At 37.7% G+C, this 288,358-nt stretch overlaps 2 protein-coding genes and 1 pseudogene across 5 annotated transcripts; 2 read left to right on the top strand and 1 right to left on the bottom strand.

Annotated features, from left to right (window-relative positions):
- The first annotated feature begins 51,457 nt into the window (after positions 1-51,457).
- B3GAT2 (beta-1,3-glucuronyltransferase 2) lies at positions 51,458-116,631 on the top strand. 2 transcript variants are annotated; one of them, XM_045543820.1, is made up of 4 exons: positions 51,458-52,054; positions 81,477-81,621; positions 115,592-115,740; positions 115,821-116,631. In XM_045543820.1, the coding sequence occupies exons 1-4, from the start codon at positions 51,458-51,460 to the stop codon at positions 115,905-115,907; spliced, it is 978 nt and encodes a 325-aa protein (XP_045399776.1). In that variant the 3' UTR covers positions 115,908-116,631. The 2 variants fall into 2 exon arrangements, with proteins under 2 accessions (XP_045399776.1, XP_045399777.1); XM_045543821.1 differs by having other exon boundaries at positions 51,458-51,838; positions 115,821-116,056.
- On the bottom strand, positions 116,374-277,121 carry SMAP1 (small ArfGAP 1). Of its 3 annotated transcripts, XM_045543819.1 has the most exons (12): positions 276,251-276,335; positions 273,896-273,898; positions 234,055-234,188; positions 216,631-216,716; positions 199,955-200,030; positions 191,214-191,294; positions 184,552-184,632; positions 150,547-150,637; positions 124,781-124,905; positions 120,353-120,524; positions 119,168-119,472; positions 116,374-117,343 (listed from the first exon to the last, which is right to left on the bottom strand). In XM_045543819.1, exons 1-12 carry the CDS (start codon positions 276,333-276,335, stop codon positions 117,209-117,211), a joined length of 1,374 nt encoding a protein of 457 aa, XP_045399775.1. In that variant the 3' UTR covers positions 116,374-117,208. The 3 variants fall into 3 exon arrangements, with proteins under 3 accessions (XP_045399775.1, XP_045399774.1, XP_045399773.1); XM_045543818.1 differs by lacking the exons at positions 273,896-273,898; positions 276,251-276,335 and adding an exon at positions 276,767-277,037; XM_045543817.1 differs by lacking the exons at positions 191,214-191,294; positions 273,896-273,898; positions 276,251-276,335 and adding an exon at positions 276,767-277,121.
- Positions 260,886-261,371, top strand: LOC123633486 (annotated as a pseudogene).
- Positions 277,122-288,358: the final 11,237 nt, after the last annotated feature.

The following is a 288,358-nucleotide window of genomic DNA, read 5'->3' as shown; positions in this document are numbered from 1 at the left end:
GGTGACCAGGATCACGTGGGGTCAATTGAAACTAGAGACACAAGCCTCAGCTATGGGAACACAAATAGGGGCTCGGCATACCCCAGGGAACATTTTTCTAGCGTACTTGGCTATGGTTGCCCATAATAGCAGGTACTCCGAGGGCTGCCCACCTAACATGGTGGGACTTGGAGATCCCTCGGTCTACCAATGACTCGACATGGACTGGAGGAGTGTGGTTGCCTCCATGTTCCTGACAGAGAAGTGGAACAGACTGGGTTAATATCACAGTCAGTTTATAATTCCTCTAATCTTCCTGGGTTACTGACTTACATAATACAATGTGGTATATTCCCATGACCACTCAAAAATATCTATTATCAACCAGTCATGCTTGGTCGCATCACTTCCTGTCTTTTTTTACTTTATGGGATGATGGATCCGCCAATTGATGACCTCCCAATGCTATTATGGAAAGACACTGGCTGAAGCTTACATCTTTCTCCTACTCACACTCCGTCCCTAATTTTAAATAAAGGGGGGCGTGGGGCCTGGGCCTAGAAGAAAGATGGCTGGAAAGAACCTGAGCAGGTGAATGAAGGGTCAGGCAAAAACACCTGGCCGAAGCTGCTTGTTTGCTGTGTGCAAAGGTCAGCTGAAAACAGCTGACCTGTATGGAAATTGTTAAATTAGCAGACAGCCTTGACCCTTTGCATGTGTCCTTGGAAATACGGGGAGGAACTTAGCTGAGGAGGCCATTTTCTCCTTCAGACTTTGGCATCTCCCCTTTTCTAAACACTATGTGTTTTGAGTAACTATTCATTCCTTAGCTACGAAGCTGAGGAGCAAAAAGCAGCCACTACAGAAAATCACTGATGTGCATATACATAAGAAAATTACTAGAGAACCCATTATGAGGTTTGCAACTAGGATGTGATACTGAGAGCAGGAAGTTACTGAGACTGAGGGTGAGTCTCTAGATGAAGTGAGCTAGGAATTGAAAACTAGTTGTGCATTTCTCCAGGAAAAAGCTGCAAGTTTTTTAATATAAAAATACAGAGCTTTCAGATCCCATAGGAATATAATAGTATCTAATTAGTTTTCTCAAAGATGACTAAAACTACACATTTTCTTTTCTTTTTAAAGGGCAAGGTTTGTATCCATCATCACTGATGAATACACAAAGGCATTTTTTCATAGCCCCAGCCAGCAGTCAGTGTGAGCAACCCAGGTGGGAAGAGGCTGGGAATGCAGCCATTCCTGACCCAGAACAACAGAGACAAGCCGAGAAGGTGGAGTGGAGCAGCAGATAGGCCCAGGACTACATCATCCCAATGGCAAAGCCAGAAAGCCACAGAGAAGTTTTTAATTGGCCAAGTAGAAATGGCAGTTTCCCTTCTCTGAAATATCTAAAAGCAATAAGGAAAAGGAGAGACAGAAATGCAAACTCTGTCTTCATTGCAGCTAAGAGGTTTATATAACCCCAAGCTACAGTATTAAAGAGCAGTCAGATGCAGTGAAGGTCAAAATGGATGCTGAGAGAGAATGTGGCTACAGAGCTCAAACCTAGGGACATAATTTGTGAGGCCCCTTATTCAAAAAAGCAGGAAAATGTACCATTAAAGGTACTATAAAACATAAAACTTTTTCCTTCTGCAATCTCTCTTGACTTGTCATGGGGTTTTATATTTGCTATGTAACGTCATTCTAGGTAAAGAAAACCTAAATTTTAAATCGTTAGAATAAACTTTACTATTCATCTTTATATTGTGTGATGCCAGTTTTCAATGCAAATATAAAAGCATTTAACTCATATGCAGAATCACTAGAGTTACACAATTCATATTTTGTAGCTCGTATATGCATATATATTTTGTTCTTACCAGAACAGCAGAAATGCCTCACAAACTCAAATGTTTTATTTCACTTCTTAATATGTGCACATTCTCCTGACACCCTCTGCCTTCAGCTTATTGATGAGCAAAGAAGGACCGAAAGGAAAATGAACTGTGGGCTGCTCTGTCGTTCCCTTTCTTTATGTTCTAGATTTTTCTGTAAGGGGTAATACAGGGAATGAAAAAGTGAAAAGGACAAGGGAAAAAGGATATGATTGAGTTCTTTTGTCACTCATGTATCTCAGAATGCCATTGCCTGCCTTTTGCACTTGAAGCAAGTTCTGGTTCAAATGGAAAACGTGGACTGTCACACTTTCTCACAGACTCAGTCATATGCTTAACACACTTAACCTTGTATTCCTTTGAGAATACGAGAATTCTCATGTATTGTGGGTCCATCAGAGTCCTGTGCTCATGGGGTATCATAAACACTACATGCAGTTGGGTGCTAAGGAATGGTGGGCATGCCTATTGTACATATCTCTGCTCACCCACGTGCTTCATTGTTCCATCGTACTTAGTTTACAAAAAATGAATTCAGAGATGAAATTATTCACAATTTCATGGGGATGACTGCTGGGCATTAAAGCAAGTGCAGGGTCCTTCTGAGCCCAGATGCTGTGCAAATGCACGGGTCACACGTCCATTAAGCTGACCCTACATCCAGGAGTTTCATATTAAAAGGGAAAATCTGGATAAGCATAGCTGATTCTCTTTCCCCAATATTTTTCTCTTCTATGCATTATAATAAATGCTCAGGAGGTACGTTATTAGAGCCATCATATTGAAAACATGTCTGAATGACAAGTATTATGTTGTAAATTTTGATTCCTCAAGGTTCTATTTATCAGTTCATTATCAAACTGTCTCTATGTGAGAGAACAGAACAATTTTCTGAGTGCTCTTGGTGACATTGCTGCTGAATTCTTATGATTATTAATGCAGAATATGGAAATTTCCCCTCAAGAATTAAGAGTGAATTCTGAAGTCTGGAGTTATTCTTTGGGGAATAAATTCAAACTGATAAACTCTGGGATTAGTATGCAGTGGAGAAACAAATGGGATTTGGAAGTGCTGCCTGCTCCCATTGTCAGTGTGAAGCTTGTCAAAAATGTCTTGGGTTTCTCTGCATCATTTGTTTTGCTGTGTAATAGAGACCACACAATTGGAAGAAAATGTTTCATTCGTTGTGGTGCCTGTTCCATTGAGAGCTTTTCCAAATACATTTGACTTCCAATTGCCCCGTAAACAAGGTTGGCTCTGTTACAGAAAGTGACCAAATGCCCAGGACAAAGAGGAAAGTCTCCCCATTATTCTGATAAGCTGTATTGGGTGTAAACACTTCTGAAGAAAATGTCCTTGTAAGTGACCTGAGGCAACTCACTTAGTTTCTCAAATGCAAAGAGGCTGATAACAGTAGTATTTAGCTTAGGGACTTTGTGTGATTTACATAAGATAGGCTATGAAAGATTTAGCATAGTGCCTGATTCATAGAAAGTGCTTAATAAATGTTAGCTAATATTATTAGCTGTTATTCCAGTTGCTTGGCAAACTGCTATATCTTAGTCGTGTTTGAGGTAGAAAGGATGGCAACAACCCACATATTCCTATTCAGCCACCATCTGCTTTTACTCTGAGAGAGATTTATAGGAGAATCCTCCAGACCTGCACCACCATATAGACTCCACACTTGGATAATTGTTTCCTGGACTTATTGAAAGGTCCAGATGACAGGCAAGTTCAGATGATAACAGCTTATTCTATGGCCCCTTTCCCTGTGCACACAACCTGGCACTACCTCTGTAAGCACAGGGAAACCAGTCCCAGCGGGTCCTTGGGGACTCCATTTTGTCTTAGACCCATATCAGAATTTCTTCCCATTGAGGAAAGGAAGTTAAAGCCTAAGACTCTCAAAATAGTTGAATATATCTCACCATAACTTAGAGAAAAAGTTGGAAATAAGTAACGTCAACAATTTAAACCATAGAAATCCTTTCCTAGAGCATGATGTAGGTGCCTTAAGCCCTAGAGTTTTGGAAACATTTTACACTAAAGATACCAGGAACATTCCTTCTCCCTATAGCTGTGAGGCTAGTCCCAGAAGCTATTGATAAAATAGATCAGCATTGAGCACACAGCAACTTCTCAATAATACTCCACCTAAATTAAATAATCAGCCTAATCATTTTCCTCAAAGCACCAGCCTGGTTGTTCTTCTCTTCTTAAATAAATGCAAAAGAAACTGCAGTGCAATAAGCAGAGGGGTATAGGAAGATTACCTGAAGAGGAAAAGTTAAGAGCCCACAGAAAGAAAACTAATCAGAAATTAAATTATTAAACTATGAACTAACCCATAAGGAAAACACAAGATAAATTAGAAAGTATTTATTTTGAGCTGAATAAAAATGAAAAAAGCGTATAAAAATATGTGGAATACAGCTAAAACAGTGCTTAGAGGGAAATTTATAGCTTTATTTGCTTATATTTGAAACACAATGTCTAAAAGTCAATGATCTAAGCTTCCACCTTAAGAACCTAAGTATATTAAGAACCTTTTACATTAAGCAGATTAAACTCAAAGTAAATGAAGGAAATAATAAAAATAAAACAGATATCAACTCATCAATTAAAATAGACAAGTAATAGAGAAAATTAACAAAGCAGTTTGGTTCTTTTGAATGATTTACAAAAGTTATAAATCTTTAGCAAGGCCAATCAAGAAAAAAAGAAAGAAAACACAAATTACTAATGCCTGGAATGAAAGACCAGGCCTATCTACAGAAACGATATATATTTTTTAAATTGACACATTGTAATTATACATATTTAGGGGTATAATTTGATGTTTTGATACATATATGTTATATAATGATCCAATCAAGGTAGTTAGTGTATACATCACCTCATGCGTTGTTCATTTCTTTGTGGTGAGAACATTCAAAAGCTATTCTAGCTCTTCTAGCTATTTTTTTAGTATTCAATACTTAGCCGTTAACCATAGTCACCCTGCTGTGTACTAGAATACCAGAATTTATTCCTCCTAATTGTAATTTTCTACCAGTTGATACAAAACCAAGATCTCCCCATCCTCCCTACACTCCTTCCTTCCTCAGTCTCTGTTAACCACTCCACTTCTCTCTGCTTCTAGGATATCAACTCTTTTTTTTAGATTCCATGTATGAATGAGATCATGTGGTATTTGTCTTTCTGTGTCTGGCTTATTTCATTTAACATGATGTCATCCAGGTGCATCAGTGTTGTCACAAGTGACAGGATTTCATTATTTTTTATGGCTGAATAGTATTCCACTGTGTGTATATACCACATTTTCTTTATCCTTTCAACTGTTGATGGACACTTTGGTTGGTTCCATATTTGGGCTATTATAAATAGTGCTGCAATAAATATGGAAGTGAAGATACCATTTCAGTGCACTAATTTCATTTCCCTTGGGTACATAACCAGTAGTGGGATTGCTGGATAGTATGATAGTTCTATTTTTAATTTTTTGAGAAACCTACGGACTGTTTTTCATAATAACTGTACTAGTTTACAATCCTACCAATAGTAGGACTGATCCCTTTTCTTCACATCTCTGCCAATACTTTCGTTTCGTTTTTCTGAAAATGGCCATTTTAACTGGAGTGAAGTGGCATGTCATGGTGGTTTTGATTTGTATTTCCCTGATGATCAGCGATGTTGAGCATTTTTTCATATACCTGTTGGCCATTTGTATGTCATCTTCTGAGAAATGTCTATTCATGCCTTTTGACCATTTTAAATTGGATTATATGTTTTATTGCATTGACTTCCTTATGTATTCTGGACATTAAACCCTTGCAGATATATAGTTTGCAAATATTTTCTCCTGTTCGGTAAGTCATTTCTTCACTCTGTTGATTGTTTCCTTTGCTGTGCAGAAACTTTTTGGTGTGATATAATCTCATTTGCCTATTTTGCTTTTATTGCCTGTGCTTTTGATGTCTTATTTTAAAAATTCTTGCCCAGCCTAATGTCATGAAGCATTTTCCCTATGCTTTCTTCTAGTAGTTTCATAATTTTGGGTTCCACATTTAGGTCTTTAATCCATTTTGAATTGACTTTTGTATGTGTTGAAAGGTAGGAGTCTAGTCTCATTCTTCTGCATTTGGATATCCACTTTTCCCCAATGTTTATTCTGGCCTCTTCATCAAAAAGTGGTTGGCTGTAGGTGCATAAATTTATTTTTGAGCTTTCCATTCCGTTCTGTTGGTCTATGTGTCTGTTTTTATGGCAATACCACAGTCTTTTGGTTACTATAGCTTTGTAGTATGTTTTGAAGTCTGGTAGTGTGATGCCTCCAGCTTTGTGATTTTTACTTAGGATTGCTCTGGGCCTTTTGTGGTTCCATATGAATTTTAGGATGTTTTTTCTATTTCTGTGAAGAATATCATTGGTGTTTTGATAAAGATTGCATTAAATCTGTGGCTCACTTAGGGCAATATGGCCATTTTAAGACTATTAATTTTTCTAATGCATGAATATGGGATGTGTTTCCATGTATTTGTGTCCTCTCCAATTTCTCTAACCAATGTTTTTTATACTTTTCAGTATAGAGATCTTTCACCTCCTTGATTAAGTTTATTCCCGTGTATCTTATTTTTTCATAGCTAATGTAAGTGGAATTATTTTCTTGATTTCTTTTGTAGATAATTCACTATTAACATATAGAAACACCACTGATTTTCATATATTGATTTTGTATCTTGCAAGTTTACTTAATTCATTTATTAGTTTTAACAGATTTTTGTTTGAATCTTTAGGGTTTTCTATATATGAGACTATGTCATCTGCAAACAGGAAAATTTGACTTTCTTCTTTCTAATTTGGATGGCTTCATTTCTGTCTCTTGCCTAATTGCTCTGGCTAGGACTTCCAGGACTATGTTGAACAGAAGTGATGAAATTGGGCATACTTGCCTTATTCCAGATTTTAGAAGAAAAGCTATCTACTTTTCTCCATTTAGTATGATGTTAGCTATGGGTTTGTCATATATGGCCTTTAGTATGTTGAAGTACCTAGTTTGTTGGGAGTTTTTATCATGAAGGGATGTTGAATTTTGTCAAATGTTTTTTCAGCATTTATTGAAATGATCATATGTTTTTTGTCTTTCTATTAATATTAATGTGGTATATCACATTTGATTTGTGTATGTTAAATCATCCTTGTATTCCCTAAGAAGAATCCCACTTGATCATAGTAAATGATATTTTTAATGTGCTGTTGAATTCAGTTTGCTAATATCTTGTTGAGAATTTTTATATCTATGTTTATCAGGGATAGTGGCCTGTAGTTTTCTTTTTTGTTGTGTCTTTTTCTGGTTTTGGAATCAGGGTAATGCTGTCCTCATAAAATAAGTTTGAAAGTATTCCCTTCTCCTCAATTTCCTGGAATAGTTTGAGTAGACAGAAACAACATAATTTTTAAAGGACAAGGAACTATTATAAACAATTTTATACCAATAAATTTGTCAACTTATATGAAATGGAAAAATTCCTTGAAAGACTCAAATTATCAAAATTGACACAATAAGAAATTTTAAAAATAAATAGCCCTGTATCTGTTAAAGAAATTGAGTTCACAATTAAAAACCTTCCCAGAAAGTTTCAGGCCCAGATACTTATACTAGTGAAGGATAGCCAAGCAACCTTGAAAAGGAACAATGGAGAACATGTGCTACCTGATTTCAAGACTTTATATGAAGCTGCTAATCCAGACAGAATAGTATTGGTCTAAAAATAGATGAATAGATTAATAAAATGGAATAGAGAATTTGGATAAAGACCTGTGCTTATATGGTCAATCAATTTCTAACATATACTAAGCAGTTTAGTATAATAACTTATTTAGTTATTTTATAAGGTAGCTACCTGCTATTAGTGTCCCCATTTGATAGATGAGGAAACTGAGACACAGAGAGGTTATATAATAGCCTAGGTTTACACAGCTAACAAGTGACAGGGCCAGTCTTCAAAACAGGCAGTTTGCCCCAAGAATTTATACTCTTAATCCATGACATAGTTTAGCTTCTATGCTAAAGTGTTCCATTATTGAGTCAATATTGTAAAGCCTTGGGAAAATTAATCGAATGCATAAGTGGTCATATAAATCAACCCTATAGTATTAATATTTTAAGCTAGGTTTAGGGAAAAATTAGTGAATATTTGATATTTTAATTACTTATAATATTCAATGACATACTATAGTAGTTGGCAGAGAAGCTGAGGGACAAGTTAGATTTATTTTTAATTGAAAAGTAAAACAGAATTTGGCTAACATTTTAAGCCATGTTGAAACATTAAAGAGAATTTAATGGGTGTACGAAGGGGTACAGACTATAAGAGTGGTCCATTCTAGCTTAGAGGAGTATTTTGTCACTGTTATTGTTACCATGTCAATGTATGATGATAATAAAAAGCATCATTTAATTGGTTTTTTTATTGTTTTTAAATTCTCTACATGTCTTGTACCTCTTCATTGTCTGTACCCAGAGTGGACCACATGTATCACTCCCATTGCTGTTACTACTTAAAACTCCCCATATTTATAAGTATAAAGTTTTAGATTTATGAGAATTATTTAGGTACTTTATATGGTTTGTTTTTTAGACAACTGAATTTCTTGAAGAAAAGAATGCTGGATTGGTACACTTTAAAGTGTATAAGGTAAATTAATTAGGTTGTAAATGTTACTTTATAAATCATTGTTACAATTCACTCAATTTATAAATAAAAAACTAAGATTTGTGAGTTGAACCCAACAAAGGCTTAAGGAATAATGATAAAAGCTTTTTATGCACCAGGCCTTTTCTAAGTGTTTTTTACACATTAACTCATTTATCCCTGACAACTACCCTGTAAGTATTCCCAGATTACAGGAGTGGAAAGTGAGACCTCAGCTGGCAGTAATAATGGCACCTATACAGGGTTGTAGTGACAGTTACGTGAGTTGATGTGTATGAGGATAAGTCACTGGCCCATAGCAGCACAATTCATAATTGCAAAGATGTGTAAACAACCCAAGTGCCCATCAATACATGAGTGGATTAATAAAATGTGATATACGTATACCATGGAGTTCTACTCAGCCACAAAAAACAATGGTGATCTAGTACCTCTTCTATTATCCTGGATGGAGCTGGAGCCCACTCTACTAAATGAAGTATCCCAAGAATAGAAAAACAAGCACCACATGTATTCACCATCAAATTGGTATTAAATGATCAATACTTAAGTGCACATATAGCAATAACATTCATTGGATGTTTGGAAGATGGGAGAGGGGAAGAGGGGATGGGTATATTCGCACCTAATGGGTGTGTTGTGCACTGTCTGAGAGGGATGGACATGCTTGAGACTCTGATTCAGGTGGGGCAAAGGCAATATATGTAACCTAAACATTTGTACCCCTGTAATATGCTGAAATAAAAAAAATAATAAGTCATAGAGCTAAGACTCAAACATGGGCATCTACTCAAGTCTAAGCTCTTAAATTTTTGAATTCATAACTTTATTTAAAAGGAATATTAACTTTTAAAACCAAAATAGCCCCTGAAAATCTGAGCATAAAAGCCATCTTCAAGGATACCAAAGATGTCAGAAAGCACAATGACACTATCGGCCCCATAAGTGAGGTGGTATTGTTACAGAAGAGAAAACTTAGATTGAGGTTTAATAACCTGCCCAAGGTCAGCCACCTAATAATTGACAGAGGCAATATTCCGTCTCAAGTCTGTCTAACTCCACAGCCAATAGCTTGGACCATGCTGACAGGAAGTGCCCTAGCACCTGGCTTCTCAGGGAGGTCCATGGACCAGCAGCATTAAGGCATCACTTGTGAGTGCCTTAGAAATGCAGAACGCCAGATTCCACTTGGAGAATCAGAGTCTGCATTTTAACAAGATTTCCAAGTGACTCAAGAGCACATTCAAATTGAGAAGCACTGTTCTCACTGACTGTCTGACCTCTAACTCTCTGCCATTGAGAATTTCTGGGCCTCTATAACACATTCTGGGCCTCTAAACATAACACATTTTAGCTATGTTTCAATGATATTTTTCTGCCCAACCCTTCTGCTAGCTAAAGGATATGAACAAGGGGAGAAAGACACCTCATTGATAAGTGTCAGAAAAAAGAAGAAGGGAAAGAAGACTTTGAAGCTTTCTCTGAATGTTTTAACTGGAAATAATCTCATTTTTATCTACATCACTCATTTGGTGTGTATTTAAAGTCTAATGTTGTTGTCATTTCAAGTGTCCTTGTTTCATCTCCCTAATCATATTTTAAGCACATTATAGGTAGTGTGTGTGATTAGTAGAATGAATAATTTTTTTAAAGTAGCCCTGATTACATGAACTCCCAATCTCGACTGGCTGCATGGAAATAATAAGAGAAAGGACATGGGAGTTCATCTTTTCCTGGCTTAACATTTAAAGGGTGAATGTAAACTCCAATCCCATCACCAATCGATTAGTTCCATTCAGTTTAACACAGGTACTGCCGAACTCTTTTCATTCATTTATCCTTTCTTTTTTTTTTTTTAACAACACTTCCAACTTACTCTTTCTGAAATCAAATTAACCATTTTCCTCCAGAAATTGGTTTTTATCTTATAGTATCTTAACACCTATACCAAGACCTTGTACTCAGCATTACATCATGGACCCATTTTCAGTATCTCTTTCTCTGTTCCTAATTACAATTGATTCTGCCACCTAAATCTCTTTCTCATTTGCTCCTGCCTTTTCACCCCAACTTCCATGGGCTTAGTTAAGGCCCTTAAATGTTTTATCACCTGGATCATTGAAGCAGCTTCCTAATTGCTTTTCTTGCCTCGAGTTCTCCTGTCTTCAAATGGTAGACAATTTCCTTTCTAGGAAACAAATCTGATCATGTCACTCTCCAGAAAAACCTCTTATGGGTCCACATTGTTTATGGGTCAATGTCCAGACTCTTAGCCCAGCACTCAAAGCCCCAGCCTGCAGTTTGGGCCTCCTCTCCCTGCCCTTCCCCATGTGCCTGGCACTCTAGTGTCCCTGTAGGGCTTACCAATACCCAGATGTGCCTTCTCACACCGTTCTCTGCCTGGAATGCTCATCCCCTCTCCATCTGCCAAATTCTTAATATTTCTTACAAGTCCCCGCAGAACTGTCACTCCTCCATGAAACCTTCCCAACTTCCCCCTCTAAAATAGTGGTCCAGCATCAGCATCACCTGGAACTTGCTAAAAATGCAAATTCTCAGAACCCACTGAAGACCTCCTGAGCCAAACATCTGGGCATGGGCACAGCAATCTGTAGTTTAACAAATCCTCCAGGTGAATCTAATACACACTCAAGTTTGAGAACTGCTCTAGAAGGTGTTCATAGGCTGGTTCTCATCACACTGGATAGTAATTACCTATGTTTCTTTTTCCCCAGTATTTGACAAAGAGTGCCTCACATGCAGGGAAGTTGTCTTATTCATCTTAGTTTCTTCAGTGTCTGAAACATAGAAAAGTCTCTCCATCACTTTTACAAATCAAATAAGAAATAAACAAGTTGGGAGGGGTGGCAGTGACAAGGAGATATTGGTTAAAAAAAACACAAAATTTCATTTAGGATGAATATGTTCTGGAGATTTATCATACAGCTTGGCAACTATAGATATTAATAACATACTGCATACTTGAAAATTGCTAGATAGTAGACATTAAATGTTCTCACCACATAAAAAATATGTGAGACAATGGATATGTCAATTAGCTTGATTGTGGTAATCACTTCACAGCAAATACATATATCAAAACATCATCTACACCACAAATATATACAATTTTTATTTGTCAATTATACCTTTATAAAGCTGGAAAAAATAATTTTTTAAAAAATGAGAAGGCCAGGTGTGGTGGCTCACACCTATAATCCTAGCATTCTGGGAGGCCGAGACGGGAGGTTTGCTTGAGGTCAGGAGCTTAAGACCAGCCTGAGCCAAGAGTGAGACCCCACTTCTACTAAAAATAGAAAACAATTAGCCAGGCGTGGTGGTGCACATCAGTAGTCCCCGATATTTGGGAGGCTGAGGCAGGAAGATCACTTGGTCCTAGGAGTTTGAGGTTGCAGTGAACTATGATAATGCCACTGCACTTTAGCCAGGCTGACAGAGTGAGACTCTGTCTCAAAAAAATAAAAAATAAATTAGAAAGAAACAAGTTCTCATACTCCAGACTTTTTACAATCCTATTCATAACACACACACACACACACACAAAAAAAAAAAAAAAACCTATAGTTTTTCCCTTCCTCCTGTCACTTTTCATTCTCCTCTAAATTGCCAGATTCTCTGAAAATGTCAACTCTTCCTAAAGTTAGTTGGTTGTACAACTGCTCTTGAATAGGGTGTAAAATCTCAATTATCCAACCAGCCAGGCAACCTCCAACTGCAATTCCTTCCCTTTGACAATGGACCCTGTGGAGCAAGCTTTTAGGAACCTGACCTTAATCCAAGTGCCTGAAGGACTTCACAGTCATTCATCTGCAATTGCTTCCAGCCTGCTTATAAAGGACAATTTCCACAAGAAAACCTTGTTGAATGCCCAAATATTTAATGTTATCAATAAGGATGATCTCATTAAAATAGGAGAAAAAAGTTAACAGCTAAACTGAATATATGTGGTTATTGCTTCTCTTTAAGAAAAATAGCTCATACAAGAATGGTATTTTAATGTAACTCTAAAGTGTGTTGTTACAAAATTAGAGAAAATTTAGTTCCAATCTGTGGCAGCACCATGGTACCTACGTCACATAGCAGAGAGTATTAAATGCTAATACAAGGGCAGAGACTTAATGTCTGTTCCCCCTGGAGAAGTACCTGGTACTAGCTAGGCACTCGATAAATATTTGTTGATTATTGATTTTTTATTAGTCCTAATAACTCCATTTTTAGTTAAGCCAAAGAACCCACATGGTATAAATATGTAGTTTTCACAATGTTTTTACGTAAAGAGAACTAATGACTAGCACCATTTTGAACCACAAAATGTAAATTATTTTCATGTTTTGTTTAAAAATCCTCAGTCTCCTCTAACCCTCCCTCTGGAGAGGTCAGGACCTTCCCATCTTTTAATGATTTGCTTACTGAAGCCAGCGGCATAGTTGCTGGTGGTTAACGTCCCAACTCTGGTTGTTGATGGTATCAGCTGATACACTGCTTTCTGGCTGAGAGTCCTTTGTTGATTAATAACTGATTTCTCCACTGATCAAAATGCACAGATCGATACGCTGCTCCATTTGGTCGCAGCCTCCGCGCTCTTTCTTCCCCACTAACGGATGCCTCGGCCAAACTGCGGCAGCAATGCCTGCCTTCCAGCTCACTTTCGTTCTGCTCAGAATATGGCTGGGATACCACATCATGAAGAAGAGGGTTGGGCCAAACCCAAAACTTGGCTTTCAAGTGTCATCGCCAGTTGTCTGCGCACTACCCCACTCTCCTGTCCACTAGATGGTGCTGCAGACCTGTGTTTGCAACAGTTCACTGGGCTCGGAGAAAGATGAGTGAAAACTGTAGACAGGTGAAATACTATGGAATGCTTAAACCCTATGAACGTTAATCCTTTAAACATTCTGGTCTGCTCATGTGTCTTGGCAGGCACTTGAATGAAAGGTCCATCCAAGTGACTGGAAATGTACAACTTGCCCATTTATTTATCACACCTGGCAGCCTGAGGCATACACAAACTCAGGGCAAGCACTTCCCAGCACCTCTGTGTATAAAATAAAGCAGCTGTTTACTCAATGCATAACAATTAATGCTCTCCCTAAAGGATAGAATTTATGACACTGAATAGATAAGAGAATGCTTTGTGACCTCCCAAGACACTGTTCGGGAAAATCAACGGGCTGTCATATCTCGGGTTTATTAATTGCTCTGTGTATCCTAACACCCAGTAGGAGAATCAGAGTAGGAATTTAGCCAGTGAGCCTTTGTGTTTCCAGTAATCACCTTTTCCTCAGGACTGAAGGTCAAATTCATGGAAGAATCCCAGTTATTCAAGAAAACCTTGGCATTTCTTTTGACTATGAAAGAACTTCCCCTTTGGTTATTCCTACACAAATTCTGCTACGGGATGGGGAGTGTGGGTTAGCTAGTAAATGTGGCTCATTTGGAGAATGATCTGAATCCTCTTTTGTAAAAAGGGTAATTTTGTTGTTCTGTTGTGTTCTTTCCCTTTGTGGCACTGAGGACCTCTCTCAGCAATAACATAAATCAAGCAGATTTGGCTTGGAGGCAGCCATCAGCTTCCTGTCCTTGTAACATAATGGACTTAACCTCATTTGCAATTGACCACCCTCTTTTCACTGATTTTGAATTGTTTGGTTAACTTGCTCTGGGAAGCAGTATCAATAATTCAGCATTAGCCAGTTGGCGTGTCACCCTGACAGATGGAAACAGCGACAGTGCTATCGATTCAGTTACTCCCTTTCAGGGGGAAGTGGTGAAATTCACCCCACCCCTACTCCCATCTCCTATCTATGGGATTAGTGAGAGAAAAGAAAATGGTTCCAACACAGGCACTGAAGACTGTCCAAGACCTCTGGACTATAACCAAATATGCAAATTTCTTAGGATGTTTTCATGTCAGGGAGAAAAGAGGACTTGAAGGAACAAGAGCAAAGGGGGCTTAACCCTGCACCTGAGAAGAGAATGGAGAAGAGAACAGAGCACTTGAGGGAGGGGCAAGCAAGAGGTGGCCCAGAAAACAAGCCAAGCCAGGGACCAGCCTCCTGGCTTCTGCTGCAGCCCTCCTGGCTGGCACCCCAGCAAGGAACAGGAGGGAGGGCGTGTGTGTGTGTGTGTGTGAAAGAGAGGGACAGAGAGAGAGAGGTGGAGGGGTAGAGACAGACGGAAAGAGATGGTAAAATTGTGGAGAGTTAAATTGCATGCATATTATTTGTTGGGGGCTGTGTACTTTTTGGTTTCCCTAGTTCATAGGTTTTTTAGCTGCTGTCACTAAACACAGTTCAGGAAGGTGCAGTACTGTCAATGGCAATCTAGTCTGGTGTCCCTAGCTTGTGGTTAAAGGTCTTAGTTGTGGATGCACAATGCAAATCTTTGGTTCATGTCTGCAGTTGAAACGAATAGGTTCTGTTTTATGTTTCAGCCATCTTTGGATTCATAAAATTTAACAATTCCATCAAGACTTTGATCATACCAGTTAGGACTTTAGCAAGATGGTCAACTAGAACATCCTACCACTCTTCCTCCACCCCACACACATGCACAAAAAACCCAAAACAATGAATATACAACTATATGTTGACCAAATAGCTAAAGAAGAACACTAGGGAACAGCAAAAAACCAGCAGAAATCCTACAGAGCAGCAGTCCCCAACATTTTTGGCCCCAGGGACCAGTTTCATGGAAGACAATTTTTCCCCAGACCTAGAGGGGAGGAGGGATGGTTTCTGGATGATTCAAGTGCATTACATTTATTGTGCAGTCAAACCTCTCTGCTCATGATAATCTGTATTTGCAGCCCCTGCCCAGCATTAGCATCACTGCCTCAGCTCTGCCTCAGATCATCAGGGATTAGATTCTCATAAGGAACGCACAACCTAGATCTCTGCTATACGCAGTTTACAGTAGAGTTCGTGCTCCTATGAAAATCTAACGCTGCCGCTGATCTGACGGGAGGCGGAGCTTATGTGGTGATGCAAGCGATGGGGAGTGGCTGTAAATACAGATGAAGCTTTGCTCACTCACCTGCCACTCGCCGGCTGCTGTGCAGTCTGGTTCCTAACAGGCCACAGACTGGTCCGGGGTTGGGGATCGCAGGTATAGACCACAGAAGCCTGAGATGGCTACATAGAGAAGGGAAGGACACACATTGTCTCCACTATCCAATCCCCCAGTTGGGATCAGCTTGGAAGCAGGAGGGACTTCTCCCTGTGGGGAAGAGGCAAGCAAGAGGACCTACGCAGTCCCCAGCACCACCACGAACACCTGACGTCTTCACTACGGGAGATTCCTGTAGTGCTCACAGGCTCTGAGCCCAGCCAAGAGAGCTCCCAGAGCCAGAAAAGGAGCCAATACTGTGCCTGGCCATCCTGTGGCCTGTGTAGCTGCCATCTATGCCATCTTGGAACTGGAGCCACTGCTAGGGTGAGTCCTACTCCAGGGTGAGTAGCCATGAGATGGAGCAGGGACCTGCTTAAGGGCCTGCCAGGCCCCTCAAGCATGAAAATAAAGAAAAATCTTGGGTCCTTTCAAGGGAAATTCCAGACATCTAGCTATCCTTGAAAAGTAGATGAGCAACCTGATAAGTAAGAAGATAGTAACAATAGTCTCCCAAGCAGCCAGAGTTACAAGGTGCTTTGGTTCCCTATAGAACCTAAAAGATGACATCTTAAATAGACGTTCTTAAGTTGTTTTTCGGAAACCACCAACAGGTGGAAAATGCAGATAAGGGGAAACTAAGAACGGAACTCTAACCATTATTCTTTGTTCTAAATTTCTTCCTGAAGAGCCTGGAGAAGGACCTATCTTAACATTCCTTACTGTTGACCCCAAGTTTTAGCCAAGGCCTTGCTTCCTTAAACAATTGATAATCAAAGACGGTCTGAGTCCACCTATGACCTGTAAGCCCCAACTTCAAGATATCCTACCTTTTTGGCCAAACCAATGTATAACCTCCATGTATTAATTTACACTTTTGCCTACAACTTCTGCCTTCCTGAAATGTACCCCTGCCTTTAGAAACCCTGTCTTGTAAGTCATCAGGGAGTTTGGATCATAAACATTAGCTGCCCGTTATCCTTGCCTGGTACCATGCAATGAAATGCCTTTTGCTCTCACTGCGAATCTCGATATCAATGTTTGGCTTTGCTGTGTTGGGTGAGCAGACACAAGTTCGGTTTGGTGATATTTGTTGTATCCCTCCAGACTTGAGGCTTAGCTGCCATTGCACCACACACACCCAGTTATGCGCCATCCCTGAACAGAGCTGCTGTGATGCCCAAACCCCCAGGACCAAGCTACTGCAGAGCTGCTCCATCCCACCCATCCTAGTTGCTGGTGCACCTCCCTGTAGGGACAAACTGAAGTGGTGCCCTGCCTCCAGGGATCCAGAACCTTGAACTACCAAAGCAGTTGTGCCCCTGAGCCACAGCTGAAGCAGCACCCTTCCCCCTGGGGACCTCTGACCTCCCGAACACTGGAACAGTTGAGCCCCTAGTCCCAGAGCAGATGTTGTACCCTGGCCCCCAAGGACCTCAGGTCTCCTGCACACCAGAGCATTTGCACATCCCAGGACCTCAGCTGGCATGGCACCCCACTCCCCAGGGGTCCAGATGCTCCACTGACTCTTGTAGCTATAATTTCTGGGGCTGAACAGACATAGTGCCTTACATCCTAGGGAATCAGAGCCTTGGCTGAGCTGTGCCACCCTACTCTCCAGGCTGAACAGCCACAGTGTCTCACCTACCTGTAACTGGACTAGTCCCTGAGAATCCAAGCTGCTGAGACACACCATCTCTTTGATGAGTCATTGCTGCACTGCTATCTATTCACTGGGACCAAGCCATAGCAGCATTTTGCCATTCCTGGGTCCTTGCTGCTCCTGTACCTGGCCTCACAGAGCCTAAACTGCTGCCATGTCCCATCATCCCGGGGTCCAGAGTCATTGTTATGTAGTACCTCAGAGCTCGAGTTGCTACAGTATCCTGATGGTTCTGGATCCCGTATTGCAGCTGTGCCCTGCTCCCCAAGGCCCAAGATTCTGAAGCACTTCTACTTCCCTGGAGCCATGCCAGTGCTGTTCCCTGTCCCCACCCTGCCAGACCAGAAACACAGCTACATCCCAGTTCCCTGGGCCCAAGCTGCTGAGATGTGCCCCGGAGCAACAGGTCCTGGTTCCACTGGAAAACTGCACCCACATATGCCTTGGAAAGTGAACCTGTGCCTCAAGTCCCAGGTGCTACAGCAATTTCACAAGACTCTGAGCCCAGGAACATGGCTCCACAGCTGCTCTGAGCCCTTGGATCCCAGTATTGCTGTGGCTGCCTGTAAGCCATGTCAGACTCAACACAAAGAGAGATCTCCTCAGCTAAGACTCCCCACTGTGAGGAAAACAAGAAAAGGAGGAGTCCTAAAGCCCTTGCCCTAATAACCCATACACTGTCACTGCCACAACCTTCTGAAGCCTAGACCACTGAGGGACTCAGTCATCACTAACATTGATCACAACTGAAGAGGCTGCATGAGACTATACCACTGTGCCTACAAAAATCAAGGGCACCACACCCTGCCCAACCAGCACCCTCAGGCCCATCTGCAGGTGAAAGACTTTTACAACAGCCACTCTGTACACCACCAAATGTGCAGACATCAACAGAAGGACACAAGAGACATGAAAAAGCAAGGAAAAATGATACCACCAAAGGAATACAATTATTATCCTGTAACTGACCCCAAAGAAAAAATTTATAAATTTCCTAAAAAGGAATTGAAAATAATGATCTTAAGAAAAGTAAGTGATATGCAAGACAATAAAAATAGACAATGAAATCAGAAAAATAATTCATGATATGACTTAGAAACTCAACAAAGAGATATATATCATAAAAGAGAACCAAACAGAAATCTTGGAGCTGAAGAATTCAATGAATGAAATTTAAATATACAATTAATTGAAAGCTTCAATAGCAGACTAGATGGAGCAGAATAAAGAATGTGTTAATTTGAAAATAGGTCTTATTAAATTATTAAATCAGAGAAAAAAATAAAGAATAAAGAATGAAGACAGCCTATAGAACTTATGAGATACAATTAAGCAAACAAATATTTGCATATAGGAGTCCCAGAAGAAGAAACAGATAAAGGGACATAAAACTTATATAATGAAGTAATTGCTGAAAACATGGGAGAGATATGGACATTCAGATCCACACAGAGATATGGAGAGCTATGAACATCCAGATCCATGAAGCTCAAAGTCTCCAAATAGATTCAACCCAAAGAGGTCTTCTTCAAGTTACTTTATAATAAAACTTCAAAAGTCAAAGAAAAAGAGGGAATTTTAAAAGCAGCAAGAGAAAAGTGTCAAGTCACATAAAAGGGAGATCCATTAGAATATCAGCAAATTTCTCAGCAGAAACTTTTGCAGGCCAGGAGAAAATGGAATGATATATCCAAAGTGCTGAAAGAAAAAAAACTGTCAACCAGGAATACTATAACCAGCAAAGCTGTCCTTCAGAAATGAAGGAGAAATAAATCTGTTTTGCAAACAAGCAAAAGCTGAGGGAATTCATTACCACTAGATCTGCCTTATAAGAAATGCTTTAGGGAGTTGTTCAAGCAGAAACTAAAGGACAGTTATTACAATCATGAATACATATTAAAGCATACAACTCACTGGTACAGGTAAATACATGGTAAAATCTATAATACTCCAATACTGTGATGGTGATATGTAAATCATACATATTTCTAGTATGAAGATTAAAAAATTCAAAAATAGCTAAACATACAGTAAGTTGTTAAGGAATACACAATATAAACAGATATAAATTATGACATCAAAAACATAAATTACTGGGGAGAGGGGAAAATTCCAGAGCTTTTATATGTAACAGAAGTTAAGTTGTCATCACCTTAAAATAGAAGATTATAACTATAAGATATTTTACATAAGCCTCAAGGTAACCACAAAACAAAGAACTACAGCAAATATACAAATAATAAAAAGAAAGGAATCAAAGCTTAACATTACAAAAAATTATCAAATCACAAAGGTAGACAGCAAGAGAGGAACAAAGAAACAACAAAACAATCAGAAAATGTATTCATTGCACAATGGTAGTTGTAAGTCCTTACCTATCAATAATAACCTTGAATGTAAATGGATTAAATTCTCCACTCAAAAGATACAAAATAGCTGAATAGATTACAAAAATAAAAACAAGACCCAACTATATGCTTCCTGCAAGGGACCCATTTAAGATTTAAGGAAACACGTAGGCTAAAAGTGGAAGAAGAAAGTTCATGCAACTGGCAACCAAAAGAGAGCAGAGATATACTTATCTCTAATAAAATAGAATTCATGTCAAAAACTGTCGCAAGAGACAAATAAGGTCATTCTTAAATGACAAAGGAGTCAATCAGGAAGACATAACCATGGAAAATATATATACACCTAACATTGGAACATTTAAATACATAAATAATAGTGAACATAAAGGGAGATATAGATAGCAATACAATAATATTAGGGGACTTCAGTACCCCATTTTCAACAATAGGTAGATCAACCAGACAGAAAATTAACAAAGACTGGACTTAAATTGCACTTTTGATCAAATGGATCTAACAGACATATATAGAACTTGCCATCCAACAGCAACAGAATGCATATTTTTCCCACTACACATAGAACATTCTCTAGGACAGACCATGTGTTAGGCCACAAAATAAGTATTAACAAATTTAAAAAGATTGAAATCATATCTAGTATCATTTCAGACCACAGTGGTATAAAACTAGGAATCAATAATAGAAAAACATCTTGGAAAATTTACAAATATATAGAAGTTGAACAACATGGTCCTGAACAACCAATGAGTAAAAGAAGAAATCCAAAGGAAATTAAATTTCTTGATTGAAGAAAAGCAATGGAAGCACAACATACCCAAGCCTATGGGGTGCAGCAAAAGCAGTTCTAAGAGGGAAGTTTATAGCAATAAATGCCTACATTAAAAAAGATCTCAAATAAATAGTGTAACATTATACCACAATGAATTAAGAAAAGGAACAAACTAAACCCAAAATTAGCAGAAGGGAGGAAATAATAAAAATCTAGAACAGAAATAAATCAAATATAGAAAACAAAAACCATAAGAAAGAATAAATAAAATGAAGAATTGTTTCTTTGAAAAACTAAACAAAACTAACAAACCCTTAGCTAGTCTATGGGTTTAACTATGAAAAAAAGAATATTCAAATAAATAAAATGAAAAATGAAGGTGAAGAAATTACAAGAGATGTCTCTGGTGGGGGAAGATCATAAGGGATTATTATGAACAATTATATGCCAACAATTTGGATAATCCAGAGGAAATGGATAAATTCCTAGAAAAACACAACCTACCAAGATTGAGTCAAGAAGAAATAGAAAACCTGAATAGATCAATAACAAATAAAAGAGATTGAAGAAGTAATAGAAAAACTCCCAATAAAAAAAAGCCTAAGACCAGATGGCTTCACAGCTAGAATCTACCAAACATTCAAAGAATTACTATTAATACTTCTTAAATTCTTCCCAAAAATAGAGCTAGAAGGAATACTTCCAAACACATTTTATGAGAGCAGCATCACTTTGATACTTAAGTGAGACAAAGATATCATAAGGAAAAAACCATAGGCCAATTAATGTGATGAATATTAATGCAAAAATCATCAATAAAATATTATCAAACTGAATCCAACAACACATTAAGAAGATTATACGTGATGACCAAGTGGAATTTATTCCTTTCATGTTAGGCTGGCTTAACATACACAAATCAATCAGTGTGATAGATCACATTAACTGAATGGAAGATAAAACCCACATGACCATCTCAATTGACATGGAAAAAAGCATTCGACAACATCCAGTATCCTTTCTTGATAAAAACTCTCAACAGTTTAGGTTTAGAAAGTTTCTCAATGTAATAAAGGTCATTTATGAAAAACCCACAGCTAACATCATTTAGGAAAATCTGAAAGCCTTTTCACTAACAGCTGCTAAGAGGCAAGGAGACCCACTCTCACCCCTTCTATTCAACCAGTATTGGAAGTACTAGCAAGAGCAATCAGACCAAAAAAAGCATCCAAACTGGAAAGGAAGCAGTAAAATTATTTGTATTTGCATATGACGTCATTCTATATGTTGAAAACCCCAAAGATTCCACACCAAAAAAAAAAAAAAAAAACTCTGAATGCAATAATAAATGAATTCAGTAAAGTTGCAAGATACAAAATCAACATACAAAAATCATTAGCATTTTACACACAAATAATGACCTAACTGAAAAAGAAATCAAGAAAAAAAATCCTATTTATGATAGTATCAAAAAAATAAAATGCTTATGCAGAAAATTAATGACAGAGGGGGAAGATCCATACACTGAAAACTATAAAACATTGATAAAAGAAATTGAAGATACAAATAAATGGAAAGGTATCCATACTTATGAATTAGAAGAATTAATATTGTTAAAATGTTTATACTACCCAAAGCAATATACAGATTCAATGCAATTCCTATCAAAATCTCAAAGACACTCTTCACTGAAATAGGAAAAAATCCTAAAATTCATATGTGCTGTGATTTGAATGTGTCCACATGCAAAAGAATGAAATTGGGCCCTTCCATGGGTGGAAAATCTGTGGCCTTGGGGCCACATGTGGCCTTAGACTGAATTCAAATTTTACAGAACAAATCCTTTTCATAATTCACAATGATTTGGGGGATATCACACCAAAAGCTCAGGCCACAAAAGCAAAAATAAATAAATGGGATTACATCAAACTAAAAACCTTCTGCACATCAAAGGAAATAATCAACAAAATAAAATGGCAGCTTATGGGTTGGGAAAAAATATTTTGCAAACCATGTATCTGATAAAGGGTTAGTAACAAAAATTTCTAAAGAATCCAAACAACCCAATAGTGGAAAAACAAATAACCCAATTAAAAAATGGGCAAAAGACTTGAATAGACATTTCTTTTAAAAGACAAAAAAAGGGCCAACCAGTATATGAAAAGGTGTTCAGCATCATTAATCATCATGGAAATGTAAATCAAAACCACTATGAGATACCACCTCTCACTTGTTAAGATGGTTTTTATCAAAAAGTCAAAGGATAGCAAATGTTTTTTGTGGGATGTGGAGAAAAAGGTGGGAATGTATATTGGTACAGCAATTAAGAAAACAGTATAGAGGTTTCTTAAAAAATTAAATACAGAACTACCATATGACTCAGCAATCTCTCTTCTGGAATATACGTAAAGGAAATGAAATCACCACCTCATAAAGATATCTACTCTCTCATGTTCATTGCAGCGTTATTCACAATAGCCAAGATATGGAAACACCCTAAGTTTCTGTTGATGGATGAATGGATGAAGAAATTCTGGCATGTATATACAATGGAATATTATTCAGTCCCAAAAAGGAATGAGATCTTGTCATTTACCACAACATGGGTAAGCCTGGAGGACATACTACTATTAATAAGTGAAGTAAGCCAGACACAGAAAGAAAAATATAGCATGATCTCACTTATATGTGGAATCTTTTTTAAAAGATTCAAATATACAGAGATAGAGAACAAAATAGTGGTGTCTAGGCCTGGAGGAGGGAAGAAATGGAGAGATGTAGATCAAAGGATACGAAGTAGCAGATGTGAAGGATGAAGAGAGATCCAATGTACAACATGAGAACTATACGTGATAAAAATTATATGGGATTCATGCTAAATGAGTAGATTTTAGCTTCTTTTGCCACAAACACAAAAAAATGGTTTGCTTCACTATAGTAACCTTTTTACCATCTATATGTATCCCATAACATCATGTTGTATATTTTAAATATGCACAACAAAATTTATTATTTTAAAAAAGGACTTTGATCATACCACCTATTTTTTTTTATTCTTCATCCCCTCAAATAGACTTTGAAAATAATAAAACAGGTGAGGGTATGACTATATTGCTGTAAAAAAGCTATGGTTTGAGTAAGGTATTATCCATCATGGGCACCTATAACCCGTACCTTTGGCTGGTTATTTAGGTACTTTTGTGGTGTCCCCTCTGAACTTACATTCCTGCAGGTGCCTTGACTCCAGAAACACAACTTCATTTTTGTTACCTGCTGAGCTGTCCCCCAGCATCTGTCAATTAGGAACATTGCCAAGTTGGTCAAGTCTTAATTCCATGTGTCTCTCCAGAGCCCCTCTCCTGCCACCTATGTAGCCCTAGTCTACTCCTCTTCACAGCAGCTGTTCTCATGATGTCTCAGCATGTGCCCAGCCTCTCTCTGTTGATATGGGCAGCAACAAGCATAACGTCATTGTGTGATTCCCTTTCCCTCAGTGAATAGTTACTGGACTCTACAGGTACACTGATGAAATTGCTAAAGGTGTAGGTACACTGATGAAATTGCTAAAGGTGTTTAAAAAAAATAGTGTGTCCCTTTCTAGGGAGTGAGAACAAAAGAGTACATTCTGACTGTGAGTATTGGTCTCAGCTGGAAACATCTCTGAGTCTCCCACATGACATAATCAATCTTATTGATGATTTGCTTTGACAGACTCACTGAATAGTCTTCCAATTAATACTAATAACCCATATTTGCAAAGAGTTTTTAAATCTGCAAAAACTCCTTGGTTAGTAGTACCTTATTTAATCATCACACAACTCTTTGATAACACATTATTTTTAAAGATTATAAAAACTGAGGTTCAATGGAATTAAGTGATTTGGCTAAAGTTTCATGGCTGATAGTGGCAGGGCCAAGTCATTTGAGTCTAAATCCCACATTCTTTTTACTGCCTCTGCCTTAATAATGAAAATTCGCTGACTTTGCATTGCTGTGTTAATTATCTGACTGTGTTGAGATAATATTGGAAATAAAAGTCAAAAAAAGTTGCATGCTGGCATATACTCACAAATCAATGAAGGATATAAAGAATAAAGAGGAGTTATAGAAGAGTGGAAATAGCATGGGATTCAGGGTCTGACCAGCCCAAGCTCCAGACCTCACTACTTATGTAACTTTAGGCAAAGTACTCAACAAACAAGAACCTCAGTTTTCTCATTATAAAATGGAAATATTTTCACCGAATACACATGTGAGAATTAGAAATTACAACAAAATAAAAATAGTGTCATATTTATGGCATCTAATAAATCACAGCTTTGATTAGCTATTATATTTATTAACTTCAACATCATTATTTAAATAAATAAAAGGTAGGTATTTCATACAATCCCAGAATAATACGTGGGTTTGGGACGCTGACTTTAGAAGACATATGTGTGCAGAGTAACAGACAACTGACCTTGCATCTTTGCAAGTGGCAAAGAGGTGACGTTTTGACTGACTCTTACAAACAACTTAATGTTTTCCCACTCTCTAGATACTGAAAACTGTTTTACTCTCTGTCTTTGAAAATAAGTTTGATTGCAGAAATAAGTTCTAGAAATATGAAAACTCTAGAAGACGCTGAGCAATTTGTTTTGGTAACCATCTGACAGCGATATACTTGATTTTGCGTCTGATTTTCCCCCTTTCCTGTCGTTGTCAATTACCTCGTGCTATATCAGGATTTGGAAAACAGTTAATCAGGTTGGATTGCCAGGCAGCCTTGAATCTGCCTTTGATTTAATCACAAAACATGCTGCTGCATTCATCAATTTTCCTTTCATGTAAGCTTCTTCATTGTTGTGGTGCTTTACCTTTGGCCATAGCATGTGCATTCGCTGATTTCCATGTCAGAGAAAAATGTGATATAACCAGAAGTACTCAAGGGAATGAGAACACAAACAAAGGAGTAGAATCGATTTAAAGACATTGCTTAGCAGAAAAATTCAATCATTCCCAATCCACGAAGTCTGTATAAGAAAATGCCATATGTCAAGGCATGGTAATGACAATGCCTACACTCCACTAGAGTAGAAGAATAGTTAAAGCAGCACAATGTAAACATTTTTTAAAAATTTCAGGGATGGACTTAAAAATGGATCAAAGAACAGCACAAGGATTGTACAAAGACTGAAGGTCTTTTCTAAAGGTAAGAAAACCACGCCAATACTCTTTTATGATGACTTAGTCTTTAAAAATTAAGGGCTATTCTAATTTTTATAAGTGAATTTAATGACAATGACTTTGTAGAACATCTGTGTGTGGGCTAGGAAGATTCTTGATGTTCCACAGCTACTTCCAGCTGGAAAAGTGAAAATGCAAAAGTCGCATTGGCATTCAACAAAACGGCCAGTTCAGGAAATTCCTGCCACTTGCGTGTGGTCTTCTTGACACTTTTCTAGGTCCCACTTTCTATATTTAAAATGGAGAGTTTGGAATTCTAAAGTCCTTTCCAACCCACCATTTGCAAATTTTGTAGCACTTTATATTTAACTCATTTCTTACCTGTAATGAACCCTATATTAAACCTTTGAGGTAGGTCGGGAAGGTCTTGTTATTCCCATTTAACCCACAATGGAATTGCTCTCCAGAAGCCACTGCCAAGTAAGTCATCCTAATTTCACCACTTAAAACCTAGACCACTAGACTTAAGCTACTACTGTGAAGAAGGCATTTTAAAAAGTGCTATTTCTATTCAATGTGACAGTCTGTATTATTGAAATACAGATTTATTTTCAGTCAGACTCTAAGATAAAGTAGCTTCTCTGTAACCAAAGATTTAACTTGATTAACTGGCAATTATGAGTGTTTAAGGCTAGAAATTAGCAGCTAGATTTTGGAGGGCAATGGAATAATATAAAAAAGATGCATTCAGAAATGACGCAGGAAGATGTGTCCCTAGGAATGAGAGTACCCTGCCACCTCACTGGACAGCACAGCGCTAGGTAAGTTTCCTCTTTTTCATTCAAACTCTCCCTTAGGCATCCTTCACAAAAATAAAAATCTGTCTAAAACATTGTACCTCTCTGACTTCTTAAAAGTACCGTGATCATTTAACGTTTGCTTGACGTTTCATGTTATCATTATAAACATCGGTTTAGTTATATTGTGTTTTGATTCTTAGGAATGACCTTCTGTGCTAATGAAATATGTAAACAAATTTCTGTAGGTACCTATATTTATATAATTGGGGATGCTATGCTTTCCTCTGTTCCTATGGCTGTCATTTCCCAACATGTTGGCTTCCCAGTGAAACCTCCCAATGCCACACCGCCCACACGTGCCCCTTCTCAGATGGTCTCACACTCAACACAGCACACACATTCATCTCTATCAGTCTCTGTCTCTAACTCTGTCTCTGTCTCTAACTTCCCATTATATCTAATTCCTTGCCTTCTAAAACCTAGACTGTACTGAAGATCACCAAAGAATCCAAATGACTAAACTTATTAAATCGAGTTTTACATAATGCAAAGTATACCCTAAGGCAAGCTCTAATTCCATTCTGTAGGATTTCCTAACTACCCAAAGAGATCTGTTCTTATTTTGAGTATGTAGCTACCTAGGGAGTCATTAAGAATGTCAGATGTCCAACCACCAGAGCATGAGTTTTCTATCTCCATCCAGTAATTCAGTTGAAATTTCCTTCTTTATTAGAGGCTAAATGTTCTCACTAGGTTCTAATTACCCTGTACTTTGGCAAACAAATTCCACCCCCCCTTTTTCTTTGATCCTCTTTCACACAATTTTAATGCATTGTTTCCAATAAAAGTACTTGATTTGCTTAATTTAAAAATTCCCAAACAGTATTTTACCACATTTTCAAAGACAAATTGAATATGAGTCATTCCAAGTTTTCTTTCCACTTTAGGAAGTAGTGACCTCATTCTTTATTATAGTGCCACAGCCCCAAAGCTGTAAATAATAAGATCTCAATCAAACTAATTAATTAATCAGGCAAAGTGACCTCAAGAAGAAGTCTTTAATAAAATATTTGTATTTCTTTGTGTGGAAGTGATTAGGGAGCTTTTGTTTGCTGTAAGCCTCTATTAGGAAAATGGATGACTAAAAACCATACTGAGGGAAGAGATTCAATTTTTTTAAGTCAACTTAAAATCTGCCCTGGGCCAATACAAATTTAACCTCATCTCTTAAACCTTCTGTATCCCCATTTATGGCCCAATCCACATAGATGTTCACAGTGATATTCCTCAGCCATTGTGAGAGTCTTAGTCACCTAAGAAAAAATCAATTCTGTTCAACACATTACACTCACTAGAGTATAACAGCAGCAATATAACTTCAGGAAAATTCTTAACAATAGTTAAACTGTAACTGTCTCCTAATTAACTTTGACTTAACCATACAGTTCACTTAACTAGAATTGTCTCTTTACCAAATTAGGATTAATCAAGCTTACATCATATGTTTATTCCTTCTTTAAAATGTTTTGTATAGTTCTCAAATGCCAGCATCTATTATATTGTTGCTTTCTGAAACCTGTTTATGCATAACCCACCTTGCGCCAGAAAAGATCTGATTGCTTATAAAATTCAAGCAATATAACCAGATGAAATTAATTTAAAATAGATTGGAAAACTGAGACATAGATTAATGAAAGTAGGAAAGTGGAGCTGAGATTAGAAGTGAGGTAAGCACAAAATTCAGGCTGTAAAACTCTTTATGTTTGGTAGTATAAACTATGATTTTTGTCTTTAATGCTTTTAGCAGCCAAGCATTTGCTCTGTAATTCTTCATTTCCCAGAAAACCAAATAGAGCTATTGCGCTCAAGGAAGTAAGAGCCTATTAACGTTACCTAAAACCAGCCTTTGAAATTCCAACAGGAAAGCTAAACAGGCCAATAACTTTCCAACAACCTTTATAGATCATGAACTGCCAGAAGCATTGTGGAGGAGGTGTGCAGAAGGGGACTCGTGTCTCCAGAAGCCAGTCTGTGCAGATCCACAAAACCACTGGTCTTAGCAAATTAGAGTGCAAAGGGAAGAGGCACAAAACATATCACTTTGCCACCGGGCACCACTGTCTCTCAGTCTGTCACTGTAAAATATCCACATTGCAGAAGATTGTATTTTATCTGTTTTCCATCAGTCTAAAAAGGACCCCAAAAGTAAAAACTTAACCACCAGAAATCTAACTGTAAAAATAATAATAATGACAATAACAATATCCATGTATGTAAATAGGCATCCTTAATTTTTAGTTTTACTTAGAATACAATAAATATTGAGATTCCCTTCCCTGATAAGAAATGGGCTCTAGAGGCCAGGACCCTAGTGTGGCCCCTAGAAGGGGCTTCCTAAGAACGCGACAGGTTAGATCTTGGCAGGCAGTCTGAAATCCACTTGTGAATCTACATGGTACAAGGCAAAGGGAGGGAGGCAAAGTATGTAGTCAAACAAGCCAGAAACCGAGGGGAGTAGAACTGGAGTCATTGAACACACAAGTGAGGTCTCTAAACAACACTCTATTCTGCAGAGCCACTGCTGTGGGCCAGATGAAAGCATTTAAAGGGAGCAAACAAATATGACTCTTATGGAGGCTTAAAGTGCAACCTAAATACTGTCTGTCATATGATGGTTTTAAAATACACACCAAGTATCTTGTAAGTCATAACTGTAGACATTCAGAACTGAACAGACCACCTCCTTCAGTCAAACTTGCTACAACAGGCTTTGTGACTGTCTACATCCAAGAAAAGGGTATTGATGGCTGAATAATGGATATTGACTTTTTCACAAGATCCAGGTGTTGTGATACTAGCTTAGACTTAGAGGCAAAAGATCCTAGGCTCAGTTTGTGTTTGGATACCCAATGGATAAGTTTTAGCTGAAAATATTATCCAATTTAGCAATATAAAGGATGGGGAGTAAAGCAAGTGAGGCAGACAAAAGTTTATCCCTTTTTAGGACAGCTGCAATGCTCTTAGGTGCTTAATTCAAGGGCAGATGTATAAGTACTTGGAATAGAGCTTAGTTGTATTGTCAATAAATTGTAGTCAACTCCAGAAATACAGTAGCAGGAAGGAAGCCACTACTGTAATTAAGCAAGGTGATAGCGCATGTGTAAATAAAACTCAAAAAGACTTTCATTACTTATGTTTTGTCATGTCTGAAATATGGAGATTTTGGAAATCTTTCACATCTAAAAAAATGAAAATACATGGCATGCTATCTTTGAATCAGGCTTTTAAGAGCAATGGAATAAATGGAGAAGACACTGAAGAAGCCACATGAATGAACATACAACAGAAACCTTCATGAACAGCCAGTGATTGAATTTGTGCTGGGCTCAGACTTACAGTTTAGACTGTGATGCTTTAGGAGAAGTAGGAGGCAGATTCTAGAGTCTGTGGAATGGGAATTACTCTAGAAGACATAGGAGTTGAGTTCTACTGCAAGCTCTGCCACTAATGAGCAGGTCACGTTGAACAAGTCCTCTAAATCTCCCTAGGCCTCAGTTTCCTTTTCTGAAAAATGAGGGAGTTAAGCAATAGTATTTAAGTTTTTCTAGCCCACAAATTGTATGAGCCTAGTTCAGGTTTCATAACTTTTGTGGCTGGCATGACTGTAAAAATGGCTTCCATTATAAGTTTTCTTTTCAGTTGAAATAAAATCCATGGTAATTTGTTTAGAAAATTGAAGAACATGTCAACTATGTTAGATGGGAGAATATTGTGAAGGATTTATTCTCTCTAGGTTGAATTGTGCCTGTCAAAGATATCTGGTTATTCTGAGTCAATTTATGCTTTTATACATATTTTGAGAGAAAGGAGAGGAATTGTTATTGAGATATAGGATATTGCATTGTAATGGAGAAAATTCAGGTCAATATGATAGGAGAAAGAAAAATATTTACAAATTATTTAAAAATAACATCACACATACATATCCAACAAAACAGAGTGGGCTCACAGAATATAATAGCTATCATTTCATAATGGTTGGGATTACATATTTTAATGTCAGCTTCATGGGTATGCAAGCCTCGGTTAGTAATTCAACTCAATCAACATTTTTGAGCACCTTCTAGGTGCATAGCCCTGGCCCAGGTGTTGTGGGCAAGGCAAAAATGCACAAGATATGATATTTCTGACAAAGACTCCTTTTGTTTGACCAAACTTTAGTCAGGCTCCTGAAACATCTCCTAGGTCTGTCTATGAACTTCCTTGTAAAATCCAGTTTTAGCAAAAACCCTGCTAAGAATATCCCCACCCTTGATATCTGATCTCTTCAATATCCAATTGGGTTCCTCATCCTCTACCATCCCTTAGTTGGTGTCTGATCTCCTTGGCCTGTCTTCAGCAAGAATCCTATTAGGTCAGTTTAGCCAGAAATTCCCTTACCTGTGATATGTGATATTTTTCTCTTAGTAATTTTCTCTTTTTTTGTTTTTTGTTTTATATATAGAGAGATGGGGCCTTATTCTGTCACCCAGGCTAGAGTGCAGTGGCATGATCATAGCTCACTGGAACCTCAAACTACTGGACTCCCGCTATCTTCCCACCTCAGCCTCCAGATAGCTAGGATGACAGGTGCATGCCACAACACCCAGCGATTTATTATTTTTTTTTATAGAGACAGAGTCTGTCTATGTTGCCCAGGCTGGTCTTGAACTATTGGCCTCAAGCAGTCCTCCCGCCTCAGCTTCCCAAAGTGCTGAGATTATTGATATGAGCCTCCTTGCCTGGCCTCCTTTTAGTAATTTTTCATCTATTGACCCCCACCTTGCTCCTTGACTATAAATTCCTCCTTGCCCATGCTATCTGCAGAGTTCGGTCCAGTCTCTCTCCCCCACTGAAAGATCCCATTGCAATGATCCCCATACCAATTGCCATGGTCCCTCTTGAATAAGGACTCTCTCATCATCTTTAATAAGTGGTACAAATAATTTTTCCTCTAAATCTTCCCAACAGGAACTCATAGGATATGAGAAAGTTGGAAGAAGGCTGTAGGAAAATGAGAAATACACATAAACTCTTAAGGCAAGGATATGCTAATGAACACTGTCAGCAAAGTACAAAGTGAAGGGAGAGATCCACACTGGAGAAAGTAGACAGTTGCCGCAATTGTTGATATAGGATCTGGGTGTTGAAATTTGGATAGGACTTCAACAGGAAGGTCCAGGGTGGAGGTGAAGGAGGGCATTTCAAGGCAGCAGAAGCAAATTCAACAATGGAGGAAAATGAAAGATGTCTGTCTTAGTCCATTTGTACTGTTATACAAAAATACCTGACACAGGGTAATTTATAAAGAACAGAAATTTATTTTCTCACAATTCTGGAGGCTGGGAAATCCAAGATCAGTGTGCTAGTAGATTTGGTGTCTGGTGAGGGCTACTCTCTGCTCCCAAAATGGCACTTTCTTGCTACCTCCTCACAAAGAGAAAGAGGGCAAAAAAGGACAAATTCTGTGTCCTCAGATGGCAGGAGAGATGGCAGGGCCAGGCAGCTCTCTGAAGCCTCTTTTAAAAGGGTATTAATCTTATTCAAAAGATTGGAGCCCCCATGACTTAATCACTTCCCAAAAGGCCTACCTCTTGATAATTAAGTTTCAATATGAATTTTGGAGGAACACAAACATTCAAACCACAGCAGTCTGTCAAGAGAACAGGGACCTGATATGTCATGGTGACTATTTGATAGTCATGCGATTGCCATTCTAATTTTGTTTGTAAAAGACTTAGTCAATTGTCTTAAAACTTACTCAAAAAAATCAGTAAGACCTTAAGTAATTAATTCTAATTCTTATAGTAAAGCTATGAAAGACTCAGTGTCTCACATTTATATTTTCATGGTTTTTAAGAACATTAATTCCTCTATTGCAGCATTTGGTTGTTCTGAATTTCTAGCTATATTGTTGAATGTCTATTATGAGAAACAATCACAAAACTGTTAAATTAATCCCTTTTACAGAACAATCACATTTAAACTTCCTGATTTAAGAGTGGCTAAATGGGCAATTGCAATCTGTATTATGGTAGATTTTGTGTTTAGTTGTTATAGTGGCTACCTTTTCATGAAATAATCAATTTAAATACAGGAGAGTAAATTGGGTTTGCAGCCCTGAAGTAGTGCAGTAAACAAATAAAGCAAAATGAAATTTCATTGTAATAAATCTGTTATGGTAGATAGCATATTTAATAAAACTCATTGCTTTTCATAGATAAGAAATCCCTAATATAGATGTGTCAGATAAAATGTTAATTATGCCATCTGAGAATTACGTGATATCTCATCTTTAGTGCAAAAGATAGGAAGACTAACATTGCTTTATTGAAAAATTAAATAGTATTATGTTCCTTGTAAAAAGTAATGCCAAGCATCTTAATAAATTCTTAGCCTATCTTTTCATAAAAAGTATATTATTTTTTAAGTGGTGTTATGCAAACATTTTAAGTAGATAAAATAAGTACAGCAGAACTATTTAAGATTCATATTAATATTTCCAAACTGCACAATTATAAGGTGGATTCACTTATTTAACATACTTTCCAGTATGGTAAATCAAAACTATGCCAATGTAGGAATCAAAAAACTAACTTGAAAAGATGAATTACTCTTCTGGGTTTCCATTCCAAGTCATTGTAAATTAAGGTTAAGATTTGGATATCAGAGAGTGTTTGTTGAGTTTTGATTCCTGAATGTCATGTTCTTGTTCTTCCTGTTGAAATTAATTTGGTGCTTAGACACAATTTTTTTCTGTAGTTCCATTTGTTAATTTATACCTTAGTTTTCCCCAAAAAATTATTTATAGTGATTTAGAAAGCTACATAAAATATTGCAAGATCAAGTAGAAATTGACGAGGAAAATGATGCAAGGATAAAAAAAGGAGAGGAAAGCAAGCGGAAGCCAGAGAAGAGTTTGTATGCACAATGCATGGCATGAAGGTCCCTACTCTCACATATGTGGGCCAAAGGTTTGCCTTTAGGAATTCTAAGTAGTTAGTATATAGAGTCGACCTCATGTCAGAGGGTCCTGTGGCCAAGCATATTTTCCAAAAATGGACGCAGCAATATTTCCAGTCCCTCACGCTCCTCCAACTGCTCCCACTCAAGAGGAAGAATCTGTTTCCCTTCCCCTGCGCCTGGGAAATGACTTGGGGGCTGCTTCAACAAGTGGAAAGCAATAGAAGTGATGCTATGTGATGTCCGTAGCTAGGTCATAAAAGACAACACAGCTTCTACTAAGCTGTCTCTCTTTTTCTCTCTCTCTGGGGGTAAGTATGCTTGGAACCCAACCACCATCTCAGATCACATGGAGAAGACACGTATAAGTGTTCCAGCCAACAGCCCCAGCTAAGGCTTCAGCCAAAGCCAGCATCAGACGTGATGGAATGAGCTTACAGAAGATTCCAGCCCCCAATCTTTGAGTCTTCCAGTGCAGACCCCAGACATTGTGGAGCAGAGACAAGCCACCCCATAGTTTCCTATTGGAATTCCAGGCCCACAGAATTCATGAACAAAATAAATGGTCATTTTACGTACTAAGTTTTAGGGTAATTTATTATGTAGCCATAGCAACTGCAACAGTCCCTTAGACGAAAACAAATCTGGAGAAGCTTGACCATTCCCAGTTTTGGGAGACTAGGGACAAATTTCTCTTGCAGTTCTTCACTGAGAGAACAACGTGAACTAATGAACAAGGCTCTTAACAATGTTTGTACAGTGACATGGTCATAGTATCCCGGGTCTCGCCTTATAATGACTCTCTGGGTAGGCTGCGTGCATCAGGGCAAAGGGCAGTGTGGCAAGAGCAAATATAGGAAGGGAGCATAAATGCAGCTCACGTTTATAGCTCTTTCATGGTCTGACCTGCTGCACAGATAGGTCGTGGAGGGCAGAGGGTGCCCTCTCAGACAGAACTCAAAGACACTATTGATAGTGGTTAGTACAGAGGGCTGGTGCTGGAGCTTGGGAGAGGGAGAATAAAAGTGAAACAGCAGGGAACTGTACTTCCTACTCTTTATTGCTATTTAAAACATTTACCTTAATCATGTCCTTATTTTTTAAAAAAATAAGAATTAATGTAAGAGTTAGTGAAACTTTGAGTCTTACATGAAGAGTTTGTAGTCTTCCAAATTTAGGGGTTTTTGGGGGGGAGAGGGATTTTTTTTTTTTTTTTTTTTTTTTTTGCCATTTTGCAAAACCTTACTAATATATTTTGCCCCTGTCATGTTATTTCCTAGATATAGATTTGGGTGATGGATACAACCATTTTTTTTCTTATCTGTCATAACCACAGGCAATTCCTCTTTTTAGTGGACCCACATTGCTTATGTAGTGCTAAATTAATTACCACTATCCTTTAGTCACTGGATTCTGAGCGCTGGCGTATGTTTGATGACCAGGGAGTGAAAGGGGCATGTGGAGTTCCAATTGGTTGAATTCCCTGGTGCTCCAATTAGTCAGAAACTCAGTCTGTGATGCATCTTCCCAAGTGAGCAGGTTGCGGTAACAGCACTTCCGGTGACATGCTGTTGAGTTCATTTTCTATTTTACATAGCACACAAGAGTATTTATTTGTTCTAAGTAGCTGACAATGTCTAGTTGCACAGATTCTGAAGATTAATAAAAAAATAGCCAGGACTATCTATCTGGGTGTCCTTCATATACTTCCTTTCAGCAGAACTTGTGATTCATAGAAAGTTTGAAGTTATACTCCTTGGGAAGTTACATGAAGTACAGTTACTTTATGTTGCTGGTTAAGTTTAAAGCCTAGATTGGGGTAGGTTTGGCATCATCTTAGGGAAATTGGGATGGGATGGGATGGGATGGGGTGGGATAGGATGGGTTGAGATGCCAACTCTGTGACTTGCCACCCCAAACACTGTTGCTCTTCGTGGCATACCATGACCCAGATTTGGTCTTGATAACTGTGTAGTAGAAAAATTTGCCTTGTCCAGGGAGAAGTCTAGCCTTTTCCCTGGGCTTCAGGAGATAATGTCTAAACCCTTGGAATGTCCTACCTAATAAAAAATGTCTTTGTTTACATGGGGGCTTGGAGCCACTTCAACAATGTGATGCAAGGGCATTGGGTGATAGCAGCTTGACCAATCAAGGTGTTGGAGACTGAGTTCAGCTGTGTGGGTGTCCAGCCAGGCTTGGGTGAGCTTCCCTGGTTGGCAGTACTCCTATGTATTATCACACATTAATGCCGGGAATGTAACACTGTCTATGATTCCACAGGGAAAGGACAACTGGGAGTTCCATGTTTGGAACTTTCCTGAACTCTGTCCTGTGCATTCTTGCCTTGGCTGATTTTAATCTATATTCTTTAGCTCTAGTAAACTGGAAAAGTGAATACAACAGCTCTCAATAAGTTCTCTGAGTCCTTCTACCAAATTATTGAATCCAAGGCTGATCTTAGACCCTCAAGTTTGCAAATGATGTCAGAGTGAGGACAGTTTTGTGGACTGTGCTCCTTTTAATGTCGCAATAACAGGGAAGTCTATGAGCTTCTTGAATCATATTGCTGACACTGGTGTGAATTAAGCAAATAGTAAGAATTATCAAGAATTGAAAATAAAGTAGGAGTAGGACCATGGGCACAGTTGAGCAGTTGCTAAGTCAGAATTGATGGACTTCCCAAGGCTGGGTGGGAGGTTTAAACAACCAGGTTAAGCAGAAGGCAACCAGACAGAGCCCATCAGAGGGAGGGAGGGACCCACATATGTAGTGGAAGAAATTGGAGACTTGGTCACAGGTCTCTAAGACACTTTAGGTGCTCCAGTCTTTTCCAGCAGGCTGCCAAAGGGTTGAAGAAGCCCAGTTTTAGATGCCTCCCAGAATGCTAGTTTCTTTCCTGGAAAGGGCCCAGGCCCAAGTGTTAGACCTGCCTTTCCTTTCCTTTATATCTGAGTGTTCTAGAAAGGTCTGGGGAGATCCATCTAGATCCTAATTAGTTAAGAAAACCACCAGCATAAGTAGAACTGAGCTAGTTGTTTAGATTTAACATTCATTCAAGCCAATTTCTCCTTGACTTTCATGAGGAGAAGAAACAGAGAGCCACATGCCAAGACCATCTATTATGGCCCTGTCATTGAACAAAGTGGCCAATGTGGAATCAAGCCATTGTGAAAATGATGCCAGGAGTCGGGAACACCTCCACAGTACCTGAACTGAACTAGCCCTCCTCCATATCTGTTCAGACTCAAAAATATCTGTTCAGACTCAAAATCACCACGTGATCGGTTACCAAGTAATGACTGGAGGCTGTGGGTGGAAGAATGACCTCTCACTTAGCCACGTGACCTTGCATTCTGGCTCATGACATCATTGACACAATTTGTCCAAATGTCAATGAATTTATGTACCAGAGACCAGGGATTTTAAAATACACAATTGACATGACTTTCGGGAACTATTATAGTTCCTTGAGAACAAAAACCCATCCTCATAGAGATTTACACGTGTGGGTCTCCCAAAAGTCAACGAACGCATTTTGGAGAACCTACTCTGAACGTGGTGGGAGCTCCATAGAGCAATGCTTTTTGACGTGTGGTCCCTGGACTAACAGCATCAGCATCAGTTGAAACTAGTTAGAAATGCAAACTCCCAGGCCAGACCCAAACCTGCTAACTCAGAAACTCAGGGGGTGGGGACCCAGCCCTCTGCATTTGAGCAAGCCCTCCAGCCAGGTGATCCTGGTGCACCCTCGAGTCTGAGAACCATCACCATTAAGAGAACGAGAGGGCCACTGCCAGAACTGGGGTGGGGGGAGGGTGGTGTGGCTTTACCACTGTCACCACATCTGTATTTACACCATTGACCATTAAAGGCTACTTTAAAAAATGAAGTGTAAAAGAGTAGAAAGGAAAAATTTTAAATAAGATAATAAAGGGGGGAGGTAAATTTAACAGAATAAAACAAGGGAATAAGGACAAAGAAAACAGAAAAGGAGTAAACTTTTTAAAAACTAAAAGATTGGAAGCAGGAAGCTTAAGCTGGAGAGATACAGGCCAGTTAAGTGAGGCCAGACAGCTAGAGCCTAAAAGCTGTGTGCTGGGTTGCGGCAGGCCTGTGCTTTCATCGGAGCTCTACCACTCCCAAGTTAAATGATCTCTTTAGCCTCAATTTCCTAATCTGTAAAACAGAATACTACCTGGTAGCATTGTTGTAAGGATTCAAAGATAGAACACGTGTAAAGTGCTTAGCACATTAAAAGACTGGCACATGGTAACTACTGAATAAATAGCTCTTTTTTATTAGAAATAGAAAAAAATTTTAAATAACCAGCTCCATCACTGAACAATGGCAAATTGAGTATATTTGCAATAAAACAAGTAAAAAGGAGTGGGGATCAGGGAAGAAGAAAAGGAAGAATGTGAGAAAAAAATTAAAGCCCAGTTGAGACAAGTGATCAGGTAACAAGGGACCCTAATAAAGTCTTTGGTGGAGTTGGCTTTGGAAGTCCTGGCTCCTAACGCTCAGGCCTTGATGCAGACCCTTTTCCTGAGTGCCTCAGGGGAGATTTACAACATCCCTTTCAGCTGCGTTTTGCCTTTGGGCCTATTCCGAGGCAAAGGAACTTTTCAGGCAACTTGTCCACACCTGTGCCACTCTGGGCCTTGCCTTCTTAGCCTCTGCTCACGCGGGAGGAGCAGGTGCTGGTCTGATTGGTCACAGACCAATACATCGTTGGGACACCATTGCTAGTCTCACGGAGGCTCTGCCTTCCCCTCCCTTCTAATCCTGCTTCGGGCCTTCGGAGGGGCACCTGACCCCCAGCAAGAACCAGCTTTTGGTTGGGTAAGCTGTCTTCTCACTCTCCTTCCCAGCACATGCAGCCACCTGGGTGGGCCCGTGGGTGTGGGTCCTTCTTGGTCCCCCTTACTTCCTGCCTCTCCCCTCAGCTAAACTGCTCTTCAAAGTCCCTGCTTTACATGTGTGGGGTGAGGTCCCTTTTCGAAAATTTCAACCTAGCTGTATATTAGAGCTCAGCTCTGGAATAGCAGTGGTTGCCTAGGTGTTAATACATATGTGTTTTATTCTGCTCTTGTTTTCTTCCCTTGGGAATCTCAGTGGCAGGCAGGAGCGAGGGTCCCTGGCCTTGATACTGACGAAGCTTCACACTTAAGCCTGATGACAAAGACTGGCCTCCCATGTGTGTTTGGGCCTGGCAAGGAAGGTCTTACCCACTTCAGTAGACAGACTTCCACTTGTGTGAAGCCCAGGAAGGAACGAAGGAAGCAGCCCCTGGTCAGCATGTGCCTGTGACCGTGGGTCATCCCTGAGTGCTCAGCCTTTAGACTTTAATGTTTAATAATTATAGGATATATCTATGTCACGGTTGAGTTAATTATTTGAACGTTTCCAAATATTCACTCACTCAACAGACATTTCTGTAGTGCCTACTAAGGGCACCCAGAGGGCACACTAATGTGCCATCGCTGTGCTAGGTTGTGGGGGACAGGAAAACAGAATCATAGAGGGTCTTTATGCAAAAGTGTCTATTTTGAGTGGGTATGACCCAGTTTACAGTGTCTTCAAAGTGGGAGGGGGAGAAGGTTAACAAGTAGAAAGCAATTAATTCCTTTTTATGAATTAGGAATTATTAGGAAGTTGTGATCTGTGGGCCAGATGTGACCATAAGATTTTATTTCATCTGGCTCCCAGCAGGCTGGGCAAATACCATAATAGCATTCCTATCTGTGCCTGTACTGGAGATACAAAAAGCAGCACTATTAGGAAATCCTCAATGCAAAGTTCTGCGTGACTGTCCCGTGGATCTGTTTAGATCCGTGATTGTGACTACGTTCTCTCTCCCTAAACTCCCTTCGTGTTCCCTTTCTACTTCCCCTTTTCCTCTAGCCCAGCGCTGTCCAATAGCAATACAATGCAAGCCACATAGGAATTTTACATTTTCTACTAGTCAGATTAAGAGGTAATAAGACTTAGTTAAAATTAATTTTAATTATAAATTTTATTTACCCCAATATACCCAAAATATCAATGAGGTATTTTACATTCTTCTTTTTTGTTTTGTACTAAAACTTTGAAATCCTGTATACATTTTACACTTACAGCACACCACAATTCAAAGTAGCCACATTTCAGTTACTCAATAGCCACCCATGGCTGTCTGGTGGCTACCCTGTTGGGCAACACAGCTTTAGCCCCTTGTATCAGTCAGGGTTCTCCAGAGAAAAAGAACCAATGGGATATATTAATATAGAGATGTACAGAAGGAGACGTATTGTGGGAATTGGCTCACAGGATTATGGAGGCTGAGAAGTTCCCCGATATGCTGTTTGCAAGCTGGACAACCAGGGAAGCTGGAGGTGTAATTCTCTCTGGGGCTGCAGGCCTGAGAACAGGGGAGTTGATGGTGTAACTCCCAGGCTGGGGTCGAAGGCCTGGGTTCAGGGCTGTGGACTGGGGGAGGTACTGGCATAAGCCCTAGAGTCCAAAGGTCCCGGAACCAGGATGACCAAGGGCAGGAGGAGATGGATATCCCAGCTCAAGAAGAGAGAAAAAGAATTTTCCCCTGCTCCACCTTTTTGTTCTATTCGGGCCCTCAATGGATTGGATGATGTTTGCCCACATTGGTGAGGGCAGATCTTCTTTACTCCCCATACTGATTCAAATGCTAATCTTTTCCAGAAACATCCTCACACACATACCCGAAAATAATGTTTTTGAGACAGGGTCCCATTCTGTCACCCAAGCTGGAGTGCAGTAGTATGATCACAGCTCACTGCAGCCTTGAACTCCAGGGCTCAAACAATCCTCCCGCCTCAGCCTCCTGAGTACCTAGAACTACAGGTGCCACCACCCCACCCAGCTAAATTAAAAAAAAAAAAAGGTTAGAAATTGGGTCATACTATGTTGCTCAGGCTGGTCTTGAATTCCTGACCTCAGGCAATCCCTTGGGCTTGGCCCCCAAAGTGCTGGGATTACAAGTGTGAGCTACCACATCTGGCCAGAAATAATATTTACCAGCTATCTGGGCATCCCTTAACCCAATCAAGTTGAGACATAAAATTAACATCATACCCCTTCTCTCTGAAGTTTTCTCCTTACATCCCCTCACAACTCTCTCTCCGCCATTCCTCCCCCCTTATAATTTATATATCTCTGACCATAACTATTCAAAACTAAAAAGGTATAGTTTTTATTATATCAGAAATGTAAAATTGTTTACTGTCAAAAAGAACCAGAGCCAGATAATAAAGTAGTAAAAACAGATTTTATTTAGAAACTACTGAAATAGGGGAAAAGAGACCTCAGTATAGAACTGGGCCCAATTCCAAATACAGCATGGACAAGTGGAGATTTATAGCCAAGGAGCAGGGTGGGAGGTCAGTGGATAAGGGGGGTTTCTTGCTGAAGGCAGGCCGTATCAATCAAATATCCAGGGTGGGGAATGAGGAATTTGAGGCGATACTGAGGGTGGTGAGGTGTGATGGTGGTGGGAATTCTCTCCAAACTGATTTAGCAGGATTCTTGCTACAACTGGGCTGGGCAGGCTTGAGGACAAGGCCCAAGAATGAGGCCCAGTTGAAGAGAGGGCTCAGAGGAGAAAGTCTTTGCCAATACACTAACAAGTATTGGCAGAGCACAGTGGCTCCCACCTGTAATCCTAGCACCCTGGGAGGCCAAGGCTGGAGGATCGCTTGAGGTCAGAAGTTAGAGACCAGCCTGAGCAAGAGCGAGACCCCCATCTCTACTAAAAATAGAAAAAATTAGCCAGGTGTGGTGGAGCGTGCCTGTAGTCCCAGCTACTCAGGAGGCTAAGGCAAGAGGATCACTTGAGCCCAGGAGTTTGAGGTTGCTGTGAGTTAGGCTGATGCCACAGCACTCTAGCCCGGGAAACAGAGCAAGACTCTGTCTCAAAAAAAAAAAAAAAAGTATGATTCTCATAACACCCCTCTGAAGTAAGCAGAGATGGTGGTACAGGTTGCCCCTCCTAGTCAATTTCTCTAAAATCTGCATAATAATACCAGCTAACACAGGTAGCGCTTACCAAGTGCAAGCACTGCTTGAAGAACTCCACATATATTAACAAATAATATACTAAATAAATTTTTAAAATGTCTATTATTGGGGTTTGTTTTCTCCTGATAGTCAAATGTCTTGTTTAAAAAAAAAAAGGAACCATTCCTCTGAGCCCACAGTTTATATGCCACATTACATCAGTTACAGGCGGTTCGGTGAATACTGCCTTCTCTCTCCAGTTAACCACAAGTCTGATGCTGGCAGCAACAAAGAGGAAACATGGAGTATCAATAAATCCTTAGGTTCAAAAGAGATTACCTTCTCTAAATATTGACTAGTATTTTTATAGCGCTGTGCCTATTACAAATAGAATTTCTCTCACACACTGTAGAAGTTAATCCTATGAACCACCAATCCCCCTTCTATTCTTACTGCTATGAGTGACAAAATGGGAGGGGCCAGAAATGGGCCCCTGATCTTTTGACCCCAATTCCAGGCCTCTTTTCTACTAATTTATGCTTTTGCATTACAATGACCACTTGATTACTCATTTTTTAAAATGCAAGCAATCAATCCTATTCTGATTGTCACTGATTCACTGCATATTCAGAGGCCAAAAGTGTAGCCTACACAATAATAATAATAAAGCATCAGCCAGTTCCTATTGACTACTACTATATTATTGTTCTAAGGGTTTTACACCTATCAACTCATTTAATCACAAGGACTTTAAATGCTGAAACAACTTACATTTACAGATCTATTATCCATTCAAGTCTCACATTTGTGGAAGACAGCTATAGTGCAAAGTATATTGGCTTTGTAATTAAAAAAAAATAGAATTGGATTCAAATTTTCTCTCTTATACTTACTGGCTGTGTGACTCCACCTACTCTATGGGGTTGTTACATTAAAGTATGTTTAGTGCAACGAATAGAACCTGGTTCATGATAGTTTTTGTACAGCATCTCTTACTTATGGGGGCAACAGCAGATAGCAAATATTATCATAATATTTTTTGACAAGTGAGGAAACAAGTTCAGATAGGTAACCAGTGAATGGATATCTTGGATATGGACTCAGGTCTCCTGATTCCAAGGCAGCATTCCTGGATGCCATGTTGCTACTGTTGTGACAAGGTTGGCTTGGATCTCAGGTAATGTCTAAATACTGTAATAACTATGCCAGGCAGACAGTGATTACACACTTAGGGATTTGTGTTTTGTCACTACCACTTTCTAAGTAATCAGGTGCTTCCAGACCCTACAGAGTGACAGCCTGAGACCTAGCCACTGGAGATTAAATTAGAACATGAATTTCATTTGGAATTTGAGGGCTTTTGTTTTTGGTTAGTTGTAGTGTGACTCTTAGCAATTATGCTATAGTTTGGAAGTGATGATTTTGCTGCCTTAATTGCATTCTATTTGAATAGAAATCCAAGTACTTTTCTTGAAAAATAATGGACTCAATTTTGCAGCCCTTATGCTATTTCTGCTTCAGAAACAAGCTCTCTTAATGGGCTGCTTTTCTGACTAAATCTGTGTGGCTAAATTCTTAGGCTGGGGCTATAAACTGGTGGGCAGAGGAATGAGGGAACAAACCCCTCTTCACTTCAAGAGATTCATATTTCACTCAGAACACCAAATATGTATGACCCAAGTCATATATAATTTGACACTCAAGAAACAGAAACTAATAAATGTAGGCATTTCAATTGTCCAGCTGCAGGCTCATAAATGAATCTGTTATGAAAATAATAAACAAATTCAAGTCACTGGACTAGCCATATTTAGAAGAAATTGAACTTAAAACATTGACAATGTTCTATTTTAATTATTTTATTTTGATGGTGGGTTGCTCATAAAACATGTGCTTACCAAAAGGAACTAGATTTACTTTTGAGACAATAGACAGGAGATAATTTCTTGTTTAAGAAGATACTATAAACCTTTAACCCTGTCTGCAACTACCAGATATATGCAATTGGGCATAATAAGATTTGATGAGCAAATACTGTTACCCAAAGTCCGGTACTTATCCCTGAGGCCAAATCAGTGAGAACAAAGAACAAGGACAAGTGGCTTGAGGAAAAAGAAGTAGAAGTTTATTAACTTTTGGGCAAATGAGGAGGGTGGCAGACTAGTGTCTCAAAAGACCGCCTTCGGCCTTTATCAAGATACACAGGGCTCTGGGAGGCTGAGGCGGGAGCATTGCTTGAGGTCAGGAGTTTGAGACCAGCTTGAGCAAGAGCAAGACCTCATCTCTACCAAAAATAGAAAAACTAGCCAGGCATTGTGGCATGTGCCTATAGTTCCAGCTATGGGGAGGCTGAAGCAGGAGGATCACTTGAGCCCAAGAGTTTGAGGTTGCTGTGAGCTAAAATGACACCACTACCTGGAGTGACAGAGCAAGACTCTGTCTCACAAAAACAAAACAAAACAAAAAAAAATAGCTGAATGCAAGTCCATCAATAAAACTGCAAAAAATTCAAAGTTCATTTCCTACTGTCAGCTGAAGAATGACAAGGTTCATATATTTAGAAAGGAGAGCTTTCTTTCTTTTTCTTTTTTGGTTTCAGAATATTACAGGGGAACAAACATTTTGGTTACATGAATTGCTTTTATACAGTTTGAGTCAAAGTTGTAAGTGTGCCCATTACCCAGATAGTGTGCATCATACCCCTTAGGTGTAAATTTACCCATCCCCTCCTCCCTTCTCCCACCTACCTGGTTTCCACTGAGTTTTACTTCCTTATAAGAGCTTTATTTCTTAACAGATTGCAGCCTGCAGGGTGGCCATTCTGACAGGCTGGGTAGCAATAGCCTTGAGCAGAAGCCAAAAGCATGTACAGCCATGAGTAACAGGAACAGGAATTTATGCTGAGTGGGGTAGCTGAATATACATATTTAACAAGCTATAGGAGGGGTTATGAATATTTATGAAAGAAAAACCACACGCATGAGCAATTGAGCTTCAAGCCCCTTTATAGGTTGCATGTACAAAAAATGGCGGCATTAGCATGATCTGTAGGTGGAATTTTCAGCCCTTTAACTTCAAAAGGTGGAGCAGAGGGTATGAAAACTCTCACTGCACATCCTCTGTAGACTGGTCAGAACCAGGATAAGAGGTTGGTAGCCTCTTATGAGGAAGGAATGCTGGTCAGTTGTAGTGCCTAAACCAAAAAAAGGGAGGAGCAGCATTTGGCAGTGGACTGAAATCAGTAGTGGAGAAAGTCTTTTCAAAAGGAGGGTTCTGTTTAACCATTAGGGAAGAAAGCCTGATGGTGGTTAATGAGGGAGTGAGTATAACAAGACATGTCTGACCTCCCATCCTGTTGTGGCCATGATTTCTGTTATAAGGTTTCTCTGGGGTTCATTCAGTTGGTTGGGAGGCTTAGGATTTTATTTTTATTTCTCACTATGAACTTTAGAGAGAGATCATCTAAACTCTTTCATTTTACATATGAGAAACCTGGGGCTCAGAGACAGACTTGCCTGAGAGCTACTCAGTGGCTGAATCTTTCTCTGGCCTTTATTTGACACCCATTCCCTAAATGTATAGTGTTTACTCCCAATTTTTGCCCTCAACATTGAAGGGCATCCCACCAAACCAACAGCCATTTGGAAAGAACATTTTTATTTAAATAAATATAGACAGTTTAGAGGTAGTCCCTGCCCATTTTTGCTAAAGTTTACTTTTAGAATTTGCCTCCATCCCAAAATCTTCATATAGAAACATTGTTATTAATAATTTAGGGGTTGCATTCTTGATCAACATAAGTGAATTACAAATAGATGTGATGAAAAGCTACACTGATTTGAAATTTCATTTAAAATGGAAAAATTACTATGATCAAGTGCCTATAAATGCACTCTAATATCATCTTATCGGGGAAAGGCATGGTGACCGCAGCTTTTGATCTGGCTGCAGAGAGGCCTGAGCCCATGGCCACCAATATGGCCCACTGTGGTCTGCAAAGATCTTCCTCTTGGGGTTGGTACATGTTGACAAAACCCCAGCCGGAACCACATTGGCTTTGAGCCATATGGTGGAGTTAGATGATTCAAGTAACATTTAACTGAGGCAGAAGGTTGCCTTGTGTATGGAGGACAATGTTCACTTACTAAGCCTTCTCTTCAGGCCTCTCCATCCAGCCTCTTTCCTCCCTAGACCTCTGAAGTACTACTTACCATCAGTCATACCAGTCTTGATTTTAAAACCCACCGATCAACATTTCACTTTGGAGCCTTAAGGAAGCTGATGAGGTCTATACTCAGTGCTCTTCACCTATTTATTTATTCCTACACACACACCTGTTGGTTTCCTCCAATCATTATGCACAAGTCCCTATCAGATTGTAATTGTATATTACTTTTCTAGGGTTGCTGTAAAAAAGTACCACAAACTGGGTGGCTTAAACAACAGAAATTTATTGTCTCACAGTTTGGGAGGCTAGAAGTCCGTGATCAAGGTGTTAGGGGGGCCATGCTCACACCAAATACACTAGGGAAACATTTGTTCCATGCCTCTCTCCTAGCTCCTGGTGGTCTGCTAGAAACCTTTGGCATTCCTTGACTTGTGGCAGTACAGCTCCAGTCTTCCCATGGCGTTCTCTCTGGGTTTGTGCCCCTGTGCCCCAAAATGTTCTTTTTTAATAAGGACACCAGTAATATTGGATTAGGGATCTACCCTACTCCAGGATGACCTTAACTAATTATACCTACAATGACCCTATATCCAAATAAGGTCACATTCTGAGGTACTGGGACAGGTTAGGACTTCAGTGTATGAATTTTGGGGGGATATGATTCAACCCATAACACAACCCACAATATTTTGTGCAAGTCAGGCACTTGTAGTTTTTAAAACAAGGGCAGTAGGACAGCAGTATTATCTGGGTAAACAAATTTTGGTACATAACAACCTATTTTATGTATCTTAACTTTTTATTATGGAAATCTTGAAACATGTAAAAAATAGGCCCAGAAAGATAAGGAACCCCCATGTTTTCATTTCCCAGTTAACCTTGTTTCATCTCCCTCCTCTGTTTTACATGTATAAACTACAGTGTTTAAAATACTTTCATCTACATTATCTACTTTGATTTTCATAACAACTGTGAAAGGTAGGTTATATAGTTTTACAGTAAAATTTATTTATAACAAATTACTCTTTTAACATAAATGCCAATTTTTTAGACAATGAGGGAAAAAAAGAAAGGCTGCCAGTATACCTTTATGCATGTTTTATTGAGTTTTTGTGTACCTTAACCCTTCACTGGCATGTTACTTGTTAGGGTAAATTGCCAATTTATACTTTTCTAGGAAAACACTTTTACTGAATAACCTTTTTCCCAATCCATCCTGTAAAAATGGGATTTTACTAAACAAACTACCTAATGTCATGTATTATACATAATGACTACAAATGCCTAAAATTTTAAAGAAATCTTATAATTTGAACAGTTCTTAGCCCAAAGTGATATCTGCAGAGGATACAGATGCATGAAAATAAACCAAACCAAATGAGCCATTTAATTTGTGGTTTGGATGTCATTTTTCTGACAGTTATCAATGAAACTGTCATGTATTACTGGAATTGGGGACTATTAGAATTATTTATTTTGACATTATTCTTTCATATAATTGTGTCTGATATTTTAATAGAAAGTATGCTCAAATGCATGTGGGTATTGATTATCAATACTTGCACACTATGTGCACATGAATTAGTTCTGATTCTTTTCAAAACCTGATTTGCATAATCACATTATTATCTAGATATGTACAAACACTTAATTTTATGTAGAGCTTTCTCTTGATCTCTTTCCTACTTGACTAAGAATATCAAAGATGTCCCCAATGCTCTCTTAAAGGATGATTTAGTCACACTAGCAGAACCTCAGGCTCAAATGTCAAATGGGATCAGTTCTGTACAGTGCACTAATCATGCTGCAATCTTTTTGCTGTTAAAGTTACAGTCACATATTGCTCATCAAGGCAAAATGTAAATGTTTAGTGATTGTATGGTATGTTTTTTGTTAACTCCCCAGATGGGATTTTTTTTTAACCTTTGTTTGTTTATTTGAGAACAACAACTGAATGCTGAAATGCAATGGCTGATGCCAGCAATCTAAGGCTTCATTAGTACAGACGAAGCAATATTCACTTTGCTACACAAATAATTAGAGAGATTAAATGAAAACAAACACTGAGAGGATGTGCAGAAGCTCTGAATTTAGGTAATTATTTAAATTACTCTAGTGACTTCTACTACCAACCTTCATTATCAGCCACAGATCAAGCTTGAATTGTTTTATGTAAGAATATCATAAGCTATATGGAAAAGTATTATAGCTACTCAGTGATTACACTTCATAAAAATGACATTTTCTTCAAGTTTCCATTTAAAGGAGTTGTTTCCATTCTAATAAAAGCATAAGATTTTGCACTTACAAGTATTTTACCCTGGTTTTGTGCTTCAAATGAACATCCTTAATAATTTTTGTGTCTTTAAATATTACTTAGATTTGATCATAAAGGATTTAGGGCCACATTTTTAAGCCATTGAATGTATTAATAAAACAATATGGCATATTCAGCCATTTCACATAAATGTCACTTGGAATCATGTCATCCTTATTGCATGACAAGCTGTACTTCATATTTGGGGCAAATGGATTTCTTCTTTCTTCCCCTCCCTACACGGACTTGGGAAAACTCTAATACACTAACAGGTATCCCCTTCCCTTCAAGTGAAGGTACTATTTAGAGGCATTGTCAGTCCTGTTTAGAACAGATTTCACTTTATGCTCATTTAATAATGATGACCCATCAAGATCTCCAGTGTTAAGATAGTCTTTTAAGATAGCGTTACCTGTATTTAGATACATACCATTTATTGACAGCCTGTGTAATGCCAGCTTGTCTGCAAAATGTTACCTAATTTATCCCATTTAATCCTTACAAGATTCCCATGAAGTATGTATTATTAACACCATTTTCCAGAATAGGAAACGTAGACCTTGGCAGGCTCATTGAGTTTCTAAAGTTGTACGAGTAAAAGTAGCCCAGCTGGGAATCAAAGCCAGGTCTGCCTGACTCCAAGAACCATCATGCCCACAACAGATGACTGAATGAGGTAAACCTGGGTGCAAATGCTGACTTAGGATAATAGAAAAAATGAGGTGACAGTCCTCAATGTGCTAGTTAAGGATTGTGTTGTATGACACCAGTGAATTCTGGGCATCAGCTAAAGTCTCAAATTAAACTGCAGATTTGATTGGTTTTGAAAATGTTCCATTTCTGAATAGCTCTGGTTCTTGGAGAAGACACAACTAGGAAATAGGTTTTATGATACAGTGGGACTAACCAACAGTTCCCCACTACCAAATTTAGTGATGTTTTTAGTACAATTCAGGAACTGCTTGTTTTACTCCAGCTAACACAAGGAATTTCTCTTTAACCTAATTAAAAAATCCCAACTGGACAAACTAGACTTCAGTAACCTTGGGTTGGAGGGGGAGGTTGGGCAGGTGGATGTGTGTGCTGCTTTCTAATATTTAAGAAAAGCCTTTTCTTTAGGGGAAGCCTTGACTTCCTTCCCTTCCTCCTCCCCACATGATGCTGGCAGGCACTTCAAGGCCTGACCAGGACACATTTTCCTGAGATTGTGTTATATTCAGAGGCATATTAGGTTATTGGAGAATACAGGAAGAGAGCTAATGGATTCCTTGTTTCCTATGTTTAGAATGCATTCATCTGCAGAGCTCAAAAAGTAAGCGTTGTAGATGACACAGGGAAGTTGAGACAGAAGGCTGGATCTACCAAGTGTCCAGAGGCAGGGTGTTAGTCTGGAATTTCACTTTCAGGTTTCAGAATCTGAGGGGGAAGTTAGGGAAATTCACAGCCAACACCTGAATAACAGGTAGGGGGTTCGGGAGTAGGGCTGGGAGAACAGGAGCATCAGGGAGACTGGAGGGGCACAGCCCCAGAGCTCTTGGTTGCAACTTCACAACGCACGGTCAGAGGGATTTCTTTGTGAACAAGTCTTAGAAAGGCAGACAACGGAGGGCAAATGGGTTCAGGAATCATTTATCCCAGGCTAGAGAACATGGAGAAGGTCCTGCCGCTTTGCAAACACCTGCCTGGGACGTTCCTGGGAAGCATGGCTCTTCTTCATTTTTCTTGGTACATTACAGATCGCCAGGCATTCGGCTAGAAGGTCGACTAGATAGAAAAAGTGTCCAAACTAAATCCAACTAAGCGCCCACTGTTTTCTTGCTGTCCTCCAGATATTCATGATCCTACATGTCATCATATGCTCTGATTCGGGTAGCACCACCTTTATATTTAAGAAGCCCAACCCCGCCGGGCTGGCTGTGTGAGGTGCGACTTCTGCAGGCCATGCGGTGGGGAAGCCACCAGCTACACGCAGAAGTCCCACGTTCTATTTCCACTTGGCCACTTGCCACTGACCTGAGAGGAATCACTTTAAACCCTGAGCCTCTGTTTCCTCATCCAGAAAATGAAGGTGATTCTACTTACCAGGCCTCTCGGAAAGGATCGTTGGGAGGGTCAAACGGAATAATTCCGGTGGCGGCGAACTGTGAGGGACTGTGACTACACATTACTGAAGAAGAATAAGTTACACACACTCAGCTGGAGTTTTAGGAATTCCCCCCGCCCCGGTGAGCTAACTGCAGTCAGAAACCGTTTGGCGGTGTGAATTGATTCTTTGTTATGGGCCGTATTCTCACGCACCAAACACCTGTGTGCCGCACCCCTCCATCTCCGTGGGCTGCTGTTGATGTCTGCCATTCAGAGAAAGCGCTTTTTGTGCCGCTGTTCGATGCACACCCCCACGCCAACCCCGCAGCTGGGAGCCAGCGAAGGGACCCCTTTGCTCTCTCCCTCCTCTCACTCTCCAGCCTAGGCACCCGCATCGACGCGCGAAGCCCGGCGAGTTTTCCGCCCGTGAATGGCTTTTCCCGGCTCATCTCCAAAGACCGCGCCGTATCTCGGAGAGCGCGCGGAGATCGGCGACCGAGCACCATCCCCTCCCGGAGGTCGCGCAGCCCCGCGGGGACCCTCCTCCCGCTCGTCCCCCAGCGGTGCGGCGGCGGCCTCCCGAGCTAGCCCGCGGGGCGGTTAGCGCCAGACGCCGCGGAGAGCGGGGGGGGGGGGGGGCCTCTCCGCCAGTAGCAGCGCTGTTGTCTTCCCACAGGAGGACGCGGGAGGACGCCCGAGTCTGCAGCGCCCCCGCCCCCTCGCTTTTTCTTTCTTTCCTTGCTTTGGGATCTTGCTGCCGGAGCCGAGAGAGGTTCTGAGAAGATAAGAGCGAGGGACAGGGGCGCAGGCTTCCGCTGCGGCGCGCGAACCGAGCTGGGGGCTCAACATCCCCGGGGCGCCCTCCCGGTCCTCGCCTCCCCGGCCGGAATGTGAGTAAGGAAAGCCCTAGCGCCTGCCTCCCGTCCTCGAAGGTGTCCCAGAGAGCATCCTGTGACCCGTGGCTGGAGCCCGTTTGCCCGCAGCACCTCGGGACTGGAGCGGCGAGGCGCACCGGGTGCCGGTTCCCGGCTCCCACTCTTCGGAGAGAGCGCGGTGGGGATCGCCGCCTTCCCCGCTCTCCGCACAACTCCTGGGCCAGCCGCGCGCGGCTGGACGAGTCCTGCTTCCCGCCAGCTCACCCGGAGTTGGGGGCAGCCCCCGCCCGCCCTGCAGCCCCAGCTTCCCCCGAACCTGCGCGGATCCCCCACGCCCGGGTGGTGAGCCCCGCGGCTCCCGGTCCCCGCAGCACCCCCGGCCGCATGGACAGCGCACCGGCCTCGGCTTCCTGAGTGCCGGCACCGCTGCCGTCCAGGCTGCGCACTGGGGTCCCCTCGCTCGTCCCCCTCTGGGGTGTCTGAGAGGCCGCGAAGCGCGCACCATGAAGTCCGTGCTGTTCAGCCGCTTCTTCATCCTACTGCCCTGGATCCTAATCGTCATCATCATGCTCGACGTGGACACGCGCAGGCCCGCGCCCCCGCTCACCCCGCGCCCCTACTTCTCTCCCTATGCAGCGGGCCGCGGGGGCCCACGACTCCCGCTCCGCAGCCGCAGGGCCGGCCCCGTGCGCGGGGTCGAAAAGCGCAACGAGTCTCGGCAGCAGCCGCCGCCGCAGCCGCAGCTGCCCACCATCTATGCCATCACGCCCACCTACAGCCGCCCGGTGCAGAAAGCTGAGCTGACCCGTCTGGCCAACACGTTCCGCCAGGTGGCGCAGCTGCACTGGATCCTGGTGGAGGACGCGGCGGCGCGCAGCGAGCTGGTGAGCCGCTTCCTGGCCCGGGCCGGGCTGCCCAGCACGCACCTGCACGTGCCCACGCCGCGGCGCTACAAGCGGCCCGGGCTGCCGCGCGCCACCGAGCAGCGCAACGCCGGCCTCGCCTGGCTGCGCCAGAGGCACCAGCACCAGCGCGCGCAGCCCGGCGTGCTGTTCTTCGCCGACGACGACAACACCTATAGCCTGGAGCTCTTCCAGGAGGTAGCGGCCGGCCCGCCCCACGGGGGGCGGGGGGGGTAAGGGCGGGAGGGGCCTGGGGGCAGGGATGCCATCACACTCCCCCTTGCGCTGCCGCTGCACTGTTGAGTTCTCAGTTCTGCGTGCGCGCATTCGGGACACCGAGTGGAGCTGCTCCTCTCCGGCAGTCCGCAGCCTCCGCCGGCTATGGGGGTGGGGGGTGTGTAAGAGGACCGCGGTGGCTCAAGGGGTCTGCTCTGAGGCTCTCTGTCTCCAGACAGAGCCAAAGGAATAGCACAGATGTTAGGCGCGGGAGTGATTACTAGGGACCTGGCTCTGGCTGGCCTGAGGATGGAGCCGGGACCCGGAGGCGCTGTGAGGCAGGCTGCGAGAGATCAGAGAGGGACCCTGCACGGTAGGGGGATAGGCTTGGCGGACTCTGAGACCCTTCAGTGCGTACAGCTGTGATTCTGGGTCTAGAACCATATAGGGAGGAAGGTGGAGATGGTAAGCCTGGAGACAAATTTCTTCTAGTACAGTCACCTGGCACGAAAATGATTGTCAGTGAAAACATTGACTTCTATGGGGGTCCTCCCCTCATCTCTACCCCGCACCTCACAGTAGTCCTTTCTGACCCTGAAGGTTACCTCCCCGCCACCCCTTTTTGACAAATGAGATTGTTCTGCCCTGCGGTTGTCTTTTTGCAGCCCGAGGTATCATCTGGTCTGACCAGTCCCTTTTCCCAAACTTTCTCTAAGGCCTCCTTTTGGAGAGTTAGCCAGGTCGCACTTGCCCGGGGCCACTGGGTTTTGCTGCTCTCCGAGGTCCTGAGCGCTGCCCGGCCACCTGCTGCTGACATGGCCCGTGCATTCCCTTGGAAAGCCCGCGCCCGCGCGCACACAGCCAACAGGCAGCGTTAGAACAGGTGTTCTTCCTTGAGGCTGGTATTTTACAGTACGTGTGTGCAGTCTGCAGATGAGACTGAGTTGCGTGGTTTTGTCAGTTTCTTCTTCCCTGTACACAATTACAGCTAAAGGCAATATTGATTTCTTTGATGTCCTGCCATACTGTCGCCTTCCTTCACCTGAAACTTCTTGATATCCTGCCTGAGAGAGAAGAGAAAAATCCAGCGTCCCTTCTCCCAAGTAAATCGGACATTTGAAAAATACTATGCATGAGCTGGACAGTGAACTGGTAAAATAATCTGTGTGTCTAGTACTCAAATACCCTAACTGCCCCCCACACTTTTATTCTAATCTCAACCTCAGTTCAGAGCTATTCTGTGCTCTTCCAGTTTAATTTTTCTGTGTGGCTTTTAAAAAATCCACTTTTTAAAGGTAATTGCTGCCTTCATTTCCATTTATCCTCCCCTGCATGAATAAAAGGAGTAGTAATTATCCTTCATCATTTCTTCTCCATCCTTTCACTGCAGAGGACTTTCTTTCCATATTTCTCCAGAGAAATAAATGAGCTTAGCATTGTATAATATGGTCACCAACCAAGATTAGAGATACCATCTGATTTTTTTTAATTGGGCTTTTATTTTGATCCTGCTTGGGTACTCTTTCCCCAAAAAGAAGTGACTTGTATTCTGAAGCAAAGACTTTACATTTTAATGCACCATAATTTTAAACCCCAAAGCATGTTTTCCCCCTTCTACAACTTGGAAGTTGCCTTATCTGTGAACATGCATGGTCTTAAGTAAAATAATGGACATCACTGTTAATGAACCCTGTAGGAGGTTAGATAGTGAAGGGAAAATGATTCAGTTTATTCCCAGCTTCCAGTCTGTTGGTGTGAGATGTTAGATGCCTGGAAGAGTTGGCTCACACAGGCAGTGAAACGATTCAGGACACAGCCTGCCTTTGATGCTTCCCAAGCTGAAAGGAGGGCTTGTTGGTGGGGGATATTGAGCAACAAGAGAAAAATCCAGTAGGTTTTTCATTGGATTATGGGGCATGGGTGTGAGATGGGGGGAAGAAAATAAGGTAAGGAGAAAAAATGGTATTGTCAAAGAGGAAATTATAAAGGAAAACATCTACAACTTTCAAGACACTAAAATTTTGTACAGTGGGAAGTGTTAAAATAATCAAATTAAGTTTATCTTAAAATAAGAGCGTATGTAACTATTTTTTATGGAGTGGTGCCAAGTATGTAAAATATACAACAGAATATGAGGGGTTTTATTGTTGTTGTTGTTGTTGTTGTTTTAAGCATAATAGGCATGGTATACTTAGGTTTGGTCTACTAGTCCCTGAACATTTCTCCCAAACAATAATTTTAAGACTAGTACCTTTCTCTACCACCACCACTGCATTTTTGGGATAGATAGATGAGGCCTCTGTTCGCCATATACATATGTTGATACATTCAATTTTCCTTATCACAGCTAACTCTTTTCTTTGCATGGCAGGCACCGGTGAACTCATTGGATTAGTGGAATTTATAAATTCTTAGACTTGTACATTTTCCAGAACTTGAAATTTTTTTTATAAACCCTGAGTTTATTAATGAGATAGTTTATCATACACTCATCCTTGGATTAATGAATCCATGGGGCTTATGGTCTAGACATTGTTCCCTCAGAGGACCAGGCAAAACATTTAAAAGCTGTGGCTCTGTGGGGAAAAGGTAAGATGCTGCCCAGGGATGCTGGAGGGCTGAGGCATCTATCTCAGCCCTCTGTATTGTGCACACACACAAATTAGTTTTTAAGTAATTCACAGTACTTAAGGAAAGAATGTCCCAAGTCAGCCTTCATCTTTTATTCATAATGCTTCTAATTTCCATGGTTGATGTTAAAGAAGATAAGATAAAAGGAGGAAAATGAACCAGGTACAAATTAGCTCACTAAGTATTGGCTGCAAATGAAGGAAAGTAAAGGATGAAAGGTCTCAAAATTAAATTAAAGATGCAACAGGCAATCTGTGTTCAATTATTCCTCCCTAGTAACTGGAATGGTGCTTTTTTTTCTCCCATATAGCTAACTAATTTTCAGCCTCTCTTTTCAACTGAGCTGTGCTGCCAGAAAAAAAAATATTTACATTGAACAATCCTACCTTAACAGCCAAATCCATTTGCAAATGAAGCTAGTGGGAGTCTTAGCCAAAGAAAATGGGGCTGTCCATTGCAGAAGGAGGTGTCAGGGTTTTTTCCAGTTGCAAGTACCTTAACTACTACTCCTGTTCTTCCTGTGGCATTGATGGGATTTCGCACTTTGGATCACAGGTAATCCTGCCTGCGTGCACATCCTATCGATCTAGCTCTCTGGAAAAGCTTATTTGCAAAGGATTTAAGCTGCTTTAATAAAAGCCACAACTACAGATAAATGTGGCTTTATATCTAGTCATATTTTCAATGACACTATTGATCAAATTTCTGTTCTTTGCTAGAAAACCTTCAAAGCTTTCTTAACTTTAAAGCAGATGCTTTTCAGGTGAAGTTGGTTTCACCTTTGGAAATCAATTGAATTGAAAGGTTGAAAAATAGCACTTTCCCAGCAAGAAAAAAAAAACTTCAGAAATGTTAAATTTAATGAGGTAAGACTAGAAGACAGACTGTCTCTGAGACACTTAAGGGGTTCATGAAAGGAGTCAGTGAATGCATCGTGAAGATGTTTCTGGAAAGCAATGAACTAGAGAGAGCCCTTGTTTGAATTTTTTGTGGAGTGCTGTTAAGCTATTTGTGTACTGGGCAGGTGGAGGAGTTGAGGTTAATTGTGTCTTGTTCCTTTTCTAAAACATTTGTGTGCTTCCCCCTTTCCATGCTGCTTGTTGGAGCCATAATCCAAAGGATATTCAAGTTTACAATATTTGGCACTGTTCTCCCTAAATAGTAATTCTGTATATGTTTCCTGAATGGAGACATAAGATTTACCTATCTTTCATGCATGAGACATTTACTTTGTGTAAGGTAATTATCTTTTTAAAGTGAAGAAACCTAGAAGGTTCATAAAAAGACTATTTTACCTGAAATGTTCCCCTTGTCTTTTGTTTCCCCCCATCTGAAATTGTATTAATAGTCATGCCATAGATCTGATAAAATGCAAGAATTTTGTAAAAATGTGTATATAAAACTATAGCCAATTTTCTTAGGCTGTAAATGTTAAATCTATAGATTTTCCTTACTCTCCCTGGGTGTACAGTACTTGAGTTATGGTTCATTTTTGACAGAATTTTCTTTGGAAACCATTTGGATTTTGATATTTTAATTGGCCAGAAATAACAATTTGGGTTTAAAAGACATTCTTCCTTCTGCCTCTTCCTATTGTCTTTGTCCATCATTCTTCCTTCTTCAACCTAGTTTTCACTGATTATTCTCTTTCATGAATAGACATGAAAACATGCTTGGATTATCGTTCAGTGTAATGAATGTTGTGTCTTTTAAACATTTAGCTGTTGTCTGCTCCTTAGAAACTATAGCGGGTGGCTCCATTTCCTTCTGTCTACTCCACTTGCCTCTAAATTACAAGCTGGTAAATTTTCTCTTGTGTGAACAGTAATGGAATAGTAATTGCTTTTAAGGCATGCTGCAAAAGCAAAATAGAAGAACCAAAGTCAACAGTCTTATTAACTCTTTCAGGTGTTACTGTGGTGTTTTATGGCTTTTTTTTTTTTTGGCACAGAATTCAGTAATGTTCAGATATGTCTATTCAAACCTTTTGTGAAATTCTTTTTTTTTTTTTTTTTTGAGACAAGGTCTTTGTCACCCAGGCTGAAGTGCAGTGGCATGGTTATTCAAACCTTTTGGATGCTGATGGGATATTTGTTCATTCTGTATAAGTTAAAGCATTATTCTGTATTTAATTCACATTGCTGTTGAAGCATGAAATTTAGGTTTTACATGGTTCTCAAATTCTCCCACCAAAACACAAATAAAATTGTTATATCTATTAATAGGTAGGTAGGTAGGAAGGTTTAGAATAGATCTCCAATTCACAGAAATAAAACTAAGATAATTCATTGTTCATGCCAGGTAATTTTTGTGTACAATTTTAAATAAATGTTAAAAATACCTTTGCCATGGATACAAGCAAAATATAGTTGACATCAATTGAGCATTTACTCTAGGCAAAGAACCACCCTTAGAGTTTTACATGTATTACCTTATTTAATCCTGTGACACCTGCTGAGACAAGTACTTATACTGTACCTTTTTTTCCTACACTAATGCTGATATTTAGGTATGAACATAGTCCTTTGTTAAGAACTTGTTTAAGGGGACTTAAACAAGTACAACCTGACTGTAATACACTTGTTTATCTCTGATGGATTGATATAATCAGTATCTCCATTTCTAAAAGAAGTACCAAGAATTAACTTGAAAAGGTCACGTAGCCATTAAGTGGCAGAGACAGGATTTTGAACCCAAGGGCTCTGGTTCTGGAGCCTGCACTACTTACTGTCCTGAAGCTCATCTTATTTAACATGTGCAATCAGACGGAAATATGTCACTGTAATAAGTAAGGCATTTTATAAATAGGAGTCTTCTGTTATTTTTGCTATCTTCTGCCATACTTGAACTCACATCTTTCTTCTTGGCTACAAAAATTTTTAATTTTGTCTTTTGACTGACTGTTTTTCTTTTCCTTCCTTTTTTTTTTTTTTTTTTTTTGCTTAACGAATTTATTTTCTTTAATTGACAAATATTGTATGTATTTGTTGTGTAGAACATGATCTGATATAGATATACATTGTGGAATGACTTAAACTAATTAACCAATTCAGTTACCTCACATATTTATCATTTTTGTATGTGGGGAGAACGATTAAAATCTACTCTCAGCAATTTTCAAGTATACAATACATTGTTAATAACTATAACCACATCATAGTTGTATGTATTGTTGTACAATTGTACATGTACAATTGATCTGAACTTATTCTTCCTGAAATTTTGTATCCTTTAGCCAAACATCTCCCCAATCCCACCGCTACCTATTTTTCTCCTGATACCATTTGGTTTTAGGAAATTTTTTTTTCCTCCCTCACCATCTCTAATTTATATAGACCATTGGATATTTAGATTGGTTTTTCAGGATAGGTAAAAACTGCCACATTCATATATAAACTGTAGTCTTACATATTATTATAAACTATGTATTCTTGTGAAAAAGAATTGATAATTTCTGCAAGACAAGATATTAAAATGTTTTCCTCAGTTGATATATATATATCAGCAACTCTGTCTCATGGGCATGTATCTTGTCAGGGCAGACAGAATTGAATGGAAGAATAATTTTCAGGGTACAATAGGAATGGGAGAAAATACGGAATTGTTTCCAGTGGGCTTAGGGGTTTACTATTGGCACAGAGGAGAGGAGCTGGGGGCCTGAGCCAATTTGAGCTGAAGTTAATGTGGCTGAGACAGCTCCCCCTGGGAGCACAGAGATGTGCTCCGAGGAACCTTTGCTCCCCACACCAGTGTGCTCCCTGTGCTGGTGGCTGGTGGCCCACACGGCCAGAGTCACTTGACTGCTCACCTGTTGGTAGGAGGGGTGTTAATTTTCTTATCTGATTTCTTATGGGATTAGGAATTTCCTTGGATTAGAAACAAAAATACATCATTGGTTGAGTCTTTTAGTGTGCTAAAAAACTTGGAGGTGGCTGTGCTAAGGAGGGCAGTCATGTTCTCCAGCATAAGTCAGATTATTTGGTCCTTTTCCCCGAAATAACTAAAACTCAGTAGTTTGTTTTTAAAATCAATCTCCTCCATCTGTGGAAAGAGAACTTTGAACAGTATGCATGTTATATGCTGAGTTCAAGACTGTGGTGTTCCTTCAGCTTGAACTGTAGGTATTTATAAATTGCACCTTCTTCTGTCTAATGAAAGCTGAGTGTGCTAAATGCTGACCATTTTTCATTAACTGAGATTTCAGCTACCTAAAAAAATTGTGTCTTAGGAGTAATAGTGTATTACTCTGCAAGATTCCCTCTACCTACGTGAACTCAAACATTATCACATTCAAAAGTTATTTGAATATAAGATATCAGTATGCCTTCTCTATTGCTTAACAAATATTGAGTGCTGACTATATGTCAGGCACTGGGCTTAATTAAAGCAGGGGGGATTACAGCTGTGGACAGACAGCATCCCAGTCCTTGCAGACTGCTGTTTGTACTAAAGATGCTCACTGTGATCGGTGGCTGTTGACAGAAACGCAGGTGCCTGGGAATGTAAAGCAGAGGCGCCTACTGGAGTGGTTGTAGGAGTAGTAGCAGAGGAAGTGACATCTGAGCTGGAAGCAAAGGACAACAGGCCCTCATGGGTGATGTGGCAGGGAGGAAAGAGCTCTCCAGGGAGAGGGAGCCATACTTGTGAATCTGAGAAAATAGGATGCAGGGACTATTCAGAGACCTGAAAGATGCTCTTGGCAGCAGGAGGCCAAGATGATGAGAGGGTGGGGTGGAGTAGGCAGCCCCGTTAACCATCTCCTGCATGTCAAAGTGTGATTCTTATCTTTGAGAGAAGCTTTCGAATCTCTCCCCAAACCTGTCCTATTAAAAAAAAAATGTCTCCAATTTCTTTGCATTTGGAAGTGGTATCTAAGTCATACTCTTTCTTCCTGAATGCTGTCATATCCTTACGTTAACCTGTGAATTTGAAAGTGTACATAGCAGTGCGAGGAGCGTGCTTTTGGCTTGATTGATTGATTGCATCTGGTTTCTAGAATACCCAGTAGGCAAATTTCTGACCTTTAATTTGTTCAACAGACCTTGGATAAGGTGGGTAGTAAATTGATGGAAAAATTATGGATAAGTATTTGTCCATCTAGTTGTACCAAGAAAGCGATAATGTAGGCTTTTGCGGATTCTTTATAGCACCTAACATCACATCAAATAACATAGTACCTATATATATATTTCATTTATTTGTTTCTTCCACTAGAATACAAGCGTAATAATTTTCTTTTATTTACTGCTGTATCTCTACTGTCCAGAGCAGTGCCTAGCTTGTAGTAAATGCTATTTGTCGAATGAATGAATTAGGAGACGCTTCAAAGCTGAAGGAATTTGTTACAAAAGGAAGTTAAGCCCAGCAGGGAGTCCTTGTACAGAGGTTGTCATTCAAATCACAGTTTTGAAGTCTGTGTTGTATGTCTAAGATTATATTGAGTCCTTTAAATAGTAACTTAAAGATAAATGTGGCCCCTGTTCCTCTGATTCTAAGAGCTTTCATGCTAAAAGGAGAGAGAAAGGGGATGGTCATAAATGTGTATGTCTGTAGCAAGGCATCCCTGTCAGTAGCCACTGGGGGCAGGTGTGTCCAGGTAGTAGTGAGCCAGTTGAGTATTCGGTCTCTTCACCCATGTGAAAGGCTGGATGCTGGTGGGGAGCTCAAACAGGCGTAACAGCCCCTTGCTCAAATCCAGCTTCACCATGTGGTGCTTGCGTTAATTGAGAAGGGTCGCCTGCCTCGTGTGATTGCTGCTAGTACTGAACTATAGGTGAGTTATAAATATTAGTTCTCTCTGCTGTGGGAGACTGCCCCGATTGAGGATACACCGGATCACTGCACTGTCTCAGTTTGTTAGGTGCCACTAAATACTCTGCTCTTGACATCTGGATGATGTTTCCAGAGGCCTGGGGGGAGGAGGAGGTAGAGGTACTTGACTTTCCCAAATTAGTTTGTACCCAAGTGGAACTGCATAAATTGGGTATCTATCTTAATTACACCTTTGGGTGTTACTAGAGTGATTGGAGGAACAAGAGTTAAATAGGGCTTGTCTACAAAGAGTCCTGGAAATGAGATGTGAGAGTAAAAAGCATCTAAAGGACATTTGAGGTGGAGAGGAGGTGAAGGGTGTTCTCCTGTGGGTTCTGAGGTCTGAGGCTGACTAATAACTATGTGAAAGCTAGGAAGTTGGCTTGCATCTAGCTCAGATCAGGATGCTAAACTTCCTGCAGGCCCTGGGTGTGGTTTTTCATTACTGTGTAGTCCCAGGACCTAGCGTGGACCTAGGGCATACTTAGTACATGATAGATTGATTATTGCTGGCATGAATGAATGAATCAAAGACATAGTATGTCACAAAGGAGAGGGCAGCTTTATAGGGAGGAATCAAAGAGATTTATAAAGCACATGATTAGAAGCAATAGTTTGATTTTTTTTAAAGGTCATTTCCTGGGCTGGCAAGGTTAGGAATATTCTTCCGTCCAGCAGCTATTGGAGGAGGCAGAGAGGATCCCATGCCAGCCTTGCCTCATATCCATCCCACTCCCAGCCTTACCTGGGAACGCCAAGCCCCTAGCTGGTCTTCGGCTCACTGGCGCCTATTAGGAAGCCCCAGTAAGCGTGTTTCTGTTTTTTCAAACATTGCTTAGATTTTCATAAATAAAAACATTCTAAAGTTTATTTTCTGCCAGAGTGAGGACAATGTAGCCGTTGGAGAATGTGCGTGTTTGCCTGCCCACAGGGCCTCCTGGTTGCCTCCTTACCTGTGAATGCAGAGGCTGCCCTCCTTGCTCTTTCTTCACACACCCTCCAGGTCAGCTCCTGGCATGAATCATGGCCAGACTCAGGGGTCTGATGCAGTGGTGCTCAATGTTTTCTGTTCACATAATTCCTAAAAGAATTTTGTAAAATTATACATCCTCTGGGATATTTTCAAATTGACATCTAAATTTTCGAAATCATTTTAAATAATTGCAAAGCCTGTGATGTATAGGGTATTATAAATATTGGCATTTGTAAATAAAACTTAAATATATCCAGTAGATTCTATAAATACTGTAACAGTTTGAAACATTCAATTAATAAACAGACTTTTCGATGACATTTGGAAATTTTATATTACTCCTTTTTCTGTTTCCATTTCCCCTCAGAATTTTATCCTTAGCATAATATTTTGAGGTTCAGGGTCATTTATGGATCCTCCTGTCAGACATATCTGCAATGACAAAAATTACAAATACAGATAGAATTTAAAATCTTTTAAAAATCCTATCAGCCTCTGTCTTAAAAACTCTTTAGGATTGACTTAACATTACACTTAGTGTTGGTAAACAGTTAATCAAAACAACATAAATGTTAGACTTGGGTAATTAGCAATTAAGCATAAATGCTGCATTTATTGGAAATTGATATCTTACTGACATGGATGGAGCATTTCTATGTGATTGATTATATATTCTGTATTCATTGAACATTACAAATTGCTAGAAAAACATAGGATTTAGTATAAATTATGTTCCTATTAGGTCAACTTTGTTTACATAAAGAAGGAAATAAGATGAAAAGAATTTTCTTATAGCAGCGTTCCTCTATTTTTTGAATTCTCAGGCTTCAAGACAAAAATCACATGGTAATCTTTCAGCAAAAGCTATTTTAAAGATCTGTTGATGACATTAGGTCCCCTTCAGTTTTGTTAAATACAAATAATTAGAAACCTCTGGCCTCCCAAAGGATTTATTACCCATTCATTAGAGACATTGACATTCTTAATAAAGACAGTAATATTTCTGATTATCTTTGTTTACGGCCCTGGAGGTTTTACCAGGTAGGATGGTGCATTTAATACCGTTCAGGATGGGTGAGAAATGGGCCCTTCTGTGCAGTGGGAGAGGGTGGCAGAACCTGCCCCTTTCCAAGCAGGTTAGTTTTAGGAAACCTTACCATGTGTGTAGGGAGACTGAGGGTTTGGGAATTTATTCCCTTAAAGCTATCTGTGTCCACATATTCCATGGTGAGTCTTTGTATACATTCAGGGACTGTGCACCTCCAGTCTGAAAACTGATGTCTTGGTAGAAAGAGCACACACAAGGAACCAGCAGATGTGGCCTCCAAGCCTAGCTGAGGCACCACCCCCACGCCCTCAAGGAAACTGACCCATGTTTTTTGATTTTTTCACTGTCTGCTAGGTCCCAGCCTCAGCATTCAGACATGCGCCGGTGTTGCTGTTTAATTTTCATGGTCTGTTTTACAAATGAGGAAAAGCCCTAATATTCAGCTTCCTCTTAGGGCTTGGTAATAATGCATAGGGTGGTTGTGATAATTAAATGAGGTGATAGATGTGTAAAGGGAGTATATAGGGTAACGTCCCTCTCCATTCAGACGTCTTCTCTCAGAAGTCTGTGACCACAGGAGCTGTGGGGAGGCTACAGAAGGCAAGATGTCACAAAGCCACCTAGCTACTGTGGCCGCTCCAATCCCAACAAGTTTTGTGGCCCCAAGGTGCTGCTCTGTTGGCCAATGGGAATTAGAATGTAAGTATGATCCATATGTGGATGTGTTGTTTATCATCTAAATAAACTTGGCATTGCAAGATGAAAATGCCAGTATCCTTTTTAAAGGTCAAGTGACAGTTTGGGGATATTTTTATAACTTTGATAAGTTCCTCAGCTACATCTGTTCACACTGGCAAGAGTGCTAGAGACGTCCTTGGGAAGGCTTTTCTACTGGGGGAGCTGCAGCCTTGCTTTGCTGGAAAGTTCTAGTGTTTGAGGCTCATGCCCTAACTTAATTATTTTCAATTTTTTAATGAAAAGTTCTTCTAATTTTCTTCATTTTTCTTTAATATATTTAACTATTTGCCTGTTACCTTTGCTTCTTGCTGTGGATACTGACATGACAAGTTTTATAGTTTTGACCGTTTCTGGTCTTGCTTGTTCCCTTTGTTTTAGGATTAAAAACCAAAAAGTTTTAAGAGGTTTGGATGACTATGCTTGTAGTTTATGTGGGCAGTGATTTGGGGCTTTACAGCAACCCTGGCTGTTCCTCTGAAAATCAGTTGATTGTTCTATAGGTTAAAATATAGGTGTTCATTTGTAAAGCCAGTGACATTTAAAAGTGCATGCCTATGCTGTTTCTTGTTATGTCTCTTTTCCCCAAACATGAAGAAGGGCAGAAACATAAATTGAGTATTCCTGGGTTTTTTTTATTATTATTATTGTGGTAAAACATGCACTTGCCATTTTCCATTTACCCTGGTAACCTCCAGTGCGATAAAACATACATTTACCATTATGTATTTAACCTGATAACCTCAAATTTACTTTCTGTTCTACAAATTGGGCTATTCTAGTACCTCATATAAGTGGAATTATACAACATTTTTTCTTTTGTTTCTGGTTTATTTCGCTTAGCCTAATGTCTTCAAGGTTCATCCACATTGTAGCATGTATCAGAATTTCATTCCTTTTTGATGTTGAATAATACTCCATTATATGTGTGTTCCACATTTTGCTTACCCATTCATACATTGATGGATGCGTGGGTTGCTTTCACATTTTACCTATTGTGAATAATGCTGGTATGAGTATTAGTGTACACATATCTGTTCAAGTACCTGCTTTCAATTCTTTTGGATATATACACAGAAGTGGAATTACTAGATCATATGGTAATTCTGTGACTAATTTTTTGAATAACTGCCATACAGTAGCTATACCACTTTACATTTGCATCAATGGAGCACAAGTGTAACAATTTCTTCACACCCTAACCAACACTTGCTATTGTCTGTTTTTTGTTTTTTTTTTGTTTTTTTTTTTTTGGATAATAGCCATCCAAAAAATGTGAAGTAAAGTGAAATCTCATTATGGAAAGTGTGAAGTGGTATCCCATTGTGGTTTTGATTTGCATTTCCCTAATTGCACTAATGATTAGAGATGTTGAGCATCTTTTCATGTGCTTTGTGGCCACTTGCTTATCTTTGGAGAAATGCCTATTCAAGTCCTTTTCAAACCCTGGAATAAAATAACTCAGAGTTTTCTGAATTGTGTACCTGTGAGATGTTTGTAAACATGGTTTTAAATGACTTGATTCTTGTTCATGTTCATCTGCAGGGCTGATCCCAAACATGCATCAAAGATTAAACTTCTAAATTCTGACACATATAAAGGAGGACAGCCCTTATTCCAGGCCTGTGCCTGGAGAAATTACTCAGTGCAGTTTTTCCTGGAAAGATAGGTGTCTTGTTTCTTAAGTATCTAAGAAAAGGGTTGTCACTGATTTCCTGGTAACAGGTCCCAATGTCTAAATCAAGGTTGGAGAATCTCTGCCGCTGAGCAACCTGTGTTGATGATGCTGCTGCTACTAATGACAATGATGACAGAAGACACTTATGTGGCACCTATGTACCAGAACCATATAGTGCTTTATATGTTTTAACTCACTTAGTTTTTAAAATAATCCCATGAGATGACACTATGATGTTATTATACCCATTTATGTATGTGGAACTCGTCATAATAACTTGCTTGAGACCACACAGCTAATTAGTGGTGGAGCTGAAATTTGAGTGCCGAGAGGCAGATTGACAGATCCAACTTTGTACTTTGCTTTTTCTCTAGGTTGGTTTCTATCTATTTAACATTTCTTTCTATTGTCTCTCTAATTTATTGATTTTTTTTTGCTTTCATTTCCTTCCTTTATTTTTGATTTAATTTGCTTTTTTTAGTTTCTTGAGATGAAAACTTAGATCTTTGATTTTTCTACCTTTCTTCTTTTCTAATATACATTATGCTTAAAGTTATACACTTTAAACACTGTTTCTATTGCACCCCATACATTCTGATGGTGTATTTTCATATTGTTCACTTTAAAATATTTTCTAATTTTTATTGGCACATTCATACATTTTTTCTATAATTTTACCAAATAATTCAAAGTGTGCTGCTTAATTTCTAAATACTTAGGGTTTTTCTTATTATCTTTGGTTTTGATTTCTAGTTTAATTCTATATGGTTTAAAAATCTCGTTTTACTCAATTTAAACTTATTGAGATTTGCTTTATAATAATATTCCAGTATATGGTTGATATTGGTTCATGTTTCATGTATACTTAAAAGAATGTTTGTTCTGCACTTGTTGGATATAGTGATCTATATATGTCAGGTTGAGTACTGCTCAAATATTCTATATCCCTGCTGATATATAGTCTGCCTGCTTTATCTCAGACAAACTGGCAAATTTTCTGACTATGACTATACTTTTTCTCCTTTCAGATCTATTTTTTTGCTTCATATATTTTGAAGGTATGTTATTTGGTGCATACACATTTAGATTTGTTTATTTTTTCTTGATGAATTGAGCCTTTTATCATTATGAGATGTCCCTCATTATCTGTGGTAATCTTTTTGTCTTAAAACCTACTCTGACATGAATAAAGCCACATAGCTTTTATATGCTCACTTATTTGTATATCATTTCTCCTCCTTTTACTTTTGTCCTATCTATGTTCTTATACTTAAAGTGTGTCTGTTGTAAATAGTATATAGTTGGTTTTTGTTTCTTTATCCACTTTGATTTTCTGATACTCTTCTCCCAATTAAGGAGGTAATAATCTGTAAACAAATCCTTGTTTAAATAAATCCTGCTGTGATCTGGTGCTGAGCAAATAGCCTCAGCATTGTATGTGTGTGTGTGTATGTGTGTGTGTGAGTGAAAGAGAGAATTGAATTAGATTTCCTTTCAAAATCCACCTATATCTTTACTTTTGGCCTGAGTGATGATTGGTCATGATAACTTTGTAAAATAACCTTTTACTGAAGCTACAAAGAGGTCTATTTATTGTTCTATGAAAGGGTCTATCAAATTTGGAAGATCTCCACCTTTTAAAATATTTTCTGGGAGTGTTTAATTACTTCTATAACCTTAAAGGGTTCCCTCCATGTTATTCTTTTATTCCCTTGTCACATATTCTATTTTCTACCAGGAGAAGCTGAGAAATTTTTTTCTCTTCTATTTCAAGTGTAGAGATAGAGTTCATCATACTCCCCAGTTCTAACCTGTTATTAGTATCATTCTATGCAAGTTTCTTCTCTTGTTGTTTATTTCCTTTTATCCCTATTCTCAGGCATCTGTTCTAATGTGTATGCAGTGCCTTATTTTATTTGTATGTGTCCTTGTAAAATGTATAGTTCTTTATGTGTAGTATTTTAAATGTACATAAGTGGCATCACGGAATAGATTTTTTTCTTTTTTTCATGCTTTACCATGTTTTTAAGATTTATTTATGTTGCTATGTACACCTCCAGTCTGCTGCTTCTAACTGTGAAACATTTTTTCCAAATTGGAATTCTCATAAATGCTCTATTTGGGAAATTAGAATTTGCCACAAGGTACTTCTCTATATTCCACACCATAGCACTCTAGTGCTTTATTAATTGGTGAAAAAAATTAAACTTCACTCCTGCTGTTCCAAGAGCCTATTTAGTCAAAGACTACCTAATTGGAAAGCTTCCACTTTGTTGGGAATCAAGTCCTAGTAATTGTGAACCATACACAGAAATGATCAATACCTCTAGCTCCTAGGACTAACTCCCTGGGGACGATGTCTCCGATGCCCTGAGCCTCTTCCATTTGGGCACTCATCTTTGTCAGATGCCTTAGGTTTATTTATATAAAATCATGCTACACTTTCCTCCAATACAGTAGTTAAAGCGTTTATGGCCCTGCACCAAACCAGCATCGGGGAATACCTACATCCCAGGGAGCTATTGACAGCAAGCTTTACTTTGGGCATCAATGCAAAGAATTCTGTATATTGTTGAGACTTCTGGTCTAACAAAATGGCAGGTGTGACAAACAGGAAACCTTTGGCTACAAACTACAAAACTCCAACTTGAATTAGCTTAAACAATAAGCACACAATTTATCTCACTATATTAGCAGAATAATTAGTATTGGCTGCTGCAGCAGGCGAACTCTGACTCGTAGGAGGCTCGGTACAGTAAAAAGTCATTGCTTGGTTCAACACAGTTTGCTGGGGTTTGGCGACTCTCTGGGGAAAAGTTAGTGACTCAGATATCCCAGTGCTTCCATCTTGTCACTGCACTATCTGCAACACATGTCTTATAATGTCACCCTAGCAAGGGAAGAGGACTGGTGGATCACATAGATTGTTTTTAAGCACCAGGATGGGAATTGACTTATATAAATAACTTCTGCCCATGCATCACTGCCTGTACATCAGTCATCTGTCATATGATCCCATCCTAACTGCAAAGAATGCTGAGAAATGGAGTCTTTCCATGAGCTTAGGAAGAGGAAAGGTTGTGATAAACAAAGAGCCATATTTCCTTCACGGGAAGTCCAGATAGAGAGCAGGTTTTAAGGTTGGCTCACTTAGTAACTCAGTGGTATCATCAAGGTCCTGGAGTTTCTCCATCTCCCTCCACCCTGCTCTCCTCAGAATGTCAGCTTTGTCCTCAGCCTGGTGTTCCACCTGGTTGCAGGATGGATGCTGTAATTCCAGCCGTCACAACTGGACATGGCCATGTGCTGAGGCAGGAATGAGGGGACCTTTCCTAGACGCAGCCCAGCACACTTCCTCTGATGGCCAGGACTGCCAACACCCACAATGATCACTGACAAGTCATGATTTAACCCTGGCTTTGAGAGAGGGTCATCCTCTCCTCAGTCATGCGGGGGAAGGACTGGCCGCCATCTGAACCAGACAGGCTAAGCCAGTAAGGAAGAGGAGAAAGAACATGTGGAGTAGGCAACTGACAGTATCTGCCACAGCCAGTTCCTATACTCATTAACATCATTTAGGTTTCATAGTAAAGTTTGCGATTTTATTCATGTGATTCCCGCACTGTTGTCAGTAAGTTTATGCTTAGCATTGCATATTTGCTCTCGCTATTGTAATGCTGTTTTCTATTATATCTGCTTGTGCATAGGGAAACTATTGATTTTTCAGTCACCACTGTTCAATTTTCTTTTGTCTATGTGTTTGTGTAAATTGTCTTAAATCCTTTTTGGATCAATATTAGATGTTAATTAAATTCTGAGAAAGAGACCCAGAGATGGGAGAATTTTAAATGGAAAAGGGGATGGGGTTAAGAATAAGAAGGCAAAGAATATTACATTTCATTTCTATGAAAAGAGAGGTTATATCTCATTGCATGGGAAAAGTAAAGTAGGATTGAATGCTTTCTCTCAAAACTTCCTTTAAGAGAATGCTGTGTGTCGGGGGGAGGTGGTCGTGGTGGTAGAGGTTAGGGAGAGGTGTGATTTCTTTAATGCCCAGATTATTACACCTAATGCTGAAACTGGATGATTAATAAGCTGCATCTTTTAAGAATGCCTGTGTGCTTTAGAGACTTCTTTTCCTCCTATTCTCCCTGAGAAGAATAGGAGATAGGTGGTTGGTTTTCACAAGGAGAAATTAAGAAGCTGAAATGAAGCAATTTGAATTTCCTCACATGATCATAATATTAAGCAAACTAGAGCAGAGGTCTTTGGGTCAGTACTTATTTGGCAAAATAGATTATGGCCAAGGCAACCGTTCCTATAGTGAACTCAGCCACTTCTTTCTTATGTAGTGATGAAAAGGAGTTGAACAATCCAATACGTGCCCCCCAGCCCCTCTCCCTCTCCCTGCACACAAACACATAGCACCAGAAGACATATGCTGAAGCCATATTGATTTTTCTTTTAAGAAGGAAAGGCATGATTATGCTTTCAATCAATGGTGTTAATGTACAACTTTTTTGAGATGCAGATTAGTTTCTTTGTATCTGAATTTGCCTATTACATGAAAAGGCTAAGGGACTAATGAGACCGGCCATCCAATGGTGCTAAGAGCCCCAAATCCCACACCAAGTGAACTATATCATTTGGACAAACACTTCTGTTACATGTTGGACCTACTGCCACAGAAGTGAGCAGCAAGTTCTCTGCCATTGCAGAACTCAGAACCCCTGAGACACTTTGGGGAATATGTAGCAAAGAATCCAGTTTTAAAAGGGGCAACAGCTTAGAGTGTTGGAATATGTTAGATGTGCTAATGTTTAGAAGTTTTCTGCAAACATAAGTATAATTTTGTATAAAGTTTTCCTTTTTTATATCCAAATGAAGACTAACATACTCATTGGCAATTAGTTACTTATATTCATAGTTTCAACAAACGTCAAATTTTACTAAAGTAAACAGACCCATACAAGGGGCAGTGGAATAGAGGAAGTTCATCTGACTTTTCTAGAAGGAATGTATTTTAACATTGATGGCAGGAGAGAGGACAGGCTCTGTGGATCGGGAGGACCTCCAAAGCTGTAGCTCTTTTCTTTTGTTCTTCCCCAATATCATCCCAATAGCTGTACTGCAGTACACAATGGTTATACTCTTAGTCTGGGATTCTTTTCTGCAACAGTTGCCGCTTTCCTAGAAACGTTGAGGAATATAGAAATTTAAATAGTTCAGAGGTTTGGCTATGATAAGCTCACACACACACACACACACACACACGCACACACACACCCACATCCCATTTTGCTGTTTCATCTCCCGGCAGTCATTTGTTTCCTCATAACCATATTTAGGCCAAACCTTTTTGGCAAGGACCCAACATAGATGATATTGTCTCCCTACTCCTGCATCCAGTGAGGCAGCACGTATTGTCAGCTCATCTTAGGTATGGTGATGCCAAGCTGGACCACTTGGTCAAGGGAGCGATCACCAAATCTTTTATTGTGAAGGCATATTTTCCTCCTGGAATTAATAAATAACCCATGGGGTGATACTTTGAGACAGAATATTTTGTTTTCCAACAACTTTTACCCAAGAACAGCTACACACACACACACACACACACACACACTCCACACTCCATCCTATAACCATAAACTTGTGGATCAGCTTTTCTCCTAGTGTGTTTTAATCCATTATGTCTTTCTTTTTGATGTTCAAATTGTTCACAGATTGGCCAGGAACCCTTCAGATCAGCTTCTGTCTTCACTTAACTTGACCTTGTTTATCTTTGAGACCTTCTTTGCTTTTTTGCCACAAGATATGTTGGGCTCATCCGGTACTTTCAGTTCCCCAACCCTGTGCCAGACCTGAAATCAACCCCTTCTGCAAGGGGCCCTGGTTCCTTTTAGTGGAGAATGGTATTTACAAATCAAGATCTGTGTGTTAGGTGTTTTATTGCTACTGGAGTGTTACTTTTTCTAGGCCCTTCAATCATGAGTTCATATTGAAACCACCTAATTATTTTGTTTATATTTTAAATCAACTTTGTTGATTTAAAGTAAAATGTACTCATTTTAAGTGCAGTTTCCCACCCATTAGCAAATCCACGCATCCTCATAACTAACTGGTAACTGTCCCCCATGACTTTTGGCAGTCAGTCCTTACAACTCTCATCCTCTGACATGCTTTTTATCATTATAGATTAGTTTACCTATTCTAGAATTTCATATAAGTGGGATAATACAATATGTAGCCTTTTCTCTGGCTTCCCTCACTCAGCATTATGTTTTTTGAGATTCATACATGTTATGGATATCAGCCATTCATTACTTTTTGTTGCTGAGTTGATATCCATTGTATGTATATTTTATTTATCAATTTATCTGTTTACAAGTGATGAACATTTGGGCTGTTTCCAGCTTATGACTATTATGAATAAAGTTGTTATGAAGCTTTTATAAGTTTGCACAAGTTTTTGTGTAGATATATGCTTTCATTTCTCTTGGCCAAATATCTAGGGATAGAATTGCTGGATCATAAGATAAGTATGTTTTTTTTTTAATTTTATAGGAAACTACCAAGTTTTTTTCCAAAGTAGTTGTACCTTTTTTTACTCCCAAGTTACTCCATATCTTCATCAACTCTTGCTACTACCTTTTAGTTTAGCCATTCTAGTAGGTAAATAGTGGTATCTTACTACAGTTTTAATTTCCACTTCTATAATGACTGATGATATAGAGTATCTTTTCATGTGACAATTGGTTATTCATTTATTTTTGATGAAATGCCCGTTCATATCTTTTGCCCATTTTTAAAATTGGGTTGTCTTTTTATTGAGTTGTAAAGTTCTATGTATTCTGAATACCAGTGTTTTGTCAGATATATGTATTGGAATATTTTCTCCCAGCCTACGGCTTACTTTAAAATTTTTTCTAACAGTATCTTTCAAGGAGTAGAAAATTTCAATTTCAGTGAAGTCTAATTTGTAGATTTTATTAACATTCATATTTATGTCCTATCTAAGGAATTTTTGCTTACCCTAATACCTCAAAGATTTTCTCTTATATTTTTTTCTACAAGTTTATAAAACTTACAAACTTTAGCTTTTGCGTTTAGGTTAATGATCCAATTTTGAGTTAATTTTATGAATAGTGTGAGACATAGGGGTTAAGATTTTTTTTTCTTTTTAATTTTTTAATTGACAAAAATGATATGTATATAGTATACAACATATTTTGATATATGTATGCATTGTGGAATGGTTAAATCAAGCTAATTAACATGTACAACCTCACATCCTTATTTTTTGTGTATGGTGAGAACACTTAAAATCTACTCTTTTAGCAATTTTTAAGTATACAATATATTTTTATTAACTATAGTCACCGTGATGTAAAATAGATTTCTTAAACTTATTCATCCTGTGTAAGTGAAATTTTGTGTCATTTGACCGTCTTCCCAATTCCCCCCACACTCCCAACCAGCCTCTGGTACAACCATTTTAATCTCTGTTTCTATGAGTTTAACTTTTTTAGATTCCTTATGTAAGTTAGATCATGCAGTATTTGTCTTTCTTATCCTGGCTCATTTTATTTAACATGTTGTCCTCCAGGTTTTCCATGTTGTCACAAGTTATAGGATTTCTGTCTTTTTTTTTTAAGGCTGAATAGTATCCTATTTTGTATATGTACCCCATGTTCTTTATCCATTCATCTGTTGATGGATACTTAGATTGATTTTATATCTTGGCTATTGTTCATAATGCTACAATCAACATGGGAATTCTCTTCAATGTACTGATTTCATATCCTTTGGATATATACCCAGTAGTAGAATTGCTGCATCGTATGTGGAATTCTTTCTCTGTCATTTTAGTATTTTTATTTTGGATGGGATTCATTGCTAGAGAGCAGGTATGCTCCTTTGAGGGTGTCTTTTTACTCTGATTTTTCATACTTCCAGAATTCTTGGAGAAGCTATTGCTTCTTGTTTTGATGGTGCTTTTTCTCCACCCCCGGCCCCCACTCCTAAGGGTGTGTCTGTAGCATATGTTGGCTAAGGACCTTTGGGTTTGCTTGTGGGTACTTTGATGGGGTCTAGGTTCCTTTCTCCCTTGAAGGTATTTGGTCTTCCTGTCCATGGTGGTTAATGCTGTAACTGATGCTTTAGGCTAAGCTCTTGCTAATGTCCCCAAGGAAGCCACAAGAGATCCCAGATCAGGTGAGATTTTCTGTAACATGCTCTCATAACACCATCTATTTCCCTTATAGCCCTATCAGCACAGAAATTAAGTAACTAATTTTGCACTTAGAGGCATATATCACTTAACAACAGGGATATGTTCCGAGAAATGTATCTTTATGTGATTTTGTCATTGTGCAAACATCATAGAATGTACTTGCACAAAGCCTACCACAAAGCTAGGCTATATGGTACAGCCTATTGCTCCTAGGCTACAAACCTGTACAGCATGTTACTGTACTGAGTACTGTAGTTAGTGGTAACACAGTGGTAAGTATTTGTGTATCCAAACATAGAAAGGATGCAGTAAAAATGTAGTATAGAAGGTAAAGAGAAAAAGATACACCTATATCAAGCACCTGGAGCTTTCAGGACTAGAAATTGCTCAGCGCAAGTCAGTGAACAGTGGTTAATGAATATGAAGGTCCAGGGCATTGCTATATACTACTGTAGACTTTATAAACCACTGTACAATTAGATTACACTAAATTTACAAAAAATTTTTTCTTCAATAATAAATTAACCTTAGCTTACTATAACTTTTTTACTTTATAAACTTTTAAATTGTTTTAACTTTTTGACTCTTGTAAAAACACTTAAAGCACAAACACATTGTACAGCTGTACAAAAATATTTTTTATATCCTTATTCTGTAAACTGTTTTGTCAAAAACTAAGACACAAACACACATTAGCATAGGCCTACACAGGGTCAGGATCACCGATATCATTGTCTTCCACCCCCATATCTTGTCCCACTGAAAGGTCTTCAGGGGCAATAACATATATAGAGCTGTCATCTCCTATGATAATGCCTTTTTCTGGAATAAAGGATCTCCCTAGGGCTGTTTTATAGTTAACTTTTTAAGTAGAAGGAGTACAGTTTAATGATTTAAAAAAGCATAGTAAATAAACTAGTAACAGTCATTTATTATCAAGTCTGATATACCTAATTGTATATGCTATATTTTTATACAACTGGCAACACATTAGGTTTTTTTACACCAGCATAACCACAAATATGAATATGTGAGTAACTCATCACACTACAGGGGCTGTATCATCACTAGGAGATACAGCCCTAGGAATTTTTCAGCTCCATTATAATCTACGGGACCACTGTCATATGTTACCAAAACATTATAAGGCACATGACTGTAGTTGTATCATTGCTTTTTCTTTCCTCGAATGTTGGCTTTGTGAGGCAAAGACCTTGTCTGACTTGCTCAAGGCCTAGCACAGGACTGGACACCCATTAGATATGTGATACATTTATTGCAAAAATAAAGGAAGTATGGAAGAAATGTTAGACTCAGTCTTCTGCCCAATGAATTAGGAGAAGGATTGAGAATATAGCATTAAGAACAGTTCTGCTTTCTGGGATTTTTAGCTCCTTAAAATAATTTGCTTATGTCCCTCAAAGTGTGTGTTGTGATGGCACTATCTGGGAATTAAAATAGGCAAAAAAAAAAAAACAGTATCCAGGATAACATAAAGTTATATGAAGGACACTGTGTGGCATGAATAGCATTGAGTTGAAAGAAATGGATGGTGAAATCATTAGGAGGCAGGTGGGAGAAAGGTGAAGAAAAGAGCAGACATTATGCTAATTTTCAAGCTTCCAAAGAAAGAAAAGTATGGTTGTGTTGGATTATATAAATGTAGCTCTGCTCATGTTTTGGAAAATATCTGGTGTTTATGGGCATGAAATTGGAAAGGACCCTCATTTCCAAGTCTTCACCTCTGTATTCAAATCTTTACCATATTTACACTGCTCTTTCCTTTGTGTCTTTAGTTCATTGGGTCCCATTGGATTTGGTGGGTTTTGTTTGTTTGTCTTTTGCTACTGAAATTGTTAGTTTAAAAAACAAGATACAGAGTGTCACATTTTTTATTGTAACTCTACTCCTTAAAGTTGCCTATAGCATTTTAAATTTCAGAAGATCAAGAACTTCATTCATTTCCCTTTGGAAAAAAATCAAACAAGATTCCAACTAGTGGTGTATCTTCAAGGAAGCTAAAGGCATTTGTTTAACTTTTTGTGTTTTGCTGTAAGGGGATTCTGATGATCGCCTACATTGATCTGATGTGTTGTAGTCCCTGGGGCTGGCTGTTAGCCGTCTCCCAAGGAGGGAACAAAAGGACACAGCTTAAAGCTGCAGAAAGAAAAGTGAGCTGAAGAAACAGGAGCTGGTTTTTGGTGTAAGGGTCACTGGACGTGGAGTGCACAGTAGTCACCTGCCTCTTTCCTTTCCTAGAGCAGATGACGATGCAGTAAACAAGCACTACCAGCCCTGGGAAAGTTTAAATGGCGTTTAGCCTGGAGGAGTTGGGAGATGCACCAAATATATCTTCTGTGTCCTTTGTGGCCATTGGGTCTATGGAAATTACTCTGGCTGTGGGTTTGGTTGGTTAACATTGCTGTGCAAGCCCTGTCCGTTTCATTGGAGGTTGTGGCAGGAGGAATAAATGACAGCTAGCATTGAATAAATAGGAAGAGAGTGCTTATTGGAGCCAGGCCTGTTTATAACTCTTATAAATATGTGAATTGCTGCTACTTTGTCGTAATATCCATTGCTTTATTTAGATTGGAGTTCTCACCAAGCACCTGAAGTTGTGCCTGTTATGTAACTGCTATTTTGTGTTAAGAAAGTGACAAAGCTTTTAAATACTGAGAATGTTTTAGTTATACGAAGGTACTTTTACTTTTAATAGCCACAGTTGTTGTTATATTTTTCCCCTCTCAGAAAAGAAAGTGGCTGCCAAGGAATCCTTAAAGAGCATAGATTGAGTGAAAAGGACACAGAACAAAGGATAGATCCCAGGGGTGAAATGAAGACGTTCTGTAAATAGCTGTGCTATTTTCCTTTGAAATGTCTGGCACACTCTATATAGTATAGTGGTCTGAGTGGAGGGGCTGTGTATCTAATTCTGTGATGAAGCATTCCACAGTGAATCTCCAGCCCTGCGTAGATGGTAAGGGCATCTGAATCTTCAAATTTCCTAACTATTTATATGACCAACTTGTTAAAATTTAGCATACTTGGACGCATAATCCTGCCACGTCACCTACATTCAGATAGTCATCACCTCACCTTTAACACCCAACCCTCTGGAAAAATAAAACATGAACAAATGTTAGCTCTGAGTTGCTCTCAGAAATTTGCAGTGCGCTTAGCAAAACTTACATTTTCTAGTGTGAAACTGGGTCAGAAATGAGAACTTTTGCCCTTTGATTCATCTGATTACCTGGAACCCTACCTAGGCCATTCCATATACTGTGGACAAAATCCTACATGTCTTCTATGGCCCAGCTTAAATGAAAAGTCTGCCACAGAACATGCTTAATTCCAATGGCCATACCTAATTGTTCCCTTCCTTTTTTTTTTTTTGAGACAGAGTCTCACTCTGTTGCCTGGCCTAGAGTGCCCTGGTGTCAGCCTAGCTCACAGCAACCTCAAACTCCTGGGCTCAAGCGATCCTCCTGCCTCAGCCTCCCAAGTAGCTGTGACTACAGGCATGCGCCACCATGCCCGGCTAATTTTTTCTATATATATTTTTAGCTGTCCATATAATTTCTTTCTATTGTTAGTAGAGATGGGGTCTCAAACTCCTGAGCTCAAACAATCCGCCTGCCTCGGCCTCCCAGAGTGCTAGGATTACAAGCATGAATTGTTCCCTTCCTAGTGGTCCCACAGTTATACTTTATTATTCTCTTTAATGACAATTTCTTTTTTCCTTCTTTAAAATATTTTTTTGCCTTCTCTTCTTTCATTATCTTCCTCTTTAATTGTGAGTAGGTCTCTTGCACAGCGCAGACAGGTACTAATTTTATTATGTGTGGGCCCATGTTTCAATTACTACCCGGTGCTTAGACACTTCTCATGAGTTGTTTGGCACCTGCTGTATGCAGAGCACAACCTTATGTACTTTCAAGAGGACCCAGAAGTCTGAGATGGGGTTTGCCCACCAGTTTTTCACAGATTTGAAAATGTAGTGTTCCAGGCAAAAGCAGTTTAGGAGCTGAAAAATCATAATCAGTTCAAGGAAATACCACCCCCCCCAAAAAAGTACAATTTTTAGTGCCCTATATATAAAGCCATTCTGTTAATTAAAAAAACAAACATATGTGTTAGGTTTAACTTACTTTCTTTGTGTGTTTGGCATATTTGACATGTAAAACAAAAAACTTGAAATGTTTTCATTTTCTGCACATGTGAGGAAAACAGCAGCCCAAAGCAGTCGCAAGTTGGGGAAGAGGGACTCTATTTTTGTGAAAATGTTAGTAAATTTTTTGGAATTTTTTCTCACCTATGGAGAAGACCTAGGACACAAAAGCATTAAGTGTTAATATTGATTCAAGAATTAAATCACCAAAACATTGGTGTGAGAAATTAAAGACCTAAATAAATATAAAGAGATTATGCTTGTAGGTTAGAAGACACAATATTAAGATTCACTAAATTAATAGATTCCATTCAATCTCAGTCAGAATTTGCTGAAATTGACAACTGTCTCTGAAATTCCTATGGAAATGAAAGGACCTAGAACAGTCAAAACAGCTTGGAAAATGAAAGACAAAGTTGGAAGGCTAATATTACCTGTTATAAGAATTCTCATAGGCCGGGCACGGTGGCTCACGCCTGTAATCCTAGCACTCTTAGAGGCCAAGGCGGGTGGATCATTTGAGCTCAGGTGTTTGAGACCAGCCTGAGCAAGAGCGAGACCCCGTCTCTACTAAAAATAGAAAGAAATTATATGGACAACTAAAAATATATAGAGAGAAAATTAGCCGGGCATGGTGGCACATGCCTGTAGTCCCAGCTACTCAGGAGGCTGAGGCAGGAGGATTGCTTGAGCCCAGGAGTTTGAGGTTGCTGTGAGCTAGGCTGACGCCACTGCACTCTAGCCCGGGCAACAGAGTCTCACTCTGTCTCAAAAAAAAAAAAGAAAGAAAGAAAGAAAAAAAATAGAATTCTCATAAAGCTATGGTAAATCCAGAAATTGATATTGGCATCAATATCACCAAATAGAACAATGGATCAGAATAGAGCATCTAGAAAACAACCCACACATATGTGCACAATTTATTTTTGACAAAGATGCAAAAGCAGTTCACTTGTTCCAGGACAATTAGATATAGTTGGAACAATTTTTGGATATCCATGTACCAAAAGAGGGGAAAAAAGCTTCAGTTAATTTCTTCATACCACATATGACAATTAACAGAAAGTGGGTCATAATCAAAATATATGACCTGAAACTATAATACTTCTAGAAAGGAGGAGAAAATCCTTGTGACCTTGGATTAGGCAAAGATATTTTAGATATAACAGCCAACAGTATGATCCATAAAAGAACAAATTGATAAATTGGATATCATCAACATTAAAAATTTCTGTTCTTCAAAAGACACTGTTATGAGAATGAAAAGATGGGCCACAGACTGGGAGAAAATATTTACAAATCATACAAATATTTGTATGTAAATATTATATGCAGAATATATAAATAACTCTCAAAACTCAATAGTGAGAAAACAACCAATTTTTTAAAAATGAACAGAAGATTTGAACAGACTTGTTACCAAAAAAGAAATGCTAATGGCAGTAAGCACATGAAAGAATACTCAACATCGTTAGTCATTAGAAAAATGTAAATTAAAACCATAATGAGATATTACTAACACCCGTTAGAATTGCTAAAATTGAAAACTGGCCATACCAAGTGTTGGTGAGGATGTGGAGGAACTGAAACTCTCATACTCTGCTGGTGGGGATGTAAAATGGCACGACCATTTTGGAAAATAATCTGGTGGTTTCTTAAAAAGGTAAATGTACACCTACGGAATGATCCAGCCATTCACATCCTAGGTATTTATCAAAAAAAATGAAATTCACAGACTTGTGCACAGGTTTATAGCCACTTCATCTGTAATAGCCCAAAGCTCAAAACAATGCAAACGTCCATCCACAGGGAAATGGATAAACTGTAGTATTAATATAATCCACACAGTAGAATACCATTCAGCAATATAAAGGAATGAAATATAGATACATGTTACAAATGAATGAATCTTCATATAATTATGCTGAGTGAAAGAAGCTGTATTTACACATAGACTCTACATGCTGTATGATTATATTCATGTAAAATTCTAGAAAGTGCAAACTAATGTATAATGATAGAAAGGAGATTAGGGGTTCCCTGGGGATAGGGGATGTGGAGAGGGACTGGAGAGGTAGATTAAGAATGAGTAAAAGGAAACTTTGGGGGATGCTGGATATGTTATCTTAATTGTGGTGATGCCTACATAAATACGTCAAAATGTATTAAATTATACACTTTTAAAATCTTGTATTTTATTCTCTATCAGCATTTTAGGGGTCCCCAAGACCACTACCTGTTTGGTGATTTACTAGGACTCATAGGACTCAGTTGCACTGTGGCTTAGATTTACTACATGGATGCAGCAAGAATGCACAGCTGGATCAGTAAAGGAAAAAGACACCAGGCAGGGGTTGGAGGTATCCGTGTGCCGGCTTCCTACCCTTCCTTCCTCCCTTCCATGAGGGATCACTCAGAGCACGCTTTCCCTCCCGCAATGAAAATGAAACCACAGGTATACAATGTGTACATCCAGGGAAACCCATTTGAGACGCAGAATTCAGGGTTTTTAGTGGGGGCTGGTCTCATAGGCAGCCCTGGGCCACCAAAATTTCAGATTCCCAAAAGGAAAGGAGTTGTTCAGTGCCCCAGGCAGACAAAGCAACTTTATCTGTGTAGGCAGTGATTCAAAAGTCAAGTTCCCAGATCCTAGCTAAGGGCCAGCCGTGCAAGCAGACCTTTCTAAAGATAACAGTCTCAGGCTTATTAACTTTTTTCTGGAGTCAGTTGTACCACCAGTAGAGCATTTAAAAAATCATCGTAGAAGTTAATATGAGCTAACAGAAGATAATTGTGATTAATTATTGAAAAAGTGATAGTATAAAAAATAGTAATTTCAGATTCAAGGCAGACCAATGCGGTGAGATCTTCATTACCTGGAATGCTCCACCCCCTTAAATCTTCTTTTTAGAACAAGGTGGGAATAATAATAAGTAAAATTGGGATGCTTGGCTAATGGGAGCTTTTACTTACTTTGAGTTTTGTATAACTTCCATTTCAATTGTATTTGAAAGTTTGTCTCAAGTATATCATTTTTCTTCCTTTCATAAAAAAATTCCTTGATTGATAATCATTTAACCACTGGTTAACTAATCGTGACCCAGTTCATTTCTGTAGCAAATAAAACGTAAAGTATTGGTGTTGAAATTATAATTACTTTAACAATAGCTCCACCTCACGCAGCCATGCAGGTACACCGAACTGTCAGTGTGAGTGGAGCTTAAATCCAGCTTGTCCTGTGATGGCCGTGCCATGGGCACCAGCGTGGAGTGTGTTTGCCTGAGAAAGGGGCACCTTTTTCTAGTTTGCACTAAGGTGCTATGTGGACTGCTCGCCCTATGCCCTGGAAGAAGGTGGTGGGTGGAGGTGGTAGTGGTTGGTCTTCCCCCAAAATGCTGCCTGATATCAGCAAGATTTCTTGTGAGCATGTCTTTCCCCTAAACAAATCCAGCTGTTAACTTTCCATTGAGGGTTGTGTTTAACCAGGATTTTACTACCTGTAACTGTGTGCCAGACGAGGATCGCTACTCCAGTTGCCTGTACTAGTCACTCTTCTCTCTAGCTTGGCCCTTAAAAAGCAAGCAAGTTTTTAGGGTGCGTGTTTTTCTTGGTCACTTTAGAGGATGCCCGGTGTCGTTTCTGTATCTAGATCCCATTATTAATGTCCTCAGCCAAGATCTTTATGTATGTATAGCAATAAAAATTCAGAGAAAGGATATTCCTGTGGCTCCTCTGGGTGAAGTTTTTGCTCTAAGTAGTGAAGTTTCCTTAAGAGGAATTAAACCTTCTTACTTTAGAAGATACGAAGTATTATTTAAAAGATTCAACTTTGAAACAAATAGAAAATATTTGATAGTCACACCTTAGCTTCAAATAAGTGATGCCGAGGCATGGACACCCACTTTCTTTTTATTGAGCTTTGAGCCACCAGCTAAATTTATGCCGCACTGGACAGACAAACATAGTGGATTGGGGCAGTGGTCCATCAATAGACGATTCTGTTTGGAAACCTTCAACATTTAAAATCTACACCCCCCTCCCCATACTTCCATGTAGCTCTCACTTCTTTCCTCCCTTCTTTTCCCTAAGGAAACTTAAAACACATCTCTTTTCCCCTTTTATAGATGCGGACCACACGCAAGGTCTCTGTCTGGCCCGTGGGCCTGGTTGGTGGGCGACGCTATGAACGTCCGTTGGTGGAAAATGGCAAAGTCGTTGGTTGGTACACCGGCTGGAGAGCAGACAGGCCTTTTGCCATCGACATGGCAGGTGAGGAGTGTGGATGGGGACATTTGTACCTGCCTGATTGTTCCTGTGATGTGCCCCAGAAGAAGGAAGCTTTAACACATTAACTGCCATGGGAGTGGTGCTTAACTCACGCCAGTTTTGACCTGAGGCTTTGTGAAGCATATGTAGCTCACATGCCTCTTTACCTTGGGAGCCACTTGCACTGTTTTTCAAGTTGCATATAACTCACAGAAAACAATAAAAAATAACAATTTTTTTATTAAATTAGAAAGGATCATTTTGTTTTCAAAGTTTGTATTCTATGTTTGTAATAAAACACCATGGCCCTGAGGAAACAAATTTTTTCTCTAGTGTGGCAGTCAATGTGTTAAACGACCGATCTGGACAAAACCCTAGGGAGTATCATACTCAGCAAGGGAAATATTTAACTAAACTTTTAAAATAGGCTCTTCGGTTAATTCAAGTAGATACTGATTTGGGGGGTGATTAGAAAATGCTTACTCTGTTCCATTTCGTCACCTGTTTATCCAGAAAACACTTACGTGGCAGGTCCTGGATTGGGCACTGGGGATTCAGTGGTGAAACCCAGACCTGGCTGCTGCCTCCCAGGGGTCTGTTAGCTGGAACCTTTTGGTTCTCTTCTCAGTAAGGTCAATATATTAAAATATGTCATGTGTTTATTGATAAATGCAATAATGATATAAGTGACAAGCCATTTCAATGCTTACTGATAATTTTAGTGCTTTATGGATACATATAATCCAAATATAAAATTAGATTATTGGTTTTCAAGCATTCATTAACTTCAAGTATAACTGTCTTTTAAAGTTATTGTTCCCTGAACAACCAACTGAATTCAGTTAGACCCGTAGCAGACCACAAGCTCTAAAATGCTTCTTTGTCATAAAGCAAATCATTTTCTGTGGGTTATATAAAAGGATGCCTGTGATAACTGTGGAAGCATGAAGTTTGAAACATGAGGCTCAGAGGGAAAAAAAAAATCACTGACATCTATACACCCCAGAAGATGAAGGCAGAAAGGCTTCAGAATTGGTCTCATCAATCTTCAGCTCTGAAGCACAGCCCTGTCTGCGTGTCAGCCTGCGTGGGCCCAATCTTCCGTGCGTGCTTCCGAACTGGAGTCAAAATCTCTATGCTCAGAATTCTGATGGGATGAAGGCTATGTTCTGAACTGGATTCATCACCTTCATTCTGGTAATACCGTAAATTGGAGGGAGCCAGATCATGAAGAATGCTAGGAATCGATTGGGGACAGGGCTCTCATGGATAGCCGCGTGGTGAGTCTGTCACACTGCACTGCGTCATGGGAGAAGACAAACTGGGAGAGTTTTACTCAGTGTTTAACAGACATTGTCAGAGCGTAGCTTTGTGGAACTGCGTGCTGTGGTCTTTGACCCCCAGGGCAGTCTAGACCTCTTGCCCTTCCCTGATCGTCCTCCCTCAGGTCCCCTCTCCACCCCGCTGTCCACCCCAGCCAGACCCTTTGGTCTTCAGTTCTTACAGCCCCAGGGCTGAGCTGGCATCTCAGCCAAGGCGTTTACCTGGAGGTGGACAGAGAGGCAGGTGAGCCGTCCTGGGAGGCTCCTGAGGACTCTCAAAAGAGGCCTTTTGTCATCCAGTCTGAGTCCATGGCTCTGAAACTGTAAGGCTGACCATAATGGATCTTTTAAAAACCAGCCCTCTTGCTGCCCAGAAGTGAACAAGGCCTTGAGCAGAAAATTCAGAAACTGTTAGGGAAAGTCCTTTTGCTTCTCTGGGACTTAGTTTCCTCACATGTAAAATGAGGCAGTTGCAGGAGAAAACCACCAAGGCCCTCTCATATATGCCTCCATTTGCTAGCTTCCCACCTTGAGAAGCTCAAAGAAAAGCCCAAGCCCCTGGACTTCTGAGTCCCTGATCTGTCCCAGAGCTTGTTTCGACACACACTCCCCAGGCATAGCTCCTCACACATGGGCTGTCTGCCTGGTACCTTGCATGGGTCTTTTCAAGGTGAGGGCAATTGGGTAACTCTTCCTAGATCTTAATGTAAGAACTTTATGTAGATGATCAGGTATCCAATAAGCTGGTTGAATATTTATATTGGTTCCCCCAGAATTTGGGTCCAAATCGATATTTCTAAAATTCAAGGAAGACACATGAGTTTTGTGCATGCAGCTGGCCTGGCACAAGACATTTATTTGATGTTTCTTTCACTGCCAAATTCTATGGGAAATTTTTCTCCATGACATGACCGATGTTGGGATTTTTCTAAGCATTTCTATGTATTTTCAAAGCTCAGTAAAGACATACCCATGATAATAAACTATGAATGATTTGCTTGCTTTGCATTGATTATCTTTGTTTTAAAATAGGAATAAAATATCTGTCTCTAAGAAAACAACTTTTGTCACACCAAATAATTCTTTTCATTTCACATACAAACTTGCTTTGCATCTTAGTTTTCAGTAAATTATTAATATTTTTGGAAGTCTTTTAAGTGTGAGTGATTTGGTTGATTAGGCTAATGATTCTGTTTTTGAGACTGTTTGAATTCTAAAACTTGAAAATTCAGAGCTTTCTTTATGTTCCACATACGATTCATTTATTCTCTGTGGGAAGAAGGAAAAGAGCTTTTATGCCTTCATGTTCAAATGGTTCTTCCAACCTCATCTTCAGATTACATATACAAACACACACACTCTCTCTCTCTCTTTCTCTCTCTCACACAATCTCCAGAAGGAGAGAAAGAAGCTGGGAGCCCATACCCCTGCTGTGGACAGTCTGAGGAGCACGGCTTTGAAAATGCTGTGATCTTCAAGTGAGAGGACCATAATGGAGCCTGAGTGTCTCTTATATTTGCAAAGCTGATTAAGAAAAAAATGAAATTTTTTATATGAGGAAATCAATCAGCTTTTAAAAATTTCTTTTTTAGTTCAAAATATTAGTTAAAGGGGTACAAGTGTTTTTATTACATGGATATCTTGTATGATACTAAAGTCAGGGCTTTTGGTGTGCCCATCATCAGAATAGTGTTCATTGTACCCAATAGGTAAGTTTTTATCCCATACCCACCTTCCCTCTTCTTGGTTTCTCATGTCCTTTATATCACTTTGTGCCCATGTGTACCCACCTATTGGCTCCCACTTAGTGAGTGGGAGTTTGGTGTTTGGTTTCCCATTCCTGAGACACTTCACTTAGGATAGCATTCACTCCATATTGCTGCAAATGACATTATTTCATTCCTTTTTATGGCTGAGTAGTACTCCATGGTGTGTGTGTGTGTGTGTGTGTGTGTGTGTGTGTATATATATATATATGCATCACATTTTTCTTTATCCACTCATGAATTGAAGAACACTTAGGTTGATTCCACATCTTTGCAGTTGTGAGCCATGATAAACATTTGAGTACAGCTTCTTTTTAATAAAATGGCTTCATTTCCTTTGGCTAAATACCCAGCAGTAGGATTTCTGGATGGAATGGTAGCTCTACATTTATTTCTTTGAGGAATCTCCATGCTGTTTTCCATAGAGGTTGTACTAATTCACAGTCCCACCAACAGTGTATAAGCGTTCCTTTCTCTCTGCATCCATGCCAGCACCTATTGTTTTTGGACTTTCTAGTAATGGCCATTCTGCTAGGGGTAAGGTGATATCTCATTGTAGTTTTAATTTGCATTTCCCTGATGATCAGTGATGTTGAGCATTTTATCATATGTTAGTCATTTGTCTGTCTTATTTTGAAAAACTTCTGTTCATGTCTTTTTCCCACTTTTTGATGGGGTTGTTTGTTTTTTTCTTGCTGAGAGTTCTGTATAGATTCTGGATATCAGTTTTTTGTCAGATTTATAGTTTGTGAATACTTTCTCCCATTCTATGGTTGTCCATTTACTCTATTGATTATTTTATTTGCCACGCAGAAGCTTTTTAATTAAAATCCCATTTATTTATTTTTTTTGTTGTTGCTATATTTGCCTTTGAGGTCTTTGTCATAAATTCTTTACCTCGGCCAATGTTTAAAAGAGTTTTTCCTACATTTTTCTAGAGCTTTTATGGTTTTATGCCATACATTTAAGTCTTTAACACATTGACTGCCACACTAGAAAAAAGTGTTTTTTCCTTGTGGCCACAGTGTTTTATTATGAAAATAGAATAAAAACTTCGAAAACAAAATGATCCTTCCTAATTTAATTAAAAATTTTTTACTTTTTATTGTTTTCTGTGGGTGAGTTATAGGCAGTTAAGTTGTCAATATTAATTGTAACAATAAGAACATCATCAGATAGGCTGTTCACGAACCAACTGCAGGGTTTCACTCAGGGGCCCACTCATCAAGTGACATGTATACTACAGCATGGCAGCGTGAGTTGCCTGCACACCACATGGCTCCCAAGATAAACAGACGTTTAAGTTATATATGCTTCATGAGACCCTGGGCTCAAAACTGGCATGAGTTAAATACAACTCACATGGCAGTTAATCTGTTAATCCATCTTAAATTAATTTTTGTATATGATGAGAGGTAGAGATCCTGTTCCATTCTTCTGCATGTGGCTATCCAATTTTCTCAGTACCATTTATTGAATAGGAATTCCTTTCCCCAGTGTATGTTGTTGTCTACTTTGATGAAGATCAGTTGGTTGTAGGTAGATGGTTGTATTATATTTCTGGGTTCTCTATTCTGTTCCATTGGTCTATGTCTCTACTTTTATACCCATACCACACTGTTTTCTTTACTATAACCTTGTAGTATAATTTCCAGTCAGGTAACGTGATGCCTCCAGATTTGTTCATTTTATTTAAGATTGCTTTGGCTATTTGGGCTCTTTTTTGTTTTCAAATGATGCTTAGTATTATTTTTTTGAGATCTGTAAAAAATGATGCTGGTATTTTGATGAGAATTGCATTGAATCTGTAAATCACTTTGGACATTATGGACATACTAACAATGTTTATTCTACCAGTTCATGAGCAGTGGATGGTTTTCCATTTGTTCGTATCATCTGTGATTTCTTTCATCAGTGTTTTGTATGTAGTTCTCCTTGTAGAGGTCTGTAACCTCCTTTGTTAAGTGTATTCCTAGGTATTTTATTTCCTTTGTAGCTATTATGAATGGTATTGAGTTCTTTTTTTTTTTTTTTTTTTTGAGACAGAGTCTCGCTCTGTCACCCTGGCCAGAGTGCCATAGCGTCAGCCTAGCTCACAGCAACCTCAAACTCCTGGGCTCAAGCAATCCTTCTGCCTCAGCCTCCCAAGTAGCTGGGACTACAGGCATGTGCCACCATGCCCAGCTAATTTTTTTCTATATATATTTTTAGATGTCCATATAACTTCTTTCTATTTTTAGTAGAGACGGGGGTCTCGCTCTTGCTCAGGCTGGTCTCGAACTCCTGACCTCGAGCGATCCACCTGCCTCGGCCTCCCAGAGTGCTAGCATTACAGGCATGAGCCACCGCGTCTGGCCAGTATTGGGTTCTTGATTTGACTCTCAACTAGAGTGTTTCTAGTATGTAGAAATACTACTGATTCGTTTACATTGATTGTGTAACCTGAGACTTTGCTGAATTTATTTATCAATTCCAGGAGTTTTTTGGCAAAATCTTTAGGATTTTCTAGATACAAGATCATATCATCAGCAAACAGACAGTTTGACCTCCTCTTTCCTGATTTGGATGCCTTTTATTTCCTTCTCTTGACTGATTGCTCTGATTAGGACTTCCAATAGTATGTTGAATAGAAGTGGTGACAGTGGGCACCCTTGTCTTGTTCCAGTTCTTAGGAAGAATGCTTTCCACTTTTGCTCATTCAGTATGATGTTGACTGTAGGTTTCTCATAAATGGCTTTTATAATTTTGAGATATGTTCCTTCTATGCCTGGTTTGTTGAGGTTTTTATGATGAAAGGGATTTTATTGAATGCTTTTTCTACATCTATTGAGATGATCACATGGTCTTTGTTTTTGCTTCTGTTTATGTGGTGAATCACACTTATTGATTTACATATGTTGAGCCATTTTTGCGTACCTGGAATGAAGCCCACTTGGTCATGGTGGATTATCTTTTTGATGTGCTGCTGAATTTAGCTTCTTAGTATTTTCTTGAGGAATATTGCATTTGTGTTCATAAGAGATATTGGTCTGTAGTTTTCTTTTTTTGCTGTGTCCTTTTCTGCCATTGGTATCAGGGTGATACTGGATTCATAAAATGAGTTAGGGAGGATTCTCTCCTTCTCACTATTATGGAATAGTTTCTGTAAGATAGTACCAGTTCTTTGTAGGTCTGGTAGAATTCAGCTGTGAATCTGTCTCTTCAGGGGCTTTTTTGTTGTTGGGAGATTTTTTATTACTGCTTCAACCTCACTGCCCATTATTGGCCTGTTCAGAGTTTCTGTTTATTACTCCTGATTTAGGGTTAGAAGTTTGTATGTTTCCTAGAATTTACCCATTTCCTCTAGGTTTTCTATTTTTTTTGCATAGAGGTTTTTGCAGTATTCATGGATGATATTTTGTATTTCTTCAGTATCAATTGTAATGTCTCCTTTTCTGATTTGGTTACTTGAGTCCCTTTCTCTTCTGTTTCTGGTTAATCTGGCTAGTGGTCTACCAATTTTATTTATCTTTTCAAAGAACCAACTTTTTGTTTTGTTGATCCTTTATATTATTTTTTTGGTTTCCATTTTTTTTGTTTCTGTTCTGAGCTTTGTTGCTTCTTTCCTTCTCCTAGCTTTAGGTTTAGTTTGTTTTCCTAGTTCCTTGAGGTGTGACATTAGGATGTTATAATAATTTGTGTTCTTTCTGTCTTTCTGATGTAGGCATTTATGGCTGTGAACTTTCTCCTTAGGGCTGCTTTTTCTGTATCTCATAGATTTTGATAGCTTGTGATTCCTTTGTCATTCAGTTCTAGGAATCTTTTGATTTCCATCTTAATTCTTCATTGACCCAAGAATCATTCAGTAGCAGGTTATGTAATTTCCATGACTTTGTATAGATTTGAATGTTTCTCTTGGAATTGATTTCTAGTTTTATTCCACTGTGGTCTGAGAAGATACATGGTATGATTTTGATTTTTTTTTAATTTACTGAGACTTGTTTTCTGGCCTAAGATATGTTCAATGTTGGGAAATGTCCCATTTGCTGGTAAAAAAAAATGTATATTCAGTAGTTTGGGGGAAGAATCATCTGAAAAATGTCTTTTAGGTCCATTTATTCTTGATTCTGTTAAAGTCCAGTGTTTTTAAAATCATTTTCTGCTTCAGTGATCTGTCCAGTAGTGTCAGTGGAGTGTTGAAGGCTCAGACTATTAAGATGCTACTGTTCATTTCTTTGCTTAGATCTAGAAGAATTTGCTTTATGAAACTGGGAGCTCCAGTGTTAGGTGCATATATATTTAGGATTGTTACGTCTTCTTGTTGAATTGTCCCTTTACCATTATATAATGACCATCTTTGTCTATTTTTTACCATTGTTGATTTAAAGTCTATTTTATCTGATATGAGAGTAGCTAACTACACCTGGTCACTTTTGGTTTCTATTTCCATGGAATACTTTTTTCCATCACTTTACCTTGAGTCTATGTGAGTCTTTGTGGGTTAGTTGTGTTTCCTGGAGACAGCCTATACTTGGGTTGTTTTTTCAACCATTTAGACAGTCTGTGTCTTTTAAGAGGGGCATTCAGACCATTCATATTGATTGTTAGTATTGATATGTGGGATGTACTTTTCATCATGTTGGCTGGTACCTTATTGTTGTGTTTTCCCTCTTATGCTAGTTTTATAATAGCTGTGAGCTGTAACTTTTGGGTGTTTTTACACTGGTGGTTTCAATTGTGTTCTTGCATGTATAATGCACTTTTGAATATTACCTGTAGGACTGGTCTAGTCATGACAATTCCCTTATGGTTTGCTTGTCTGGGAAAGACTTTATTTCTCCTTCATTTATGAAACTGAGTTTAGCGGGATACTAAATTCTTGGCAGGCAGTTATTCTATTTGTAGAGACTAAAGATAGGACCCTATTTCTTCTTGGCTTCTAAGGTTTCTCTTGTGAAATCTGCTGTTAGTCTGATGGGCTTTCGTTTGTAAGCTACTTGATGTTTTCGCCTCATGGCTCATTGGAGTTTCTTCTTTAAGTTGCATTTGGCCAATCTGTTGACTATGTGCCTTGATGATTCCTTTTTTCCAATGAATCTCTCAGGTGTTCATTCAGCTTCCTCTGTGTGGATATCCATATCTCTGGCAAGACTAGGGAAATTTTCCTCAATTATTTCCTCAAATAAGTATTCCAGGCCTTGTGCTTTTTCTTCTTCACCCTCAGAGATGCCCATGATTCTTATATTTAGCCATTTTACATAATCCCACGTTTCTCAGAAACTTTGTTCATTCTTCTTGATTCTTTGTTCTTTATTTTTTACTGACTGGGTTAACTTGAAAGAATTGTTTTCAAGCTCTGAAATTCTTTCTTTGGCTTGGTTTAATCTTCTCTTAAAATTTTCCAGTGTATTTTATATTTCCCTGAGTGACTTTTTCATTTCCCAAAGTTCTATTTGTTTTTTTTTTAATATATCTATCTCTTTAGTAAATTTTTCATTTATTTCCTGAGTTGTTTTCCTGGTTTCTTTGAGTGGGTTTTCCATTTTCTCTTGGATTTCATTGAGCTTCCTTACAATCCATATTTGGAATTCTTTCTCTGTCATTTCAGTATTTTCATTTTGGATGGGATCCCTTGCTAGAGAGCTGGTGTCATCTGCCAGGGTCATTTCCCTCTAATTTTTCATACTTCCAGAGTTCTTGCACTGATTCCTTCTCATCTGGTGCAGTTGTCACTTCTTGTATTTGGATTTTCTTTTGTTTATATGGGGCTTTCCCACCCTTTTAAGTGTGTGTCCGTAGCATATGTTGGGTAAGGACCTTTGGGTTTGCTTGTGAGAACTTGGATGGGGGTCTAGATTCTGGATGGATACTTTGGTTATAGATAGCCTTAGTGTGGTGGTTTTCTGAATTGCTAGTTATTTGTAGGCTAGAGCAGTGGTGTACTATGTGCCTGGGCAGATTCCGTGTCTCTTGTTGACAATGGAAGATGGAAATCTTTGAAGTTCTTTCTTTTTCCCCAGCCCCGTGGTCTTCTTAACAGTTTGAATTATATTGGGATGCCCTATTTAATTTCTGAGACAGTAGGTGGTGCTTGTGGGTAAGAATTAGCTATGCCCTGTATGAATGAGTCGGTAAATTCTGTAATGGATTGGACAAGTTGTCCTCCTTGCCTGCAGATGGCACTTGAAGGAAAAAGCCAGCTGCAGTGTTGTTTTTTGTGACCTGTGAAAAGCTCTAGCCCCTCAGGAGAAGCACTCAAATGCCCCAGGTGGTGAGTGGGACCCTGGAGCTTCCAGGGGACTCCTTATTCTCCACCATAGCAGAGGTTGGTTGAGGAATGAGGCTAGTCAGGGCTGGGTTGATTGAGCCTGCATTCAGTCTTCACAAAGGCTGACCCAAGAGCTGTTTTGGCAAGGGTCAATGATCAACTCCTAGGCTACTGGGGAAGACCACCAGGGAGTGGCTCAAGTGACCCTCCAAGCCAGAACTGCTTACTGGGGATGGGCCATCTTGGATTCCCAGTTGGGATATCAGGAGTGGGTTTCACTCTTCTCTTTCCTCCCCTGCCTGAGGTGTCCTTACAGCATCTGACTGGAAGGAGCAGCCCAAGCTAGCTGAGTTTACCAGCTATGTCATCACAGCCTAGAAGCTTCCTTGTCCAAGATCTCACCCCTGAGAGAAAGCATGGCTTTCCTGTGGGGGGAGGGTTTCTTTCTGAGTGCACTGCAGCTCAGACCCACACTAGAGTCTTCTCTTAGTTCTGCCCACATGGGCTCCCTCACCTCCCAAGATTAGTTCACAGATCTCCCCTCTGTGCCCCGAGCAACATGATCAAGTCCTGGGGAAATGAGATCCAGCCTGCAAACCTGTCCCCTGGTCCCCCAAGTTCAATTCCTCATGGTGCCAGGGAGAAGTGTCCTGAGTTGCCTGTGGAGTGCTCAAGTAGGTTTAATGTCCCTCCATCTCAGGGTATGTCATACTCTGCTAGAGCAGCCAGGCAAGCAGCAGTGGAGAGAGCTCACAGTCCAAGCACCCCTTTGTTCACTGCAGGTCTTTAAGAGGAACGGTGTGAGCACTACTCTCTGTAGGAGCCTCCATGTAGTGGTTGTGCCAACAGAGGGGAAGGAGCTGCTTCTGAGAATATTGTCTCAATTGCCCCTTGGGGCACCCACGCCACTCAGCAGCGGTGGGCAGGGGAGTAGAGAGGGAGGAAAAGAGTCTGAATGGAGGAGAGCTGGCACTTTGGTCCCCTTTGTCCCTCTCCCCAGAAGCCAGTCCCCCAGGAGTGTTCAAGCTCTGGGATCACATAGTTCTCCCAGGACCTTGGCCCCTGTGGCCACTACAGTCTGAGCTGGAGTTGGGAAACGTTTTTTGTGAGGACAAATGGCACAAAAACTGAGGGGCTGAAGCTCCCTGGGGAGGACAAAAGCACAGGATGGGTGGAGAAGCAGTATGGTGCCTGCCATCTTGGCTCGGGTCTGTGGTAATGGGGTGTGACCCTGAGGGGCCTTTGTTTTCAAAAAGCTTCTAGTTCATTGGCAGCAGCAGCTTTTGGGCTTGTGAGGGTAGGTAAAGCTCTCTAGCATCTCGGAAACCTGCTGACTGCCAGAGGTGTGAGGGAAGGAGAAACAAAACCCCCACCTACTCTTTCCACAGGACTCCCACATTTCTCAGGGTTTGATCTCTGCCGACATCTTGCTCTTCTTTTTCAGCTCCACAGCCTCCTCCTGGGGGATCTCCAGTAGGTTCTGGCACTTTTCCCTCATAATTACACCTGAGCTATGTTTTTTGTTTTGTTTTTTCATCTAAAACTTTTCCATTTTTCTGATATGATCTGGTGACCAGTGTCTCTAGTCAGCCATCTCGCCCCCTTCTCCCTCAAAATCTTAAAAATGAAACTTAAAGAGCTAAACTGTAACATTTCCACAGGTGCATTGCCTTGTGGGTCTGAGCACATTCAGTGGAAGCACCTCGGGGCCTGTCCTGTTGTATTTCTGTTAAGTCATCTCACAGCCCAGCCCTGGAAGCGCGTTTGACTGTCAGGCAGTGAAACCGTGATGTTTCATATCATTCATGCAGTTCTTACACTTTCTTTTTATTGCCATCTTGGACTTGCCCAATGCTGAAATTTTGCTCTCAGATGACATGAAACAATACTTTGAAATTATCTTGTGCATACAACGTTAATGGCAGACGTAAAGATTATTTCTGTCCCACTGGATGACATAAAAACAAATTTCTAATGATTACTACTTTAAAAAATTAATATACCCACCCATGAGGTGGAAGGAAAACACAAGAGACAGCCCCGCCCCACCATGAATTTGGCTTTTGTAGCTGATCAGTGGTGATTAGCTTTTGTAGCTGATCAAGCCAGGCAGACCCTGGAAATTTTCTGCCAGCTTGGGCCTCCAGCTTCAATTCCTACACCCAGACTGATGATTGGGCAAAAGTAAGGCCGTCCACACGAAGTTTTTAGCTCTGTTTGGAAGGCAGGGAACTACTTTCAGGTGACAGATTCACTTTGGCCATTTCCAGGAAGGTGTAAATAAGAACCATTTCTTGAAAGAAATGAGCTTAAAGTAATCTTCAGCCTCTCCAGAAGTTGTAAATTTGTTCAAGTTCAGAAATTAAGGCTGAGATAATTTTTAGGAATTTTCAGCGTTGGCATGCACCTTATATTGACTCCAGGAGGTGGCAGGCAGGGCTCTGTGCTCCGTTAATGACAATACATGCGGTTCCCAGTCCAGTTCATGGTGCACATAGGTACTCTGTTCTGGTAGAGACCCAAGTAGGTGTACTGCAGTTAAATCCTGGCATCAATCCACCGGAGTTAGTGCAAACCCCACAAGTTAGCACAGTTTCCAACAAGACTGCCCTTACTTCAAAGCCAGCCACACGGGGGACTCCCAGGCCACCTGCATTTCTGCCCAACCCCCTCAGGTCTGATAATTTGCTAGAATGACTCACAGAACTTAGAAAAGTACTAATCGTTATAATGTATATTTTAAAGGATACAAATTAGGACCCGCCAAATGAAGAGACATGCAGGGGAGGGCCGGAGGGGCAGCTGGGGAGAACGTAGGTCTTTTGTGCCCTTTGTAACAGATGAGAAGTCGAGGAAGACTTCATATTCTGGCCTGGAGTCCTGTGCACAAGGATGTGTCGGAGCCCTGGGATTGGATGAGCCCCCACAGGGAGATTCTGTGGCGGCCTTGTGTTGCCTCTTGGGGACAGTCATTTAAAGTGGCTGCAGGGGAGGAGCTGGGGAAGGAGGTAATGCCCTGCAAGAGGGTGTCGGGGCAGATGGTGACAACCATTGCTGGAGAGAAGAGGTGGGTGAATCATGAAGTCATTTGGTTGTTGGGTATCCTCACGTGGTAGGAGGAGGGTTTTGGCGAGTGTGGGAGTGTGAGAGCCAGAAGCAGAATTGCCTGAGGAACATTAGGATTTTAGCAGAGCAAAGAGGAGGAGAAGTTCGACCTGTGGAAGGATTGAGGGGGCTCCGTTTGGCAGGACAGTGATTACAGGGGACGGTGTGGAGCTGAGTGGCCGGGCGGTGTGGGTTAGGAAGAGGAAAGGAGAGACGATGGCTGAGGTCCCTTCCAACTTGAAGGTTGAATGATTTTGACAAGTTCTGATTCTAAGGATTGTTGAAGGGGCCCACCCTGTTTATGCCCTTCTCTCTGGTGACACCTCATCCTTACCTTGTGGCTTAGTGCCGTCTTTCCAGCTGGTGGTAGTTTCCAGTTGTTGGAGACCTTTGGGGGAAGTGGGCAGATGGCAGGGCTGGGGTGGGAGTGGGGAGTAGGGGCCAGGAGACAGCTCTTCCCAGACTTGTGGCAGCAACAAGAAGGGAACAGAGATGGTGGCAGTTTCAAGGGATAGGAGAATAGTGATGGAGGAGAAGTTGAAGTTTTAAGAGAAAGTGTTGAAAGTCCCAAAAGAGAGCCAAGAAGGGGGATCAGGACCTTAGATGGACAGAATCACCTCTGACTCCTAGACCAAAGGTGAGATCGGTAAGGAAACCACTTGCTGGGAAGGTGGAGGGACCAGTTGTTGGAGTTGCCCATACACCAAATGTTAACAGAGAGGGGAAAGTAACATTTGACAGAATTCCATAGTCACCTACTGAGCTTAGAACTACACTGATCCTGTAGGAAATGTATGGCCCCTGCAGGGGAGTTTTGGATCTAGCAGAGAGAGGAGGGTTATTTCATTAATAAGTGCATAACCAACCATATCATGAGATAGAAAATGCAGTACAAATGGAATGTTTGGGGGTTACAGTTAAAGAGAAAACAGAGCCACCATGGGGGAGGTTCAGGACAGGTGTGTGGAAGAGGTAGTACCGGAGAGGCACCTTCAGTGCCAGGCCCAGGCAGGACAGGCCAGGGGCCCGGGCGGGGGGTGTTCTGGGACTGGGAAATCCAGGGGGTGTGTGGCTCTCAGGGGAAGGGCAAGTTGGGGTCAGATGGGAAGGGCTGATTGTGGGATGAGACATTTGTCTTCATCTCTTGGATATTGAAGAGTGTGAAATTTTTCGAGTAGAGGACTGATGCGATTAGAAGCACAGTTTGAAAACCACATGGCGGCAGGTGCCAGATGCAAGGGGGAGGGCGGCTGGGCCATCCGCATACAGGGTAATGGGGCAGAGGGAGGGGGAGGGAGGAGCAAGGAGGGCTTAAATACCACAGCTATTAGGGACCTATAAAATTTTAACAAGCCTTTCCAGATTATGCTTATAAATCAGCAGACATTTAGATCTTTTTAACACCTTTTCTGTTGTAGAGAATGGTGATAACTGATGTATTACATTTAAGTTTGGTTTAGTTTTAATTGGTGTAATTTGTATTATCCTTTGAGTTGTAATTTATGTGCAGAAAATATGGTGATCTGGTGTAATTAGAACATTCTGTTACTCAGAGCACCAGTTGGGTAAAAATAAGAGTCTGCGTATTAGGGGGGGAAAATCACGTTACCTGACTAAAGTTTCCAGGCTTTGGATTCACTGTGGCTGTGCTGTCCTGGCGGAGGACTGTGGAGTTTGGAGGGGCTGGGGAGGAGGACAGTGTCGGCACCTGCCCGGCCCCCTGCATCACACCTGCCCTCCCCAGCGCCCACGCTGCCGAGAGGCAGGAGGGATCTTTCGGGAATGCAAAGCGGGTCTTTGGCCATCCGTTGCTCAGAGCTCTCAGCCCTCCAAGTCCTGCCCACCCTGCCAGCCTCGCTCCCCTCTACCCAGTCCTTGGGGACAAAGGTCAGTTCCTCCAGCACATTGTCCCCTTCACTCCTGGCTCAGCCATGCTCATTTTTCAAGTCTCAGCTTCAGGCCACCTTCTCAGGGAAACCTGTGCTTACAGCCCAGAGTAAGACAACCGTCACCCCCATGCTCGCAGACTCCACAGCACTTAGCACAGTGACATTATATCTCTCACTGTCATTGCTGGTGCTTCATCTGCTCCGCATTCGCCTGCCCAGAATGCAGCCTCCTGCAGACCAGCCCGGGCTGTCCTGTCTTCTGCTCCAGGTCCACCCCTGGTCCCAGGCTTGCCACAGCTGCAGCCTGCAAGCGGGGCTGCGTAATTGCCCTATCCCAGAGTGTCTACCCTCACTGCCACTTTGCCGGGCAAACATTGTTTTTTAATGATTATAACTGATGACTGTGGAATTGGAGAGGGCCAAGGAATAATTCTAGGCAGATCACTAAAACTCTCTCTCTGCAGACTCTCAGAAGGGACGTGGAAATAACAGTTGTTCAGGGTCTTCTTTGACAAGGAATTTTGCCTGGGTTCATTTACTTGGCAGACCCATCTTGGTAGACAGTGCTGGGATAAACTTCAGTCCAACCTGGATCAAATGATTGTCAAAGCCAAATGAGCAGAGTCAAAATTCTGTCACAGTTTTACCTTGCTTCGTGAATGTAAATACTGCAAGAAAGGGGAGGGAATGACCTTCCTGTCACTCGGGAGTCATTTGTAATTTAGGTGTGCTGTTTTCCATGCATGAATGTTTTGTATGACAAAGATAAAGTTACTGAATGCTCTCAGTAGAGTGATTTGATGTGCCTTATGGTGCCTTTTAGTGCAGGGTTTGGGGACCAGCTTGGGACTTTGTCCTTAGGTCAGTGCAGTGTGATTGTCACTGGGAGAGGACCGCAGCTGGCAGAGGGTGGTAATTCTGTCCTAACAACTTACAGACCTGCAGGGATGATGGTAGAGTTTGGGGACAATAGGCAAGCCTGCCGCTCATTTCTTACCCATTTCCAGACTGAAGGGCATCCTAGAGACTTGCCTGTGAACACGTGCTGTGGCCACGGCTGGGCTGGGTGAGGAGCACCCATGCATCTGAGTGCTCAGGATCAGGGAGCTGTCTCTGGAGCAGCTGGAGAGGGGGCTAGGCAGGGTGGGGTGGGGTGGGAGGGATCCACGGAGCCCTCCAAGGGCTGCTAGGGAAGTGGGGAGAGGGGTTCCAGGGCTCCGTCCCACTTCAGTTCTACCAGCTCTGCCTTTACATACTGGAGTTCGCTCAAGATTTCAATGGAATAAAACATTCATTCAAGATTAAAATTTTTGAAAACCTAAAGTTTTCCTTTATATCAGGGAAGTCCAACAGACTCAGTAATTATATACTATTTGCTGAGCACCTTACCAGGTGTCAGGCATTCATAGGTACTTTATGTGCTTATTTAATCCTCACTCAACTCTGTGAAGGATATGCTGGTTTTATTATCCACATTTAAATACAAGGAACCAGAGGCCTGGCCATGCCCGGCGGCTTGCCCAGGGCAGCACAGTGATGAAGCGGTAGAGCTGGGATTCGGCGTCAGATCAGTGCGTCTACGGAGGCGCCTCCCAACTTGCCTTGAACCTCAACTCACCCACTTACTAACAAGTGACCGAGTTCTTGGTCTCTGAGCCTCTATTTTGTTCATTTGTAGAATAGGAAAAATGAAATTCTTCACAAAGTAAGACGTCACATACAAACCGTCCAAGAGAACATTGTGGACACTCCATGAATGTTATGTCTCTTAACCAAGAAACAAGATCAGACTATCTTTGTGTTCGGTTGGCTCACACATTTGTTCAGAGGAATCGGATCAGTGCTTTGATTATCATGGTGGTCAGGCCCACGCAGGCACCTGTGGGGTAGGAGAGTCACTGCCCCCCGGGTCCACTCAGACACAAGCAGGCCATACAACCTGAAGATCTAGGGAAATACGTTTCCCACTTGTAGATTGGGGATCGTATCTGGGTTATGGTGAGGTTCAAATGAGAGAGGATACGTGCAAAATTTCCCACTATTCTGTGAATGCTTGAATCTGCATCCACATAAAGCTATTTCAAATTACTGTTAAAGGTAATAGTTAAGAACATGTAAACTCTGCTTTGAGTCCATGCTGAACTTCATTTCTGTCCTGGCTGGTAGACCTTTGCTGTTAACATTCAAGGAATTGGCGCAGAGTGCAGGACGGCATGTTAAGATAAACACCAGCCCTTGCTTCAGATGAAATACCCCAAAAGAGAGTAATCAACAAGAGAAAAATCAAAACCAAAAAAAAAAAAAAGAATCATTACTGAGTTGTTTAGGAGCAGATATGTGCTCATTTTTATAATTTCCCAGCTGAAAAACTAAACAAACGAAAACACTTGAGCTTTCAAAAGAAAATGCCATTTGTAGCATTTAGATTCACGAGGTGTCTGGTGCAGTTAAGTTCCGGCTTGCCTCTGTGGATAAGTGAGTCTGTGTGGAACATGAGACATGTATCCGTGGTACAAATTACTCACGGCACATGGGGAAGGATTGAAAAGGATGACTCTCACGTTTTCTAATAAAGTCACAAGGGGAAGAAATGTCCTTTTTACCACTTTGACTTTCCTATGAGTTTTCATTTGGGATCTATTAAAGAGGTAGACTATTCAGTAGTGTAAATAATTAGGATGAAGGATTATTGCTGCGCACCACTAACCTGGGTGCTGGCACGCATGCCAGTCTCCTTGTCACGCGGGTTGGCAGCTGTGACTGCCACACATTTCTGTGCACCGGCTTCAGAAGTTACAGTTAGCAGGCATTCGTCCTGGGCTCCCTGAATGGCCACACTTACCCCGACCCCCCACACTCTGCACGTCAGTCCCCCTCAATTTCAAATCCCTCAACCGCAGCCGGGCGCTGGGCTCAGCGGGCATCGCCCTCGGCTGATGGGCACACCCTACCCTCCAGCCTAGAATATGGAATGTCTGTCTGTCTTTCCCTGTTTGCCTGGCTGATTTCCATTTCCTTTTCCCTGCTCACCAGTGATGTGGGAATTGCTTTCTCTGAGGAGTCTTTCCTGGTTTTCTTCCCGGCCCTCCCACCCGTTCCCGTCGCCAGCATCCTGCGCTTCCGCACTTGTCCGCGCGGGGGCGCACGCATCCGCGTCCTCCCTGCCCCCTGCTCCCTCTGCCGGCGCGCCCGTCTGCCTGCATCTCCAGGTGCCCATCTGGGCACCCCCTGATGGTAGCAGCCTGAACAAATGTTTACTGAGTTCATAAATCTTACCATGTTTTTCTTTTCTAGTTTAAGGATTAGCAAAATTAAAAGTTAAACCTTCTTATTGCTTCTGAGACACCATTGTCAGCATTTCTTAACGGTGAAATTCAAAAGGGGGGATGCCGCGGTGCACCCCAGAGAGCGCTCTAAGGAGAGTCTAACTCAGTGGGCTTCAGCCGGGCTACACGTAAGACTTACAAAGGGAGCGTTGGAAAATACCCACACCTGGGCTCCACCTTTGAACAATCAGATCGTACAGTCTCTGGGTGGGGGGGTCTGGTTTTGAGTGTTTTTATTTTTTTAATTAAGTCTTGAGATGATCATAAAGTGCAGCCAGGGATAAGAGCAGCTGGTACAGGTGATCAGAGTTACTCTCATGTTCCTTCCTGGGGCTCACTGCAGTCCGTCAGGGGTCAGCTCCTCTCCCGTGCCACCCACTGAGTCAGTCGCATGTAGGATAGCCTCATTGCAAAGTCTGGGAATGCTCCATAGAATTATTCCACAGAAAATACTTCTTCCATTGGGGTCAAGCATGAAGAGAATTTAAGCATAGGAATTTTTTTTTTTTTTTTAAGAGACAGGGTCTCACTATGTTGCCCAGCCTGGGCTTGAACTCCTGGCCTCAAGTGATTCTCCTGCTTTGGCCTCCCACAGTGCTGGGATTACAGGCATGAGCCACGTGCCTGGCCAGGAATTTTTTTTTTTTTTTTATCATAGTAACTGAAAAGCACTACCAACAAAGGGAAAAGATTGCCTGTATTCATTGAGAATGCAGTTTTATTGTGGTAAAATACACATAGCATAACATTTACCATTTTTACCAGTTTAAAGTGTGCAGATCAGTAGGTGGGGTACAGAGTTCTGCACATAAGCAGTTTTACAGCCTTGTTACCCGTCGATGCTCCAGCCTAATACTCAGCCTCAAAACTACTTTTCCTCTTTGTGGATGGATAATGCTTCAAGTGCTTCAAAATCCGTCTCAGATTTCACTCAATCTCTGTAACCTTCCTTATTCCAGTCAGACAACATTTGCTTCTCCAACTACTGTGCCCCTAAAGTTCTCTGCTTATGTCTGTTGTAGCATTTGTGACACAGCTATGCCACATCTGTTCTTTTAATGGGACTAGCAGTTGCCAGAGAGCAGGGACCATGTCTTATTCAGTATTGTGTCACCACTGCTAAAGACAAACAAGATGCTTGTAAAGATTGTTGGAATGAGTGAATAATGTCAAAGGGAACATGAAAAATGAAAGGTAACATTATTTAGAATAATATAAAGAAGTTATTTAGAACCAGATCGGTAAATAAGAAAGATCTCTTTTTGATGATTGTGCTTAACACAGAATGCTCAATGTGTCAGGTACTGTTTTGTGTGCTTTATATGTGTTAGCTCATTTAAGATTTACAAAAAGCTTATAATAGGAAAACGTCTCCATTTTTACATTTGAGGAAACTGAGGCACAGAACAGTTAAAGTACTTCCCCAAGTCACTTAATAGTAAGTGGCAGAGCAAGGATTTGAACCCAGGCCCTCTAAGTTAAAAACCTTCGCTCAACTACCCTCATATACTGCCACACTATTTTATTAAATTAGGTCTTCAGGAAATTTATTAAGGTTTCAAATCAGAAGCCAACATAGCTTCCATATGAAACCAGGAGGTGATATAAGCGTAACAGCTTCATTAGTGAATCCTTGAAGAATAATTATTTAAAAAATTATTTCACTGGTATTCACAGGGGTTGAGGACCAGAGCATAAGTACCTTCTCCACCCTGTTCTACTATGTTTTCTCAGTTGAACTAGGTGGCTTAGTGTGACCATGGAGAATGTAAAGTAGACAATTGCAAATGTGAAACAAAGTATGAAACAGCAGCTCTCACACGGTGTAAAGCATGTTGATTCCACCATTCCCAGCACGTACAGTGGTTTATTTCCCATCATAGTCTTTTTGGCTATTGAGCTAATAGAACCATTTCCCCTGCCAAACTTCAATGTTAGGCATGCCCACTAGAAGATCATTCATGAATATTTTCACTAGTCAATTAATAAGCCTCTTTAAATTATATTTGGTTGTTAGGATCAAGTTTTCCATCCTTTTCATCATCCTAATTGTTTCTTTAGAAGATTTAGTTTTCAATGATACATTTTTGTTTTCAGAGTAGAAATTTAAATGAATTGTTTATAGATTAAATAAAGAATACTTCTTAGAAATGCAGAGTGTGTTATTTTTTTCCATGAAGAATGATGGCTGCTAAATAACTTTTGAGGATTTTTTAAAACTAGACAGTAATTTTTTTTAAAAAGTTTCACCCTGAAGCAATCATAAAGTTTCAGTCAGTATTCTGGAGTAGATTAACAGACCTATTTAACAACCAAGACATGCTTTTTCATTTCTCTTCTGCACCAGAAAAAAATGATTCTAAATTATAATTAGAAGTAAATGTGGGAAACTATATTTCTGTCTACCCATTAAGAAATGGCAGTTGGGAAGGAGTCTTTACCATGGCTGTGAAAGAGCACTTGATGACATGTAAGCATTGAGTCTTAGAACCATGAAAATCTATAGTGGAACACTTGCAGGAAACAGTGGCAATATAGAGCCGAGAGTAAATAAGCAACAAACACATTCCTTTTATATAGCCCTCTTTTCTGCTTTCTACCTTTGATTTAAATCTAGTAGAAATGATTCCTGAAACAATACTATCAACATATTTGTTTTTCAGTTGGATAGTTTTAAGATGCCAGGGCTAGAAAGTATAAGACTATGAAGAAAAGTGCTTAGGTACCTTCATGCCCTACATTACAGTAGCCGTCACTTCTTACCTCAAGGGGTGATGATGGAATTGGGGGTTGCAAAAAGAGTAAGGCAGTAATGTCATTGGGAATGACAGAGTAAGGACTCTGAATATTCTCTTTCATAAAAGTGATGAGATCACTGGCAAAATTTGTCAAAATCAACTTTTTCAGAACTATGGAAATTAACCAAAGGTATGCAACAATCTGGGGAGTATTTATTTTTAAAAAACTAGCTAAATCTTAGTAAGAACAGTGAGTATTGTGGTGTGTCAACTTGCCCTATTCCCACCTCCTTGTCTCCAGCGTCATGGTAGCCTTAAAAACCATAGCCTGACTACTGGAAGGGCAGAACACATTGGAACTAATTCAAAGATCCATTCTAAGAGAATTGTCATTATTTGATCTGTCCTGCATTTCCCTAGAAAACCCTACTCAAACAAGCCTTGTCTTTATCTGATCTCACTTAGGGCTCACCCAGTGCAAACAGCCTTTTCCCTGGGGGCATTTTTCCAAAACAACTTGTGGTGATTATTCACTATCACAGCTCCCTGAGGCAATGAAAACAGTTGTGACATACAACAAGCTTGGCAAAAAACTTAAAAAATGGGGAAGTATTTTATTCCATAGGGGACTATAGAAAGCTCTAATATATTTCTGGAAATCTAGAAGCCATCTGGATGTGTAGGGCTGTGTGCATGCCCTGGGCTATATACATGTTCAAGAAAAACCTAACAGAGCCTGTGGTTTACCTCTCTGACTGATCTTGAGTCTCTATGCAATCAGGAAGTAAAGACTAAGCCAGAGTTGTAAATTGCCTGGCTAAGTGTTGAAAATATACCCAACATGAACACAGAACATCTAGGCAAAGACAGAGATTCGTTGGTACCAGGCATTTAAGAAAATCTGTGTCCAATATTTAGCTGACCTCTAAGCTAACTGAGCATAGACTTTTACTGGCCACACTCAGCAACAAAAAAATTACAAGAAAGCAAAGGAACAAGAAAGTGTGGCCAATACACAAAAGAGAAAGCCATCAACTTTCCCTGAAACTGTCCCTGAAAATGTCCAGATATTGAACTTACTAGACAAAAACTTTAAATTAGATATTTAAATATATCCAATCAACTAAAGGAAACAATGACTAAATAGCTAAAGGAAAATATGAGAAGTATGTCTGACAAATAGAGGAGATTAATAAAGAAATGGAAATTATATTTTCTGAAAAAGAACCAGATAGAAATGCTGGAGTTGAAAAAGTACACTAACAGAAGTGAAAATTTCTTTAGAGGGGCTCAAAGCAGATTTGAGTAGGCAGAAGAATAAGTGAACTTGAAACATAGGGAAATTGATCCAGTTTGAGGAACAGAAAGAAAAAAGAATGAAGAAAAGTGAACAGAGCCTTAGAGTCTCATGAGTTAAATGTACCAATATGCATACTGTGAGTCCCAGAAAAAGAGAGGGAAAAGTACAGAAAAAATATTTAAGGAAATAATAATTGAAGACTTCCCAAATTTGTATGGAAAACTTTAATCTACACATCCAGGAAGCTCAATGGATTTCAGGAAGCTCAATGAAAATAAGCTCAAAGAGATCCACACCTAGACACATCACAATCAGCTAAAAGCCGAAGATGGAGACAATCTTGAGAGCATCAAAAGAAAGTGACCATTATTAACAAGAGATCTTCAATAAGATTAAGAGCTAATTTCTCATCAGAAACCATGGAGGCCAGAGGCAGTGGAATGACACATTCAAAGTTAGAAGGAAAGGGAAAAAAAAACAAAAACCTGTCAACCAAGAATTCTATATCCAGCAAAACCATCCTTCAAAAAAATGAAGGAGAAATGAAGACATTCCCAATTAACACCAATACAATTCATTACTAGCACATGGAATACTACAAGAAATACTGAAGGGAGTACTTTAGGCTGAAGTGAAATGACACTAGACAGTAACTCTAATACACATAAACAAATACCAACACTGGTAAGGTAACTGTTAATGAATCCACAAGGGGGGGATATAAGGGTGCTTGCTGCATAGAAAATCAATTATTGAGACAATGAGGATTGTCAAGGAAGAAAGGATTTATTACAGTGGATATGTCTACTGAGAGGGGGATGTATGAACTGTCTCAAACCCATCTCTCTGATCAATAGGATCAGGGTTTTTTTGGAGGTGAAATGAATAATGTATGAGGGGTGAGAACATCATCATGTGTTTGGGGTGGAGTGTAGGGCGTGCAAGCACAGTGAGAAATCATGCTAGTATATATATGCCATGATCAAAAAATGACATATAAGTTCCTCGCAGGCCAGAGATTTTAGTATTATAATGAGCTAGGGGTTAATATTGGTCATTCTTTCAGCCTTGTGCATAGGCTCAGTAGGTCCTTGGGCACAATCTGTGATGGAGTATCACTTATCTTGTCTTCTCTGAACAAACAGGTGGTGTAAGGCTGTGTAGTTACCTTGTGACTGCAAGGAGGCTTATCATTTCTGGGAAAGAAACTCAAAAGGGAATGCATCAGTGCAAAAGAAAGTTACAAAGTTCTTGTTGGCTTGGGAATTCGAAACATAAGAAAACTACCAAAAGAAGTTTTCTTGCTTATGGGGCCAATTACATAATGACATAGGTAAATGTGAAAGGTAGTATAAATGTAATTTTTTTCTGTAACCCCTTTTTTCCCCATCTGTTTTTAAAAACAACTACATAAAGCAATAATTAGAAATCTGGTTTCAGGGGCACAAAATATATAAAGATGTAATTTGTATGAGAATAATAGCACAAAGTGGGGGCAATGAATGGATCTAAATAGGAGCAAAGTTTTTATATACTATTGAAATTAAGTTGGTATTAATCTGAACTAGATTGTTAGAAATTAGAATGTTAATTGTAATCGCCATGGCAACCTTTAAGAAAATTTAAAAAAAATTACAAGGTAATTAAAATTATACACAAGGAAGTATCTGTTTAACACTGAAGAAAGTGGTAATAGAGAAATAGAGGAACAAAATGACATTAGACATGTAGAAAACAAATTGTAAAATGGCAGATATAAATGTTAATTTATTAGTATTAATAATTACATTAAATGTAAATGGTAGAGACAATCCAATCAAAACATAGATGGGCAGAATGGTTAAAAAAACATGAAAAAACTATATACTGTCTACAAAACAAATATTTTAGATTCAAAGACACAAGTAATTTGAAAGCAAAAGGATGGAAAAAGATACACAATACCAATAGGAACAACAACAACAAAAGAGCTGAAATGGCTATATGAACACCAGACAAAATAGACTTTAAGACAAAAATATTATTAGAGACCCCAAAAAAGTTGATTTTATGATGATTAAATGGTCAATATATCAAGAAAATATAACACTTATAAACATATATGTAACTTACAATGGAGCCCCAAAATACATGAAGCAAAAATGACAGAACTGAAGGAAAGAATAGACAGGTCAACAAAGAAAGTTGCTAATGTCAACATCCACTTTCAATACTAGGTAGAAAACTAGATAGAAAACCAACTAGGATAAAAGACTTTAAAAACGCTATAAGCCAATTAAACCTAATGAACATCTATAGAACACTCCATCCAATAATGGTAACATTCTTCTAAAATGTACAATGGAACATTCTCCAGGATAGACCATCTGCTAGGCCATAAAACAGGTCATAATAAATTTACAATAACTGAAATTATACAAAATATGGTCTTGGAGTAATTGGAATGAAATTAGAAATCATTACAAGAAAGGAGTTTGTGAAATTCACAAATATATGAAAATTAAACACCACATTCCTAAGTAATCAATTGGCTAAAGAAGAAATTACAAGGGAAATTGGAAAATATTTTGAGATGAATGAAAATGGAAATACAACATACTCAAACCTATGGGCTACAGCTAAAGCAGTGCTTAGAAGGCTTCAAGTGCCTCTATTAAAAAGAAAGATCCCAAACAAATAACCTGATATTATACCATAAGAAACTAGAAAAGGAGAAAACTAAACCCAAAATCAGCAGCAGGGAGGATGTTATTAGATTACAGCAAAATAAATGAAATACAGACTAGAAAATAAGTAGAAAAAAATCAATGAAACAAAAAATTTGTTCTTTAAAAACATCAGCAAAATTGACAAACCATTAGACTATCCAGGAAAAAGGAGAGAAGCCTCAAATTACCAACATCAGGAATGAAAGCAGGAGCATTACTACCAACCTTACCTCTCTAAAAAAATTATAAGAGAATACTATGAAAAATTATATGCCAACAAATTAGATTACCTAGATGAAAATGAACAAATTCTTGGAAGGACTATTAAAACTGACTCAGAATGAGAAAATCTGAATAGACTTATAACAAATAGACTGAATTAATAATCAGTAAAACTTCCTACAGAGAAAAGCCCAATTCCAGAAGGTTTCACTGGTGACTTCTACCAAGCATTTAAAGAAAGATTACCACCAATCCTTTACAAACACTTCCAAAAAATAGATAAAAGGGAACACTTTTGAAGTCATTCTATCAGGCCAATGTTACTTTTTTTTTTTTTTTTTTGGTAGAGATGGAGTCTCGCTATGTTGCCCAGGCTGGTCTCAAACTCCTGGCTTCAAGCAATCCTCCTGCTTCAACCTCCCAAAGTGCCAAGATTACAGGTGTGAGCCACCATACCCAGCCTCCAATGTTACCTTGATACAAAACCCAGACAAAGACATCACAAAGAAAAAAAATTGCAGACCTATATCCCTTTTGAACATAGATGTTAAAACCCTAAACAAAATACTAGTACTAGTAAAGTGAATCCAGCAACATATGAAAAGGATTATACACCATGACCAGGTGCAATTTATCCCTGGAATGCAAGACAAGTTCAAATACAAAAGTCAATCAATGTATTGATACTATATCAGTAGAATAAATAACAAAAGCCACATGATTATATCAATAAGTGCAGAAAAAGCACCTGAAACTATCCAACATTCTTTCATGACAAAAACTCTAGACAGAAGATCGATAAACTAGTAATGGAAAGGAACTTCCTCTACTTGATAAAGCATATCAATGAAAAACTAACTGCTAACATTATTAATAGTCGAATACTGAAAGCTTTTTCCATAAGATCAAGAACAAGAAAAGAATGACCCCTCTTGCCATCTGTATTCACCATTGTACTGTGGATTGTAGCCAAGGCAATTAGGCAAGAAAAACAAATAAGATATATCCAGATGGTAAAGGAGTAAGTAAAACTATCTCCATTTATCAATGACATAATTTTTTACCTAGAAAATCCCAAAGAACCCACACACAACAATTTAGTGCTAATAAGTGAGTTCAGGAAGCTTGCATGATACAAAATCAATATATGAAAATCAATTGTATTTCTACATACTAGCAATGAACAATCTGAAAATGAAACTAAAAACAATTTCACAATGGTGTTAGTAATAATAAAATACTCAGTAATTAAAAGTATAAGATATATATTAGAAAATACATACAAAATACCATTGAAACAAAGAACTAAGTAAGTGGAGAGACATCTTATGTTCATAGATTAGAAAACAATACTGTTATGGACTAGAAGGCCTAATGTTGCTAAAGTGACAGTATTCCCCCTAATTAATTTACAGAATTAGTGCAATCTCTATTACAATTCTGGCTGCACTTTTTGCAGAAAATGATAAGGTGATTGATCCTAAAATTCATATGGAAAAGTAAAGAACTTAGAATAGCCAAAACAATCTTGAAAAAGAAGAACAAAGTTGGAGAACTTAATACTTCTCAATTTGAAAATTTATTATAACACCACAGTAATACAATTGGCAAGCATGGTGGTACCTGTAGTCCCAGCTACCATGAAAGCTGAGGTGGGAGGACCGCTTGAGCCCAGGAGTTTTAGACCAGCTTGGGCAACAGTGAGACACCATCTGAATTAAAAAAGAAAGAAGGAAAAACTACAGTAATACAGTGTGGTACTGGCATATGGATAACCATAGATATTAAAGAAATAGAATTGACAGTCCAGAAATAAACCCTATATTGATTTTTTTTTGCCAGAGGTGCCAAAATCATTCAATGAGAAAAGAATAGTCTTACGGTGCCCAGAGTTATGAATGTAATAAAAACTACTTAATCATACCCTTTAAAAGAGCAAGTTTTAATACAGTGAATTATATCTCAATAAGGGGAATGGGCAGGAAAGACTGACACATACAACATTTCAAAAGGTAGTGTATGCTTTGCTAGGAAGGGATATGAAAGGAGAGTCGGCCACCTCAGAATTAGAGAAGAGAGGACAGACAAGAGGTACCACACACATATCTTTTTTTTTCTCCAGCAAGTTCCATGACGGTACTGTGTGTATATACCTTTTTTAATTTGAAAGTTTAAATATTGTAAATATTGTTTAAAGTGGGTAAAGAGATTTTTGAAATTACCTGATACCTACTGGCAATACTAAAAGTGTGTCAAGAGGCCAATATTCTATAGTACACCCAGCTAGAGTGATTATTACAGAGAACAAGTTGTTAGTTTCTTTCTTGTGACCAGACTATAAAGATATTGTTGCCAAAAGCCATCTGTTATGAACTGGAAAGAGTTTTTTGTTTTTTGGTTTTTTTTGGTAATAGCCCTGTTGAAATTACATTATGTGTGGAGAAAAGAGAATGCAGTAGTGGGACAAGTTTATGGAGGTGAGACTAAATTGATACCTACAAAATAGAAGGGACTGATAAGCACTATAGATGCTGTTAACTGTGGCTGAAGGGGAAGAGGAGGTTTGCTATACTTTGCTTCTTCCTTTCCAATCTGTGTGCCTTTTTTTTTTTTTTTTGCCTTATTTAAATGGCTAGGATTTCCAGTGCACTGTTGAATAAAAGTCGAGAGCAGTCATCCTTGCCTCATTTCTAAATTCAGGGGTCTAATACTCACTCTTTCACCATTAAGTATAATGTTGGCTGTAGGTTTTTTTGTTTTGTTTTGTTTTGTTTTGTTTGTAAATGCCTTAAGTTGAGAAAGTTCATTTCTCTTCTTGTTTGCTGAGAGGCTTTATTTCTTCTTCTTTTAACTAGATGTTGGGTTTTATAAAATGCACTTTCTCTGTTAATATGGTGAATTATATTGATTTTGAAATGTTGAACCAACATTGCAATCTCAGGATAAACCTTATGTAGTCATGATTTGTTGTCTTTCCTATTGTTGGATTTGCTAAAATTTTGAGAATTTTTCTGTGTTCATGAAGGTTGTTGGTCTGTAGTTTTCTTGTGATGTCTTTGTCTATTTTTAGTACCAAAGAAATGCTGGTTTCATAGAATAATTTGAGAAATGTTTCCTCCTTTCTGTTTTCTGGAAAAAAATTCGTGTAGAATTTCTGTTATTTCTTCCTTAAGTGTTTCATAGAATTCACCAGTGAAGCTGGCTCTGGAGGGTTGTATGTATGTGTGTGTGAAGATTCTTAATTATAAACTTCATTTCCTTAATTGATAACAGGGCTATTTCAGATTATCTGTTTCTTCATTAGTGAACTTTGGTAGCTTATCTTTCAAGGAATTTGTCCATTTTGATCTACGTTGTCCAATTTACTGCCATAAAACATTGCTTATAATATTCCTTTATTATCATTTTAATGTTTGTAGAAACTATGCTGATATCCCCCCCTTCATTTCTAATGTGGTCATTTGTGTCCTCTCTGTTTCCTGGTAAGTAGGGTAGATATTTGCCAATTTTATTGACTCCCCCCCGCCAGGGCTAGGTTTTTATTTCATTTATCTTTTCTATTATTTTCTATTTCTACTTCCCTAAGTTTTGCTCTTATTAGTACCTTTTTTCTGTTTACTTTGTGTTTCCTTTACTTTTTCTAGGTGGGAGCTGAGGTCATTGAGTTGAGACCTTTCTTCTTATCTAATAAGTGCTTAATGCTTTAAAAAAAATTCTATTTAAGCAATGCTATAGATGCATCTCAAATTTTGATTTGTTTTCATTTTCATTCAGTTAACCACTTTCTCATTTCCGTTTTGATTTCTTCTTTGATCTACATTTTATTTACAATTATGTTGTTTAGTTTCCAAATATTTGGGGGATTTTCCAGATATCTTTATATTACCAACTTCAACTTTAATTCTGCTGTGGTCACGTTAGAGCCGGTTCCCATCTGCCCCGGGAACAGAATCAGAAGACTCATCCAGAAGAATTTGCAGTTTTGAAGGTGCCGGGGCGGTGCATTGTCAAGCCTCTGCCTGGGGCTGAGGAATGTCTCTCAGAGGCCTTCCCCTGGGCAAGACATTCGACTCTGCACCTGGTCTCCAGGCACCGGTGGTCGCCACCTGCCCAATCTTAGGGCAGGATCTCGGTGGGACCTCCAAATGTTATGGTCTGAGATGCGAGAAATGACCACCTGAAGACCGAATTGAGCCAAATCAGGAGTCTTTATTAGCTGGCCAGCGACTGCCCTCTGCACCGCCCAAAGGCGGCACAGAAAGCAGCAGTGAGCCTTTGAAACAGAAAGTTTTTATAGTGTAAGTTTGTGGGTGGACAATTACTAAGACAGAGCAAGCACGTGTACAAAAAACCTTGAGTAAGCATGATATCATTTTCTTATCTTTGGTGTAACAGGAACTGGGCAGTTTGGGCTCTGGGCCATATCTTGTTCACGTAAAACATGAGTGTCATAATAGCTTTACGCAAAACGTGGGGGCTGTCATCATTTTACGCAGAACACGGGTGTTGTAGTCACTTAGGAATTTCTGTGTTGGGGGTAGCAAGCAGGAGCAAGCAGGTTTTACAGAAGCAGAATGGCAGATTAATGATTTTTCAGCACAAAACTCAGACTGTAACAGTCAGAAAACATACTTTGTACAATTTGAATTCTTTTAAATGTATTGAGACTTGAGTTATGGCCCAGACTGTGGTCTACCTTGATAATGTTCCATGTGCACTTGAAAAGATTGTGTATTCTGCTATTGTTGGGTGGAATGTTCTATAAATGTCATTTAGGTCTAGTTGTTTGGTAGGATTATTTAAGCATTATATATTGTTCCTGAGTTTTCAGGTTGGTAAACTTTTCAGTCATTGTTTCTTCATATATTTTTTTCTCTCTCTTACCTTTCGTTTTTGTGACTCAATATGTGTGTGTGTTTTGGCTTTTTTATTTTTGTGTTTCATTTTGGTAGTTTTTATTATTAGGTGTTCAAGTTAACTAATCTTTTATTCTGCAATGTCGTATCTGCTGTTAACCCCACCCAGTGTATTTTTCATCTCAGACATTGTACTTTTCCCCACTGAGATGTCTTTGGGTCTTTTTTATGTCTTCCATATCTCTACTTAGCATACTGAATCTTTCCTCTACCTTTTTGAACATATGAAGTATATTTACAATATATTTTAATGTCCTTGTTCTATAATTCTCTCATCTGTGTCATTTCTGGATTTGTTTCTGTTGACTGAATTTTCTCTTCATTATGAGATTATACGAATATTTTCCTACTCTTTGTATACCTGGTAATTTTTGTGTCTCAGGCAATTTGGCCAGATAATTTCTTTCTATTTTTAGTAGAGACGAGGTCTCACTCTTGCTCAGGCTGGTCTCGAACTCCTGACCTCGAGCGATCCACTCGCCTCGGCCTCCCAGAGCTAGGATTACAGGCGTGAGCCACCGCGCCCGGCCTGTCTCAGGCAATTTGAATTTTATGTTGCTAGGCACTGGATGAAATATATACACACACTCAGAAATATATAATATATATATATAATGTATAACATATATTATGTATTGTAAATGTTTTTGAGCTTTTGAGCTTTGTACTGGGACACAACTAAGTTAACTTGGAAACAATATGATCCTTTACTGGCTTGCTTTTAAGGTTTGTTAGGCAGAACCAGCTTAGCCTCTAGTTGAGGGCTAAGTTGACCCCACAATGGATAACAATAACCTTCCAGGTACTCTCCAAGGTACCCCAGCTGTCACGAGGTAGCTTGACTCTGGCTGTTGAGAATGTGAACTATTCCCAGCCCTGAGTAAGAGCCAATAATTGATTCACCTGCTCCTTTCCAGTAGTTCTTTACCTGGCCTCAGGTAGTGTTGTGAGCATTTGCTGATCATACTCAGTTGAAGATTTGAGGAGAGTCCTTTCCAATACTCTGCCCTGCAAATTCTAGTTGTCTTGGCCTCCTCAAATTCTCAATTCTGTTTCCTCAACTTGAGGAGAATGCAGAGATTTTTGGGTTCCTCTCTGCATGGTGTAGCCTGAAAACACACTTCAGGGAGGAAGCTGAGGCAGTTGTAGGGCTCACAATTCTCTTTTCTCAGAGATCTCTATCCTGCATGCCTCTTTCCCAATGTTTGGAAACTTTTTTCAAACATTTTGTCTGGTTTTTAGTTATTTAAACCAGTAGGGGAAAAACAGAACCTGTTGCTCTATCTTGTGCATAAGTGGAAATGGCTTGTTGGGCTTTGAATGTCTTTCTACTCAGTTATCAGTCAGTAAGCATATATTGAGGCAGGCCTTGTCCCTCTGCCTGGGAGAGAATAATTGTCCCTCAGTATCTGTGTCAGGGGGATTGGTTCCAGGACTCCTACAGATACCAAAAATCCATGGCCACTCAAGTTCCCAATATAAAAAGGCATATTTGCATAAAAAACTATGCACATCCTCCCATATACTTGAGATGACTTATAATACCTAACACACTGAAAATGGTACACAAATAGTTGTTATACTGTTTAGTTCTTAAATTTGTATTTTTATTGTTGTAGTTATTTTTTACTGTTTGTTTTCAAATATTTTCGACCTGTGGTTAGTTGAATCCACAGATGCAGAACCTGCACATATGGAGGGCGACTGTATATCCTCCCCCCAACTCCCTTTGAAGAACTCAGGAAATCCTCCTTTTGCAGTGAACAACTATTTTTCATATGCACTTTATTTTTCAGACAACCGACCAAGGCAGAAAACCCTACTCCCATTATTTTTGCAAGGCTCCTAGTATCTCAAAAGCCACTGCAATATCTTTAAAGACAAACTAATCTCACTAAAAAAGGGAAGATATAATATTGGAAGTATAAATACTTGCAGTTGAAGAAAACTCAAGATGTCCATCTTAGGTTGGAAATCAATGCCTTAGGAGCTAAAAAAGTCTTTCCCGTGGCTTCAGAGGGGAGAACTCTGTTTAACTCTCCTCAGCTTTACAGCAGGTCAAACGTTTCCCTAAAAGCAACCCAGGGTTTGGCCTAGTTAACAAACGGTCAGTCCCTGCCTCCTCCTTTTGAAGAGCTCACTGAGCAGGGCCTGGCAAAGGAAACTGAGGTAGCTGGTTAAGGAGCATCTGAATTGTGCTGTCTCCACCTTCGTATTAGAAAATAGAAAAACACTTGGCTACTGTGGTGTGCCACGCTAACTTATCTCCAGGGTGCTGGCCTTCCAGGTGCGTGCCGTTCTCTAGTGAGGCCAGGAAAGAGGGTTTTGCAGCAGAACAATGTGTAGCTTCATGACTGGCCGTCAACTTTTCCTCAGTTGTAGATTTTGCCATGTAACTCTGTGTTAAGAGCTAGAAGGATATCCCTAACTTGAGGAAAACAAAATACTGTTAATCTGAATCCCTCAGTGGTTGTGATGATGTTAAAGTCTTGGGGGGAAATGCAGGAAATCAGATCAAAGTGGCTTCGTATCATTTTCAGAATTACTTCTGCACTATTTGGATTCTGTGTTTTTAAGAGAATGGAAAAATAGAGTCAGTACCTTGCAGCCGCATGAAGAATCTACCAGAAGCTTCAGTGTGATTGAGAAGGGCAGACTCTAATCTAGATTAAAAAGGATGAAGCTTATTTATAAGCACATGAAAAAAAAAAAGAACTCTTTTAACATTTGACCTATTAGAAAAGGCATTTTGTGTATTAATCTGAACCTTTGGCTTTTTGTTGAGTACTGTGGCTGGCTTAGTTGTGCCTGAGGAAGGCTTCAGACTTGTTTCCATAGTGGTGTGACATGCAGGTGGCCTGACTCTGCCACCCAGAACTTATATTAGCCCTTTACCTGTCAACCAGTATTCTTCCAGCCATACATGGTGGCTAATACTGCCTGCCCCTCATAATATTTACAATGGTATTTTTATTTATATATTGTACCATCTTATGAACAGTGCTTTGCAGTCAGTAGAGTAGTCCTTCCATACATTAATTTTCCATCAAACACTAAGTTGAGAAGGTATCACACTTCTCTTGCAGATGAGGAAATGGGGAAGTTGCACAATCAAGAAGAGTTAATGACTTGGCCAGTGCAGGAAACCTAGGCAAAAACAAAAGGCTTCTAATTCCAAATTCAGTGTTCTTTCTGCTAGAATGTGCTGTCTCCCTCCAGGACTGGTGGAGGATACTGGGATTGTCCTAAGGCTAATGCTTTATGATTGTTTGTTCACTCTGCTTCACTCAGCACCTGCTGTACCAAGTTGTGTTTGTAGTGGCTTAGTGTCAAGTCTTCCCAAAAGGCAGCAGGGTCCAAAACAGGAGACTGGCCCAGTCTGTCATATGGAGAGGCTATGAGAATGGTGATCATGCTATTCTCACCACTCCTCCATTACAGCCTGGTATCATTTGGTACTTACCTTGCTCTCTTTTGCAAAAAGCAGCATAAATCATTTAATGTAGAGAAGGGCAAAAAGTTGCTAAGAAGTGTTCCTGGGGATTGGTCTTATAGCTTCAACTCTGGGAGGGTGCCTGACTTTGCAGTGTCACCTTAGTCATTAAGAGCAAAGGAATCCAGGGCTTCAGACCTTCAAAATAATTACTTGCTGAGATCGCAAAACAGTTACTTGCAGAGTTGCTTTAAAGGCTAACGCTGAAACACAGAGTTTGTTTAACTACAGGTTAAACAGTAATGATTTTTCACATGACCAAACCACTGAAGGCAATTTACACTAATTTTATTCTTTTTTTTTTTTTTTGGTAAATGATAAACAAAAAACAAATTTATCAAATGGCCTATACTAATTTCCAAAGCCCCTACCCTTTTCAGATTGAGCCAAATTAGAAATTTAAACCAAATGATTGTAAATTAGGTATTATTCATTTTCTGGCTAATTGACTTCTACCACTCAATCTTCTAAATGCAAAGTGCATCAGAGCAGTGCTGATGCTGATAAAGCGTGCACAGTGACCCTAAGGGGCGGGCAGAAGAACGGGGCAGGCAGCCGCACACTCCAAGGATGGCCAGGGTAAGTCTGTACGCTTTTCTGCTGCATTTAGTTCTTAGTTATTCCAAAGTGTCAAATGTGGGGATGTGATGACCTCTGTGAAACCTCTTATAAAATTCACCCTCAATTATCAACAGACTAGACTTCATATTTTACATAGGTGCCCCGCTGTGCACACCTCTACTTTGCACTGAATGCACAATTATTGTAATGGTTGATTTTCCTTTTGAGACTGTAATACAGGTAATGTTTGTATACCAAGACCTGACATATAGTATTTAAAAAATTGTTTTTGATGTGACCAAATTTATATAGAAAAAAAAAGAAGTACACCAATATTTTACTTCTAAAAGTCATTTTTTTTTTTTTAACTTTTCACAAAGGATTTGCTGTAAGTCTTCAAGTCATCCTGTCCAACCCAAAAGCTGTATTTAAGCGGCGTGGATCCCAGCCAGGGATGCAAGAATCTGACTTTCTAAAACAAATAACAACAGTGGAAGAACTGGAACCAAAAGCAAATAACTGCACCAAGGTATTCATTTCACTTGTGCTGCCTGACCTTGAGTGTCAGCGTTGAGAGTGTGCTACTTAGCATACTTCCCTCTCTTTTAGGTTCTCGTGTGGCACACTCGGACAGAGAAGGTTAATCTCGCCAACGAGCCAAAGTACCACCTGGACACAGTGAAAATTGAGGTATAAAATCAAAGCAACAACTGGTGCAGTTTGCCTGGCCAAAGGATGTGGACGAGGATGTTTGGAGTTTAGGCTGCAGAGATTCAGGTATTGTTCACTTTACTTCAGTACAACAGCCTTTATTGTCATCTGATGGACATCTGTGTAAACAGTGCTTGTCAGTTAACAGAAGCTAACCGGATGGTACAAAACGTATGTTTTGTCTTCATTTGTTCTGCATGTTTTCCCTACAACTAAATTGGAAGATTTTTGTATAGTACAGTCATATGACACTGCAGGATACTATTCTGAGTATCTTACACTTTCTTCCTCCCCCTCAATTTGGCAGCACTGAACAGCTTTTAGAAACAAGATGAGAGGTATTTTATCAGGTAAACGTTCCCAATTCCTGACTTTGCAACATTAAGTAATTTTTGGAAGACTGGTGGCAGTATACATCATAGGAAATAAAAACCCCACAATTGAAAAGGTCTATGGATTCATCTGTTTAATATAGGGAAATAACATTTTGTCAATACTAGGCACCATAAAATGTAAACACAATTACTGTCATAAACCTGGATATACCTTCAAGGATTCAAAGTGGCTTTGTTTTAGTTACCCTGTTTGCATGTAGTGCAGAAAAAGGTCTTCATATTAGCACTATGTACATAAGACGAGATCCAAATTACAAGAGAGGCAGATAAAATTTGTATTCTTTAAACATTCGTTAAACTAAGTTTTGTAGTAACATCCAGGTTTATCTTCCTTTCACTAACCATGTTCCCTGTTAAGCACATCATAACAACAGCACAGTGGAGTGAATGATGAAATAAAAGAATTTTGATACACTAGAAAACAGTGCTCAGTGATACATTTACATTCTATTTATATGATTAAACATTTGATCATACAGTACAGTACCTTCCTACAGGATTACTGGCTAATTTGGGGGGTGGGGTTTATACTGTTAGAGGTATTACTAACATGATAACTACTTCCCTTATATGCAAACATTAGAGCTATAATTTTATTGAGAGTAAAACTGATTATGCAAGTTGACTGAGCAGCTTCTCAAATAATGGTGGTTTATGAAATCAGGGGAAATATGAGCAAAGCTGCTTTTGACATAAAATGGTTTATCAACCTGCTTTTCACCACATCAAATTTAATCAGTACAGACCAACACGGTCAATCAGATAATTCTTAATGTGAACAAATGGGTAAAAAGAAAAAAAAATATATGTACATGAATAAACAGGGGAACTAGATGCGTTTTAGCAAGGAATGTCAGGTGGTAGTTCTGGATGACACTTGTATCTCAGTTTTCATTTCCACAGTTGTGTGCTGAGAGTCTGCCCCGATGAGCTTCCAGACCATCCTGCTGTTGTGGTAGGGGGCTGGCCAAAACCCGCCGCGGGGGTGGCAGTATTGATACTCATGCCAGCCATTTGCTGATTCATCTGTGAAACACAGAAAAGGCTTAGTTTAAGAGGCTTTCCTTCACTTTTAATTCTTACTTCTTTAGCCGCAGTTGGGTATTTTTTCACTAATGTGAAAATTAGTCAAAGCACTAGAGTAAAAAGCAGGCTACCATACAAATATTTTTTAAAGAAAGCAAATAGGAAAACAAATAGCTTTGTTTCCTTCTACTTTTTAGCACTGCCTATAAAGTGATCTCAATCATATTTATTGACTTTCTAGATTCAATTTCTTATCCCTAAAGATTAACCACAGCTGAAAAAAACTACCAAAGCAATCTTTGAATTTGTATCTGGGTATATGATTATATTATAAAATGAGTCCATTACTCTAACTTTCAACTGCACTAGGATATTGTGCTTTAACTACTAAGGACTAATTCTCTATTAAAATCTTAAATGGCTCTATATACTTTCTAAATATTAAAAATGTACATTTTTTCTTTTGCTGATCTAACATCTAAAATTAATTTTCATTATATGCTATAAAATATATTACATGTATTTTTCTTCCAGATCAGAGTCAAATATATACAAGTATCTTAACTCTGTGGTTCTCTTACTTCCAAAATTGGTGAAAAGTGAAGGAAAGGCACGATGTAAAGTACAAAGTGGGTTCAAAACCTGTGCTCAGGGTTAGACTGTATTCTTAACAAAATTTGAAAGACATCACTGATCAGGCATAAGTGAAGGGGCAGATCACATCTTCATACCCACTAAAGGATTTTTAACCCCCTGTCATCGGCCACCAGATTCTACTGACAGGGTGCTGGAGAACAGCATCACCCCTCTGCACTATCTGCAGTAAGAGCCAGTGTTATCATCTAGCACGGTAATTTGAGCAGGGTGTGCTTCAGCACTGTGGCCACATAAAAGCTGTGACTGACATGTGACACTTAACAATTTTTGAGATTCCCAAAGGATAGACACCAATGTCTTAGATATATTCCTGTAAATGGTGACAGCAAAAATAACTTGGAGTATTCATGGGATATACAGTGATTTTGCTAATGTTAGTTAGAAATCATTCTATGAACACTCTCAGGGTAAAACAACTGACCAAGCAGAAACCAAGATCACCGAAATGCTGGAGGAAATGTAAAAGGAAGAAGACTGGGAGCATGAACCTAAGGAGCTAGAGAAATGTCACCTTTTCACTCTAACTTAGGTAGAAATAGGATTTTATAACATGAAGGAATGTCTGAGACAAACAGGGACTTGTTCATACCTTATGGGAATTCTTGAGCCAGTGGGTACTCTTTTAAATATAAAAAAGTCATTAAAAGCTATGTAAAAAGAAAATACAACTTTACAAAGGTTTTTGGACAAAAAGAATTTTTACAAATCTATGGGAAGTAACCATATGACCTGGAAGAGAGCCTAAACCTAATAGTGCTTTGAGAATAGGAGACTGGATTTTCTTTCTAATTCGTGAAAGTTACCAAAAAAATACCCCACCAGGCAGCTGGGTAAAGCTTGGTGTCAGAGAGGGAGTCTCTCATGATGCCCAAGATAATTTCGAGCTGTTGACAAAACAGATTAGGGATGTTCACCAGTACGGTTGTGTTACAATCTGAAATGAAAAATACTTAACGTTTCTTTACAGAATACTCTAAAAATAGGGATGGCATATTATATTTCTATTCAACACAACTTCCTACTATCTATAAACACTTTTGACCTTATACAACATTACTCTTAGAATTCTTTCTGCCAGATTATTAGATTTAAAAACAAATAAAACCATTTAGAAAATAAATCTGGTTTCTTTGATTTGGGAGAAATTGGAGAGTAAATGACCCCTACCTGTGAGAGGCTCCACTGTGGCTGTTGAGCTTGCGGCAGGCCAAACTTACTCTGCGGTGCACCCATTTGTCCCACCATTCCTCCTTGGGGGCCAACATTTTGAGGAAGTGGCATCACACCAGTTTGTGCATTTCCCATAAACCCATTGGGCATGGGCATGCCCACCATCATGCTTGCACTCTGTCCCATCACATTTCCTATGAGGCCAGGAGCTGCAGGCACTGGTACACCCATTGATGGAAAACCTTGAAATGCAGCCGGTGCTTGTGAGGTAAATGGTATATTTGTGGGTCCCATAAACACACCTGCATCACAAGAACCATGAGAAGAAAATGAATGAAGAAAACAGGGCTATTGCATATAGCTGCACTCACCACCATAGTCAGTCAGAGAAAAAGGATTACTGTCTTTCTGAACTACCCATAGCAAACAAACATTTTAATTCCAGTCTGCTCCTACTGCCCAGACCAGCCCACACCTAAACCTTCAGAGCTGATTATTTTCAGAACGCAGGCAAATCAGTTAACAACCTGAGTAAATCTAAGAAATATAAAAGTATTGTGAAGATCAAACTACACAGCATGAGATTATATGCTGTTTCTGCTGATTTGTACCACTGGTCTCCCAATAGGCAAGTGAGAGTTGACTGTATCTGGCTTTGATGGAAGTAGCTGGGTTATCATACAATTTTAGCTCATATGTGAAATGCAGCTCATTATTTTAGAGAAAATGGTCTAACAGATTAAAATTGTAAACAAATGGTATGCTAGTATGTCATTCTAATTACAAAAAAATTTCAAACTTTTTTGGAATAATGTAATAATTCAGACTGTTTATTGTTTACCTGCAAAGAAAATGTACTGTATACAAAGTCATAAACTTCATACAAATAAAATTTCAATAATTCTTCAAAGATTATCCATGTCCTATAAGCTTGTGAAACAATATTAAGTGATATGTGAACAGCTTGTTAATTCTAAATGAATAAAGTTTTGTGAATCCTGTACATGTTCTTTTTAATTCTAACGCTTTGTTCATTTCAGTTTCATAGTTGTGTAAACTGCAACAAAAACACCCACTATATGGAAAAATAGGGAAGAAATATAATTTATATTATTATAATTACAATGGATGTATTTCTAGTAATGTCACAATTCATTGAAAGCAGATTTCAAAAGTAATTACCAGGAGTACTTTGCTGTTGAATGGTTCCTGCACCATAGAGAGATAAGATGGAGTCTTTGGAGAGTTGTTTCTTTGCCACTTCTTCCGATTTTGTGGTTTGCTCAGTGAATAGATCCAGATCCCCAGATGTTACTGTAGAAAGGGCAGCAGCTGCTGATGCAGAGGACGTCCCCTGAGACAAACACCAAAATAAGGGGTTGATTTCTGCATAGTAAAGCATAGCTCATCTGTAACTTGAAATCCAAATAAAGTTATAAAATTAGACAAACAACTGCAGAAGGTAAAATGGTATCTAACATTCAAGAGGATAAGCCCACACACAAACATCTAGAGTCAAAGGCGCACAATGTTTCTTACTTTGAATCTGTTAATGTAAAAGAGGTAGATGAATGGGCCGGGCGCGGTGGCTCACACCTGTAATCCTAGCACTCTGGGAGGCCGAGGCGGGTGGATCGCTCGAGGTCAGGAGTTCAAGACCAGCCTGAGCAAGAGCAAGACCCCGTCTCTACTAAAAATAGAAAGAAATTATCTGGCCAACTAAAATATATATAGAAAAAATTAGCCGGGCATGGCAGCGCATGCCTGTAGTCCCAGCCACTCGGGAGGCTGAGGCAGTAGGATCTCTTAAGCCCAGGAGTTTGAGGTTGCTGTGAGCTAGGCTGACGCCACGGCACTCATTCTAGCCCGGGCAACAAAGCGAGACTCTGTCTCAAAAAAAAAAAAAAAAAAAGAGGTAGATGAAGCTCTTTCGTAATAAACTGCATTTACAAACTAGGCTGACACCACATTTTTGCTCATCACTCCTGAACACAATGGGTTCAACAATAGTTATGTGGCTGCTGTCTTGAGGGCCAGCACTCCTTGGCAACTACTGCTTCAAGGAACTGGTACCCTTGGAATAAAGAACATTTCTACAACTACAGCAGACTGCAAGAGGGTCCTTCTGTGGTTTAAAAGGTTTTGTCTCTTATTATAAAAAGCTGCATCATAAGAGATTTATAGACCTAGTCTAGGTAAGTTTTAACCACAACATTAGAATGCTTCTAATCTATCCAGAAAGGAAGTACAGCAAAAATTCAACCACCTGCACTCTCAACCATATCCTGCACTCCATTTTTGGATAAGGGGGCAAATGAACATAAATACAAATAAACCTGTAGATATTTAATATAACACAAAAATGTTCACTTAATCACCTATATCTTGCACACAGATAGTATTGTACAATCACAACTATTAACCTTAATGATCTCTGCAGTCATAAAATATTCAATCACATTCACATCTGTTTATATGGACTTGTTTTAAATATCAAAAGAGTTTCAAAGAATTCTAAGACTAGTAAAAGCTGGCTAAGATTCTTCTCAAACCGTAGAATAAAGTGAGCAGCAAGTAGAAGTTAAATTCAAACATTTAATGTCCTAGCTAGAACATCATGCAATAAATTGCCATCCATTCTACTCATAAACCAATTTAAGCAGAGCAAAATTTTGAATCCATTATGACTAATTAAGCAAGAATTATGAGATGTTAAAAAAGCCACCTAATTTTGCAAGAATGCGGAAATATGTAAGAAATTAGACATGATGGAATATCAAATTTAACAATGCCCTTGAATAAAATATATCTAAGCTACCAATGAAGCAACAGCAGGTCACAGAGGCTAAGAGCATGGGCTGGAGCCAGCCTGCCAGGAGTTGCTACAGTGTGTCTTTAGACATGTCACTTAACTTTTCCAGTCTCCCCCATAGAATAGGCATGAGCTTGATGACCACAAGAAGTATTTTGTACAATGGCTGGGCTAAGTACTTAGTGTTTATTGTTAATATTAACAAAGCAACTATATCCCTAAGTGGTCTTTTTATCATTTTTAGTTTCTCTTCAATCTAAGAATCCGCTGAAAATCCAAGGATCTATTCCCTGTGGATGAGAGAGAACTATAAGAAAACCCAAAATGGTAGGGGAAGCTATGAGTCCAATCTCATACTGGAGCAGCCTGACTAGTATTCACATACTCTAAACATCATGTATGTTTCTTCTGATGATGTAACATCTACAACATGGACACAGTCTAAAAATGGCCAAAACAAACAGCAGGGCTACTAAGCACTCAAATGTCCATTTACTTTTTTGGAGCTCCATTTGCCAGTGCTACAACCCCAGGATAAAAGGAGAACAAATTTGGGTGTCATTCTGCACTTCAGGAAGTTGCAGGGCCTCTAACCAAAGGCTTTCTGTCTTCTGGGCTTCCAGAGATAAACCAAGCAAGGACAGGACTCAGCACTAGTGCAGGTCTAGATACTGGTAGTGTATGTATATGAAAGATAGGACAGGAAAGGAGTTTCTCCACATCAACACTGGGAATTCTGAAACTGTTTCTCCCGACCCCAATACACATGTACACTCCTGTCAGCTGAGTATTTCTAACTCCCTTTAGGGAAGACTAGATTCCAGACACACATAGCAGATGATAAAATCAATCTAATTCATATTCACAAGTTAGAGAATCCTTTACTAGCATTTATACATACTCAGAAAAAACACCAGGAATGAAAGAATACAGGGTTCAGAATAATTCATAATCTTGGTGTCCAAACTAGTTTGAGCTCAATTTCACATACTAAAAACCCTCCAAAATTAGTAAATTACATAGTACCAATATATATATAAAAACTATATTTTCAGCAGCCCCCTCCATTTTCAAAGGCATTATTTTGTAAATATGTCTGGATTTTAATCATTATATGTAGATGAACTATAATTCTGTTCACCAAATATTTTACAGGGCTCAATCTAACTGGCACAATTTTCATCCAAAAACAATGTTCCAAGAATGAGATATGATTTAAAAAATTAAGCCTATTATTCTCCCAGGTACTGGTCAGAATGCCCACAGTATGAAGGCCAGTCCTAACCCTCCAAAATCCAGGAGCTACACCCCACACTCCTTTTCATGGCACTACTTTTTACTTAAGAGTTAAATGAGCCTGGCGTGGTGGCATGCGCCTATAGTCCCAGCTACTCGGGAGGCTGAGGCAGGAGGATTGCTTGAGGCAGGAGTTCAAGACCAGCCAGGGCAACCCAGCGAGACCTTGTTTCTAAAAATAAACAAAAAAAAAGTTAGCTGAGCATGGTGGGGTGGATCTGTAGTCACAGCTACTTGGGAGGCCGAGAGGATCTCTTGAGACCAAGAGTTCAAGCCTACGACCAGCCTGGGTTATATAGTGAGACACCTTCTCCAAAAAAAAAGGTTAAATGAAGTCTGCATTGTGCCACTTTCTGCTTTGATACTGAACAGAATATGTGAAGTACACTGAAGCCTCAGAGCTGGGGTCTAATTCTGTAAGCAGTTGCAAAGCAACTCTCACACCCCAGGGGAATCTAAAGAAGTCTAGCAAATATAACAGCCTCAACTAGAATGCTAAACCAAAATAAATTGCTTTTCATACTCTGTCAAAGATCCTAAATACTTCTTTCTAAGGTCACAATATTAGATAATTTTTTTGTTGGCACATGTCTGCACAAATTCATAAGGTAATTAATGCTAATTAATTGAAACAGTAACAATACTTAGTCCTTCTGTGCTGTGGGAGGGGGAAAAGGGGCAAAGCCATAAAATAAGCCGTCTTTGCTGAAAATAAGCACTACTACTACAGATAATTTTGATAAAGATCCATTTAAAAATATTCCTAAGAAATCTACTTGTTCAATTCTAGTGGTAACTATACAATAACTATCATTATAACAATAAATATGTGTATGAAAAATAGATTGTTAGTCTTCTTAATAAGACTTTTTATTAAAATTTTCTATCGAAACAATTCAGATTTGGCTAAGTTTTCCTGTAGAAAAGGAAAGAGTTTATCTCAAAAATTATGCTGTACTGAAACAAACTAGTTGTTTATTTGTAAAGTATAAATTTAAAATAGAATCTGCATGTTGTTTGCTTAAGAGTAACTTGCTTCCTGAACATTCATATCTTCAACTTATAGAAATTCCATGTAATGTTGAGAAGGCAATACAAAATTTCTTTACCATAATACTTTTAAAATATCCAAAGTAAGTGACTTTGTTTATCTCAGGTAAAGTTAAGGTAGTGTGACTTTTTCCACTTGTTCATTTTAAACACTGTTATTTTCCTAAAGCAAGGGTTAGAACTTTAAAGACAGTGAATTATTTTAGGCTTTGTGGGTCATACAGTCCCTGTTGTAACAATTCAACTCTGAAACCAGTGGGAGTGGCTGTGTGCCAATAAAACTTTATTTGCAAAGACGAGCTGCAGGTTTAGCTTGCAAAGCCCTGCCCTAAAGAACAGGAGGCTCTCAAATCAGTGGCTGTTCAGAAATAATTCTTTCAAAATTGAAATTTCAAAACTTTTCCAAAAGGAAACAAGCAGTGACCATATAAAATCATATTCTTACCACGTACCTGAGCTGGGGGCATGACAGTTGCGGGTAAGGGATTAGAAATCATCGGTCCAAAGATGTCCAGATCATCATTCAGGGTTGGCACTGCTGTGTTTCCATTGGTCACTGGTGCCTCAGCAGGGCCATCTGAAAAGAATGTAGATTCTTATCGTAAGTTAGAGTCTCTTAAATTATTTAAAATATGGCATTACTTTTAAAAATTAATATATGCTAATAAGGGGGGGGAGCGCAAAAGCTGATGAAATATATGTCTCCCTCCTTCTCCAGTATCTATCTCCTTTCCCAAAGAAATCATTTCCAGAAGTTGTATTGTCCCAGAAATATTCTTATCCACTGGTTTCTAGGTATATATCCAAACCTCCTTTTTAAAAAATGGTATCAAACTATTCATATTATTCTATATCATGATTTTTTAATAACAGGATCACAAACTTTTTATAGCACTTCTTATGTGCCTGGCACTGTTCTGAGTACTTTACATATATTAGCTCACCTTTTGAGATAGATACTACTTTTGAGATAAGTGGTTAAGGTAGAATTTGATACCAGGCTTATAAATAATGCTCCTCCATTAAGTATGTGTGTGGGTGTGCGTGTTTTAGAGATCATTTCCTTTCTACCTACCTTACAAATAAATTTTGATGATTTTTTTTGAGATAGGGTCTCGCTCTATTGCCTTGGCTAGAATGCAGTGCCACATTCACAGCTCACTGCAACCTCAAACTCCTGGGCTCAAGTGATCCTCTTGCCTCAGCCTCCCAAGTAGCTAGGACTGCAGGCATTCACCACTACAGCCGGCTAATTTAAAAAAAAAAAATTTTTGTAGAGATGGGGTCTCGCTATTTTGCCCAGGCTGGTCTCAAATTCCTTGCCTACAGTGATCTTCCCGCTTCAGCCTCCCAAAGTGCTGGGTTTACAGGTATAAGCCACAATGCCCGGCCAGATGATTTAAAATGTCTGAAATATTGTATTTTAAAGTCACAATAAGGAAAAAAAGCCTAGATAGAAAAAAATACATTTAAGCGGATTCTACAGGAAACATCCATAAAACTGAAATAAACCCTTTCTTTATTCAAGCATAGCCACCTTTAGTGATGGCCGTACCAACCCACTGAACTGTACAGAGAAAGGGACTCTAAGCTTCCTACTTAAAAATTCAATTTTTAAAAAAAAGTTTTAAAAATTTTCAACTTCAAAAATTCAAAAAAAAAGTTTATTTTATATCCCCTTTTTATGTTAGTGAACAATTTACAAGGTGTAAGGAGTGGGAGTTTAGAGTAGGGTACAGTGGAGAAAGTTTGCAAGTATGGCGCTCCAGGGAGTGGCACATCTCGTAAGGTTTAGTTTTCTATGGCCACAACCAAGTAACAGTCCAGAGCATCACAACTACAATCTCTTGGGACTTATCTCCTAATCAATCTTCTATCTGAACAATTTACAATCTCATTTGATCTCTCTTTTGATACGCTATACTCTCTTCAAAGTTAAATCAGTCATCTTTAGAACTCTTTTCAATATTGAATGGATGTCTCGCACAAAGTAGGTACTCAAATATTAGACAAATTTTATGGAAGGTCTACTACCTCATGCATAGTTATACCACAATCCACAAAAACTCACAGGTTTCTTCTCTTTTTCCAAGTATAACTACAAAAATTGATATCTTCTATTTCCCTGTATAAGCTTCAATGAATTACAAAGAATTATCAACGAATGGTCACAATAAAATATTTTTTTACTATTTAATTTATAAAAGAGTGTTTTGAAACCAAAATTAGGTTAATTTGGAAGATATCAACTGCAAGTACTTTTCAAGCCATTTTCAGTGATACCACATTATCATAACCATAAAAAAGAAATATGCTTACTACATATATATATGTATTACACATTATATCTATATCAATCACTATGGACATTGAAAGGTGAAGCAATAATGTATAGATTATAATTTATAATATACAGAATTTTAAACTGTTTTAAGATACAACTATTAAAAGAATTACTAGGTTAAGTATAAAATGTCCAATTTCCTTAAGTACTAAGTTTGAGAGTTGATATTCCTGACATTTCACTTTGACACTTCTTTTATTTGTATTGTGAAGGTACATCCTCGGTCTTTAAAACGCATATTTTGCCTTGTGATTATCTTTCAAAATTTTTTAGAGCAATTTTTACGAAACCATGGATAAATCAAAAATTCGTGTTATTTTTGAATACGAGTTCTGTTGTGGAACCAGTGCAGTGCAGACAGCTAGAAATATCAACAAAGTGTTTGGGAAGGATGTGGCTAATGAATGCACAGTACGTTGATGGTTTGAAAAGTTCCATTCTGATGATTTTAATCTTGGAAATGAGCCACGTGGGCGACCTAAGACTAAGGTGGATAATGATGAGCTGAAAGCTATAGTGAAGCGAATCCATCACAACCTACATGTGAATTAGCAGCAAGGTTTGACGTTACTATTCCAACAACATTGGACCATCTGAAACAAATTGGCAAGGTAAAGAAGATGGGTATCTCATGAATTAAACGAGAGGCAGAAGAGAAATTGTCTCGAAGCTTGCCTTTCTTTGCTGTCACGACACAAAGGTGAAGCATTTCTACCCCGTATTGTTACATGTGATGAAAAATGGGTTCTTTTTGACAATCACAAGTGTTCAGCACAATGCCTGGATAAACATGAAGTGCTGAAACACAGTCCCAAACTGAATATTCATCAATAAAAGCTAACAGTGTCTGTTTGGCGGTCTTGCACTAGTATTATCAACTACAGCTTTATGAAACCTGATCAATCGATGACAGTGGATGTCTACTGCAACCAGTTGGGCAAAATGATGAAGACGCTTGTGATTAAGCAGCTGAGATTGGTCAATCAAGACAAGCCAATCCTCTTGCAAAACAACGCTTGACCACATGTTGCACAAACAAAGCTGATCAAACTACAGAAACTGAACTTGGAAACTCTCTGCCATCCACCGTATTCACCAGACCTTGCACCAACTGACTACCACTTCTTACAGCCTTTGGACCACTTCTTGCAAGGAAAAATATTCAATTCTCAATAAGCTGTGGAAAACACCTTTTGTAACTTCATCGCTACTCACTCCAGGCTTCTTCTCTACTGGCAAAAACAAGCTACCATTAAGATGGCAAAACTGTGTCAATAGTTTCTAACCCTTTCAAATGGCAACATTCATTTCGAAGTAAGACCTCTTTAAAGAGCTACTTTTTTTCCAGTTCATTCCACATTCCATTTATATGATGTGTAGTCCATCATGTAAATATTAGCCATAAATAAAGCTATATTTTAAAAGGACAAGGTATTCTAGATTTAAAACACAACTAGGCCAGAAACAGTGGTTCACACCTGTAATCCCAAGTGCTTCAAAAAGCTGAGGCAAGAGGATCACTGAGGCCAGCAGTTCGAGACCAGCCCGGGCAACATAGCGAAACCTGTCTCTACCAAAAATAAAAACATTTAGCCAGGTATAGTGGCACACACCTGTAGTCCCAGCCACTTGGGAGGCTGAGGCAGGAGGACTACTTGAGCTCAATAGTTCGAGGTTACAGTGAACTGTGATCATGCTACTGCACTCTAGCCTGAGTGACAGAGCAAGACCCTGTCTCAAAATAAACACACACAAACACACACACACACACACACACACACACACACACACAAAACACTAAGGGAATACCTTCTTTGTGGTATTTACAGCATTTCAGTAAAGAAACCCAAATAATGACATGTAAGCCCATAGTGCTTTAACCCATAAGGTACATAGTGGTGGATAGGCAAACAACCCCATCAACTAGACATGTTTAATTCTATCATATGAATGAGGAAACACTTATTAGCAGAAAATATAACTATTGTATATATAAACTTACAAACAGAAGCACATGTCCTCTAAAACAAAATATACTATAATGAAAAGAAACAAAAGTAAAAAAAAAAAAAGCTGAGAAGCTGAATATAAGCAACTATGTTCAGTTTTTCAGTTAAATTTTTTTTTGTTTTTTAAAGCAATAGCAAACCCAAACAATTAGGATACATTTATGAAAAAAAAAAAACTTTAACATGAGAAAATACTGTTCATTTAATTTTTTTGGTGAATTGAGAAAATACTATCAGTTTTTACCACAGCACATGTCAATCTAGTTCACCGAATACTAGTGTGCCCAGAATGCACTTTGTGAGAAACCACAAGGTTCATCCACTATGAGCAAATGATACGTTTTCATTACTTTTATAAACCATACTTTCAGAAATTTTGAGTCTATTCTACATAGTACATTATACTCTCTTAGAATATTAACTTATTTATACTTTTACATCTAAACCCTATTCAGTATCTAGTGAGTATGTTACCTGTAAAACAACATACAGCACATTATTTGGTTTTTGCAGTCTTATTTTACCCTTCACACCCTTTAGGATCACATATATGATGACAACTTGCCCAGTGTCACAGAATTACAACAAAGCCTCAGATTGCAATCTTATTCATTTTTCACTACAAAAACAACACATTCTTGTAAAAGATCCAAACCATCCAAAAATGAAGAAACTAAAAGTCCCCACCATGGATAGTGGTGATGGTTGCACAACAGTGTGAATGTACTTAATGCCACTGACTGTACACTTAAGAATATTTAAGATGGTAAATTTTATGTGTCTTTTATCACAATTTTTAAAACAATGTATATTGGACTATACAAAAAGTCTTCTTTACATAAATCTATGTAAGTGGGGGGTTTATATGGACTTATAATAACTTACTTATTCAATTTGTGATTCATGGGCATTTGGGTAGTTTCCAGATTTTCACCATTACAAAAATAGAACAGTGAACATCAACAATCCTTTACATTAAGTCTACACAGCTCAAATCCCTTCACTGCAAGGTAACATGACTTCTGTTTTTTGCCACTGCACTGTAAACAGCTCCATTCTCTCATTCTGTGTGTGTGCTTTTCAATTAATACTTTAAAATTGACCTCTTGAAATCTCGGGCATTTCACACAAACAACAAAGTCTGTTCTCTTTATAACCACCTACCATGGTTAATGAAGCTATCATGAAAGTCAATTCACAGTGTAAGTCTGAGGGGCTTTGACATTCTTTAGAATGAGACTGAGGAAGCGCCTGCTTAGAGATAGGGATCTGTGTGGCAAGGTTGACACTATTTTCAATTGACTAGGGAAAATTTTTTCATAACTCCAAAAACCTGAGGTAAGGAACTTCCCCTCACCCCAGGCCTGACCAAAGTTTTCCTCTATACAGTTGCCTTGTGATGGGCACAGGTGATTCCTCTCTGTTCTCACACCTACAACATATTTGCCCCTCTTTTCTTTCTACCCCAGTCCTCTCCCCACGTGATTCCTTAACAAAGGGTTCTGGATTTTATTCTCATCAATTTTCCCAGTTACTACCAAAGCTATACATTCACAGAATTGCTGAAAAACAAATTCTTAACCTAAATGAAAACTACTCAGCCTTGCAAAATCAGTAAATACAAGTTCCCAATGGGTTTCAATGTTTGCTAATTTTACATACTACATTTGGCTTGCTAAACACATTCTTTAAAAAGGATTGTTTCAATTCATTTTTAAGGTAGCTGTGTTTTTAACTTTTTGTATTTAAAAACGACAATTAAAGACTCATCATTACCATCAATTATAAACATCACATTTATCCTGGATGTTTTTAAAGAATGTTTACATGTTATCATTTTTGTCCCCAGGAAAGATGACAAGGACATCTCCTTCCACTATTTCCAGTTACAGAAACTAGGGCACAGAGAGATTGAAGGACTTCCTCAGTGTCACTCATCTAGGCAGCAAAACTTGTACTAGAATAGAGTCTTCTGACCCCTAGACTAGTTTTCTTCAAACCACATTTCATCGAAAGCCATGTAATTACAACTGTACCTAATTACAAAGAAATCACTTAAAATTCTGGAAATTGAAAACCAACTTTTAAATGGTTGGTAATTATTTGCACTAAGTTTCAGAAGCAGTGACATAACCATCCAAAAATCATTTGGCATAGAACTTCAACACGTCCTCATCTTCTCCCCTCTCCTTTCACCAACTCCTATGTCTTCTCAATTTACGGGGAGGGAAACCAGAGGATATGGTCATCGATGAGCAAACTGGACTGAGGGAAGCACCTATATGGGATATAATCAGCCCTTGGTCAATGGAGAGTATTCACAAATCCCTGGGAATTAAATGCATCCTTTTGATCAAGAGCCCACTAACAACATGGTTCTTGCTGACTGAATAAAAGCTCAGAGGCCACAAAGGCAACAGAACGCGAAGACATTGAAAATAGTTTTTCAGATAGGTAACTTAGAAATTTAGAAAGAATAAGGCTTATTCAAATTTAATAGTTTAAATCACCATAATTTAAGAAAAACATTTAAATCGGGATGGATTATGTCTTGTTTGCGCATGTGCATGCTTGTACACACACACACATACACACACGCACACACATCCAGACAAATGGAAACTTCCTGTTTCAGGGTGGAGAGGACCTCAGAACAACCACACAGTGCCTTCTATGAGATAAGGGGGCCGATAAGGTGATGTCTCTGCAAACTAATCAGAATCCACCACTGACATGCACCTTACTGTGTGTGTTCCTTGCTCAGCTACAGAACAGTGGTGGGAGCAGACAGCAGCTCCCTTTAATCAGAATGCAGAAACAGTAGTTGGTGGACAATAAAAATAATGGGAGCTCCAGAGTACAAGAAAAGCCTAAGGCAAACGGAAGAAATTTAGCTGGGGACAACATCATAAAGAACAATAATGAAGCACAAAGGACCCTTTGAACAGGCAATGAGCAAACAGAAGAAATTAGGACAATGCAGTAAAATGAAGAAGGGATTTCAAGGCATCAAACCTACAGTCAGTGGCTTGTGGGCAACTATTCTCTTTTAAACCTTAAGATTTCAGGCTGGCATTTACTTGGGAATTGAGCTGGGAGATGACTGTTTTAAACACATACCAGAAATTGACAGGAAAAAGTTAAAATGTTTTGAGCTACAGAAAAAAAATGTTAAAATCAGTGCTACATCTTACATGAACATAAGGCATGCCCAGCATGCATTCACTGGCCTACTTCACACCAAGATACAGAGATGCTTAGAAAGAAGATAACATTTCAAATATGACAAAAGTCTTGGAGGCCAGTCTCTGTCACCTAGAAATCCTCAATGTGGTGAGGAGCCTTTCTATTCTATTAACTGTGACTATACCAGAACTCATCTGACACCAATAATACAAAACAGAAAAAGATGAACTAAGCACTTTAGACAATATTTAGTGTCTTCGTTTTGGTTCATTCCAAGTGCCTATGAATGATAATTTATAAACTGAAAGGAAATAAGAATATAACACTTTACAATTTAATACATGTTTAAACACTAATTTTTTTTTATTTCTTTAAGTTTTATGTGCCCAGTACTAAGATCAATGCTTTACATAAAGTACCTCAATTTAATCTGTACATCACTTCAAGGGAATGTGCACCGTAAGCCTAGAATTTCAAGAGAGGTCTGGCTGGTACACCTGGAAAACCCAACTGCTAGAACCAGTTTGAGAAATTTTTCCTGTTAACCTCTGGGCAGAAACAGGTTCCCATTCCCTACCCACGGTTGAAATAGTTTACATGGCCAACGACTTATCTCCCTAAAAGAGAACCTTGAGGACGGGCTGGCTTTACTACCCAGCCTAGGCACAGTACTTGGCGAGGCTCCCTTCTGAGGCAATGCATGACTCCTGCCCACAATACCCAGCACGACTCCCACTGCAGGCCATACCACCCACATCTGGTCACTCAAGCCTACTGACTCTGCCTCCCAAATGTTTCTCTAATCCAGGGGCTGCAAAGGGGTGGCCTTCCCAAGCACCTTACCCTTTTCAGTTTCAGTTTTTCATGACATCTTAATATACTTAGATTGGGCAGGCACACCCTGAGCTGGCTCCTCTTCCTGTCTGTTTTCATAGCCACAGCTTCCATGCAACTATGCGCCCATGATGTCACAACTGCTTCTTAACTGGAATCCCTATACCAGGGCCTCCCCTCTCCAGTTCACTGATTACAGTAAGGCTAGGGTTCTCTCTCTAAATCAGAAATGTGTCTCCACAGTCACTCTGTCCTCAGCTTGATGCATCACTGCTGCCACAGCACCACTACACCTGCCGCCTCGCTGGCTGGAGCCACGTCCTGTCCTCCTACTGTTACGTTCCAACTGTCCTATCATAGCACCTGAGAGGTGCTCCAAGGCTCTCTGTTCAACAAGATGTAGATGGGTTTTAAATCATAAAATGCCCTACAAAAGTAAGGTACTCTTATCTGGGTAGTTAGTTATCTTTTCCAACTGTTATTCATTCTAAAGATGATCTCCATAAAACATTAGATTTATACTTGAAATATGTTTGCATAGTACAAAATAAACTTATCTGATTCTGCTCTAACTAGCAACACAGCAAGAAAATTAACCTTTGAATTAAGGAAAATAAAATTTCAATTAAAAATTTTTAGCATTAATCCAGACTTCAAACTGAATTCTCACAACCAATTCTCTTACATACTACCATCTCTTCCCTCAGTGATAATTCTCTTGTCTTTCAGTTTCCAGACTGCAACTCCAGTCCCCTCCAGAGCTGCATTTTCTGGTATTTACTAGAGTTCCATGAACTCTGCTGGTCCTCAATAAATATTAATTGAATTCTTCCTTTACTTGAATGTCAGAGGCATTAGCTGGTCATAATCTATTTGCACAAATAATTTTTAAAATGTCAAAGAGCAACATGAGATTTTATGTATTACTAATCTAGTTTTAGGAAGATAAGAATGTGATAAGTAAATGGATGTTATGTTTTTCATTATCATTTTTGACTGAGCGTGAACATTCAGCCTTTAGTACACCCTTGCTACAATGAGAACTGCCAAGTCTAATTCTTCTTAGGTAACTAGTGAGGTGTCATCATAAGCAGGGATGAATTTAAAGTGGAAACAGCATTGTTTAAAGAAGGCTGCTTTCCATGAGAAGCAGTGATGCATGCTCTCCTTAATGGCAAAACTTCTTAAAGCTTTCTAAATTTTCACATTGATCAAAGAACGCTTTTTGTTTTCTACTGAAGAAATCATTTAAAGTTTTTTTCTTAGTAAAAATGATATTTGGAATTCTTTTATATTAAAATACATGACTTGATTTATGAAATCAAATAAACTTCCATGTGTTTTACTTTGTAAATCCACAGTTACAAATGTCCATTGGAAGGATATCAAAATTTTCAAGCTTTATATTGTTTTCAAATGTTTTAAAATAAAGTACCTGGGAGTTAGGTGGAATTATTTTTATTTTTTAGTTAACTTTTCTTATTACTAAACAGTTGGTATTAGGCTAATTTGCTAAAAAGACAGACATGGCCTTAAAAGATGATCCTAATCCTCTTGGCTCTGTTCGTCCCTCCTTTTCAAGCCCAGGAGGACAATCTACTTCTGCACATTCCTACAATCCGGCCAACTTCTGAGCAGGGGATGCTCCTATGAATAGGCATTACAATGCTGTGTAGGGGGAAGCCCTGTGGTGCTATCATCTTTCAGAAGACAGGCACACATTGATTTAAAGCTGCTGTCTGAGATTGCTGAGAAGTGGTGTAAGGAAAAAACTTTATAGAATTGTTTAAATATATCTCTCTCTCTCAAATATCTCTATACCATTTTATAGCCTCAAAAGATAGAAAATATATAAATATAAAACCAAATTTCTTTTTAAATGTTTAAAAAATGGTGATAAACTAGGTTTCTGAGGCAACCCAATTTCCTCAGTTCTTTTAGACAGCTGCAAATCCTCCATAGGCCAAAAGGCATGCTTTGTAATCACTATTTCCATCTGTCTCCCTCTTTCTCTCTCAATGGTAGTGGCTATTTGAGGAATAACCCAGCAGGAGTCTTATTCCTATGTTACTCAGCATAATTTGAGTCCCTGCTCTACACCCCCCTTCAAAGGCCTGCACTACCTCTTACTGATCTCTTCTGACCTAGCGTCCAGGTTATAGTCTCAGCACAGGACTGTGTGCAACTTACTGTACTAGATGCTTCACATAAAGCACCCTATTTATTTTGGTCATCAACCACACAAGGGTTCTTATTTCTATCTCCAAAGCAAAGATGCTAGAAGTCAGACAAAACACAGGTATTATCTCTAAATCCAGTATTCCCCTCATGCCATAATACTGCCATCTACTGATCTGACAAGTGGGTCCAATGTCTACTTTGTGTGGTACAATCTCACCTGGTATTGTTAGAGTTTTATTTTCTATCACAGCTCAACACAGTGTTAAGAACATTAAGCCCTGGAGCCAGACTACCTGGTCCAAATCCTGGTTCTATAACCTATTAGCTGTGTGACCTCAGGCAATTCACCTAACCTTTCTGTGCCTCAGTTTTTTCCATTTATAAAATGGAAATGGTAGTACCAACCTTGGGGCTGTTGTAAAGATTCAATGAATACATGAATACATATCTGTCAGGACTCAAAATAGTTCCTGGCACATAGTTAGCATTATCTGTTTCTTAAGATAATTTAATTAATTAGTTGAACAACTTATTCATACTTTGGTTCATCTTAAGAGCTGAGATTGGACTTTGGAGTCAGACAGATCTAGGTTTGAGTCCTGGTTCTACTATACAGTAGTTGTGTCTTTGAAGTTAATTTCTGTTAGCTTAGTTTTATTGTCTGTTTAAAAAAAAAAAAAAGGAAAAAGGGTGTGTGTGTGTGTACAAAATACTCTCTACCCTAAAGAGTTGCTGTAAGGATGAACGACACCTGTGCCAGATGCTACAGACTGCCAAGGCCCCACCTGGGTACTTCTTGCTGGCAAAGCCCACCTCCACTGTACACACTGAATACTGTTTTCCTAGCCTCTCTTGCAACTAGAGTCAGGTCCTGAAATCCAGGTTCTGACCAAGCACACCCTGGGAATTCTGCTGGAGAATTTTCTGGGAAAAATTTTCCTGAGAAAAGAAACTGATGAAGAACAACCACCCTTTGGGTGTAGTCCCATGCGGATGGGATGCTGGGAGATGCACCATCCACTTATTGATCAGGACGGGACAAGACTACAGAGAAAAGCCAGTGCTGTGAAGAGGGTGGCAGAATGGGAAGGAGGAAAGAGGAACCTGACTCCCCTGACCTCACTGTTTCACCACTGCACAGCCGCAAACCACCATGCCTCCAGATTTCTCATCCAGTGAGATAATTAAGTGTGCTTACGTTTAAGCCATTTTCAGGCTTTCTGTTACTAGCAGTCTGAAGTAGACTCATGCACAGGTCATTTTTGCTCTTTTAAACACCTAACTATTTTCTCTTTGATGTCTTATCCACCAGCACATTTTTGGAGGTTTCTGTGCTGTTTCAAAACTACCCAGAAGCTGCCCCTTCTTGCTACCTTCTAAAGTTTGTGATATCATCAAGCCCCCTCCTCCTCCACCTGTGTCTGGTACCAGTTCTCCAACTGCCCTAGCATGGACTCAGGACCACTTGCAAGTATCTGCCCATTGCCAGGTTCCCTTATACTGATATATTCACCCACCTGCATTTTCTTTCCTACACAGTGTGATTACACACACACACATACACACACACACACACACACACACACATAATTCTTAAGACCTCCTTTCTGAAAGGATAATAATAGTTCATATTAAGAATAACACTGAGCATACTCTTCTGAATAGAAGCAATACAAGTTGAACACTGAGCATACTCTTCTGAACAGAAGCAATACAAGTTGTTAAATAGTTTTAAACCATATCAGAAAACCATAACAGACTATAAAATTTCCTGGGCACTTCTGCTATAGTCTTCCCCCCGCTTCACTCCTCGCCCCAAAAAAGGGGGATGTGCACACAACCACACAAGCATCCTCCAGATCTGGTCAAATACGTAGCTCTACGATATTGGTGGTTTCCCAGGACCACTGGAAACTGTGGACCACTAGGACCACTGCTGCCAAATATGGCATTCTTTTATTCATCTCATTCCCAAACTTGTTTTATTTTATAGCATGTGGACTTTGAGAAATGGTTAGAAATTTCTCTGTAGGAATTTTCTGCTATAAAGGTAAGTAGAGTGTTTTCTGTAGGCTTTATTCTTTAGTTTGTTTCTGTCCAGAAAATCTTTTTGAAATAAACGTATTTGAAGGAAAAAGGATAACATATTCATATCTCCCATTATATAAAACTGGATATATGCTGTTAGTCATCAAATGGGTTATGTACTGATAGCTACATTTCACTAGCATTGTCTTGACCATCATGATACGTTAAAACCTTTATTTCCTGAACACAGGCATGAACAGGGAAACCAAAATTTACAAACTTTTCTCATAAACTTGTGCCCAAAGCTGTATGTTCCTTTGAGTGTTTCAATTAATAAAAAGCTGAGGGAATTTCTATCTACTTCTCTATATAATTCACTATTTAAAATAATTTGAAGTAACATTTATTAAATGTTTAGGCAGAAATTTCCCTGAAGTAAGGATAAGAATAGGGAAAAAAAGAATAGATAAAATCAAATCAATTTTAACAGTGAATACAGAAACACATGACTACACCCCTGAGCTAGATTTTAAATCACTGAGATTACTTGATTCTTTGTGAGATGCTCTCCAGGGCACTGAGAGGATGCCACCCTCCAGACAGCCTCAGCAGTCTGCCTCTGACACACACACAACTCTGTGCCTGTGTGGGTCCAAGCTGCAGCCAACTGGTGGAACACCCAGCCCCCACAGGAAAGCTGGGCATTCCGACTGGGGCGGGACCTAGGGTAGTGAAGTCCCAACCCGCACGCCACTGCAGACGAGCTCAGCAAGTCGGGGTGCCCGTCTGCAACCAGACACTGCAAGGAGAATCACAGGGCAAGGGAAGAGGGAGAGGAGTGGAACTCACTCCGGATAGCGAGCTGGTGAACTACAGATGGACACTTCCCCATGAGAAGCCCTTCTGGTTTGGTGAGGCCACTTCAGCCCGCTTCCCAGCGGCTTTCCCCGGCGGCCTGGGAGCTGACCTTTGATGCCTAGGACCTACTTCTGCTGTGGTGGAGAACAGGCAATCCTCTGGGAGCTCCAGGGTCCCTCGCACTGCAAGAGCATTCGAGTTCTCCTGAGGGGCTGGAGCCGATTACAGGCACCAAAGAACAACAATGCAGCTGGCTCTTTCCTGTAAGCACCAACTACTGATAGGGAGAACAACTGTACAGCTCATTACAGCATCTACTGGCTCAATCAAACAGGGTGTGGCAGATTCTTACTCACAAGCACCACCCACCATCTCAGAGATTAAGTTGGAGGCCCCAATATAATTCACCCTGCTAGGGGTAGGGGGAGACAGCAGAATAGAAGCAGCCTGCAGGAGCAGGCTCTTTTTAGGAGAGGAATAAAAGTTGCAGGTGGCTCAAGGTGGAAGGGGTCTCCCTCCTCAACTGCAGACCTCTGGGCTGACCCAGGAGCTGCTCAGAGTCTGTGCAGAGACATGGCACAGGAAAACAGGCGTAGGCACAGATCTGGTGGCTGCTGATCCTGGGTTTCTGCAGTCGATGACATCCTGATAGCTCTGGTGCATGGCGCCAGGTCTGCTCGGGACTCAGCTTTCCAGCAGTAGCCTTCACATCATGCAAGCCAGGCCAGGGAGGGAGCAGACAGAACAGACGCTCCCCCATGCTGTGCCCTGAGACTGGGGGCAGAGCACTCCCTCTTCCTGCACCTCTCCCATGTTAGCAGAGGAGGAGCCTCAGATGCCACAGGCCCCAACAGGGAAGCCTTGGGTGACTGCCTCAGCAGGACCTAGGTGGGGAGGGGAGAAGCTCAGCCAACCAGCAGCTCAGGCACGCCTTCGCAGTCCCTGGGTGACTGAGTCAAACCCCAGCCTGCATGACTGGGCATCCACAGTCCCCATGCTGGCAGAATAGCCACTCCATCTATGTGGCTCTGCCCCCATAATGCCCAGATCCAGCTCTGAAGCTCTCACTGTGCCTGAGCCTGAGGCTCTGCCCCTGTAGCTCCAGGGCCCCTACCAGGCCTACAACTCCACCCCTAAGATTCCAGAGTTATGCCTGGGCCCCAAGACCCCACCCAACTCGAGTCTCTACCACTGCTGCTGGGCCAGCAGAACCTCCCTGACATCCAGTGCCCACCCCCAGCTCTGAGTGGCCATTACTCCTGGACCTGGTTTTTACAAATGACCACAGCATAGTCACCCATGATCACTGCGCCTAAATAGATTCACCCAGCTGCCACTGTCACTTCCACTGGGTGCCCCAACCAGAACAATGCCCCACAACAACAGCTGCCATGGAGAGGGTTGCATCCATCCCAACTCAAACTCCTAACAACAAGCAGGGGAAAACCCTCTACCCCACACAAAGATCATCCAACACTGGCTCAATCACAGAGGAACGGGTCAAAACAGAACAGCTATTCTACAAGCTCTCAGTGCACCTGCCCCTCGCCTGACAGGTCAACATTCCAGAGTAGGACACAAAAGCTCCACCTAGGGTCCTCCCCTTCCCCTAACTAAACAGGAAAGTTCAAAGCAAAGGAGAACAGGTGCCCTGAAATCCTATTAATCCAGAACTGAGAGAAGAAGAGTCAAATGAGAAGAAACCAGCAAAAGAACCCTGGCAACATGAAAAAACAAAACAGTTCAACACCACCAAGGAATCACAATGGCGTTACAGGAGTGAACTCCAACCAAAAGGAAATTGCTGAAATGACAGAAATGGAATTCAGAATATGAATGGCAACTAAGATAAATGGAATTTAAGAGAACCTTGAAAACCTACCAAAAAAAGCCAAAAAAAAAACACTTCATGAAATCAATGAAAAATTTGCTAAAGAACTAGACAACATAAGAAAGGATATCATAGAACTTAAAGAATGAAAGATTCATTTAGGGAATTTCAAAATACAGCAGAAAGCTTCAACAACAAACTAAACTGAGGAGAAGGGAGAATCTCAGAGCTTGAAGACAAGGCTCTTGAGCTAATCCAGTCATTCAAAGAGGCAAAGAAAAGAATAAAAATGCCTGATCAATCACTGAGTGAGATATGGGACTATGCGAAGCAAACTAACATACAAATTATAGGTCTCCCTGACGGAGAAGAAGAAGAAGGTAAAAGCATGGAAAACCTATCTGAGGGAACTATTGAGGAAAACTTCCTGGTATTACCAGAGTTTTAGACATACAGATAAATACAAGATACACATCAAACACTGGGAAGAGTCATAGCAAACAGGACATCTCCAAGACACACAGGAATCAACCTGGCCAAAGTCAAAATGAAGGAGAAAATTCTGCAGGCAGCAAGACAAAAGCAACAACTAACCTACAAAGGAAAACTCATCAGGCTAACTTCAGACTTCTCAGCAAAAACGTTACAAGCCAGGAGGGACTAGAGCCTGATCTTCAATCTTCTAAAACAGAACAACTGGTAGCCTTTGTATCCTGAAAAACTAAGTTTCACAATTGATGGAGAAATTAAGTCTTTTCCAGACCAACAAACACTGAGCGAATTTGCCATGGACAGGCCGGCCCTATAGGAAATACTCAGAACTGCATTACACACAGATCACCACAGGAGATACCCACCAGTGTAAAATCATCAATAAATTAATAAAACATAAAGAAAGACAAAAAGAGTCATTATATAATGATAAGGGGAGCAATTCAAGAAGACAACATAACAATTCTAAATATATATGCACCTAACATAGGAGTTTCTAGATACATCAAGCACATTTTACTAAAGATAAGCAAAGAAATAAACAGCACCATCATAATTGCTGGGGACTTCAACCCCCCACAGTCAGAGGTGGACATATCATCAAGGCAGAAAGCAAATAATGAAACAATAGACTTAAACTAGACTCTAAATTAAATGGACCTAACAGACATTTATAGAACATTCCACCTTAGAACTACTGAATATACATTCTTCTCATCAGCATATGGAACATTCTCCAAGACTAGTCATATCTTAGGCCACAAAATAGGTCTCAACATATTCAAAAAAACTGAAACCATAACATGTATCTTCTCAGACCACAGTAGAATAAAACTAGAAATCAATTCCAAGAGAAACACTCAAATTTACACAAAGTTATGGAAATCAAACCACCTGCTGCTGAACAATTATTGGGTCAAGAATGAAATTAAGATGGAAATTGAAATATTCTTTGAACTGAACGACAAAGAGAACACAAGCTATCAAAATCTATGGGACTCAGCAAAAGCATTCCTCAGGGGAAAATTCAAAGCCTTAAATGCCTACATGAGAAATATCACAAATTAACAACCACATGTTAAATCTCAAGGAACTAGAAAAGGAAGAGCAAACCAAACCCAAAGCCAGCAGAAGAAAAGAAATAACTAAGGGCAGAGCAGAACTAAATGAAATGGAAAACAAAACAAAAAATAATAATTCAAAGGATCAATGAAACAAAAAGTTGGTTCTTTGAAAAGATAAACAAAATCAACAGACCTCTTGCTAGATTAACCAGAATAGAAGAGAAAAAGCCCAAATAACTTCAATCAGAAATGAAAAAGGAGACATCACAACTGATAACCACAGAAATATAAAACATCATCCACAAATACTATGAAAATCTCTACACACATAAACTGGAAAATGTTGAGGAAACAGACAAATACCTGGAAACACAAAAACTCCCAAGCCTTAATCAGGAAGAAAGCAAACTCCTGAACAGATGAATAATGAGCAGCAAGACTGAAGCAGTAATAAACAATCTTCCAACAGCAACAGCAACAGCAACAACAAAAAAACCCCAGACCAGATGGATTCACAGGCGAATGCTACAAAGAAGAGCTGGTACCCATACTACAGAATTATTCCATAATATCAAGAAGGAGGAAATTCTCTCCAGCTCATTGTATGTAGCCAGTATCACCCTGATACAAAAGCCAGGAAAGGACACAGCAGAAAAGAAAGCTATATTCCTTATGCATATAGATGCAAAAATCCTCAGTAAAACGCTACCAAAGTGAATTCAACAGCACATCAAAGAAATCATCCACCATGATCAAGGTGGCTTCATCCCAGGGTTGCAAGGATGGCTCACATACGTTAATCAATAAATGTGATTCAACACAGAAACAGAAGCAAAAACAAAGATCATATGATCATCTCAACAGATGCACAAAAAGCATTCAATAAAATCCACCACCCTTTCATGATAAAAACCCTCAACAAACTAGGCATAGAAGGAACATGATCTTGTGTCTAGAAAACCCCAAAGACTCCACACCAAGAGACTTCTGGAATTGATAAATTCAGCAAAGTCTTAGGTTAAAAAATCAATGTACATAAATTAGTAGCATTTCTATATACCAATAACAGTCAAGTTGAGAGTCTAATCAAAGACCCAATTCCATTCACAATAGCTACGAAGAAAATACCTAGGAAGATACTTAACCAAGAAGGTGAAATATCTCTACAAGGAGAAATATAAAACACTGAGGAAAGAAATCAGAGATGACACAAATGGAAAAACATATCATGCTCATGGATTGGTAGAATCAACACTGTTAAAATGTCCATACTACCGAAAGTGATTTACCGATTCAATGCAATCCCCATCAAAATACTGACATCGTATTTCATAGGTCTAGGAAAAAATAATTTTATACTTCATTTGGAACCAGAAAAGAGTTCAAATACCCAAAGTAATCTTAAACAAAAAGAACAAATCTGAAGGCATCCCATTACCAGACTTCAAAGTATATTATGCAGCTATACTAACCAAAGCAGCATGGTATTGATACAAAAAGGGAGACATAGACCAATGGAACAGAATAGAGAACCCAGATATAAAACCATCTACCTACAGCCAACTGATCTTTGACAAAGCAGACAATAATGTACACTGGGGAATACAATCCCTATTCAATAAATGGTGCTGAGAAAATTGGATAGCTATATGCAGAAAAATGAAAGAGGACCCCTACCTCTCACCATTTACAAAAATTAATTCAAGATGGATAAAAGACTTAAATGCAAGTCATGAAAACAAAAATTCCAGGAAAAAAATGTGGAAAAAACTCTTCTAGATATTGGCCTAGGCAAAGAATTTATGACTAAGACCCCAATGACAATTATAATAACAGCAAAAATAAGTAAATAGGATTTGATTAAACTAAAAAGCTTCTATAATAGGTAAGGAAATAATCAACAGAGCACACAGACAACCTACAGAATGGGAGAAAATATTTGCACAGTATACATTCGAGAAAGGGCTAATATCCAGAATCTACAAAGAACTGAGGAAAATCAGCAAGAAAAAAAATAACTATGTTAAAAAGTGGGCAAAAGACATGAACAGAAACTATTCAGAAGAAGATAGATACATGGCCAACAATAAACATATGAAAAAATGCTCAACGCCACTAATCATCAGGAAAATGCAAATTAAAACCATAATGAGCTATCACCTATCCCTGTTAGAAGAGATTTTGTTTAAAAGTCCAAAAAACAATAGATGCTGGCATGGGTGCAGAGAGAAAGGAATGATTATATGTTGTTGGTGGGACTGCAACTTAGTACAACCTCTACGGAAAACAGTATGAAGATTCCTCAAAGAACTAAAAGTAGACATACCATTTGATCCAGTAATCCCACTACTGGGTTTTTGCCCAAAGGAAAAGAAGTCATTTTATCAAAAAGACACCTGCACTTGAATGTTAATCACAGCACAAATTCACAATTGCAAAGATGTGGAATCAACCCACGTGCCCATCAATTCATAAGTGGATTCACAAAATGTGGTATATGTATACCATGGAGTAATAATCAGTCATAAAGAAGGATGAATTAATGCCTTTTGCAACAATTTGCACGGAACTGGAAACCATTGTCCTAAGTGAAGTATCTGACGAATGGAAAAACAAACATTACATGTACTTGCTTTCAATTGGAACTAACCAATGAGCACACAAATGCACAGAGGGAAGTAAAACTCATTGGAAACCAACCAGGGGGTAGCAGGTAGGTGGGGAGGAGCATAAACCTACCTAACGGGTACCATGAACACTATTTGGGTGATGGGTACACTTATAGCCATGACTCAAGCATTACAAAAGCGATCCATGTAACAAAAACATTTGTACTCCCTTAATATTTTGAAACAAAAAAAATTATTTAAAAAGAAAGAACTCTGTGTCTGATGGACTGCTGGTCAATGCCTCCTGACAAGGGGCCGGCTGCTCTGCAGTGTGCATGCAGCACGTGGATGGCCACTGAACAAAAACCCTGCAAGAACCACTGATAGGAAATTGAACTGAAACCTGTAAGGTCACATTTAACACCAGCAATTTATGATTCTTCTCAAGCCTTATTCCTAAAGCATGTGCTTACTCTTGAAGATTTTATTCTCAGAGGAGGTCTTCTACCAAAAGTACCACTGAATGGAAGTATCAGTCTGGGGGAACTATAATAACCAATTGTTAAGCAGTCTGTCGGTTTTTATCATTATAAAAACTAAGTAATAATCAACAAATAACAGACACTAGCCTAACAGTATAATTCACAGTCCTAGACTAGCTACACAGGTAAGGGGACATGAAGAGCACTACCCCAACATGCCCTAGAAGCTTATTTCAATTCCATTTTAACACAGGAGGTACATATTCAAGGCAAGATGTGTCTGTGTTTGGTTTGAGTCTGGTGCATTCGGGGATTACTCAGTCTGGCACTTAGTCAAGAAGGTCCCCAAGGCCTGAGGTAATTTCCAAGACTGGAGGGCAAGCTAAGTATCTCACTCCACTTTTGGTATTAGAGAGCAAAGCACTAAAATAAATAGTATTTCTGTAGGTTTCAAACACAAATGAACATCTAAATATGAAGCAGCTCTTGCAGGTATGATCAGGAACATAAAGCAGGGGTTAGTAAACCACAGCCCGTATCTATTTTTAAAGCTTACTATAACACAGCTATGCTCTTTAGTTTACATATTTGTATATGGTTGCTTGCACACTACAATAGTTGAGTAGCTGCAAAAAAGACTACATGCCCTGAAAAGCCAAAAATATTGTCTATTTGGCCCTTTTCAGACAAAATTTGCTAACCCCTGCTAAAAAGTATAATGAAGGATTTTATGTTTGACCTTTGGATGGGATAGGTCAGGAAAAGTGAGCTAAAGAAATTAGGTTTAGCTTGAATTACCAGGTTGAAAAAAAGAGAATGGGCTTACCAAAGTCCCATTTAAAGGCAAGATCAAGTTTCTAAAAATTGATCTTAACTATTACTCTATTATGAAACTATTAAGTGTGATCAAGAAGACCATGATCCTTGGAATTCGTGGCCTTCCATGGCTGTGTAACTGAACTATGTCTGTCAGGGTTTTCTCTGTATTTGTTGGAAATGTTTTAAGTTAATGCCTGTTCTGGTCTCATTCATTTGGAGATATGCTATCATTTTTGCATGACCATAAATCATACTTAAAGGAATCTGCTCCCAAATCCCCATGTGTTTCAAGTTACAGGAGAAAACTAGAGTCCCATTAGGGGAGAATCGCATGCTTCTGAGCAGAAAAATAGTCTGCTGTCCAAGGTAGACACCAATAACCAATTCAAATTTAGAACCACTGTTTGTTTTGAGCTGAAAGAGACCTTTAATTCTTTGTTGTCTCCTGGACTTTCATGAATTCATCAAAACTTACGCTTAACATAGCTTTAAAAAAAAGTCTGAAAATAATCTTAAAAAGAACTTAGGATATTGATAACCAGCAGGTGTAAGGAGCTCTATTTGCTCTAAGACACCTCCTCTTTCCCAGTTGTTAAAACTCCATCAGCAAGACAGCCCTCTTTCTGACCCATCTCCCACCCCTCCAACCTTTGGAACTCTTCCATTATATGGTCTAAAACCCACTCTCACTCACCAGCAAAATCCCCTATATATCCTTTACCTCTTTTCCAAACATTCCCTTCACTTTTTCCCCCTAAACAAACCTTGGTTCTTCTCTAAAGTCACTGTTTTCCGAAGCTCCCCCATTGTTTAAAAGAGAGCTGTCTCAGAAGACCCACAGACCCGTGAGTGAGAGAAATAAATGTTAGTTAATGTAGGCACTGAGATTTTGGAGTTGTTTGCTATGTAGCATGGTCAGCAAAGTTGACTATAACTGATACCAAAAGAGAGGTGTTGTCATAACCAAACCCTAAAAGCTGTGGTACTGACTTCAAGACAGGGTGATACAAGACAAGCAAACATTCACAGGAAATTGAGAAATGGAGAAATAATATGCCATACCGAAATGGTTGGTAAACAGTGCCTTCTAATAACATAGAAGGCAGAAAATGTATCAAATGAAGTTGTAGCAGAGCTGCCCTAGTTGACCCAAAGACAGCAAGAGAAATAAATGTTTGCTAGTCATAAGGTGTTGAAATCTGGGGATTATTCACTATGCAGTATTATTGCAGCAATAGTTGGGTATTTCAAAGGACAGTCATCCCATTTGTCTGCTAGATCCCATCCACTCTAGGCTATCTGAGGACACTACTAATAGCAATTATTCCTTGTTCTGAAATTACCAGATTTGTCTGCTCTACCAGTGCAGTCCTAACACTAAACATCTTATAATGTCACTGTTCAAAAAAAAAACATCTTTTCCTGCCCACATACTCCTACAGCTAATGCTCCATTTCTGTCCCCTCTTCATGGCAAAACTCCTCTAAAGAGCTGTATACATTCACTCTATTCTCCTTCCATTCTCTTTGAGCCCACATCAATCATGTTTACACTTCTACCACCCCAAAGCTACTCTTGTCTTAGATCATCTAATGCGGAAAGGAAAATCTCGGCAAAAATGGTACTGGGAAAATTGGATATCCACGTGCAAAAGAATGAAGCTGGATCCTTACTCTACACCATACATAAGAATTACCAATTAATCAAAATGGATCCATGATCTAAATGTAAAACCTGAAACTATAGAATTCCTAGGAAAAAAAACATACATGAACAGCTTTATGACACTGGATTCAACAATGATTTCCTGGATATGATACCAAAAGCACAGATAACAAAAGTAAAAATAAATAAAATGGACTACAACAAAATTAAAAATTAGTATGCAACAAAAGAATCAATAAACAGAGTAAAAAGAAAACCCATGGAACAGGAGAAAATATTGGCAAGTCATATATCTGATAAGGGTAAATATCTAGAATATATAAAGAACTCCTGTAAGAGTTCAACAGTGAAAAAACCCAAAAGAAAACAGGATCTGGAAGAGGTATCTGTAAAGCCATGTTCATAGCAGCATAGTTCACAATAGCCAAGAGGTGGAAACAACCCAGATGTCCACTGCAAATGAACAGATAAATAAAATGTGGTATATACATACAATGGAACATTATTCAGCCCTAAAAAAGATGAAAAACCCATTATAAATAAAGACAAGTGCATTTATAATACATGGAAATGTATAAGGTGAAAATGTCAATGGTTTCAACAAATTACAATAGACTTAAAAACATAGGCATCATTCAATGGAGATATGCACCCCACGCAGACGTGAGGTCATCTATGTTGCTAAATCCAATGATTAATTCTCAATTTTCATTATGCTGGATTAGTCAGAAACATCTGACACATTGTTTAGTCCCTCCTCTCCTGAACATTTGCTTCCTCACTTGGTCTGCATTAATGCTCACAAATTTTTGGTGAAATTTCCCCATAGATGGGCCACATACCCTCTTGCTGAATGAAAACAAGGTCATGTGACAATGCAATTGATGAAATGAGAGTGGAAATGACAGATATAACTTCAAAACATAACCTTTAAGAGCCAATATGTGATTTTCCATGTGCTCTTTTCCCTCTGTCATATGACCAGCAATGTTCTAGATCAGGGACGAACACACTAGGGCAAATTTGCCTTTTTATGTAAATAAAGTTTTAATGGGACACAGTCATGTCCATTCATTTATATATTATTTATGGCTGAGTATTAATAGTTATGACAGAGAGTTTATGGCCCACAAAGCCTAAAATATTTACTTGTTGCCATTTTATAGAAAAATTTTGCTAATGCCTGTTCTAGATAGAGGCTGCTCTATCATTCTGGGTACTGAAGTGAAGATGAGCTCATTTCAGATGGACACGGCCTGAGCGAGAAATAAACTTTTGTTGTTTAAGTCACCAATATTTTGAGGAAGTTTGTTACCACAGCATAATCTATGGCACAGAAGTTCTAATCTGACTTACTGATAGCTTACACAATAGATACCAAAGGGTACTGGTTTTACTGCTACTTCACCATTCCCTCCTTTCTGATCACCTTTCCAGGTCCCCTTTTCTATCTCCCGACCTCTAAACATTTGAGTGCTATGGGATGCAGTACTTGAACCTCTTCTCTTTGGTATATATTCACTCCCTTAGTGAATTGATCTAGTTTCTTAACTTTAAAAAACATGAAAGCTGATGACTTCCAATTTTATATTCCCAGCCCAGACTTCTCCCTAAACTTATAATTCATATAACTGCCTAATTAAGATCTCCTTTTATTAAAATTAGATTTTTTTGCTCTAATAGGCATTTCAAACTTACTATGACCTAAACAAAACTCCTAATCTTCCATCCAAACTTCCCGCGGACTTTCCCATCAAAGTAAGTCCAACTCCATCCTTTTAATTGCTCAGGCTAAACACATGTTGGCCATTCCTTAATCCCCTCTTTTCTCTCATTTCTCATATTTAATTGATCAGCAAATCCTATTGGCTCCATCTTTAACATATACCCAGAATATGATTACATCATCTATCATCCAATGCCACCACCTAGTCTAAGTTACCAATCATCTCTCATTTCTATTACTGTAATGGTTTCCTTACTGGTCTTCCTGTTTCCCACCTTGCCCTGCTATAATCTCTTCTCAGCACAGTAGCCACAATAATTCTTTCAATACCAAAGTCAGATTATTACTTCTTTGCAAATCCCTCCCATGTGTTTCCAGGTCACTCAGAGTAAAAGCCAAAGTGCTGTCACAATATGCCTGCCCCCTCCTCACTCCTTCCCTATCACTCATCTCTCCCAGATCCTTCCACTCTAGCCACACTGTCATCCTTACTGGTCCTTGCACAGTTCAAGTATGCTACTAGTGAAGAGCCTTTTGCATTTGCTGTTCTCTCTACTTGGGATGCTCTTGCCCACGTAACCAGATACCCATACTTTCTTTAGGTCTTTGCCCCAACGATACCTCAGTGAGTTCCTCCCTGTCCAACCTATTTAAAATTACAACCATTTATTTTTATTTTCTTTCATCTACAACACTTACCATATATTACCTATAATATATTTTACTTAACTTTTTACTCACTACCTCCCTGATAGAATAAAAGTTCCCAGTGGGCAGGGATTGTTATCTGTATTCTTTCAGTGCTATCTCCCCTGTGCCTACAATGGCACCTCAACACATAGCAGACATTCAGTATTTGTTGAATTAAAGAATAAATATGTAGGATAAGAAGCAGGTCTAGTTTATAAACCAATAAACCAGGCACTTAAACTGGAAAAGAAATGCTGCAGTGAAGACAAAGATGCATATAGTTTTAGTAAGATACTTTCATACTTTTGTAATAAATCTTTTTCTTTTCTCTTATTTGCAGCAAAAGAAATAAAATACAAAAATTATGAGGACTAGAATTCAACATGATTATATTTAGAGCCCCTATACTGAAGCCCTATTTTTAAAATTATAGTTATTTTTTATATTTCTAACATACTACTTTTAACCATCACAGAATTTTACTTCTAGGAAGTATATTTGCATGACATACTAGCTTCCTAAGAAATGAATAAAACATTCAACTGTAATTCATAAAACAGAAGTTATTCAATAGCAACTAACATCAATTTTTTTTGAAAAGGCAGTATATGAAATTCAACTTTATCCTTCAACTGTCTTTCACTCTTTTCCTTTAGTTGTCAATATTTCTCTGAGCTAAAAAAAATTTTTTTAAATTAATTCCTATACCAAAGCTCAGATATTACTAAAAATAACCATTTATCAAGCTAATTCTTTTAGAAGAGGAGAAGAATGTAAAAAAGAGCTAACAATATTTGTAGATAAGCACAGTATAAACACCCCTTGAATGGAAGGCTGTTTATTTACCACACCACATCTGTCAGCCATGAGAATAAAATTAAATTGAGTACTTCTCATGTCATCAGATATGTGATATAAATCTAGCTTTGGGTATAAAACATGTTGCTTCAGTTAACCAAATTAAATTTTATTTTAAACCAGCACATTTGATAATAACCCAGAATTATTTCACCGAGGGGAAAAATCTCTCACAAAATTAAAAAAAAAAAAGAGAGAGAGAGAGAGGGAGGTGAAATGAGGGGAGAAAGAAGAGAAAGAAAATAATTCACTCTTTATTTTAAGTGATAAAATGTCACATCTACCAAGCCTTTGAAGATTACTTTGATATATCTTTTTCCCCAAGGAACTCATTACTTGTATTTCCGTGAAGAGAGTGCTGACAGACACTGGCTCCCTTATTAAAGATTTCCTTTCGTGGGAACTCAGCAAACTAATCATACCATTTTCAAACTCAGTTAATAGGTATCTTTTGGCATACTGAAGATAAAGCCATTACATTCAGTTCAAGTAAAAGTTTCAACTGTTTTGTAACGCTACCGTGACTGTTATTTTTTACTTACCGAGTCCTAAAAGATCAACAGTGGGCTCTGCATCTTTTTTAGGGCTGGTACTTTTCTTAGGCTCCAATTGCTGATCTTCTTTCTTCTGTAGCTTTAAAGTAAACAATTAGATTTACTAATTTTTCTTAAATGAACTGAAGTCTTTTAAGCCCTAATTAATTACACATATTTTTGATAACGTAAGTATAATGGAGCATATGAAACATAGTATAATGAAGCCTAGAGCATTGTTTGTTATATAAAAACAAGTAACCATGATCGTTGAATTTACAATGGCAATCCTTACAATTAAGACCCCAAAATAGTGAATATACAAGTTTAACTCTTAATATAATTGTTCTTAACCATTAACTACTTTATATGAAATTATGCTTTTAGAGAAATGCATTTAATATTATTTCCTAGCTACTGTCAATGCACCCTTGTCAGCCAAGATTGGTGAGGCCTTGGAGTCTTCATGAGCACACTGTTACTCTCCTCTCATCCCCACTGCTGTATGTTACATGACACACTACTGCACCAAGGAAAGCCTACTGAAATGTTATTTGATATGTTTTCCTCCTGAATCTATACTATTAATTACTTTTTAAATAGAATATTCTTACAGTTCTCAGGAGCCCAAGTCACAGCTACACATTCCAAACTTTCTTTTCCTTTCTCACAAAAAACGTTGTGTAGGACAGGATGAAAAGATCTATACCTAATGGATTCTCAACTCTAAAGCCTACCTCTCTTAAACTAAGAAAATAAAACATTTGTCCATTTACTCATTCATTTCTTAAACCACTCCTTCAAAATCATTGCTTCTATAACTACCTAAAGAATTCACAACTTAGTTGTTATATGAGTTCACTTTTTGTTAGCTATCACAGATATACAATTTCTAGGAACATAATCTACCCTTTCTTGTTTTTTATACTACTGTTTCCTCAGAATTTTTTTAACCAATTAATCGACCATCACAGATATCGATTCTTTAACACTGTCAAATACAGAATTATCAGCCTGTAACTATATGTAATTTTCAGAAGTTTAACGTAATTCACTCCACATTCTCTATTCTTTCACTTTTCAACTTCCAATATAGGTTAAGATTTATCCTGCTTAGCAAAAGGATTTCAAAATAATTTCAAAGAAAGCATTGCTTGTAATAAATGAAGCAATTCTTTTCAACTGATTACTTAAACTGCTAGAACTTTTATTTATTTATTTATTTACTTACTTACTTACTTACTTATTAGACAATCTGTATTACTACAAACACTCAAATCTGCAAGGGAATCTGAGGATCAAGTGGCCACAGCATGCAAACTTCAAATATTCTAGGGCATGATCCTAGCATCTTCCTTCCTGAGTTAGGTCTTCACTGGTCACATCCCTGCCTATGTACTCTAGAGAGTATCTTATACTTAGTGGGCACTTAAGAAATCTAGTCACTGATTTACTTTGATTTAAAATCAGAAAATTTTAAAGTTGAAAATTAACTTAGATAATCTGGCCAAATTCATTCATTCTGCAAATTAACTGAAGTTCAGATATTATATGCCAAATAGGGACAGACTAACTAAAACTAGTACTTTCCGCCACTAAAATGCAGAACTCTTTCTTTGGTATATTTTACTGAATCTTCTTCCATGGAAAGAAGCACAAAACAAAACAAACCTGTGAGGGATTCCTTCCTATTCACTTTCTATGGTCTAGAATCTAGAACCTCGTCAGGCTAAAATGATTTTTTTAAAAAAATTCAAATCCAAATTCTGGTTTATAAAGTATTTCACCATCCAATTAGAATTACCTTTTGAAATATTGCTGAGTATGAAGCTAGCCTTCATTGTTTGAAAGGAGGAGAAAATGCCAAATCAAACAATGTAGAGGTCCTCCTGTGATCCTGACTTTCACTCCCAGAACTACTACAAACAATTTGGAAAACATCTTTCCCGATGTCCACACATCTCTCTCTGTCCTAAGAGCTTCCTTTCTTCCTTAAATTTCAACTGCATCATAGTTTAAATGGGTGTCCATTGACCATTTCCATAGTAAACTGTATAATAAAGAACACACGTAAGTATACTTGTGCAGGGTAAAGACAAACTTGAAGAAAAGAATCAGGGAATATCCTAAACAGTTTATCAAAATGCAGGTGAAGTCCATTTGTGGTTTACAAAATCTATTTTATGGACCACAACTAAAAATTTTTCTGTCATGTAAAAAAAAAGAAATAGAACAGAAAATAGAGTGCACTGCACCAAATAAATATCCAGAATTTTTGTTTTGCACATTTGCATACACATGGGACCACAAATCTGGATCCTAATATAAAATGTATTTCTTACCACAGTGGTAGGCTGAGAAACACTGTTCTAAAGACAGTCCGATCCTTTGCTCCTACAATGGGTCAAATTATGAGTGAGAAATGTCTATGCCCTAAATCTTATCACTGACAATAGAATTGGCTATTCTATAATGGATGGATTACAACAATTCAGACATGAATTATCCTTAGATTTGGCATCTGATAGGTTGTTCCACAAATCAAAAAAGCAAAAGGGTCGATCACTTCAAAAGCTACCCTGTATCCCTTCACCCTCAAATCTTGCTGAGGCAGTAACTTGAATACATCAGAGTGGGACAAAGGTAATTTTAGAGATTATCTTCTATGTCTTTATAGTAATCCACATACTACCTTATATACATTAGTGAAAGCTACCAATATTGAATTCAGATGATATTTTTCTTTACTCATAAATGTAAACATAGGAAATTAACCTCATTATTTTTATTGTGAAACACTCAAGAACAGATATATCAAAGCACCAAACTACGTACATAAAAAATATTTCTAAAATTCTAGGGTAATAAATAATCTTTTAGAGCTGAATACCCATTAAAAGTTACTTTTTTTTTTTTTTTGAGACAGAGTTTTGCTCTGTTGCCGTGGGTAGGGTGTGGTGGCATCACCATAGCTCACTGCAACCTCAAACTCTTGGGCTCAAGCGCTCCTCCTGCCTCAGCCTCCTGCAAAAGTTACTTTCTGTAAAATTTTCTTGAATGACTTTCCAATAAAAATTGAAAATTAATTTTTATTTATATTTATAATAATTTGTATAGATATAATCTGTATAAAATGACAGGAAGGAAGTATTTTTTTCCTAGTCCTAGATGAGTAATAATATCTAAAAATATAGACTCAAGGGATGCTATATGTCCCCCAAAATGCATGTGTTGGAAACTTAATCCCAATTCAACAATGTTAGGAGGTGGGGCCTAATAAGAGGTGATTGTATCATGAGGGCTCTGCCCTCATGAATGGATTAATGGCATTACTGAAGGAATAGGTTAGTTATCAGGAGAGTGGGTTTGTTATAAAAGCAAGTTCGGCTTCCTCTTGCTGTCTCCCAGTCTCTTACCCTTTCACCTTCCACCATGAGACTATGCTGTATAAATGCCCTTACCAGATGCCAGAACCATACCCTTGGACTTAACATACTAAAAGTAAACATTTCCCAAATTAAACACTTTGATTAATATACACATGTGTAATAGATATGCCTTTCTGACAAGCCCTTCTAAAATGAAAAAATCTTCAAGAACATGTCTGATATTTTCCAAGTTTGCCTAAAACACAAGTCATATTTATCAAATATTTTCAAGATATAAAAGTAGAAACCTTAAACAACAAACATGAATACATAAATTACTAATTTTTATCTCTGTTCTATAGCATACCAATTCTGTTGTACCTTGCTCAGAATCATGAGCCAAATAAACTTCTATTGTTTGTAAATTACTCAGTCTGCAGTATTTAATTAATATCTGCACCACAAATGGACTGAGACAAGGGCTAAAACAAAAAAATCTTTGCATATATCCTGCCCTTGTAAGGGTTCAAAACAACCTAAAATGTGTAATCTTCTAAAACAGACATACATATAGACTCAATCTTTTATAAAATTAAAAAATACCCATGTGTTGTATTTTATTCCATTATATCATACACTTACACCCAATATTATCACCATTAAATACAGGGATCAAAGTTTATTTCAAAAAAGGACTACTTCCAGCCATTAAATCATGTCCACTGCTAGGGCTGCCTAACACTGCCATATTGTAAAAGCTGACAAGACAGCTACCCAGTTTTTGACTGAGAAGAAAGATCATGGATAGCCTCAGATATTAGACTAGAAAGCACAGTTGAAATGATAAATCTCTTTGCTTTGTCACATTGTATAATCCAGCATTTCAAAAATCAAACATTTAAAATTATTAAAATCAAATCTCATGAAATAAGATAGGAAATTCAGAATAATTTTCTTCTTGTCCCTCATTGCAATATCCATAGCAACAAGGCAATGTGATAGCCTTTAAATAGCCTGGATTAATCAACATGAGAGCAGCAGTACCCTGTGTTCACACTAAAAACCCTGTCTTCTCAAGGCTACTCTGAAGTCTACTTAGTTTCTTAGTTACAGCAAAGCATACTTGTTGCTCTCTTCTTTATATATAACACACATCACCAATGTTAATGTTCAGAAAAGAACTATAAGCAGATTTCCAAAATATATTCCAATTAAACACTTTGGTTAACAAATAAACATGTATAATAGATTATGCCTTTCTGACAAGCGCTTCTAAAATGAAAAAATCATTAAGAACATGTCTGATTTTTTCCAGGTTTGCCTGTAACACAAGATGTCGTATTTATTAAATATTTTCAAGATATAAAGGTAGTAAACTTCAAACAACAAATATATGAATATAGAAACTATTAATTTGTACCTTTGTTTTATAGCACAACAATTGTGTTGTACCTTGCAAAACAAGATAAAATTATTTAAGATATTTGAAATATAGCTATCATGCAAAAACAAAGTATGTAATATCTTAAAGTGAAATTTTAGAAGATTCGAGAACAAAAGTGCTACTATCTTGTTAGGATTTATGGGCAGGGACTATTAAAGTGTGATAACAGTAAATCAAGACCTTGATGACCATATCTTCCCTCATATAACTGTCACCATTTTGATATTTCACATTGAGCTTAGACATAGCTAGCAGTATGCACAGAATCATTCCACTTTAAATTCTCCTGCTACTAAAAACATCACTTAGGGAATATGCCTTTTAATAAGTGAGGAATGCAGTTGACTATGAGTGGATAAAATTAGGTGATTTATAATTTATTATATAAAATTTTCTAACAAGCTAGAACATAGGTCTACTTAGAGAAAGCAATTTTATAAAATGTAATTTCCTTAGATTCATATTCAGCAGATGTCTCATTCAAATTATTAAAGATTTTATTAGCAGAAGCTTCACTACTGAATCTTTTTGTGATTCATAAGCTACTCCACGGAATATAATTGAATCAAAAGCTATTTAGTTTCCAGCTCATACATTTAGCACCATTTCATAACCCTTTAAATAACAGACAAAATAGGTGATCCTCTAGAATGTAATTCACTATTCTTTAACTGCTCAGTAGCATAAATACATAAGAATAGGGAAGCTACACAACTTTCTAAGTTCTAGGGGTACTTATTCAAAATTTTCTTTAAAAATTGACTACATCTCAAACTGTAACTTAACTAGTTTACCTATAATCAGTTTCCTTTAACATTCTTAGGATCATACAACTAGAAAGGACGTAGAATCTATTATGTTCAATTCTTTCATTTTAAAGTTAGGGATATTAAAGTGACATGATTTGTCCAAAGGGTCTATAAGTGACTATAGTCACAGAGGTTAATCTCCTGACAGGGCTTCTTCCCCTGCACCATGATGCCTTTTGCTTAATAATTTCTATTTATCACAAATTAGATTTAAAAATAAATATTTACCCAATGCTTAATGATGCATGCATATTCTTTTTCCAATGATATAAAGGGAAAATGCAATAAAAAAAAATCCCAATCTGATAGAGGGTTAGGGTAAGTATGCAAATAATTTTAACTCAAGGTAGAATATAAAGACCACATGAAAGGTATGGGAGTCTTTTACGTTCAAAGGTCCTGGGTTGATTAAGATTTTTAAAAGGTAGGGCCGGGCGCGGTGGCTCACGCCTGTAATCCTAGCTCTGGGAGGCCGAGGCGGGTGGATTGCTCAAGGTCAGGAGTTCGAGACCAGCCTGAGCAAGAGTGAGACCCCGTCTCTACTAAAGATAGAAAGAAATTATCTGGCCAACTAAAAATATATATACAAAAAATTAGCCGGGCATGGTGGCTCATGCCTGTAGTCCCAGCTACTCGGGAGGCTGAGGCAGTAGGATCGCTTAAGCCCAGGAGTCTGAGGTTGCTGTGAGCCAGGCTGATGCCACGGCACTCACTCTAGCCCGGGCAACAGAGCGAGACTCTGTCTCAAAAAAAAAAAAAAAAAAAAAAAAAAAGGTAATGACATTAACTTTCAGGATTATAGGAAGAATAGGAAGGAGTCCAATAGGGAGGAGTTGGCAAAGACACCATGTGAAGAAAACTGAATATGGGTTAGTGGGAAAGGAACTAGGGTAGCGGGTGTATCTGACTATAGGTCTACATATAAGGAAGTAATAAAAGATAAATCTGTATATTTTTATTCTAGTTTATTTTATTTTACAAGGTAGAAGCACCTAAATAGCCAACTAGAGCTAGCATTCAGATAGGCCACTGATTTTCAAGGGGAAGGGATATCGAAAACAAAGATGTTATTCCTGGGGAAGTATGCTGTGATTATGAATTATACCAAGGAAGAAAAATTTGACCACCACTGTTGGCATGAAGGCATGTGGCTGTGACATGGTCAGAGCAATGCTTTAGGACAGTTAACACTAATCTACTGCCTCAGTAGAACTTGATATTTGAAATATATTTTCTAGCAAGTTATTCAGCAACATAAAATTCCTAGAATACTATCTCATCTGGATGCCTACTGAAACTTCATAGTAGGTTAAATCTACACTAAAATTTTTGGTAAAAATTCAAATGATGAGTTATTCAAAAGCTGTCGGATTGTACATCATATATTCTACTATAAAAAGAGAATTCAAAGACTGCATCATCCATATTGTTTACTCAATAAAACCTTTCAACTGTATGCTATAAATACACTAATGAAAATCACTCAGTCTTACATTCTTATGTAGATTGATAGCTATAATTACGTTTGTATGTGTGTCCTTTCACAAAGGAATTATATACAACCTTATTTAAAGCCATTTTATGTGAGAAGCAATTTTACGTATAACTCTTGTTTATTCTCAATCTTAAAACTTTTATTTATTCAGAATCTTTAGTTTTCCTTTTTCTTCTTTACCATTCTTTATAATGTACTTATAGGTCTTTTTCACATTAAATCTGGAGATACATAGTGTACACTGTTTTTGAATTTAATAATTTTTCTTAAATTGTATTTTTAGGGTTCAATTTAGAACTATAATCTACATTTTATTTCTCTAATCATATGAACATCTTTCAAAATGTTCTCTATAAGGCCTAGGGACACTAGTGTCCCAAACATTTCACTGGGCTTGAGAAGTATCAGGATTTACATAAATTTCAGAAGAAGCAGCCTCAAAGACATTTAGTCAATTCATTATGTGATGCATAAAACACCACTGTGACATCTATCTGTTCTCTCTGTAAGAAAATTTTCCAGTATTCTGGAATCACTGGATATGATGACACAGCATATTCTGTATTTGGATAATTCCAAATATTAGAAAGTTTCCTCTTTGAGCAACTTGTAACATCCAACCACTTATCCATATTTTCCATGCTATAGCCATGCAGATAACAAATGAAGGAATAAGTGGAGCTGAGCTTCTCAGAAACCACAGCAGACCATGAATTCATATCAAACCTTTGGTCATCTAAAATCCCCTGACATTATCTTTTGTGCTATCATATTTAGGGAAGTTGAGGTTTGGGTGCATTTATTTCAGAATATTACATTTCACCAATTTGTTGGTATTTTATGTTTAAGACCTTCTGGGAGATTGATTTTGTCATTCAATGTCTTAACTATTAGCTGAGTGTGGTGGCCTGCACCTGTAGGCCCAGTTATTCAGGAGGCTGAGGTGGGAGGATCACCTAAGGCCAGGAGTTTGAGGTTGTACTCAGCTACAATCGCACCATTGCATTCCAGCCTGAGCAACAAAGCAAGGCCCTCATCTCTCTAAAAAAAAAAAAAAAAAAAAAAAAACGAGTCTTAACTAATCTTTATTGCTTGGTCATTTGAAAATTTGACCACACTGATGTACTCCATTAATAAAAATGCTGAAAAGAACAAAGTCTAGTACTGAGCCCTAAAGAAAGCAGAGAACTCCCTCTAAACTGACATTAATTCTAGTAACTGAACTTTCTGGGCACAGCTGTCCAACCAGCTCACAATCTACCCTACTATCTGATTATTAGACCCACCTGTCTACATCTTCGCCAGAAGCATATTCTAAGAATTTGACCAATAAGCAAGCACAGTCTGACAGGAAGTGTTCTCAAGGAATCCATGCAGGCAACTAGCGAGTGCTGGCAACACTTTGGAAAAGAATTAAGCTGTTAAAAAAATCCATTTGAATTTCCATAGAATCCATGTCAAGCTTGATACAGTATTCATAATCTGCTATATTTTCCTTCTAAAAATCAGGACATCTGTCCATCTCTAATCTTCTGGTTCCTTAGTTTGAACTGTTTTTCAAAGAGTGACCTATAGTGCTTTATAAATGGGTCTGCAAAGTTGCTTATTATTCAACACAAGTGCTGAATGCCTACATTGGTAAGTTTCCTTTAAATAATACTTACTTTGCATCATTTTTATGAGGATTGAGCAAAATAATACAGAGTCCATTTCACAGTGGCTGGCACACAGTAAGCGCTTCATAAATGGTAGCTAGTAGTGGCTGTGGTAGTACATTCTATAGTTATGTGCCAGGGCTGATAAGCACTAGGAATACAAAGATGAATAACACATGGTTCCTAATCTTAAGAAGCTCATACTCTAGTTAAGCAAATGTACACAAACATAATGTGATACAGTGTGGATCAGCACTCGGATGGAGTTAGAAAATACAAGTAGTTCTCTAGAAGCGCACAGGAGTGGCATGCTCATTAGGCTTAGTATGTTTATGAAGGATGAGATAACCATATGTCTTGGTATGCTCAGGATAATTCCAGTCATTCCAGTTAATGCCTATTATTCCAACTTAACTGTTTGTTAGTAATGCCTGCTTTCACTCTTAAAAGTATCCAGTTTGAAGTATGTATCATAATTACACTTAGAGCCTTTGACTTGAGACAGGAATTGGCTACTGCTAGATTTTTAGGTAAAGATGGGTTCCTTCCTTCAAGCAATGGTAAGCTCCTTGAGGGCAGAAAGATCTCTCTGAAGCTCAGTAAGACTTTATGGACTGCATGAAAAATGCCCCATCAGTCTCTCAGTAGTGAATTTGCAAGATTTTTTTTTTTAAGGCAATAAATCCAACAGAAGGAATGGCTATATCTATGTCTTTAACATTCATCTCACTATTGTTATTCTTGTTTTACACAATATTCTGAAGGTTTGCAGAGAACAAAAAAGAGGGTAGTTTTTTTATAATTACTACTTACTTATTAGCAAAATTATTAAAGAAAAAATTTAGTCAAACACCTGAGTTTTAACCCCAATTTGAACACTTCCCAGCTGTTTGGCTTCGAACAAGTCACTTAGTACATCTGAACAGGGTCAGCTTCATAGCTTCATGGGTGTAAAACCTTTGCAGTTCCACAAAGGCTCCAACACTATGTTTAATGCTCCACTACTGCCATCTTGACATTTTTAATAATTTTATTTAATATCTTTGAATATGTATATTTTGTAAATACAATGGGACATGGGCTTAAGCACAGGATTTACGTGCAAAGTGTGTGTCCACCACCGTTCTTTGCTGTCCATTTGCATACAGGGCACATGACTCTCCATAAGCACAGAATTCCAGTGTTTAACAAGACTCCAAGCGAGTACCAGCTCAGGATATTCATTCTATGATAGGGTAAGCAGGGGTACCAACAGTTCCAAGAGACCATGCTTTCTGTTCCAACCAGAACTTGCTTCAAAAACAGAAAGAAGGCAATGGTGTTCTAAGAAACAAGAAAAACCAAAAAATCTTATCCTATCTTATTCATGTCACTTCCCTGTATTAGCCAACTATGTACAGTTAAAACGATGATAGAGAAGGAAAGAGAAAGGGCAACTGACAGTTTCTTTTCCTTTTAGTCATTCTTTACAGATCATGAACTGAAGAGAGAGTTGATAGAATAGGGGTGTATCAATAAGTGAAATAAGAACAGCAGAGTTAGTCAGCTGCATGTTTCTACTGTTCTGGAAAGAACAAAACACATATGCATGTGCAAGCTAAAAATATGAATTCTATCATTTTGTTGATTCCATATATATCAGTTAGATGCTCTTATGTTTACAAGTAAAACTTGTACTGCACAATATAAAGATGAATAAAATTCATATTAAAAACACAAAATTCTGATTTTTCTTGATTTAGAACATTAAATAATGAGACACCTTGACAAGTTGAGAGGCTGTGGAAGAAAGAAAAAAGCTTTATATTTTAGTAATTTTAATGGCACTTTTTTCTGTTTTGAACAAGTGGTCTCTAATTTTCGTTTTGCACTGGGCCCTGCAAATTATATAGTTGGCCTTATTTGTGAGCCCTAGCTTTTTAGCAGTAAAATAGGAATAATAATATCAGTCAAATTGATCTTATGACTGCTAAAAGAAAAAAAGATAAATATTATCAGACTTCTACTTTCTGGTCCAGCATGTAAGGAGCTTGCAAATCGCCACTCTGTTTTAACAAGTAAAAAGCTGAACAAACTGAAAAATAAATACCTCTTTTTAAATCTATCAGAGACGAAGGCTCACATGGCAAATTATAACCCCCAAAACAGGACAGACAGACAAGCAGATACACAGAGTCACAACTTATGGGAGCAGAAACCCAGTACCAGGGTAGGAAAACCTGAACTGTAATTGATGAAACACTGGAGGCTCAGTGTGGACAAATCTGAGAGATAAAACTCCAGGGGATCCAGTTATAGAGAGTTATAGAGTAGTCCTCATACTTTTGAGTTTTACCTCCAGGAGCTCAAGCAGGTTTTCACAATGGAGATGAAAGAAAAACCCCTTTACGCTCTGGCAGGGGGAACTGAAAATAACTACAGTCAGCCCTTCATATCTGTGGCTTCCACAACTGTGGATTCTAAATATTTGAAAGAAATAAAAATGAAAAATAATACAATAATAAAAATTTAAAAACAATATGATAGAAAAATAATTTATATAGCATTTACATTGTATTAGGTATTTATTATAAGTAATCTAGAGATGATTTAAAGTACATGGGAGACATGTATAGGGTCTATGCAAATACCATGCCATTTTACATAAAGGACTTGAGCATCCGTGGATTTTGATATCTATGCTCCCACAAATACTGAGTGACGACTATATTTTGAAATATGACACAGCATTCTATTGTTTTTAGCAAAGCCTGCCCTAAAGAGAAACTATTTCACCAGAGCCTAACTGCTGGGGTTTTTATCAGAACTTAACTACCCAAAGGAAGGGAAATACCCAATTCCAGTCCCTCCAGCCATCCTGTCCCACCTAAGGAGATGTAGGACAGAGGCACTTGTAAAGTTCATAGCCCAGGGGCACAGGTTCACTAAAAGACTGAGACTTAATCATCGGACTATAAAACGCTTCCCCTCCCTAACACATTACCACCATATTACTAAGGTCTTATTTATCTTGAGTTCCTTTCACTCATTACATTATGTCCATCTTTCAATAAAAAATTGCAAAGCACACTAAAAGGCAAATCATACAGTTTGTAGAGACAGACCAAGCATCATAACCATATTCCGATACTACAAGGATGTTAGAATTATCAGACTGTGAATTTAAAACAGCTATGCTTAATATGCTAAGGGCTCTCACAGAAAAAGTAGACAACATGCAATAATAGATGAGTAATGTAAGTAGAAATGGAAATTCTAAGGAAGAATCAAAAAGAAATGCTACAAATTAGAAATGAGGAATGTTTCTGATAGCCTCATTAGTAGACTGGATGCAGCTGAGGAAAGAATCTCTGAGCTTGAGGATACGTCAAAAGAAACTTCTAAAACAGAAAAGCAAAGAACAAAAAAGACTGAAAAAAAAAATGGGACAGAATATCCAAGAACTGTGGGACAACTGAAAGAGTGTAGTGTAACATACATATAATGAAAATACCAAAAGGACAAGAGAGAATGGAACATATGAAGTGTTTGAAACAATATGACAGAATTTCTCACAAATTAATATTGGATATCAGTCCAGAAATCTAGGAAGCTCAGAGAACACCAAGCAGGACAAATGTCCAAAAAACTACACTTAAGCATATCATATTCAAATTGCAGAAAATCAAAGATAAAGAATTGATTCTTTGCCCTTACCTTTTCTTCCTTCTTCATTTCCCCTCCCCACTTTTGTATGGCATAGTAATATACTGAGAGGCTATATAGCATATTGGCTAAGAGTACATACTCTGACTGCTTGTATTCAATTCTCAGCTTGGCCACTACTCAACAGCGGTGTGACCATGAATAAATTGCCAAACCTCTGTCTTTCAAGTTCTCAACATAAATAAGAATAAAAGTATCAACCTCACAGAGCTATTGTGAGGACTGTGAAATTATATATGTAATGGGCTCAGAACAATGCCTGGCATATGTTAAGCACACAAGGTAAGTGCTTGCTATTTTTATTACCTTCAATGACTCATCTAATCTTACTGTTGACCCTTCCACCTTGGTTGCAACACCCTTAAATACAAACTTTAACTTAGTAAAATTACTTTCTATCAAAGCATTTATGGAGGAAGAATTTTCTTAATTTCCTATTTAAGGAAATTTCTAATTTACTAAGAAGAATTGTAAAGCTTGCATGCTTACTGAACAAAAGCCTTTCTTTCATTAAATAAGAAATGAGAGCTTTGCACATAAAGTAATTGGATTTCTTCCCTTTTTATTGCCTCACTTGCAATAAAGCTTTAAATGGTTGCAAAAACATTTTAGAAATTCCACAAAGGAAAAAAATGTTTCCAATTTACTGCAAGCCTGTAATAGAACGTAAAATATGGTTTTCTGCTACTACGTATACATTCTTTATCATCACAGTTACTTTAATAGTAAGCAAGTATTAAAAAGCTATTACAACTTTGGCTGGTTCCATCTTTTAGGCTTGCGGGCATTTTAGTATACAGTTATTCAACTAACAAAGTAAGGTTACTATCATCTTGTTATTGCTTTCTGTAAGACAATAATTCTTATTTTAGTTACTCCATTCTTTCTTTTTAAAACTAGGTAAAACAGTAAGAACAGAGCTAACCATCATGGCTGAAAGAACTTTCATGTAGTCAAAATTGTTTCAAGCTAATTAAATTATTTACTCATTTAAGATAACCTCTCAACTACCAGGACATAATGTACCCTTGATTAGCATCAACTAGAAAAAACAATAGTTTTTTTTTTAAATGACAATACTAAGTTTTGGTTAAAAATGCAAAGCAGTTGTGCCATATAGTCCTCAAGGGAATATAAAATGATATAATCACTCTAGAAAACTTTGGAGGAAGGACTAAAGCTAGATATACACATACCCTATGACTCAGCATTTCCATTCTTAGGTACATATATATATATATATACATAAAATAAAATAATTGTATATGTTTACAAAAACACATGTTCAAGAATGTTCATAGCAGCTTTATTCATCAAAACCCTAAGCCAGAAACTACTCAAATGTCCACTAACAGTAGAACGGAAAAATAAAGTATGGCATACGTAGACAATAGAATAACACTCAGCAATAAGAAATGAACATGCAATAACATGGATAAACTTCACAGACACAATGATAAGCAAAAGAAACCAGACACAGAAAAAGTAGCACTGTATGATTCCATTTACATGAAATTCAAAAATATATAAAATTTATCTATGTTGATAGAAATCTGAATAGTAATTAACTTTGGGAGAGTACTGAGTAGGAGGACAAAGACTGCAGAGGTGCTAGTAATGTTTTGTATGGTGATCTGTGTGTTGGTTACACAAGTATATAAATTGGCAAAAATTCAGTGACCTTTAAATTTAAGATATATACATTACATAAATAAAAAGGTTAAGAAATTTTTAAAAACTAATTTAACTTGTAAAATAAAATCTCTATGAAGTTACAAAATGTCACTTTCAGACAAATATATACTCATAATACAATTACAAAATTTTTAAAAATCCTCTTAATTTTCTCTTTAAAAATAGGACACCTTGAAAAAATGTGGATGGGCGGTGAAGGCGGGAAATCCCAACAGGAAGTTCAAGTGCTACCTAGAGTGGTATTTGGTAATACTGGTTTTACTGAGGAAAAGGATAGAGAATCAAACTTCAGACTTTACAAGGTCTAAATCCAGCAGCTATTGATTATCCCCTTGAACAACAGTTACTGGTAGTACTGATTGCTCATTTAGGTATGATAGTTTAGCCTATTTAAAAAGAAGAGTCTGGGGATTTAAACACTTATTTAAGAATTCTTCCACTGTGGTGAAACCAGGCTTCTAAATAATGCCTACTATAAGGAAAGTGAATTAACTCACTCTGTATTATTAAGTGGGGGGAAAAATCTGCTAGATTGTCCTAGACAGAAGTTCCTCTCTCATTTGCTCCAATTACCTTGAATAATAAATAAAGTTTTCGAAATTTTTCTCTAGTCTCTGTACCAAGGCAAATCATACCTATTACCATCAAATCAAGAGTTTTCTTCTTTCTCTTCTTTATAAAATTCACAATAACATCAATTATGACTGTTTCCTTACATTTTACTAAAGAAAAATGACCTGAAAACCTATAAACAATATCTCTATTGATACATCCAACAGATATATTTATTGTCTTTGGTAAATTACTATTTAGTGTGTATCCTAGCTCAAGTTTACTTAACCAAGGGTAGATATTCTTTAAAGATATAAATATAAACACAAGGAGGATTTGAGCTCATTTTTTATATTTTCACTTATTCATAACATTCTATAGTCAACATGGCTCCAGCATCTCATCCTTAATCATATCTTCAGCTCCAAACACATGACAAAATATAGATTTTCTCTCTTAATATTTCTGTTGATGAGCAAATGACCATTTCTTTGTTTCATAATTGCAAAAATAGCAAAAGAAAATGCAAGAAAAGAATAACGTACTGTCACGTTATAACATGGATGAGCCTTGAAAACATTATGCTAAGTGAAAGAGGCTAGTCACAAAAGACCACATATTATATGATAACATTCTATGAAATGTCTAGAATAGGTGAATCCACTGAGACAAACATGAGTGGTTGACAGGAGCTGTGGGAGGGAGAAATGGAGATTGACTAATAGCTATAAGGTTTCTTTTGCGGTTGATGAAAGTGTTCTAAAACCAGACAATGGTAATGGCTATGCAATTGCTAATGTAAGAAAAACCACTGAATAGTACACTTTAATGGGTGACTTTTATAATATGCTAATTATACTTCAATAAACCTGTAATTTAAAAAATAACACGGTAGAAAATTTTATAACTGGGAAAATGTTATTAGCACAGTTTCCTATAAACTGGAAATAAAAAGACTACTGTGATCATACTTTAGCAGTAAATATATATCCCCATCCAGTTTGAGGAATGCCAACACTCTATAGGGACAAGTCTTCCATTACCACAAATCTAACATCTTCCAGCCCAGCTCCACTTCCTCCTCTGAAAGAAAAGAGGGACAGAAAGCCAAGAAGCAAGACAGAGATAACTGAGCAAAGCAGGTCTGACAAACAAACCTCTCCACCTCAACATCTACCTCAAAGCCAGGAGTATCTCCTAAATACCAATTCCTATTATAACCCTCTCTATTCTATTAACATTTTGTTTACAAATACATTTGTATGTGGCAAAACAGCATGATATGAAAAACCACAGCAACAGACTTTCATTAAAAACAAGATTTGATACACCTGAGTAACTGAAATTACCAGAATACGGATTTAGAAAGAGGGGGAAAGTGAAAATAATGGAGAAATGAGAACGAAAAGAAACGCCTGCTGTTGGTGATTCTTCAGCAGCAAATCACAAATCTACAAGGTCACTGTTAGCTATTTAGTCTGGAGACATATATTTTTTCAACTAACAAAACAGATCTAAATTCAAATCCACAATCTGCTCTTGATTTGCTTTTGTTTCAATGACAATTCTCAACATTCCTGAGTCTTCTGAAATTAGTTTAAAGGGTATCCCTTTACTCCCTTATGGACCTTATTGGCTTCTACTTGGTTTTCAGGGAACTCAAAACAGCCTGGTTGTGGAAAATAAATATCAAACTCATTTTCTGACCTTTCCCTAAAATCAACAAAGAAATGAGGCTAAAGAAAATTTAAACTCTGAACATCTTTGAGAACTTAGAAATACAACAATTACAAAGAGGATAACAATAAAAAATGAACATAAAAGCAGCAAAGAACATGCTCAATAAAGTACCTGTACTGTTCAGTTGTCATTTAACACATTAACTGCCACAAAAAAAAAAAAAAAAAACAGAAACTTTTCCTTGGGGCCACAGTGTTTTATTATGAAAATGGAATAAAAACTGCAAGTGCAATTTAAAGGTAAACATAAACAGAAAAATGAAATTTATTAACTTCTATTCCTTTAATCCACCATTTTTAGAATTAAATTGCTAACATTAGTTGTAACAATAAAGACATTAACAAGTAAGGTTTTATATATATGCTTCACATAGCCCCGAAACTAGGGTGAGTTAAATACAACTCTCATGGCAGTTAATGTGTTAAATGGACCTTTTTAAGGAAGGTGAGGACTTTAATCCATAGCTATGAATGAAGAGAAAAAGTCCCAGTTTTCTGAAAACAATGGGTATGAGCCTGCAGAAAAGCAGGAAGTCCTAAACCCTATTTTATGTGACGACAAGGAACCATGATTATACAAACCACACTTTTAATCTTCCAGAGATGAGAAGATTAGCAGAAACTCAAATAGACCCTTTCTCTAGATGTTTTTAAATCAACTATGAAGAAAGTACTGCTCTTTCTTCTAGTAGTTCCCAAAATTTAAAGTCTACAATGCTAAAGCAATAAAGGTCCTAAGGTATAGTAAGAAAAAATAGGGACAATGTACTAGTATCTACTCGGTAGAATAATAAAGTGTGGCCTGAACAAGATCAGTAGTTGAGAAGTAGAGAAAATGGTAGAAGAATATATTCTTGCTGTATTTCATCTCCCTAGAGTCTGTGTGTTAAACATACAAACTTTAGGGGCCCATCCCAGATCTCCTAATCAAAATAACCAGGAGTGTCAGTTTTCTTATATAGTTTGAAAACTGTTGATTCTGGGAATGTGGTCCTGTCTCAAAAACCTACCTATTGGTAGGGGGGAGAAGAGGAATTGGGGGGGATTTGTCAGATGCAATGAAATGTCCATAAATCACCAATGTATCTGAAATAGACATTGCTTCTTTTATGTTTTTTTTACTATTATCCCTTTTATAATTGTTGTAAATGCATACTTGTCATTAAAAACAAAGTACTAAGTCTTTAAACTTTTACCAATGCTATAAAGTCTAAAAATTAGTTTAAAAAAATCTTTCAGGGGATAAAATACAAAGAGTTGGCAAAATAATGACATTTTAGGCTTTTGGCTAACATAAAGTAATGGCAGTGATAATCATCACATCTTTTATTGGTAAAGAACCATATGTGTTTGAAATGTATATATATATTCTCATGTTAAGGCAGGAAATTTTCTTTTATTTATTACTATATCATAAGTGCTGGACATATAGTGACTGCTCAGTAAATACTCACTGAGCGAATAAATGCATGAACTGATACAGCTGTCCTTGGAGTATGGCAAGACTATTTGTTAAAAAGCAAAGTAGAAAAGTCTTTTAATCATTCTTTCAGAAGCAGATGCTGGCAAATCTACTTTTATAGATAGGACTCTACATCAAGTCTCAATTATCTTTGCTTATAGTCTCTCAGCTAGTTTCTCTTCTGGCCTCACCTCCCTTTAATCCATCTTACATACTGCAGCCCAGACATTATCTGACTAAAGCATCATTCAAATCAATATGCTTCCCCACCTAAAGTTAGAAACAATCCACTGTTTATCATGAAATTTAAGATTCTCTCAATATTATTTTTATTGTCTTATACTCTATTATCCGACATTCAGTTAAATTGGATTATTGATTATTGTCAAAATACGCCTCACAATTTCAATTCTTTCCATGCTATCTTTCTCTGCCTGTTTCTCTTCTTTTTCCTTTCTAAAAATCTTTCAAAGCTCATGCCAGATGTAAACAACCTCCGTGAAGACTTTCCTAATAATTCCAACGTACCTCTCATTTCTCTAAACCTCTGTCTCTTATATCTGCCTTTTGCCAAAGTTATTTATTATATTGTCCCTTTTCAATCACTCATTCTTTCTGAATGTTAAGATTCTTGAGGGTCAATTGTTTTCATCATTTTTATATTCCTTCCAACCCTTCTGCCTGCCTGACATACTGCAGGCATCCTAAAAGTTGTTGCATTCAATCCAAAGATTTCCTCCCAGAAATCTTTCAATGTATCTCTCTAAATAACATACACATACATAAATACATATACATATATACACAGTATATGTATATATAAACTTTAAAAACACATCATGAGTGTATAGGGACTGACAACAACCATCCTATTTTAGTCTAACTGCCTTTTAAGCTTACTTTCATCTCAAGAGAATGATCCTTTAAAATCTCCACATCCCATTATTAACAAGGGGGGGCATGAAATAGAATTAGAAGTTTTTAGATGCTGCACTGAAGGTTTCTGTCCTTCCTGAGCTAGCCATCGGTCACCTGCTCAGCAGTTTGACCAAAAAAAGTATCCTTTCTAAAGAAAGCCTTAAAAATATTTTTATATAATTATGTTTATTTCTCACATTTTATACACATAGTCCTTTACTAAGAATACCAAATTCCACAAATATTTTGTGTAACTGTTATGGGCCAAGCATCAGGACTGACAAGACAACTTACACAATTGGATTGCCCATCACAAAATGGAGGAGGTAATTTACATGTTCAGTTTTACTTATTCTATCTTAAATAACTAATTCAAATAAATTAGACTTTAATGTCAACATATAGTTTTGATATTCTGGGTAGGTATTCCACTTTAACATTTTGTGAGCATTATAGAAAATCCTTTAGATAGTAAATTATTATACCCAGATGACACTAAAAACGAATGTACTTATTTAATCAGTATAGCACCACTTATCAGCAATTAGGATGAGCAATACGAAGATCAGGAATGAATCTATAGTAGGGAAATTTTTATAGAATGCTAATATTACCGTAGTCATCAAAAACTGGGCTGTAGTCTAACTTCTGAATAGGAAAAACACAGCTATTAATATTTTTGTATCGGTCCATCCTTTGCCTATTCATTTGGCCCCTTATGATCTAGACTATCCCACACATTTAGTAATGAACAGAAGCTTACAGCAGTGTATTGACAAGGCCATGATAACTGTCACCAATAGTTCACTATAAAATGAAACAGACACAAAATGATGGTAGTATTTAAGCTACTCAAAAACAACCAAACTGTCAGACCAAAATCCCTCTTAATGTTACTTTTTTCAGCCTCACTCTTAAGTCACACCAAATATCATAGTGGCTAGAACAGCAACATACAATTAGTTCTACAGTATGCTTTATACAGTAAAGAGAGGAGGGCTGAGTGTGAATGGAGAAATAAGATGGTATAGTCAGGAAACTGAATTCAGGTCAATTTAAGCAACAAGATGTAAAATACAGCACACAGCCAAAGGCTCTAATGACATCTGCTCAAAGCTCTACAGCCTATGAATCTAAAAGGGAAAGTTTCAAATGATAAAAGGTCTCAAGAGCACTGGACACAGAGGGAAGAAAACAAAAAATACACAGCGGTCTCTATAAGATTATTATATCCACTGCTATCAATGTTCTCATCAGATTCTAAAGATGTTCGCATAGCTATGAAGTCATGAGACTTGTTTTCATAATCCACACATAAAACCATTCAGGATACTTTTGAAGCAATATGTCAAAATTATTTACCATTGCTATCAGAAAGAGTCCTTCTTTATCTCTCCAGATCCACGGCTAAGAATGTTAAATGCAGTAATAGTTTAAGTCCAGGCTGGTAGTAAGGAGGCCTGAAACCTAGAAAGAGGGAACTCTAAAAGCTGGAACATCTATCTTTTGGCAGGCAGCAATTCAGGGAGAGTTGAAACTCCCAAGGCCAGGGGTTCCTTTACTACACATTGGTGCATACATTTTAAAAAATAGAATATGGATGCTTCTCATGTAAGTGGAGAAACACCTCATCCTTTCATTGCTGAACATTTTTTACTTTCTGGTCAGATTTTATTGTTTTCAGTCAAATTCTACCAGATGAATTAAGGATTAAATAGAACAAAATGATTTTCAATTCACTAAAACTAGATTATGAAGATGAAATTATATATGTCTACAAAGTACCTTTTTAAAATGTATATATTAATTTTTTAATTGCAGTGAAATACACATAAAATTTACCATCTTAACCATTTTATGTGTCTAATTAAGTAAGAAACAGATTCTGAAAATTTTCTTGGGAGTTTTTATGTATGTAAAAATATTTTTTAGGCCAGGTGCAGTGGATCATATCTGTCTTGCTAGCATTTTGGGAGGCCAAGGTGGGAGGATAACTTCAAGCCAGGAGTTAGAGACCAGCCTGAGCAAGAGCAAGACCCCATCTCTACAAAAAATAGAAAAATTAGCCATGTGTAGTGGCATATACCTGTAGTCCCAGCTACTTGGGAGGCTGAAGCAGGAAGGTCACTTGAGCCCAGAAGTTTGAGGTTGCTGTGAGCTAGGATGATGCCACTGCAATCTAGCCTGGGTGACAGAGGAAGACCCTGACTAATAAATAAATAAATATTTAAAAAAAATTTTTTTAATACAAACATTATCAAAGAAAGCATATGCCAATACATCCAGGGCACTATAAGTTTAGGACAAGTTCTTCTGCACTAGTTTTAATCTGGGGATAGGGGAGGGGAAAAGGAATAGAGGAAGAGAAGATAAAAATGATATATTCACGGTGGTGTGCAGGGTGGGGATCACGCAGGGATAGGGGCGCGGGCCCTGCAGTCCTCAGGAGCCGTGTGGTGATTCTTTGCTCAGGCCTTGACATGCAGAACAACGCCGGAGAGTCTGTGGACCTGTACATGCTGCAGAAATGCTCTGCCAGCAACCAGTGTCAAGGACTATGCGCTCATCCAGATGAACGTGGCTGAGGCTGACAAGGTCACAGGCAGATTTAGCGGCCAGTTTAAACCCTATCTGTGGGGCCATTCGCAGGATGGGTGAGTCAGGTGATTCCAGTCTCCAATTGGCCAAGGCCTATGGGCATCATTTCAAAGAATTTCTGACTGGAGAAATCAGGGATGTGGTGTATATGTCATAAAGAAATAGTGAAAACCCACCTGAGCAAGTTAAAAAAAATTATATAATTTTAATATTTAGAAATTGTATATAATTAAGAAAACATAATATTAATCTTTTATTATTTTGAGTAGCCTATCACATAGTGTATAAAGGGTTGGTGGGGAAAAGCCTCTAAGAGAATTAGATTTATTCATTTAAATAAAATATATTATGTAAATATATTTATATAACAAGTCAATTTTATTTTCAATGCATTACTGTCCTCACTTGTAAGGATGGTGTAATAAATGGGAAGACAAAATATGCTTATTCCAATCTGTTAATAACTGGTGGGTAATTATTACCCAGTTGGATAATCAGACCTTTTCTGGGTACTCTCTGGAAGCCTGTGACTTTCCCCTTTGGCACTACCATAGGTCATTTCAACACATTACCATTACAGGCAAGAAAAGGTATATAATATAATATAAAGTTGAGGGAGGTTGAGGGAAGAAATATACCAAATACAAAGCCAATACTATCTATATTGTCAAAAGAGAACTGGAAGTAAAAACTAAAATGTTAAAAGTGGTGAGACTGGACAGTAAGATGAGAGGTGCTTTTAAACTTATTTTCCTTTTTACCTTTACATGTTTTTTACAATAAAAGAAAATTGCTATGAAAAGAAATCAGGCTGAATATTTATCACAATAACAAAGATTTAGGAGGAGATGGAGACCTGATTAGACAGAAAGGAGAAATATACTGAGAGCATGGGTGTAAAACTAAATCAAAGCTATTGAGACAAGAATAAAAAGGGCATGTTCAAGAGACAGTTTCTGGCTGGGCGCAGTGGCTCACGCCTGTAATCCTAGCACTCTGGGAGGCTGAGGCAGGAGGATCGCTCAAGGTCAGGAGTTCGAGACCAGCCTGAGCAAGAGCAAGACCCTGTCTCTACTAAAAAATAGAAAGAAATTAGCTGGACAACTAAAAACATATATAGAAAATTTAGCCAGGCATGGCGGCACATGCCTGTAGTCCCAGCTACTCAGGAGGCTAAGGCAGGAGGATTGCTTGAGCCCAGGAGTTTGAGGTTGCTGTGAGCTAGGCTGATGCCACGGCACTCTAGCCCGGGCAACAGAGTAAGACTCTGTCTCAAAAAAAAAAAAAAAAAAAAAAGAGACAGTTTCTGTTCTGTTTCCCTGGAACTTGATAGGTTTGGGAGGGATTAACTAAAATGGAAGGTGAGTAGGTTAACAGCCAGACTCTGAAGGGGTCAGGCTTTATTAGTATTTATTCTGTCAGCAATTAGGCTTAGTTATCTTTTAATTTATTATCTTGTAATTTTCCCCAGTGTTCAGGCTCTCACTAAGTTTTGATGAAGTTAAAATCTTTCTTTCCTGCCTCCAGGTTTTTTGGCACTGCAGTACATTCAAATAAATGCAATAATCTACACAAATAATTATAAGTACCAGAAAAGCAATATTCCAGAAGATGAAGAATAACAAAGTTTATGGCCATAGGCTAATGCTTTCTGTGGCTCAAGACCACATAGAATTAGATAAAAAGATATGTGATTTTTAAAAGATAAACCTGACTCTGGATAACTTATAATTATGTTTCACTTGATCCTACATTTTATCTTCCACTTACTGGCGTTACTACAAACTTTTTTCATATACATAACTATACCATTCCTTTTGGCATCAGAGTAAAACTGCTGAGAAAAGGATATCGTGTCTACAGTAGTCCTCCCTCACCTGTGGTTTTGCTTTCAGCGGTTTCAGTTAGCTGCGGTCAACTGTGGTCCAAAAATATTAAATGGAAAATTCCAGAAATAACTCATAAGTTCTTATAAATTATTCTAGGAATAATTCATAATTATTCCAGAAATAATTCAATAGTGTGATGACATCTCATCCCTCCCAGGATATGAATCATCTCTTTGTCCAGCACATCCACACTTTACACACTACTCACTGTTAGTCACTTAATAGCCATCTCAGTTATCAGATCAAAAAAACAGAGTATTAATATAGAGTTCAGCACTATCCAGGATTTCACTGGATATATCTTGGAAGGTACTCCCTGCAGATAAGGAGAGGACTACCGTATATAGTTGGCCCTCCTGATCCATGGGTTCCACATCTATAGATTGAAAATATTAAACAACAACAACAACAAAAAACTACTCCACAAAGTTCCAAAAAGTAAAACTTGAATTTGCCATCCATTGAGTACTACACTGAATCCACACAAATGAAGTGATGTGCAGGCACTGTATTAGTAATTATAACTAATCTAGAGATGATTTAAAGTATATGAGAGGATGTGCATAGGTTATATGCAAGTATTACCATTCCATTTTAAATAAAAGACTTGAGCATTCACAGATTTTGGTATCTGTGAGGGGTCTTGTAACCAATCACCCACAAATACCAAGGGACGACTATATACAAAAAAAGCCTTGATCTTATCGGTGCCCTCCTGTGGGTGCTACAATAGACAGGTTTTCTTTCTTCTATAATATCTATAATATTTATGGCTCTATATTTTGAATCAAGGATTCTTAACTGAATAATGCCCCAGGAGGCATTTTGCAATATCTGAATATATTTTTGACTGTTAAGGCTGGTAAGATGCTGCTAAACATCCTACAACTGCAGTCCCCAAACCCCAGGCCAAAGACTGGTACTGGTCAATGATCTGTTAGCAACCAGCCACACAGCAGGAGGTGAGCAACTGGTAAGCAAGCAAAGCTTCATCTGTATTTACAGCCACTTCCCATCACTTGCATCACCGCATAAGCTCCTTCTCCTGTCAGACCAGTGACATTAGATTCTTACAGAAGTGTGAACCCTACAGTAAACTGTGCATGCAAGGAATCTAGGTTGTGGGCTCCTTATGAGAATCTAATGCCTGATGATCTGAAGTAGAGCTGAAGTGGAGATGCTAGCGCTGGGGAGCGGCTGGGTGCACAGATCATCATTAGCAGAGAGGTCTGACTGCACAATAAAGGTAATGTGCTCAAATCATCCTGAAACCATCCCCCCAACCTCCAGTCCATGGAAAAATTGTCTTCCATGAAACCAGTCCCTAGTGCAAAAAACGTTGGGGACCACTGTGACCTATAGGACACAGGGCAGCTCCCACTGCTCTATTCCTAGCACCTAAAATAGTGCTTGGCATGTAGTACTCAGAAATGTCTGCTGAATTAATATATTTACATATGAGGAAACTGAGGCATGGAGTGGTCTCACATTAGTAAATAGTAGAGCTAAGAATCAAATTAAAGTCTTCTAACTAAGTCTAGGTTCTTCCACATTTGTCTTGTAGTAGTTTGTTAATATTTTTCAAAAGACTTTTAAAAGTCCATATCCTTTGACTTAGCAATTCCAGTTTTAAAAATTGATCTTAAGAAGTTATCAAGTTGGCCAGGCACGGTGGCTCACGCCTGTATTCCTAGCACTCTGGGAGGCCGAGGCGGGTGGATTGCTCGAGGTCAGGAGTTCGAGACCAGCCTGAGCAAGAGTGAGACCCCGTCTCTACTAAAAATAGAAAGAAATTATCTGGCCAACTAAAAATATATATAGAAAAAATTAGCTGGGCATGGTAGCGCATGCCTGTAGTCCCAGCTACTCGGGAGGCTGAGGCAGTAGGATCGCTTAAGCCCAGGAGTTTGAGGTTGCTGTGAGCTAGGCTACCGCCACGGCACTCACTCTAGCCCGGGCAACAAAGCGAGACTCTGTCTCAAAAAAAAAAAAAAGAAGTTATCAAGTTGTACACTCAATATATATATAGATAGATATTCATTATTTCAAAAACAAAAAAATTGTAAGTAGAATCTTACTTTGTTCAGTGGAAGATAAATTATGCTACATCAATTCAATAGCATGTTATGAAAGCTAGAAAGGCATAGGTATATTTATCAATAAAAAAAGGCATTCAAGATATATTGTTAAATGACAAAAGAACAGAGTAGTTCATAAAATGATATGTATATCAATATGTATGATCCCATATGGATATATATATTTCCATGGGAAACAATGAGGAAGGATGAACACCAAGATGTTAGTGATAATTTTTTCTAAGTGGTGGTATCTGTAGCGATGTTATTTTTTTCTTCTTGTTTATGTGTATTTTGTAACTTTTTAAAAATATATATGGTTTGAGTATATTACAGGGAAGTAGGCCAGGCACAGTGGCACATGTCCGTAGTCTCGACTACTCAGGAGGCTGAAGTGGGAGGATCCAGGAGTTCAAGGCCACCCTTTGAATAAAGGCAAGACCCCATCTCTTTAAAAAAAAAAAAAAATCCACTAGGAGGAAAAATACATCTACCCAGTCTCTTGGTTAAAGAATGACAAACCCTATAAATTAACCAGACAGAACAGATGGTTTCTTTTCACTTAGGCCTACTACTGTAATCTTTTCTATTTGAGAAAAGTTTATTTCAAAAACAATGCTTAATAGCTAAAGAAAGATAGGGAGTTGTCAACAGCAACTAGCAATCTATACCATAATAAAACTTGGGCAAAGGGAAGTAGCACTAAAATATTTTCTAAGCCTAATATATAATGATATTGAACCTATTATTATCTTTAAAAATCTATGAACAAAAGATCAAACTAATCTCAAGGTCCATCTTTAAGCAAGAAATTCAATGATTTGAGGAAAATATAAAAGAATCTTCCAACCCAACTTACAAAACTGCTCTGTGAGACATCTGTTTCACTCACTCACCTAGATCATAATTTCTAAGATTTCTATAAAAGCATTAATTATTGAAAATATCTTATTTTCAAATGCACTCATGCATTACATGAAAGGCTTATTTAGCCTAAATTACATTGAGAGTGTGGTGGCTGTGTAAATGTCTCTGTCAGATTGGCAAACAATGTAACCTATCAATCTAGCATCTGGCAATAACCCATTTAATTTCACTTTAATAGTCTACTAAGAACAACTTACTTGACTTACAACTGGTTACTTACTTTTTTACGTGGTTATATTGAAATTTCAAGTTGAACAGATTTGCAGTTGTACTTTGTGCTTATATTAGTAGGTTAGCTCCCTTCTATTTATCAAAAAAAATTATTTTTAAAAATTTCATTAACATAAAAAGTTTGTTCAAAAGAGAAAGTTTAATGGTTGTTTTTGTTTCTTTCCCAACCAGTTAAAGAAAATCACTATTCATCTATATCATCTTCTTACAGATTCAAATACTTGCCATACCTTGAAATGAACTTACTGATGCTGATAAGCATGTATTATCAAAATTAGGGGCCTTCTCTTATAGCTTCTCTACCTTCCTTCCTGGAATTTATTCTACTATGATATACTTTGTAAAGTGATTTTTCTCCTATAAAATTCAAGAAGCTAGTGCCCAATATGTGCATAAAAAATACTTTTTTTTACATTAAAAATGTCATAACATATACCTTGTGGACTACATACCATGGAAAGCAATCTCTTTTAAACTAAGAAAATGTCACCAAGGCATACACAAGAAACCAGTAAGTGTATGCATGTACGTACACACACACACACAGAGAAGTAGCCTTCATTAGAAATAACTGCATATCTTTTTTCCTAAATTAGAGTTTGTATTTTAACAGAAAAAAAAAGTGATTAAAGTGAGTAGCAACTAAAGTGGGTAAGAAGCCAGTTTTAAATAATAGCAGAAGTCACAGAATAAAAACCAACTCTGTAGAGTTCTGAAAGCTATTTTGAAGGGTAAATTCAGATGATGTTTGGAATATGCTCCTGTGTTCAATAGCTGGAATAAGCAATTCTAAATTTAAAGTTATTTATTAGCAGAAAAGTCTCTAGATATGATCTAGGCCAATCCTATCATTTAATAAATGAAGAAAACGAGTCTCTGGGCAGTTAAATGACTTTGCCAAAGAGACACAGTGAACCACAGATTAGGGGCTACAGCCTGGCTCTCCTCCTGACCCTGCTTCTTCCACTGCAACAATTTCTCATTGTGGGAAAGTGGGGAGGGAAGTGTCTCAACAAACTTGGTGGCTTGTTTTTGTAAATAAAGTTTTATTAGAACACATTAATTTTCTGTTTTCATGCTATAAGAAAAGAGTTGAGTAGTTGTAAAAGACACCTTAGGATCTATTGCTTAAAATATTTACTATCTGGTTCTTTACAGAAAAAGGTCTGCTGACTCCTACATTAAAGATATCTTAACATACAATCAGAAGTTTCAGAACTTAAAATATAATAAGTACAGCTGACCCTTGAACAACACAGGTTTAAACTACACAAGTCCACTTGTATACTGATTTTTTTAAATAAAAGTTTTTTAAATAAAAATTTGCCTGCTTCTCCTGCCTCCCCTTCCACCTCCTCCACTCTTCCGTGTCTGCCACCGCTGAGAGAGCAAGAACAACCTCTCCTTCTCCTTAAACTACTCAATGTGAAGATAACAAGGAGGAAGACCTTTATGATGATCCATTTCCACTTAATGAATAGTCATATTTTCTCTTCTTATGACTTTCTTAATAACGGTTTTTCACTAGCTTAGTATATCATAAGAATACAGTGTGTAATACATATAACATACAAAATATGTATTAATTGTTTATGTTATTGTTAAGGTTTCTGGTCAACAGCAGACTATTAGTAGTTAAGTTTTTGAGGAGTCCAAAGTTAAATGTGAATTTTTGCCTTGCAAGAGGTCAGTCCTGCAACCCCCCCCATTGTTCAAAGGTCAACTGTACATATGGTGGGTTGTAATCAATAGTAATATAATCAGAACCAGAACAGTAATCACCTGAAAAGGGTTTAACTTTTTCCTCCAGCAAGGAATTGACTATTTTTCTATTTTCGATGTTTTGATATGCACACTTTTAAGAAAAACAAAACTATAAAACTTAGAACTTTCCAAAGGAGAAACTAAGACCCGATTAAACTGAAAGAGAACTCATTAACATTCATTTAATAGAGTAGTCCTCGTCTAAACAAACATATTTATAGATTCATTGATTACTTTAGAGATAACCTAGTAGATATAAACTAAGTGAATTAGAAATGTCCAATGTATGACACAATATTTTAGAAAAAATGAAATTTATCCACAATTTTTATCAGTATATCCAAAGCACAAAGGAGAGGCATCTATTTAAATGTCAAAAGCGTCTGCCTTATTAATCAGTTGATTCATTAAATTTTTAAGTTTTACCTTTTTCCTCCCAGAAAAGAAAGTAAACTTGGCTCCTGCTGACCCAATTAGTAATAGAAGCTGGCATACTACAAAAATGTAAACCTCAATGAGACTTAAATATAAACTGAGAAAAGAAAAGAACTTTTATCTGAAGAGTGCAAGTCCTTTTAATTATCAGGCTCAGAGGAGCATTAAAATGAGACCATAGTCACACCCTACTCCCCACTTTGAACTATGAATTCATCTCTTGAAACTGCTTGCTACTGCCACAAGTAATAAATTAACCTAATAATGCCACACCGGACACTATAACCCACACCCTATAGCTTAACAATATATAGCCAATCACTAATCAATGTTATTTCTATAAGCCAATGAGAAATCCTGACAAACAAATTTGTATCCGTCCATTCACTCCTGGTCTTCCCTTTTTTGTCTTTAAAAATCCACTATATATAACCTGAGCTTTTGTACCCCCATGAAGAGCTGAAGTAAAAAAAAAAAAAAAAAATCCACTGAAACTGCTGCTAATCGGTGTGTATATTCAGGGCAACTTGAATCTATGCTCCTAGGTTACAATCCTCAAGCACGGCCCAAACAAACTCTCTACTTATATTAATTTTGTCTCAGCTTCTTTCTTTCAGGTTAACAAAACAAAATATAATTTAAACAATATCAGAACGCTCAAGAAAAACAAGTTTAATTGTAGAAGGAAAAAGTTGCTAACCAGAAATTAACCAATCAATAAAAGTTATTAATTCACTAGTCAAGATAGTATGGGATAGAGTTATATATAAACACACAGTTCTTTTTTAGGGAAACCTAGAGAATTCATTATAAAATGATGTAGAACATACAACAGGACTAAAAACTGAAACAAGAAAAAACCTGATGATGTACATGTCAAATCAAAATACACACACACACACACACACACACACACACACACACACACACACAGAGGATTCTTTGGTTCAAATCCCCGAGGTACCACTAACTGCTAACACTGAGCATGTCAATTCTGAGTGAGTTGAGCTCCTTCTAGAATTTAGTTTACTTAAAATAAGGGATGTGTACTAGAGAAGTAAGTTTCCTTCCAACCCCCAAATTAATATATACTTAAGTACCATTTATTAAGCTACTACTATGTGTCAAGAAACACACTAATGGCTTTAATTACTTACAGAAATAAATGGGACTTAGAAAAGGGATTCTAGAATACATAATCCCTACCAAACATTTTTCCTTTAAATACATGAAAAAATATGAGATAGAGGTTAATCAGTGCTGCCTTAAAAATAAATAAATAAATAAATAAATAAATAAATAAATAAAGCCTTTATTTTTCTAACCCAGACTCCATAATTCTCTAACTAAACTGGGTGACAATAGGCAAATCACATACTTTCTCTGAATCTTAGTTCCCCCATCTGTAAAATGGAACCATTGACAACCTTGTAGTTTTTGTGAGGAATAAAGATAACACATATAGGTAAAAAGCTTTTAGCTTTCTTTGATGTCAAGAATAAGACAAGGATGCCCTTCATCACCGATTTGCAAACCAGAAAGAGAAAAAGTAACAAAATCAGCCACAATAAAGCTGCAGAGATAAGATATTTGCAAACAGGCCAGGCATTATGGCTCATGTCTATAATCCTAACACTCTGGGAGGCCGAGTTAGGAGGATTGCTTGAGGTCAGGGGTTTGAGACAGCCTGAGCAAGAGTGAGACTGCATCTCTACTAAGAATAGAAAAAATTAGCTTGGCAACTAAAAATAGAAAAAATTAGCCAGGCATGGTGGTACGCACCTGTAGTCCCAGTTACTTGGGAGGCTGAGGCAGGAGGATTGCTTGAGCCCAGGAGTTTGAGGTTGCTGTGAGCTAGGCTGATGCTACGGCACTCTAGCCCAGGCAACAGAGTGAGACTCTGTCTCAAAAAACAAACAAAACAAACAAACAAACAAAAAGATATTTGCAAACACTTAACTGAAAAAGGGCTAATATCTTCTATATGTATGTATACGTACATGGATTGCTACAAATCAATGAGGAAAAGGCAGACAATCCAACAGAAAAATCAGCAAAAGACTTGAACCAGGACTTCAAAGGAGTAAATCCAAATGGGCAATAAACATATGAAAAGGAAGATTTTAGCTTTTCATTCTTTTCTGTATTGTTTAATTTTTTAAAAATCATGTGCCTGTGTTTTTACATATATTATTTTCATTTTTTTAATGTAAAATAAATGAAGCCATACGCAACAAAAAAAGAAAAGGCAAAAAATAAAAACATATGAAAAGGCACTGGGCCTCATTTTGTAATCAAGAAAATAGACATTAGAAATATGAGATACCATTATATACTTAACAAAGACTGCAACAACTAAAATCTCTGACAATACCATGTGTTGTAGAGAATGTGCAGTTACTTTGTTGGTGCTAAGAGTACCTTTGGTATACACTTTGGAAAACAATTTGACATTATTTAGTAAATTTCCAGATGCACACATACTTTGTGACCCTGCAATTTCATTCCTAAGTACACCCCAAAGAGGTATGTGCTTGGATGCCTGTATAAATGTTCATAGCAGCACTATTTATAATAGTCAAAATCTCTACATAATTCAAATGGTGAAAAGTAGAATAAATAAAAAGAAGAACAGATATATACACAATAGAATACTACAAAACAATTAACAAGGATAATGATGATAATATTATTCTGACTACTGTTGCTACTATTTTGACTACTATTTACACTAATGTCTTCTCTGTGGATTACCTATGCCCCCTGAAAATATCTGCTCAGGGAGAATATAAAGAAAAACACTTATTTGTGAAGTAAAGCTTCTTTATTTGTGCTATTTTTCTTCTAGTTTCTCCACTGTGATACTTTTAAATGTGTCTTCTTGCTAATATATTCTGCATTATATTGACCACAAAATTTTGATAGGAACTAAAGTTCTGCCCTCCATGTCATTTCTCTCTTAGCAATGCCACTCCCTGTCTGCAGGTGCAGGAGTCCTGAATCTGTGCAGACTGGGTAAAAGCAACAGATGAGTTGTAAACTGGGTTTAGTAAAATCTACATGCTGAAAGGAAACAGTAAAAGAGATGTGCTAGATTCCTCACTGCTCACACACCCTCTACGGCTGGCTCTTCTTAGGATTCTGCCCCACAGACTCTATTTTGTGGAAATCGTTGTGGCCCATTTTCATAGCAGACAATAGCAGGCAATTATTTACATGAGAGGCTACAAAAGATATAAGGTTACTACATCATATGCTTACTATATTTTAGTGGTAAAATATCTTTTTTTTAATGGAGAAAACAAATATACGTTGTTTTAAAAGTGGCTAAGTTTTATATCTTGCCAAGTACAAGGCATTACATAAACTATATTGAAATTTCCAATTTTTAGAAACAAAAGATAAAACCTAGTAGTGATTTTAAAATTTATTTATAATCAAACAGGAAATTATAACAGATTTCACTTACAGCTTCTTACTAGTGCACATTAAACAGAAAGTTACCAGAGGAGAATAAGCTATTTAAATTATCAGGTTATAATCACCAACTTAATCACTCTTTTTAAGTATTAAAATATTTAACATCTAAATTTAATTTGGTGAAAGGTAAGAAGAATTCCATATAGCAATACAGCTTTATGGTTTTTAGTATTTAATTACTTAATAAATAATAATTTATTAATCTTTCCACATGACCTTGGAATCAACTAACAGGAATTATGAGATGAAAAATTTCAACAAATCATTCTCCACGCATTTATCCTAAGCATCTACTCACAAGAAACTGTTAGAAATACAAAGAAACATAAAACTTAACCCCACCAGATTAATGTATGATCTCAAGAAACAAAATATTTAAGCACCTGTTAGATAAGCAATTTATCTAATAATACAATTAAATAATAATACAAGGTAAGAAGTAGTAAAATCAAGTGTATAGGAATGTCACCAGCATTTTGCACAAAGGACAAAGTATATCCAGTTGAGATGTTTAGAGGGGCTTTACAGAAAAGGTGGAATAAATAAGATTTAGGTAAAAGGTGGATAAAGGAAAGGACATTCTTGGCAAAACAATTTAGTGAAGAGAGATGGAAAGTACAGTTAGGTGACAGTGAACAAATCTGGTGCGAAGAATGGAGGGTGAATGATAGCAAGGCAAGTGAAGGGTCAGATGATAGAAGGCTTTGATTGCTACACTAAGGATGGGGAGTCTTGAGACACTTAGTATGTCTTAATTGTGAAAGGCTTGTTTATAACTTTTTGAAGGCAGAGACTGTTCCAACACGTGACAGGGAAAAAAAACAATATTAAAGTATATAATACTGTTTCATTATATACTTTAAATGCATATACTTTGTAGTATGTAATTTATACCCCAATAAAGTTGATTTTTAAAATTTCAACAACTAATATCAAGGATGCTCCGTCTATTGACAATTCTCTTACCGTGCATCCATGCTTCTATGATGAAATCCACTTAAAGCCAAGCCACCATAATCATTTAACCAATTCCTTCACAAAGTATAATCTTCTCCCTACCTCTAGTTTGCTTAACCATATCAATCCTACATATTACTGCCAAAGTAATTTTCAAAAAGAACCCTTCTCAATCAGGTACATAACTTCCTTTAGTAACTCTGAAGTCCTGCCCACAAGCCTTTCCTCTCAAAAAGGAATAAGCATCCACAATTTGATGTACAATTCAACGTACCACTCTGGTCTTCTTTTTCACTACTTTCTCTACATAGACATATATAATGCCTTTCTTAAAACTCACTATTTTTCTAAACATACTTTATTTCCAGTTTTCATGCCTATCTTCAAGCTGTTCTCTCAAACATGCACTCCTATTTTCCACCCTAAACCTACCTACACTTCAAGACCTAACTCAAATGCTAACCTTAAGCATGGAGTCTTTTCTGAAGGCTTTTAAGTATGATCTCTTCATTCTCTGAATTTCCACTTAAAACACCATTCTCTATGTCATTTATAAGAGAATACTTGCCCCTGAGGAACTCAGATATCTATGTCCAAAAGTGCATACCGGATTACAAATCATATAGGACAAAGTAAAAGGACATGCTTAGAACACAGTATTCACCCAACAATTGCTTGTTGAAAGAATGATTATTTGCATGCTATGAATATCCAGAAAGTCATTAATATATAAGTATATAGATAAGACAGTAATCTTAATAGAGTTGTTTTTTTTTTTTTTTTTTTTTTTTTTTTTCCAGAAAGGAATTTTACCTTTTCAGTTGTAAGTGGTTTTGCAGGCTTTTCTGGCTCCTTCTCTCTCTTTTTCTCTTCCTTTTTTTTTTCCTTTTCTTTCTAAAACACAGCCCAAAGTTTTGATAATAAGTTTACTTTTTTAAAAAATGGCAACTTTTGACTAAGTTTTATTAGTTTGAGTCATTATTTGAGAAAGGAGAAATATTCAATGATTATAATATCCAGGTGCTACTGAAATATAAAAGTAAACATGGCAAATTAATTCTCATTGAGGTTACATGTTGATGACACAATAAAGAATATCTCTTAAAAAATTAAGACAGAGATGAGACAATTTAGAACTTCTTTGATATTTTAGTTTTTGTTTCATATTTGTTTTAAACAAATGAGAACTCTAATAAATTCTCATTGTATCCTTACATAAGGTTAGGCTTCCTGACAAGAACCATAAAGTTGAAGTTTGAATAAGAAGAAAAAGTAAACTAACTGATGGAACAGACTTCATTATCACACAGATAAAGACAAATTATAAGAGGTAAACACGTAGGGAAAGTATAAAATGAATTTAAGTTTAAAAAATCACAAGTATTTTCAGTTCATTATCATAGTTTTTTGCTTTAAAAAAGGCAAATACAATAATTTTCTAATGAAAAAAATGTTAAAAGATAGTGCTGGGGCTAGGTGCCGTGGCTCACACCTATAATCCTAGCTCTCTGGGAGACCGAAGTGGGAGGATTACTTGAGGCCAGTAGTTTGAGACCAGCCTGAGCAAGAGTAAAACCCTATCTCTATAAAAAGTAGAAAAATGAGCCGGGCATGGTGGTGCACACCTGTAGTCCCAGCTACTCTGGAGACTGAGGTAGGAGAATCACTTGAGCCCAGGAGTTTGAAGCTGCAGTGAGCTATCATGACGCCACTGCACTCTAGCCTGGGCAACAGAGCAAGACTGTCTCAAAAAACAAAAAAAAAGATAGTGCTTGGGGACCAGAGCCAACTAACAAATGTAAGGCAGTCGAGGTAAACTATAATGATAACAAGATGCTCACAATTTGTATTTCCAAGATGAGACAGGATATAAGATTAAAGACTTAAAGATTAAAAACAACAAGCCAGGCACCCTGGTGTGAGCCTGTAGTCCAAGTCATTTGGGAGGCTGAGGTGGGAGGATCACTTGAGCCCAGGAATTTGAGGCCCAACAGGGCAACATAGTGAAAATTCTGTCTCTAAAACAACCACCACCACCACCACCCTTAAGGGCCACAAAATGCCAAAAAAGGAAAATGAAAAAAGATTAAACAAGGAGCATTAATAAGATATTTAGAGGAGAGAGAAGACTAGAAACCTCAAATTGAATGACTACTACAGCTAAGCAGTAACCTAGCCCTTAGTTTCCTGGCAGCAAACACGAAAAGATAAATTGATGAACCTAGGAAAGGCAGCATGATAAACACAGAGAACTCAGTCAAAACACCTACAGGTTACATTTGCACCCCTGCCTTTAAAATGATGTTTGAGGTAACCTCTGTCAGAGTAAATTTGCCATTTGTAAATCAGGAAAGGCAATATTGGCAATTCTTAGGCTATCAGGAGAGAGAAATAACAAAAGTTCAAAAGGTTTTGCAACCATTCATATAAAATTCAAAAAGAAGCAAAACTATGTCTTCTGGGGTATATGTACTAGTATCAAACTATGAAGAAAAGTTAAAAACTAATGATGATAATGATGATATGATGATAAAAGTCAGAATATTAATTACCTCTAAGGAGACAGAATGAGGTTATTCATAAACAGGGAGAGTCACGTGGGAGCTTTTGAAATGCTAACACTGTTCAGTTTCAACGTTTATTATACAGTGATAGTTTTATAAGCATTTATCAAACTAAACACATTTAATGTTCATTTTAGTATTAAACAGAAAAAATAAAAGGCATAAAAACCTCAAAAACAACTCTGTAAATTGTAAAGCACTACACAAATATGGGAAATTATAATTTTAGTATTTGCTGTATGACTTAAAAAAGAGAGAAAAGAAAAAACTTTGGTCCTACTTCCATTTAAAAGAAATTCACAGCAAAGATCTTTATACTGAGGGCATGAATAAGTATTGTCTTCAACTGTAATTTTAAGAACAGTAGAAAAATTCTAAAGCATTTCCTTATTAACATCTTCTTTTATTAGCCATTAATAGAAAGCAATGAGTGTAATGGTAATTCACCAATCAGTGAAAGCATTTGAGTAGAGGCCTAAGCTAACACACGGTGTAGGTATATTGCTTTGCAGCAAAAGGCGAATACATGGATAGAATTTCCAGAACTGGATAAAAACAGTTTATATCTAAGGCTCCTTTAGGCTAAGATTCTCTAAGATCATCTATTTCAATAATGCTTTTCAGGAACAGGATAAAATTCAACATAAAGTTGAGCTTTCTGAATACCTAAAATGCTAAAACCTCAGGAGCAATCTATATGTTTTAGCTACCAGATAAGCATATCTTAAAAGTGACATTTTGCTATGAACATTAAGGATACTAACATAGTCTAGCACAGACAGAAGACCATCTAGAAAGTTGGGTATATTTCCCAAAAAGGATTTTTATATCTGCTCAAGTGCCTGGACTTCATACTGAACATAAGGAAGATGTGACTCTTTAAGGGTAAGTAGAAACATTACCTATTGGTGACTCAACCCTTTCCAATCAAAATCTGCATTTCCAAACACAACTACCACTTATTACATGCTTCTTATGGGCCAGGTGATAAGCACCTTATTGTCTAATTTAATATTTGCAATAACTGTACCAAATGTTGTCATTACTGTCATCTTACAAACAGAGAAAATCTAAAAAACAAAAAAAAAAGAAAAAAAAGACACAAAATCTTAGGAAAGTAATGCTCAAAGCAACATAGCTAATCAAAGCTAGTGGCAGGGCTGAGGGACTATAGAGTCCAAACTCTCAAGTCTTACTATTCACTGTGGTCCTGTGGAGCTTTTTTATTATGGTTTGCCATTCCTCAGCAATAGCTAATATTATCTGAACTCTTACTATATGCCAGGGACTGTTTTGACTTATTAAATCTCACAACAACTTTATGAAATAAGGATATTATCCCCACTTTATAAGTGAAAATAAGATGTACAAAAATCCTTTATATATTATAAAATGTTTTCTGGATATTTATTATTATTAATAGTAAAGTTTGGTGAGGAAAGCAATGTGATAGAACATTCTCACTAATATGCTGAGGACAAGTTGCTCTATAACCTCTCAGAGCTGTCAGTTATTGCTATGATCTGAATCAAGAGTGAGGACTTAAGACCACACGTAGCCTTTTAGGTCCTTAAGTGCAGACTTTTGACTGAATCCAAACTTTACAGAACGTAACCCTCAATGTGATGGTATCTGGAGGTGGGGACTTTGGGAGGGGATTAGGTCATGAGGATGAAGCCCTAATGAAAGGGATTAGTGTCCTTATAAAAGAAAGCCCAGAGAGATCTCTTGCCCGTTCCCACCATGTGAGGACACAATGAAAATATGCCATTTTATGAACTAGGAAGTGGGCCCTCACAAGACATAGAATCTGCAAGAGCCCTGATTTTGATCTTTCCAGTCTCCAGAACTGTGAGAAATGAATTTTTGGTGTTTATAAACTACTCAGTCTATTGTATTTTGTTTGTAGCCAGCGCAGATGGAGACAGTTTTTGCCTGAGAAAGCCACTGTCATGAGTGGGAAAGAAGTTTGACTTCCTAATCAAACTATGATTGGTGGTCACATATGAAATCACCAAAAATAAATCTAATTAGTTAGCTACAATTAATAGAGGGAGAGCATGATTTGATGCTCTTTAACACTGGAATTTGAACTGTCAAAATATGGTTGACATCTACTGTGCTCTGGCAGTGGTATTACAACACAGGCTTTGAAGTAACATTAACAGCATGGGCTCTAAAATCATCACACAGTCTAACCCACAGATGATTCCCATCTATGGAATCAAAAGCTGCTAAAAGATCAAAGAGTACTGTGAAAACTTAAATTGATTTAAACTATTTTCTCAGTTAGAACAAAATACAGCAGCATTTGGAACTGCAATAGTAGTTCCTGAAACTTGGAGGTTATATTAATACATACAAATAATATAGTGAAACGGCAGACGTCCTATGCAAGAAAACTGTTAAAAACATTCAAGTCTGATAAGATAGAGAAAAGTACCTATCGGGTTCCTTACAATGGAACTTTACTTGAATGATTTAATTAAAGACATAGTCTCCAAAATTTGTGATTATGTACTCCCATATCAAAAAGTTGTAAACATATATACTCCACCAAATGTACATACTTACTTATAAAGCATAGATAACATAGTATCCACATAAGAACAGAAATTTTAAAAGGATAAGAAAAAAAGCAGGAATAGGCATTCTAAATGGACTGCCTTTGCTACACACACTAGACTTTAGAGGCCATGGAATTAGACCACTGCTTTCTGAGACTTGGAGACAATAACCACATAGCATAAAAATGTAAACCCAGGGTTTCTAACCTCTTTTTCAGGGCAAATTTTGAAAAGGTCAAACTTGCCTTAGGCATATTTCCACTTTCTCATGGCAGCCCCCACACTCCTGGAGTGCTTCTTTTCTGAGCCCGCCTGCTGACTTAAGCCATCAACAACACTAGAATGAATCACTTAAGTTCAACTGTTCCCATCTTTCTATTCTCATGGTTCTCCTCTTGTTACTCAATCTCAATCCCTCTCTATCCTCTCTCCCTCTTTTGCTCTCTCTCTCTGGCCCCCGCCCCCTGGGCCCCTTCTTTCCTCTGGGCTGTAGACCTGTATATCCAACCACCTGCTAGATCCCTGGATGTTCCACAGTTACCTCATACTCAACATGTCCAACTTCAATTCACCTCTCTTTCCTTTCTCTCCTCAAACCATTCCTTCTCTTCAGCTTTTATCCTTATTTCATTAAAGCACCATCATCTGTTGAGATGCTCAAGCCAGAAACTGGGAGCCACAAGGCTTCTCAAAGCACCTTCGTAATTCATCCATTACTAAATCCCATGAGCCAGGTGTGACAGCTCATGCCTGTAACTCCAGCACTTTGGGAGGCCAAGGCAGAAGGAGCACTTGAGGCCAGGAGCTGGAGACCAGCCTGGGCAACACAGAGAGACTTCTCTCTAAAAATAAATAAATAAATAAATAAATAGCTGGGAATGGTGGCGCATGCCTGTAGTCCCAGCTACTCAGGAGGCTGAGTAGGGAGGACTGCTTTAGCCCTGAAGTTAGAAGCTTCGGTGAGCTATAATCAGGTCACTACATTCCAGCCTGAGTTTCAGAGCAACACCCCATCACTAAAATAAAAATTAAAAAATAAACAAATCCCATGGATCCTACCTTCTTAAGATCTCTTAAAACTACACTCTCTTTTTCATTCTTTCCACTCCCATTTGGATACATGGCCCATCATTTTATTCCTGGATTAGAGCAACAGGTTCTCAAGCCTTTTCCTCATCCATCACCACAATATTCACTCCCTATGAAGCTGGTAGAGCAGTGTTATAATATAACATGAAAATGGGATTCTGTCACCCCACCTCCCCTTAAAACTCATCACTGAAGTGCCTGGGCCTTCAGAATGAAGACCAAACTCCTTTAGTAGGCTCACAAGTAGGCTCCTCTCCCACATCTGTTCCTATCCTGCTCCTATTTCAGCCATGCCATTCTACCTGTAATTCCTCAAACACTACATTTTGCCTGTACATTTTTTCACAAGTTGCTCTCTACTTGGAATGCCTCCTAATTCTTACATCTAATGCTCATCCAGAGTATAAGATGCATATAAAGTATATCTCCTGTATTAACAGCAACACAGTGAGTGTACCTTAATCATAATACATATTATATTACATTATAAACCACTGTATAGTTATTTGTTTTTCTCCATTAGACTGTAAGCTCCTTGGGAACAGGCACTATATCTTATTTATCTTTGTATCCCTCCTGTCTACTATACCATTTATCAAGGAGCAGACATAGGAAATGATAGCTGAAAGCTAATTCATTAAGGTCAACATAGCAAAGAAGTCAATGAAAATTAAAACTCTCAAATATTTGTAGGGATGATTTTAAAAATACTACATAGTGGTAGTACCATGCATCCTAACCATCCCCACATAAAATGCATTCTAACACTTATCATTGATGATTATGAACTCATGATTCCATACTACATACATTTTACTTGTATGATGGTCACTACTGCTTAAAAAAAGAAACTTGATGTTAACTTTAAGTGCTTATAACAACACAATCATAGAAAGAAATGACTTTTAGTCAAAGATTTTCCTAACAGATCAAAGAATTCAACAACAAACTGTAAAAAGGTTTCTAGAAGATAGTAATGAACACAACAACAAAAGGCTAATTGCTTCTTAACCACTGAGATATATCTATGGCACCAATAAATCAGTCTGAAATTATATACAGATTAAAGCCCTTTAATCATACCTGTGATATAAGAAAATATTCTAGAAATTGCTGTATTGAACACATTTAATACTATGGATCATTCTAAATATAAACAATTATTATAGTGCTCCCAAATTAGGGCACACTGCAAAAGGAAGTTCATTTATCACTGAATACCACATAATGCAGCTAAACTAAAACACTATCATACCTCCAATTTGTTTTTCTCAACAGCAGCTTGCAGAGAAGGAGAGGATACCAAAGGTTGAAGAGGAGCATCAGAGGAGGAAATCTGTGGAGTACAGATGAAAAGTCAGGAGAAAAAAACAAAAACAAGGTAGTCAGAATTGACAGGCAAAGGAAAGAAAAAATAACCTATATATTTTTGAGATACAGAAGCACTTAGAAGTATGTTAACAAAGGGAAATCACTCACTAGAAGGAAGTATTGCTTTTCTAAAATTTCCATTTGAAATTTCTAAAAGAATTTATTATATAGAATAATGTATGACTTAAAACATTTTACTGAGATATAAAATTTTAAATGTACTCAGATAAGATCATACCAAAAGTATTTGAGAAATAAGGATTTCTTACAGTTCACTTTTAGTCAACATTACCATTGAAATACTAACGCTCTGAAGCATGAAGACACATTGTCCCAAGTAGCAGGATAGCAAAAATGAGTTTTTGTTTTTACTTACACCAACTTTTGAGAATGAAAAATAAAACAGAGCTGAAATAGTAAAAGTTAATCAAAATTTTAATCAACTGTTTAAGAAAACAGAAAAAAGGCTGGGAGAAAAAAGAGTAGACTAATATAACAGCTGAGCAGCAGGCTTATTATAAAACAATTTATACACTTCGTACTTTAAGATCAGTAGGCAAACACCATTTCCAGTGCAGTACTTGCTGAATTACCCCAAAGCAGTATAAGACAGTTATATATGCAGCAGAGGAAATTTATACATGAAAATGGGTTTCATCTAAAAGCTTTTTCACACATCTTCCTACCCAATTTCTACAAGCACAGTTGATCATTTTAATGGAAGCATTATCTTCCTGCTCTCTTTACTGCCAAAATATAACTGAAATACGTTTACAAAATGCATAGTAGATCTTCGGAGCTATAAAACTGACATCTCTATATTGCCCTATCATATCAATAGTGCCTATGAGGGATTTTTAAAACTAAAAGGTGCTATTACAGATAGGTCGTTATGCAATGTCAAAATAACATTGCAAGATGACAAGCCCTCCTTCAATCCACTTGTTAAGTTAGTTATGGCAGCAATTCTTGAATCACAACTCAAGGCTTTAGGGTTTTATTCTTTGCATATTACTGGCTCTGTTTTAATTGTCTGAACTAGCCATTTAATGACTACTAATGCAAATTACACATAGAAGAAAATAAACAATACAAGGAAATGTAGCTCCTCCATTAAAAAAAGTAAAAACTGTGCCATAAAGCCTAGCTTAAAGCTGATCTGTCCTCCTGAATATTTACTTGCTAGTGATCTTTAATTACCACTTTATGTAGAAAACAAGAGAATAAAAAGCCATAAAATCACTTAAGAAGATGACTTGTATCACAAATACCTCTTTGCCTAAACTCATAAAAAGCAGAACATAAAAATATAAAAGAAGATTAGAGACATGTAGTATGTCAAGAATTACTAACCCTTAGAACCCAGCAAGATAATTCATTGTAAAAGTGCTTGTTCTCCTTTTGAGAATGATAAACTGATTTGGCCACTTTTAACATTCAGAAGGATTTTAAAATTCTATTCAATAAATACCAGTAATTTAACAAACAGTTTAATGTAAAAGAAAAGAAAGAAAAGGGAAGGGAAGGGGAAGGGGAAGGGGGAAGGGGGAAGGGGGAAGGGGGAAGGGGAAAGGGAGGAAGGGGAAAGGGAGGAAGGGGAAAGGGAGAAGGGGGAAAGGGGAAAGGGAGGGGGAAGGGGAGGAGAAAGGGGAAAGGGAGGGGGAAGGGGAGGGGAAGGGGAGGGGAAGGGGGAAGGGGAAAGGAAGAAAAAAAAAACTTTAATACCATGTTCCAACTGGGAAAGAAAATAGAAACTTGTTCAATAGGAAAGACATTTGAAGTCAATGGGCATATCAACAAGTGAATGAATAAACAAACTGTGCTTTACCCATACAATGAAATACTATTTCTCAATAAAAAAGGAATGAACTAAGAGTACAAAAAAACAGGGATGAATTTCAGACACATGCTGCAAGAAAGAAGTCAGACACAAAAGAGTACATAGTGTATGAAACCACTCATATGAAATTCTAGAAAAGAAAATATAATCTACAGTGATAAAAAGTAAATCAGTGGTTACCTGGGTCACTGTTGGGAGCTGATTAGCAAGGGGCACAAAAGAACCTTTTGGAGTGATGGAAAGGTTGAATATCTTGATTGTGGTGGTGGTGGTTCGTCAAAACTCATTGAACTGTACCTTAAAATGTCTGCCTTTTTTGTATATAAACTGTATCTCATAAAGTTGGTTTTTAAAAAGTCAATGAGTAGGCTTAGATACATTATATGAGCAAGGAACAAAGAAATAGAGGTTAACATATTGACAATTGGAAGCAAAGAGACTCTATAGATTAGAACATAGTGGTAGAAGATGAGGGAAGAAAAAACGGACAGGGGTAAGGAGAAAAGAAAGAAAATACGGAGGCAAGAAAAACTAGGTACTCTCGAGTCTTCTTTCTAAATCTCTTAAAAGTATCCACTTCTCACACCACATCCACTAACCACCCTAGTAGAAAATCACCAATATCTGTCTTCTGGATTAATCCTCCTAACCAGATTCCTTACCCCAAATCTTGCTCTTCTCCAAATCCATTCTCCATATTGTGTCATTCTCAAATCAAGTCTGATCAACACACAGCCCTGCTTAGAAGCCTTATATAGTTTATACACATTATGAAAGGGGAGAGTCCAAACTTCTTAATCAAGTGTCATTTACCTTATCTCCCTATCCTTCCCTGTCCTGGCTATACTCGGCTGTCCAACTACACACAACTCCTCCTGGTTTCAGCTCTCTAGTCTGCTTCTCCTGACTCTAGGGGGCCTTTGCTCTTGCTATTCCTTGTTTCAAAAACCCACACTTCTACTAGTTCCTAGCAACCCTTTAATTTTGAGGTGATACTGCCTCCTCCAAGAAGCATTCAAAGTATTCCTTGATACCTCCAGACTGGAGTAAGTAGCTCCTTTAGGTGCCCCCAAAAGCACCTCCTAAAATATTTCCCTATTACAGAAGTTATCACATGCTATCTTGTAAAGATCTGATGACTCAATCAATATTCTTTGTTCAATCAAAGTTGTCTGAGGCAGATACTGTTTCTATGCTGTTCACTGTCTTTAGCATCTGACATTCAAAAAGTCTCAATAAATATTTTTTAATGTTACTGTAAAAGAAAAGAGGAGGAATGAAGCATCTCAGAGGGAGAACAAAAAGGAGGTTCAATCTCAGCAGTTATCATTGTCCTTTGAAAGTTCACTGGCTTGCTAACATACTTTTCTGAAACCCCTTAAGTTATCTACATTTATTTTCAAATTTAGAATTCATTTTGTAACTAGATATTAATTCCACTCCACTGGATTCTAGTACTTTTATACATATAGAGCATAAGACTTTGACCTCAGAAAATTTTGCTGGAAATGGGTAGTGTCAGTAAATTCAGTGGTCATATTTAAATGTTATTCTATTCCCTACCTCTCTCCTGTCCACCCCTTCTATCCATGAAAGAATACACAGTGGGAACCCAGTGAAGACATTCTTCAGGAATAAAAATGAGTTAACCGTCCTTCCTTCAATTATTCTTAAGTTCTCGTCTAGGCCACCATCAACATAAACTACATGTGAAGAAACTCCCAGAACAGAATAATTGCATAAACTCACTTCCTGCAAAAGAAAAACTCATCAGGCAAAACAAGTTCCCAACTCCTATCTACAATAATAAGGTGAACAAATACCCTCTGAAAAAGTATGAAGTATTATAAAAATACTAGATATTATTAATTGAAGGCAATAAAGCAAAATGTTCAATTACCTTTTCAAAAGTTATATTATTTTCTTGATGAATTTTTTGAAATCTTTGCTACTACCACCCTTTTAAACAGAATAGTATTATGAAAATAAAATCTGTTGGTCCAAAACACTTTGAAAAAGGTATGACCATTAAAAAATACCATATGGATTAATTGCTAGCAACAGAGTGCTTCAAACTCATTTTGGAAATTCTTGGATATGTTTTCTAAATGGAGATTTTATCACAGCAGTTCTCATATGGCTGTCTCATGGGCTGTCAATATTCATGAAGCTCAAGTTTCTCAGAAGTCTAGAAATTATTTTAAACATATGATTTCTAATGGCATTTACATTCCATGGCATTTCTTAGCTACAAATGCTGAAAATCCATACATTTACTAAACTAATAAATAAATCACCTGAGACATCATCAATTAAACTTATCACTAGGAAGCTTAAAGGCTTTGATAAACTTAACTAAATAACCATAGCTTCCAAATGTGTAGAAAAAGCCTACATCTTAACGTAGTAACTTTAAAATCTTTGGCTAAGTCAGTAAGAAATATGTACAATTCTGAAAAACTTTCAAAATGTTAAGTCTTTTAATTGCCACATCAAGTTACCTTGCAGCCCATAATTAAAGGGCTGACTAAAATGTGGAAGGATTAATGAAAGCGACCTTAAGCCAAAATTTTTCCAATGATCTAAAGTTTTATAGTTAAGTTCAGGTATTCATTTTTCTTAACTATCTACCTGCTTACAGTCATTTGCTGCCACCAGCCTCCTTTCTCTTCGCTAATGTAATTATTACAGAAGCATACATTTTAAGCAATTATGTGCTAGATACCTACTAAGAATACAGCATACCTTATCTTATTTAATTCTTACAGCAATACTATAAAATTTAGACACTATGATCATCCCTTTTCTAAAGAAAAGGAAACTAAAATTGTAATAAAAAGTAGTAACAAAGAAAACCAACCAGAAACTATGCTTTTACACAAATCCTAACTCACTAGCTAAAGAGAGGGAGAGGCAGAGGGAAAGAGAGGGAGAGAGACAGGGAGAGAGAGAGAGATGGAATGGGGAAGGAGAGAGACAGGAAGAGGGAAAGAGAAGAGCTGCTGGAGGAAAAGAGCAAATAATGTGGCAGTTCAGCCTCATCTACTAAAGATCTGCTAGATCTCCTAGCAACTCACTTTTCACTGTGCTTCCAGTTGTAATTGGTTAAGAGGGGAAGGGGAAGAGGGCAGACAGGACAGATTTCTGTGGGCAAAGTACTTCTAATTTCCCCTTTCACTCAATGAATTAAGGAAGAAAGGGAGAGCAGACTCATTCTATATTAGTGTGGTAAGCAGAATTCCCACTCCCTGGTGTATACACCCCGTATAATGCCCTCCCCTTGATTGTAGGCAGGACTGTGAATATGATGGATTTTGCTCCCTTGATTAGGTTGCTATATAACAAAGGTGAAGGAATTGTGCAGAATTAAGATCCTAAATCAGGTGATGATGAATTAATCAAAAGGGAGATTATCCTGGAATAGGCCTGGCCTAATTAGGTGGGCAGTTAAAAGGGACTAGGTCCTTTCTGAAATAAGAGATTTGATTTGTGAGAGAAATTCTCCTAGTGGCCTCAAAGAAATGAACTGCCATGTTTTGAGAGGATGAGGTTATTTGGCAAAGACTCAAAGGTGGCCCCTAAGAACTGACAACAGGCCCCATCTAACATTAGCAAGAACATAGGACCTCAGTCATACAACCACAAGAAATGAATTCTGACAACAACTGTGAACTTGAAAAAAGACCCTCAGAATCATGAGATTGTAGTCCTGGCTAAGTCTTTGATTTCAGCCTAGTAAGATCCTGAACAGAGAACCCACTTAACCCATGCCCCAAACTCTTAACCACAGAAACTGTAAGATAGTAAATCTGCATTGTTTTAAGCCACTATATTTCTAGTAATGTTAAACAGCAAATAAAATTAATACAATAACCAGCACCCTACACCTTGGAAAACACCCTACACCTTGGAAAACCTATCATATCAGGGAGTCTACCCGAGAACATAGGGAGCCAAAGTGTACAGTAAGGGAAAAAACTAATAAGAAGGAAATCAAATACTTCCTTGAAACAAATAAAAATGGAAACATAATGTACCAAAACCTTTTGGGATACAGCAAAAGCAATACAAAGCAGGAATTTTATAGCAATAAACACCTACATCAAGAAAGCAGAAGGATTTCAAATACGCAACCTAACTATGTACCGCAAGTAACTAGAAAAGCAAGAACAAACCAATCCCAAAATTAATAGAAGGAAAGAAAGTTCAGAGAAAACCTAAACAAAATAGAGACTAAAAGGAAATAGAAAAAAATTAAAGAGGATACAAAAAAAATGAAAAGACATTTCAATGAAATATAAAGGTGGTTTTTGGAAAAGATAAACAAAATTGGCAAATTACCTGGACTAAGAATATAAAAGACCCAAGTAAATAAAACCAGAAACCAAAAAGGAGACATTACACTGGTATCACCAAACTACAAATGATCACTGGAGACCATTATGAACAATCATATGTCAACAAATTAGAAAACCTAGACAAAATGGATAAATTCCTGGATACCTATAACCTATTAAGATTGAACCAGGAAAAAATACAAAACCTAAACAGACCAATAATGAGCAATGAGATTGAATTAGTAGTAAAAGGTTTCTTTAAAGCCCAGGACCAGACTGCCGAATTCTACCAAACATTTAATAGCAATTATTCTCAAACTATTCTAAAAACTAAAGAGGAAGGAATTCTTCCTAACTTGTTCTACAAGGCTAGCATTACCCTAATACCAAAACCAGACAAAGACACAACAAAAAAAGAAAACTACAGGCCAATATCCCCAATGAACACACAGATGCAAAAATCCTCAACAAAATCCTAGTGAATAAAATCCAATAGCTAATCAAAAAGAAAACACACCATGATCAAGTAGGATTTATTCCAAGGATGCAAGGATGGTTCAACACATGCAAATCAATAAATGTGACACATCACATCAACAGAATGAAGGACAAAAAACAATTTGATAAAAATTCAATATTTCTCCATAGTATTATAAAAACTCTCAACAAATTAGGCATAGAAGGAACATACTTCAACATAATAAAGGCCATATATAACAAATCCACAGCTAATATCATACCAAATGGTGAAAACCTGAAAGCCTTTCCTCTAAAAACAGGAACAAGATAAGGACACCCCCCTTTCACCACTCTTATTTAACATAGTACTGGAAGCCCTAGCCAGAACAATTAGGCAAGAGAAAGAAACAAAGGACATCCAAATTGGAAAAAAAGGAAGTCAAATTGTCCCTCTCTGCAGATGACATGATCTCATATATAGAAAAACCTAAAGACCTCACCAAAAAGCTCTTAGAACAAATAAACAAATTCAGTGAAGCTGCAGGATACAAAATCAACATACAATAATCAGTAGCATTTCTATACACCAATAACTAGTTGAAAAAGAAACCAAGAAAACAATCCCATTTATAATAGCTATTAAAAATACCTAAAAATAAATTTAACCAAGGAGGTGAAAGACCTCTCTATCAGGAAAACTTTACAAAACACTGACAAAAGAAATTAAAGAGGACACAGAAAAATGGAAAGACATCCCAAGTTCATGAACTGCAAGAATTAACATTGTTAAAATGACCATACCATCCTAAGAAACCTATTGAGTCAATGCAATTCCTATCAAAATATCAATGGCATTCTTCACAGACACAGAAAAAACAATTTTAAAATTCATCTGGAACTATGAAGGACCCCAAATAGCAAAGCAATACTGAGCAAAAAAAATAAAGCTGGAGACATTACACTACCTGACTTCAAAATACACTACAAAACCATAATAACCAAAACAGCACGATATTGGAATGAAAACCGACACACAGACCAGTGGAACAGAAGAGAGAATGCAGAAATAAATCCAAATATTATATTTATACCCAATTGATATTTCAACGAAGGCACCAAGAAGAACATACATTGAAGAAATGACACCCTCTTCAATAAATGGTGCTGGGAAAACTAGATATCCATATGCAGAAGAATAAAACTAGACCCCTATCTCTTTTCATATATTAAAAATCAACTCAAAACAGATTAAAGACTTAAAAAGAAGACCCAAAACTATACAATTACTAAAAGAAAACAGGGGAAACACTTTAGGACATTGATTTCATGGACAAGACTTCAAAAGCACAGGTGACAAAAACAAAATGGACAAAAAGGACGATATCTAACTTAAAAGCTTGTGCACAGCAAAGGAAATAATCAACAGAGTGAAGACACAAGCCATAGAAAGGGAGAAAATACTTGCAAACTATTCGTCCGACAAGGAACTAACACCCAAAATATATAAGACACTCAAATAACTCAACAGCAAAAAAAAAAACAAACAAAAAAAATCCCATTTAAAAATGGGCAATGGATCCAAATAGACATTTTTCAAAAGAAGATACACAAATGGTCAAGAAGTATATGCAAAGCCCTGCATTTAGTTTGTGAAAATCTTACTTGTTGATGTTCTTATTGTTACAATTAATACCGACAAATTAATTCTAAAAACATGGACTAAATGAATAGAAGTCTATAAATTTTATTTTTCATTAAATTTTTCATTAAATTAGAAAGGATCACTTTGTTCAAAGTTTTTATTCTACTTTTGTAATAAAACACCGTGGCCCCAAGGAAAAAAATTTTTTTCTAGTGTGGCAGTCAATGCGTTAAACATATGCAACTAGTATATTTTTATAATAAATAATTTGAGCTGTATTCCATGTCATAAAAGTTTGAGATGTATTCCACAAACATCAATTGATGAGAGATGAAGGTTTTACTTACATTTGTAATAGCTATAGCATTTTTATCGTAGTATTTCTTCTTTTCATACTTATCTCTGATGAAAAATTCCACTGCTCTGAAAACAGATAACTTAAGGAAAAACATGAGTTCAGTGACATGTATACTTCCCTTTGTTTACTCCTCTCCACAAAGCCTAGATTCTAAATTTAATTTTCCTACTCCCCAATCTGTGCTTTCTCATACTATTTCTGCAACTACATTCTGTAACCTACTTTTTTTCTCCTAAAGAAGTCTACCTCTTTCAGAAAATTTTCCCACTCAATAAAAACCACCCAACCCAATTCTAGAAAGAAAAGTAAATGACCACAATTCTTAATTCCCACACCACTACCACCACCATCCCCCTAACACCAAACTCTAAATTCCATTCAGGTTCACTTTGGGTTTTCAGTATAAGTAAGGAAACTACTAATAACATCCATGCAAGTATCAACAATGTAGGAGATACTGTGTGCTATACATTGTACATATTTTGTGTTCTTTAATTCCTCTCATGACACGGTAATGTATATATTATTATTTTCACATCATAGATGAAGAATCAGCAACTTGGAAACATTAACCAGTTGTGATTCCAATACCTATGTTTTTTCCCACTATACACTGTCTCTAGGTATATCACATAGGATTCTTTGTGTATTAGAAGAATAGTGGCCAAGAATTTTTCCTTGCACCTTTGAGGAATGGAGACGTCAAGAAGCTAAAACCAAGGTTAGTACTGTTTAATTTTTTGAAGTTGGCTGGATTTGCCTTACCTGTTGATAGAGTAAGCCACAGAGAGGGATTAGTGTTTAAGAGTTATGTGACATAGATGAATTCTCTTATGACTCAATCACTTATTTATCATATTCCACTAAATGAGAATTCCTCCGTCAGGGGTTGTTAACCTTTATAGTGCCATGAACCCCTTTGGAAGTCAGGTAAAGCCTGTAGACTCCTTTCTGGGATAATGCTTTTCAATGCATCACATAAAATTCATAGAATCACAAAAGAAACTAATTACACTGAAATACAATCTCTCTGTGGATCCCCAGGTTAAAACATTCTGTTCAAAGGAAAAGTTACCTAGGCAGTAAAACTATATATTTTCAGTCAATAACACTTAATTATAAGTTAATAAGAGACCTTTACATTGACAGCTATGGCAAAAGATAATATAAATAGTTGACAGACTATACAACAGGTCCTAGAAGAATGCCATTTCATTCAATGTCATTTCATCATAACGTTGATGAGAAGGAAAAAAATGATTTCTGGCCAGGGCAACTGTCTGTGTGGAGTTTGCAAATTCTCCCCATGTCTGTGTGGGTTTTCTCCAGGTACTCCAGTTTCCTCCCACATCCCAAAGTTGTGGACATTAAGTTAATTAGCATGTCTAAATAGTCCCAGTGTAAATGTGGGTGTGTGAGTGCACCCTGCAATGGAATGGTGTCCTGTCCAGAGTACGTTCTCGCTTTGTGTCCCGAGCTGCCAGGATAGGCTCTGGATACCTGCAACCCTAAACTGGATTAAGCAGGTTGGAAAATGAATGAGTGAATACAAATTATTATGAAACAAAAATTAATCAAGTATATAATAATCATACTAATTCACAATAAGCGATGCAGTATGAAAGCGCTCGGCAAGCCCATTGTGTTTGTTATTGTTTGTTTTCGAACTGCGTGGTGGGAGGAAGTGCTCCTTAACAATGTTTGCTTTGCAAACATTTATTCCTTGATTTAACCCACCATCACTACAACTGCCATCACTCACTGATTCACCAAAAAGCAGGAAAAATATGATCCTGTTTTTATTAATCTTTCTTAAATGTATGTATAGCTCACATTTATTTCAACGTTCAACATTAGAAATGGTTTAGATTTTTATTTAGAAGTCTGGTGATATATTTGTGACCACAAATATGCCATAGGAGGTTTACATCAATTGTTTACATCAACTAGTCTATGGTAAAACTGATCTCCCTATATGTCATTTTGGTTAAAGCTGTAGTTTCCAAGAACCTAAGTGAGGACTTACTGTATACGGTGGATACTGAAAGAATTGAGGAATTATGAAACACTCAAAGGGGGCCAGAGACAGGAAGTTAGAAATCTAAACATTCCACTTATTAAATAAGCAGAATGACCAAAACACTGCTTTTAAAGACAAGTTTTCTACAAAGTGAGTAAGTGAAAGGAACTTTATCTCCTTTTTTCCGCTAAACAACCTATGAGGTAAGTGCCACTTCACAACTAAACCCAAGCCACAGAAAATTTAAGAAAGTTCTCTGGCATTCTACAGTAGAGGAGAGTTATGATTTGAAACCAGGAAGTTTGATATATAACTTCAGGATGATGTTATGGCTCATAATAAGTTCATTTGTGAATCAGTCAGTTAATCTCTGCTAATGAAAATAAGTGCTATAAAACCTGAAGAAGAATATCAAATTTGAAGGGCTCCTTCATTTTCAAGATAGCTTGGAGAACTTTCTGGTTTCTCAGATCATATTTATGTTTACATTATACTGTAGTCTATTAAAAGTACAGTAGCATTGTCTAAAAAAATGGGCATACCTTAATTAAAAATTACTTTATTGACAAAAAATGCTAACAATCATCTGACCCTCCATCAATTATCTTAGCTAGCCATCAATTATCTTAGCTAGAACTTGTGGATAATTTGCTGCAGCTTCTACATCAGCACCTGCTGCTTCACCTTGCACTTTTATGTTCTGGATATGGCTTCTTTCCTTAAACTTCATGAACCAGCCTCTGCTAGCTTCGCACTTTTCTTCTGCAGCTTCCTTTACCTCTCTCAGCCACCACAGAATTAAAGAGTTAGGACTTTGCTCTGGATCACGCTTTGGCTTAAGGAAATGTTGTGGCTGGTATGAGCTTTTATCCAGACCACTCAAACTTTCTCCATATCAGCAAATGAGGCCGTTACATTCTTATTCCTTGGGTGTTCACTGGAATAACACTTAATTTCCTTTAAGAACTTTATACCTTTGCATTCACAACTTGTCTAACTGTTTGGCACAAGAGACCAAGTTTTCTGCCTATCTTGGCTTTTGACATGCCTTCCTCACTCAGCTTAATCATTTCTAGCATTTGATTTAAAATGAGAGATATGCGACTTTTCCTTTCACTTGAACACTCAGAGGCCACTGTAGGATTATTATTAATAATTAACCTAATTTTAATATTATTGTCTCTCAGAGAATAGGGAGATCAGAAGAGATGGAGAGAGATGGGGAACGGCCATTCATTGGAGCAGTCAGAACACATACAACATTTATTGACTAAGTTTGCTGTCTTTTATGGGAACAGTTCATTACACCCTGAAACAATTACAATAGTAACATCAAAGATTACTGATGACAGATCATCATAACAGATATAATAGTAATGAAAAAAGTCTGCAAGATTATCAAAATGTGACATGGAGACACAAAGTAAACACATGCTCCTAGAAAAATGGTGACAACAGATGGAGGGTTGCCACAAACTTTCAATTTGTAAAAATGCAATACCTGCAAAGTGCAGTAAGAGAAGCGCAACAAAACGAAGTGTGCCTATACAGAAAACTATGATGGTTTTATAAATATTGAATTTTGAGAGGGTAAACATTTTAAATATACAATCTTTTAGAGTCGAAAACAATACTAACATCTGGTAAAATGGTATGTTGCTGTGACTTTTCAGAAATAACAGATATCAATGGAATAGTAATTTATACTTAATATATTTTATATAAATAATTCAAATACAGTTGAGAGTCTGGTTTCTGCTTATAAGAAACCCTTTCAGAAATTATCTAAGAAGTATGCGATTTTTAAAAAAAATAGATGAGGCTAAATTCAGTATGTTTGCTACATACTGTTTTCCAAAGATATAAAATGAAACCATTAGGGCAGGAAAACTAACAAAAACCTTCCTATTTATTAACATAAAACATTGCTTTTTATACTTTTTCAAAAACGATCAAAACATACTGTAAAGTGAGTTTTTAAATTCCATGGGAGTCACCCAAGCAACAACTGTGATTTAGTAAACATGCTTTGTCATTGGTTGCTCTCAGTTCTTACATGCCTCTTACAGCATAGTCCTTAAATATTTTTGTACAAGGTCCCAAATGCAAGCCAATTCTTCAGTTAGTTCACCTAAAGAAATAATGATTTTATTCTAGGAGTTGGCAAACATTTTCTTCAATGGCCAGATAGTAAATATTTTACACTTTGCAGAACAGTTGGTCTATCTTTCAAGTACTCAATTCTCCCTTCATAGCAACAAAGCAGCCACAGAAATTTCATAAATGAATGTGTATGGCTGGGTTCTAATAAACCCTTATTTACAAAAATAGGCAGCTGGCCCATGGGCCTGTAGTTATTGACTCCTCAATTCTATTTCAATGCTAGAAGGCAAAAAATAGCCAAGATGGATTAATAGAGGGGCTCTGTGTCTGTAAACTGTCATTATAGACAACTTAAAAGAGTTTCAAAGGAAATTTTGACCATGATTTTGCATTATTGCTGACTTTAGTACCTAATTCCCAAAGCAGACAGTCTCCAATGTACAACCTCATTTCTGGTACCAGGAGGAAGTTACTGTGACCTTGAGGTCAGCCCATCTACTGAACCTATACCTACGATAAGTAAAAAGGATAGCAATACTTACCTCACAAGGCTGTCAAGAGTTTTGGGAATAATATATATAAACGACTTAGTACAGTATCTAATAAACCATACACATTTAATATATGAAGTTTATTTTTATTTTAATATACTTTGGTACCTCAGTTTCATGACCTTTAAAATGGGGATGACACCAATACTCAATAATCCCAAGGGATTATTGTAAGAATTAATAAGTTAATGCACGTAAAGAACTAAGAATAGCAAAGCTGAGTGAGAGGAGGATAGAGAAGAGAGAATGGCAGAGCAGACCAAATCCAGGAAGGCCCAGACCCCAGTGAAAGGGTAAGGGGGGCTCCCCTCCCCTACCTGGGTGCCTCCGGCCAGCAACGGAACACAAGGCTCTCATCCTCTCATCTGGTGGGGCAGTGCCATGAGGCACCAAAGGAGGCAGCATCTGGATCCCCACTCCTCTGCACCTCCTCCAGTCCTGGCATCCTAGAAAGTAATTTTGGCTCAAGCCAGCCTGTAGCCATGGCCCCTCTCCCATAATAGCAACTGCCAAAATGCTGTGCTGAGAGGCCTGTCTCTCAGAGATGGGCACATTCCCAGCTGAGCCCGTCTGGGAGAGTGAAGCCGCCATGGGGGCCCTTTGGGGGATCATCAAATGGCAGCTCAGACAGACAGGCAGGACCCGGTGTTCCCCCACACAAGAAGGGCACAAGGGAGACTGGGGCACCTGCCCCCACCACAGCAGCCACTGGAGTGCTCTGTGCTGGTACCAGTAGGCAGTTACTGAACGTAATGGGGGTGCCTTTCTGGCAGAGCCCGTGGGAAAGCCGCAGTCCTCAGTCCTCCCACCACAGGTGTTTGGCAGGATCGTCCACTAGCGGCTCAGACAAGTAGCTGAACCTGGTGCTCCCGGGATGGGGAGACATAGGAGAGAGGTCGTGGTCCAGGATCCCGTGGCCACTGTGACCATATCCACCGGGAGAGTGTGGAGGGGCACAGAGGAGCCAGGGGTCTGTGAGCGCACCCCATCCCCTACCCCTGCTGAAGAACCGCCATAGTGGAGAAGGCTGTAGCCCTGGGACTAAATTAGCTTAGCCCCTGGCTCCCATGGCAACTGAATGCCTGGGGCACCCACACTGCACTGCAACAGTGGTCTCTCCCACCACTCAGGACAAGAGCGAGTGCAGCCTGATCCAAGAGACTCATGAGCAGCTGCTTCTCCCCTGGTGGGAGCGTGCCCTGGCAGAGACATCTGTAGATAGAGACCTATCTCCCTCACATTGGGTTCTAGAGGTGGAACAGGAGAGCACAACTGGAGCTTCCCCTACCCGCCTGCATTAAGTGGAGACCCACACCGGTGGGTCAGAAACGGGAACTGTGGGGTTGCTTGAGACCCGATCTTGGGTGGAGAGGGAACACATGCGTACTGATCAGAGGGGAGAATCATGTGCAGTTCCAGGGAGAAAAGATGGTGGGTGCATGCCCTACCAGTCAAGGAAACCGGGCTAGTGGGCAGGGAAGGAAAAAGCTTTCCTCAAGGCCTTAGCAATCACACCGTCAGGCCCCTTCCCTGCAGAGCAGCTCTCTCCCGGCTTGAGAAGATTGCCCTGAACTCTGTATCAGCGGCTCCCCCTAGCGGCTGGATAAGCAAATTCTGAACCCTGCTGAGGCTCAATAAAACCTCCCAGGTCCCAGCAACTCAGTCATGATCTATCTTACTCCTCCCCCACCTTGGGGGAGAGTAGAAATCAAGCAACTCCCTTGGAGCTACATGATCCCTCCTAAAGCATGGGGCATCCACATGCCCCATCTGGGGGACCAGAGTTTACTACAGGCACAAAAGAACTCCTTGGCAACTGGCTCTTCCAGCAAACTACAATCAAAGACAGAGGGAACAATCCCACGGCTAAATACAGCGCCTTCCAACTCAAGTGAACAGGGCCAGGAAGATTCAAACCCACAAATTCCACCCACCATCTAGAAGATTAAGGCAGGGGACCTAACTCACTACCCCCTGTTGGGAAGAGGTGAAGACAACAGGTCAGAGGTAACGTGAAAGGTTCATCGAACCTGCTTAAGCATCCCAAAGGCAACTGAAGACCAGCACTCTTCTCCCTGACAGTCAGGGACCAATCTTTGGGTTCTCCAAGACAGGCCCATAAGCCAGTCTTAACACCCTTGGCTCTCGATTGAGAGGCCAGATGAGAAGGAACCAGCGAAAAAACTCCAGAAATATGAAAAATCAAAGTGAAAGGTCACCCTCTAAAGAAAACAGTAACTCCTTAAAAATGGGTACCAACCTAAATGAAAAGATTAAAATGACAGATGAAGAATCTCCAACATGGATTTTAAGGAAGCTCAATGAAATACAAGAGAAAATAGAAGCCAACACAAAGAAGCCACAAAAACAATGCAAGAAATGAATGAAAAATTCTCTAAAGACATCCAAGTATTTAAAAAACCCAAAACTTCTGGAAATGCAAAATTCATTCAAGGAATTACAGAGCACAGTGGGAAGCTTTAGGAATAGGCTAGATCAGGCAGAAGAAAGAATCTCAGAACTTAAAGGTAGTATCTTTGACCTAAACAAGTTAGTCCAAAAGAAAGAAACAGGAGAAACAAACAAACCCTATAAGAAATATGGGATTATGTAAGAAGACCAAACATAAGAATCATAGGCAGCCCTGAGGGCAAAGAAGAAAATACACAAGGGTAGGATAATTTATTTGAGGGAATAATTGAGGAAAATTTCCCTGGCCTTGCTAGAATCTAGATATCCAGGTTTAAGAAGCACAAAGGACTCCTGGGAGATTCATTGTAAAGAGGCAGTCACCACAACACAGTCATTAGGCTGGCCAATGTAAATATGAAAGAGGTACTCCTATGAGCAGCAAGGTGAAAACAGCAGGTAACTTACAAAGGAAAATTTATCAGACTAACTGCAGACTTCTCAACTGAAACCTGACAAGCCAGAAGGGACTGGGGACTCATTCTCAGTCTTCTAAAAAAGAATAATGGCCAACCTATAATTTTGTATCCTGCAAAACTAAGTTTCTCATATGAGGGGGAAATAAAGACTTTCTCAGATAAGCAATTGCTGAGGGAATTTGCAAAGACCAGACCTGCCCTACAGGAAGTATTCAGACCTGAATTATACACTGATCACCACAACAGGCACCAACCAGTGTAAAATCACCCAAAAGCTAAAGTTCAGAGCCCAGATATCACAATGGTTCTAAAGATAAAACAAAGCAATAAGGGTATACCCAACAGGATGAACAGAAATCCACCATACATATCAATTCTTTCAATAAATGTTAATGACTTGAACTGCACACTCAAAAGAAATAGCCTGCCTGAATGCATAAAAAATATAAGCCAAGTATCTTTTGTCTCCAGGAAATATATCTACCCACATATATATAACCCACAAGGACTCAATTAGACCCAAGGTGACAGGATGGAAAACAATATTCCACGCAAATGGAAACGAAAAGAAAGCAGGTATAGCCATTCTCATATCAGATAACACAGACTCCAAGTCAACAAAAGTAAAGAAAGACAAAAGATGGTAACTATATAGTGGTGAAGGAAGCAATTCAACAAGAAGACTTAACAATCCTAAATATTTATGCACCCAACACAGAAGCACCCAGATTCATAAAGCAAATTCTACTCGATCTAAACAAATGATAAATAGCAGCACCATAATTGCCAGGGACTTCAGCACCCCATTGACAGAACTAGACAGATCCTCTAAACAGAAAATAAGCAAAGAAAAAAATGGACTTAAACAGAATTCTAGAACAAATGGGCCTGATTGGCATTTACAGAACATTGTATGCAAAAACCACTGAATACATGTTCTTCTTATCAATTCAGGGAACATTCTCTAAGATTGATCACATCTTAGGCCACAAAACATGTCTTAACAAATTTAAAAAAACAGAAATCATGCCATGTATCTTCTCAGACCACAGTGGAATAAAATTAGAAATCAATTCCAACAAATACTCATCCCTACACAAAGTTATGGAAACTAAACAACCTATTGCTAATGGGTCAAGGAGGAGCTAAAGGTGGAAATCATAAGATTCTTTGAACTAAATGATAATGGGGACACAAGTTAAAAAAAGTCTATAGGATACAGCAAAAGCAGTCCTGATAGGTAAACTCATAGTCTTAAATGCCCACATCCAAAAGAAAGAATGGTCACAAATCAACAATCCAATGAATTATCTCAAGGAACTGCAAAAGGAAAAGCAAAACAATCCCAAACTCAGCAGAAGAAAAGAAAGAACCAAGATGAAAGCAGAGCTAAATGAAATTGAGAACAAAAGAGTTATACATAAGATTAGCAAAACAAAAAATTGGCTCTTTCAGAGAATAAACAAAATTGACAGGCCTCTTGCTAGATTAACCAGAAACAGCAAAGAAAGGTCTCTACTAAACTCAATCAGAAATGAAAAAGGAGAAATCAAAACTGATACCACAAAACATCATCTCTGAATATAATAAAAATCTCTAGGCTCATAAACTTGAAAACATGGAGGAAATGAACAAATTCTTAGAAACACACAACCTCCCTAGGCTCAATTAGGAAGGAATAGAACTCCTGAACAGACCAATATCAAGCACCAAAACTGAAGCAGCAATAAAAAATCTTTCAACCAAAAAAAAAGTCCTGGACCAGATGGTTTCACACCCGAATTTTACCAAGCCTACAAAGAAAAACTGGTACCTATATTGCAGAAATTATTCCATAACATTGAGAAGGAAGGAATCCTCCCCAACTTCTATGCACCTTGATACCAAAACCAGGAAAGGACATATCAAAAAGAGAAAACTACAGACCAATATCACTTATAAATATAGATGCAAAAATTCTCAATAAAATCTTGGCAAACCAAATTCAGCTGCACATCAAAAAAATAATTCATCATGACCAAATGGGTTTCATCCCAGAGATGCTAGGATGGTTCAACATATGCAAATATATAATTTTAATTCACTACATAACCAGATGCAAAAACAAAGAGTATATGATCCTCTCCATAGATGTAGAAAAACCATTTGACAAAATTCAGCATCCTTTTATGATAAGAATGCTTAACAAAATAGGCCTAGATGGGACATACCTCACAACTATAAAAGCCACGTACAACAAACTCACAGCAAACATCATACTGAATTGGGAAAAACTGAGAGCATTCCCACTCAGAACCGGAACCAGACAAGGTTGTCCAGTATCACCACCTCTATTCAACATAGTGGTAGAAGTCCTAGACAGAGCAATCAGACGAGAGGAGGAAAACAAAGGTATCCAAATGGGGAAAGAAAAGCTCAAACTATCACTCTTTCCTGATGATATGATCTTATATCCAGAAAACCCCAAAGATTCTCCCAAGAGATTCCTGGAATTAATAAATAAATTCAGCAAAGTCTCAGGTACAAAATCAGTGCATACATCAGTAGCTTTTATATATGCCAACAGTCAAGCTGAGAAACAAATCAAAGACTCAATACCTTTCCCAATAGCAACAAAGAAAATAAAATATCTAGGAATATATTTAACCAAGCAGGTGAAAGACCTCTATAGGGAAAACTAAGAAACATTGAGGAAGGAATTCACAAAGGATGTAAACAAATGAAAAAACATATCATGCTCATAGATCATCAGAATCAACATTGTTAAAATGTCTATACTACCCAAAGTGATTTACAGATTCAATGCAATCCCCAGTAAAACACAAATGTCATTTTTTTTTTTTTTGCAGATCTACAAAAAATAGTTCTATGCTTTGTATGGAATCAGAAAAGACCCCAAATAGCCAACGCAACCTTATGTAATAAGAACAAATTGGGAGGCATCATTTTACAAGACTTCAAGCTATACTACAAAGCTACAGTAACCAAAAGAGCATGGTACTGGCACAAGAACAGAGACATATATCTATATGAATCAGAACAGAGAACCCAGATATGAAACAATGCTCATATTGCCATGTGATCTTTGACAGAGCAGACAAAAACATACACTGGGGAAAAGAATCCCTACTCAATAAATGGTGGTGAGAAAATTGGATGGCCACATGTAGAAGACTGAAACAGGACGTGCACCTCTCACCACTCACAAAAATTAATTCACAACAGAGAACAGACCTAAACCTAAGGCATGAAAACTGTAAGAATTCTAGAAGAAAATGTTAGAAAAACTCTCAAAGCTGTTGGCCTAGGCAAAAAATTTATGTAAAATCACAGCAACAACAAAAATAAATAAATGGGACCTGAACAAATTAAAAAGCTTCTGCATAGCCAAGGACACAATTAACAGTGCAAATAGATAATCTACAGAATGGGAGAAAATATTTGCGTGCTATATATCCAATAAAGGGCTAATAACCAGAATCTACAAAGAACTCAAGCAAATCAGCAAGAAAAAAATCAAACCCCATTAAAAAGTGGGCAGAAGATATGAACAGAAACTTTTCAAATGAAGATAGACTAATGGCCAGCAAACACATGCAAAAATGCTCAACGTTTATAATCACCAGGGAAATGCAAATCAAAACCACAAAGAGATATCACCTAACTCCAATAAGTATGGCTATTATCAAAAAGTCCCAAAACAACAAATGTTGGCATGAATGCAGAGAGATAGGAACACTCATATACTGCTGGTGGGACTGCAAACTAGTACAACCTTTATGGAAAGTAGTATGGAGACACCTCAAAGAACTAAAAGTAGAACTACCATTTGATCCAGCAATTCCATTACTAGGAATTTACCCAAAGGAAAAAAAAGGCATTTTTAAAAAAGACACTTGCACTCAAATGTTATTATAGCAGCAAAATTCACAATCACAAAGATTTGCAAACAACCCAAGTGCCCATCAATACATGAGCGGATTAATAAAATGTGGTATATGTACACCATGGAGCACTACTCAGCCACAATAAAAACTGGTCATCTAGTATCTTTTGTAGCAACCTGGATGGAACTGGAGGCCATTCCTCTAAGTGAAGTATCACAAGAATGGAAAAAAAAACACCATATGTACTCAGTACTAAATTGAATGAATTGATCAACACTTATGTGCACATATGGAAGTAAAACTCAACAGAAATCAAGCAGTTGGCGGGGGAGAGGGAAAAGGGGATGGGTAAATTTACACATAACGGGTACAATGCACACTATCTGGGTGAAGGGCACACTTATAACTTTGAATCAAACGGTACAAAAGCAAATTATGTAACCAAAATGTGTGTACCACTGTAATATTCTGAAATTAAAAAAAAAAACTAAGACTACTGCATGGCACATATTGAATGTTATTTAAGTTTTAGCTCTATTATTCATAAAAGTATTTTGATAAGCAAATCTTTTCAAACATGGTAGGAACAGGAAATAGCAATTACTGTGTTAAGGTTTAGATGGCTTACATCCCACCAAGTTTAAATAGATGAGTAAATGAAAAACCACAATGAAAGAACCAATGAATTTGGAGATAAGGAAATATTCAGCTTCATTTTTCAGTCTCCACTAGTCATTTGAGACATAAAGACCTATACTGATGTAGATCAATAATATAACTGAAAAAATTAAAAATATAATAATGATATTTTCAGGCAATCAGGTAAGGAATATATTAACAACAATTCAAGTACAAGTGGCTGATTTGGGATTTAGTAAATAAACATTAAAATATCCCAAAATCTTCCCCATGGCTATTGTTACAAAGTATTCAGTACTGCACCCTTACTTCTCCCTGTCCCCAAAACTAAATTGGTATTATACAAACCCAGAAAAAATTTCAACATTACTACAAGCTTTATCTTTTAACTTCTGTTTGTACTTTAAGATTTTTTTCCTTTCTTTAAAGATACCATTTGAAAGACAATTAAATTAATATCTACTCCCAAAGAACAAAATCTTCCAGTTCCAGACACAGCACTGACAGCAGTAAAATTCTGAAAAGCTCAAAGGAGAAGAACTGCTGATTAGCTTTGGTGTACAATAGATCTCATGGAACTGAAGTAATTAAAGTTTTTAGATAAGACGAAATATCCTAATAATGAAAAGCTTAATGTAAAGCTTTATCATTTGTCATGCACTAGCACATGCAGCCTATAATTAACCACATCCCACATGAGAAATTACACTTTTACAGTAGCTTTTGCATAACTTTTGTAAATTGCAAAGCTTTTAAAAAGTGACAAATCTTGTTAAGAATGCAATATGAGTTTAACTCAGTTTGGTTCCACTTGCCTCTAGGGATGAGACAACTATATTTATATCTATAAAAGTGTAGAGATGTTAGGCTTTTCAAAAAGCCACAAGCTTCAGAATGATGGGAAGGGAGGCTGCTTTTCTTAATAGTCTTCCTTATAAAACCTCTAAATCACAGTGTTTCATAATTTAAAAAAAATGATAAAAGTATTGTTTTAATAACTAAGGTAATTTTTTAAAGGCTACAGTATTACATTAGATGGGGGGCTGGTCTCATGGTCCAAGAGTTGTCATCTTATACTCTTAACAGAAGTAGTCATCTATCTCAAACATGTTTAGACAAAGCCCCTCTTTGAAGAGTTCCTACAACCATGTGAACAATAAAAGTTCAATATCTCATGTAAATATGACCATAATTTGTAAATGCTTTGGAAGAAGTAATATTTGGTTTGAAAAATCAAATAAGCATGCTTGAGGTAATAACCACCTAGGACACTGATTCGTTTGCTTGGCTGTATTTCCTTATACCAAGCTTACTTCCCCAGGATTCAGCCACAGGCCTTCATATATACACTTAATCCAAAAGCCTATCATGAATCATACCAGGTACTGAAAAGTAGAAATCTTCACCTATACCTTATGATCTAGTTGCAGAGTGCCAAACTATAAGCCTATCTATTTTTAAAGGCAATCAAGACTCGAATGTGGCAACAATGAGTTTACTCAGACTATCATTAAATATTTAAGTTCCCTCATAAAGGAGGGAAAATCTAGAGGCTTTGGGATGTTTCTTAATAGCTCTTTGAGCATCTCATTCTTCCATTGCCCCAGAAAAAGAAAATATTATGCCCTACCTCACTGAATTACTGAGAATTAAAAAAAATAATGCACATAAAATGAAATGCCAAGCTCAGGGCTTGGCATGGGGCAAACTCTTATTAAGCAGTAAAGCTACTATAGCTATTGTTTCTACTGTTATATTTTCACTGTGTCAAAGACCAAGAATTTACAGACATCAGACACTAATTAATTCACTATGAAAATCTCATCTTTTCTGAAATATTTAGATAAGGATCAAATATATTAAAATACATCAGCCAAGATAATAGAACTAATAATGAACTACCCTATTAACCCTTACTTTTCTAAGGTTCATCATAAAATTGATGGTAAATTACTTAAGAAATAGTATTTCTACCAACCTACATTAATAATACACAGAAGAGTTCAATAAATGAGGATACCAAGAAGCTACTGTTTTTCCCTTAATATCTTTCAGGCTTATTTGAAAACAACATGTAATCGGGGTGATAAATTAAATAACTTGGAAGCTACCTTTATCCACAAGGTACGACATAAAGATAAAGCCCAAACTTTCAAGAACCTCAAGTAACTTACCCTACAGTAGTCAAGAGAAGCCCAAAAAACCCAACCCAAACCCTCTACCATGCACAAAAACTTCTAGAAAAGGGAGATTCTTCAATTTAAGGGGTCTTATATATCAACTCAGGCTTGTGGGTGAGGAACAGAAAAAGGGGTAAGAAGTTGGTAACAACCACCTAGGACACTGATTCGTTTGCTTGGCTGTATTTCCTTATACCAAGCTTACTTCCCCAGGATTCAGCCACAGGCCTTCATTTTTCAGAGAAGGAAAAAGTATTCTCAACAAAAACCAAAAAAGAATAAAAGACCACGGCCCTAGGTGACCATAACTTAACCTAACACTTTATACCACCTACATGCTAAGTGAATCCTCAATCTGCTTGTACCACTTTCTTCTGGGGTCCAGACTCATGTTTCCAGCTACCAAGTAAGGTAACTCCATGTATACGTGTAACAGACACTTCAATCCCCCAAAGTAATGAAGCATGGCTCATTATTTTTAATTTCTAACTCTTAATCCTCTTTCTGGCAATGAATTCCTTCTCTCAGTGAATAAATTTTACAGTTCCTCAAGCTAGAAACTTTAGGGTTACCTTAGTGTCTTCAGTATCAAAGCCACTCTTAACCTAGTCCAACTACTCCTACTTTCCTAATTTCTTTCCAATCTTTCCAATTCCTTCCTGTGCATTCTCAATGCCACTGTCTGATATAGATCTTCATCACTGCTCATTTTGGGGCTGTACTAGTATTCTATACGGTCGCTCTGCCTCCAGGATCTCCTCCCACCTCCTACTAATCTCCCTTGTGGTAGAAGTTAGTTTTTCTAATGTTTCTCCTCCTTCAAACCCCTTCATAGGTTTTCAAATACTTAGGCCAAAGAAATGAGGTCCAAATTGCTCTACATAATATTGAAAATCCTTCACACTCTGGACAAAAATACCTTTTAAGCTTCTTCTGCCACTTGCCCCACAAAACAAATCTTGTCACATCAAAATCCTAAAAAGTCTTATTTCCTCACACCTTACTTTTACTCACACAATTTTTTATACCTGAAATATACCTCCTGCTCTTACCTTACAATCTTTCTATAATAAAAATAGTCTTGGATATCAGATTGCTAAATTTGTGGGAAGGGAGCGTGGGGAAAAGAAACAGAAAAGGTCAAATGCAAATTACTAACTTTTCAATTATAACTTGAAAGATTTCTATCCAAATATGAAAATAAATATATTAATATAATGGCTTGTATCTCTGTGCAAGAAAAAAAATCACACAAGTTGTATTACTATAAAAATGGGTAATATACAATTGATCATTAAGAAACTATGTTTTATTGTCAAAATCATAGATGTTACCTTTGGACAGAATCTAAATACCTACAATTAATTTTATAATCTTATTCATAAAGCAGCACAATTTTGATAAGCTTCTTTTTCAAACTTCAATATGAGTTTTAGAAATCCCATAGAAGCAAATAGTTTTATCTTTAACAAATGTGAAAAACATACCGAATAAAATGCCTGTGGAAAAATATTCTCTCCACTCTTAAGGACAGATTTGTAAAGCAAACACAGTTGTGTAAGCTACAACAAAGACAGAATGTCAGTAGTAAATATTAGCATAAATTATTCAGCATTTACATTAAATATGTAATTTGCCTTTTAAATGCCACAATGCATCACATAAATATAATTATTACATAAAGGTGATCAAAGGATATCCTTATGGAAATTATTTTTAAAATACTCAGGATGCTCACAAATCAAATCTCTAATAATAGTCTAAAATAAACGACATACATTTCCAATCAAGAGATGGAGATCAATTAAAAACAATCAGTCGTAACATTTTATACTTGTAATACAAATGCTCCTCAACTTGCCACGGGGTTACATCCCAATAAACCCATAGTAAGTTGAAAATATCTTAATTTAAAAATGTATTTAATACACCTAACCTACCAAACATCATAGCCTAGCTTAGTTTCTGCTAAATGTGCTCAGAACACTTACATTAGCCTATAGTTGGGCAAAATTATCTAACACAAAGCCTATTTTATGATAAAGTGTTGAGTATCTCATGTAATTTATTGAATACTATACTGAAAGTGAAAAATAGAATGGCTGCATGGGTGGTCCAAGTATGGTTTCTACTGAACACGTATCACTTTCATACCATAATAAAGATGAAAAATCAAAGTCAAACCATCATCATAAGTTGAGGATTACCTGTAATTACATTAAAATATCAGATAAAAACTTACTATATACAAACACAACTCAGGACAAATCAATTTCTATCTGTATGAACAACAGTGTGATACAGCTTATATCTTCCTAAATACTAACAGATAAAATATGAACTGTAAAAATGAGTTAATTATTTTTAAGCCCAAAACAAATAAGTTTTAAAGGATACTGATCTGTCTGTGGTCTTCGAAAGTTCTCTGGAAGATTGGCTTCATAGAGTAGTCTTGCTTTAGTATTTCCCATATCTTGCATGCACTATAATAAAAAAAAAATTCAAGTATTTTTATTACTCACACAAACATGTAAAAGTTATTCCTATACATACATACATACATATACATACACACATATACACAAATACTGAATAACATTTATTATTTCCAACATACATTCATCTCTTTAGAAAAATAATTTAAATCACAATATGAAACTACTCAAGTTCAAAATAGAAGCCTATTTTTAATCCTTCACATTTTTCAACATACGTAGATCTATAGTTTTCTTTTTTTTTTTTTAATTTCAGCTTATTATAGGGGTACAAAGTTCAGGTTATATATATTGCCCATGTCCTACCCATCCCCCTGAGTCAGAGCTTCAAGCGTGTCCATTCCCCAGACAGTGCGCCTGGCACTTACCATGTACTTATACCTCCAACCCCTCCCCCCACCCCTCACCTCCCCAAGTCAGCACCTTCAAACATGGCCATTTCCCAGACGGTGCGCAACGCACTCATCATGTAGGCATACACCCATTCCCTCCACCCACCTCAGTCTGATAGATCTATAGTTTTCTAACTGTCTTTTTCTATGACAACAATACCACCTTTACACTCACTACCTCCTAAAAGTAAATTCCCTAGTAATTTGTCGGCAGTATTATTATTTTTATAAATATACCACTTGACAATGCTGCCATTTCTAGTAATAACAACTCAAGATCAAGTTTTCCTTGAAATACCCCCAAAATACCCTGGGATTATCATGATTTACAATCAAGATCACAATGGAGACCAGATAAAGAGAAATAGTGCTGACCTAGAACTCTACAGAAGTGGATTAACTTCTTTGGGGTTATTAACCCCTTTGAGGGGGGCTTCCCTACAAAACCCTACAAAAAACACTGTGTCTAACAGTCAAATTTTATACAAGTTCAGAAGTTCATAGAATCTCCTCCCTAAAATCTATGAACACCAAAGGTAAGAACCACTGCTCTGTAGGCATAAAATAATTTGATAATCATTTCAACCAGTTTTATTAAGTTTCAGTATCATCTATGAGTAATGACTAGCCAAACAGTACTTCCTTGATATTCTATTACATTAGAAACTAAATGTAAGATTTACAAACAAATCATTATAATATTATATTACATCATTGACATAGAGCTTCATAAAATATTGAGATCAGTTTTTATAATTTTTTTTCCTGATTTCCCAGACACACACCCCTACACGCATGAGAAGATAACCCAGGTTTAACACATTATCTATTAGCTACCTTAAGTTGTAGCCTTCAAATGTACACAGAACCATCTTCCTTCAAACAAAAAATATAGTGACTTCTCCCAACTGAGAGTTTTAAGGTGTACAAAATTCCAATATATGCTCACTTCTGGGTATTTATTCCACCCCACCTCAATGTACGTATTCTTGCAGAGTAAACCAGATTTTTAAGTCATTCTTCTAGAGATAATGAGCAAGTGAAGTGGGTAGGAAGTAAAAGGGATAATAAATGAAACAGAATTAAGGGTTTCTATCATTTAGCTCTAGAGATGAAACAGAAACTAAGGCAAAATAAACTTGAGCTTCATAACTGTGTAAGAGGAAAAAAATTATAAAAGGTGAGCTAACAGCACGTGGTCAGAGGGCTCTATTATGTCAAAGTGGATACTAGCATGAAGTTAGTATAAGCAGAGCTAAATGTGTAATTCTATGTGTGGACAAAATAGCTGAGAAACTTTCAGTAAGCTCACTCTTCCTGAAAACCAAAAAGATGTTTTCCATCTCAAGCACCCAAATGATGCTGCATCTTTGTGCCATTATGGGAATTTGGAAGCAGAGATGATCAAGTTATGTAATCATAAAGACATTAAACATTTGGAAAGAACTAGACCAAGAAAGAAAATGCCTCTTAGTTTGCACAACATCTGTAATGAAGCATAAAGTAGACACAGTTCACTGAAACTGCAAAAGTAAGAAAATTTGAAAAGTTTCTATCAAGCAAGCAACAGTACATAGAAATTTTAAAAAGTTAGTATGACTAAAAACAGTATCTATTATACATACCATATCTCATCAATCCTCATTTACATTTTTTCACATATTAACAACCTAAGAAATAGGAATGCATCTCAAAATTGATGGTGTCTAATAACTGATAATTATTTATTAGTCCATAAAATGGATGTGCTCTTACAGTCAGCAATACCTTACATACAATGAATATGATTGTACACATTTATTTAATGAAGGTCATTAATATTTTATTTTGGTAAAATAAAAAGTAATTATGAATAAGAAATACATTTACATCATACCAAATTATTAAACAATGTTCTAGTGATGTTATCCATCACAATTAGATAGTAGCATACAAATCTGAAAGGGAGGAGTGAGGTGAAATAATGAGCCATTTCTACAGGAGACCATTGCCAAAAGTGACTGGACGCCAGTTGGGATTGGGGAAAACAAGGATTCAGTGACATCACAGAAGCAGAGAGATCATTTTGTGAGGATAAAGAGGATATTGGTAAGCTTAGTTTCTAAGTTTCTAAAAAGTAGAATAGAGAATCTGGGTGGGAGGGAAGTCAGCAGTGGAAGGATCAGTGGAGAGGAAAGGTTGAGCAATTTGTAGTAGACAGTTAGGGCGAGGTGGAAAACAATGGAGTTGGCATTTTGGGAAGGTGACAAGGAATATGGTACAAATTAGTTGACCGCATGTTTTCTAGACACTACAGGTAGAACACTTACAGAACACCTACAGAACACTTACGAAAATGTATTCTACTGGACCTGAAGAGCAAACTCTGCCCAGTAACTGGCAGGAAAAAATAATGAAAATAGCATAACAACTACAGTGACAAGCACTAGCTTCAACACTTTATTAACATACACGTATTTACAATTTTAAGTTTCAAAACAACCCTGAGATAGATAGTATTACCCTAATTTGACAGGAAAGAAAACTGAACCTGCAAGTGACAGGCCTAAGATTATCAGTCTACATGATGCAACTCTTGATAGAACATCAGCCATCAGCAGTTTAAATATCCTAAGCTTCATCCAGTGGAACTGGGACTATGTCCTGCACAGCTTACAAACCCCTGGCTCTTTGCTTTGGAGGTTTTCATTTTACAGATAAGGAATTGAGACACAAAGAGATTATATGATTATTCTGTTGGGAAACAAAAATGAGACCAGGGCTGAGACCAGGATCTAATTCCTTCACTCCCAATCCTTACCACCACCCAGCAGCTAGTCAAAGTATCTAGGAAATTTCACCACAAAAGTGTTGCCTCCATTATTAAAACATCACTGTTGTTATTAAAACATTATTCCTTTTCTTTTAGGCTCTCTCAACCAAACTGATTTAGCAAATGCACTGATAGGAGAATTTTAGTTGCTTATTCTTTGGCAATTAAGGATGCAGTTTACCAGAGCTGGGTCAAGCAGACTGGTTACAAAAAAATAAATAAATAAATAAAATGGGATGACAAATGATATATACTTCATTTGAAAGAAAAAGTAAGCTTTACATTTTTAATTATTTGTAACCAATAGGAAATGTAAGTTATGAGTAATGAACTAGCTATCTGAATTTCTACCATCTAGTTCCTGTGAATCAAGCCAGACCCTAAGTATTATCTTACTACTTAGCATCATTCTGAACCACTTAATTTTCCAAACCTACTTTCATTTCTCCAATAGGAGAGATACTTGGAAATGTAGAAAATAAGCTATTAAAAATTCAAAGATATTAGTAATTTTGAAAATTCTTCAGCTTTAGAAAAGTCATGTCATTCCCTATCAGTATTTTTTTCTTTCTCTCACACTTCAAGTATGAAAAAGGGAAGAGAAAGACTCTTAATTACTTAAGTCAAAGTTTCTATTAAATTTGCTTTAAAAATATTTTAAGTAATATTTATTTACTTAATAAACTAGGCTTCATCTCAAAATTAGGGTAAAAAAAATGGAAGGATTGCTTTTACTGAAAACAGGCCCTTGAAATACATGTCTGAAGATAAAAGGTAACAGGAACAGATAGAAACAAAATGTGCCCAAGTTTGAACCACTGTCAGAATCAGGAAACAATAATTAAATATAATAAAAGGCAAAATAAATGACAGGCCACCTGAAATTCCAAGTTACTAATTCATTCCCCTGAGAATAAGACTTGTCTAATTTTTTTCTGTTTTAGGCTTCCAAAATCTTGGAAAGCAGACCTCTCTAAGTGATAAAACTACTTCAGGGTACATTTGTCCCAGCAACTAAAGCCAAATATATAGTCTATTCCAGGCTCAGGAGCTATGTCTAGTAAACGTGGCTGCTTGGACCTCCCTTCTTTGTGCATCTCTTCTTTTTCACAGTACCTTCCTCCTATCTGTCCCTGCAATGTTTCCTGTATTTTGTCCCTCAAATGCTAAGAAGTACCTGGTTGACAGCCATTAATAGTAAAACTAAAATTTACACTAATATACTAATGTGTTATTTCAGGAAACTATCTGCATAGTTTTCACAAATTTGTATATGTATACTGACTTGCCCTTTAGGGTTTACTGGTTATTTTAAAACATGAGATAAGTGGAAAAGATAACAGAATAGCAGATATGCAAATGATTAGGTTGCAATTAGGTCTTTTACATTCCCAATGGCAACTCCAAGATATTATAATAATAAATCAAATCTTAAACACTGAAGTGTAATAGAAGGATGTTACATGTTTATGTTAAACATGGGGGAAGAAAGGTAAAAACTATTTAAAGCAAAATTCTTCCACCCAATTTTCTGAGGAATAGATTCAGGAAAAGAAGAACCTTACCTCCAAGTCAAAAGATTTTGTGTAAGAATATAAAAATGCACACCACTTACATGTTTGTTTATATAGTCATAAAATATTTCAGGAAGAGACTGAGTGCAGTGGGTCATGCCTATAATCCCAGCAATTCAGGAGGCTGAGGCGTGAGGATTGCTTCAGTCCAGGAGTTCAAGATTAACCTGGACAACATAGTAGGACCCTGTCTCTACAAAAAACAAAAAAATTAGCCAGGCATGGTGGCACACACCTGTAGTCCTAGTTATTTGGGAGGCTAAACTAGGAGGATCGCTTGAGCCCAGGAGTTGGAGGTTGCAGTGAGCTATGATCATGCCACTACACTCAATTCTAGATAACAGAACAAGACCTTGTCTCTAAAAAAAAAAACATTAAAAATAAAAATAAGTTTCAGGAAGAATATACAAGAAACTGATAAACATGGTTGCTTATATGTAGGGAAACTAGATGACTGAGGGACAGAAGTAGGAGAGAGAGTATTCTGTTTACATTTTTGTACCCTTTGAGGTTTGGACCATACCCATACATTTTCTATTACCAAAAACTGAATAAAATGATTAGAGGCAGGCTATATTAATCCTGCTTAGTTTAGTTTATTAGTTTTAGTTTCTAAATAAAATACTGTCTAGAGGGATCTTAGGTAGGGAACCTAAGCAGCATCTGAATCAGGGCAATGGGACTTCTTTCTACTAAGGAGAAAAAAGTCTTCTGATGAATCAAAAAGGTTATGAATCAAATGAAATGTATACATTTAAAAAAACTCATCCAAGTAGATCTTACAATCAAAATACATTCAAAGCATAAATACAGCAATTATTTACCATGTGTTTTTCCAGTATCACCATCTTCTCATAGAAACACTATTGTTGCTGAAGACTGAAAGCTTCTTACAATTTTAATGTATTAAGATGGGGGTTAGGGAGCTAATTGCTCTACTATTTACTATTCATTAAAATCTTAAAACATGAAGACTAAGATTTTCAACTGAAAATGTTATTTTCAGCTGAATGCCTATTTTTTAAAAAATCTCTTTTTTAAAAAGAGAAATGAATATTTGTAGTCCCTGGATAAATTCTTCATGTCAGTGACTCACCTCTACTACCACTTGAAATTTTCCACAACAGTTCTCTATCTTCCTCTCAAATGCCACCAGGATTTCTTGCATAGCAGCAAGCCTTTCAGGACTGGTTTCAAGATCTTTTGGATTCCAGCTGCTGGAAAAGAAGGGCCACCATTTTTGGTCTCAGGAACTCTTTGGAAATACTTAATACAGAGTTCATTCCTTCAGTTTCATAAGATTGCTTTTTAGGGGAAGTTGTTCTCTGTTTTAATTATTGTTTTTAAGAATAAACCACACAATTTAAATTTTTTAATGATGATATGGAATTAGAGGTAGCATTTTTCATATCTTTCACAATTTCTACATAGTCTTAGATCTTGATTTATCTGTTGCATTTGCTAATTTCTACAAATTCAGCTGAATGCATTTTTTAAAAGCAATGAAATTAAACATTGATATGACAAAAAGTTGGGAAAATTTCACATTACACTCTTTTGTTATCTCTGCTTACTATAAAATTCATACCATTTGAAGTCTAGGAATAAACCATGACTTTCATCCTAGCTGCTTAAAGACCAACTCAAGAGCCATCCTGGACTCCTCCCTCTCCTGCCAAGTCTTAGTGATTCTAACTCCTCAATATTCCTTGCAGGCTTCCCCTGTTTATCAACTCCATTGCCACTACCTCAGTTCAAGATCTAGCCACTTATTGCCTAGGCTACCAGATTTATCTTCTTAAAGGAAATGTGAGATGTTATTAATACTTTTCAACTTATAACATTTTAAGAGCTCCTGACTCTCTCTCTGTCCCCACCTCCTATCACTTACAGGATCAACACCAAATCAGTCCCTGGCTATAACTTCACCTTCACCTTGTATGACACATATAACTGCACCTAGCAGTCTGGTCACAGAACACTACCTTACTTTCTCAAACACAACATGCTTTCTCCATCTTTCTGCCTGGAAGGCCCTCCACACACCGTAGTATGCTTTTAGTAATTCATAAACAAAGGTTACTGTAAAAATAGTAATAAGACATTATAAAAATGTTAAAACTTACCAGATGACTAGATATCGTAATATTTTTTTTTAAAAAAAAGCTACTTTTTTGACTTGCTGAAGATTACCTATCATTTAGTTAATAGAGCCAGAACCATACCCAGTTCTATAGCCCCAGGCCAGTACTTTAACTAAATTTGCTATCCTCTAGTTATTATATTCACCCAAAGCAGGGAAGAACGCGACTATACCTCTTAAATGCTATGTGCAATGAAATCAATAACGTTTCCAGATGATCCATTCTTATTTGTATTCATTCAACACACCCTAACAATTTCCTACAAAATACTGTACTCTATATGGGGATGTAAGCCCTTATCTTCAAATAGTTTATTAATTCTTTAGTTATACTCTCTCAGTTCTACCTAGATTAGGCAGCATAGAATAGAGTTAAATTAATGAAAGACTTCCACTAAGTAATATCTTACAATTTTTGTTTACTACTTTGACACAAGAACTAGCCAATCACTAGTAATAGAGAATTCTAAAATATGTACCTTTAAAAAAACTATTACTGACTTTATTTAAAGTTGAACTTAAAAATTAGCAAATAAAGGGGAAGAAGAAAATACAGGGCACAACCTTGCACATTCCAATTCAAATTTTATGTGATTTTTTTTCCCCAAATAGATTGCTTAAAAGTGCAAATCTCTTATTTAACTTCACAGATTAAATTCTGTTATAGAGAATAACACATTTCTTTCTTTACATCACTCTTAACTTGCAAATAATATTAATACATAAACCCAATACTCTAGGCTGCTCCTATTCTCTGCTCCTTTTTGAAGACACATTTAATGATCCTAGCAAGGATTCATCATAAATTGAATTTCAATCAACTTACAAAGTATGTACCTTAGGCCATGATCTGAAAAATTTTGTCAGCTTGATTGAATTATAATGAGCAACCCTGCCACAAAATAAGAAAAAAGTTGTTTGATCTAGGATTTTCTTGAATTAATGTGTACCAAGAATTGTGTACTGAGAGCTTACTATGTGCCTGGTTCCATAAGGCACTAATGAAAATTTATCTAAGGGTCAAAACTTTAAGAGATTAAACAATGTTCTAACACATGCAGGTCAATGTGGTTAAATCACGGAGTTCTCCAAATAAACTTTTTTAACTAGAATTTTATTTTATTAAATATTTCTTATCATGGGAATTCAGTAAGAGCAGAGACAGTTTTTAAAATTTCCAGAATCTACTCGGAAAAAATAGAGAACAGCTTGATAGAAACACTAAAAACTTATGTAACATTTACAACAAAACTAGAAAAACAGACTATCCCCACAAACCCCAAAATGCTATCAGGTAGGGACAAATCACTAACAACCACCAGACCTTCCTGATGCCTTCAACTAATGGGGGGTCTTATGGATCTGAGAACAAAACACCAAAATAGTCAAAGAGATATACAAACTGGGAATCACAGTGAACCAATCTGAGAAAGGTACATGAAGTTGAAAACGATTTTTACTCAGTCCAATAGCAGGCAAATAAATGTAAACAGCCCATGATAAGCTCAGAATGTGGGAAAACATTCTAGCCCCTGTGAACTCTCGTATCTAACAACCAAGTCTCCCTTCTAGGACAGGGCCCCAAACTGAGAAAAAAAACTTCCCAGGAGCTGTCAAAATTGAGCAGGGCAGGTAAAAGTGGGAGAAGGAAACAGAGCAAAAAGTCTCAGGAAAAAAAAGTGACCTTGTTTTTTGAGCACTACATGAAAACAATTAAAGTTAGAAAAGCTAACTTAAATGTCACTTCCTCCTAAAAGTAAAAGAAAACTAATGTCACATAAAAATGATCAACACAAAGAATCAAGGTCAAATCTTATAAAACACTGTAAGATAAAAAAAAGAATAAGAAGCAGAATAACATCTCTACAATGAAACCACAATAGAAAAAACATGCCCACAAAACAGATGAAAACTGTAACCTACTAATTCAGAACAAATTAAAAGATATATGTGATATGAAATTAGTTTAAAGATATGGGCAAGTTATGAAAGAACAACCAAATTAGAAATTAGAAAATTAGAAACACTTAGAATTAAAATGGCAGAACTCAGGAAAGAATTAGAAATAAAAGAAAAATATTTTAAAAATAAATACTAAATAAAATTAAATATGATAAAAAATAAACATAACAAATAATGACCTAAGAAAAATGGAAAGCCAAAAGAAGGAAAAAAATTTTTAATAAGAAAAATAATGGAAAGGATCCAAGAGAATGTGACAGGTAAGAGGAGTCACTGAAGAAGAAAACAAAAATAATGAAACAGAATATTAAAAACAGTAATTCAAAAAACTTCACTTAAAAAATGTGAACCTACATAATGAAGGTATATACCACACGCAGGTATTTCTTGTCTAAAAGAAACTCACTTTATAGTTAGTTACACATAGGTTAAACATAAAAGCATGGCAGAAAGTATATCATGCAAATATTAAGCAAAGGAAATTTGCAGTGGCTACTGGCAAATGCATAAAAACTATTATACATCTATACAACTGCTGTGCAATGAAAAGATAATTGAGCCAGTTACATCATTTTAAATTTTCTAAAAGTCTCATTAAAAAGAAATTAATTTTAATAATATATTTTATTTACTAGATCTTTCTCTTCTGCAGAACTCACATGCAAAACATAATAAACTTATCTCACCTTCATCTAGAGACTTAAAAATTAATGTCATGAAATTTTTTTGGTAACAAATTATCTATTACTAATTACCAACAGCTAAGACAAAACCCAGGAGAAAGGATCAAAGCAATAAATTCTTTGACCCTGCTCCAAATAACACAAACCCACATGACTTATGTAAAATTAAATTACAACTGCCTATCAATATTACAGGTTCTCTCTAGTTCTAGGTTTTTGTTTTTTAAAGGTGGCGGAGATATCATACAGAAATGTTCAATTGACTGAAAGTCATTTTATTTGAAAAATTAATATGCTTTTCAATAATAAAATTTTAACTTTACCTGAAATATACTGTCAGAGAGTCAAAGAATAGAAAATTTGTTTAATGTATTTAACCACTTCTATCCCTTTTCTCTTAAAATCCTTTATATCTCAATTTTGCCATTGAACATGAGCACAACATGACCACTAACATAAGAAGTATCTGTAATTTTAGTTGCTTTTTTAAGCTAGTGAAGTATTTAACGTATCTTTCAATATTGTTTTGCCTATTCACTCTGTATTTGGCCTGATTAAGAATTCAAGTTGACGCCTCAGAATAAAGCAAAATTTACTGATGATAACTGGTGAAAACTCATGATTTTGGCTTCCATAAGAAAAATTTTTTTCTAAGAAAGAGCAAAAATTTAAGTTAAGACAAGCAAGTCAACACTATCACATAACTATATTGCTAAGTTAAGCTAAAGGCTATCTCATAGTAGCTTTTCTAGGAATAACTAGGTTATAATACAAATCTATGTCCATTTATCTAGTGATTTTTTTTCTTAGAAAATATAAACAGCAAAAGTGTGCTCAAAAACATTTCTTTCAGATTCAGAAAGAACATCTGTATTTTAGATTTAACCTGAGAATCTTGTCACATTCTTTTATCAAAGAGTACTGAAAATTTTTCTCCTCTGAGGTTGAATTCGATTTTTGGAAAAGTTGAATGACATCACTAAGTGTGATATGATTTTTATTCAAAGGCAAGTAATGAAAATGTTTTCTGAACTGCTGTGGTGAACTAAAGAGGACTGAGTACACGACTAAAAAAATCATAAGAATTCGAGAGACTTCAGAGTCATCTAAACTACTCCCCAACTGCCCACTGAATGCTTATATCCCAGCTATACATTTCCAAGTGTTTGTCCAGTCTCTTTACAAACCATTCCAGCAATCATTAACTCACTACCTTTCAAGGCAAATGTAATTTCATTTTTGGATGGTTTGAAATAGTGGAAAATACTGCCTTTCTAGTACTTGCATATATTACCTTGGAACTTCCACATGCTAGCTTAAGTTATATTCCCTAAGGCTACTGTATTTTTGAAATTTTAAAAGTATACAGGAACATAGGAAGAAAACGACAGAGATCAAGAAATGAAAAAAGACACTATATAAAAAATACAGGATAAATGGGTGGAGGACCCGCAAATGCTTCATGTTTTTTTTCCTACATTCCCCATTCATTGGTGAGGATAGTAGGCATTAACTCACAGAATTTTATCAAACCAAAGACTGATCTCAGCATGCCATTAAAAAAAATTAAGTACGTATTGTATTCCTAGCACAGTGGTAGCCATCACAAGGACTACAAAGACAAAATGGTAAAATTCTTCACTGCTGGAAACGTACAACTTAGTTAAACAGACATTTGCAAAGGTAAGTCAAAATATACAAAACGAACGAACACACCATCAGATTTTCTGCACGAAGAGCTGTCTGGATATAGCCAGCTATATGTTGTAAAGCATCCAAAGTAAGGGCAAAAGACAAAGGCTAAAACGAGAAGGCAGAGGAACTTGAATACCAATTTAATGAAAATAAAATGTTTATGATTCTCATAGAACAACCAATGCAAATCTCTTAGGATAGAAATAAAATGGCCAAAGCAATGTTCTAGGAAGAGTACTCTGCATATGCTCTGTAAAATAAGATGGAGGTGACAGTGATGATGACATCAGGAATAAGATAAAGCCTTGGACATGGTAGGAGAAATGAGAATGGAAAGCAGAAACAAGAGAATTAAGAACTGATAGAATACTGAGGCCTAAGAGAGAAAGGAGTAAAAACCACAGAATACAACAAGTTTTTAAGATTAACTGGTCAATGACATTTGCTAAGGAAGAAAAAGCCAATCTAGACAACTAGCTCATTTTAATTTTAGATTTGTCAAATTGCAAGTAAAATAAAGATATCTACTAATCTCAACATTTAATGCTCTGCATTAATAACTATAGCCAAAACTTCCCACAGTTAAAAACACTGTAACAATTTCATAAATTCTTGTTTCCTATTTCCATGTGGAATATATGGGAGATGAGGGGTTGATTAATACTGGTATATAGAGCAATAACTAATTCTGATATTCAACTTTTTATTCTATCCAAATGCATAATGTTATCTGGAAAAAAAATCCATCCTTGGGGTCACAGCTATTGCCTTCTCTTAACTTCTGTCATTCTCTTAACATTCTATCATTAACAGCCAGCTTTCTTTGCAAAGAATTTTTCATAAAGCAATAAGATTTTTAATTACTTCATAAGAGTTACTGAATATACAAAGATGAGTAGAAAATGTAAAAACCATGTAGAGATTCCAGTGCCATGAAATCAATCTGACTAGCTAACTCTAGCCTCACAGAACATACAATTAAAATGGATACTAGAGAAAATTACCAATCATTTCATGCCAATGATGCTCAACATTTATTAAGAATGACAAATCCATGAATACCAAAGGACTCTAATAAGCAATCTGAAAAAAGGACAATTCACTGTCCTACTGGGAGTCACTACTGGCAAAACAGAAAAGAAGCATCTGCACAGAAAAATTACAGCTGAATCCATGAGAGTAAATGAGTTTTTCTATGGAAAAAGGCAAAAAGAACAAAAATGCTAAAAACAAAACTGCAGAAAATCTCCAAGTAAAAGGGAAAAGCAGAAAAAGAAATAAAAAATATACAAACTAAATAAACAAAATAAAACAAAAGACGTGGGAGAGTAATTTTGTTCCTTTACAAAGAAAAAAAAAAAGGCTTCGAGAAGGCAGTGGTTAGTATCAAGCAAAGCAGAAAGATCAAGGAAGAGAAGGATGGAGAGTTGGATTTGGCCAGTAGGGGGAATGGTGGGAACAGAAATGAGTTAACAGAGGCAAAAGTAAGGTAAAGAAATGAAATAGCAGGGGAAGACCTTCCTGGAGAAATTCAAGTGTTAGAGGTACTAGAAAGACAGTGGCTGGCACATTATGAATACTTAATACATGTTTATTATACATGTTTATTGACATAAGGAAACAAATGAATAGCCAAGTCAAGACGTGTATATTGAGAGAAAGAGGAGTATGAGGGAGACTTTTTTCTGAAAGAAGGAATGAGGAAACACATTTCAAGGAAGAAGAAAGTTTCAAAATGCCTCAAAATGAATCTAATTCTTTTAAATTAGGTGGAAAAGTGGGAAGGAAACCTGGGAATGAAAATACAGGCAAAGAAACTAGTAACCATTAACTTCCTCCATTCTTGCCCCTTAGTCAAGTCAGAGGTTGAATAAACCGAAAATAAGAGGGAGGAAAGCTCTTATCTCTTGCTGCAATAATAAACCAGGTGGGTTTAAAGATGCTTTCCTTCTAGCCAAAATGGAGTCAGAGCTAAAGTAAAAATGGTAAAGATACAAACAGAGGGAGTGAAAATATCTATAAAATGTTGAAGGCAAGGTCACTAAGGATAAGTCATATGGCTACAGAGACTGGACAATTTCAAATGTAAAGTTCCCCAAAATATATTTTATAAATGAATAAATTGTAATTGAGTAGGCTTGATGTTTCCAAGAAAAGTCTAAGTACCACATCAATAAATGACACTAGCAAACATTAAACAAAAAGTCTATATGGGAAGATTACTAGAAGATTTATAGAAACATAAAGTATTAAAAGTGGTCAAAAGTTATCAAGCTAAATTTACCAAATATATAAAGTGTATTTTCCATTATGGTCAAGGTCTCATTAAGAGGTTTTATTCAACAGCACAAATTTCAAGTGAGCTAAGAAATTTGGAAGTATAAGTAATGTTCCTCTACAATAAAAATAAGGCATTAATTTTTACAGAAAAACAAGTTCAATACAGACATTTAAAAAGCTAAAATGTACCTCTCTAAATCTATTAAAATAAAAATAAATGAAAATATTAAAATGAATAATTAAGAATTCTTAAATAATGGGAGAAAAATTAAGAAAATGGTAATTAAGACCTGGTATTAATCAATCAGTACAAAATAAAAGATAAAAACTATAGTATTTATAAAAGTATAAAAAATTGTTCCTTTCCAAAAATTTGGACAATAAACCCAAGATCAAAGACATTTAATCTGTCCATGAACTACATTAAAATAAAGAATTTTTGGATTTTTTTAAGGTGAATAACTTTATTTCTATGTTAACAAAAATCAAAGTAAGTTTTGGTAAATAAATTATTTTCTTTTAAAAATAAGCATACAGCAATTCTAACATAGTTATACATATGGTAGATCCCCTAAAAATTGACAAACACACACAACATACACAAAACTGATAAAAATATGGTACATATAATATCAGTTTACAAGTAACCTTAAGAGAAAACTTAGTAGTTACCTTTTACAGAATCATACATTACACAAAAAGAACATTTTTATTTAATAGCTTGACTGGGTTCAGAGATGAAATCACATTTCCACATTTACTAACAAAATCTTTAAAAAAAAACAGAATTAACCAAAACTAGGTATCATCTCTAAAAATGAGAAACACGATTATCGTGAAATGCTGGGGGTGATGGCAGGGGAAGACATAGGGTAAAACTATGTGCAGCAAAAAACTGTTTCCCTTATTTCTATAAATAAATACCTCCAAAGCATTTTTATAGCAAAAAATTATTATAAAATATGTAAATATGGAATACTACATCACATTGTGATCATCACTTTTCCTAATTTGAATTAAGAGTCCAAGTGAACAGAACAGCTTCCAAAACATAGACATTTCAATGTATGTATAATAAAACTGACCTAAAGGGCTAAAAACCAATGTAATGTTTGCCCCTGCAGGACTCGACTGGAAATTGGCATAAGGGAACTTTCTAGGGTGATAGAAATACTCTATCTTCAGTCGGGTGTTGGTAACACTGTATAGACATTTGCCGAGACTCAAAGAACTCACTGAGATCTGTGAATTGTTCTTTCTGTAATTATGCCTCAATTAGGATGGAAGGCAGGGAAGAGAAGGAAGGAAGGGAAGGGAGGAAGGGAGGAGAGGGAGGGAGTCAGCCAGCCAGACAAGGTATAAATAGAGTTAGATTATATGAAACATACCTACAACAAAAGGAAATAGGATATGCTTAAATCTGAATGAGGAGCAACTTCAATAGAAAACTTCTGTAATTAACTAACTATTCATCTCAAAATGCCTTAACATCCAATACTACTAAAAATGAAATAATTGTTTTTGGTAAATACTCTCAAAAAGAAATTCATTTATACTCAATAATACCATACTGGATCAATTTGTTTCTTTACTGAGTAGTAAATTTAGCAACCAATTCATCACAATATATTAATACTAACTAGGAGGCTAAATTGCTTAAGATCAGAAAGATATTCAAGGTAGCAATACTGAGGGTTTTACATAATGAATAAATAAACTAATACTACTACTAACAAGCTAGCATTTACTGAGTGTTTAAAATGTGCCAGGTACTATCCTAAATTAACTCAATTTATTTGATACTCTCAGCAACCTATAAAAGGAGGCAATATTACTATTCTCATTTCACAAATGAAGAAACTGAGGCACCCTGAGGTTAAGTATCACACAGATCTACTGGCAGTCTACCTCTGGAGATAAACTTCTTAATCACTTTGTTCTCCTGCCTCCCTAGAGTCAGCTGCCTTGAATTTTTCTAGGCTGAAATAAAGATTGTGCTCTACAGTTTGGAATTTGAGGGTTTTCACCAATTACACATTTATGTTGCAGGACAATTTGTAAACAACTCTGGCTTTGCTTGCAAGAACTCAGAGGGCCTACCACAAAAATACTGGATGGCCAATCTATGTGATTAGGGTTCTCTATTTTTTTTTTAATGTGAAACTTTATTGTCTACTCATTGGATTTCTGGGTACACCCTAACTTTATTTCTCATCATGACACACCTCGAAGAGGTGGTCTGTGGAATATGGGAGAGCTAGACACAGCATTCTCTGGTGATAAGTACTAATCATAAAGTTTTGTACGGTAAAACAATAATTGCTATTTCAAGAATTTGACAGGTGAAACCAAACAATATTCAAATACAATTTCAAATACTGTATATTACTTAATAATTACTTTTAAAATTCTTATATTTTTAATAATCCAATATCTTGCCATGTACCTGTAACCTATTCCAAAGAAAACCAGTGAACTCTGACTGGAAAGTTCTGCTCTAAGCTATACAGTTATCCATCTCAAATAACCTGCTATTTAACTCCTCTTTACAACTAAGTTGAGAAAAATAGTATTTCTGAACAACCGAATTGTTAAACGATTCCATGTTTTATCCTTAGTTTGAAATGAACGATTAAAAAGGTAAGACACTTTAGTCTTGAGTGTTTTGTATCTCCATAACTCATTATAAATACCAAATTATATTGTCAAGCTACACCTCATATTTTCTTGAAAAAAACTTACAACATCAAGACATCTGTTACCACATTTGCTACAGAGATACTAAGAACACAGCCTCATATGAAGTGTTTGAAAAGCTCTGCTTCTTTGATATAACTAGTATATTTTCTCTTCAAGGATCCTGAAAGTACAGAAAGGATATTTCCTTTTGTTCCCTAGCCAGCAAAAAGCTCAAAAACTAATTTAAGATGAAACTAAATAAATTATGCTTGACTTTATAGCCTGAAGATCTCGATTCTGTTCTTTCTACCCTTACCTCACAGAACCCATGCAAATTTGGGTTTGTTTTTTTTTTTTTTCTGATTCTGAGGTATGTATGCATATCACTGAGTTTCAACCACATATATTTATGTATTCAGCACTTTGCAGTGACTGAAAGTAATTTCAAAAGAGCATAAGAAAAAGTAGTGTAATTTCACTGTAAATTATAAAATAAGACCAGTAGAAGTAATCATTTTTACATTAGCAGCCACCCTGAAGGATTAGAAAGTAAGATTTTGAAAATTCAGAAGTGTCATACTAGAAAAATGACAAACCCTTAAAACTACAAATTTACTTCCAACATAGCTAAACCATTATAAACAAGTCTAGATTGGTCATAAGAATATTTGCTCATTGGGCTTGTCTTTCAGCTACTAGGCCCTGTTTGAAAACCAAGAACACCTCTGTACAGAATAGAAATCCTCCAAGTCAGTTTTTAGGCTGAGGTGGTTTTTTATCTTTACTCAGGCTCCCTCTACTGACAAGAAAATTAAACAAACTATGGAATTGTATCGGAAATTTATATTAGCAAAAGAAAGAGTATTTTTTAAATACTTCAAAATCAACATTTCAGATAAAACAGATTAAAAACTTACTTTACTGTAGACCCAAAAAGAAATAAATATCTGTAAATTGACAATTCAAATAACATTCAAATTTTATATGTGGCATATGCTATTTCAATATACAGTACTATTATTCAATGTTAGTCCTTAGATGCAAGGGTTAAATATTTTTAAATAATTTTAAATATTTTAATAATTTCTTAGTAAGGTAATGTCTACCTGTATCTGTTCCGGTGTCCATTGGTCTAGGTTGACTGATTTGACCCTGGATATATGAACCCCAAGATTTCTATGAATTCCAGCACATCTGATGCAAATAAACACACCAATATTCCAGGAAGCCCATCGGGGACCTAATTAAGGAGAAGAAACAAACAAACAAAAAAAGCAAGTATTAAAAACTAAAATAAGCACCAGGACAACATATTAGAAGTATTTTGGTTCTTAAACAATTATAATGGAAGTATACAGAAATCACACGCACAAATTTTCAAATGGTACTGGTGGCAGCTTGCTAAGAAGACATGTCTTGGCAACCCTCAAGAACCTTAACGATTTTACTAATTTTGCTTTCCTAGAAACTTTAACTAAAATCTGCCTAAGATTTTAAAACTAATTCATATAAGCCATTCACTCAGCACATTTGAACCAGGAGTAGTAATATCCCATAATAAAAGGTAATTTCTTTATTAAATATATGAGATATTGCTTTAAAAATTAACATAAATCAAAGATTTTTATTTTTAAAAAATAAAATGTAGAAACAAGAAAAAGACAAGCAACCGAAAAGAAAAAGGGCAAAAAGATATAAGTCGGTAATTTACAGAAGAAATATATGACCAATAAATATGAAAGAAGAAATACATAACCAATAAACATGAAAGCATATACAATCTCACTGGTAATTAGGGAAATGCCCTTTAAAACTACATTGACCTCCATTTTGCACCCAACATATTGGGAAAAAAATTTTTAAAACTATTAGTACTAAGTATTGGCAAGGATGAAAAACAATGTGGTCTGCTTCAAAAAGCCTTATGTCAACATGGCTAAATTTCAAATATAACACTGAGATTAAGAAAAGTTACAGATGAATACATACAGTATGAAACCATTTACTGAAGTTGAAAAATATATAAAATAATAGCATACTGCATATTAATTAAAAGTATCTACAAATGTCATGAAACTGAGACAGGCAACTAATGGTGAGGAAAGAGGATATGATCAGGGAAAAGTCCCTCACGGCTTGGAAAGCATTAGTTAAAATCAACTTCCTGAGCTGGTAGCACGAATACAAACTTTTGTTTTAGTAACACATAATATGCATACATGAACTGAGATATGCTATAAAATGTTAGTTCTTTGGGTCATGGTCAATTCTGGAAAACACTGTCAAAAAACTCACATATATATATACACACACATATATATATATACACACACACACATATATATATAAGAATACAACCCTTAGCTATACTATTCTTCATACTTTTGAATGTATTCTCTCACGATAATTTTAAATTTTCTTATAAGTATTTTCACATATTGCTTGTATAATTAAAAAAGTAAAAATGGAAAAGTAAAATATTTGGAAATTATGTCAAATATTCAGAAGCTTATACCTAATAGACTTCTATAAATTACTTGATTATGAAAAAAATATATATACTATGATATATCAATAAAAATCAAGTTTTAAAATGCAGGCTTCTATTTCATGTACATACGTTTCATCTAAAGGTGACAGTTATGCTACAAAACATTAAAGCCAGTAGTTAAAATATGGTAAAACTAAACATATGCCCCCTCCAAATTCCTTAATTACACAGAAGGTAAAAAGTATTTACATACAACTTATCCCAAAATATTCTACTTTTAAATTTGAGAAATAACATCTATAAACTGACAGAAATACATCTGGGACATCTATGACTACTCCAGATAGAGCTACCTCCCCCAGTAACTCTCTACTGTCTCATCATTTCTAACACTTATAACCATTTATAACACAGCAATCTGTTTTGAAGCGTACATAAAAATCTAAGGTAAAGAGTTACAAACAGATAAATAGCTGGAGGGTTTAATTATATTAGCAGTTAGATCTCAAACTAAGAAAAGTTAAAGAAATGCATAGTGAATTCTAGATCAGTGCCTCTCAAACTCTAACGCGTATGTGCATCACCTGGGGATATTATGAAAATACACTCTAATTCTGTACCCCCCACAGAGGCACCTCAGATTCTGCATTCCTAACAAGTTCCCAGCAATGCCCATGCTGCCATCCACAGACCACATTTTGAATAGCAAGGTTCTAGCGTGTTCTTGGCAAAGTCTTCAACTCAAATATTCAGCATACTTCTTGATTTGCTTTCATATACCTACCATATTAATAGATCAAATGTGGTGGCAAAAAGAATGGAAATGAAAAAATGTATGAATCACCAGGAAGAACTGACAGGACTTAGTGATAGAAAATATGGTGACAAAGGAGGAGGCAGTGACCAAAATTTCTGCAAATTCTACACCTCGGATTTAAAGGTACTTGTGGAGCTAGAAACCCTTGTAGATCTGATGAATACAGTAAAAGACAGTGACACACATTGAGATGAAAATGTCCAGCAGGCAATTAACAACACATGACTAGAGTTCAAACTAGAGATACACATACACCTTCTTTAAGTTGGTTACGGTTTTAAGAACAGAAGCAAGAGGGAAAAAAGCGGAATACTAAGTCTTAGACAGAAAATGAAAACCTGTACAAAATCAGAGGAGGAAATTTTAAAGAACAGGTATTAAAAAACGTCAAATGAGAAGTCAAGAGGAATGGGGCTAGGAAAGAATATCTGGATGTGGTAACTGAGGTAACTGAGAGGTCACAGGCAACTTCATAGAGAATAGGCAGAGTGAAAGGGAGGAAATTCATCCACTCTGAATTCCATTAGTAGATTAAGAGGGAGGGAGGGAATTCACCCATTCTGAATTCCATTACCAGATTAAACTTTTGCACCATGTTAGTCTCCTACTCCAAATCTTAAACACAGTTTTCTATTTTCTTCTGTATTGCTTTCCTGAGCATCTTGATTTTAATCCTTCTTAAACTGACTTTATTTTTCACAACTCCATCTTAAATACTCCAGGAGCCAATAAGAACAGACTAACTGCTTTCCCTTGAATACCATTCAATTATCCGGTGTTGGCACTTTCCTGCACACCATTTCCCATCCTAGAATGTTCTGCTTGTGACCATACACATCCTAACCCATATTCAAAGGCCTATCTTCTTAAAGCGTTTCTTTATGACATCACCCCTCCTTTCACCTTTCCTATAAATGTCTATAGCTCATGACACTTTATTGCACACAATATGCCACAATAAGTACCTGGTTTGTTTTTTTTTATTTGTAATTAGTCCTGTCTCTTGAAGTAGATAGTAAATTTCTATTGGGAAGGCTCTATAATGGCCTTCTGCATCACCTATAGTAAGGGGAACATGGGCTGTATAATAAAAAATCTGAGAGGTCTGATGATTTAGTCAAATGCTCAAGTTCTTTGATTCCTGGAGCAACCTATCTACTATTTTTAAAAACAGAAATAAAACCAAAAACTGTAGCAAACATTTCTGTCTTTAATATCACTGTGGCCATTCTTCCTTTTAGTAATGAAGGTCTCTGAGTTTTAGCTAGAAACATGGCTACTCATGTTTCTACACTTCTCAACCTCTCCTGGTAGCAAAGCGTGGCCACGTGACCAAGTTCTGGCCAATGGAATGTGAGCAGAAATGATGTGTTTTGCCATTACCTAAATGAGGCCTGTGTTCCTCTGGCCTCTTCCCCTTTTCCATTTGCTGGGAGATGAACCTGATACCTTGGATCCACATACTAAAGCCCCATGTTGAAGATGACAGAGCTATTCTATCCACACTAGAAAGTTCATCTCCAGACTAATATGAAGGAGAAAATATCTTCTATCCTATTTGAGCCATAGTATTTTGGGGTCTTTTTGTTACAGCAGCTAAACCTGTAATCTACCTAATTCAATGTGAATTATATTTGAATGTTTGTAGCAGCAAACAACACACCAGAGATTTAATAATCCCTGATTTCAGAGTCAAAATTCTAAGAGGGGTTAAAGAATAATAAAACACTTTTTTTATCAAACCTGAGTTTTCTAAATTTAATTTAAATCATCAATTATGTATTTTAACCAAAGTATTAAATGAAGAAGATAAAACACGAATCCTGCCTTCATGGAGCTTGAACTCTAGTAAATCAGATGGTTATAATAACCATCTGATAAATGGTTATAACCATTATAAATGGTTATAATAACATATTAAGTACAAATAATCAGGGGACACAGAAGAAGAAAAGACGAAGCTTGGCCAGTGATATTCGTGCAGACTTTGTAAAGCCAGTGGCACTTAATGTGTTATTGAAGGATAGATGCGGCCATGTGAGGTGGCTCATGCCTGTAATCCCAGGTAAGGAGGGAGGCCAAGCAGGGACGATCGTGTGAGGCCAGGAATTTGAGACTGGCCTGAGCAACAAAGCAAGACCCATCTTCATAAAAAATTTAAAAACTAGTCTGGCATGGTGGTATACACCTATAGTCCTAGCTACTTGGGAGGCTGAACCAGGAGGATCGCTTGAGCCGAGGAGTTCAAGTTTTAGAGCAAGTTATGGTAGTGCCACTGCACTCCAGCCTGGGCAACAGAGGGAGACTCGTCTCAATAAATCGAAATGAAATGAAATGAAATGAAATGAAATGAAATGAAATGAAATGAAATGAAATGAAATGAAATGAAATGAAATGAAATGAAATGGATAAAAATAAAAAGATCCAGTTACAGCAGGTAAAGTCGGAACAAGGTATATGGACAAGGTGCATTCTCCTTAAAATGTACACCCTTCCATCTTGAACAGTTTCAGCTATGCTGTAATATATGGCCAAAAAAATATAACATTGCAGTACCTGATTGCTGCCAAGTTTTTTTACTTAAATACTAATTTAAGTTTTAATATATATGCACCAAAAATTTGTATAGTATCATGACTAATAATTTTCAGACAGAAATGAAAGACAGTTCTAAGGTACAAAAACCCTATAGAAAATGGAAAAATGAGGTTGAGTGAATGAAAAATCATTGTAAGTCTAAATAATGTAAAAAATATTATATATCTAAAAGGCTAACAGGAATTTTACTTATCTCAATATACTTGCCTTGTAGCTTTCACATCATTTGAGAAATAAGATAAAATTGTATGATCTTCTAAGAAAGAATTTCTCTTAATTTCTGATTATCATGATAGACCACCAAACAGAAAAACTTCCTTAAGTATTTTTTATAAATAGAAAATAAAATACAATGAGGAACAGAAAACTTAACACTAACTAACAGTAATTTCAAGATTTAGTTCTTCTGTAATGCCTTCTCCAATACCCCAACAGCATTTTTTAAATAACATTTACTACAATGATTTATAGTTAATTGTTGTTCTGAGAAAACAGTGATCTCTTCAAGAATGGGTAATTTATTTTATAGATCTCCATTATATTCAGTACCAAGCACAAGCCTGGTATAAAAATTTAAGCAGTCTAGCTTACAAATGGTAGCTAAGACCATGAGCCCTCTAAGTTACTGTTAACCAAAACTACTTAGGAGAGTATTTTTAGAGGAAATCACCATCTTACTAAACATGTAACACATCATTCATTGTATTTCCAGATACCACTGTCTAGTTTAATCCTAACAAACACGTGAGATAGGTAATATTACCACCTCATTTTACAGATGGAGAAACTTAGGCTCAAAACATAAAGAAAAAATGCTAGAAAGCAGGAAAGAATGAAGATCTCCAAATGCAACTGAATACTTTGTGGCTCCTACTGTGGCAATTCCATCAATCTATTAATAAACACAATTCCTTTAATACCAACTGACTGGTTTTACTCTACTTTGTCAACTTTTTAAAATGCCAAGTCACTTACTGTTGAGGCTAATAATAAAAAGACGCAAATAATTTTTTCACCTCTCTGGAAGTATCAATCCTTTCCACATTATCATAAGGTTCATTTTATTTCTTTCTTCATAATACCCAAGATTAGAAGCAGTAAGAAATGAATTTGTTTTATTTGCTGGAGAGAGAAACTGCAAGGGATACAAAGGGAACAGAAGAGGACAGCGAAATCAATTGAGATGTAAAAGGTAATTAAGAAAGCATTATAAGTAGTACATGCCTAGGGAAAGGGACACACACCAAAGTAGTAGCAGGATTCCAAAGAGAAACTACCTATATCAAAATACTGTCCAGAGTCAAGCATGAAACACGGAAGAAACCCTTTCTCATTCCCTACCACAAGGCCCTTTGTTTACTTACCTAAGAGTACTGACTTAGCCCTTCATTACTCATGGTCAGCTATATTATGGGTTGGGTACGGTTGTGGACCACAGGGAGAACCAAGCAACAATCCATGAAAATTTTTAAGTAGTATCACTTAAATCATATAAAAACAAAAACCAGAGCAATAAACTCCAACAATAAATGCTTATTTAAAAAAATCACCAACTTTGTTGTCAAAATCTTAACATATCACAAGGTCAGTATAAGAACAGAATGATAAAGTTTGGTGTTAGTGTTTCTAGTTAGTGTTTCTAATTATCCCCTTATCCAAAAATTTTCTCTTCCTAACCACCAAGAGCTAACCTTCTGCCCTACTTAAGCCTTCATTCCTTGGTAGAAATGCCAAACTACCATACTTCATACAATGATAATGGACCTTAAGTTTATAAAGTAATTACCCACTGAAGGCAACACAACAGCTCTTCTACAAAGAAAGACCCGGGTTTGAATCAGACACTTAAGCTACAGAACTGTAGACAAATTATATGGGCTCTCTAAACCTCAGTTTCCACAAATAAAAAATAGGGAGAGTTCACCTACACTCTGTAGGGTCCCCTGAAATTAAAGAACATGAAGCATATAAGCACCTACCACAAAGTAAGAACACTGTACCTGTCAACTCCCCTTTTATTCACAAAGCCACCCTATCACTCCTTAAACATTTCAAGTAATAGAATGTTCCCTTCGTGCAGCCTACTCCAATGGTATGCAGTTATATCTGTTAGAAAAGTCTCTTTTAAATTGATCTAAAAGAGTTCAAAGGAGGAAAAGAGCATGATGAGCTAAAGGAGCTGGTGACAATTTTATTCAAAAACACCTTCATGAATGCAGTATAACTTTGAACTGGGCCTGGAAAGATGGATGAGATCTGGATGAGCAGAAATGACTTAGAAACTTAATTGTTCATTAATTCAGTGGCTCACTGTTAGCAGGAATATGCTGAATGCTTACTATGTGCCAAGAACTTTCTAGGTATCCAGCGGAGAAATAAAACAGATAACAGTCCCTGCCATCATGAACTCTACATTCCAATGGAGCAAGACAATGAGACAAACAATTTATTAATAGATATTTGTCTTTAGATTCCTACTCAGTAGCAATTTCAGTTTGAAGTGAAAAATTAACTTAAATAATTAATATCTCCATATATTAGAACTGCTGTTTTAAAAGTCTTTTAAAAAAAGGCAGAAACTGTTAGCTAAAATGACATTCTAAATTAGTCATACAGCCCAACTACTTTCTTGTCTAACTGCATTATAATGTCTTTGAGATCAGTAATAAAACTATGAAACATTGATATATCAAGATTTTAACAAATACCATGGTGGAATATATTAGCCTTGTTTGCATTTTTAGAAAGAATAAGTGCAAAGACTGAGGCAAATTCTGTACCAATCTGAGAACAGCAAACTATAATTATATAAACAGATGTTTTCAACAGTGAGAAACAGAATATTTGAAACATGGACAATTTAAATAACATGCTGCAGAATATAACCAAATGTTTTCATTTGACTTGAAAAAAAATCTGTGATATCAGCAATCAGCAAAGTAACATCAAATTTATATATGAAGAACACAGCACAGCAGAAGAGATTTCCTCCGTAAATTGATTTAGCCTTCAGAGAACGGGGAGGATTAATGCAGTGGATTAAGTTGTTTTGCATCATTTAATCGGGAGTGTCAAGTTTTCATTGGAACAGAAGAGTGCTAGCAACATCAATAGTTCTGTCATTTTCTCCTGTATTGTGTTAGTAACTCTAAAATTACATGAAGACAGATGTTATAAATAAATTTAAATATAACTATTCTCTTCATGAGCCTAGGAAAAATGTAAGTTTCAATAAGAAGAAACAAAAGGTTTAAAAGTAATTTTCTTTTCATGTCTTTTTTCTACTAAAATATTCTATTGAGTTCCATTTTCTAGCCAAAATATGGAGGAACAGACATTGAGTTTCCCCAACTGCCTAACACAACTTAAAATCCAAACAAAATATAGAAGAATATATTTCCTAAAGAGACTGGAAATCAAGAGTTGGAAAATAAACTAGCTAAGAGCCCTACAATGAACTCAGCTTACTACTGTCCAGGGAAAGCATCCAGGCCATGGCACAGGGAAGATAAACCCAGCCCAGTGGTCTCTCTGATTTGACTGATCTGGGAATCCACAAAGACCAAGGTGGCTGGATTTTACAAGGCAGAGTACAAAAGAAGAGAGAGACGCACAGCTAAAACTCCTTAGATCTGCGAAAGGTCACCCTGGATTATTCAACTTAGTATTGATTAGTGCACGTGTGTGAGGAAACTATGGAAGGCAGGGAGAAACCCATCCAAAACAATTAGAGGAAACCAGCTTAAAGCTCAAAAACAGTAGGAAATAGTGTCCCATAAGCCGAAGTTGAAAACCTCATCATTTATGGATTATCAGATGTGGTATTTAGAAGACTTTTTGGCTCACTAATGAGATAAATTAATTCTAGAGTAAACACTGCTCTAGTCTCACCTAATAAAGCTGAAAAGCAAGATCTGAAAAAAATCATACTATTTACAAGTAACTTAACTACATCCAAGAAAAAAGGTCAAGAATATTTATAAAAATACAAAAATATCTAAACAAGCAAAATTCACAGTATCTAGCATCCAATAAAAATTGTCAGTCATAAAAAAAGGAAAATATGATGTATAAAGAGGAGAAAAGTTAATCAACTAAAACTACCCCCAAAATCACACTGATGATAAAATTAATAGGCAAGGTCATTAAAACCATTATCAGTGACTTCTATATGTGCAAGAAGGTAGAGCAAAGATTGACCATGTTAAGTAGAGGTATGCATGTGTGTGGGCACAAAAGACCCAAAACAAACTTCTAAAAGATGAAACTATAATGCCTAAGACATACACTGGACAGAATTAAGAGGAGATTAGACAATACAGAAGGGGAAAAAACTATTAAAGAATTTGAAGATAAAGCAATAGCAACTATACGAAATGAAACACAAAGAGGAAAAAAAAAAAATCACTGAGCTCTGCAGCAATTTCAGCAGCCTAATTAATTTATAATTGGAATCCCTGAACTAGAAGAGGAAGATGACAGAAAAAAGTATTTAAGGAAATAATTGCAGAAATTTTTCCAAATTTATTGAAAACTATAAACCCACAGAACCAAGAGGACCCTCAAAGAACTCCAAAAACAAGAAGCATGAAGAAAACTACCAAAATATACTTCATAATTGAACTACTTAAAACTAGGGATGAAAAAAAACCCTTAAAAGTAGCTGGTAAAAAAAAAAAAAGACATTATGTATGAAAGAAGAAATATAATGATTATAGATTTCTCTTTGAAACAATACTAGCTAGGAGATAGTGGAAGATCTCAAAAGTACTGAAAGTAAAATATTATCAATCTGGAACTGTTTACCATGCTAAAATATCTTTCAGAAACAAAGGTTAAATAAAAATCAGGACAGAAATCAATGAAATAGAAAACAGAAAGGCAACAAAGAAAGTCACTGAGAAGAAAAGCTGATTATTTGGGAAAAATCAATAAAATTATTAATTATAAGCCTCTAGCCAGGCTAAGAAAGAAAATATAAAACACCAATATCAGGAATGAAAGAAGTGACACCGCTATAGATTTTACACATATCACAAAAATAATAAGGGAACATTATAAACAACTTTATGCTAATAAGTGCAACAATTCCTTGAAAGACACAAATGAGATCTCTCCAGAAGGAAAAGATAATAGCTCATTATCTATTAAAGAATCTGAATCTACAATTTAATACCTTCACAGCAAAAAACAAACAAAAATTCCTAGCCAAGATCGCTTTACTGGAGAAATCTACCAAATAATTAAGGAATAACATCACTTCTATACAAACTCTTCAGGCAACTGAAGGGAAAAAAGGGAGTATGGAAAATATTTCCTAACAGTACCCTCATACTAAACCAGACAAAGACATCACGAGAAATGAAACCTATAGACTAACAACCTTCATGAAAAGTTGTAAAAGTCTCAACAAAATTTTAGCAAATCACATTCAAGAATACATAAAAAGGATAATAAGCCATAACCAAGAATGGTGTGTTCCAAGAATGTAAGCTTATTGTGTGAAAATCAATGTAGTTCAAAATATTAAAGATTTAAAAAACTACATGATCATCCCAAAAAATGCATAAAAAGCATTTGACAATATTCACCATCCATTTCTGATGAAAATCCTCAGCAAACTAGGAATAGAAAGGAACTTCCTTAACTTGATAAAAGGCATCTATAAAAAACCTACAGCTAACATCATATATCCAAACATTTTCTCCCTTAACACCAGGATCAAGACAAGCAAGCCCACTCTCACCACTTCTATTTTCTGAAGAGTCTAGTCAGTGCAATAAGGTAGGATAAAGGAAACAAAAGGCATCCAGATTGGAAAGAAAGCATAAATTGTCCGTACTTGAGGATGACAATTGTCTAGGTAGGAGATCTGATGGGATCTACAAAAAAGGTACTAAAACAAATAAGTGAGGTTAGCTAGGTTGCAGGATTAAGATCAATGTGCAGAAACCTACTGTATTATTATGTACCAATAATAAACAGACATTAAAATTTTAAAAATGCCATTTGTAATAGCATTAAAAAATTAAAACTACTTATAGAAAAATCTGACAAAAGATAAGCAAAGCCTGTACATTGAAAACTATAAAACACTACTGAGCAAAATTAAGTAAGATCTAAATAAACAGAAAGATATACTTCGTTCACAGATTGGAAGACTCTATATTGTTTAAGATGTCAATTCTCCCCAAATGGATCTACAGATTCAAAGCAATCCCAATTAAAATCTGAAAGCGGGTAGAGGGGAATGGCAGACTAGAAGCCACCTGCCAGCAAGCTGCTCCCCAGAAAAGAAGTGAAAGGTGTAGGCAGCTGTCTACACAGAGATCACTCTTCTCTGAAGCAGCACTGTGAAATCATAGAGAAGCAACGCAGAACACTCAGAGCAGGGGGAAAAAAAGTGATGGGGTGATACATATGACAAGATCAGAGAAGTGGGGAACACAGGAAGGACAGAGTGCTGGGGCACCACGCCCACTATGCTGGCACAATAGGAACTGAACTTCAAGTCCACTCCCACCACCCCCACAGACCTCTGCCTGGCCAGACCCAGGACCTGCCTGGAGTCTGTGCAGAGCCATTGCATCAGACAACAGGTGCGGTGAGGACTGGGCGGCAGCTAAAGCCATCCTGTGCTCTCTGTTACACCGCATCAGGTCTACACCATGCTGGGGAGGTAGTGTACTGACCTTTGGCTTTCCTGAGCCATACCCTGTGACTTGAAGCCAAGCACTTCTCCTTTAGAGCGCAACGGGATCTGAGCACAAGAACTGACTGGGGCACAGCATGCTCTGACCTAAGAGACTGTGGGCAACCACGCTGGCAGGTCCTAGGTGGGAGCAGAGAAATCCACGGTCCCTGGGCCCCAGGAAACAACATCTGCCCACCTGACTTGGCACCCACCGGCCACCTGAGCCTGCAGAACAGCCTGCCACTTGCTCGGCCCAGACTCCACCCTCCAGGCCCCAATGGCCTCCTGCCTGCTTGGCCCTGATCCCACACTCCAGGTCAGATCAGCCTGGAGGACCACACTGCTTCTGGCTCCTCCCCAGTCCTGGCTCTGAAGCTCACACCACAGCGACTCCGCCTCTGTGCCTTCAGAACCCCAACCAGGCCCAAGACACCATCCCCAAGTCTTCAGCGCTGTATCTGGACCCCAAGTTCCCACTCCAGAGCCTCCACCACTGCAGCAGGGCTGGAAAAACTGCTCCAAAGTCCAACACCCCGCCAGGGACCCCCTCAAGCCACCCGTACCCTGCAACGTGGTTTGAGCAAACACACACAGCCCAGGAACCCACAACAACCACATCTAGCTGCTGCTGTTACCTCTGTGGGGAGACCCCAGATGGAGCAATCCCCACAATAGCCTCAGTGAGAAGAGTCTCACCCAGCTCCCAACTCAAACATCTACAACTATCTGGTGAACAATCCAACACCCAACCCAAACAGCATTCAGCACAGTCTTCAGCAGAGGCAATCACAAGAAAACAAAACAAATCAAAACAGCTTCATCACAGGCTTTTACTGCACACACCCCTCCTCTGCCATGTCAACATTCCAGAGTAGGGAGAGAAAAAAAGAACACTATCTAGTGACTTCCCCTTACTTTAATCAAGTAGGTAAGTTTCCAGCAAGGAACAGCAGCCCTGCAAATCTATTAGCCCACAGTTGAGAAAGAGGTCTCAAATGAGAAAAAAACAGCAAAAGAACCCTGGCAACATGAAAAATCAAACCAGATCAACACTTCCAAGGGATCACAATGGAGCTACAGCAGTGAACTCCAACCTCAAGGAAACTGTCAAAATGACAGAAATGGAATTCAGAACATGGATGGCAAATAAGATGAACGGAATTGAAGAGAAATTTAAAAACCAACAAGAAGCCCAAAAAATATTTCAGGAAATTAATGAAAAAGTCACAAAAGAACTAGACAAAATTGGGAAAGACACAATGGAACATAAAATAAATGAAAGAGTCATTCAGGAATTTTCAAAACACAGCAGGAACCTTCAGGAACAGATTAAATCAAGGAGGAAAAAGAATTTCAGAGCTTGAAGACAACACTCTTGAGTTCATCCAATCTGTAAAGAGGCAGAGAAGAGAACAACAAAGGCAAAGCAATCACTTAGACAGATATGAGACTACGTGAGCAAACAAACATGCGAGTTATAGGTAACCCTAAGGGAAAAGAAGAAAGCGCTAAAAGAATGGAAAAACTATTTGAGGATATTATTGAGGAAAACTTCCCCAGTATCACCAGAGATCCAGACATTCAAATACAAGATGGCCATCAAACTCTGGGAAGATTCATAGCAAGTAAGACCACTCCAATACACATAGTAATCAACCTGGCCAAAGTCAAAATGAATGAGAAAATTCTACAAGCAACTAGATGACCTACAGGGGAAAACTCATTAGGATAACAGCAGACTTCTCAGCAGAAAATGTACAATACCAAAGGCAGTGAGCCACCATCTTCAATCTTCTCAAACAGAACTGCCAGCCTAGAATTTTGTGTCTTGCAAAGCTAAATTTCACATTCGATGGAGAAATTAAGCCTTTTCCAGACAACCAAACCATTGAGGAAATTTGTCACAATTAGACCTGCCCTGCAGGAAGTACTCAGATCTGCATTACACACAAATCAACACCATAAGCACCCACCAGTGTAAAATCACCCAAAAGCTACAGGTCAAAGCCTAGATACCACAATGGCTCAAGAGGAAAAACAATACAATAAAGTTCTATCCAAAAGAATGAACAGAAATCCACTCCACTTATCAGTTATTTCAACAATTGTAAATGGCTTGAACTCCCCACTGAAGACACATAGGCTGCCTGAATGGATAAAAAAAATACAAGCTGAGTATCTGCTGTCTCCAGGAAACACATATAAATCAAAAGGACTCATTCAGACTCAAGGTGAAGGGATGGAAAACAATATTCTATGCAAATGGAAACCAAAATAAAGCTGGTGTAGCCATTCTCTTACCAGATTACACAGACTTCAAATCAATAAAAGTAAAGAAAGACAAAGACTGTCACTATGTAGTGGTGAAGGGAACAATTCAACAAGAAAACATAACAATCCTAAACATTAATTCACCTAACCCAGGAGCACCCAGATTCATAAAGCAAACTCTACTTAATCTAAACAAAATGATAAATACCAGCATCATAATAGCTGGGATCTTCAGTACTCCACTGACAGAATGGGACAAATTCTCCAAGCAGAAAATAAACAAGGAAACAATGGATTTAAGCAGGACTCTATAACAAATGGGCCTCAGACATTTACAGAATATTCTACCCCAAAACTACTGAATATACGTTCTTCTCAGCAGCTCATGGAAATTCTCTAAGACTGACCACATCCTATGCCACAAAACATGTCTCAACAAATTTAAAAAAAAGAAGTAATACCATGTATCTTCTCAGCTACATGGAATAAAATTAGAAATCAATTCCAAAAGAAACACTCAACTCTACACAAAGTCATAGAAATTAAACAATCTGCTGAACAATTATTAAGTCAAGGAGGAAACTGAAACAGAAATCAAAAGATTCTCCGAACTAAATGATAAACGGAACACAAGTTATCAAAACCTGTGCGATTCAGCAAAAGTAGATCTAAGAGGAAAATTCATAGCCTTAAATGCCTACATCCAAAAGACAGAAAGATCACAAATCAACAATCTAATGAATCATCTCAAGGACATGGAAAAGGAAAAGCAAACAAATCCCAAACTAAGCAGAAGAAAAGAAATAACTAAGGTCAGAGTAGAACAAAATGAAATTGATTATAAAAGAATTATACAGAAGATTAATAAAACAAAAACTAGGTTCTCTGAAAAGATACAATCAAAATTGACAAGCCTCTCACTAGATTAACCAGAAGGAGAAAAGAAAGGACGCTAATAAGCTCAATCAGAAATGAAAAATGAGATGTTACAAGTGATACCACAAAAAAATACAAAATATTAGGTCATTAAATCTGAAATGTCTGATTTCAAATCAAAAGCACTACAATTAATCAAAGTATGCACCTAAAGTATTGACACAGTTTTGCCATCTTAATGGTAGCTTGTTTATGCCAGCAGTGAAGAAGCCTGCAGAGCGAGTGGCGATGAAATCATATAAGGCATTTCCACAGCTTGTTCAGAATTGAATATTTTCCCTTACAAGAAGTGGTCCAAAGCCTGGAAGAAGTGGTAGTCAGTTGGTGTAAAATCTGGTGAATATGGTGGATGACAGAAAGCTTACAAGTCCAGCTGCTGTAGTTTGAGCAGTGTTGTTTGTGCAATAATGTTGTCTTGCAAGAGGATTAGCTTGTCTCTGTTGACCAGTCTCAGTTGCTTAACTGCAAGCATCCTTATCATGTCATCCAGTTGGTTACAGTACATATCCACTGTAATCAACTGACTGGGTTTCATGAAGCTGTAGGGGATAATATCAGCACTGGACCACCAAACAGACACCATTAGTTTGTGCTTTTTTTTTAATGAATATTCAGTTTTGGACTGTGTTTCGGCACTTCATCTTTATCTCACCATTGTGCCCAACACTTGCAATTGTCAAAAAGAATCAATTTTCCATCACACATAACAATATGGTATTGAAATGGTTAGCCTTTACGTCATGACAGCAAAGAAAGACAAGCTTTGAGACAATTTCTCTTCTGATGCTTGTTTAATTCATGTGGAACCCATTTATGCAGCTTCTTTACCTTGCACATTTGTTTCAAGTGGTCCAATTCTTTTCGAATAGTAATGTCAAACCTTGCTGCTAATTCACGTATAGGTTGAGATGGATTCACTTCCACTATAACTTTCTGCTCATCATTATCCACCTTGGTCTCCGGTTGCCATGTGGCTCATTTTCAAGATTAAAATCACCAGAACAGAACTTCACAAATTATCAATGTACTGTGCATTCATTAGCCACATCCTTCCCAAACGCTTCACTGATATTTTGAGCTGTCTGTGCTGTATTGCTTCCATAATGAAACTCATATTAAAAAATAACAGGTTTTTGTTTTTTTTTACTTATCCAGGGTTTCACAAAAATTGCTCTAAGAAAAATTCTGAAAGATAATCACAAGCCAAAATTTGTGGTTGAAAGAATGAGGATGTAACTTCACAATAAAAAATGAAAGAGTAAGTGTCAAAGTGAAACATCAGAGAGATCAACTGTCAAACACAGTACTTAAGGAAATCAGATATTTCATACTTACTAACCTAACATAATTTCTGAATACTATAAAAGTCTCTATGCACATAAACTTAAAAACATTGAGGAAATGGACAAATTTTTAGAAACACACAACCTCCCCAGGCTCAATCAGGAAGAAACAGAACTGCACAGACCAATATCAAGTAATGAAATTGAACCAGCAATAAAAAAATCTTCCAACAAAAAAAAGTCCCAGACCAGATGGTGTCACACCCAAATTTTAGCAGAACTACAAAGAACTAGTACCTATACTGCAGAAATTATTTCATAACATTGACAAAGAAGGAGTCCTCCCTAACTCGTTCTATGAAGCCAATATCACATTGACACCAAAGGCAGGAAAGGATACAACAAGAACAAAAAAAGACTACAGACCAATATCCCTTATGAATAGGGAACCAAATTCAGCTGCATATCAAAAAAATAATCCACCACTAATACATGGGCTTCATCCCAGAGATGCAAGGATGGTTGAACATAAGCAAACCTATAAATGTGATTCACAGTGGATAAAAGACTTAAAACTAAGGCATGAAACTATAAGAAATCTAGAGAATACATTGGAAAAACTCTCATAGATATCAGCCTAGGCAAAGAATTTATGAAGAAGACTCCAAAAGCAATTACAGCAACAACAAAAATGAATGGGACCTGAACAAATTAAAAAGTTTCTGCACAGCCAAAGACATAATCAATAGAGTGAACAGACACCTACAGAATGGGAGAAAATATCTGCATGCTATACATCCAATAAAGGGCTAATAACCAGAATCTACAAAGACCTCAAGCAATAACCAAGAAAAAATCAAACAACCCTATTAAAAAGTTTCCAAAAGATATCAACAGAGGCTTTTCAAAAGAAAATAGACTGATGGCCAATAAACATATGAAAAAATGCTCAACATCTATAATTATCAGGGAGATGCAAATCAAAACCACAAAGAGATATCACCTAAGTCCAGTGAGTATGGCTCTTATCAAAAAGTCCCCAAAAAACAAATATTGTGGCATGGATGCAGAGAGATAGGAACACTCATACACTGTTGGTGGGACTGCAAACTAGTACAACCTCTATGGAAAATAGTATGGAGATACCTCAAAGAACTAAAAACAGACCTACCATTTGATCCAGCAATCCCACTATCAGGTATTCTCCCAAAGGAAAAAAAAGTCATCTTATCAAAAAGATACTTGCACTCGAATGTTTATAGCAGTACAATTCATAATCTCAAAAATGTGGAAACAACCTAAGTGCCCATCAACACATGAGTGGATTAATAAAATGTAGTATATGTATATCATGGGGTACTACTCAGCCATAAAAAAATGGTGAACTAATACCTTCTGTAACAACCTGGATGGAACTGGAGGCCATTCTTCTAAGTGAAGTATAATAAGAATGGAAAAAAAAACACCACATGTACTCATTATTAAGTTAGAACTAATCAATTAACACTTATGTGCACATATTGAAGTAAAAACTCAATGGAAATCAAGCAGGTGGGAGGAGGAGAATAGGTAAATTCACACCTAACCAGTTCAGCACACACTATCTGTGTGATGGACACACTTATAACTTTAACTCAAGTTATATAAAAGCAATATCGTATAACCAAAATGTTTATTCCCCTCTAATATTCTGAAATTTTTAAATCTGAAAAGATTACTTGTAGAAATCGATAAACTGATTCTAAAATTCATATGGAAATTCAGGAGACTTAAAATAGCCAAAGTCACTTTGGAAAAGAGGAACAAATTTGGGGCACTTACATTACCTTACTTCAAGATTGACTATAAAGCTATAATAATCAATACTATGTAATACTGACATACAGGTGGACAAACAAATCAATGTAACAAAATTAACACCAGAAATATTCTCCAACATATACATACAGTTGATGGATTTTTGACAAAGGTGCAAAGGTAATTCAAGGGAGAAAGATAAATCTTTTCAAGAAATGACCTAGAAGGACATTTTGAATATCCATATACAAAAAAAATTAACTTTGATCCATATCTCCTATCACATATAAAAAGCAATTCAAAATGAACCATGGACATAAATATAAAACATAAAACTATAAAACTTTCAGGAAAGAACAATGGAGAAAATCTTCAGTATCTAGGGTTTGGCAAATATTACTCATCAAAAAACACAACCCATAAAAGGAAAACTATTAATAATAAACTGAATCTGTGCAAAATTAAAAACTGTTCTTCTGTGAAAGGCCATGTGAAAAGGATGTAACGACAAGCTACAGAGGAGAAGTATTTGCACATATCTGACAAAGGACTGGTATATAGAATATATAAAGCACTTTCAAAACTGAACCGTTTTTTTAAAAATCCAATTAGAAAACGAAAGACAAGAACAGACATTTCACTGAAGAGGATATACAGATGACAAATTAGCACATGAAAAGATGTTCAACACCATTAGCCATTAAGAAAATGGAAATCAAAACCATTATCACTATCACTACACGTCTAACAGAATGGCTAAATTAAAAAGTCACAACATCAAATGCTGGCAGAGACATGGAGAAACTAGATTGCTCATACCTCATTAGTATGAATATAAAATGGTACAACCACTGGGAAAAAGTTTAGTAACTTTTTTATGAGTCTGACCATGCAATTACCATACAACCCAGCAAACTGCACTATTGGGTACTTATCAGAGAAATGAAGACTTATGTCCACACAAAAACCTGTTCACAAATGTTAACAACAGCTTCATTTTCAATAGCCAAAAACTACAAACAGCCCAGAAGTTCTTTAGCAGATGAATGGTTAAACTATGGTATATACAATCATATCATAAAACTCTAATAAAAAGGAAAGAACTATTAATAGATGCAACAACTTGGATTAATCTCCAAAGAAGTATACTAAGTGAATAAAGCCAATCCCAGAAGGTTGCATATTATATGATTCCATTTATATAAAATTTTTGAAACGACAAAATTTTAGAAGTGGAAAGCAGATTCGTGGTTGTCAGAGGTTAGGAACGGGTGCTCGTGTCTGCATGTGCGTGTGTGTGTACATGTGGTTTTAAGAGAGACACGCGAGAGACCCTTATGGTGATGTAACTGTACAGTATCTTCACTGTGGTGGCAGATATATAATCTACACATGTGAAATGATTATGTAGACTAAATACACACACACACACACACACACACACACACACACACACAAACAAACAAAAGTAGTACAGGTAAAACTGTAGAAGTTACAATAAGATTTGTGGGTTCATGTACTCACCAGCAAATTTGTTTCCCTGATCATCACCTAAGTGCACATTTGGGAATAACACCAATAGGATATAGGACAGTGGTGGGGGTTGGGGGGAGGGGATGGGTGTACACCTACGTGATGAGTGCAATGTGCACTGTCTAGGGAATGGACACGCTTGAAGCTCAGACTCGGGGGGATGGGGGGGCATGGGCAATATATATAACCTGAAGTTTTGTACCCCCCATAATAAGCTGAAATTAAAAAAAAAGATTTGTGGGTTGTATCAATGTTAATATCTTGCTTGTGATATTCTCCTATAGTTTTATAAGATGTTACCATTAGGGAAAACTGGGTCAAGTGTCTATATATTTTATAATCATCCAACATATATTAAAATATAATCCACACACTATAGCTTTTCTACATATGTTTGAGAAACTTTTATTTTCTCTAAAATAAATAAAGTAATTACCTCAATTAAATGGCACAGAGAAAATATGACATTTTTCTTTTCTTAAGACAGAGTCTCGCTCTGTTGTCTGGGCTGGAATTTCATGGCATCAGCCTAGCTTACAGCAACCTCAAACTCCTGACCTCAAGCGATCCTCTCACCTTGGCCTCCCAGAATGCTAGGATTACAGGCGTGACCCACGGCGCCGAGCCTTACCATAATTTTTAATTTAACTTTAGTCTTCAACACAGATAACCAAAACACTAAAAATACTCAATGCCTTACACTGAGAAAATTATAGTATAATCATTTTGTAATAAATATATATAACTTGCAGTATATTATAAGGTACAATAAAATCTTAATAATCTAAAATCCTACTAAACAGATTCCCTCAGTTAATTGGAGCTGTTGACTGAGAATCTATTTTTATGTGAAAATGATACTTGGCAAAGAAAGAAATTCATTACAAATGTAACAATGATTACTTCATGAAAATGACAATACCCATTATTTAAAATTTAAAAATTAGAATGGTACTGTCCAATTGACCCTTCTGTGATGTTGGAAACATTCTATAATCTACATTGTCCAACACATTAGCTCCTAGCCACATGTGGCTATTGAGCCTTGAAATGTGAGTAGTGGGACTAAAGAATTGAATGTTTAAGTTCAGTTAAATAGTCTTATGCTTAATGTCTCCCACCTGGACAGAACAAATCTAAAACTCAGAGAAAAATCCAAAAAAGAACACACACATAGCCACAATATAAAAATAATCATCAGTGTGTTAGGTCAATAATTCTCAACCAGGGCATTACTGGCATTTTGGGCAGAATAATTCATTGTGCAGAATTGTCCTAAAGAGAATAATCCTTTCAAATGACAAGGGCATTTTTTCCCTAAATGTAATTTTATGGCTACTCTTGAAAAATTAAAGTATTATTTCATTCAAAGATATTACTAAACCAATGAAGTTAAGAGCTATAATGCATTTTCACCAGCAGAGGGCGGATATATGTTATTAATATAAAAACCACCACTTAGTATACCATATTCAAATACTTAAGGAGTCCAATTGTACTGAACCAAAAGACACTAGTATATTGATTTGAACAAACAGGATTGTATTTCTTAAAGGTGTGAAATAAATGTGCTAAAAATAAATATATATTTTTCAAAAACACTGACAGTTCTCCCCAAACAACAATTTTTGTCAATTTTATCAGTTTATTCAAGAGTTAACTACAATGCCTCAAACAAAACAACTCTGACAAAATTTCAGCTAAGCCTTATTTCAAGGGACATTTACATACATTTAACAACATTCCTTCAGCTGCAAAATAAATTCCAAACAATTTTCCTCACAGAGCATTAAAGTTGTCGGAATTCCAAGGGAAAATAAGCATTTGCTTCAAAAGTAAACCAAACACAGAAAACAAAACAAGCAATGAAATTTGTCAAAGGTGCCAGAAAATGGCAAAGGACTGCCTAAGAAAAACATGAGAAATGGTGCCAACATACTAAAAACTCACTTTCTTAAATCTTACTGCACTGCACAGCAGGTGGAAAACAGGCTGTGAAGCAAATTGGGTTCAGTTTCACAACAGACCTTTTCATAAGAGCTTAGAAAATAGTTTCAAAGTCTACCAAAATAATACAAAAATAAAACGCCCTTTTCTAGTCCCTTTTACCTCACGATTGCATTTAATTTTCCTGACTACATCCCTTTCTGTTTTAAAACCCTCTTCTCCCAAGGCTTTTCTGTTCTGATTTTCTGCAGTCTCCCAGGCTTATATTTAGTTCCTTCAATGATTCTATTAATACTTCCTCGTGCTGCCTCCCTACAAGGTCTTGATCACTGACCCTCTGATTAGACAAGTATCTAATGCAGTCATATAGCTTTGGCAAATAGTTCTATCCAGATGACTCCCAAATCAACAATCACCTCCTTGCCTATCCTCTCCTAAATATCTGCTCAGTACCTATTCCTGCCTCCAGGAATGTGCAAAGCATGTTCACTAAGTATATGCACAAACCTGTTTACCAGGTTCTCCCTACCTGGAATAACTTTGCCATTCTCCTTTAAGTTTGATTCTACTCTTCCTTTTTTATTAAAAGCCTTCCCCAATCCCCTGGTGATTTTTACTTTCTCTGAACTAACACCTAATGCTTGCACTATACTTTCCACACAGTCACCCAGAATATATTCTGTGCTTATGGCTTGCCTGTCTCTTTAAAGTAAAAGCTTCTAAGGACAGGGCAGGGCAGGGCAGGTCCAGGCTTCTGTTGTGTATCTCTTACTGATGTCTACTCTACTCAGCAGATAAAAAGTAAAAAAATTAATAACTACTTTCTTCTCCTGAGCCTTCCATAAAGTATTCTTGTGCTGGTCTAGTCTAAAAATCTGTTCAATTACATTTTTAATAGACAAAATATAATTGACAAATACTTCCTGCAAAGTAATAAAATGACTATAAGTGCAAAAAAAAAAAAAAAGCCTAAGACCTGGCATAATTACTGAACACCTACTCATTTATCAAACCCTTACTTTGTGCCATACATTAGTTCGCAAGCTCAGTTAATCCTCACAACCCTGTGACACAGGTATCACCTTTCTGTATGTAATGACACCAAGGCTCAGAAAGTTTAAATACCACAACTCCACCACAAAGAAGGAAGGAGGAAGAGAAAGAAAAAGAAATCAGAGTCAGCAGTGAGACAGCTGAGATTTTAACCCAGAGCAGTCAGCCTTCAAAGCCCTATTAAACTAATCTGCCTCTCAAGGATAACAGCAGAGCAGTGACTCTACCAATACACAGTCAACTGGAGGAAGAATAGGGGAAAAGTTTTTACATAAGTACTATTATTTTCTATATTTATCCTTTAAACTTGAAATGAAGAAATAAATATATAAACCAGTTCAAAATATGAGGACACTGAAAAACTTAAAAGGAAGATTCTTTAGGAAACCAATAAAATCTCAGCCACAGCCGCCATGGGAACACAGGATGGAAAGAGTGCCCGCAGCCCCAGGCGCCTGCCACTGCTATCTAGGTGGAGCAGCTGCAGCCACCATCACCTGGGTAATGCCATGACCAACAGACCTGGGCAGGCAAACACGTCAACAAATGCCACCACCACCAGACCTGAATAGGCAAACACTCACACCACGTGCCCACTGTGTGACAACCACAGGGAAACAAGGAGACACAGGGGAACAGCAGTGTTAAAGGTTCACAGAGCATCCACTCGTCTCCTGCCTGGTCAATCTTCTGGAGTAGGACTCAAGTATACCATGCAAAAACCTCACCCTCTCTTCATTAAGCAACAGAGTTTCCACCAGAGGAGAACAGGTGTACTGCAAAGCTATCTGCCTAGAGCTCAAAGAAGAGGTCTCAGAAGAGAAGGAACCAGCATAAGAACTCTGGTAACATGAAAAAACAGGCTTTGTTGACACCCCCAACAGATCACAATAGTTCTCTAGCAACGGACTCCACCCAAAATGAAATTGTTGAAATGTCAGATATGGAATTCAGAATATGGATGGCAACTCAGATCAATGGGATGGATGAAGAAGTTGAAAACCAACACAAAGACACCAAAAAAAAAAAAATTCAGAACATGAATGAAAAATTCACTAGAGATAGGTAACATAAAAAAATATGCAACAGAACTTCTAAAAATTAAAAGTCACTAGAGAATTTCAAAATATACTAAAAGGTTTTAACAAAACACCAGACTAAGCATAAGAAAAATTTCAGAGTTTGAAGACAAGGCTTTTTAATTAACCTGGTCACATAAAAATGTAGAAAAAAGAATTAAGAAGAATGAACAATCTCTCCAAGACATATGAACTATGTAAAGCAAACAAATATAAAGAAGCAAATTTCCTTCTCTGAGGGAGAAGAAGAAAAAGTAAAAAGCATGGAAAACCTATCTGAGTGAATAATAGAGGAACACTTTCCTGGTAACACTATAGATTTAGACATCCAGATCAAAGAAGGTCACTGAACACCTGGAAGATTCACAGCAAATAAGACATCACCAAGACACACAGTCATCAGTCTGGACAAAGTCAAAGTGAAGGAGAAAATCCTACAAGCTGCAATACAAAGCCATCAAGTAACTTACAAAGGAAAACCCATCAGACTAATGGCAAACTTAACAGCAGAAACTTTACAAGGCAGAAGGGAATGGGGTGCCATTTTCAGTCTTCTTAAACAGAATAACTGCCAGTCAAGAATTCTGTATCCTGCAAAATTAAGTTTCATAAATGAAAGAGAAATAAAGTCTTTTCCCAGACAAGCAAACACTAAGGAAATTTGTCACCGCTAGACCTGCCCTACAAGACATGCTTAACAGTGCTCTATACATGGAACAGAACAATCAATACCCACAATTATACAAACACCTTAAAGTTAAAACTCACAGCTTTTATAAAACAGTAACACAGGAGACAAAACAAAGCAACTAGGTAACAATCAACATGATGAACAGAACATTTTCTCACACATCAATCCTAACATCAAATGTAAACACTATTAATGCTCCATTTAAAAGATAGAGACTGGTTGAATGGATAAATGAACATGACCCAAATATATGATGTCCCCAAGAAACCACTTTAACTTGCAAAGATTCTCACAGACTAAAAGTAGAGGTATGAAAAAATATATACCATGTAAATGGAAACCAAAAGAAAGCAGGAATAGCTATTCTTATATCAGATAAAAGAGATTTTATATCAACAATGCTAAAGAAAGACAAAATGGTCACTACATAATGATAAAGGGAGCAATTCAGTAAGAAGATATAACAATCCTAAATATATATGCACCTACACAGGGGCTCCCAGATTCATAAAACAAATTCTCCTAGATCTAAACAAGGAAATAAATAGCAACATCATAATAGCTGGGGCCTTCAAAGCTCCACTGACAGAACTGGATACATCATCCAGGCACAAAATCAACAAAAAAACAGCAGACTTAAACGGGACTGTAGAACAAATGGACCTCACAGACATTCACAGAACATTATACACCAAAACTATACAATATACATCTTCTCATCAGCACATGGGACATTTTTCGAGATAGATCATATGTTAGGCCACAAAATAAGTCTAAGCAAATTCAGAAAAATTAAAATCATACCATGTATCTTCTCAAACCACAGTGGAATAAAACTAGAAATCAAGACATGAAGAAATTAAGACAGTTCAAGAGGAACTGTCAAAACTATGTAATTACATGGAAATCAAACAGCCTGATGTGTAATGATCCTTGGTCAATGACAAAATCATGATGGAAATCAAACTAGTTTTCAACAAAGACAACACAAGCTTCCAAATCTCTTGAGATACAGCCAAAGCAGTGCTAAGAGGGAAGTTCATAGACTTAAATGTCTATACCAGAAAGACAGAAAGATTACAAACTAACAACCTAATGTCACACCTCAAGGAACTAGAAAAAGAACAAACCAAATGCAAAGCTAGCAGAAGAAAAGAAATAACAAAGCTCAGAGCCGAAATAAACAAAATAGATATCAAAAATACAAAGAATCAATGAAACAAAAAGTTGATTCTTTGAAAAGATAAACAAAATCAACAGACCATTAATGAAATTAACCAGAAATAGAAAAGAAAGGCCCCAAATAAGCTCAATCAGAAATGAAACTGGAGACATTACTACTGATACCACAAAAGTACAAAATATCATCCATGACTACTGTGAAAATCTCTATGAACACAAACTAGAAAACCTAGAGGAAATGGATAAATTTTTGGAAATACACAACCTCCCAAGTTTGGGTCAGGAAGAAATAGAAATCCTGAACAGACCAATAATGAGTAGCAAGATTGGATTAATAATATTAATAAAAAATCTCCCAACAAAAAAAAAAAGCCCTAGGCTGTGGCAGGAGGATTGCTCAAGGTCAAGAGTTTGAGACCAGCCTGAGTAAGGGCAAGAACCCATCTCTACCAAAAATAGAAAGAAATTAGCCAGACAACTATAAATATATAGAAAAAAAAAATTAGCTGGGCATGGTGGCGAATGCCTGTAGTCCCAGCTACTTGGGAGGCTGAGGCAAAAGAATTGCTTGAGCCCAAGAATGTGAGGTTGCTATGAGCTAGGCTGACGCCACGGCACTCTAGCCTAGGCAACAGAGCAAGACTCTGTCGCAAAAAAAAAAAAAAAAAAACCACTGCCCTGTACCACATGAATTCACAACCAAATTCTACCAGACTTCCAAAGAACTGGCACCTATCCTACTGAAACTGTTCCATTAAGATAGAGAAGGAGGGAATCCTTTCTAACACATTCTACGAAGCCAATATCCTCATGACACCAAAAGCCAGGAAATGATACAACAAAAAAAGACAACTACTGACCAATATCCCTCATGAACACAGATACAAAAATCATCAACAACAAAACCAAATCCAGCAGTATATCAAAAAAATAACTCACCACAATCAAGTGGCTTTCATCCCAGGGATGCAAGGATGGTTCAACACATGCAAATCAATAAATGCGATTTACCACAAAAACAGAATTAAAAACAAAAACCAGATGATTACCTCAGCAGATGCAGAAAAAGCATTCAATAAAATCCAGCACCACTTCCTGATTAAAAAACCCTCAACAAACTGGGTATAGAAGGAACATACCTCAACAGAATAAAAGCTGTATATAACAAATCCACAACCAATGTCATTCTTAATGGGGAAAAGTGAAAAGCATTTACCCTAAGAACTGGAACAAGACATGGACACCCACTGTCACCACTTCTATTCAACATAGCACTGGAAGTTCTAGCCAGAGCAATCAGGCAAAAGAAAGAAAGAAAGGGCATCCAAATCAGGAAAGAGAAGGTCAAACTATCCCTGTGTGCTGACGATATGCTCTCATATCTAGAAAACCCTATAGACTCCACCAAAAGACTCCTAGAATTAATAAATAAATTCAGTAAAGTCTCAGGTTACAACAAAGTTAATGTGCACAAATCAGTAGCATTTCTATATACTAATAACAGTCAAGCTGAGAGTCAAATCAAGAATTCAATACCAGGAGCTGCCATCTTCCAGTAGTTCGCCAAAATGGCGAACACAAAGGGAAAGAGGAGAGGTACCCAATACATGTTTTCTAGGCCTTTTAGAAAACATGAAGTTGTTCCTTTGGCCACATACATGGGAATCTACAAGAAAGGTGATATTGTAGACATCAAGGGAATGGGTACTGTTCAAAAAGGCATGCCCCACAAATGTTACCATGGTAAAACTGGAAGAGTCTACAGTGTTACCCAGCATGCTGTTGGAATTGTAAACAAACAAGTTAAGGGCAAGATTCTTGCCAAGAGGATTAATGTGCGTACTGAGCACATTAAGCACTCTAAGAATTGAGAGAGCTTCCTGAAACGTGTGAAGGAAAATGATCAAAAAAAGAAGGAAGCCAAAGAGAAAGGTACCTGGGTTCAACTGAAGTGCCAGCCTGCTCCACCCAGAGAAGCACATTTTGTGAGAACCAATTGAAAGAAGCCCAAGCTGCTGGAACCTATTCCCTATGAATTCATGGCACAATAGGTGTCTAACACTTTGTGAGAAGCAGTGGAGAGGAAGGAGCCTGAGGTGCTGGGACCTGATCCTTGTGAATTCATGGCATAATAGGCATAGCACACTTTGTAAGAAGCATAAGGAAAGGACCTTGAGCCTGCTGGAACCTATTCCCTATGAATTCATGGCATAAGAGGCAAAACTAATGAAAGCCGCTGTACTCTTAAAAAAAAAAAAAATTCAATACCATTTACAAATAGCTGCAAAGAAAATAAAATGCTCAGGAATATATTTAACCAAGGAGGTGAAAGATCTCTATAAAGAGAACTACAAAACACTGACGAAAAAAATCATAGATGACACAAACAAATGCAAAAACATTCCATGCTCATGGATTAGAAGAATCAATATTGTTAAAATGTCCATACTGCCAAAGCAATTTACAGATTCAACGCAATTCCCATCAAAATACCAATGTCATTATTCACAGATCTGGAAAAAATAATCTGAATCTTCATATGAAATCAAAAAAGAACCCAAATAGCCAAAGCAATCCTAAGCAAAAAGAACAAATCTGGAAACATCACATTACCTGACTTCAAATTACACTCCAAGACTATAGTAAGGAAAACAACATGGTACTGTTATAAAGGTAGACACATAGATAAAGGGAACAGAATAGAGACCCCAGAAATAAAGCCATGTAGCTACGATATACAACTGATTTTCAATATAGCAGACAAAAACATACACTGGGGAAAGGATACTCTATTCAATAAATGCTGCTCGGAAAACTGGATAGCCACATGCAGAAGAATGAAACTAGATCCCTACCTCTCATCATATATAAAAATTAACTCAAGATGAATTAAAGACTTAAATGTAAGACCTGAAACTATAAAAATTCTAGAAGAAAGTGTAAGAAAAACTTCTGGATATTGGCTTAGCCAAAGAATTTATGAGTAAGACCCCAAAGCAAATACAGCAACAACAAAAATAAATGGGACTTAATTAAATGAAAAAGTTTCTGCCCAGCAAAGGAAATAATCAGCAGAGTAAACAGACAACCTACAAAATCAGAGAACATATTCGCAAACTATGTATCTAAGGGCTAATATCCAGAATCTAACATACAAAGAACTCAAACAAATCAGCAAGAAAAAAATAACCCCATCAAAAAGTAGGCAAAAGACATGAACAGATTTGTTTCAAAATAAGATAGACAAATGGTCAACAAACACATGTAAAATGCTCAACATCACTAATCATCAGGAAAAGGCAAATTAAAACCACAATGAGATACCACCCTACCCCATCAGAATGGCCATTATTAAAAAGTCAAAGAACAACAGATGCTGGCACAGATGCAGTGAAGAACACTTATACACTGTTGGTGGGAATGTAAACTACTACTACTTCTGTGGAAAACAGTATGGAGATTCCCCAAAGAAATAAATATAGACTTACCATTCGATCCAGCAATTCCACTACTGGTTATCTACCCAAAGGAAAAGAAGTCATTTTATCAAAAAGACACCTGCACTTGAATGTTTATCACAATACAATTCACAATTGCAAAGATGTGGAATCAACCTAAGTGTTCATCAATCCACTAATGGATAAATAAAATGTGTTGTATATATAGAACACAGAATACCACCCAGCCATAAAAAAGAACAAAACAATGTCTCTTGCAGCAACTTAGATAGAAATGGAGACCATTATCCTAAAGTGAAGTATCTCAGGAATGGAAAAAGAAACAACACACATAATCATTAATAACTGGGAACTAAACAATGGGTATACACAGGCACAAAGAGATGTAAAGGATAATGTAAATCAAGAAGAGGATCGCATGGGAATGAAGGATAAAAACTATCCAGTACAATTAACACCATTACAGTGACTGGTACACTAACAGCCCCAACTTAAGTATTACACAAGGTATCCATGAAACAAAAACATTTTTACCCCTTAATATTTTGAAATTAAAAAATATATATATGCAATCAACCTAAGTACCCAGCAACCAATGAGCAGATTAAGAAAATGTGGTGTGTACATATATACCATGGAGTACTAGTCAGCCATAAAAAGGAATGAAATAATGTCATTTGCAGCAACTTGGATGAACTGGAGATCATTATCCCAAGTGAAGTATCTCATAAATGGAAAAACAAATACCACATTTCCTTACTTACAAGCGGGAGATAAATGAGGGATGTATATGGTCATAAAGCAGTGTAATGAACACTGAAAACTAAGAAGGGGGAGGATAGAAGGGGAGTGAGGGACGAAAATCTAACTATCAGGTACAATGTACACTATTCTCGTGAAAGGTACACTGAAAGCCCTGTTTTCAGCAGCATATAATTCATTCATTTAACAAAAAATACTTGTAACCCCTAAATCTATTGAAATAAATAAATAATTTAAAAATACAAATATCTCTTTTAAATTATTATCCACACTATTTACTGATTAATTTCATACGATAATCATTTGCTCTCAGATAACACTGCAGATACCGAACAGCATTCCAAACTTTGAAATACGTCTATATTATCATCAAATTTATGTTTGAATAAACTGGCTAAAGACTTAATAGATAATCATTGCTCTCTCTGAACTTTTTTCTTAATATGCTGCCATTATATAGATATGGTTTGGTTAAGCATAAACAACCAGAGTTTACCCCCCTTCTTACTGTGTACAATAACTGAACTAAAAGAGAATGAAAAGATTAAAAATCTGAGTGTTACCTTTTGTAAAGATCAAGGGTAATACATTAATTTCTGACCTGACAAAGCAACAGACAAGTTTCCAGAAGACTTGTGTTCACTCCCATGTTCTCTCATTGTTGCATAGCTTTGAGCAAGTCATTTAACCTCTTTCAGCTAATATGAGATTAGAACAGATACCATGACAGGACTCTTCTATCCCTTTCTATAATTCCGTAATTACTAAATATGTATACATACATACACACACATACACAAACACACACAGAAAGGGAGGGAAAGAGAGGGAGAAGGGTAGAGAGAGAGAAAGGGAAATCTGAAATTGAAAATCTTTCCCAAATGCTCAAACCACTTACTTAAGGCCTTATTGATAGAATCTAGGGGTGAATAGTACAGCTTACCATCATACCCAGAGGAATGAATATTGTCTGGAATTGTGTGTTCTCTTGGCCCAAGGACTAGTCAAAAGAACATGTGAAAAAGACTACCAAACTCCACCTTTTAGAATTTAGGGGGAAATCATAAAAGAATAGAAATGATGAATAAGTATAATTAAAGTGTTCAGTCTTAACGGTACTGAGAAAATGCAAAATAGTGTGATACCATTTTCACCAACCATATGAAGGCAACTTTTTAGAAATATGAATACTCAGTAACAGATTGGGTACAGATTTCAGCCAGTCTTTGTATACTAATGGTCAGAAGGTAAACTGGCCCCAACATTCCTGCCAATACAGACAGATCAAAGAGGAGGTTTTAATCTGCCACACTCTAACACAGACCTTAGATTTCATTCCAAGGAAATAATTAAGTGTGCACACAAAGCTTTGATAGCAGGGGTATATGTTACCACAAAAGTGAGAAAACAAACACCCATTAGCGGGGACAGATTATTTTTTATGACTTTTAAAGTATTTTAAAATACTTACTAGTAGCAAACATACTGTGCAGAGAATAACTTTAAACCCCCTACAATGTCCCACTATCCTTATTCTCAGTAAATGACTTCATCAACTAATTGTCCCTCACATTTCAGACCTCTGCTTCCTCAAAATCCAATCCATGTTTTCCCTGATCCTTTCCTCCTATCCAAAACTAACTACTTCATTTGTGTTTTAGATTAAATTTTCTCTAAATTTTGCATTAATATATTAACTAGATATGCCACACTTGCTTCTTAGAGAAACTACCTGCTCTTAGCCATGGAAAAGGAACTCCTACCTGCTATTCCTGCAGCCCTGTTAGTGCCTAATAGAAAATCCTGCACCTAGAAGCATCAAAAAAGCTCTGATGTTCTAAAGATGCCATAAGCAACTTTACAGCTACGTATGAATAACACAACTCCTCAAGAAAAATAAAACGTTAAATCACTGATTCCATGATGTTTTTAAAGTGCTCATTAGTATTCTAATTGACTTGGCAAAAAAAAAAAAAAACCCACACACAACAAAAAGCACCAATCAAGGATTTTTCATCCTTTAAACTAGGATCAAGTATTGCTTTTGCAAATCTTTACTCAGACCATTAAATTTATTTTCCAAGAAGAAGAAAATAACTTTAGCAGTGTATATGTTACATACATTCAAATAAAAGAATTGAGAAACTGCTGTATCATCTACATTAACTGTTAACATCACCAAAAGAATTCAATGACATACTTGTATGTACTTTACTTTTGAAAAATAAACTTCCTCATCCCAACCCCTAGCAACTGCTCATCTATTTTCTGTCCCTATACGTTTAATCCTTTTAGAATTTTATATAATTGGAATCATATATTATTATGTAGTCATTTATATATGGATTCCTTCATTAAGTATAATGCTTTTAAGACTCATCCATATTACTGATTATATCACTAGTTCATTCCTTTGCATTGCAAAATACTATTGCACTGTATGGATGCACCATTTTCGTTATCCATTCACCAACTGATGGATATTTCAATTGTTTCCAGCATTTGGCTATTATGAATACAGCTGCTATGAACATTCAAGTTTTATTTTGTCTTAAGTTGTAATATTTCTTTACATATTCTGAATGTAAGCCCTTATCAAATATAATATTTTTTCCCAGGCTATGACTTGCCTTTTCATTGTCTAAAGTGTCTCTTGAAAAGCAAAAGTTTTTAATTTTGATGATGTCCATTTTCTCAATTGTGTCCTAAGAAGCCATGCCTAACTCAAGGTCCCAGAGTTATTCTCTTACGTTTTCTTCTAGAAGTTCTATAGCTTTAGCTCTTAAATTTAGCTTTATGATCCATTTCAATTTTTGTGTATAGTGTAAGTAAGGTTTGAGGTACATTCTTTTGTTTTTCTTGTTGAAAAGACTATCTCTCCCCCATTGGCACTTCTGTTAAAATTAACTGACCGCATATGAGAGTCTGTTTCTGTACTATCTATTATGCTACATTGATCTATGTCTGTCCTCACACCAACACCACATTGTCTTGGTAGCTGTAGCTTCATAATAACAGTTAAAATCAGGTTGTGTAAGACAGCCAATTTTTTTTTTTCTTTTTTCAAAACTTACGATTTTGGGGGATCCTTTCCATTTTATTAAAAATTTCAGAATCAGCTTATCAGTAGCTACAAAAAAGCCTCTGGGATTTTGACTGAGATCATGTTGAATCTAGAGAAATTACATCTTAAAATACTGAGTCTTCTAATCCTGCAGTTCCCAACCCCCAGGAAGCAGACTCGTACCAGTCCATAGCCTGTTAGAGACCAGGCAGCAGAGCTCTGCCGCTACCCACCCCCCGTGCCCCTCCAACCCTCCCTCCATGGAAAAATTGTCTTTCATGACACTTAAGAAGGGGGGATCCACAGCAGGAGGTGAGCAGCAGGGGCGAGAGTGAGGCTTCATCTACCTGTATTTACAGCTGCTCACTCTCCATCACTCTGCCTTCTCTACCTAGTCTGTGGAAAAACTGTCTTCCATGAAACTGGTCCCTGGTGCCAAAAAGGCTGGGGACCACCGTTCTAACCCAAGAACATGGGAGATATTTCTATTTCTTTAGGTAGTATATTCATTAATTTATCTCAGCAATCTCTCATAATTTTTGGTATACAGGTCTTGCACATATTTTGTTTAATTTATCCTGAAGTTTTTATATTTTATGCTATTATAAGTGGTAATTATTTCAACTTCCAATTGTTTGTTGATAATATACAGAAATAGTTAATTTTTTCATATTCACTTGATTCCTACAAACCTGATAAACTCACTTACTGGTTCTAGTAGCTTTTTTTATAAATTTCTTACGATTTTCTACATAAATGATCATATTGCAAAAAGATTATTAAATGGCTTTGTATGCACATATTTTTTAAATAAGTCCTGTGAGAATGGTTAAATTGCATTCCCTTCACCACACTGTGTGCCTTACATATATCCAAAGCAGTACCTTCTATAAAAATCTAGGTTCTTGGCTGGGTGCAGTGGCTCAAGCCTGTAATTCTAGCACTCTGGGAAGCCGAGACAGGAGGATCACTCAAGGTCAGGAGTTCAAGACCAGCCTGAGCAAGAGCGAGACCCCGTCTCTACTAAAAATAGAAAGAAATTAGCTGGACAACTAAAATTATAGAAAAAATTATCCGGGCACGGTGGCGCATGCCTGTAGTCCCAGATACTTGGGAAGCTGAGGCAGGAGGATCGCTTGAGCCCAGGAGTTTGAGGTTGCTGTGAGCTAGGCTGACACCACAGCACTCTAGCCCAGGCAACAGAGCGAGACTCTGTCTCCAAAAAAAAAAAGAAATGGCAATTTAAATATTCTTAAAAAATCTAAAAAAAAAAAAAAAAAAAAAATTCTAAGTTCCATATACAATTTTTATCACAAATCCATTTTGGTAGGCAAAATAATGGCCCCCAGAGATGCTCCTGTTCTAACCCCTGGAATCCCTGTGAATAAGGACATTGAGATGGCAGCACTGTTCTGGATTACACAGGTAAGCCCAAAGTAATCACAAGTGTCCTAAAAGTGCCAAAGAAGGAGATGTAATTATGGAAGGTGGGGATTTGAGGGGACCAGAATAGAAGATGACATGATGTTTGCTTTGAAGATGGAGGAAGGAGTCATGAGCCAAGCAAGGAATTCAGGCAGCCTCTAGAAAACTGGAAAAGAAGAGGAAACAGATTCTCCCCTAGAGCCTCCAAAAGGAATACAGGACCACTAACACCTTGCTTTTAGCTCAGTAACACTCATTTTGGACTCTGACCTCCAGAACTGTAAGATAATAAATTTGTATTGTTTTAAGCTACTAAGTTTGTAGAAATTTTTTATAGTAACAGTAGGAAATGACTATATCAATGATGATCATTTCACTTCAATAAACATACTTTTGCTAGTTTTTTGGCATAATGTACCATCATCACCCTACACCAAAAGCAACTTTCAAGAATAGAAATGCATGAACTAAATAACATATATAACTAAACCATTATTTTGTATGAATTTTCCTACACTGGAAGATAGGATTTCCCACAGAATTCCCTTTATTTTCTAAGTTTGGAACTGAGCTGATCACTGGTCCTTGAAACACAGTCTTGACAAAAAGATCAATGGCAGACATCTGAAAGTCTATCATCAATCACTCCACAAGTAATCACTTGGATCTCCTGTGAAATGGAGACTGAAAATTGTTGGGGAGGTAGTGGGACACAGACAATGGAAGATTACTAGAAAGCTTGTAATTCTCTTACCTTTGGACCCTCAAGGTCCTCACATTTATCACTCAAAATATATGTGAACATAAAATTAGCATGTTTCCAATAGCACCTGAAGCTCTGTTTTAAGTGAAATAATTTTAAAAATCATTTCTATATGGTACTGTAACTAAATGCCTCAGAGTTAAACACAGATCTACCTAACATCTTAGGTAGGAAACACTGACATTGATAAACGTACATGGGTTATTGGAAATTTAACAGACCTTTTAGGTCTTTTCTTAAAAATGATGATTAAAAGAGGGTCTTGGCTTTGGCAGTTGACTACAGGAGGTAGTGATCTCTTTGATTTTACTCTAATTACTCCAAGAAAGCATACAGTGAAAAAGTTTCAAACAAAAGGACTCCTCAACCTATGAAGAATATTCCTATGAGTTATAAAATAAAATACGGTTTGAGATAATTAAAGATAAGTCAAGTAAATTTGCTCAGCAAGATCAAAATCATCAGTGAAAAACTTTAAGAAGTATAAAAGTTTGATCGTGATCCAAATTTCAATAAGACCCCAAAAAATAAACCCTCAATAATAGAACTTTTTAATTAGTAATAGTAAATACCGACATAGAAGTTACATGGGGTATGGGATTCTAGAAAGAACACAGACACAACAGAGCTAAAAAAAATCTTTGCATTAAGGATCAAAGAGGACAGGGACAATTGGTCACTAAGCAAGTCAGAGGCAAAGCTTGGACTAAAACCTAGCTTTACCAAGTTAACCTAGGCCAGTGCTCTTTCAATTCTAGCACGTTGTTTCTATGGTTAAAAAAAAGCCCAGGTAGATGAAGAGTACCTGACCTAAGGACATAAGTGCAAAAACAGAAAACAAAGAAGCTATAATAAAATAAATAAGTTAATTATTTAACAAACTAAACACTAAAGCACTTATCTACGTATTCTATCAGTTTCTAAAATAAAGTTTAAAGATAAGGCAAAAACTCCAATTTGTTTAAATTGGTATTTTGAAGTTAAAGTGGTTCTGCTATTAAATGTAAACAAATAAATTAAAATAAAGGTATTTTCCACTTGTGAACACATCTGGCAATAATCTCACTGAGAAAAACCTTAAGTCAGCTGAAGGTGCAGTTTTCCCATCAACATCCTCTTACCTCATAAAATTTCAACAGCAAAAACATGTTTTATCTATCATGCCATCAAAGACATGGTTAATAGCATAGACTCGAGGGCTAGGTCTTCTGGGCTCAAATCCTGACTCTACAATTCTGATTCCCAACCCTATCTCATCTTAGTAAAACCAGAATTGCCCCAGGTTACAAGAGCCTCTAATGTTCACACCTGCTCCTCTGGGTTGTACTCTTCTCACTAGTAGGCTAGGTTCTAGAGTTAGCAGAGATATACTCCAACATGTCATATACAATATACTGGGAGAAAATATATGTTAACAATTATGTTGAGAGATCCCTAACAGCACCCGCAGGTTGAGTAATCTGCTAAGAAGATTCATAAGACTCAACATACAGTTGAACTCACGGTTATGATTTATTATAGCAAAAAGATACCAAGTACAATCAGCAAAGGGAAAAGGCATATGGAGCAAATTCCAGGAGAAATCAGGAGCAAGCATCCAGGTATTCCCTTCCAGTGAGGTTGCACTGAACACACTTAATTCTCCCAGCAGTGAGTTGTGACAACACACATGTGAAATTATGCCAACCAGAGAAGCTCATTAGAGACTTAGTGCTTAAAGTTTTTATTGGGGGGCTGGTCAGGTAGGTACCTCTCCCTGGCACATATGCAAATTCCAGACACTCAGAAGGAAAGCAGGTATTCAGTATAAATCATACTGTTTATACAAAGAGTTTAGGCATAATGAAATGACACTCTTATAACTGAGGAAGGTGGGACCATCCCCAAATCCAAGTTCCCTGATGCCAGCAAGGACTGTTAGGCCTACTTTGTTAAGTCTTTTCTGCACACCAATAGACTAGTAGGTCTATTGGTCCTTTCAAGCATGGACCTTATCAACCTGTTCCCTGCTTTAATCCCTAGCTCTCATAAAAGTGCCTGAAATATTGCAGTCACCCAAAACTTTTGTTTAATGAAAAAATTCCTGGCTCCACCACTTCCTAGCTGTATAACATTGGGAAAGTTACTTAAGCTCTGTTTGTTTGTTTCCTCATTTGTCAAATAGGATAATAACATTGCCTACCTCAAAAGGTTGTTTTGAGGATCAAATTAGTTAATATATGTAAAGTACTCACAGCAACCCTGACAAGAAGAAAATACTACATAATTTATGTGTATATATGTAATGTTATTATTTGCTTTTTTTTTTTTTGAACATTCTCCAGGTCACACTCAACCTATCCCATCTCTAAACTTCTAATGAATCTACCAGTGTAAACACAGATTAGAAGTCAACTGATAATTGTTCCATGTCTATTGAGATCTCTAACCAGCTGTGGCCCATACCCAAAATTTTTTAGCACAAACAACAGTATCTAGCATGGTAATTAATCTTTGTAGTGCCCAGAATATATTGATTTACCAGCAAAACTATGTGTCTGTTAAATCAACTCTTCACAGTGGTCAAAATGTAAGGCAGTCAACCCTTCTGATAATAATTACAACAACATAAATGGAATGGCCTCCAAGTTTCTTTGATCTTCTTCCATTGAGAAATGGAAAGAAAAATGGTCTGATTCTATCCAGTGAAAACACTGGTAGTAATAGTAGCAACAGAAGTAAAAAAAAGGATTGAGTATATATAGCATATAATTACAGTGTCAAATATTTTACTTTGCCTTAAAGAGAGCATGGGTTCAAATACTTTATAGGTAAAAGGATTTTATATATATATGTGTGTGTGTGTATGTATATGTGTGTATATATGTGCGTGTGTGTGTGTGTGTATATATATATATATATATATATATATGTCATACAGCAGGAATTAAGGAGATGTAAGTCTCCTTAACACTCAATTAATGAAAGAATATTTTAATCTAAAAAAAACACAAAGAAGAATTGAAAAGAAAAAAAAGAGTACAACATGCAGCCCACATTTGTAAACCGATGACTCAGAGAGAGACCAATGGTTTCCATCCCAGCTCTGACACCAGGGCTCTGCACACAAGCATCAGGGAAAACCTCAACATCAGCAGAATTACAAGAACAACAGACTTTGACTGAAGCATTTTGAGAGAACTTTTAGATGGGAAAATTTCTTTAGGGGAATTACAGACTTTTGTTCATATGAATTTATCCTATAAGCATCAACATCATCATAAACAACAGTTCCCCAAGGTGAACTTTATTTTTTAGTAAGAACTGCTACACTTTTAAATAGGTTGAAATAACAACTCTAAAATAAATATCAAGCACTTAGTGAAAAATGTGAACTCTTGGATTGGCTCTCACAACCAAATGGCCTCTATACGTTTCTACTTTTTGAAGAGGTTAGAAAGCTAAGACTCCCTTGAAGGCAAGATGTTGGACATAAATTAGGTTCTGCCAAATATCTGCACATGGAAAGCACAAGTGTGGCAGAGGCTATATTCCTACAAAAGAGGCAACTGACAAAAAAATGTCTGATAAACACTGAGGGGTTGCTGCACCACAGTCCTAGTTCCCCCATCAACACAACGATTTCATGGGTAAGAAGCAGCTGTGAAGTGGGGCAGTGGTAGCAGTGGCAGTATGTGTGGCCTTGAAGCCAGAAGTGGCTCCCTGACTTTCCTTCCTCTAGCCCTTCCAATGATTTTTTAAGTACCTGATCCCTTAAACCCTTTGTAGCTAAAAATAGCTACAGTGGCTCTGTTTCCTGCTCTATATCCTCACTGACACTCTGACATTACTTTGATTTTAAGTCCTTTTACTCTCTTCTTTGAACTACTGTTAAACATCTCCTAACTCAGGACTTGCCTGCAATCTCTCACCATCCCAGTTCTTCCTCTGACCTGCCACTACCAAATCTGATCGTGCATAAAGAACGCTTACCCAATAAAGGCTGTATGGAAACCTCTTCTGTTCTTTCATATACCTGTACTTTTGTGTGCACAGCTGTGTCCTTTAATTCCTTCTCCATCTGGTAAAATCCCATACCACCTTCAAAACCTAGCTCAAATGAGACTCTTTCTATGACTCTTTCCCAACAGGGTTACTTCACAGGCCACTCCCTTTCACAGGTGCACTCCCTTTCATGCACCCTGCTGCCTGCCAGGGGCTCTGTGCTCATTCACACACTCTTTCATTCAAAAGATATTTGCTAAGTTACATTTACCTACCACATGTGCTGAGAGATGGGGACACTAACTACCCTAAGCAAGATAAACAAGATCTCTTCTCTCTTGTAGCTATAATCCAACAGGGATATAAAGTACCCAATGATTACCTAAATATGTTTAATTACAATTGTGATAACTGCAATAAAAGATTCAGGGTGCTGCTGTCTTACATGTATAAATGATAGCCTAACCTAATCTGGGAGGATCAAGGAGAATCATTCCCCTTGAAAAGATACTTAAGGAGAAACTGGAAGATACGTAAAAGCTGATTAGGCAAAAAATTGTATGAGAATTCCTAGGCAGAAGGAACAGCATGTGTAAAGGTCTTGAAGCAGCATTCTAGGGAACTGTAAGACCACCAACGGGCAAAAGTCAAGGGGCAAGGGAAACAGCAGTCCAAAATAAGAGAGGGAAGTATTTCTTACAACCACTATTATAACACTTAGCACACTGTTTTAGAAATATTTACTTGCAAAAATACAGCCCTTGCTAAACAAATTTCTATAGGTCTTATAAATTTTTTTAGCCCAATAACTTAACACAGTATCTAACAAACAGTGTATCCTCAAAGATCTGTGTATCCTCAAGATCTGTGGAAATGATTGATCTGGGCAAGGAGCTTATCCTCTCAATACCAGAAAGGCTGAACAAAATGATCTCTAGGGTTCAAATACCTCGTATTTCTGAATATCCCATAAATTACTGGGCAAGACTAATTTTCATGCCAGTTTAAACATGTTCAAAATCAACGCCAGTATTCTCTGTGGAGGAAGGTTTAACTACTGAAAACTAAACTTAAAGTTGGCTAAAGGACCTCAGTCCTCACTGCTCACTAAAGTGCCACCAACTAATAACCAACAAGAGCTGCTTTAAAACTCCCACTGAGTCACAAATGTGGACAGGGGAGAAGAGGAGCGGCTTCATCTCTGTGTTCTTATTCCCCAGATGCTCAACAGATTTGGTAAGAGTAGGACCAAGAGCAGAAAACTGGCACCTATGCCACACTTTTCTCCTGCCTTACTTCATAAATACTCTCAATTCAGGAAACACAAACTGGTGACTCAATAAGAAAATGTCAAAACCCAATTGACATACCTCTGCCAACTACTATAACATAAGGCAACAGAATACAGCAGTCTCAAACCCTAGGCTTTAGTTTTGGTACATGTTCTCCAAGATCAGTGGGAGAAGCACTCTTTGAAGGAAAAAATATCGAGTTAACTAGAAAATAACTTCAAAATACAGTACATGAAAAGCTTGATGCAATTTATTAGTGAAAAAACATCAATCCATATACAGAATGGAACCTCTTAATAAGTGAACTGTAAAGTAAGACTCTTGGCGTGTCTTTTAAAAGTACATTTAATCAGAATTTCACTACCTACATTTATTATCTCATTTGACATATATAATAATAGATCCAAAATCATGTCACAAGCCAAGAATTCTACTATAAGAGGGCTCCATAATGGGTTGCAACTACACCAAAGACTCAAAAACTTTGCAAAAATGTATTTAAATCTATCAATTGCTCAATCATGTCATTTTTCAATTACAACTATGAAATCAGGTCTAATTAAACCAATAAGTGGCCTTACCTGTCACTTTTATTTCCTGAAAGATCAAAATGAAACAATAAAATAATTTATAAGATTATTTTAACATTATTCTAGATTTAGTAGCAATGAGAAAAAAATAATCTTTCTAAATCATGACTGTGGAATTCATGCCCTTCAGGTTGTACCCTTGAACTCTTCATACTATTCTCTCCTACTTCCTTTACTTCTCAAAAACAAATGGACCAACAACAACAAAAAAAAAGACCAAATAAAACCAAAATACAAAAGACATTCATTCAATATATATATATTGACTTCAGCGGCAATACAGTGAGTAAAACAAATGCTTCTATTCTTCGGGTCAAAAGAAGTAAAACTTCTGACCCTAATTTAAGAAGTACGTGATTCTCTTCTCACCCCAAAACAACTAAATGAAAAAAATGTTAATGTGCCTAATAATGGATTTTTTAAAACCTATATTATTTTAGGAAGCATTATTGAAAACCTGATTTTATAAAGTACTTTTTTTGAGAAACAAATCTGAGAAAAAATTATTCTTTAATTATTTCTGTACATAAAGGAAGGTTAATTCTGAACCTACATTTACCAGCATCTCTACTTAATCATGCAGCTTATTACTCAAAATGACAAATCGTGTACAATATAACTTCAGCTCTTTTCTTTTTTTGGCCTTTTAAAGGCCCATTTTTCAGTGTTGTACTAGTGCAGTGATGAGCAAGCAATCGAGTCTCAATACAGTACAGTATTCCCAAATAATCACACACAATGAAGTATCAGGTAAGCAAATATTACTACAAGAACCAGGCACACAATTTTTTTAAACTCATCACCAGAAAGGTTACATAGGATAAATATAAGGTTGACTCAATCAAGTTACTATATTGAAAAGTGCTTCATAAAATGATCTAGTTAAAGTGTCCCCACATGATTCTTCCAGTAATCCAGTACCTGTTATGACAGTGAAGTAACTTGCTAATGCTGTGTGGCTCAGTCTAATCAAATATTGTCAGCCTACTGAAATGTGACTCATTTATATAGTATTGAGAGAGAACAATAAAGCTTCAGGAAAAGTCTAGGTTAAATAATGCAGAAATCTTACACGACATTCCTAAAGACAGATTGCTTTGGAGATCTACCTATTTCTTACCAAATAATAAAATAAACCAATTAAAAACAAGCAAGATCTTTTCTTAACTACATGAGATGCTTGTTTTAAAAAATCTGAAGCATATTTCTCATGAGATTACTTACAAGACATTAAATATAAATCAGATCTCCAAATACAAAATATATCAGCTAAAAATAGTTTCAAAGGCTGAGACAGAAGCCCTCCAACTGAACAAACCAAAATTAGGTCTTTTCCATCTCTGGATCTTTAAAATGCACTTTCAACATTTATGAGGTACACAAACCAGTGTCCACATATTCTCCCAAACTAGCAGCTCAGAGAGAATCTAATTACTAAAATCTTCAGGAACATGAGCCCACTGTCCTCCAAGAAACTCAAGTAATGCAATTCCTCTTCATTCTGGCTAACAGCCACACTAAAAGCCAATACTACTACTACCAATAAAGACCCTTTCCCAATTATTTTATTCAGGAAAACTCCAACCCTCTGCAAAAGACCACCATACTCCTTTTCTGGAAGCACAGGCAAAAGCCCTGTACAAAAGCTGTCAGGTAGACAGGCAGGTAGAGCTCCATCTGGGAGACCAAGCACCGGAGCCCGAGAGGGAGGACGTGGTCACAGCGCAGGGCAGAGGAGGGGACAGAGACCTAAGGGAGCCCCACCCACAGAGGTAGCTACGAGCAGGGCTAGGAAGGCAACTGTTTAGCCCTAAGCGCTGCCCGAGCCGGCGCCCAGTTCCACGCTCCCACCCCCGCTGCTTCCCCAGCCCTGTGGAGGCTCGGGGCTTTGCGACGCGGGCACCGGCTCAGCGCGGCGTCGGAGGAGAGGAGGCTGCGACCACCGACCGGGCCGCGGGCCTGACCCCGCCAGTGCCTCTGGCGGAGCGGAGGGTCGATGCGAGCCCCGCGCCCGCCCGGCCGCCCTCCCGTCAGGGCCCGGGGCGGGCAGGGAAAGGTCACCGGTCGCGGGAGGCCCCGACCATGGGCGGCGACGACGTCCGCGCTACCTTTGGCCTCGCAGTCAGCGCAGTACTTGTTGTCCTCCTCCCGCAGCAGCTTGGATAGGATGAGCTGGTGCTGCTCGTTCAGCTTCTGAGCCTTTTCCCGGCAGGAGCGCGTCGCCATCTCGGCAGCGGGGCGGGGAGCCCGGGGCAGCTACGGCGGCGACGGACGCTGGCACAGTCGGGCGGAGTGAACGCACCTGGCGCCGCCCGGACCACGGGCGGACTCAGCCCAGGAAGAGGCGGCCGCGGCGGCAGCTGGAACAGGAGGAGGGGCGGCGGCGGCGCCGACGTGCCCCGCCTCCTCGCCCGGCCGGCCCTCACGCACCGCCGGAGCCGGCGGAGGGAGGGGGCGGAGGACGGAGCCGAGGCTTCCGGGTGGCGCGGAGGAAGGAACCCGGGCGCCGGGCGCGCTGCGCATGCGCCGAACCTACATTTCCCCCGGTCAGCGAGGTCTGTTAGCAGTAGGGCCATTGCCCAAGGTGATTCCGGAAAGGTGTCTGGCACTACCTAGTGTGGGCTTCCCCCCTGTTGAGATGTGATTGTCCTTGAAAGCCTTAAGTAAAACCCGGACTGTCTTTGAGAAGACCCAGTAATGGGAGATCTTTTACAAAGAGGCTGCTTTCACTTGTATCCTTGCCTTTACTGGTACAACATTGGAGATGCAGACAAAATAAGCGATTGGGTGGATTCATTTATTCATTCGATGTTTATTCACCTGCAGTTCTGAAACAGGCACTATTCTAGAAGCTAGAGACACGCATGGAATAAAATAGGAAAAACAGTATCTTAGGTTTTGGGGGGAAATAATCAGCTAGTGACAGGTATTGAGGGCTAACATTTATTGATTACTCTGTGCCATGAACTATTGGCTCATTTAACCCTAACCACAGCCCTATGATATTGTTATCCTCATTATACAGATGAGGAAAGTGAGGCCTTGAGGAATTACAAAGCTTGCCAAGGTTACAGAGCTACTCAGTGGAGGAATTGAGATTCAAATCCAAAGCAGTCTGGCTCCAGAGTCAGGCAATAACCCCTTCCATAAAGGGGAAAATGCGACCAGAAAGCCAAATACTTGTGGTGTTACTATGACTAGAAGCTGCATAAACAGTGATTCTTAATACAAGAAAAAGAAAATAAGAGAAAGAAGACAATCTTGATTAGAGCCCAGAGCTCCCTAATCCAGGTTCATGGGTTTGAACTCTGGGTGAGACAGTTTGAATGATTTGGCATGTTGGAATCTGTGTCTTACACTTTTTTGTAAGGCCAATTTCTAGCCTTAGGCCCTGCATAAATATGACCATCATGCCTACCTGGCCCTGTTCTTGACACAGGGCTCAAAAATATTTGTGGAATTAGATTTAAATGGATATGGCAATGAAGATGCTCAATAACTAAACAAATTAAAGTTTGTGCTGCACAGCTCTGACAAATAATAACTAGGGAGATATTAGGGTAAGTTCCAATAAACAAAAAAAAAATCATATGGGAGATAGAATTTATGGGCCATGTCCTGAAGATAGGCTTGATTTAGACAGGGGCTGGGGAGGGAGATATTGAGGAATGGCAGCATACGCAAAAGCAGAAAGATTTCAAGTAGCTTGGAAAACAGGCTGGAATGCAGGGGCACTACTTGGGATGGACTGAGAGGTAAGGCTGGATAAATCAAGTATGACAGGATTATGGAAGACTTGGGAAGCCAGACAAAGTAATCTGGTTGATGTGGTTGACAATAGAAAACTTGTAGATCCCTTAACTAGGATAGTAGCATAATAAAAAGGGTCTTTTAGGAAAGTTAGTCCAGCAGTAACCAGTTAATAAACATCATTTTTTAATATCCCCCCTCCCTCCAAAAATTCTGTTTAGCATTGCAAGGATTCAGAAAAGCTGAATACGAGTTTACCACCAAAAATGACCTACAGGATAGATTGAAGGGTTGCAGCAATATCTCATAGAAATACATTGTACACTACATATGTAACTTTAGTCTAGTAGCCACATTTAAAAACAGAAATATAAACAGGTAAAATTCATTTTAATAATATACTTTATTTTATTTAATATATCCAAAATATTATTTCAACATGTAATATAAAAATTGTTAATGAGACATTTTACATTCTTGTTTTCATATTGTGTTCAAAATGCAGTATGTATTATACACTTACAGCTCATTTCAATTTGGAGTAATGGAATTTCCTATGTTCAATAGCCACATGTGACTAGTGGCTACATTATTGAACGGTGTTGCTGTAGATGGTCAGCTTAGAAACTATTAAAATCTAAGTTTGAGTTGACTGTATTTTAAGGATATAGTAGGAAGAAAGGAAAAGAAAGGAAGAGATTGATGCCAAAAACATCTTGGGAAGAAAACAACATTGCATTCATTCACCAATATTTAGTAAACAACTTATATCCAGTTCTCTGATAATCAGAAGCGTGCAGTCTACTGTGAGATATAAACATGTAAATAGAAAAATTAAGAACCACACTGTAAGATCTATAGCAAATATAAAGTGTTCTGGGAGCAAAGGAACAGAATATCCAGTATCCTGGGAAAATCTGGGAAAGTTTCACCAAGGAGGTAATGCTGAAACTTGGTTTTAACAGATGTGGGAATTTTTCAAGTGAATGGAGGTATTGAGGAGAAAAAGCAATAGCTTGAAAAGAATGTGCATGGACTTCTGAAACTACACGGTTATGTGCTGGATGGAAGTAGTCAGAATATGAGGCACAAGGAACCTAGAATGTATGCAGAGAACATGAAGGTAGGAAAGGACACAAGGTAGAGAGATTGCAGCCAAGGGGTTAAGTGCTTTGTAGGCAAGCTACAGAGTATGAACCCCATGGGTTTATAGAGCCAACAGAAGCTTTTACACAGAAAAATGACTTCATGAGCTTTGTTCTCAGTAACTACAGTGGCAGTGTGGAGAACATGGATGGAGAAAAACTGTTATCAGGGGAACAGATTACAGGGCTGTTGCAATAATAGTCTGAAGAAGATAGGTTGAAGGCCTATTTTAAGCAAGTAGCATAGGGTTTGGGAGAGACAGAATCAAATGATATTTTAAAATTAGAAGTAGCAAGATTTGGCAGCTGACTGTATGTGGGGGGTGAGAGAAAGAAGGTGATAATAACACCAAGATTTCTAAGTTGGGAGACAGGTAAATGGTGATGCCATTAACCCAGATCAAGAATAGAAGGGGTAGGTCTCTCAATCCTGGCAGTGGCAGGGCTGAGCCACTAGCACCAACCTCCTGGTTGTCACCACTCACTAAGCAGCTCATTCTGCTATGACATAACAAGCCATCTCCTTTGCCAAGGACTTCCTGGCTAGCAGCATTGCTGTCACCATCTCCAAGAAGGTCGTGGCCCCAAGTGAGTAGGTCAAGCTGCTGCTGCAAATGCAACACATCGGTAAACAGATCACAGCTGACAACTTTACACAAGCATTGTGGACTACATTGTCTGCATCCCCAAAGACCTGGGCAATGTCATCCACCACTTCCTTATGCAAGCCCTCAACTTTGCCTTCAAGGATAATAACACACAGTTATTTCCAGGGTTATGGACAAGCTCATGCAGTTCTGGAGGTATTTTGCCAGCAATCTGGCCTCTAGCTGGGCAGCCAAAGCCACCTCTCTCTGCTTTGTCTATCCCCAGGATTACACCAGTAGATCTGGTGGCCGATGTTGGGAAACCAGGCACAGAGCCAGAGTTCAAGTGTGAAGGCCTGGGAGACTAATAAAGATCATCAAGTCTGACAGGATCTGGGGCCTGTACCAGGGCTTTAGTGTCACTGTGCAGGGTATCATCATCTGCTGCACAGCCTGAAGACCTAAGGCATGCTCCCTGATCCCCTAAGAGCACCCACATTGTGGTGAGCCAGATGATTGCCCAGACTCTGATGGTTGTAGCCAGCGTGGTCTCCTTCCCCTCTGATCCTGTGTGGGTCCAAAAGAGTAAACATATTGTCCATAGGGACCCTCAATTGCTGGGGGAAGATTTTTAAAGAGGAAAGGGGCAAAGCCTTCCTCAAGAGTACATGGTTCAGTGTTCTCAGAGATACCGGGGGAGGCTTCTGGCTGGTCCTGCATGTGGAACTGAAGAAAAGCATCTAAGTATGACTCCTTACTATTAATAGTAATGGGAACCATGAGACTCATGTAGCAAACTTAGCAGTTATGGACCATTGACCGCTGAGAAATTCCATTGTCTTTGTCCTGGCCATATGATGTCTGTAGAGGCCTAAGGAAGGTAGAATGGGGTTCATCGTGATCATATTCAACCATTGGCATCCTTAGTCTATGTACTGGTTAGTGGAGGTAGGTCCACAGGTGAGGCAGCTTTTCCAAGCAGACGTGGAGTCCAGATCTTAAAAGACCCAAGTTGTGGTTAAGTATTTCTTTTTAAAAAATCATGTCTCCCATTTTTGTTTAAGCACTATCTCCTCTTTTGCACAGCTGAATATTTGCAATTATGTTCTAGGTTGGGCATTCTGCTGTGAAACAGAAAAAACAGGACACTCAGGAAACAAAAAAGAATAGAAGGAATAGTACAGATTTGGGGTTGGGGAGAAGTGGTGTTTGCTTGAGGACATGTTAAGTTTAAGACGTGCCTAGGATATCTAACTCCATATGTCCAGTAAGATATTGTATATTTACTTCTAGAGCTCTGGAGAGAAGTCAGTGCTGGTGAAAGTCATTTGGAAGGCATCTACATTTAAACGGTCATAGAGGCCATAAGGATGGATGAGATTCCTCCAGAGAAAGCATGTAGATAAAGGAGAGAAGAGACCCAAAGACAGAACTTTGGGGATTGCCCACTGAATGAGGAGTGGACAGAGAAAGGTGAACCATTAGAAAGAGAGGTAAGGTATGGCCAGGAAGAGAACCAGAGCCATGGAACAAAGGGTTTCTAAGTAAGGGCAAACATCAATGCCAACTGCTCCAGAAAAGTCAAATATTTCCATTTTAGACAATACACACAGCATGTAGTCATGGGTCTGTATAGTTCATTGTTTTCCTTTAGCCCAGGAGCACGAGAAGAGAAATCTTAGCAGGAGAAGAGAAATCATCTGGTGAGGTTTCCAGAGACTGTGATTGTCTGGAGGGTCCAGTGAAATATTGAGGAAGGAATGGAGGTGGTTAGACGGAATAAAGAAGAAAGGTACAAGCATAGGAAGCCATGATAGGGTTAACTATAGAGTGTAAGGTAAGGGAAGTGTCCTCAGTGTGTGTGGGAGAGGTCAAGTAAAAGCAGTCAAATGATTATAGGTTTCTTCGAAGCCAGAGGTGATTTGGTGTAGTTAGGAAATGGATACTGACAGTTCACAGAAGGGGTGCAGTAACTTGTTCTGATGAAGTCCAGGATGTCAAGGTGTCTATGCTTAGGTGGGGAGCAAAGTTGAACATCTGTTTCTGCAAATTCTTAGAAGAAGTCCCTTTTGTCTCTAAAATTTTTTGTTTCCAGTTGGAGGAAAAAGATAAGAAAAAAGTTTAGGGAGTTTGACCACAGTGGAACCAGTGTTCCACAGAGGCTATGGGAGAAGAGGGAAAGAAGGGGAGTGGGAAAATGAAGGAAAAAATTTGAGTTGAATGAAATGGACAAGAGTGAGGCACATAAGAGTGAGGGCACCAGTGGAACATCTGATGAGAGCAGTGGGTATGGACAGCTGGGAGAATGAAATCCCCCACTGTAGGTTAATAATGTTCATACCAACATTCTTAGGTAAATCTTATTATACTCGTTTTTCATACCAGCAATCACCAGCCAGGATGGGCTATTTCTTGTTGAGATACAACCTCAAAATCACAATGACTTCAAACAATAGACATTTATTTCTTGATCATGCTACATGAGCATGGAGTTGGTAGGAATTCTACCCCAGGTTGCCGTCACTCAGGGACCAAGCTGATAGAATCTTCGTCACTTTTTAGGGGAAAGGCATGAAAGTGACTCCCTTAACAGCTTCTTCCCAGGAATGATACATGTCCACTTCCACTCTTATTCCATTGGCAAAGCAAGTGCATGGCCCTTCCTAATATCAAAGGAACCAGAAGTACAATCCTACTATTTACCTAAGAGGAGAAATGGAAATATCATTGAACAGCACTGTGGCTCAGAGGTGTACTTTGTTGAAAGTTGCCTAGATATTAAGCAGCATAACTGGCATTCAAGGTTATGTCTTTTTGACATTAAGACCCTGCTTTTCTTTTATAAACTTTATTATCCCTTGGGATGGAAAACAGAGTAGAACAAGTTAGATCCAGAAATAAATAAGAGATAAGACAAGAAATAAAGAGACCAAGTGTACTGAGGCAAAAGGAACACTTATTATGAAGTCAAGCACTTTTTTTGATTTATGCTCAGATACCAGTGGACTCTCCTCAATATGGGGAGAATGAGATCTCTGTCAAAGGTGTGTGACTTCCACATACTCCTTCTCATTTCATACGAAGTGAGTTGTTGCCAAATATACATTATTAAGCAAGTACCTATTATATAAGAATGCATAACATCCCACTGCTCAATGTAGGAAAAAAGTGATTTTTAAATTCCCAATTCCTCATCTTTTTACCCCCAGTACAGAGACACTAAAATTTTTTTAGGGGCTATATGGGCAACCAGTATTCCCTGTCACAAAAAAAAAAAAAAAAAAAAAAAAGCCTGATACAAGGAGCCAGAAGAGCACATCCAACCTCCGAAGTCCTATGTTGGAGGCGGGAAAACCAACTTATGTGTGTAACTGAAGGCAGATGCCTGATGCATCCATTAGAAGGGTATCCAGTCCTCAAGTCTGGCCATGGAACCTCTAGATATTCTCTTGAGAATTTTGTTGAAGCAGAATTAAACAACTCTAACAAAATTTTCCTGAACATGCCCTTTCTTTTTATCCTCCACAATCCCAACCCCACCAGTCTTTTGACAGGAAGGTAGACTACTCCCCCAGTTCAGTCATCAATTCAACTATAGATATATATATATTTTTTTTTTTTGAGACACAGTCTCGCTCTGTTGCCAGGACTAGAGTTCTGTGGCATCAGCCTAGCTCACAGCAACCTCAAACTCCTGGGCTCAAGCAATCCTCTTGCCTCAACCTTCTGAGTAGCAGGGGCTACAAGGCACGTGCCACCATGCCTGGCTAATTTTTTCTATTTTTAGTTGTCTGGCTAATTTTTTTTTCTATTTTTAATAAAGATGGGGTCTCACTCTTGCTCAGGCTGGTCTCGAACTCCTCTCCTCAAGTGATCCTCCCCCTTGGCCTCCCAGAGTGCTAGGATTACAGGCGTGAGCCACCATGCCCAGCCTCAACAATATATTTTTGAGTTCCTTCTATGTTTCAAGGACTGGGATATGCATTAGGGGGAAAATATAGTAAATAAAACAGTCATAGCCCCATCTCTCACTTCTATAATAGTTTCTTGTCCGTGATATATAGTGAGATATCAGCTTTCCTTACCATCTCCTTGGAGATCTCCAGAGCCTACACCATTAATGTACATGACAAGCCCTTAATAAATGTTTGCTGAATGCATGAATGAGCAAATGAGCTTAAATGTAGGTGCTTGTATATGAATAGAAGCAAAATGAAGAAACACTTTTTAAGCAACTTTTTAAAAGTTCTCTTTTTAAAAGAGAAACTAATGCACAAAAATCCTATTTATGTCACCCCTAATTCTCTTTCTGTTTTGGTCAAGTTATATTTTATTTGGTGTTTTTGCCTTTTCCCCACTTAGTATTGGAATTCACATCTTAATTCTTCATGTTAATTTTGAAAGATAAATTCTAAGTAATCAGAAATACTCAGTCAACTTCAAGATACAAAACAAACAACAAAACTGACCTGGGATGATCTCTGAGCAGGTACACTCAGTTTTCACAAATCTGACTTTGATAGTAACTTAACTTCACAGTTATTTGAGAGAACGTTCATAGGTAAGTGAATAAGCAATTTCATCCTACTTAAGACAGGAGACATGAACACAAGTAGAAAGATACATGTTTTGCCTTTTTTTTTTTACTTGAAACTGGTTTCATTGTTTTATTTTACTTTATTTTTATTTCAGCATATTATGGGGATACAAATGTTTAGGTTACATATATTGCCCTTGCCCCACCCCATGTTTTTCCTTTTTAAGGGTAAAATAGGTATCTATTGTCTTTGCCCGAAGTCCATCCTCCTTTATTCTAGTAGCAGTGCCCTAATTTTACTTTGAGGAATTATGCCCCTTCCCTACTGAATGCAGTTTTGAAGGAATGACTGTCAACCAAGGTCCCCATACTAGGCATGTGACCAGCCATTCAGTGACAAAATTGGGCCATTCAGATATTTTTCTCTTGCAAGTTGAGTTTGAGGGGAGTAACTCAAAGACAGAAACGGCTGGAAATCATTCATCCATTTTGATGTCTGTTCATCTATTTGATCCTCCTCCCTTGATCCTCACAGCTACTTAACTCCTGTTCTTTCTGAAGACTGGCTCTTTAGCTTTCCTTTAGATTCTTTGACTACCACCCATAAATCTTCCTATGCATTCCTCTTTTGCTTGTCGATATAACAAGTCAAACTAAAACAGATTTATGTAAAGCAGCAACATTATTCATAGTGAGCCATGTACCATTTGGTAGAAGCGGAGGGGCATATATTATGGTCTGAATGTTTGTGTCCCTTAAAACTCATACATTGAAACCTAATCCCCAATTGATAGTATTAAGAGGTGGGGCCTTTGTAAGGTTATTAGATCATCAGGGCAGAGCTCTCATGAATGGCGTTAGTGCCTTTCTAAAAGAGGCCGAAGGGAGCTTGTTGGCCCCTTCTGCCAATTGAGGTTGCAGCAAGAAGGCGCCATCTCTGAACCAGAGTGAGCCTTCACTAGACACCAGATCTGCAGGTGCCTTGATCCTGGACTTCCCAGCCTCCAGAATGGTAAGCAATAAAGGTTTGTTGTTTACAGGCTACCTAAACTAAGGTATTTTGTTATAGAAGCCCAAATGAACTAAACAGCATGTTCTCAAAGAAGATCTTAGCTTCTTTTCTAGTCTTTAAAGGAACCCATTCCCTTCCTTCTAGGCCTTGGAGGTTTGATAGCCTTACTGGGATGAAACCTTTTACACATGATATTTTCTGCCATTCTCACTCTTGATCTTCTTACCAAAGTGGTGAATATGATCTCAGTAATTTCAAACAAAAAGTGGCCTCATTTTAGGAGGAAGGGGGAAAGGAAATAAGCATAGGTTTATTTTAAATTTAGGGGTTTTATCCTTTGCCACCTTTGGATAGGCAGAGATTTCTTAGAACACAAGATGCACTGACCATAAAATAAAAAAACTGAAAATCAGACTTTGTTAAAATTTGAAATTTCTGCTCTTCAAAAGACACCATTGGGAAAATGAAAATGCAGGCTAAATCCAAATATTTGAATAAAATATTTGTAATACATGATAAATACAAAGGACTTATTAGAGAATATATAAGGAACACCTGCAAATCAATAATAAAAAGACAATCTCTAAAAATGGCAAAAGGCTTAAAGAGACGTCTCAAAAAGAGATACATGAATGACCAATAATCATATGGAGCATCATTAGTAATTAGGGAAATATGCAATAAAAACTACAATGAGATGCCACTTTAAGCCTACTAGAATTACTAAAATTAAAATGACTGACAATATTAAATATTAAGTAGGTAGAAGGAACAAGCATTCTCATTGCTGGTGGGAGCATGAAATGTCATAACCACTTTGGGAAACTACCTGTCGGTTAAAGTTCAACATACACACTCTTGTGGCCCAGCAATTCCACTCTGAGAGAAATGAAAGAATATATTCACAAAATGACTTATGTAAGAATGCTCATAATAGCTTTGTTCATAGTAGCCAAAACCTGGAAACAACTTAAATGTTCATAAAAAAGAAAATGGATAAACAAATAATGATACATTTAAAAAATGGAATAATACTTAGCAATTAAAAGATCAAACTACTGGTGCATAAAACAACACGGGTGAATCTCAAAAATATGATATAGAGTAAATACGATGTGAATCCCTACACAAAAGAGTACATACTGTATGATTCCATTTATGGGAAGTTCTAGGTCAGGCAAAACTAACATATGGCCATAGAAATGACCCACAGTTGCCTGGGAGGAAGTAGGATGGGAAGTGACTAGAAAGGTGTATGGGGGGATCCTTCTGGGGTGATGTAAGTGCTTTGTATCTTAATTGGGGTGGTGATTTACACAGGTTTTATGAGTTATAAAACTCATTGAACTGTATCCCTAACATTTATGCATTTTATTATCCATAAATTATACCTCAACAGAAAATATTGAAAAAGGGTATTGGAGGACATTATACCATATAGGACCACTAGGTAATTGAGCATAATTGGGTTTCATTTTTTTCCCATTGTTATTGGTTCTATACCGAGCATGTCCCCTTCTCCTTCCTTGAAACTCTACTCTTGGCACTTCTGTATAATCCCTAATGCATCCCAACTCTTCTTCTCTGAGCCTCTTAAAATTCCTCTTCTTTATTCTTTTCCCTCATTGCCTGTGTTGAGTCCTCAGCCCCTTGTTCTTCTTTCCTAAAGCACATGAGTTTTTCAGGTTCTATGCATTCTCACAGCTTCCACCATCACTTCTACTCTGAGGAACTGGCATAAAGGGGCTATTCTTGGGCATGGCCAAAGCTGCAGACCTGGATGGCCTTAACTGACATTCTTCCATAGGCTCAGAGAATCCTTTCCAGGGTCTCCTTTCCATCACCCTCTTCAAACCTTCCATCTCTTCCTCAGCCCCACTTTCCATTCAGTCAGCTCCCACCCAGATTCCACATCTCTGTCTTGATGCTTTGCACTGGCAGCATCTCTGATCATCTACCTGGTTTATTGGATGCCAAATTCACATTTTCCTTCTCTCTCAAGTTATCTCCCTGTGCTCCTCCCAGAGCATGTTGAGGGCAAGCTGCCCCTGCCTCCCCAGCCAACCCAGACTCCCAAGACTTGGCTGCCACAGCAGGTCTCTTGAAGGAGGAGACACTCCATGGACTTCAAAGCTTTCACATCAGCCTCATTTCTACATCTCCAAGTGCCACTCTAATTATTTCCACTAGGAGAGCCTGGCCTCCTTTAGAAGTCAATTTTCAAAATTAAACTCATCTTCCTCCTTATTCAGGATCCACCTTCCAACTTTCCTGCAATTCCAGGATCCCAATTTTCTAGCTTAAGACTATAGAGTCATCCTTGATTCATTCCAAATAAATGAAATGTCCAAGAAGTAACCTAATCATTTCATTTCTTTCTTTAAAATGTCTTCTGTAATTCAATTCATCAGCTTCTTACACCCAGATGGGCCTCTTCGTTTCCAGACTCTCCCAGACCAGTCATGCCATTTTCTAAGCTCTACCCTCACAGCAAAGGGCAGGGTCATCAATAGTTCATCAACTCAATGCAGATAAAAGTGCATGAAAAGGCCAAAAGTGCCCCAGATACCAGCAGGTCAGGGACTTGAGTCTTCTTTGTTATAGTCATCCTTTCAACAAAAATATTTTGAACATGGACTATATGTGCTGGTCACTGGAGATTTATTGAC

This window comes from Lemur catta, chromosome 2 (assembly GCF_020740605.2).
Source record: "Lemur catta isolate mLemCat1 chromosome 2, mLemCat1.pri, whole genome shotgun sequence".
Classification (NCBI taxonomy): Eukaryota; Metazoa; Chordata; class Mammalia; order Primates; family Lemuridae; genus Lemur; species Lemur catta.
Note: the sequence above shows the minus strand (reverse complement) of the source record. Positions and strands in the feature narration are given on the sequence as shown.

Excerpts from the sequence above, each read along its gene's own strand:
- B3GAT2 (XM_045543820.1), top strand. The coding sequence starts at position 51,458 with ATGAAGTCCGTGCTGTTCAGCCGCTTCTTCATCCTACTGCCCTGGATC. Across the intron at positions 52,055-81,476 it reads GCCTGGAGCTCTTCCAGGAG|ATGCGGACCACACGCAAGGT; the intron begins GTAGCGGCCGGC and ends CCCCTTTTATAG. Across the intron at positions 115,741-115,820 it reads AAGCAAATAACTGCACCAAG|GTTCTCGTGTGGCACACTCG; the intron begins GTATTCATTTCA and ends CCTCTCTTTTAG.
- SMAP1 (XM_045543818.1), bottom strand. The coding sequence starts at position 276,884 with ATGGCGACGCGCTCCTGCCGGGAAAAGGCTCAGAAGCTGAACGAGCAG. Across the intron at positions 184,633-191,213 it reads TTGAGAAAAACAAATTGGAG|AAAGAAAAGGAAAAAAAAAA; the intron begins GTATGATAGTGT and ends GCTGTGTTTTAG. Across the intron at positions 150,638-184,551 it reads AACCACTTACAACTGAAAAG|CTACAGAAGAAAGAAGATCA; the intron begins GTAAAATTCCTT and ends TTTACTTTAAAG.